Source organism: Thamnophis elegans, chromosome 3 (genome assembly GCF_009769535.1).
Source record: "Thamnophis elegans isolate rThaEle1 chromosome 3, rThaEle1.pri, whole genome shotgun sequence".
Classification (NCBI taxonomy): domain Eukaryota; kingdom Metazoa; phylum Chordata; class Lepidosauria; order Squamata; family Colubridae; genus Thamnophis; species Thamnophis elegans.
In genome coordinates, this window is record NC_045543.1 from 18,834,419 (window position 1) to 19,075,828 (window position 241,410).

At 39.6% G+C, this 241,410-nt stretch overlaps 5 protein-coding genes across 8 annotated transcripts; 3 read left to right on the forward strand and 2 right to left on the reverse strand.

The window, feature by feature from the left end:
* Positions 1-14,154: 14,154 nt before the first annotated feature.
* Positions 14,155-30,560, forward strand: LOC116506346 (GDNF-inducible zinc finger protein 1-like). 2 transcript variants are annotated; one of them, XM_032214039.1, is made up of 7 exons: positions 14,155-14,356; positions 18,765-20,012; positions 21,713-22,612; positions 24,154-24,248; positions 27,741-27,908; positions 28,589-28,736; positions 29,936-30,057. In XM_032214039.1, exons 2-7 carry the CDS (start codon positions 18,766-18,768, stop codon positions 29,970-29,972), a joined length of 2,595 nt encoding a protein of 864 aa, XP_032069930.1. In that variant the 5' UTR covers positions 14,155-14,356; position 18,765; the 3' UTR covers positions 29,973-30,057. The 2 variants fall into 2 exon arrangements, with proteins under 2 accessions (XP_032069930.1, XP_032069928.1); XM_032214037.1 differs by having other exon boundaries at positions 14,157-14,356; positions 28,589-28,746; positions 29,936-30,560.
* A 3,424-nt stretch (positions 30,561-33,984) lies between these two features.
* GZF1 (GDNF inducible zinc finger protein 1) lies at positions 33,985-49,317 on the forward strand. The gene is made up of 6 exons (XM_032213555.1): positions 33,985-34,067; positions 36,695-38,066; positions 42,350-42,444; positions 44,058-44,225; positions 45,459-45,616; positions 46,859-49,317. Exons 1-6 carry the CDS (start codon positions 34,001-34,003, stop codon positions 47,216-47,218), a joined length of 2,220 nt encoding a protein of 739 aa, XP_032069446.1. The 5' UTR covers positions 33,985-34,000; the 3' UTR covers positions 47,219-49,317.
* Positions 49,318-53,362: 4,045 nt separating this feature from the next.
* Positions 53,363-79,069, reverse strand: LOC116505294 (beta-soluble NSF attachment protein). 2 transcript variants are annotated; one of them, XM_032212457.1, is made up of 11 exons: positions 78,888-79,069; positions 70,226-70,305; positions 68,227-68,343; positions 65,242-65,288; positions 65,022-65,099; positions 64,093-64,148; positions 63,606-63,690; positions 61,316-61,420; positions 58,111-58,179; positions 57,286-57,336; positions 53,363-56,133 (listed from the first exon to the last, which is right to left on the reverse strand). In XM_032212457.1, the coding sequence occupies exons 1-11, from the start codon at positions 78,992-78,994 to the stop codon at positions 56,029-56,031; spliced, it is 900 nt and encodes a 299-aa protein (XP_032068348.1). In that variant the 5' UTR covers positions 78,995-79,069; the 3' UTR covers positions 53,363-56,028. The 2 variants fall into 2 exon arrangements, with proteins under 2 accessions (XP_032068348.1, XP_032068349.1); XM_032212458.1 differs by lacking the exons at positions 65,242-65,288; positions 78,888-79,069.
* A 5,743-nt stretch (positions 79,070-84,812) lies between these two features.
* Positions 84,813-140,836, reverse strand: GPCPD1 (glycerophosphocholine phosphodiesterase 1). Of its 2 annotated transcripts, none has more exons than XM_032213510.1 (20): positions 140,561-140,836; positions 133,647-133,724; positions 130,242-130,338; positions 128,055-128,139; positions 114,135-114,210; positions 111,973-112,011; positions 107,358-107,481; positions 105,616-105,862; positions 104,443-104,605; positions 103,950-104,082; positions 101,919-101,973; positions 99,059-99,151; positions 98,153-98,230; positions 97,573-97,612; positions 96,316-96,377; positions 94,979-95,044; positions 93,350-93,486; positions 92,362-92,497; positions 91,979-92,139; positions 84,813-86,400 (listed from the first exon to the last, which is right to left on the reverse strand). In XM_032213510.1, exons 2-20 carry the CDS (start codon positions 133,693-133,695, stop codon positions 86,211-86,213), a joined length of 2,031 nt encoding a protein of 676 aa, XP_032069401.1. In that variant the 5' UTR covers positions 133,696-133,724; positions 140,561-140,836; the 3' UTR covers positions 84,813-86,210. The 2 variants fall into 2 exon arrangements, with proteins under 2 accessions (XP_032069401.1, XP_032069402.1); XM_032213511.1 differs by lacking the exon at positions 140,561-140,836 and adding an exon at positions 140,374-140,554.
* Positions 140,837-166,392: 25,556 nt separating this feature from the next.
* SHLD1 (shieldin complex subunit 1) lies at positions 166,393-224,844 on the forward strand. Its single transcript, XM_032213990.1, has 3 exons — positions 166,393-166,483; positions 182,519-182,677; positions 223,063-224,844. Exons 2-3 carry the CDS (start codon positions 182,521-182,523, stop codon positions 223,569-223,571), a joined length of 666 nt encoding a protein of 221 aa, XP_032069881.1. The 5' UTR covers positions 166,393-166,483; positions 182,519-182,520; the 3' UTR covers positions 223,572-224,844.
* The last annotated feature ends 16,566 nt before the right edge of the window (positions 224,845-241,410 follow it).

Genomic DNA, 241,410 nt, shown 5'->3' on the forward strand with positions numbered 1-241,410 from the left:
GCCATCACAGTTATAAGGTAAACTGTCTCTAGGTCTAGAGGTTATGGATAGGCCTATATTAGAAAACAGATGTTGACTGATCTTCCCCTTTCTGTCCAAGGTAAGCATAAGACTCATCTAGTGTCCCTGGATGACATGTTCACAATGTTTGTATGTTTGCTGTATCTGGAAATGGGCCAAACCACCACATGCAGAGGACATAGTGCCTGAGGGAAACCTAGGCAAGACCTCAAGGAGATCACGTAGTAAACACCATAGAAACCGCAAAACTCTGAGACAACAATCTTGAAGACGGATGTCCAAAATAAATCTTCATAAGCCCCCAAACATCAATAGAGTGTTTTGTTATGTGACATTTTGGTAACTAAGATTGAAAAGTAAAACGCATCTCTCACATTATGTTGAGTGTGGGAAAGCTGGAAACAAGTTCCCCTACTATTTTCACTCAACACAGAGCTTTTGCTTTCTTTCAAAATATCCATTTCAAGGAAGTAGATGCTTTGTCTTCCAAAACAGACCAGATTCCTAGGGTGACATTTACTATAATTGTTTATAAGATGGTGAGTCTTTCTTTTCCACAGCACTGAAAGATCAATTCTGTGTATCATTTCACAGAAGGAACACTTCCTGGATGCAAGTGGAAAGAGAAGTAAGGTGATATTTCAAATCATAGTTGAGGGGAGAAGGGAGAATTAAAAGACAAAATAGTTATGTTAAGCCTCTAGAAAAGGCACCAAAACATTCAGATTTAGTAATCCTGATGACCCATCATCCCCAACCAGGCATTTCCAAAGCATATCCATGATGTGGTGTCTATCCTTTTCTTTCTGGGATGGATACCCTACACTAGGCTAAAATATAATTGCTTAGTTTATAGGTAAATATATATAAACTGAGACAACTGAGTTAAATTAGTAAACCATAGTTTGGTGAGCAATGGGCAAACATGTCCTGTGATCATTTTTGGGGGGTGATTTCTAACTTAATTATGATTTCAGCATACATAAATTTCAGCATACACCCTTACAGACCCCACCTTTCCTGCCTTGGCCATCCTGACTCATACCCCAATATACTCCACCTTTCCTTCTCATACTCACCCATACACAGAAACTTACTCACATGGAATGCTGCTTTCCATTTCTCCAATTGTGGCTGCTGCAGTTTCTCTTCCTACTGCATGCCTCAAATGACAAGAAAGGCCTACAAAAGTATAGAGGATTTTCAGAAAAAAAAGACATATCTGAGAAGGACTTGAAGGGCTTCATTCACGGTCATCAGCTAGAACGTAGAACCAGTTTTTAATCTAGCAGTAATCACACAAGCAGTGGCAACCCAGCTTATTCCCTTCCACCTGCAGTGGGAGGTGGAGCAATACTTCCTGGGACTGCTCTTCTACATTTTCCTGCCACTGAATGGTTAGGATCTGCTCGGGTAGAAGGCGAGACAGGAGACAAGAGGCCCATCTCATCTATGGTGAGAGCAGCCTGGTGTTAAAGCCCAGCTGTCCAGATGCCAATGGGAGGATGTCTGGGAGTAGAGAGCTTCCAGTTTTGAATTAATGGCACCAGGCTACCTAGGGAGCCATCTTTTTTTGTCCCATTATGAGCTGCGGTGGCGCAGTGGTTAGAATGCAGTACTGCAGGCTACTTCTGCTGCCTGCTGGCTGCCTGCAGTTCGGCAGTTCGATTCTCACTGCTCAAGGTTGACTCAGCCTTCCATTCTTCCAAGATCGGTAAAATGAGAACCCAGATTGTTGTGGGCAATAGGATAGCAGCAATAGCAATAGCAGATTTTTTTATATACCGCTTCATAGGGCTTTCAGCCCTCTCTAAGCGGTTTACAGAGTCAGCATATTGCCCCCAACAACAATCCGGGTCCTCATTTTACCCACCTCGGAAGGATGGAAGGCTGAGTCAACCCTGAGCCGGTGAGATTTGAACCGCTGAACTGCTGATCTAGCAGTCAGCTGAAGTGGCCTGCAGTACTGCACTCTACCCACTGCGCCATCTCGGATGACTCAGTAAACTGCTTAGAGAGAGCTGTAAAAGCACTGTGAAGCAGTATATAAGTCTATTGCTATTACATCAAGCAGTATATAAGTGCTATTGCTATTACATCAGCTGATCCCACTGTGTCAGGCAGAGAGAGTACGTTGCAGACCCCATCGGTTAGAACCTCAAATGGCAGATTCTAGCAAAACAAACTTCTCCGTCCGACATCTCTGTGGTTATGTGGCCAGCGTGACTAAATGCTGAAGGCACACAGAGCACTGTTTCCTTCCCACCAAGGGTGGTCCCTATTTTTCTACTTGCATTTTTACATGCTTTTGCGCTGCTAGGTTGGCAGAAGCTGGGACAAGTAATGGGAGCTCACTACATTATGCAACACTAGGGATTTGAACCACCAACCTTTCTGAGCATCTTAGCCACTGAGCCACCACGTCCCTTAATCTTGTATTAGACATTCACAAATATCCGGACCAAACGTAATTTCTTTTTTTTTTTTTGTAAATGTGTTTTTATTTTCCATTTTCATTTCGTACAGTCACATATATACTGTGCATAACCGGGGCCATATAACATTAAACAATAAACACAGCCATTCCTCTTGTCAACAATACCCCCAAAAATAGAAACCCAATGTACCTCTTCGACCCTCCATACACCCTTTCTTTCGCCCCCCTCCAACTTTCCATCTTCCCTCCAACATTCCCCTCTACCCTACTTCCCCTCCAACATTCCCCTCTACCACTCCTCGGACCAAACGTAATTTCTAATGTTGGATTTTTCCCCTTACCAAAGGAGGCCCCTTGTGGAGTATTGTGAAGCCATTACTATGGCAACTGTACTGTGCTGTACAGTAGAATCCGTTTTAAGGCAGTACAGTAGAATCAATTTTAAGGCACAACAGGCTGTATCTTAACAGAACATATACCCTGAGGGTTGTTAGGGGTGTCTTATCCCCTACAGTATTTGTTTCCAGAAAGTAAGTCATCTATGTACCAAGTTTGGTGGAAATTGCTCAAGGCGTTCCAGTGTTACACACACACACACACACACACATTTTTATATGTACAGTAAATAAGACCACTTTTGCTCCCAACTGGTGATAGATGAGGCATGTATTATTGAAATCTGCCTGAGAGAAGGCAATGAACGCTATCTTGTGGGAAATCTGTCCAGTTCATTTTTGGATTCTTTAGCCAAAGTTGAAATGATGGTGTCGTCAATTGTGACTGGAATTTTGCCTGTAATTAGCAATTCTGTTCCTGAGATATCAGGATGGGAGTGCCTGTGTGTTGGGCTGGGCCATAGAAACAAGTTTGGGATCATGTTGTAAAGGTCGTGACCTTGGGAGGCAGAGGGAAGAGCTCCAGCCAGGGGAAGAGTCAGATAAGAGACAGCTTAACCTGCAAAAGATTTGTGAGCATGGCAAATTCCTCTAAGGGGGATAAACATACTTTCAGACTTGCAAGATTGTGTTAATGTAACCTTATAATAAAGTAGAATTAGTCCATCTGGGTGTGCTTTCTGCCTGGATTATCTCTCAAGACTGACACCTGTTACCTTGATACACCTTACCTGCCGGAGCATTCTCCAGTTGCCAGAATTAGTATCTGGGCTAGCAATGAAGAACCACTTGTTTTTGATGCTGGAAGACTTTAATCTCCATGTCCTGAGAGCCAGCTCAAGTAACGTCTGGGAGTTAATGGATCACCATACATAGATAGTCATACTTTAGATCTTGTTTTCATCTCAGAACAAATTATATGTGTTATATACTTGTATTTTTATACAAATTATGAAATCCTGGTTGTTGCAATGGGCAGGTGGAGACACTGCCATCTGGGTTCAGAAGACAGACAGCACCTGTTAATGAGAGGGGGAACTACCAGCAGAAATAAACTGTGTTGTGAAATTGTAAAACCACTTCGATGACCTTGCAGAAAAGAATGTGATGGTCCAGCAAAATGGGATTTAAGATTGAAAAAAGATGGAACATTAGAAAGAAACTGAAAACAAGATTCATCTGACTTTTCTTTAGTAGAAGAGGCAGGGAAGGAACACTTGATCAGATTTTCACGATTCTCTTACTAAGATAAAGGTTCCCCTCGCACATATGTGCTAGTCGTTCCTGACTCTAGGGGGCAGTGCTCATCTCCATTTCAAAGCCGAAAACCCAGCGCTGTCTGAAGACATCTCCATGGTCATGTGGCCAGCATGACTAAATGCTGAAGACATACAGAACGCTGTTACCTTCCCACCAAAGATGGTTCCTATTTTTCTACTTGCATTTTTACACGCTTTCGAAGTGCTAGTTTGGCAGAAGCTGGGGCAAGTAACGGGAGCTCTCCATTACGCGGCACTAAGGATTCAAACCGCTGAACTGCCGACCTTTCTGATTGACAAGCTCAGGGTCTTAGCCACTGAGCCACCATGTCCTTACTATATCAATAAATTAGTTTATTCCACAATCAAAACTGTGGAATCTGTTTCCTAACCTTGTCTATTTTAAGATCCTCGTAGATGTCCTTTCAGGCTCTTCCCTAGATACAATAAACTCCAATATTCTTCTTTTAGAGAAAGTTGTTGGGTTGGAGTGTATCAACAATTCTTCAACTCCCTCAGCATCCTAGAAGAATCACATTACTTATTCAGGTCCAGTTAGGGGATTGAGGTGTAACTGGATGAACTGCATTGGGGCTTGGATAGGGTAGCATTTTCCCCCCATGTCTTCTTGGACCTCTCGCTAGCTTTCAACCATTGTATCTTGCTGGACCACTTGTGGGATTGGAGACGATTCAGCCGTGGTTCCGTTCTTTTCTCAATGGGCAGTTTTGGTTCGCTCTGGGGAGGATTGAGAGGTGACCTAGTTGACCTTGACTTGTGGGAAGTTACAGAATTGTACTCTTCCTTGTACTTTTCAATGCCTACATGAAACCATTGGGATGGGCCATCCAGCAATTTGAGTCTTGTATCATCGGTATGTACCTGGATATATATTGTATTTTCTGCCAACCTAGCAGTTCTAAAGCATGTAGAAATGCAAGTAGAAAAATAGGGACCACCTTTGGTGGGAAGGTAACAGCATTCCGTGTGCCTTTGGCATTTAGTCATGTTGGCCACATGACCACAGAGACGTCTTCTGACAACGTTGGCTCTTCGGCTTTGAAACAGAGATGAGCACCACCCCCTAAAGGCAGGAACGACTAGCACATATGTGCGAGTGGAACCTTTACCTTACCTTACTATCATCGGTGTTCTGACCCCCCTCTTCGCTTGTTCACAAATGACAGTCAGATAGAACTTCAAAGGAAATATTTATATCAGTCCTGGCTCAAGCTGGCTGCGAGCCCAAAAATAAACGTAGATAAAGTCTCTGGCAAAAAGTTACACAGCAAAAGCAAAAACAAAAAGCTCTTACAGCAAACCAGGTTTACAGAAAGCAAATCACTTATCCAAGTGCCTCTTTGAATCTCGCAATGATGAACCACACACCACGAACGACGAACGTTGACTTCTGCCACGAAGGCGTGGCACCATCCGTCTTTTATCTGCAGAAGTCGACCCTAACGAGCAACAGCTGCTCATTATTCCTGCATCCCGACGCAACTCACAGCAAGCTTCTGCTGAGTCACAACACATTGGTATACCAATTATCCATTGTTGAAGAAGGGGTGCCATCAATATTTAGCCTGTTGCTTTGAGGCTGCAAGTGTCTGGATGGAAGTCTCAAAAGTGCTTTTTCAAGAGGCAACTGGACTTTCTGGTTTTTCTTTGAAGATGTTTCGCTTCTCATCCGAGAAGCTTCTTCAGCTCTGACTGGATGGTGGGGAATGGAAGGATGTATACTCCTTGCAGACAACTGGTGAGAATATCCATAGACGTGTCTGGATGGGAGGGAACAGGCTGACTCTGACCCAGGTAAGGAGTTGTAATTTGTTCATTGGGGATTTCCATTGGTATCAGCATTATCTCTGGACAGCAAGCACTACCTGTACAAGAGTGAGTCTTAAGCAGAAGCTGTGGCTAGAGGGACCTTCGTTTAGCTTCATCTACTATGCCAGTTGTAGCCTTATGTAGTGCAAGGGGATCTGGCACCTTATTCCCTCATTACCATCTGGATAGACTATTGCAATGAGTTCCACACAGGACTGACTTTATCTTTAAATAGATTACAGACACAAATTCAGCAAGTTCAACTGCCTCAGGCTTGGAATGGCAATGAATGAGTAACAGGACAGGATGAATTGCTTGCTCCGGAAGACTTACGATGCTGGTGATGCTGGAGCCGATCAAATTGCTATGTGTTGCAAGGGCACTCTATTTCCTAGAGAGCAGCCAAGCTCAAGAAATTGGCAGGTGACCGTTTTAATGTTGCTCTTTTACCAGGATTGTGTACTTCACATCCATGCCCACAAAGAATGGTTTTGGTGACATCTGGTGCTTCAACTGGGAAATGCAGTGATCCCATTTTTGCAACTGTTCTAATTTTCTTCTGCAGATAGAATAACAGAGTTGAAAGGGAACTTGTAGGTCATCTAGTCCAGCCCAAGCAGGAGACAATGTGGAATAGCAATAGCAATAGCAGTTAGACTTATATACCGCTTCATAGGGCTTTCAGCCCTCTCTAAGCGGTTTACAGAGTCAGCATATTGCCCCCAACAACAATCCGGATCCTCATTTTACCCACCTCGGAAGGATGGAAGGCTGAGTCAACCCTGAGCTGGTGAGATTGGAACAGCCGAACTGCAGAACTGCAGTCAGCTGAAGTAGCCTGCAGTGCTGCATTTAACCACTGTGCCACCTCGGCTCTGTGATGAATGATTTTAAGAGGAGAGACGACAAATTAAGCACATCCACAAGTAGCGTACAGGTAGTCCTCGACTTACAACAGTTCATTTAGTGACTGTTCAAAGTTACAACGGCACTGGAAAAAGCAACTTATGACCATTTTTCACACTTACAGCCTTAGTAGCATCCTTGTGATCATGTAATCAAAATTCAGATGCTTGGCAATTGGTTCATACTTATGACCATTGCTGTGTCCCAAGGTCCTGTGGTCACCTTTTGCAACCTTTTGACAAGCAAAATCAATGGGGAAGCCTGATTCACTTAACAAACATGTTACTAAATTATCAACTGCAATGGTTCACTTAACAACTGTGGCATGAAAGATCGTAAAATGGGGCAAAAGTCACTTAACAAATGCCTCTCTTAACAACAGAAATGTTGGGGTCACCTGAGGTCATAAGTCAAGGACTACCTGTAATGCAGCTTTATCCTACTCTGCTCAATAATTAGCTAGGGAATCTTAAGTTTGAAAGGATCTTAAAGTTCAAATCCATGTTCATTTCACTATGTACAAGAGAACAATTTTCTTTGGAAAGACGTGGTGGTGGATCTACCTCTGTCAATCAGAGTTGATGCTCCCCACCATCTTACACCCTTCTTCAGGAGAGCTTCTTCTGACTTTAGAATTGTTCTCCTGCATTCTCTGACAAATAAGAGGCATCAGACCTCACCCTGAGGAGATACTCAGGGCCGAGCATCAAATGATTAGAGTGACCCATGCAATTCCTCCAGAGCAGGGATTCCAAAGGAGCCAATGAGCCAATTCTCTGGAGGGCTGTTGTACTCAGAGCAATGAAGACTTGCTTCAGAAGGCATCTCAGATAATCAGTTCCTCAAAAAGGCTGCTTTACTTTGCCTAAAGACAGGGGAAAACGGCCCAAGGTAAGTCATCCTTTCGACCTGCAGGCACACAGTTGCAATTTGAACAATGTATCTTGGGTATGTCTACAAGATAGATGTCCTAGGACTTGCAATGGGGCGAAGTCTCTTGCCATCTTTTCTAGCTCTCAACAAGCTTTCGGCTGCCCTTTAAGCTTTTTTCCTGGTGGGTCTCGATTTCTCCAAATTTCCAAAAGCCATATGGATTTTGTTACTACTAACAGAATAATAGAATTGGAAGGGACCTTGGGGGTCTTATAGTCCAAGCAGGGGCCACTACTATTTCAGACAATTAGCTATCCAATCTCTTCTTTAAAACTTCCAGTGATGGAGCACCCACAATTTCTGAAGGCAAGCTGTTCTATTGGTTAATTGCTCTTACTGTCAGGAAATGTCTCCTTAGTTGTAAGTTGGTTCTCTCCTTGGTTAGTTTCCATCAATTGCTTCTTGCCCGCCTTCAGGGGCTTTGGAGAATAGGGGCTTTGGAGAATAGGGGCCTCAAATATTGGAACACTGCTATCATGTCACCCCTAGTCCTTTCACTAGATTAGACATACCTAACTCTTGCAACTGTTTTTCATATATTTTAGCCTCCAGCCTGCTAATCATCTTTGTTTGTGTGGTGAGCAAAATACTAGTATAAAATAAAAATATAAAATACTAAATAATTTTTTAATAAATGTTACACGAGTATAAAATACTGGTGTCTAATACTGCTTTCAATGAAATAATAAACACACATAAACCAAATAGAAAATATTGTTATCTCTAGGAGTAAACCTGCTGAAAACAGGCACAGATTTTCAATGAACCATTCAGAAGGAAATAAACATACTATCTTCAGAAGAAGAAGAAATCCTCTCTTTGATGGGTTTTCAAAGTACAAGCCAAATTTAAGAATAGAATCTGGTTTAGAGATATATAATTAAAAATGAGTAACACATGAGAACTAAGTCTTCAAACAAGATCTGAATGACAAACCAGAAGAGCTTCTAGCTGTATTTCTCATTGATAATCATCATTTCCAAAAATATCCTAGGAAATATTGAAAAGGCAGAATATTTCTCTGGATGTGAAAAGAAAGAAACATGTTTTAAAAGATAGAATAGCTGCCTGTAGCTTCCTGCCCATCCCCACTTTGTCAATTAAGTCATTAAGAAGGCCAAGCTAGTCCCTTTACAGAATAAAGACTTCTCCACTTCAGCTCCAGGGGGATGGGATTAAAGCATGATAATATTGGCCCTTTACTCAACTGACTACATGGCATCTGAGAACTCAACCAAACCTGGATTCAAAACGCAGCCTAGAGAGTTGCCCCTGCATGGCCCTATGGGAGTCTAACAACCAATCAGAATGCATTTCTTACACAGGAACAGAAAACAGAGAGGTGGGACTGAACAGGTTATAAAAAGCCTAGCAAGTCCCTCCCTCAGCCCTTCTCTTCTTCTCCACCAACATTGAAGCATGTGATCACCTTTTCTGTTCAGGACTCAAGCCATGTGGTCCTGTCCAACAATAAACCATCTTTCCAAGCAGCCTCCATGTCTCCAGTGTCTTTTTCCCCACTTGGAGGCGAACCCAGAAGGACATTTCTTCCATCACTATATAAACTTCCATTTTGCAATATTCCTCTACTGAGCGTCTGATATGAAGAGGTTGAGAGACGCCATATAATCAGTAATGGCTATATAATTTCAGATGAGGGTTAAGCTGGACCGTGGGTTTCCTAGTGTCCTTCAGCAAGAGTGATGATCAGACTCCTTAAACCTGGTTGTGTCTAGTAAGGATCCATGACAATGGAGGTTCACTGTTTTGGTTAAAAAATTTGTGCATGCCCATGTGTACATAGATGAAATCTGCATCACTAAAGTGTGGCTTTCACAATTTTATAAATCAAACTAAATAAATAGCAACTTCACTTTGAAAAGAATAAGAACTCTAATACTGTTACATAAGCATGAATGTTTTATGGGCTATTGCCAGTGAGAAATTACGGCATTCCGTTGCTTGGGCTGCTCGCCTGGGAACGGTCCCTGAATTTTCATTAAAACAGATGAAGCCTTATATTTTAACTAAACATATTCATGGCAAATTATTTAACAGCAGTTGGATTTCTCCCACCCACCCCCAGATGTAATTTATAGCACACTTTGCATCTCCTCTGTCTGCATCTTGGTGCTCTTTAATTTTTGAGCACTTCTTTTGTCCTCGCTGTGCTTGAAAATGAGCAGATGTCAGGACTGGTTTCCACCTTGTAAATGAACTGAAATGGATTTTACATTTCTGTAAGCCTCCTGTGGCAAAGTAAAAAATTCTTTGTGTAAATCTCAGCATAACCTCATGTTGTCAGACAAGTACATATATTCTGACAGCATCCATGGATTTCACTGGCTTTATCATGATGATAAAATAGACACACAAACAACAGATATTACTAGGGCTGAGGCAACTGCGAGGCAAGATTGTTTGTCTTTTAAAAGAAAAGAAGGATAAAAATACAAAAACTTCAGAAAGTAATCTTGTTTTGTGCAACATCCAATCCATTTGGCCTGGCCTGCACTGTTAGCTTGACGTAAATTACTCTTTGAGGATTAGTACCTCTGATAAGGCCGAAATCCCCATCATCACTTTCAAGGGTTAATAACAATTATATTAATTAAATAGGGCAACACACTGTGCCTTCTCTTTAAAATTTCAAAAGAAAAAAAATGCACCCAGTCTGATTAGATTTCCTATTTTTGTTGGGGATTTGTTTCATGTAATATCAGGCAGAATTCTATTTCATGAAGATTTTCAGTGGTGATAGTCTCTTAATTAGACAAAGAGACAAATTAAAAGAAGCAGGATTGGTGTTCGCTGGTAAGTCTTATAAATGCTTCTCTGAGATAATGCTTGAGGTGCATTGGTGCCTGCTCAGCATTTGGAAACATCATGATAAATGTTGTAATTCATTTATTAAACTAGAAGCTGTCTTAGAAAGGAGTTATCACATGGTTGCCCAGCTTTCTGGACCTCTCACAGCCAGTTATCTTCTTTTTACTTTTCAATGGAATTAATTGTCTTTTCCTAATGTTCACTATAGTACTTATGCAATAGATCAGTGTTTCTCAACCTTGACAACTTGAAGATGTCCGGACTTCAACTCCCAGAATTCCCCAGCCAGCGAATGCTGGCTAGGGAATTCTGGGAGTTGAAGTCCAGATATCTTCAAGTTTGCCAAGGTTGAGAAACACTGCAATAGATTATCATTTTGTTTCTTTGTTCTCTTCATCCTTTTAAATTGTAATCTTTAGGCCAATGTTTTCAACTATGCTGGGTGGGGAATTCTGGGAGATGAAGTCCTCACATCTTAAACTTGCCAAGGTTGAGAAACACGGCTTTAGGCAGTCAAAACGGTAATGGTAACTTCAAATGAATGTTTTTTAGCACATTTCCAACAATCCTTTTCCTTTGTACAATCAAAGGAAATATTCTTATGAATTCTAAATTGATTGTGTTTGCTCAACATGTTATATCAGAGCCGAGTGAAAGCCAAATTATAAGTTTACTGTAGGAACTCCAATCTTTTTGGAGCAGTGAGCACGTTTGCCATTTTGATAGCATCTTACAGGCAGTTTTATGAAATGGTTGCCATAGTAAGCATGGTCAAAAAAGTTGCCAATTACCAGAGGGCAAGTTGGTGAGTTTCTCAGCAATGCAGGCTCCTCCTCCTCCTCCTCCTCCTCCTCCTCCTCCTTCTTCTTCTTCTTCTTCTGGATACAGATAAATGCAAAGCTGAACTTAAAACTCACCATAATATTTATTTATAAAAAATATTTCAGGGAATACATAGCAAAAACATGTCCAAAAATGTCCAAAAAACATTTTGGACATTAGGATAATTGGACACTGTGCTTTATTTTGCAACACACTAGCTTCACATGCATCTTTTAACTTTTTTTAAAAAAATAGAATAATTTTAAAACAAATTCAGACAGGTCATGGACACCAAGAGAAGTTACTGGGGCTGGTGCAGTAGTGCCCACAGGTATCTAAATCTTATTATATTGTATAAGCCCTGATGCTATGAGTAAACATGTGTGTGTGTGTGTGTGTGCGCGCGCATGTTTGTGTAGCCAACTGTGGTTTATGCACAATGTTTATTCAACAAACTTCACAATTCATTCAAAGTAAAATGCACGATTTGATTGATTCAGTAAACTATGATCAAGTAATGATGGGTATGAATTTCACCAATCAATGTTTAAAACTGCTTAGCTTCACCAGCTGGCTAAAATAATAAAACACAACATAGGCTGTGTTCATAAAACATACTGAATCCTAATTTATAAGCGATCACAGCTAAGTTATCATAGCTTGCTAGCCATATGGCTTTTTCATAATCCATGATTTAATGTATCTTCCCAGCATCATCCAGGCAGCACTGCAGTGATATAAAGCCTGTTCTTGTTATTATTTTGGAACAACCAGGGTTGGGCGATTCTGGATGAATTATAAATCAGTAATTGGGTAAACATAATATACTGAGGAAATCAGGCCTTTTTGTTACAAAGTCTTTTCACAGTTTCTGTATTATTAATTAAATAGCCATGGTGCAGCAGTGGTTACAATACAGTTGACTCAGCCTTCCATCCTTTTCTGGTCGTAAAATGAGGACCCAGGTTGTTTGGGGGCAATATGTTGACTCTGTAAACTGTTTAGGGAGGACTGTAAAGCACTGTGAAGCGGTATATACGGTAGGTCTAAGTGCTAGTGTTATTGCTAAATGTTTGGGCCCTTCCCATGTCATTATTCTCTGCTTCAATTTCAGTCCTTCTTTTGAAGAACAAATACAGAAGACATGTGAATTACAACACTGAAATATCACAATTTAATGTTTGCATCAGATGTTGAAACAGAAATACATTATTGAAGGGGTCATCAAACTGCGGCTCTAGAGCCGCATGTGGCTCTTTCCTCCCTCTGCTGCGGCTCCATCACCGGTCGGTGCCCCAATTTTGAGAGGAGTTTCTGGTGGGTGGGTGGGGAGAGAAGCACAGTGCGCCAGAAGAAGACTCTATGGCAAGGGGAAGGTTTTCCAGTTGTCTCCACAATTGATAGGGCTTTTGGTTATGACAGGTAGAGGGAAAAGTACGCCACACTAGGAGGAGACTCTATGGTGGGGGAACTGAACTTCCGGTCAGTTCCAGAATTGAATAGGGGCTTCTGGTTAGACCTTTGATGCTCCCGGTGTTTTCTTTTCTGTGGGAAACAGGTCCAATTGGCTCTGAGTGTTTAAATTTGCCGACCCCTGCACTATTGGATGTTTTGTATGATGATATCATCCTATGATAATAGGATGTTTTGTATGATGATATCATCCTTGAGAGACCGCCTGCCGCCAATTACCTCCCACAGACCCATTAGATCTCACAGGGTTGGCCTCCTCCGGGTGCCATCTACCAGCCAATGCCACCTGGCTATTACCCGGGGGAGGGCCTTCTCTGTGGCAGCTCCGGCCCTCTGGAATGAACTCCCCGCAGGGATTCGGACCCTCACCTCTCTCCAGGCCTTCCGAAAAGCCGTCAAAACTTGGCTTTGCCGACAGGCCTGGGGGTGATGAGTTCCCTCCCCTCTCGACACGTATGGTTGTGCGACTGTTGTTTACTTTTATTATTTGTATTTTGTTTTTTATGTTCCCCCTTTTTCCCCCTTGAATTGTTCGCCGCCCTGAGTCCTCCCGGAGAAGGGCGGCATACAAATAATAAAATTCTATTCTATTCTGATCTAATTTGTTATGGGCACCAGTAGGATGGAACTATCCAACTTTCTTTTCAAATTGCTAGGTTTTTTTCCCTCCCCCCTTTTTTTGGTAGGAAGTCCTGTAGAATCTTACTTTTAATTTGCCATCCCATTAATGGCAAAAACATTTTGACAGCAATACGGTAGAAATCTTAAGCACAGAAATGCAGAAGTATGGGCCATCAAATCCAGCAGGATTTACACCAGTGTAGATATGGGCAAAATCTATATTATGTGGCTTACAGCTATTTCTCTATGCACAAGGATGGAACAAAGCAGCTTTCCAAAGGAAGCAGAAATTTACTTTAGGTGGGGATAAATCTCAGTGCATCCTAGTGTGAGCCAAACGCCGCTTGCTCATTCGCTGTTTCTCTCCCTGACTTTCTCTCTCACCGAGTTTTGTAGGGTCCACGTTGCGCTTCTATAAGCTACGGGAAAACGGGGGTAGCAACGCTACAAAGCGAAACACGACACAGCGCGGACGCGAGGTTCCCCCCCAAAAGTGCACCGCTCTTCCTAAACTCTTCCTTTCTCCAGCAGGTGGCGCGAGCACACCAAGTCTAGCGTGTTTCACTTAAAGATGGCTTCTGAGGCTTCCTTGCCCACCAGAAAGATGGCGGACCCCGCTCCGGCTCAATGGCATACCATCGATGACGGCAAAGTGGGGGGACGTGCGCCAAACTCCCAAGCACGCCTTCCCTTATTCCGTGGTCCCGGGGCTGCGCCTCTATGGTGGCCGCCGAAGTCTCTTTGAAAGCTGAGGCTTAAGTGACGCCTGCGCCAGAATCCGGCTTGTCTCCCCGTTTCGACGCCCTCCTCCCCTCCCCCTCTTTGAGCAGGTCAGTCGAACCTCCCGGATGGGAGCCCCGGAAAGGCGTTTCGGAGCATTGTCCCGATTGATGCTTGGGCCAAACAGGCTGGGTGGGAAGATGGGCTGCAGCCTCTTTGTTTGCCCGCGACCGGGCAAGGGGCTAGATGCGCTGCCTAGGAATAGTCGTGTCACTCAAGGCTGCTGGCCGGTCCTCATGCAACCAGCCTTTGTGGTTGACTGTGGCGACCTCCTCGTATGACAAGTAAAAGCCAGGCAGCTTTCCCCAACTTGCTGCTTTCCAATCAGTTTCCGGAACTATACAATACAGGTAATCCTCGACTTACAACGAACAGTTCATTTAGTGACCGTTCAGCGTTGCCATTGCACTGAAAAAAGTGAGCTATGATCATTTTTTCACAATTATGCCCGTTGCAGCATTTCCCCCATGGTCACGTGATTTACACTCGGGTGCTTGCCAACTGGTTCATATGTATGACGGTTGCAGTGTCCCGAGGTTATGTGATCCTCTTTTTGTGACCTTCGGACAAGCAAAGTCAATGAGAAGCCAGATTCACTTGACAAATGTGTCACTGATTTAACAACTGCCTAGATTCACTTAACAAATGGGGCAAGAAAAGACGTAAAATGGAGCAAAGCTCACTGAACAAATTTCTCACTTAGCAACATAAATTCTGACCTCAATTGTGGTTGTAAGTTGAGGACTTGCCTGTATTGTAATGCCATTATCCTCAGTCAGCGGGAAGAAGGGGACATATCTGGAGAGTATGGTTAGGACAGTGTTGGCGAAGCTTTTTGGCACCAAGTGCCGAAATGTGGGGTGGGGGGCAGCGGCACATGCACGTGCTGGAAACTGGAAGAGCAGCCACCAGGTGCGCCTGCACACGCCAGGAAGATTATCTTCCAGTTTCCAGAATGCTGACCGGCCACCTGGTCTTCTGGTTTCTGGCGTGCATGCACACATGAAGACAAGCTGGCTAGAGCGCATGCACACGCCAGAAATCAGAAGATCATCTTCCCGGCATGCGCATCGGGTGGCTTCTCTTCCCATTTCTGGCACTTCCATGAGCATGAAGACCAGCCGGCCAGCACACTGGAACCCAGGAGAGCAGCGGGCGACGGCTCGCATGCCTGGAGAGATGACTCTTCGTGCCACTTCCAGCATGTATGCCATAGGTTCACCATCACAAGGTTAGGAGATCGCTTCCTTGGATTCCTTAACACAGGGCTGCCAAACTCCCGGCCCGCAGATGGATGCGTCAGGTGCTAGCCACGCCCACTCCTGGTTTAGCGAAAGGGGGGAAAGTCCCGATACGTCACGTGGCACTGCCATGATGACACAAGTTTGACACCCCTGCCTTAACATAAGTACCACACTGCTTTTGTTTCATTAATTCTGGATCCCTTTCAGTTTTGGTAAAGATTTACCCACTTGCGAAATTAAGAAATAAAACTTCTCTCTACGTCTTGGGCAATCTTTAGAAATCATAGCATTTATGCCCTTCAGTTTTTTCTGAGAAGTCAACCCTCATGGCTAACATGGAGTTCTCCACTATAGTTATCCTCACCATCCCCTTGTGAGGTAGTCTGGACTAAGGGAGGGTAAAGATCCAAGGGAAGCCCTGTTGAATGAGGCCTTGAAGCTCAACCTCTCCAGTTGCCATTACTGCTGTATTATACCTTTCCTCAGCATAATGCCCTCGGAGATTATAGTTCAACATATTAGTGCATTCCCCTGCTGCTACAATTGACAGGATGTGTGGTCTAGGCTTATGTGAGATGATTGTAGGATAGTAATGCCTCTTTTTGATCATTCTCTGTCAGTCCAAAAAATGAAATACATATTCTAGATACATCAAGCTTTCTCTTCTGGGAAGCAAGGGCAAATGTGTAATTTCCTTAGAAATAGATCCAGGGAACTTGCCCTGTTAATTATCTATCAACTAGTCCTGCAAATTGTCTGATCCATTTAATGCAATCGTTCAGATTAAGGTTTTGCTGAGTTGCATTACAACAGGCAGTTTGTATTTTTGAATATTCTTTTATTTAAATAAAAACAATTCTCTTTCAAGTAGAAAGATAAAGAGTTGGGGCAAAAGTTTGATTTAGTATTTTTTTTGTGTCTTTTTCTACATACTGTACCTGAAAGTTTCTGAGGGAGCAGTATTCATTCCATTTGGAGTGGTACAGGCTCCGGAACGAATTGCCTTTACTGTAAAATCTACTGAATTTAGCATGAAGAATGTATGAATTAGGCCTCTGACAGAGTTAGATCTATTCTTGTTTCATTAGGTTAATCAAAAAAGCTTCCTCCTTTCCAAGTTTGGCTGCTTTCATACATAAAAGTAATATTTCACAAAATTTTACACGAGTGTTGAAGAATTTGAATCACGTATGCTTTGCGTTTCTGTTTTTTATATGCTGGTTGTCAAAAAGTCATCCTTTCAGCTTTACACAAGTCGCAATTGTAGAGGGCAGGGGCTAGAATATAATGCAACTTAAGTAAGCATAGATGGTATTGTAGCTTTTGAATTAAATTTTGATTTGATTTTGATTTTATTAAGAATTTATATGCCGCCCTTTTCCCTGGAGGGACTCAGGGCGGCTTACAATAATGAGGGGAAGGGGGTGCAAGACAAGACTTAAAGGAAAAAAAAAAAATCGTGAATAAAAGAAAATTATCCATAAAAACACAACATTCATTCAACATTCGGGCGGGGTGAGAGTAATCCTATCCCCAGGCCTGACGGGATAGCCAGGTCTTCAGGGCTGTGCGGAAGGCCTGGACTGTGGTGAGGGTACGGATCTCCACGGGGAGGGTGTTCCATAATGTCGGAGCTGCAACTGAGAAGGCTCTCCTCCGCGTAGTCGCCAGTCGGCACTGACTGGCGGATGGAATTCGGAGGAGGCCTACTCTGTGCGATCTGATGGGACGCAGGGAGCTAATTGGCAGGAGGCGGTCTCTCAAATAGTCAGATCCACTACCATGGAGCGCTTTATAGGTGGTAAGTAGGACCTTGAAGTGCACCCGACGATCAACAGGTAGCCAGCGCAGCTCACGGAGGATTGGTGTTATATGGGCGAACCGTGGTGCGCCCATAATCACTCGCGCGGCCGCGTTCTGAACTAGCTGAAGTCGTCGGATGCTCTTCAAGGGCAGCCCCATGTAGAGCACATTGCAGTATTCCAGCCTAGAGGTCACAAGGGCTCGAGTGACTGTTGTGAGAGCCTCCCGGTTCAGGTAGGGCCGCAACTGGCGTACCAGGCGAACCTGGGCAAATGCCCCCCTGGTCACAGCCGACAAGTGATGCTCAAAACTCAGCTGTGAATCCAGGAGGACTCCCAAGTTGCGGACCCTGTCTGAGGGGTGTAAATTTTGCCCCCCCAGCCTGATTGTTGGAACATTAGCCAAATTTTTGGGAGGAAAACACAACAGCCACTCGGTCTTTTCCGGGTTGAGTACCAGTTTGTTAGCTCTCATCCAGTCTTTAACAGCCTCAAGGCCCCGGTTCATCACGTCCACCGCTTCATTGAGTTGGCACGGGGCGGACAGATACAACTGCGTATCGTCCGCATATTGATGGTACTTAATCCCGTGCCTCCGAATAATCTCGCCCAGCGGTTTCATGTATATGTTAAATAGTAGGGGGGACAGAACCGAGCCCTGCGGCACCCCATAGGTTAGGGGCCTCGGGGACGATCTCTCCCTCCCCACCAACACCGACTGCGACCTGTCCGAGAGGTAGGAGGAGAACCACTGTAGAACAGTGCCGCCCACCCCCACCTCCCGCAGTCGTCGCAGAAGGATACCATGGTCGATGGTATCGAAAGCCGCTGAGAGGTCGAGGAGGACCAGGATGGACGCGTGGCCTCCATCTCTGGCTCTCCAGAGATCATCGGTCAATGCGACCAAAGCGGTTTCAGTGCTGTAACCGGGCCTGAAGCCAGACTGGAAGGGGTCAAGATAGTTAGCTTCCTCCAAGGTACGCTGAAGCTGTAAGGCCACCACCTTCTCAACAACCTTCCCCAGAAAGGGGAGGTTGGAGACTGGACGATAGTTGTTAAGAACTGCTGGATCCAAAGACGGTTTCTTCAGGAGGGGCCTCACCACCGCCGCCTTAAGCGCGGTGGGGAGGTATCCCTCCCGAAGAGAGGCGGTAACAACCGCCTGGATCCAGCCTCGTGTCACCTCTCTGCTGTTGGTAGTCAGCCAAGAGGGACACGGGTCCAGAGAATTGAGAATTTTTCTCAGTTAATCTACCATCATCTATCTGGCCAGTGATTGCAAGAATTTTAAATACTGAAAACTTGTATGTCCTTAGTGAGAATATGGAAGATCTGACATCAAAACTGATTTGGATGAGAAGGGTAATTTATGAAGCTGATGAAATGTTGTCAACTGTATTTCCATTTAACAGGATGGAAAAAAAGAAAATTTCCATGAAATCCAGTGTTGCTGCCTCCAACCTCCTGAAGACATTACATTCGTTCTATGAATTTGGACATTTTTGTGATGTTACAATATACACAGACCAGCTGGGTAGCCAACAAGAATTTTATGTCCACAAAGCTGTTTTAGCAGCTTCTAGCAATTACTTTAAAAGCATTTTTCTCAATAATGAAATGAATAATGTCAAAAGCTGCACAGTGATCCTCCAGGATATTCATGCTGAAGAATTTGTCTCATTCCTGAAGTTTGTCTACACTGCAGAGTTAGAAATTGAAGTGGACAGACTGCACCTGTTCAAGGAGATCGCTAAGAGATTTGAATGCGAAGATCTGCTTGAAATTTTGGAAGAAATGAAGGTAGTAGGTGGAAAATTGGAACCAAATGTTATTTTGAAAAAAAGCAAAGGTGTTAGGTTGCCTGGGAATCTAACAGAACTTGGAGGAGAAAAAGCACAGCGTGATTCGTCTCGTGTTTTGGCTGCTGCAGTGATGAAGAAGAATCATTTGGGGAAAAGAACGACCCATTCAAAACCAACCACCAGTTCTGATGATATTAAAAACATATGTGTAAACCCTAATGAAGATAGGATTGCAAGTTGTAATTCCAAAGATGAGTCAGCAACGACGTCTGAGCATATCAGTGAGGTTGACTGTCCTTCAGTAAATGAGGAGGACTTGAAGGAAACCCACATTGCTTTAAGCAGGACATTGCTTGACCAAAACGATGAAAGTAGTTTGACGCTTTCTAAGGCCAAACTCAGAAAATCAACCTGCAGTATACCAAAAGCCTTGCCAAGATCATATGCCTGTGACAAGTGTAATTATTTATTCCATTTCGCTGAGCAATACCAATCACACATTGAACTGGAGCACAGCCCAAGCTTGGGAGTTAAGTATAGCTGCAATATATGTAGCCAACTCTTCCCCAGTTGTCACACTCTAAGGCAACACAGGCTCACTGTCCACAGCCGACAGGGGACCGTCCCTTGTTTGCTGTGTGAGAAAAAGTTTCAGTGCCAAAAGGATGTCAATGCTCATATGCGCACGGTGCATGAAAAGAAGCAGCATCCTCAACAGTGCCCCTACTGTGACAAAGTCATCAGCTCCAAGGGTGGCCTGACAGTTCACATACGAACCCACACAGGAGAGAAGCCTTATAAGTGTCAGTGCTGCCCAGCCAGTTTTGCTCAGAGGTCAGCCTTTACCACTCACGTAAGGTAAATCCTTTTTTCAAAAAAAATACATAAAAAGCAAGACAACAGTACCAAAGAGAAGTTAGCTTGTGAGCTTTTTAGCTTTCGATTTTGTAGCAGAGTTCCTACATTATGCTCAGCCATAATGGAGCTGGTTTGGTGTTGGTTTACTGTGGGGTTTTTTTGATATAAATTTTATTAAAAATTGACAACATAAAAACTAACCCAGAGTAATAAAGTTATTCATAGGATGACTAAGGAAGTAAGGAAGAGTATCAGGAAGCAAACAAAGAGAAAAGAAAAAAATGCAAAAAGAAATACCCTGTTTCCCTGAAATAAGACCTCCCCGAATAATAAGCCCAATCGGGCTTTTGAGTGCATGTGCTAAAATAAGCCCTCCCTCGAAAATAAGCCCCCCTTGAAAATAATGCAATGTAGTAGCAGTCATGAGGTGACCACACTCGCCGCCGCTTGCACCTCAAAAATAATAAGACCTTCCCGAAAGTAAGGCCAAATGCTTATTTCTGGGGGTCAAAAGAAAATAAGACACTCTTATTTTTGGGGAAACAAGGTAGAAAAGCCTTCCATTTTTTCTGCAGCAAATATAAGTAGAATTAAACTATTAGCTCTTACCCTTACAAAACTCTCTGTTTTCTATTATCCAACCACAAACCATGAGTACATTTTTTCAATTTCATGCAAAAAGTTTGTAAGCAGTTTCCCATCAGCCATAAACACAGATATTGATTTTTCTGTAACCAAAGAAATTGATTTAGCCATTTCTACAAGTTCCATCATCTTCACCAACCACTCCTCCATTGTGGGTAATTTTTCCATTATTATAGCCATTTGTTTTAGCTTTTTGCATGTCCACCAAATATGGTAAAATATCCCTTCAATGTGTTTACATTTCCAGTGGAGATTCAAAGTACTTTTATATATTCTAGAAGTTTCTGTTTATAATGATATATCATCGGTGGTAGGTTGCAAATATTTTTATTACCAGTTCGCGCGCGCTCCTGCGCATGCTCACTTGTGCAACGCTCCTGCACATCCGGGCAGGTGGGTGGGGCCTCCCGCCGCCTCTACTGGTTCGACCAAACCGGAAGCAACCCACCACTGTATATCATTTTATAAAAATTCTATTTGAAGCTAAAATACAGCTAATCCCCAACCTACAACCAGTCACTTTGCAATTGTTCAAAGTTACAGTGGACTTACGAACCAGTCTCAAAATTTTGGCTGCTGTAATAACTTCCCCCTCATTCCTCCCACTGGGCCCTACACCCTCCTTCTCCCAGGGGTGGTATTCACTTACCTTCCCTACTGGTTCGCAAATGTGAGTATGCATTTCCACCCACTTTTGGGGGATAATAAAGTTTGTCTTATGGAGCAAAAAATACGGTAATTCCCAGCAGAAGTCCGTTTTTTGTTTCCTCTGTTGACTGAATCCAGTGAATGTGATTTCTGATATATGACAGAGAGGGGCAACCTATGTGACAGCTGTGGTTCCTGGAAACTCCATTTGTAATTTTCAGAGCCGCCTGAGTGGATAGGGCTAAAGATTTTGAAACTCCTCATTTTGAGAACTTGGGACAAAGTTATTGGGCAAAATCAGGCTGATGGCTCTCATTTGGGAAGATACTATGTGCAAATGGCTTTTAAAAGTTTCTGTAAGGCTCAAAGAACCATTTTCCTATCTATAAATTCTTTTTTTCCAATAGAAAGATACACGAATCCAAGAAAGATGGGAAATGCATGCCAGCTTATTGGAAAATAGTTCCGCCAGCAGAGAAAGTAGATGCGATAGATAATAGAATCAACGCGAGTAATAAAACACAACTCAAGGTGCCAAATAATGATCTGCCAAAGGAAATACTTGGCAAAGCTACTCAGGAGCCTGAGAGAAAATCTAGTAGATCTCTTCCAGAGGAAGCACAATCTGACAATCAATCAAACAGGAAGCTGGAACTAGGTACTGAAAATAATACTAAAAAGGAGGAAACTTGTAGACAAGGAACTGTGGATGAGAAAGGAAATGGAGAAAGAGTTTGTGAAGCCGGTTTATGCAGCAATAAAGACAATGAAGCCTTCTCTTCAGATGATAATTACAGTGAGGACTTAAATGTTCACGATACAGAAGACCCTGAATGGGATATAAATTGCAAAGTTAACAAAAACAAGGCCATCCCGACATCTGCTTACATCATAACTTGTACCAAATGCACAGAGAAGTTTCCGTCACGAAGGAAATACGTCATCCACTGCAAAGAAATTCATCATTCCTTGCCCGGGAAAGTATATCAGTGTGATGTTTGCAGCAAATCCTTTGCGAGTCACAACAGCTGGAAAGAGCACCAAGCCTGCGTACACACAGAAGACAGGAAGTTTGCCTGCACCCTGTGCAATGCCACTTTCAAAAGGAAGAGGGATGTGAGGACACACTCTGTGAGGAAGCATGAAGGTCGAGTGAAGCGGCCCCTCTGCTCCGTCTGTGGGAAAGTCCTGAGCTCCAGAACAGCGCTTGTCTTTCACATGAGGACCCACACAGGAGAGAAGCCATATCAGTGTGGCATTTGTAGCTCAAGGTTTGCTCAGCCAACACAGCTCAAGATTCATACCAGGTCAGCTTCTACTACCTCTTCCTTTTCTCCCTTTATGTTTTGTTTTAAAATGTCTACATCTATCCATCCATCCATCCATCCATCCATCCATCCATCCATCCATCCATCCATCCATCCATCTATCTATCTATCTATCTATCTATCTATCTATCTATCTATCTATCTATCTAAATGGCTGTGTGTGTGTGTGTGTGTGTGTGTGTGTGTGTGTGTGTGTTCGTTCCAGCATAACTCTGGAATGCCTTGAGCAGTTTCAACCAAACTTGGTACACAGATGACTTACTCTCTGGAAAAAAATACTGTGGGGGTAAGACACCTCTAATACCCCCCCGGGGGGGGGGAGGGTTGTTAAGATACAGCCTGTTGTGTCTGAAAATAGCTTCTATTGTACTGCTGTAAAATGGCTTCAATTGTACTGCTGTAAAATGGCTTCTACTGTACAGTGCAGTGGAGTTGCCATGGTAATGGCTTCACAAGGGGCCTCCCTCTGGTAAAGGGGAAAATCCAACATTAGAAACTATGTTTGGTCCAGACATTTCCTCCCTATAAATAAATACCCGGGCAACACCGGGTTATCAGCTAGTTTATTATATAAATGGAATATTTCCATTTATTTTTTTAAAGGCAGAGCCTTAAGATATGTTACTTGCACATGGCCCTATGCCCACCCCTTATTAAACTGAATCTGAACCACTTGGTTCTATTGTCTAAAATCATCTGGTTTTCATTAAGAATAAGTAAATCTAGAGGAATTAGAGATTTAGTAGCAATTTGCTTATAAGCTATGTTATCAGATGATCAGTGTTTTGGTATCTTCCATCTTACAGTTCCAGCAGAATGTACAAGCCTTTTAATTTTCTTAATGCATCTAGACCCTTATAAATTGTTCCTTCTCTCCCCACCTCCCACCCCATTTTAATAGAATGCTATTTCCTTGAATTGGTGATTTATTTTCTCTGTTACTTCTCATGAGCTCTTAAACAGGTATAAAAATAAGGACTCTTTATTTCATCAATCAAGGTTTTCAACTCCAGCGTTGCACCTACCTTCATTTTGCCCTAGTCAAGAGAGTTACGTGATACTTCCTATTGCTCCGTCTCCCCTCAAAGCCCTGGAATTGGCTGCTGCAAAGTTACTGCCTAATTTCTAATATGATAGAAGGCTACGTTATTAAATACATAGAGGACAGTGAAATAAACTGTGGATTTAATTAGAATTTTATTTCACTACAATCAAATACTGTTGTTTTAATCTAGTATAAGTTAAAATGGAATGAAATCAGCTTTTTTTTTTTTTGGTGCTTGCTCCACCCAGTTTCCTAATCATCAGTTTAAAAGTCCTTAAATGTTATATGCCTCTGAAAAAACCCCGGGAAATTATTTTGTCCAAATCGTTAAGTGGAGGCAGCTTCTTAGTATCGAGTTGCTTTCTTGCATATTTTGGGTTTGCAGTCTAAGCTTTTGATGAACCCCTTGCAAAATTTGCAGTGAAATTTGGTTTTAAATCGTTTGGACAGCATTTCCATATTCCTCTGAATGCAGGTCACACACAGGTGAAAAGCCATATATCTGTGAGGAGTGTGGGGCATCTTTTGCTGATAAAGGCAAACTTAACGGCCATAAGAGGACACATACAGGTAAGCTTTAAATTAATTTCCTGAACATGAAACGGGCAAAATTTACATACAAAGAAGGGATATAATATTCTCTCTTAATGAGAAGAAAATCAGTACAGCAGTAAGATATCTTGATTCAAGCAATTCAACATGTTCTCTGATGGCCACATAGAGAATTATCTGGGGCAGACTGGGGCATGTGTGTACACGTTCCTGGTTTCCTGCTGCTTGTAACAGTGGGAAAACAGGGATCAGTTCCTTGTTGTCGCCCGCCAGCGGCCAGTGGATCTGGTGGCAGACTCAAACAGTGAGGAGGTTGGGAAGGAACATGGGCCAGTCCTGGAGTCTGGGGAAGGCTCTGATGAGTGCTCTGTATTGGAGGCAGAGATGGGGCCAGGGCCATCTGACAGTTATCAGATGCCTTCGGAGTTGGATATCAATGGGGCAGAAGAACAGCTGGAGCCTGTTCACCTAAGGAACAAGGGTCCACTCGGGATTAAGGCCACAGGTAGACAGTGAATGGCCCTTCCCATAGGGAATAAAGAGGAGTGAAAGGAGAATGGAGTTTGCAGGAGACAATTACCATATTTTTCGGAGTATAAGACGCACCTTTTTCCCTCAAAAAAGGGACTGAAAATCTGGGTGCGTCTTATACACTGAATACAGCATTTTTGGCCTCCCAAAACCCCTCCCCCTTCACCAAAATGGCTGTGCAGAGTCTGTAGAAGGCTTTCAGAGAGCTCCTGGGGGCTAGGGAAGGCAGAAATGAATGAAAAAGGGCTGTTTTTTTGCTCAGTTTTGCCCCCCTCAGCCCCCAGGAATACTCTAAGCCTCCTAAAGGCTATGCATGCAATATTTTTGACAAAAACGGGCCTGTTTTCATGAAAAATGGGCCATTTTTTGTTCATTTGGGGGGGCCACCCCCAGGAGCACTCTGCAAGCTCCCTAAAAGCTATTCATGCCTTTTTTTGGGGGGGGGGGGAAACGGGGCCATTTTCATGAAGAATTGGCCGTTTTTGGGAGGTTTGCAGAGTGCAAAAAAAATTTTTTTTTAAATTTGCCTCTTCAAAACCTTGGTGCGTCTTATACTCTGAAAAATACGGTAGTTCAGTTCATTAGAGCCGAGGTGGCGCAGTGGTTAAATGCAGCACTGCAGGCTACTTCAGCAGACTGCAGTTTGGCTGTTCAAATCTCACTGGCTCAGGGTTGACTCAGCCTTCCATCCTTCCGAGGTGGGTAAAACGAGGACCCGGATTGTTGTTGGGGGCAATATGCTGACTCTGTAAACCGCTTAGAGAGGGCTGAAAGCCCTATGAAGCGGTATATAAGTCTAACTGCTATTGCTATTGCTATTAGGGTGAACATCTGTTCCTGACTCCTTGCCAAGTATTGTCTGCTACAGAGTGGCGTTTGGAAGATATCGGCCTGGCAGCTCTCCAAGCCTGATAAAGCTCTGTAGTTGTGAAATCTCTCGAAAGACTGCTTGCCAGGACTTTACTGGAGAGGAATTCTCTTTAAACGAAATAAAAGGAGTTTTATCGGGACGGGGAGTCGGCTTCATGTTTTTGGGAAGCCTAGGTCAGAACATTCCTCATTGGAAAGTTTTTTGGGGTTTTTTTGCCAACTAGGTGGTCATGACGAGGTTCCCTACAGTTCCAAAAACCTGCATATAATGTAGCCGAGGGAGGTTGGCGGTTGGCCACTCAATTTCAAGCTGTTACATTGCAACTTTGCATAACCATTAGTCCAACAGCCTGCTGCATTGCAGGGTTCCTTCAGGAGAAAAGGATTGCTTAACTCTTCCCTGGAAACGTCACCTTTTCTTTTTGCAGAATGTTAGGAGAAATGAAGGAGTAAGCTTAAGCTCCCTCCGTCCATCGCATGCTTTTGTTTTACCGACGGAATCATTTGCAGAAAAGAAAAGGTTTTCAGATGTCATTTATCCAGTGTAATAGAAGAAAAAGAAACAGGAGGAGTACCAATAGTCCTTGCTTACTGACAGTCCTTCTTTAATGACCATATTTAGTTACACAGTGTAAAAAAAAAAGCTTTGCATGCAACCAATCCTTACATTTGTGAGCATTGCAGTGATCTCACCTTGCAACTGGCTTTTTCAAAGCTGGCTTTTATAAAAATGTGAAGCCGTGTCTTGTGATGTTTTGCTTAACAACCATAATGATCCGCTTCACAATTGAAGGGGAAGTGAGACGATCAACCTATCGTGGTTCTGTGATGCTTCATTAAGTGACCATAGATCATAGCAACAGTTGCCAGTCCCAATTGTAGTTGCTGAGTGAGAACCATAGGTAGTTGTTGACTTACAACCATAATTGAGCCCAGAATTATGGTAGTAAGTCATGCCAGTCATTAAGCAGCTCGTCATGTGACTGCATGGTTTGTGGGGTTTGTTTTGTTTTTTTGCATGGTTGTTAAGTCCTTAGTCCATAATGGGCATTGCTGGAAACCAGCCAAAAATTCACAATTACAGTCCTGTGACAGGGGGCAGGGGGATGGTGCTGCTTAAAGCTGTAAATGCAAGCTGGTTGTCAAGAGCCCAAAATGCAATCATGTAACCGGGGCGGGAGGGGCCGTGGCACGACAAAACCGCGCTCGACTAAAGCGCGCCCGATTAAACCACGTCGCTGACGTCATCAACAGGGCGACAACAGCGAGCGCGGAGAAAGAAGGGCGCTTTAAATAGCAAGCTGATTCAAGTTAAGGTAAGGGTTAGGTTTAGGGTTAGGTTAAGGGTTAGGGTTAGGTTAAGGGTTAGGGTTAGGTTTAGGGTTAGGTTAAGGGTTAGGATTAGATTTAGGGTTAGGTTAAGGGTTAGGTTTAGGGTTAGGTTAAGGGTTAGGTTTAGGGTTAGGTTTAGGATTAGGTTTAGGGGGGTTAGGTTTAGGTTTAGGGGTTAATTTTAGGTTTAGCGTTTACAGTGTGCTTCTGTCTCCACGCTGTTGTCGCCCTGTGATGACGTCAGCTACGTGGTTTCGTCGAGCGTGCTTTAGTCGAACGCGGTTTTGTGGTGGAACCGGGAGGGGCAGGCCGTCAGAACTTCAAATCTGTATCATAAGTGGCTTTTTCAGGGTCTGTCCTAGATTTGAATAGTTGCTAAGTAATCAGTTGTATGTTAAGGACAACATGTATAATACGCAAGTATATAATGTTACAAATAAGCCTTTGGGCATGCGGGATACAGCAAACTGACAGAATTTTCAGATTCTTCATGACTTCACAAGGTTTCTCAGTATTATGAACAGTAAAATGCATTGTTTCTGAAAGGTTTTTAATAATCACTGGGAAGGAAAAGAGAAATATATTGAGAAAGTTTGAGAAAACATTATTTTGAAAATCTCTGATGGGTGATCCTCAATTTGGATGATCCTGCGTTGGATTTGAAATATTCATTCAGTTATCCCTTGTCTGTCTTCTGTATAATGTTGCTTACAATAAAAGAATATAGCAATGGCTATAGTAGATACACGTATATGTATGCATGTATTTCCTTTACAGGAGAACGCCTCTTCAGATGTGATGTGTGTGGAAAACATTTTGCTACCAATGAATATTTAAAATGTCACAAGCGTTGTCACATGGGAGCTAAACCATACAAGTGCGATGTATGTGGGAAAACCTTTGGATTGAGAGCTTCATTAGCCCAACATAGTAATGTTCATGCAGGTACGGAAGAAATGGTGTATTGGAGAGATGGATATGCAAAACAGGTTTTTGGGGTTTACTGTTCACAGTTACCATAAATCCTATAAGTGTATCACGTGGAGAAAACTAGGATCCCCATAGTTTTTCTGTTGGTTTAAAAAATAATGACTTTCTGTTCATTAATTGCACTTAAAATAATTTAATTCACAAGCCAAACATCTATTCATCTATGCAGAGGCAGCACGGTGGTTAGAATGCAGTATTGCAAGCTACTTCTGCCAACTCCCGGCAGTTCAGTTCTCACTAGCTCAAGGCTGACTCATCCTTCCATCCTTCCGAGGTCTGTAAAATGAGAACCCAGATTGTTGGGGACAATATTCTGCCTTTGAAGCGGTGTATAAATTTAAGTGCTATTGCTAAGTGCTATGCTAGTCAAATACATATGCAAGCATGAACTAGCCTAGGGTTGTCAAACTCCTGGCCCTGGGCCAGATGCGTCACATGCTGCCCACACCCAGTTTAGCAAATGGGGGAGGGGGGAAATCCCATTGATGTGAGTTTGACATCCCTGATCTAGCCTGTCCTCACCTCTGCAGGTCACAAAAGTCAAAAAGCAAGCTAGACATATGTGTTTAAAAGTGACATTAGGATTGGAAATAAACTAGCATTGGCTAGTTTCTTCATATTCATTTTCTTTCCAGAGACTCCTCCTTATTTCTGTGAGCAGTGTGGAAAGACGTTTACTCAGCAAGGAGCCCTAAGGCGTCACCAGCGTATTCACACTGGAGAAAAGCCGTACAAATGCAGGGCTTGTGAGAAAACCTTCACAGATATGTCTACCCTGAGGAGGCACGTATTGGTATGTACAGTGGTTTGTGCTATAAATTTTGTCTGCGGAAATAGGCCGGTGTCAACGTTCCAAGTATCATGTAGAATTAAATCAGAGTCCAAGGCAAAATGATCCTTAAAGTTCCAATTGAATAAATCAGACTTCTTAGCACATCTGTGGAATCCCAATTCTGGATGTTACATCCGATTCCTACCCAGTTGAAAGTACATGATCTTGTCCCCACACCCACAAATCCATCACATGGTCCATTCTTCTTCTTCCACACTGGCATCTCCACCCAGCTGCTTCCGGTCAGGTGCAGAGGTGCGGAGACAAAAGATGACCTTGGGCTTCTAGAAAAGAATGACAACAACACATTCCACAATTCTACTCCTTTCTATTCCCCCCTCCCAACTACTACACTAATGAAACAGCATAATGAAATAAGAGAGTGTGTGGCAGGCCAAAGATCCTAAAAGGGATATAACTGCAGGCCTGACAGTCGGTTTATGTCCTGAGGTCATTAAATAGTTCTCTTGCTGAGGGTTTTTTTAAGCCATGCATGGCATTGCAGTCACCTTTGATTCTTCTGTCACTTTGTGCATTGTGGCACAGCTGCTGGGGTAGGGAGGCGAAAGCAAAGGCACCTCTGCATGGGCAGAGAAAGCTTCAGTGATTTCTGCCCTGTTTCCTTATAATACCTACAACTCTGTAATGTACAAGAACTGCACAACTTTGGAAAGACAAAGGGCTAACAACACCCACACGGTTTGTGGTTTCAAAGCAGTTTTGAAGTTAACCTTGGGTTAGATCAGCATTTTTCAAACTTAGCAACTTTAAGATATTTGGGCTTTAATTCCCAGAATTTCCCAGATAACATGCTGGCTGGGGAATTCTAGGATTTGGTCCACATATCCCAAAGTGCCACGTATCTTAAAAGGTGATTGTTAGACTATTCAGTGTAGGAGAGAAAACTGTAGGAAGGATAATACACTTGTCTTACTGTAGCTAAATAAAGAATGTAAAATCTTAAGTCACTGAACTGCAAATGCTTTATTTTAAAAATCAACAAGCTAATAAATAAAAAAAACTGATTCAGATTTCATTTTTTTAAAGTTAATGACCCTATTTATGGAGGGTTTTTAAAAATACGTTTTTATGTTTGACAAGCCAAATGAGACCTTGAATAATGAAGTATTTCTTTTTTCTCCCGTCATAGGTCCATGATCGGAATGCTCATTGGAGAAGTTTCTTAATAGATCTTACTATCAAAAAGGATCATAACTGGTCCAAAATAGAGGCTATGTCTACTACTTGTATGGAAGAGAATTCTACGACAGTTTTGTCTGACTGCCAAGAGAAATGCTACACTTCAGAAAACACAAATGTAAAACAACTAGAACAGATACCAGGCAGTAGTAATGTGAAAGAATCTGAACCTACCCTTATGCTTTTATAGCTATCAACAATTAAAGTTTAATATGGATATAATCATCTTATATTGTTTCAATTCTTTGCCTGTATAGGAAGATTCTCCAAATGGCTGTAGGATCCACAAATAGATATGGCATCAGATATGGAATGTTTTCTAAGTGAGCTCTTTCTCTTAGCTTAAATGCTGATGTTTTAAACAGCTTTTGAGGACCAGACAGACATGCAATAAATAACAATAAGTAGAATTCTCTTTAAAAGAAGCATCTTATAAAATAGGGACGGTCTTGTATTGTGCTTAGATGTAAATGCATATTAAATAAAAATGGTAAATGTTAAAGTTTTACTACCCATTTGAAGACATGTTTGTTTCAGAATACAATAATAAAGGCAAATCCACCAACTTTGCTACATTTATTTGCTCACTTTTACTTGTACATAATAAAAATGCAAACCTGTATCCAATAGTAGAAAACATACATAGGTCCAGGTTAAATTGTTGAATCCATCTTCTCTAAGCTTGTTTCGCCTCCTACAGATGTTTTATAAACAGTCTAAGCAACATCAGGGCCTAGAGAAGTGAAGTTCGTTGGGGGTTTATTTATGGTAGTTTGCTCTATCAGCCTGGGTGAAATGTTATCTAAAATTCATGGTAATAGACACAATATAGGAAGAGAAGCAGAAAAAAAGTAATTTGACCTATTCTATTACAGAAGTGTAAGGTTTTATAAGAAGTTAATTCTTAAATTATATGTGTAAGTGATACTTTTCGGTACATTGTAGAATTACATAGTCAGCTATTGCCTAGCGTGAATGTTGCCTGAGAAAGGAATTAGGGAAAAGGGTGCATGGAAGAATCTGAAGGACTTAGAAATTGCAGTTATAAGTAAGAGACTTTAGTGTATTGGAATGAAAAGAGTACAAGGTCACGAAAGCCTTTTAAGATAAGAATAAGGCATGTTTTGCTGGATTTGGGGAACAAGAAACCCATGCAAAGATTTAAGAAGCAGCAGCATCTGATTAAAGCAAGATAAGTTAGTATTTATGAAGTGTTGCATAAATAAAAGCAAAACAAATAGAAAAATAATAGATTGCAATAGTTCAGAGCAAGCATTCTGTGGAACTGTAAGAACTCTTAAAGACCACCAAATCTGAAAGAATGAATAAATATTTTTTTGGGGGGGTGGGGGGATTTTCTTATAGTGATACTTATGCAATTGGAGCACCTTTAAATAATAATTGTAACATACAGAACAAAAATGGGATAATCTATACAGTAATAATTCAAGGGTGCTTCACACCCGACATTTAAAATGTTTTATATAACTAAGCACTTAAACTATTTAGCAGTAGTTATATTAGTAGTTATATAAACTGAGAATTGGGATCCAGTCACTTCTGTTCCTTTCTGATCTCTATTTTTTGAGATATTTGTAGGGCTGCTGTGCTCTGCAAATGCAGGCAATTGTGAAAAGAGGCACTAAATTTAGTGCTTCCCGTGCAACTATTTCACATATTTTGCATTGTAAATAAATTGTGGGAGTTCATATTCATGATGTTAGACTCTTTTTTAAGTTTGCTGGTACAGTAGAACCTCGGGTCACGAATGCTTTATCACGACCAAATCTGTTCCTTACCAAAAATTCTGCTAAATGGTCCACTCTGATCATGAACACATCCTCGGGTGGCAATCAAACACAGCTGCAGTAATTTCCCCTTCTGCACCATTTTTTTTCGTACATGCATGTGAAGTCAGTCTTGCTTTTGGTCACAACCAAATTGGTTTGCAACCGAAGTCCTGGAATGGTTCCACTCAAAGGTGGTATTCAGCAGGTTCGCACCAGTTCTGGAGAACTACGTAGTAGCAGAAAATTTTAATTCGGAAAACCAGTAAATACCATCTCTGACAGGCCCCGCCACCATCTATTCTGTGCCTCCTGAGTCCCAGCTGATCGGGAGGAAATTGGGATTTTGTAGTAACCCCCTGCCATACCCACCAAGCCACGCCCACAGAACTAATAGTAAAAAAAATTGAATCCCACCACTGGTTCCACTGTATTTTACTTTTGAGCTGGGTGATTTGCATGCTAGTGATTTGCATTCCCAGGAGGGTAGGTGGAGCCATGTTTGTTTGAAAAGTTACTCATCTTTTACAAGCTTTATTACTTTTAGACTGCTTATAAACGTTTACTACTTTGTGACTTAGCAGAGATACACATGTTAAACTCAGGTTAACAAAACATGACATGCAATGAATGCCATATGTTGTCCAGTTTATCCCCTGATGTTGCAAAGTCAAACCGTCCATTCCCATTGTAGTCTAGCAAAGTTATTGAATGAATCCAACTATATTTTAAACCCAGGTTTACAATTACTATGCTTGGAAGGGTGAGTGTTAAAAGAAAAAAAGTCGCCAAAAAAATAGGTGACTAGATACCATCAAAGCCAACACCAACTGGAACATAAAACTGAAAGAAGCCATACAAGATGGGAAAATGTGGAGCTAGCCCATAGAATCGCTAAAAATCAGACACGGTGAAAGGCTATCATCATCACCATCATCATGCTATGTAAAGATAGTCTCAATTTGACATGGGCAAGCCAGATGCCGCTGCCCTACTTTAGAAGATTGTGTGACCACTTTGAAACTGGTTAGCATAAGACTATACACAAACAGCAAAATCAAATAATAATCTTTTCCATTGGTATGTTTGAAGGCATCCAAGGCAGTACTGGTAATCTTTGACTTACAATTCATTTACTAAATATTCAAAGTTACAATGGCAATGAAAATGTGTTGTATGATCCTTTTTCATACTTATGACTCAGTGGTGGGTTGCCAATTTTGTTACTACTGGTTCGGGCGCGTGACACTTCTGTGCATGCACAGAAGTGTCTGGGTGGGTGGGCGGAGCCTCCCGCTGCTACTACCGGCTTGGCAACAACCCACCTCTGTTATGACTGTTGTAGCATCCCCATGGTCACATAATCGAAATGAAGACATCGACACCTGACACATATTTATGATGGTTGCAGTGTCCTGGGGTCACGTGGTCCTCTTTTGCCACTTTCTGGCCAGCAAAGTCAACAGGGAAGCCAGATTCACTTAACAACCATGTTACTAACTTAACGACTGCAGTGATTAACAACTGGCAAGAAAGGTTGCAAAATGGGGCAACACTCACTTAGCAACAGAAATTTGGGGCTTAATTGTGGTCGCTAGTCGAGGACTACCCGTAGTTATGCAATGCCTGCCAAACAGTCAGCTGGGAATGGGTCAGTCAGCTGTTGTAAGATAAGCAGAACCAAACTGCTCCTGTATGTGTGCTTTCAAGTCAGCGCTGACACTATCTGGATTGATCCCTGCAGTTTTCTTGGCAAGGTAGGTGGGTTTTTTTTTTTTTTTTTAAGGAAGCGGTTGCCATTGCCTGCTTCTCTTAAGGCTGATCGAGAAATCACCGCATTGGTGCGGTTCGCTGTATAATGGATATTCAAAAGCTGGGCTAAACCAAGCGAACGAGACAATAGAACAACCTCAAACACCGCGAGAAAAGGAACGCTCGAAAAAAGAGATTCGGTTCAACCCGGACCTTTCCTAGGCACGGAGAGGCTCGCCTTTCTAGCCTTCGACGTCTCTATGGTGAAAGGCCTTTCTCCGTTTGGGTAGGGTAGGACAATAGAGCGGCCATCCCGCTTCATAGGAAGCCCGGCGGAAGGCCTGATGAAATCAAGGGGTAGGGAAAATCTGACTCCTCCCTTTCCCCCCCCCCGCCCGCCTTCTCCTGGCAACGAACGCCGTAGGTATGCTGTGACGTCATCGTGAGGAAGGAGCGGCGGGGCAGCCGTTTACCGGATGTGGGAGCGTGACGGGGGGGAGGGGCCATCCTGCCTTGAGGCTGCCCAGCTGCGGGGGCTGCCTGGTGAGTGGGTGGGATGGCGGGGCGGCGGCGGAGAGAGTCGAATCGGGAGGGGCGCGGCAGGTCTGCGGCGCTTCGATAGCGGGTCGGCCGGAGGGGAGGCGGGGGCGCTGAAGAAGTGAGCCTGCTCTTAGGAAGAAGCGGGGGGAGACGAAGCGAGACAAAGTGGTACCCCTATTGTGTTCATTCTCCTCCTCCCTGGTGTGTGTTTGTGTGTGTGCGCGTGTGTGCGTGCGCGGTGGGTCTCCTGCAGAAAAGATCGCGATGCGGAACTGAGGACGGAAAGGAAGGCGCCGTCATCTCCCCCCCCCCCTCCCAATACTCTCTGGCTGTGAGCTTGGCAAGGTATTCGTAGCTAAGATGGGGAGTAATTTATGCGTAACATAAATTGCGCTTGGACCAAAAACACCGGATGGCCAAAAGATCCTCCCGCTTCCCCGGGGTTTTTAAAGCAACCTGGGTGCCTTCCCAATCAATTTCCAGTTGTCCTTAGCCGTTGATCGTGTGCTACCTAGGAAGAAATGGGACTTGTAGTCCCTTACATCTGTGGGGGCATCAAGTTAGTGAAGGCTAATGGTCCTGGGCAGCAGACAGAATGGGAGGAAAATGGGCTGAAGTCCAGCTGAGAGAAGGGTACATATTAAATGTAAATGGAGGTGGGTTATTGTTTTTTTTAAAAAAAACAATAGTAAAGATGTGCATACTTAAAATATAGGATTTCGAAGTGTTTGAACTAGAAGTTGGAGATCATAGGGAAAAATTGCTCATTTGATTTTTTTTTTTTAATAGGCTGGGGCAGATTTGTTAGCAGAAGAATGCCAAACTTTTTAGCTGTGCCTGGAGTTAGGAGAGTGAAATTGCTTGATTCTACTGATAAAAACTTGACTTCTTCCTGTCTCTCAGTGAATAGATGTCTATGTGGCTCTCTGACTTTTTCTGTGAGATCTCCTGAGCCCCTTGTACCTGCCTTGTTCATAGTGAAGTGAAATGTACTCCATTTCACTTGTATTTTTGCCTAAGCAGGGTGAACAACTCTGGAAAGAACATTCAAAATTGCTCTTTCATATCTTCCTAATAGGAACTTTACATCAGGGTCATAAGGAAATCCCAAGTTTGAGACCCACAAAGCCTGAAAAAAAATACAAAGAGATGCAAAGCCTGGGTGTCGGAATAAAAAATGTGAATTATTTTACTTAGCAGTAAATAAACATATTAAAAATAAAAACGTGTTAGAGAATAATAGAAATAGGGAGATTGAATTGAATGCTCAACAATAGTACTATTTTCACTGATTCATTTAAGAATTCTGAGGTGCTTTTTACCTTCCTCCATCATAAAATTATTTCAGAACAGCTTGCATAAGATTATCTGCCAGTTTGTAATCTAAATGAGATTGTGTGAAAGGAAAAAAGCTGAGGAAAACAAGCAAGTGTGGACTCTAGTTCTTGAACTGAGGTTCATTATATGATAAACCCCTGGCTATCAGATGGGCAGATTCTCCAAAGTCACCATGAATCAAACCCTGGTTAAAGCGATAGGTTTACTTTCCTTAACCACAGGTCTGTGTGTCATCTCAATCCAGGTGGTTTGGTTAACTATTTAACTCTTCTTCCAAATGAAGAGATCTAAGGTGTGAATGTTAAGCAGTTCAGGGTGACTGTCAAGATGGAGACAACTGGATGGATGGGGTGTACTTCAGTGAATTGAAAATTGTAAGAAAGCTGTATATGGAAAATTGCAACATGCTGTATTATTCTAAATGAAATAAGCATTTAACAGGACTTTCAAAGGGGCTGAGAAGAAGGGAAGGAATGGTAAAGAACTTCACTTGGTTAAGCTTCAAAGAGGCCACATACCCACCACTCCCCAACCCCAGATTCTTGTATGATTAGAGATCTGAATTAAGCAGTTTGCCTCTCATTGCAAGTATTTAATTTAATCAATTTGTTCGCTACATATTTTTCTCACCCTTCGTTTTGTAACTATATGTGAATGAAAAAAACACAGATTCCTTGGTATGCCATCCTATTCAGGAATGGTTTTTAAAAAAAAATCTCTCTGGTTTAAGCTTATAATGTCAGAAAAGTTGTGACAGCACTGTAAAACCAAGTCCAATAGTTATAACAAAAAAGAACAACTCCTCCTTTCTTGCTGTTTAGTCCTGTTTTGGCTGCTTCATTTAGCGACCATTCATAGTTACAACCGTGATATAAAAGAAACTTTAGGCCCAGTTCCTGCAATGACGACCTTTGCATATCTGTAAAGCAAAGGAAAAGTGAAGTAAGATCATAAAAGAATTGCGGTTTCACTTAGCAATCTATTTGCTTAATGACTAAGTTGCTGGTCCTAATTATGATTGCTAAACAAGGACTACCTATACATGCCAGGCAACGTAGGGAGATACAGTTGCAAATCACTGGCAGCCTATCAAAATCTGTGAGGGACGACCAGCAAGGAAATGGTTATATACATATTGAACAGTCAGAGACCGACCCAATCAATGGTCATAACTGGATTTTGAAGATTTTATAGATCTATTTCTTTTTTCAAACTTGATGGGAGAACATTACTTTGGGGTGTTAAATCTCATTTCTGTGGCAGACTATTAACATGTAATAATGTATTTTTAGAGAGGAAGAAGATGGAAAGTAATGCTGTTCTTCTGGAATCCAAATCCTCACCCATCAACCTTCTGAATGAAATGCACCAGCTGCGTCTCCTAGGTCACCTTTGTGATGTCACCGTGAGTGTAGAATATCAAGGAGTCAGAGCTGAGTTTGTTGCTCACAAAGCTGTGCTGGCAGCCACAAGCAAGTTCTTTAAAGAGGTCTTTCTTAATGAAAATGGCATGGATGGACTAAGGACCATTGTGTTACTGAATGAAGTCCAGGTAGCTGACTTTGCGTCTTTTCTGGAGTTTGTTTATACTGCCCGGGTAGAGGTAGAAGAAGATCGGGTACAGCGCATGCTGGAAGTGGCTGAGAAACTGAAATGTTTAGATTTGTCAGAGACTTGTTTTCAGTTAAAAAAACAAATGCTTGAATCGGTGTTGCTGGAATTGCAAAATTTTTCTGAGTCACAGGATCCTGGTGAGGATGGCAGGGCTCATCCTGGCACTTTAATTGAGCCCAAAACTGTGACTGAACCACAAGGGGACAATGTGGATTATTTTGCAAGTTCTGCCCTCAGAAGACCCAGGACTGGACCGGACCTCGAGTCCACCACCCTGAAATTAAAGGAAAAGTTGGACAAAAAAAAAGAAGCCCTGAAGCCCCCCTGTGCCAAAATCAGGCGGGCGAGTGGCAGGTTGGCTGGCAGAAAAGTCTTTGTGGAGATACCCAAGAAGAAGTACACAAGGCGCCTGCGAGAGCAACAGAAGTTTGCTGAAGCTGTTGTGGAGGAGAGCTGGCTTTCCAAAGACCAGGGCCCCCGTGAAAAGGGTGGGGGCGAGGAGGAGGAGGAGGAGGAGAAAGATCAAGTGTTGAGCAGTGTGAAGCTAGAGGAGAAAGGGCCTGATGGTGCTGAGGACCACCGGGAAGAAAACCTGACTAAACTGGAGGAGGATAAAAAGAACCGCAGTGGCAACTTTACTTGCAGTACTTGTGAGCGGGAATTCCTCTACGAGAAGAGCTTTCTGAAACACATCAAGCAGAGCCATGGCATCGCAGCCGAAATCATTTACCGTTGCGAAACCTGCGGCCAGACTTTTGCCAACCGGTGCAACCTCAAAAGCCACCAGCGCCACGTCCACAGCAGCGAGCGCCACTTCCCATGCGAGCTCTGTGGTAAGAAGTTCAAGCGCAAGAAGGACGTCAAGCGGCACATTCTGCAGGTTCATGAGGGTGGTGGGGAGCGTCATCACTGCCTCCAGTGTGGAAAGGGTTTGAGCTCCAAAACGGCCCTGAGGCTTCATGAAAGGACACACACAGGCGACAAGCCTTATGGGTGCACAGAGTGTGAGGCTAAGTTTTCTCAGCCTTCGGCACTTAAAACACACATGAGGTATGAACAGACGGGACGGGCCTTGTAAGCTAAATCTCCGGGCAAAAAGCTAATGCCCTCCCTGAGGCAGCTTCTTCCTGGGCAAAAAAAGTAATGAATAGGTTGGAGCTCCTCTCTGGCGGATTCAGTAATAGGGGTTTTCTTTTGAAATGGCAGATTGTGGTCATAATCTAAAATGCTCCTGAGCCACCGTAACATACATTGGAATAAATGTAAGCCTTAGCTAAAGAACACAGAACATTTAGAATCCTGATTATTGAATCCTGATTATTATTGATTATTATCCTGATTATTAGTGTTGTGGGAATGATGATAACATCCCAGTGACAGGCTGTCTTGGGTAAAATACAATAGTGTGTAAAAATTAAGGAGAATTGTAGCAGGTTGTCCCATGTTGGAAAACCAGTTCATACGATTAAACCTTGTCCAGGTAATATTTGAAATACTGTCAGGAGGGTTACAGGGGTATTTATTCTCAAACAGCCTTCTCATTCTAAGGCTCTCCAGATGGGCTGGCTGGAACTCCCAGAACTACAGCTCCTTCACCCTCTCATTTTGACATGAGTTTGGAGATAATCAGTGCTGTTTGCAGTCAGTTTACCATATTAAACATTCAGAGAGCACTTTCTTTAGTTCTGATTGAATGTTTCTAATTATTTTTGGCCAGATTTCTTTTCTTCTGAAAAGAAATCAGAGTATGTTTCTAATATTACTTAGAGTAGAAATGATACTTCCTTGATCAAGACAAGGAATTGGATTGGTCTTTTAAGAAAAAAGATATTTCTGCCTGTGCTTTTCAGTCATAGCTGGGCAAATAAAATAATAACACGTAAGAGATATGCAAAACTTTCGTCATGTTTGGAGGCTAGACCAGTGTTTTTCAACCACTGTGCCGCGGCACACTAGTGTGCCGTGACATAGTGTAAGGTGTGCTGTGGGAGAATTACTTTATATATAGTCAATATAGGCACAGAGTTAAATTTTTTTAACATTTTCTAATGGTGGTGTGCCTCGTGATTTTTTCATGAAAAAAGTGTGCCTTTGCACAAAAAAGGTTGAAAAACACTGGGCTAGACTAAGCTTTTATATAATGTGACATAAATGAATGTAGCCTTTTTGGCTAATCGGAGTCTCTTGTTATCCCTTATGTTATTGAGGAGAATTTCAGAATCTCTTTAGTTTTGATGGGTCCTGATTTATTGTTTTGCCTAAGCTGGGAATTATGGGTGAAGTCTGATACCAAAACAATTCAGCTTCAACCCAATGCTTACGAACTAGATGAAGATAATCATCATGCAAAACACTAGGTTTGAATGAAATAGGCAGCTGTGCTTACCTAACGGAACAGTTAAAGACTGTGCAAGTAGAAAAGAGTCAGGTAGGGGCGTTGGCAAGCTTAGGAGAAAGCTGTGTGTAGTTAGCTAAGGAACGATTGAGGACCATGGCTCAATGGCTTTTTCCATGGCTGAATGGCTGGGAAACTGTGACTAAGCGCCTTAGCAAATATCTATCCCACTAACTTTCAAATCTAGGAATACAGGTAATTCTCGACTTAACCATTCATTTAGTGGATGTTCAAAGCTACAGTAGCACTGAAAAAAATGACTTACAATAATTTTTCCACACATATGACCATTGTAGCATCCCCATGGCCGTATGATCAAAATGTGTGTAGTTAGTAACTGGCATTTATTTATAATGTTTGCAGTGTCTTGGGATCATGCAATCACCTTTTGAGACCTGGCAAGCAAAATCAATAGGGAAGCCAGATTCACTTCAGAACTGTATTATTAACTTAACAACTGCAGTGATTCACTTAATGACTCTGGCAAGAAAGGTTGCAAAAGGGGACAAAACTCGCTTAACAACTCTCTTACTTAGCAACAAAAAAATTGGGCTCAATTGTGGTCATAAGTTGAGGACTACCTGTACATAGAAGGTGAGAACAAGGCAGATCTACTTTGTAACCTAACGGGCAATTATGAGTTCAGCCCCTATAATGTTGAGCTCAACTTCCATGATTCCCCCAGGCGATATAACTGACATCCATGCTGATTAAGAATTGCAGGAACCGAGGTCCAATTTCATCTGGAAGGCATAGAATTGGAGAAAGCTACTTCAGGGTTATTTTGTTTTTATGCTTCCTGTTACATTGCTGCTGATCCTAGCTTGTGAATCATCGGAGATAAGATTCTGCTTATTCTTGGAAATAGAGAAGAAGTTTGGATATACAAGGGTTGAATGAAAAATAAGCAGCTCCATAAATTTTAGTTTAAATGGGAATATTTTAATCAATGAAACAGGGAAATCATCCTTGAAATGCTCTGTACTTCTCCACATAATCACTAGCATTTACTACACACTGTTGCCAATGATGGACAAGCTTCTTAAAACAGTCACACAAAATGTGTCTTTGGCCTAGTCCCAATAGTCTTTCCCCCTTCTTCATTTGAGTTAGAGAGATGCCTAAGAAGATATTCTTTCGATTGTGGGGAAAGGTGGAAGTTGCATGATTCCAAATCTGGACTATATTGCAGATCGGCTAATGTAGTGAGGTCAAGCTTTGCCATTGTCTCTTGGGTGGCCCATGGACAAGGCCTAGGGGTTGACGCCTACAGAGTTGCATTCATATCTCCTTGTGCTTCCAAACGCCATTTAATTGGGTGGGCTTTCGGCATTTTGAGTTGATAGTGGTGCTAGGTTCTACGAACACACAAATAATGCCACATAAGTAGACAGAAAAGCGGTAACTATGTTTTCCTGACAAAGCCTGTGTTTTGATTTTTTTTTTCCCAAGGTAAAATTTTGTAATGACATTCCATGGACCAATGTTTCATTTCTGAACCTCAGTGACATGCCCATGTTTCACTGAAGTTCATAACACAGTGAAGAAACTTTTCCATTATCTTCATTCTTACAATATGACAATGATTGCTGGCAAATTTCAACCCTTGAAAGCTTTTGTCTTTGCTATCAGCGTGAGAGGAATGCATCTTGCACGTTATGTGGGTCACGTTACTGATATATTAAAGTATATCAGTGATGTGACTGACCCACACATTCCTGTTACAATGCTATGGTTGTGTCCCTTTGACTGATTCACCAATTCTCTTTGATGTGTTTATCAACCTTTCTCATGTGAAGCTCCCGCTGTCATAGCTTATCTATAGTACTTTGTTCTTGATTATACAAATCAACCTTTCCCATCTGTACCTTTTTTGGCTCAGCTATGTGGAGTAGGCATATCAAGGCAATAATCACCCCCAACAATCGACATTTGTTGTGCATTTCAGTTGGAGGGATTCCTTTGGCAATCAAAACTTAAAAAGTGCAATCTCAGCAGACTTCCATTTTACGAAATGGGGGGTGGGGTAGGAAATGCTGAAGGAAATATCTAACATCTACTACACTAGTATTATCACCATTGTTAACTTATGTAACATCGGAAGCCTTGCTTTTCATTCAACCCTTGTAAGGTAGGAGAGAAAAATGGAGAATTTAATGGGGTTTAGATACGTCACCTCTATTCCTAAAGCAGATATCTGTGGTGGAATTTGATTACAAAGTTATAGGAACATTTTGGTCCTTCATGCTTCTTGATTCAGGAATAATCGTTATTTTAAGGGCAGAGTATGAAATACTACCTGAATTCGGAGAGGAAGTGACCTATAATCCACATGCACTAGTATTTTTTTTATTTAAGAGAATCAAAATGCTTTTGATATATAGCTTCTGTAAGTAATTTTTCCCAGCTTTTGAAAAGTGAAATATTTGCAGTATTTGCAATATTTGTGGTACTAAACACAAAAAGACATTAATCTGAAAGTTTAATTTTCAGTTGTGATTCATTTCCCAAGTTAAATTTTAATCACGTTTGTTCCCTTTTTATTGCAGGTTAATTTAGGCCACTGTTGCTTTTGATTTTAAGAAAATAATTTTCGTTTGACCATTCTCTTGTCCATTTTGAAATTTATTTCTGGTGTCTTCTCTTTTGAGGGGAAGTATGCCTAGACTTAAGCCTAGACTGTTATTCTCTGAATTTTGCTTTTAAAAAAGTCTTTTTAACGTGAAATAATCTCACCCTGCCATTCAACATCATGCACAAATGATAAGCTAGGTATAACATTTCCCAGTCAGTATTAGAGATCATTATTCTAGACTGGAAATCTTAAGAGTCATCCTAGTAAATGCCATTGATTGCTAACCACTGATTTATGTCTCAGTGATGCTGAGGAGCAAATATAATACGTGTCCTGATTTGTGTTATTCTTCTCTTATTTCAGAATCCACACAGGCGAAAAACCATTTGTTTGTGATGATTGTGGAGCAAAATTTACACAAAATCACATGCTTATATACCATAAAAGGTGCCATACAGGTAGTAGGATAATACTGCATTTTTACACTCCATTTTTTTTTTATTTAGTGACTGATATGTGCAATGTATAATCTGTTTTGATGTATGTTATTACTATATGTATGGGGTGATGGGGTTAAGGTTAATGTTCTTGAAGATCAATGGCTATCAAATTTTATTCTTGTGTCAATTTAAAATTATTACCTGGTTCTCATTAGTTTAGAAAAAATGTTGTATACCTTTACTCTGGATAGTCCAGTATGTTTTCCAGAACTATTTGGCTCAGAGCTATTATTGGGATCAATAGAAATTCAGTTTTCCACTTTCAAGAAACCGATCAAATGATAAGAGTAGGTTGTTATTATATCTTGTTAAATGTTATGATTTGTTATTTAGAGATTTTCCTGTTAGCAGTATCACCAAACCATGAAATAATTATACTAGCGAATAAGGATATCTTTTGTTCACATAAAATTTTGTCCCACGGATAACTGAATCCTAATTCATTCAGGTAACCCAGTTGGATAGATTTTTTTTTTTAACCTGAAACCATTAAAATGTTATGAAGAGATTCCTAAGTTGTGCTAGCCTAAACCATAGTTGGCTAGTTCGCAGTTCAGTATACGATGTGAAAACAGCCTTATTTTCTACTTTAGTCGCATTAATGAGATTCTGCTAAACCAACAAGAGAAGATAAGCTCCTTTTTTTGTTTACATTAAAACAATGCACAGAAAGATATGTGCTGTTGGAAATGCCACAATGTATTATTGTGTTAAGAAGGGATATGTATTGGCAATCTTGCTATTCTTCATAACTCCATAATCAAGCATACGTACAAACTGCATCTCCATTAGCTAACTGCCAAGTTGGATCCAATATCCAATATTGCTGTGGTTTTATCTCAATCTCATGTTAATCTTAAATCCTACAATAATTTTGAGTATGAGATAATAGTAGGCTTTTTGTAGCCACTATAAAAATCTAATGAATCTAATTACGTGTCACTCTGAAGTAAGAACTGTTTTGCGAAGTATTTTTATTTCATACTTTTAAAAATGTTGACTATAAAAAGTTCTCCATCCATCCATCATTAATTATGGGATACATTTCAGAGAAATCCTTTTGGCCACGTTAACTTTGTAGAGATGTCAGTATAAAATATTCAAGGAGAACTTGTTTTTTTATAACTAACACTACCACTTAGACTTATATATAGACTTATATACTGCTTCACACTGCTTTTACAGCCCTCTCTAGGCCGTTTTACAGAGTCAGCCTATTGCCCCCAACAATCTGGGTCCTCATTTTACTCACCTCGAAAGGATGGAAGGCTGAGAACCTTGAGCCTGGTGAGATTCGAACTGCCAAACTGCTGGCAGCTGGTGATCAGCAGAAGTATCCTGCAGTATTGCACTCTAACCACTGCGCCACTCTAACCACTGCGCCACTCTAACCACTGCACCACTCTTAACTATAACTATTACTTAACTATAACTATTCCAGAACTATGACAGACAAAGCAGAAGTGGATGGCCTTGTGTGCAAACTCATATTCATGTGTGTGGGTTGAACTTGGCATCAGTAAAAAACAGTCTCTCTGCTTTTTTCCCCTTCCAATTCCTTTATGCTCTAGGAGAGCGGCCTTTCATGTGTGAGACATGTGGGAAGAGCTTTGCCTCCAAGGAGTATTTGAAACACCATAATCGAATCCACACTGGATCCAAGCCCTTTAAATGTGAAATTTGCTTCAGGACATTTGCGCAGAGGAATTCACTCTATCAGCACATCAAAGTTCATACAGGTAGGAAGCTACAAAAACAATTTAGGAAAATGTTTGGCTTTAAAACTTTTTTTAAAAAAATTTAAGAGTGTTCTCTGAAGCTTTCTTGCTAGCTGATGCCAATCCTCTTGTAGCCCTTAGTTTTATCAGTGATGGTAGCATCTTTTACAATTTCCAGGCTTCCATAGTGCTATCTGCCAGATCACCAGATTGCCTGTGTTTCAGCCTGAATTCACTACTATACTGAATTATACCATATTGTGTTGGGTTTTTGCCCAGCCAATCCCAGTGATTTGTAAATCATCATTTGTGGCTTTATGAATCAGACTGTTGTAATCCCTTACGTCGAACAAACTGTAGCTGAGTTCAAATTGATTGTGAGAAATAATTGTTTCAAATGTAATATTTGAGATTGTTTGAATCTGGCATACACAACCTAGAAGCATCCTCTTATCTTCAGCAGCTTGAAATTCCAGATCTCATATTTTTGACTGTTTTCTTGAGGTATTGTTATTTAGTTTTAGAACTTATGTAAAGAAGAGATATTTTAGGTTATATTAGGTTATTTCTGCAGAAATATTAAAAATTCAAATGGTCTCGCCAACTTTTAAGCAGCACTATAAATATTCCCAATGTCTTTGAATCTAATTTTTATACTTTGAACTCTTGAGAAAATAATAGGTGTACTTTTGTCTCGTTTTCCTCTACTTGATTGCTTTTATTTCTTGTCCCTAAAAGTAAACTTTGTCTGCTTTTGTTTACTTCTTCATTTTTTAAAAAAACATGCATCTATAAATCTGTTCCTCTGCTTATGATCTTCACTGATTCCTGCTCCTTTTTATAGCTTTAACAATTTGGGGTTGTTAGCGTTGTGTTTGCATACCTGCAAATTCTCCAACTCCTGTTTAGCTTTCATATATTATTCCCTGAAATTCCGTTCTTTGTACCTTTAGGCGTTTTCCTCTTTAAAGTATATAAAGATCTATTTCATTGCATTCTTAACTACATCACCAGCTAATATTCTTTGCATCTTTTGAAAAGATTCTCCAGATTCTCTCTTCAAGAGATTAGGACTATTCTTTTTCTATAATCCCCAATTGGTAACATTTTGTTTTTGCTTTTATTTGGAGGTGTAAATATGCTGAGAAGCACAACCTCAGCAAGGTGGCAGTGTAGCCAAAGCTTTCAGTCAGGTTATTTGTGCATCTCATTGGCAAAACTTCCCCTGATTTCTGTAGGTGCTTTATCTTACAGGTGAGCGTCCATACTGCTGTGATCAGTGTGGCAAACAGTTTACTCAACTGAATGCTCTGCAACGTCATCATCGGATCCACACGGGAGAGAAGCCATTCATGTGCAATGCCTGTGGGCGGACATTTACCGACAAGTCTACTCTTCGGCGGCACACTTCAGTAAGGGGGAAATGGGCACTTCTGTGAAAATTGCTTTTTGTGTACTTCCACTTATTGTTATTGTTGCATTAAAGGATAGGAAAGGTTACCTTGTATGGATCCCACAATATTATATATATCAGCGGTTCTCAACCTTCTTAATGCCGTGACCCTTTAATACAGTTCCTTAAGTTGTAGTGACCCCCAACCAACGCTCTGTCGTGCCAAAACCCCGCCCCTCAGCTCTGATTGGCTTGGAACCCAATAACCGGAAGCCAATTTCTCCCCCCCTCCCCCCCCACATATAGACTCCCTTTTTTTTACGTTCGCGTTTCTCCTCCTACTTCCCTGTGTGCGCCTGCATGTATTTGTGGGTGTGTGCGCGTATGCATGTGTGTGCGCGAGAGAGAGCGACACAGCACGCTTTAGTCTAAAAAGTTAAAAGAGTTCCAATGGTCTTAGGCGACCCCTGTGAAAAGGTCGTTCGACCCCCAAAGGGGTCGCAACCCACAGGTTGTGAACCGTTGATATATATGGTGGTCTTGGATAATGAGATTAGAGTAAGAACTTTTCATGGATGAGCATTTTATGCAGATTAAAAAAATGGGAACCTTTCAGATATTAGCAGAGGATATTTCGATTTCTATTGATAAAATACCTTCCTTATTGATGGTTGGGTTTCTGATTGGTGACATCTGCCAAATCAGGCTGTTCGGAATTACAGTGACAATTTTGATTTTGGTTTTGAACATCCACAAAAACTCATCCCAACACACAATTAAGAAATGTGACACCGAGTTTCAAATATAGAGCCTGATCTTTGCCATCAAAAAGCCCACAAGCTTTTCCTTGAAGGAGAAAACAATTTACACATGAACGAATGCACAGGCAAGTTTTACTATTTGAGATTATTTTTAGTTTGCTTGTAATGTTTCGCGCCTTCCCTTCACTTGGGAAAAATGTGTCCCGCTTCTTGCTATCTCAACATTTTAATTGCCACTGTTCTTCCCCGAATTCTACAGTTTCTTCACTGTAAACTTTGTCACTTGAATATAAACCAATTCTCCAAAATATTCTGCTATATTTGAATGAATAGCTATAGGTTAGCTATTACTTAACCAAGAATCTCCTCCGTACTGTATCAGAGTTTAAAGCTCTGTGAATGGGTTGGTTTGTTACAGCCTTTCAGACTATAGAAAGTGCTGTAGAATCCAGTGGGTACTAATGAGTGATTTCATATGGGCAATCTTTTTTCTTTAATAGATTCATGATAAGAACACACCCTGGAAGTCTTTCCTTGTAGTTATTGAAGGTGCTTCAAAGAATGATGAGGATCATAAGACTGAGGTTCCTGATGAGGAATACGATGAACCTCGTCCCAAGTTATCCGAAAAGCTGCTGTCATTCTCTGAGAATGGGCACTATCAAAGTTTGATGGCTGTTCAAGACAGCATGACTGTCGGGCATGAAAATGGATCTTCCTCTGTAACAGACTGTAAATTGAGGCCTGTAGGGGGGTCCCAAGAAGCCCCCATAGCTACAGCTTTGCATGATCTGACAGTGTTGCACGCCCAGACAGACTCACTTCAGCCGCCTCTTCACAACTTGGTGAACACGGAATAGGTTGCATCAGTTGAGTGGAGAAGTTCCACAAGGGAAAAGTTACTTTATATTGTGTAAAACTCTTGTAGTACAGTAACCTGTAAAAAAAAGGGTGCTGTTAGAATCCTGTGCTCTACCCAAATTAGTTGAATTTAAATGGATGAAGTCAGTACTTAGCCCATTTGTCAAAGAGAAAAGTGCTCTCTTTATGTTTTATCTGCATAATGTAAAGTAGGGTCCAGATCACAGTCACTATAAAAGGAAATGCAGGTTCTGTTTGAGTCCAGATTTTTCTTTTTTTTTCTTTTCTTCTCGGCATTATATCCTGTTAGTTTCCTTTTTAAAGAAATATCTTATTTAACATTGTTTTCATATTGTATGCAGAAGAATGTGAAATAGTGCACCACAATCTCTCTCTCTGTGGGTCTAATACATTATGCAGTGTAATTTTTTTTCAAAGAAATCTCAGATGGTAGGAAATACCTAGCACTGTTTTTGTAAACTGCAGAACTGCTTTTCTGATGGAATTCAGAAAAAAATCACCCTTTGAATCCAACTATGCCCCCTTGGCTGTTGCAATGAAGTCCTGGGTTTCTCCTCCCTCAATTAACCCTTTTGCACCTGTCAAAAATCTGCAGCCAATCAATGCTTTGGCTGTTCTCCAGAACTGATGTGTACAATCACCACAAAGGGCGAGAAAGGGAAAACCACCTTGTTTGTCCCTACAATTTGGATTTTGACATAGCTTTGTAAAAGAAATGGAGCACCCTTAAAATAATGTAATCAATATAACAGATTACTTCTTTTTTTGTGGGGGGGGGGTGTACTTGGAAACAGGTTTTAAAAAAATTGCAGCTTTGTTCTAGAGCTAAATTCTTCAGTCCCTACTGATCTGTCCATTTGATAGTGATGTCTACGACAGAGGTAAGGAACTGAAAGCTTTCCATAGATAATGCTTAATTACAGATCCCAGTGCCAACCAGCATTCGTATTAATGAGACTGAGAATTGTTATCTGGCAACATCTAGAGATTTATAGGTTCCCAACCTGTTTTATAAATTCATCATCTTAATGGCATCCACCTAGGTGCTGTACATTCTTTTCCCAGAATCTCTCTTTAGAAGGCACTGCACATGGTTCTTGGTTCCCCCACCCCCCGCCTGCTAGAAGTTATTTCCCAGTTGCTGCTGTGTTCTACTTACTGGTATTTGCGTATGGAGAAGAGTGTTCTATATCTTGAAAAATTGCATAGGCAGGACTCTCGTAGAACAGATTGCTCCAAGATATTAAAAATGGTGTCTTTTTAAAGATGGGACACATCTTGTTGTAGATAATTTATTGTATATTTTCTTGCTTTGCCCCATTATATTAATATTTTGAATTAAGAAAGTTAAAATCATCAGATTTCTGGCAGTGGTACCTGAAATATTCTGGATGTAATTTTCCTGCTTTGGATTTATGCTTGCACGAAACACTTCCATCTCTTGTGGCAAATTAAGTTATAATTTCGGCTGACATTCGAAGCAATGCAAAAGAGAAATTTAGATAGGAAGACCTATTTGCAAACCTGTAGATGTTTACAAATATATTCACCCAATTATGTTTCAGTGCTCATAGCTCAGGAGACCCTGCAGTGTAACCAAGATAAAATAGTTGCTCCAAACGTGAAAGTAAGTTTCCTATATCACACAGAATGCAGGATGAAAACTTTTAACTCAAAAAGCATCAGTAATGTGCCTTTTTTACTTTTAAAATCAGGAAATAAGAAGTGCCAAAGCCTATGTGAATCTGAAATTCCACCTATATCCTGAATTTGCTAGTATTCTGGGTTTTAATTGTTATATTCAGAAACTATGCTTAGTATTATTTAAGACTTCAAAAAATACCAACTTGTTGTATGTTTCTTTCCAAATCTCATGTATTGCGAATTTTGTGGTGTCTTTCTACATTGGGGAACTAAGGTATAAGTTAAAGTGTTGTAGTTTCTGTCATTCCATGTGCACTCCCAAATTTTCTTTGGAAGATTGTGGGAACCTTAAAGATGCAGCAGCTTTCAGAGAGCTACAAGATGCAGAAGACAACAAAGTAGGGAGAAATCCCCTTTCGAAAGTAGAAATCTGCTCACAAAAGATTTAGTATCAATCTTTTTAGGCATTTTCTGCCCCTTTGAGAAATTGGTGCAACTAGTAATGTGTGTGTTGGGCCCTGGACTCTTCATGACAAAAGAATGTGGTAAATTTGAGAGAGGCACAATTGTTTTGTCTTAAGGGACAGGATTTTCACAGAAGTTATCTTGGCATGCAAGATATCATTTTCCTCAAGGCATTTGTGGATTCAGAGAATATGCCAGCTGCTTTTACTCCGTTACTTTTCAAAGTTGATTTATTCTTTGAATATTGGTTGTACCCTTTGGTAAAGTTTTGGATTCGTTTAGTTGTGCATCCTCAAAATTTCCTCTTTCCTTACATCAACTTCAAAATCACTTTGTAGAGGGGAGGAATAATTTAGGCCAACTTTTCTATATTTGCTTTTCAAATTCTTGCCCCAATATTTTATTTGTTCAGAAGGAAAAGCAATAAAAAGTTCCTATATATAATTTTTTAAAGGTAAACTCTGTAGTAAGAGCTTTATGTCATTTCTTCTGTTTGGTAAAATGTTTTTAGAAATACTATCCAGGGGTTATATTTACATATTTATTTTGTATACCATGTGCTCCTTTTGACTTGCATTTTAATGACCAGTTGCAATACATTTGTAGGGTATATTTCAACCTTAAGTACCGATAGGGATCTTTATTTTATACTGTATAAATATGTGAAAGTAGATGGACTTAAATAAATTGATTGGCCTTATTAAAAAATTAAAGAATGCCATCTTTTTTGCAAGATACTTATTTAGAGAAAGAGGTTACATTTCTTGGAAAATATCGCGATCCAGAAGGCTGAGTAATGTGTAAATGTAATTTACGTGCACTGTAAGCATTCATGTTTGTCTTCAAAAGTAATGGAACTGCTCTCTACTAAAGGATGCGTTTTCACAGCACACTAAGCCAGTATTTCTCAACCTTGGCAACTTGAAGATGTCCGGACTTCAACTCCCAGAATTCCCCAGCCAGCGAATGCTGGCTAGGAAATTCTGGGAGTTGAAGTCCGGACATCTTCAAGTTGCCAAGGTTGAGAAACACTGCACTAAGCCATAATGTGTTTTTTTGGTGTGAATTCAGCCATTACAGAAGGATCTGTAAGCCACTTAGGTCTTAAAGCAAAACCAGCCACTGTGTTGCAATATACAGCTACACTGGAGAATTTTTAGTCTGTTATAATTAGAAAAGAACATAAGGGACCTAGTCCTACCTGCCAATTACTAATTTCTGTGCTGAAAGTGTTGAAATGGCATCTGTTCAGATTGGTGTGCTGTTTCATGCTAAATTAAGATCACTTTCAGCAAAGATAATTGAATAAACCACACTTGATTGGATTTAGAATACTTTTGAGACTCTTCATGCTTACTTTGCTTACTCATGGTTACTGATTAAACTGATTCATAAAGTCCCCTAAGCCAAAAGGTGCTACAACTATTAAAACCATTACATAACTGCATTAGTAAAGGCTTTTTCATTAACTCGAAATCTACAAATCTTGTGAAGAGAGAAAATGCAATTAGAACAAGTCTGGGGTGTTTTATGTTGAAATCATTCCCAATAACTCCTTTTGGGGGGTCATAAATCGTTCCAACTATTGAGTATTTTTTCCCCCTATTTACTAAAACAACATGCTAGGCTTGAAATTAAAGGGCAAAATGTGATATGGGGGGTCACTTGGCATCTGGAGGAAATACTTTAAACCAAACACATTCCACCCCCCCCCCCCGAAGTTCATATATCCTCTGCAAAAGGTAGTCACATGACTGGAGAAAATCCTGGCTGTATTAAATTTTTGGGATATAGATTATGCGCATGATCCCAATTCTGTATCTGAATCTCTGCACAACTCTGAGAATTATTTGCTAGTTGTACTACTAATGATATTGCGTGACCCGTCAAAACCGCGGTCCACAAAAGCGCAATCGCCGAAAGCGCGCATTTGACATCATCACAGCGCGATGAAAAAAATTAAAAATTGAAATAAAAATAAAATTAAAGCAAGCCGATTCACATAAAGGTAAGGGTTAGGGTTAGGGTTAGGTTAAGGTTTAGAGCGTTAGGGTTACGTTTAGCGTTAGGTTAAGGGTTAGCGTTAGGTTTAGCGTTAGGTTAACGGTTAGGTTAAGGGTTAGGTTTAGGGTTAGGTTTGGGGGGGGTTAGGGTAAGGTTTTCGCTTTATTTTTACATTTTTCGATCACAGCGCGATGTTTTCGTCGCGCTGTGATGACGTCAAATGCGCGCTTTCGTCGACCGCGATTTTGTCGTCCGCGGTTTTGTGGTGGAACCTGATATTGTACCAGCCTGACAAATCTATGAAGAGGAAAAATACAGGACTAGTAAAAATACACTTTGTCTTCACGGTGGGTAATAAACAAGTTTAATGACACTTTTAACAATAAGCAATGCAAACAGATGGAATCTTCAGTACATTGAATTACAGCTTCTTCAATTAAAGACAATGCCAAGAACTTGGGTGGTTGCAACCTTACAGCTGCTTCAAAGAGTGTAGTATTTTCCATCTTTTAAGAGAAAAATCCAAGAGAACTGACCAAGTGATGCCACTTTTATACCCCATGTTACAAACGATCAATAATGAATTTGCTGTGTGTGCATCCAGGAAAATTTCACAGATTTCTAAACTATATTACCAATGCATTACTATATTGTGACTAGTTTGTCAGTGACAATATAAGCATGTCTACAGTATCTCTTCAACACTGAATATTTCACAACATAGTGGATTTGTATTTGAAATATTTCCAAAACTTACCAGGTGATGCTTTTTGTTGAAACCTAAAGCGATGGTTCTAAATACTGCTAACATTGGCTCGTGTCTTCATCCTGGCACACCAAACATACGCATGCATCAAACAACTGTCTTTAGCTTAAAGAAATGGCATTTGTTGATTGGGAGGAGTAAGCCCAAGCAACTCAGCCACATATACACAAACACTCAGAACAAGTGAGTGGCACCGCAAAGTGAGTTGCATTGGCATAACATTCTGGGAGAGGGAGGGAGTTCACACTGCACAGTGGAGGAAATTCTGTTCGGTACACTGGAGAGTAATCCAAACTTGATTTAGTGCCCAGATTGAGCTTAGGAAATGATCTATTTATTTTTTTAAAAAAATTCCCTGAAGAGCTCAAAGAGGCTGTTTTCCTCTCGAGTAAATGTTTTCATTTTATGAAATGACATAAAATGTAATTTTGTGTTAAGACTGGGAGAGTCCAAAATTGCCCAATGATGTAGTTCCACCAAGATAGAAATAAATGGGAGATGCATTTCTCTCTTAAACTCATTCCTGGATGGTTCTTCCCCTGCCTCCCCCCCCCCCCAGCCCAACTCTGATTGCACAATGCTTTTAGATCAGGGGTGTCAAACTTATTTCATTGAGGGCCGCAGTGTTTGACCTGGGGGGGGGCTCAACATCACTCCTGTTGGCCCCTGTGGTGGCCCGAGCACTCTGCCAGTGAAAACGGGCTCCCGAGCTCTGTTTTTGGCTTCCACGACCTGCAACCCTCTGCCAGTGAAAATGGAGCTCAGAATGCCTCCCAAGCTCCATTTTTATTGGCAAAGGGTTGCAGAAGATCGGGGCAGCTGAAAACAGGAGCTCGGGAGCCCATTTTCGCTGGCAGAAGCACTAGCGACCAGTCCTTTGCTGTTTCCAGGGTGACCCTATGGGCCAGATAGAAGTACCCCACAAGCCCCCAAGCCTTGAGTTGGACACTCCTGTTTTAGACCTTTCCAACATAAGGGATTTCCAACACTGGAAACCACCAATAGTGATAGTGATAAGGAGAGAAGGGAGAAGAGCCTAATACTGCATTTGGTTTCCAAGACCAGCGTTGTTCTTCTGACCTTGGGAAGCAAACTTCAGCCCCTTCTATAGCTCTGGGATCCTTCATGCCTGAGAAGACTGCTGTGTTATGGATGTTCCAACACGAGGTTTCTAAGAAGAGATTGGAGAACAATTTGTCTGAAATAGTATAGGATTTCCTGCTTAAGGAGGGGGCTGAACTAGAAGACCTCCAAAGTCCCTTCAAATTCTGTTATTCTGTTATAGCTTAATTAAATAATACATATAAAACTAAAAAAATATCTATAGGTCAATCTTCCCTCTACTACTACAATGCTAGGGAGCACATTTTGTCTAATGATCTTCCACTGGAACCCTCTTTAGATCCAGACTCAAATCATTTGAGTGGGGTTGCAGAGGACTAAGCCCTAAGATAAACTTGTGCATCACTCATATAAATCTATGTCATATCTTCCACATCTATTATTCACTGGCTGCCTTCATTACTTCTATCACCTATGCTTCGCTGCCAATGCCATCCGAGAAATAGTAGTGAAATACTCTCCTAGCCAAAAGTATAAGGCGAATGGAAGTTACGGGTACAAATATTGTTGAAGCTGAGTGTAGAGCAGCTTTAACAATGTTGAGGAGCAGCAACAACATGAGAAAGCCAATGATAAGAGCAAGGATATGCTTATTCTGTCCTTATATGACCACAGTGTAGACTTCTTCAGATGACTGTCACCTGCAGAGCTGAGAATCAATCAATCTCAATCTCTCTCTCTCTCCCCCCCCCCTCTCTCTCTCACACACACACACTCACTTTTTGTAAAATAAACGACAAGCTAAGTCTGATAAAGCAGAAAAGCAGAAGGTAGACAGAATAACCTATATGCTTTTAAACTTTTAGAGTGAGATGACACTATAGAAGCAGAAAACAAACCCCAAGATCAGCAGAGAGAAAAATTATCTCTAGTCTGTTGTGCTATGCTGGTTTTCCCTTTGAGGGAATCTGTATGGAAAGGAGTGTCAACATGTATGGTCTTCTCATCTGCTATAGTAGTCAGCATTATCATACCAAGCATCCATCACTTCATTCTGTGTGGCCCAGACATGTGAAAAACAATTTGGACAAATAAATTGTTGCCCATATTTCCTCACTGTTACTTATTTCAGACCCAGACTATTATGTAGTTTCACATACCTACTGAATACATACATATCTAACCATGCACACTCTGTAGATAAAAATGGCGGTTTTTTTTTTTACCAGCAGCTATTGAAACAATCACATATAGATTCATACTGACAGAAAATGAACAGTATAAATAGTATCTGATCCAACAATTCCTTGTGTCATTTATCACAAATAAAATATACACTCTCATAGATTAAAGGTTTATCCCATCTTACAGAGGGGAGAGGAATGAGCATTTCGGGGTGTGTGTGTGCTCTTTTCATTGTTCTTTTCAATTCAACTGGAATTATATAATTTCAGTTTCCAGATCATATATTCACATGCACCCTGATCAAAATTTTTGCAGCTCCAAAAGAGAGTGGGCTACAATTGATTAATTCACATAAATTCCAATCTACTCTCTTGTTTATTATAGATGGTGGATCATATTGATCATATCATATCTTCTGATCTGGTTTCAAGAACTCTGCCATCCTCACTTGTCTCAAGTAATGATAACTGCAACATGCAATAATCTTTTCTGATACATTCTTGTCATCAAATAAACACAAGGTTATAATTTGAACGTTGTTTGAAGATACCCTCTAGAAATCAAACTGGTCTTTATAGTGCAACCCAAAGCATCTTTGCTCAAAATGGGACTTACAGGGCTAACACCAGTCCCATTGTGAAAGTCTACTTCAGACAGTGTAACAAATTGGGCAGCAAGTTGGAGCCCAGTCATTTTGTGAGTCCCTGTTGGTGCAGTCACCTCACCACACTTAAAACACAGAGGTCTTCTGCTCCAGTTGATCACTGTTCAAACATTGCCTCTGAAACATCCTCCAGACCAGGGCACTGAATGGGCTACAATCCCTGCTGCTGTGGACAGATGACATAGCCACACTATAATATGTCATTCTGAGGATTCCCTCAATGACACATTCTGTCACATAATTCTGATGGCCAGGAAATGTCCTGGGGGACAGGAGTTAGGTGACCACCAGTGAAGGCATCTGCAGAAGTGGGAGAAAGGGGCTAGAAATGGATCCCTTGAGGCCACCCTTTGGGTCTTATTCTTAATTATGAAACATCACTGAAGCTTCACACAATCTTGTTCCACTGAATCATGCTTGGGATTGCACTGCAAGGATGACTTGTATTTTGGTTACCATCTCAGTGCTATTCAGTGTTGTGACTCATTGCGTTATACCTGTGGTAGTGCAAATCACATGTGAACAACGTAATATTGGTTCATATTTTAAAATATACAATAAGCGGTGTCCTTTTGTGATGATCCTGTAATAAATAATGTTGAAAAACACTATTTCTAGGGCAGGAGGCATGGAGTCCCGTTTCATGAGAATATAGTAATTTAGTATCAGCAGACTGGTTTGAATATGGCTTCATGAGAACTTACTTCAGAGTTAACTTACACAATCCTATGCTCATTTATGAGGAAAATCCATGAATTTAGTGGGACTTGCCTTTCTGAGTAAACATGCATAGGATGAATCCATAAGCTCTCCCTTCAGAAATGAAAAACAATATAAATTCATGTTCACAGTTACAATGAATGAGCCACAACAGGATATTAAACAAGACACCAGTCAATTAAGCAGAAAGCATTGATCATATATTCCATAATGATCCTTGGCCATGACACAGGGTATTTCAGCAGACAAGTCACAAGGCCACACGCTTCACAGAGAGTTCACTTTAAATCCCCCTCGGTTTCTCCTTGAATTGACTTTTTAATGCGGAGTAACATGGTTGTGAGCCATTGATCCAAGCGGGATATTGAATCAAATTCTTTAACCTAGTTAGAGGTAAAGGATCAGGTGAGTCACCAAATTCAGCACAGAATTCACATTTCCTTTTCTTTCTTTCTTTTTTGCGATTTTAAGAACTTTGCCCAAGGGGAAAACTATAAATATATGACCATCATTCAGTTACCCAAAATTAGAAGTAGAAAAGAATAACTGTGCATATTGCAAAACCATTTTCAACACCACCAACCCACTCATTTGAGCAGCTTTAAGAATCTGGGGTAAAAAAACCTGGAAGTGAGTCAGGTTTTCAGCTTCCTTTTTGCCTCCCCCATGGAAGAATAATTTCCTACTGGAGGAGGAGTGAGACTGTGTTGCACCTGTTCTTATGGCCACCTAGAATACAAAGCATCCAAGAAAAATAATGGGATAACTGAGGAAGAACAGAGTTATTTTTCCAGCTTTCTCCTCTCAGCCACCAAGAGGCTGACAAATACCACTGCAGATTAACTGCATGCCTCCTTACAAGGCTGTTTCCCTCTGAGGCTGTAAATGAATGTTGCTTGATTCCTGGCAATCATTCACACACAATCCCACGTTCTTCACCCCATGCAACCCTAAATAGCCCAGAAATTAATCAGATGACCCTTAATAACCAGAGAGTATACATGTTCCACTGAGAAAAGACAGCAGAGTATTCCGACACAATGAATTTTCCATGAAATAAGGCAGCAATTGGAAATGGATCTCCCAAAATGCCCGGTCCTACTTTAGCACTGATACCATTTATTTTACTTTATTTAAATGTACTTTATTGTGAACATTTAAAAACCAAGGCAAAGTATGATGATATCATCATCAAAATATTGTACATAATTCTCTCACTCAAGTTCTACAAGTCAAATGAGTTAGATTCAAATCAAATTAGCTCCCTTGAAATCAGTGAAGCGGGTTAGTTATAATTTCAAAGCCAATTGCTTTCAGTGGAAACTAAATTTTACTGAGGGTGCATCTGATACCCATTTAAATAAGACCCACTGAATTCCATCTAGATGTGCATCAAGTTGGATTGTAATCTGATGCCTCTGTTGCTTGATTGCACCAGTTGCTTCGTTGTGGTTCAGAAATGCACATAAAAAGTTAACATTTTTCTTATCTAAAACTCAGTTCAAATGTTTAATTAAAATACTAGATCTACTTACTGCTTCAGTGTATGCATCACAATTTTGTTCTTCATGAGCTTCCAGTAATTTCTAGCAAGACAATATAACAAGGTTATTAATCAAAATGATCTTTTTACTACATTTTTTATGAAGGATGGGTATGTGAAAGAACTCTTTCTTTATATAGCCCTATGTTATGCTGTCTGTCTGCCTATTTATCTATCTACAGCTATCTGTTTATCTATTTATATTTACCTACCTAGCTACCTACCTATCATTTATCTACCCTCTATCGTATCTATATCCATAAATTTGAGGATTTCCATATTTTTGATGCCTCTCTTAAGTATTTGTTATCTAGTCCAAGAGGACATTTAGCACATCTTCTGCATGGATTGACTATTAGTAATACCTCCCAACCTTCCTAGTATCTTTGATGCTTCTCCTTCCTTGTTTTTTTACAAAAATGTTCTTGACTGAATCCTCAAACTCAAATACATGAATCTCCCAAGAGAGTATATAAGAAGAGACTTTGGGAGGAGTCCTTTTGCAGGACACAACCATTCGTAATAATCTGGAGAGCTCCTTGTCTGGTCTGCCTTGTGTTCCCGTGTCTGTTGGAGTCTGGGTTGCTGCCAACGTCTTGCCTGTGAGTCGTGTTTGGGCTTTCAGCCAACAGGATTATAATTTCTGTGAATAAAGAGTGGCAAACAGCTAAGCCTGTGTCTGTGTTCATTACCGGACGGAGGGGGCCCAGAACAACCCTTCATCAATGTTTAATAAATATAATACTTCTAATTAAGACTAGCAATCATACATCAATTCTGTTTTCAGCACAATAAAAAAGCATGCTGTTTCACTTACTTTCAATAATTTACATTCTCTTGAATCTGTGAATGCTGGGAACATTTCTTCATATTTCTCAAGAGCCAGCTGAAAAATAGCAATTGCATTTACTTCGTATCGAACAGGTGTTATAATAGATCCTATTAGATCCTAACAGGTGTTATAATAGATCCTATCGAACAGGTGTTATAATAGATCTTATCTAATTCTGCCATGTTGAATAGCCATTCAACAGCATGACATACACAGGTTATGCTCAAAACAATGTCAGATGTTTTGATGAATCTGAGTGGCCACACATGCGCCTTTCTGTAAAGTGACAAATTGGGATATTTTTAAGATTACACTAAACCACATTTAAGAGAAGAAAGCCCCCCCCCCCTCCAATATGTTTGTCAGAAATGGAATTGCATGACATGTTCTTCACCTGAGGAATAACAGGGAAGATAGTGTCAGCTATCCTAGGTGGAGTAGTTATAATAACAGGATCTTGCAGATCTGATTGTGCTGAATCTCCTCTTTCTTCTTATACAGGTGAAACTCGAAAAATTAGAATATCATGCAAAAGTTCGTTTATTTCAGTAATGCGACTTAAAAGGTGAAACTAATATACGAGATGACTCATTACATGCAAAGCAAGATAGTTCAAGCCATGATTAGTCATAATTGTGATGATTATGGCTTACAGCTCATGAAAACCCCAAATCCACAATCTCAGAAAATTAGAATATTACATGCAATCAATAAAACAAGGATTGTACATAAAACAATATCGGACCTCTGAAAACTATAAGCATGCATATGTACTCAGTACCTGGTTTGGGCCTCTTTTGCAGCAATTACTGCCTCAATGTGGCATGGCATGGAAGCCTGTGGCACTGCTGAGGTGTTATGGAAGACCAGGATGCTTCAATAGTGGCCTTCAGCTCTTCTGCATTGTTCGGTCTCATGTCTCCTATCTTTCTCTTGGCAATGCCCCATAGATTCTCTATGGTGTTCAGGCGAGTTTGCTGGCCAATCAAGCACAGTAATCCCACGGTCATTGAACCAGGTTTTGGTGCTTTTGGCTGTGTGGGCAGGTGCCAAGTCCTGCTGGAAAATGAAGTCAGCATCCCCATAAAGCTCATCTGCGGAAGGAAGCATGAAGTGCTCCAAAATCTCCTGGTAGACAGCTGCATTGACCCTGGACTTAATGAAGCACAGTGGCCCAACACCAGCAGATTACATGGCTCCCCAAATCAACACAGACTGTGGAAACTTCACACTGGACTTCAAGCATCTTGCAGTGTGTGCCTCTCCATTCTTCCTCCATACTCTGGGTCCTTGGTTTCCAAATGAGATGCAAAAGTTGCTCTCATCAGAAGAGAGGACTTTGGACCACTGAGCAAGAGACCAGGTCTGTTTTTCTTTAGCCCAGGTAAGATGCTTCTGCCTGTTTGTTGTTCAGGAGCGGCTTGACAAGAGGAATACGACATTTGAAGCCCATGTCCAAGATCTGTCTATGTGTGGTGGCTCTTGATGCACTGACTCCAGCCTCAGTCCACTCCTTGTGAAAGTCCCCAACACTTTTGAATGGCCTTTTCCTGACAATCCTCTCCAGGCTGCGGTCATCCCTGCTGCTTATGCACCTTTTTCTTCCACACTTTCCCCTTCCACATAACTTTCTATTAATGTGCTTTGATACAGCACTTTGGGAACATCCAACTTCTTTTGCAATTACCTTTTGAGGCTTTCCCTCCTTATGGAGGGTGTCAATGATGGTTTTCTGCACAACTGTCAGGTCAGCAGTCTTTCCCATGATTGTGATTCATACTGAACCAGACTGAGAGACCATTTAAAGGCTCAGGAACCATTTACAGGTGTTATGGCTTAATTAGCTGATTAGAATGGGACACTTTGAGACTAGAATATTGCATCTTTTCACAATATTTTAATTTTCTGAGATTGTGGATTTGGGGTTTTCATGAGTTGTAAGCCATACTCATCACAATTATGAAATCACAGCTTGAACTATCTTGCTTTGCATGTAATGAGTCTATCTCATATATTAGTTTCACCTTTTAAGTTGCATTACTGAAATAAATAAACTTTTGCACGATATTCTAATTTTTTGAGTTTCACCTATATTTCAGTGGATTAGGGAGGTGTCCATCGGAGCTGCCTCTGAATACTATACAGTATATCTATTGGGGACTTAAAATATGTTTCACCCTCGTCACTTTGGTAAAAAAAACTTTGCATATCTCTGTCAAGGCCATCTTCCTTACTCCCTACAGAGAGATTGCTTAAGCCTGTCACATCCTACAATTAGTCCACTAAAAGTCATTCAAGTTGCTTTTTTCTGCTCAGAAAAAATACTACGAAGTCCATATCTACAGTTTATGTTTAGTTCTGTCTATGCATCTCCTGCAGCAGGTAAATTAATTCTCAATTTGCCATGAACTGCAATTCTTGCAAAACGCAGCACTATGTGAATATTATTGGCATTGCACGTTAGTGTTAGATTGGAAGATTCCATAAAGTAATAGTGATACAAACATCTGCAATGGCCAAACATGAGGCTTCCAGCATTTTCAATTGTTTTCAGGAAATATGGCCTTGCGGTCAATTCCAACATCTATTGTCTGAAATAATGAAAACATTGTTTTTGAATCGATTTGTTTGGTATTAAATTCGAAACTATGGGTCCATATTTGCAAATGACAACTCTGGTTCTAACAGGCACATAAAATGGTCAGCTAATCATATGGCAAGTCTAGAAAGCAACCTTATCATTCTTGTAGCACTCCTATGTTTACACAGCCATGTTTACATAGGAATGCACAGAAAAGGTACTCGGATTAGAAATAGCAGTTAGCAGTTAGACTTATACCGCTTCATAGGTCTTTCAGCCCTCTCTAAGCGGTTTACAGAGTCAGCATATTGCCCCCATAGTCTGGGTCCTCATTTCACCCACCTCAGAAGGATGGAAGGCTGAGTCAACCTTGAGCCGGTGAGATTAGAACCGCTGAACTGCAGATAACAATCAGCTGAAGTGGCCTGCAGTACTGCACCCTAACCACTGCGCCACCTCGGCTCTTCTGCAGAACTTCTGTGATGTTTCATGTAGTAACAACAGGCATTATTGATAGTATGTAGCTAATAAAATATTTTGTTTATTCTTGGGATACTATGGCATTATGATCTCTATAACTATAGTACATTAAAAAAAACCTGCACTAACCTTCGCGTTCAACTCATCGACAATAAAGTGACATAAAGCTGCTTTAAAGAAGTAGTCCTTTGCGCTGTGCTTGAGCAATGGATTATCCATTGTACTTGTAGCAATCTAGGGGGATAAAAATTACATTTATAATTGATAAAGTATGAAAAAGCAGAACATGGTTGAAAATATTTTAGTTCCTTGAGAATGCCTGTTCTCATATTTGATATTTTCCCACTAGATATTTTCCTACTACAAAAGGACCCGATTTCCAAAGTTCCCAGGTGTCATATTGTTCCTTAAATTTCTCTGTAAGACCTGGCATTTTAAATACTTTTTAAATTTTATAACACATTTCCCCACAACGGGGATTTACATATATTGAATCTCATGCACTTTATTGCTTGGGAAAAGCTCAAACAAGCAATAGAAATCTTCAAGCATTTCATCCTAGCCAGGCATTCTTATCACTTCATCACTTACATTCATACTAGTAGGTTAGAAATTAGATATTAAAGCAGTTTGTAAGGATAACTTACAATTTTCAGATTTTAAACATTGAAAATACTGCATAATAATAACTCCCATGATTTATTTCCTGCAAGAACCCTTTATTTTCTTTGGCTCCAATTACCCAAAGCAATAATCGTCCTTCAACTCTTAACACTAGAAATCTTTTTGCCTGAATTATTATGCATATACATGTAATCCAGATCTTCTTTCCACATATACCTTGAAATGATGCACTGTATGTTGTAAACTGAAATTTCTCTGACGGTTTAAATTAGAAGAAAATCAGTCCACTTGCTTCACTTGGCAAACTGCAGAAGGTTAGTGCTTTGGGTTCCCAGTGAATGTAGCCAACTGACCAGTTGAAAAAATGATCTGCCCCCTGGAAGCTCCATTTCAGCCTGCAAAGGGCTGGGGGAGGCCCGTAGAGGCCCAAACAGAGGGGAGGATTCACCCTTCGGAAGCTCCATTTCAGCCAGCAACGGGCCAGGTGAGGCCTGCGGAGGCCCGAATGCAGCATCAGAGGGGCGCACGTGGCTGAGAGGCTGCAGGGGAGACGGCTTGCTAGAACTTCATAAGATAAGTGATCCAGTGCAGCAGGTTGGGTGGTGGTGGGGAAGCAATTGGGGGGAGCATGAAGTATTTCTGTGGGTCAGGGAGGCCTTGGGTGGTCTTAGGCAGGTGGTCTGTTCCATCACTAGCCCCCCCCCCATGGTCTTCCCCACCCTGAAATACTTCATGTGCACTTAACGAGCCTCACATTCTATTAGCGAATGTGTGGGCAAAAGGAGATTCACTCCCACAAATCCTCGGATTACAAATGGAATGGGCAGGCTCCATTACATTTGTAACTCGAGGATTACCTGTAATTAATTTTAGTTATGAAGACGAAATTTCTTAAGAAATGTTTAGTGTCTTAAAATGAATGTTAAAGAGTTTTCCTTTTAAGGTTAAAGAATTTAAAAGATTATATAGATTTTTGTTGAGATAAATGTTGGCAGTTTAGAAAGATTAGAAAGTGTAAGTAGAAATATCTATCATTTCCTACAAGAGGAGAAAAAACTGGATTTGGTTAAGAAGGCAATGTAAACTGCTTTAAACAAAGAGATTTTATTTGGTCTTATTTCTTTTTGGTATATCGCTTCTGGTTGTTATCCTTGAAATAGGAAAAAATGAAATATAGAATTTAGTTTGAAGATTTAATAATTTTATAGTTATAGAACTGGCTTGTAATAATTATAGGTATTGTAAAAAGTTGAGGTCGTAAATGTATTAGTATTATACTGTTTGGAAAGTCGGAAGTCAACATCTTTTGCAATAGTGGAGTAGCTCGGGTGTAGGATGAGGGTGAAGGTTTGTTCTCCGAGCTTGTGGGTTAGTTTCCAAATGTTTTGTCACCAGGCTAGGTAACATCTTCAGCAGAGTTTAGGGGATGTCTGTCTCACAAGACCCTCACTAGACATACCCATACATGAAGCCCTTATAAACAGAAGAACACTGACATTAACATCCCCTAAACTCTGCTGAAGATTTACCTAGCCTGGAAACAAAACATTCGGAAACCAACCCACAAACTCAGAGAACAAACTTTTACCCTCATCAACATCTTTTTCTCTCCTTTTTAAAATTGTTTAACCTACACTCCCACGCCCCTTTTTAATCTTTATTTTATTGTATTTTATGCTGTAATATTAAACTTTAATAAAACCTCTTTTAAAAAAGGTTAGTGCTTTGATTAATTTGTACTCCGTGCCTCTGATTTACAGTTCTCCCTTAACAAACCAAATGGTAGTGTACCTACCTGTTCAAAAATTTCAACTGCTTTCGGATATTGCTCCAACTGGGCAGCATAAATAGCTACCTTCAGCAGACACTTATTGGCAGAGCTAAAAGCAAAAGGCATAATGAACTGAAGAGCACAGAAATACAGGTAAGAAAATCAAATCGTACCCCTGTCAGGTGGCACTCTGGCTAAAAGGATCTGACCTATTTGAGTAAAGATTCATTCTGTTGATATTCATACAGAGCCATCTTCTGATATTTCTCTTCTCGCTAGCTAATCATGAGAAGAACATTTCTGAACTCTGTATTTTCATATCACAATTTCCATGCAAATAGAATGCCAAACCAAAATTGTTTTGGGATCTGAATGTTCTTTTAAAGCATTAATTGAGGGAATCATAAAATTTCATGTCATAGTCACACAAGAAAAAATAAAACCCAAAACAAAATAGAATGAATATAGATGTAGACAATCAGCACTAAGATTGTCTTTTATGGAAACTTGCCTGTTAGATTCTTCCCCTTTGTAATAGTCTGCAGATTGTTCATAGTGGGCGATGGCCTAAAAAGAATTCAACATATCCACTTACAATATTATACTTGGACATTGTGGTGACAGATTAGACAGATTCAGACCATTTCATTACTGTAGGGATTTACAACATTTTCACGGTATTGCCCAGCCATCACTGGAGTGAGATAAAACCTCTCCACACCACTTTTAAGATGTTAAGATGCTAACACCATCCAGGTTTACAGGTGGTAAATTCATGATCAAGATGTTCTTTTTCAAAACAGATAGGAAACTTTTCACATACCATATTTTTTGCTCCATAAGACACACTTTTTTCCTTCCAAAAGTGGATGGAAATGTCTGTGCCTCTTATGGAGCGAATATGAGCGACAGGCAGCAGCAGCAAACAGTGGCAGCAATCCCCGCTGCCTGGAACAGCTGATCAGCAGTATTCTGGGAAGCTGATCCAACCGCCGATCAGCTGTTTGGAGGCGAAGACTCCAGCAGAGGCAGCAGATACGGAGGAGGCAGGCTGTTTGCTGTTTGCTGCAAGGATGCTAGCCAAATGAATACCAGATGGATGCTGGGAGGCAGAGGCAGATGTTTTTTTTCTTGTTTTCCTCCTCTAAACCTTGGTGCAGTTTATGGTCAGGAGCGTCTTATGGAGCGAAAAATACTGTATATTCATATGAAACTATTTCTTTCCTATTTCATTTACTATACATCCATACAGTAGAGAGTTGATGAGTTAAATCCATGAATTCAAGTTAAATAAGCGTTAAATGACATTCTGTGATCACCAGGGCCTTTCATTTAGCTATGAAATATGAAGTGATGGGCTCCCTCAATTCTTCCAAATGTAATGGCACCTCAGCAAAGTATGATTAGGAATTAAACCCAAATCCTTTCACATTGGCTTACCTTTTCAATGTCTACCAGCTCAGATTCATAAATCTCTGCAATAGTAATGTGATGCTTGGCAGCAATAGTAAATCGGCCCTGAGAAGAGAAAAAATTGGCCCGATGTGAAAGGGGGAAAGCAACGAATACAAACTGAATACAATTTGAATTCATGACAACACCAATAGGAAAGGTATAAATTGGAATCCCAACCTAGCACTTCGGGGGGGGGGGGTCTTACCATATCTGTGTAAATATCGATGGCAGCATTTAAGCAGTTGATAGCCTCTGCATTGGATGCATTTGGAGGGAAACAATGAATACAATCAACTCAGGCATCCAAATGTAATCATTTTGTCAGTGCAAGAAAGCGGACGGTTTGTAACAGCACATTCAACAACTAGATTCTCAGCTATTTTTCTATGCAATATCCGCTGAAGACAAACTTTCTTCATCATTTCCTGCCAGCATTGCAGACTGCAGATTTATAGGATATTCATTCATTCATTCATTCATTCATTCATTCATTTCTTTTATGATGAAATCTCAAAGTCCACCAAGTGAAAACGGATGCAAAAACATACACCAGAGTGAAAGAATTGTGTATTCAAAGCTCTGTTTTGAGTGCTAAGGAATATATCTCACAGTCTTCCTACACACAAAATCCCCACTCCTAGTTATTCCTACATCTCTTTATTTCAGTAGCTTAGTTTGGGCAAAAAATGTGGAGTGAGAAACTATATTTATTGCCCCATTCACTGCAAATCATAGAGAAGTCAGCAGTCAGATCTAGACCTACCTTTTACCCATCCCTGCTCTGCTCTTGCTCCTATTCAGTAATGCCTTTAAAAGAATTGATGCTTTGGTGTGATACAGATTTCTAGTTTCTAGAGTTTTTCTAGAAAGCAAGGTAGTCTTTGCTTAATGACCAATTGCTTAGCAACTGTTCGAAATTATGATGGACGTCCCAAAAGGTACTTACAAGCCAATTTCAAAGTTCGGGTGGCTGCACTACTACCACTCCCCCCCCCCAAGTCACATGAACACGTTTTGGGTACTTGGTTTTCCCGTTTATACAGCCAATTGCAGCATCATGTGGTCAAAGGCTGCAATTTTCAACATTTTTTTTGCCAGTTTCCAGTGTTTACTTCTCCAATATCTCAGGGGCTGCCACAAAGAAGAGGGAGTCAAACTATTCTCCAAGTCACCTGAGGGTAGAACAAGAAGCAATGGGTGGAAACTAATCAAGGAGAGAAGCAACTTAGAACTGAGGAGAAATTTCCTGACAGTTAGAACAATTAATCAGTGGAACAGCTTGCCTCCAAAAATTGTGAATGCCCCAACACTGGAAGTTTTTAAGAAGATGTTGGATAGCCATTTGTCTGAAATGGTATAGGGTTTCCTGCCTAGGCAGGGGGTTGGACTAGAAGACCGCCAACTCTGCTATTGTATTGTATTGTAAAGAAGGAATAGCAAAATCTGGGGCAGAGTGAAAAGAGGGATCAGCCTAGACTCCCTGTATAAGCACAAAGTCTAAGTCCCTTTGAGTGCCATTGTCCCTTTTCTAACTCTAACCAGATGCTGACAGTTAGTTGAGAAGATTCATGTGCATAGGCTTTTAGTAATAAATCAGCTTAACTGAACTTTCATGTGTAGACGTGGTCTTTTGCATCTGAGAGTTACCCGTTTAATGACCGCCATCACTTATAATCATAATTCAGTCTCAGTTATGGTTGTAAGTTGAGGACTACCTATAGGTCATTGGAAAGAACTAATTGGTAAACTCAAAGGGACCTAAGATCTCCATTCCCATTACTGGAGACACTTGCAGGAATTTGACACTTGTCTTTCAGGTGTCCCACCTTGGGTTTTTCCATCAGAATTTCTATGTAAAAGAAAGTCTTATCTTTAAATTGAAGATATGTGTGCATTAGCTCTTCTTGAATTACAGGCAGAAGGTTTAGCATGTGATGATTCATTAATTGTGATTTTGTCTGTTTCTATTGTGTCCAAGTTCTTTTCCAGATCTTTTTGAATGGCATCAGGTTTTATTGTTGTTGTTATTCTATAACTGCGAGCATGCACCATTCCATATTCAAAACAAGGAGAAGACAGATACTGCACAGGGAAAGGTAACCATCATGGATAAATCCAGTTTAGATTAGAGCTTTAATGTAAGTAGAAGACTGTACATTAAACAGCTTTGTCCAACATGTTGTCCTCCGTTCTATCATTACAGCTCTTGAAATTCCAATGCAATGAAAGCCCAGTATACCACAAGTGAGTTATGACTGTAATGGAGTTTGCCCATAACAATTGTCTCATGACAGTGGTAAAACTGATTTTATGACCTTTTTTTTATAGTGATCATTAAATGAACATCGGAGTCAAATGAACATTGCGGGTATTAAGCAGATCAATGATTTGCTGCTGAAATGCCGATTTTCAGCAGACATCGTAAAACACAGTCATGTGACTGTATGATACTGCAAATGGCTGTAAATGTGCCTGGTTGCCAAGTGACTGAAATGTGGTCACATGACTGGGGGAGGGGGGAAATGATTATCGGAACTTTGAATTCATAACTCCCTGGTAGGTCCGTTGGAACTTCGAACAGTCACTAAGCGACCAATCGTATGTCAAGGACTACCTGTGTTCTATGGATAATAATGTTATGTCCAAATTAATGTTTATATATATAAAATATACACCCAACATTATATTTCTCATTAATCTCCAAATTCCTTCTAATTTTCCCATAAACATCTTTTTAATCCAATAATTAAAACTTCAACATCTCAGGAAGTGGCAGGACAAAGTTAATGATCAGCAACATATTTAGGTGTACATTAGCCAAGCAGATTTAGTTTGGGGAAGGGAGGGAAACCACACAAGCATTTTTCTTAATCATATTCAAGAGAAAAGAAAATTGGGAAGACATATACTACATTATAGATATATATCTACACTCACACCGTTATCCCATCATGGCTAATGAACAACTGCATATAATGTAAATCAGTATTGGTACAGCACTCCATTGATCTCAAAGCTCTTTAGATGCTTTCAGCATTATTTATGTTGATCTGAACGTAAGTGAGTTTTTTGTTTTTGTCTGGAGCTTTATTTCTTTTAGCACATCCTTATAATCGGAGATATTCCTATCTATCTTGCTTACCAAGAAGAAACATCACAAGGAAGCCACTCTGCCCCCAATACACCTTACCTTGAGGATCTGCCTTTTTGTAAGCGTTCCCCGCGTCAACGAAACAGGTGGCTGAATCGTGTTTACTCTGCAACTGCATGTGGAGCTTTGCTGCCTGACAAAATGCATTCCCTGCAGCTGAAAGAGAAACAGGGCAGCATTTTGACATCAAAAGTAGACATTTGAACCAGAAACAAGCACTTCTCCCAATTCTCTCTCAAAAAAGAATTTAAGGATCTGCTACTGAAAATCTACCAAGATTTTAATTGGGGGTGCTGCTTCTTTTGACAAAGATAAGGAGCCTGACGTTATTTCCACATTTCCCTACCTGCCCTACATTTCCCTACCTGCTTCAACCACATAGCTGCTCAATTCAGCCACGGTGCTTTTAAATCCCATCTTTTGAGATTATCAGTTTCTCTAACTAAATGGAAGGGAAATCGGAGGCTTTGGGTTTGTTCAGCCTTTTCCTTTCGGCAAGAATTTTAAGTGGATGAAAGTAAGTTGTGGTTTGGCTACATGGAGATTCCATTATTTAGATCAGTGGTTCTAAACTTTTATGAATCCACGGCTTAATATTGAATAGAACAGTAGTTTCTGTAGCACATTAGAAACAGAATGGAATAGGAATAGGAAACCTATTCAGAAATATACTAGTAGTTCATAAAGACAACCCAAGATAACTGTTCAATGAAATTAACAGTTTGTTGTGGCCTGCCAGCAGCCAGCGGAGCTGGTGGCAGACTCAGACAGTGAGGAGGTTGGGGAGGAACATGGGCCAGTCCTGGAGTCTGGGGAAGGCTCTGATGAATGCTCTGCGTCAGAGGCAGAGATAGGGCCAGGACTGTCTGACAGTTATCAGCTGCCTTTGGAGTCAGAGATCAGTGGGACAGAAGAACAGCTGGAGCCTGTTCCCGATGTGCGCATGCGCAGAGCTGCCAAGAGAAGGGAATAGTTAAGAACAAGGGCCGACTCAGGAGTAAAGGCACAGGTGGACAGTGAATGGCCCCTCCCATAGGGAATAAAGAGTATCGAAAGGGGAGTGGAGTTTGCAGGGGACAATTTGTTCTCTTAATTGGTTTGTGACTCTCCAAGACTGCTTGCCAAGTATTTTCTTGTACAGCTTTGCGTTTGGAAGATATTGGGCTGGCAGCTCTCCATGCCGGATAAGGTCTGTGATTGTAAATTCACCCTTGAAAGACTGTTTGCTGGGACTTTGCTGGATGTGAATGAAAGGAATTCACATTAGCTTAATAAAAAGGAGTCTTAATAACAAGGAGTCTGCTTCGTCATTTTGTGAAGCCTAGGTCAGAACACAGTTGTGCAACCAATTTTCCTATACATTGACTTAAAACAAACTAATGGCGAAAATACTGCTCCTCAATTTGTATATCATGGAGTTAAAAATACAGTATGCATAATAATTTCTGAGGAAGCATGAATTGCTCCTTTTTATTTTGATTGATTGATTGATTGATTGATTGATTACATTTATATGCCGCCCTTTTCCCCGAAGGGGACTCAGGGCGGCTCACAGTTCAATCAGGGAAGGGGGTACAGACAGGGGGATAAAAAAAGACAAGACATAACAATACAAAATTTAAAAACACACAACAATTTTGGGAGGAAAGGGACTCAGATATCAATGAAGAACTGAGAAAGGCAATTTACTGTATGCAGAGATGGATGGTTTTTAAAGTTCAACGCTAGTGAGTCACAACTTGAAATATCAGATAAAGCAGCTAAATCCCCAGCTTGTGAACACTTCTATGTGCAATTAAGGCATCTTATTTCAGGACAATGACAATATTAATCCCCTCGACTATTGCAACGGTATCTGAATTTTCTAGTAAGACTGAGGGGCCTATAAGCCAATTCTCAGTAGCTCCAATCAACATGGCCATTCTTGAAGGGAATTGGGAAAACTGAAGTCAAACAATATCTGAAGGATTGCAGTACCCTCTCCACCCGTTGTAGTGTCCTTTATATTTATAAAGAAGATAAAAATGTCTATATATACCAGTCCAGTTTTTGGCTATCTTGAACATATTTGCAGCTCTTATGTACATTTCACACGCTTCTTCTAGCTTTGAATTTCCTCTAGGAGAAATAAAAGAAGACACAGAATTTAGTAGATACCGTTGCATTATGAAACAGCCAAATATGAAACATATTCAAAGAATACAACGAAAGGTTGACAGAATAAACAACACAGAAACCAGTTCCCTATAAATAGTGCCTGCTGCAAGCAAGGAATCCTTGGTTTTGTTACTGCATTGGAAGCATAATGAGTACCCGAAAAAGTCATAGGGACCTTTGACTCTTTACTAATATTCCCTCCTGACACAATCAAGCTTTTTTTGGTCTCACATATATATACATGTTATATACATGTTACTTGAATGGATCTAATCACAGCAGCATGCAAAAAACTGGATTGTGGAGCCCCTGTAGAAGAGAACATGGGAGGCTGTATTGTTTCCATTTCAGTACTAACAAAATAGAGCCAGACCAATATTAGGTCTAAGACATGGGTGTCAAACCCACAGTGTCACGTTGTCGTCATGGGACATTTTGCGACATTCTTCTCTTCACGGAGCTGGGGTGGGCATGGCTTGCATGTGACGCATCCAGCCCACGGGCTGCCAGTTTGACACCCCTGGTCTAAGACGTTGAACTAGAAGGGGGAGAACTAAATTGAAATCTCCATTCAATAGAGCTTCTGGATAATATTGGGCCAGTCATTCTCTTTGCCCAACCTACTTCATATAAGTGCTGCTATTAAGTATAAAACAAGGGGTGACCCCCCCCCCCCCCCCATGAAAATCTTCTTAAACTCCTAGAGCAAGAAAATGGGATGTAAATAAATACATAAGTACGGGGCAAGATGCAGTGTTCCCAGAAAGAGAAAAAAATGAGCCACACCATTTCCTAGTTGCTATTAAATAGTGCTTTAATATTATAGTAGCCTTTTTTCAAGTGAACATAAAGATAGTAAGAAAGTCCATAAAGCTAAATTGGTCATTTATACTAAGTGGGAAGCCGATCTATTTATAGATGAGATTGTTTGTAATGTGATTATACAATTTTTAAAAAATCACTGGAATTACTTAACAAAAACAAAGAATTAGGTTTATCCTTAATTCGGTCAGGGGGCAATATTTCTGTTAGCTTGCCAATCTGGAAATTAAAAAAATAAACATCTATTGTAGGGGTGTCAAACTTGTGTCATCATGGCGGCATCAAGTGACGTATCAGGACTTTCCCCCCGTTCCCTAAACCGGGCCGGGGGGGGGCAGGGCCAGCACATGACGCATCCAGCCCGCTGGATGACACCCCTGATCTACTGCATTATAAAGGTAGCCCTCAACTTACATCCACAATTCAGCCTAAAATTTCAGCAAGACATTAAGTGAGTTTTGCTTCATTTTACAACATCTCTTGCCAGAGTGGTTAAGTGAATCACTGCAGTGGTTAATTTAATAACATGGTTATAAAATGAACCGGGCTTCTCCATTGACTTCGCTTGTCAGGAGGTTGCAAAAGGTGATCATATGACCCTGGGACACTGCAACTATCATAAATACATGGCAGTTGCCAAACATCTGGATTTTGATTATGTGACCACAGGGATGCTGCAATGGATGTAAGTATGAAAAGGGTTATTAAGTCATTTTTTTCAGCGCCTTTGGAACTTCGACCGGCCACTAAACCAATGGTTGTAAGTCAAGGACTATCTGTACTAATAAGTATACCTGCACACAGTCCTAATTTTATTCCATAAGCATACAATGAGGGGAAATGATTTATAGCAGATATACAAGTATTTTCTCAGTAACAAATTTAGGTGAGAGAATAATCACAGTGTTTTTCAGAAGATGAGAAGGAATGGATGGGATATGATTACACAGAGTTAATGGGCCACCTTATAGTATGTGCATGCGATATGATATGGTGGGTAGGGAAGCTACAGCTTGCTTTATTGAGCGTTGTCCATAGGACCCCTAAGGTCCAGTTCTTATTCCAGCTGTTGGGCTATGGTGGTTGAAATCCCTTATGCATGTCTAATATGTTTGTGGTATTAACTGAATTGGCCACCTTTTTTATTGTTACATGCACCCTTTTTATTGTATTTTTGCGTAATGGTATTCAGGAATGACCTTGGGAGGAAAAGCTTCAGTCTAGACAACCATCAAACAAAAGGTATTTCAGCCCATATAAGTTTTCTGAAAAATACAAGCAAAGAAGGGAAGAGGGGCTTTCAGATTCTCTTACTGTAATCTTGTGACGTACCCGTGGTTCGCCCATGAGGCCAATGTTGAGAAAAGACACGGACACGAGCTTTCTCGGGATGGGACGACCCAGATTGGGGTCTGGGAGCCCCTTTTATTGAGATAGGACAAAGGCAGGAGGAGCAATCAGCATGTGATTTAAGACAGCCTGTCAAACTACAATTGCTAATCTACTGCTCAGGGAAGTTCTGTCTATATATGGTCAAATCCTGGGCGTCGTTGGGTAAGGCACATCTAGAGTGAACTATCAGGATGTTATGTTATGTTATGAACTATCAGGATGTTATGGAGTTTGTTTTTTCCTGTGTGGTTCAGCGTGGCTGTGCATGCCCTGTTATGCACTGGGCCATGGGTGACCGCCACACCTACACAAGGAGTTATATGACAACATAATCTTACAACAAATTTAGTGTTAATACAGGTAATCAGGGGTGGTATTCACTTACTTTCCCTACCGGTTCGCAAATGTGCGCCCGCGCATCGACACATGCGCACCCGTCAATGCATGAGCACAGCCATTGACGTGTGCACTTTGCCTAAATTTTGATCATATGAATATGGGGGCGCTGAATCAGCCATACCTCCGGCCACAGGTTGCAAATTCATTTCTTTCAGTAATGCCATAAATTTGAAAGGTCGCTGAAGAAATGGTCATAATTCGAGTACTACCTAATACATTTTGTATGGTTCTCACTTTGTTAAAATAATAAACATAAAACTAATTACTCTTCCTGATCATTTTTATACAACTAGTTTTATTGCTTTTTAAAGTGCAAGTGAACCTTATTTCATTGTCAACCCTTTTTAGTTTCACACTTATATTTTTAGTTTGTGGGTTATTCACAGTTGGATGTTATCGCTGGGAAAACAAACTAGAAAATCTGAATTTAAATAAATGCATACCTAATTAAAAGTAAACGTTTCAAAAGAGAAGTCTGACAGAACTAAATCCGTGTTATGGTTATTGTAAGAGAAAACTCAGCTCCGCTTGCTAGTTTACATGCAGAAGTAACTTCTGTTAGAAATTTGTAATGATTGATTGATCGTTTACTGTTTTCGCAGAATCATAAGAAGATTCCTAAAAACTGCATGTTCTCTTAAACCATGAATTAATAGTATTATTAGTAAAATATGCCTTAAAACTACCAGAGTCCCTACCAAAGCGTGTTTTTTTAAAAAAAGAGAATACTCTATTTTTTGGTTACATTTCCTAACCAAAAGGCCACAAGAATTTGCCTATGGCTTGTTTTAAGGATCCAAAATTCCTCCTGCCTGTCATTCACACTCAGCCAGCAGAGTATGACTTGCTGATATTCAACCCAGAGGGTTGAGAAGAAAGCCACCCATCTCCAGATATGCTAAGCCAAAAAAGCATTGCAAATCAAAGACAGCACAGTAATTTTCATTTTCCTGATTTAAAACTAGTGCCACATTCAGTGCTAAACCAGGGCCAAAATAAGCTATTTTTTGCTGCTTGTCAAAGGTGAAAAGTACTTCCATGCCAGTTCATTTCATGCATTCAACTGACCAGATGAATCTATTCAGAAGTAGACTTAAGGCAGGTGGGCACGTGATACCTTGAATTTAAACTTTACTACAGCCATTTACAGCACAGAATAATAATATAGAATATATGGAAATAATATATTGTAATAAAAAGAGGCAGACATAAAAAGCAGTTATAGGATAGCAAAGTGCCCCAATCTATATTACAGGGAAGAAGGAAGAGAAGTCAAGATATCTTATCAGTAAACCGGGCCAAAATAGAAATATTTAGGTAAATAGCTATAGTTTTATTCATACCTAAATGAATAAAGTATGGATACATCTAACATTATAAAGCTACCCTATATAAAATATATTAGGCAGTGCATAAAACCTCTAAGTATTAGTAGGCACTAACAGCTCCAGCACGAATTGCCTTCCTACGTATTGGAGCAACTCCTACCAACTTATCTTGACACCAACAATGACAAAAAATCACAAAGGAAATTGGTAGACTCAACCCACAAACCCATTTGCACTGGGCTGAAAAGGTTGGAGAACAAATGGGGATGGGCTGCTTCCTACTTCCTGATGTGAGCAGCAGCTTCGTAAACTTTACACAAAACAGATATAAGAGTCCGTATCGAAACATCTGGGTTCAGCAGTTTTAAGTAGAGGGAAGAACAGCAAGTTCCAGACTTGGAGAAAGAAGGTTAAATTCCTGAAGAGCCTTACCCGCCCTCTCTCTCTCTCCCTAATGTGCCTCTCCACAAATACTACAGCATAGCAGTAACTGTAGTTAAAAAAAATATTCATGTGTTGGAGCGAAATAAAAACAAATGTCAAGACATATCGTTGAAGAACTTGCAATTTGGAAATGCAAGGAGGATGAACTACATCAAAATTTACAGATAGCAGCATCTGGTGCCAATTGTCATTGACAATTCATTTCCAAGGTAAAAGATAGAGGATAACTGAGACCAACCTCTGATGAGTATTTTCTTCAGAGTTACAGCAATTCCTGTCAACCACAGCAACAGTACTTACTGGCACCCCTCCCAGAATCACAAAAACACCAACATTTGTTTTCTCTGCATTTATAAGAGAATCAACTGGTGCCATAATTTTTCCCTATTTTTTTTCCTTCGGTACAACAAGCAGAAGCAGCTCCACTGAAAATGGGAACATTATGTATGAGAAACACAGAGATGCTTTTCCCAGTGTAGCTGTCTCTCCATCTGTATATTTTTTTAAGAAAGAAAACACTGAGATACAGGTACATAATTGGATCCTATACTATAATTTACGCTATTTATCTAGCACTAATCCCTTTAAGAAAGACAGAATTAAAGGTTATCTGACACCAGATAATCAATCAACTGAAAACAAATCCTGAAATTTTCTATGTATAAAATAGAAAGCAGATGTGGAAAGCGTTCAGTTTGAATTAAAAATTCTCATCCTAATTCTCATTGCAGCAACTAAAATCATATATAAGCAAAATTATTATGCCAATTTAGACTCTAAGTGGGATTTGACTAAAAGCTTTCCCTACAACCAAGAAAAGAAAAAGCCCGAATTATTAATGCACATAATTTGGACTACAATTTGGAATAGCAATCAAGACATGGACTGTACTGTCTGAATACAGTGGTTAGTTACCTCAGTTGCTATTTAAGAGAACTGTCCGAATAGACAAGCTGGGGCAGTTGGGTAAAAAAAGTGAAAACATACATGATTTCTCCTTTTCTTTTTTTCCCCCTATTTAGAGGCTGTTTTACCCCTGGCCTCATAGGCTAAACAGAATACCTCTTACATGTAATCTTCAACATACAACAGTTCATACAACCATTCAAAGTTACAACAGCACTACAAAAAGTGACGTGTAATTATTTTTCCCACTTATGACCTTTGCAGCATCCCCCTGATCATGTGATCAATATTCAGATGCTTGGCAACAGCTTCATATTTATGACCGCTGCAGTGTCCCAAAGTCATGTGATCACCTTCAGACAAGTAAAGTCAATGGGGAGGGCAGATTCACTTAACAACCGGTTAGTAACTGCAGTAATTCACTTAACAATTGTGGCAAGAGAGGTCATAAAATGGGTCTTAAAAAACTCACTTAACAAATGTCTCACTTAACAACAGAAATTTTGGGCTCAAATGTGATCGTAAATCGAGGACTACCTGTATTTAGTAGCTTTTTAATTTTCTTTTTGGCATTTATCTCCCTTGGTGGCATGCAAAACACTAAGGGAACTGAAGAACAGCAGCAGTATAGCAATGCTAAGAGTAAACAGCAAAACAATATCATTAGCAGAAAAGAGATTGAAGTGGTAATTATTGAAACAGTGCCATAAAATCATCCTAAAGGGTTCTTTTAGAACCCAACAAATTGTATAAACATTAATTATTAAATATTATTAATATTGTTGCATTAACTTAGGCAATTTCAGGGACTAAATGACAGTGCAGTTGTGTGGGGAGGGGGATGTTGAATGTTTCCCCTCATTTTATCTTACCTCAGATCTTTGAGGCAGATTCCTAAACTTCATGACTAAGCAGAGTCATGAAATATGGCTTCCCCAATCCCAGACTAGTAGCTTGATTAGTAAACCACTTTGCAGACATGCAGATTCTCTTTCAAAATGAACTCCTGGTGGCTTTCTGGGCATGTCCATGTAGTTTTTCAGCAACATACAATAGTAATAATATTAATAATATAGAAATGCTATGCGCTTATCTTCTTCCAGGGTGGAATTTTGATTTCCCTCCTCATATTTTCTGGCTTCTCATCCTTGTGCAAAGTAGACGTAACCCCGCTTAACTTTATAGTCCACATGAAGTTTGGCTAAATGTTGCTACTTTAAGGAACCACACAAAACACCATCCTCCTGATACTCACCAATCTATTAGTTTTCTCAATTGTGGATCAATGAAGAACCATAAACAGACATTCTTTTATCCTCAAGGTGCCATGAAAGGGAATTACTGACAAATTACAGAAGATAGCCTTTATGTCTGCTGTAGTTAAGCTGCATAGCATTGTAACAGTACATTGAAGATTTAATAATCGTCCATAAGCTTTCATGATTCACAGATTACTTTGCCGCCTTCATGAAACATTAGTCTCAATTGACTGGGGTGGAGGGAGGGTGGGGATGGTAGACAGAAGAACCCAAGACTATGTTATACAAGAAATCCAACCAGACTAATGGAACTTCTATGCCAAACTTAAATCGGTAGAAAATAAAAAATTAGCTTATTTGCAACACAAGTTTCTATGGAGATTCTCAGTCATCCAGGTCATGGTTGTCCCAAAGGAGTTTTTTTTTTCCCAAGAAGCAACTGGTTTTTCTGTTTTTTCTTTGAAGACGTTTCACTTCTCATCCAAGAAGCTTCTTCCGAAGTGAGAAGCAAAATGTCTTCAAAGAAAACCTGGCATAAAACCAGCTGGGTGACCTTGGGCCGGTCACTTTCTCTCAGCTCTAGGAATAAGGCAATGGCAAACCAGTCCTGAAAATCCCTACCAAGGAAACAACAGGGACTTATTCAGGCAGTCTCTCAGAATCAGACATGAATGAATGGAAGGGGGAAAACTTTTTAAAGACTCCAGGCAACATAATTAAGGCCTTAACTCCAAACAGTACCTTTATAGAGTTAGTCATTAATATCCTTTATATACCGTATATGTTAATAATAGTTAATTCTTATCTGGCTATTTATGAGAGTTTTAATTCAACGTGCCTGAAGGTACTGAATTAAGAAACCTAGTATATGTTTAAGACTGTATGTTAAAAACACACTCTAGAGGGGGTTAATTATTATGAATTTAAAATATACATTTGAGCCATCTTAAGCACTGCTTCTGATGGCAGCTTTATCATATCTACACCTCTCACTGACCTTACCTATATAGGTAGTCCTCGACTTACAACCACAATTGAGCCCAAAATTTCTGTGGTTAAGGGAGACACGTGTTAAGTGAGTTTTGTCCCATTTTATGACTTTTCTTGCCACAGTTGTTGTGCGAATCACTGCAGTTGATCAGTTCGTAACCTGGTTGTTATGTGAAATCGGGCTTTCCTATTGACTCTGCTTTTGCCAGGAGGCGGCAAAAGGGGATCACTTCGCACTAGGATACAATAAAGGTCATCAATACAAACCAATTGATTGCCAAGCATCTGAATTTTGGTCGCATGACCCTGAGGCTGCTGCAAAGGCTGTTAATGATGAAAAAACGGTCATAGGTCACCACTGTAACTTTGAACAGTCACTAAATGAACCATTGTAATTTTAGGATTACCTCCGCTGACTCCCGCTAAATCTCCATCCCTACGGCCGCAAGTCCATAGCTGCATTAAATCCCAATTACAATTTCACCAGAGTCCTTGTTCTCATTTCGTAGACCTCTCAAATGTGCCCTGTCACTTCGCAGGCTTCCTGCAACCCGCCTTCAGACGTTCTGCAGCCACGGCTTGACAGGTGGCAACGTCAGATTAAGGGTGGGAGAGGGAGATCCTTTTACTTACAACCCTTGAGGGTATGTAGAATTAAGTCCACATTTCTTTCCCCACTCGCAACAGCTTCGGCCCTCATTGACTCGGGTTCGCCTCTTCCACGGTGCAGCTCCGAGCCAGAGGCTGAGCCCCTATTCCAGCAGAGCCGCCCTTTCCCCCTATAAGCCACCCCAGCAAATTCTCCCTTCGCCCCGGGGTGCGTGTACGTGTGTTGATGGTGGGGAGCACAGCATAAGGATGCTGGCGCGGAGGGGGCCCGGATGAGAAGCCCCGGAGCTGTCTGGAGGTAGCGCCGAGGAAAGTCTCCTCTAGGGCCGAGGATAGCGGTGCCTTTTGCTCCCTCCCTCTCTCCCTTCCTGCCTTTTCCCGCCGGCTGGCTCACCCGAAGAACCCCCGGAGGAAAGAATGGGAGGATTTGACCCGCTTCTCGGCCTCGGCCAGGAGCTGCATGGCCTCCCGCTCCTTGTTGCCCGCAGTTGAGGCGTCCATCTCGGCGGCGCGCAGAGGAAGGAGGGAGGAAAGACGGGGCAGCCGCCTGCGATGCTCTGATTTCTGGCGAGGGCGGCGTTGGGGTGGGAGGGAGAGGGAGGCAAGGAGATGAGAGCGGAGATCCGCCTCTTTCCTCGCCGCCCGCCTCTTTCCTCTGGCGGCGGCGCTCGTTTGCCGCCCCCTCCCTTCCCGCTTTAACACCCGCCCCCTTCAAGGAATTATCTGAGCAACCTGCAAATGGATTCACCTTTATGACGTCATGAAGCTCTCTTCCCCACAGGCAACACGGCTGGAGCCCTCTCCCACCCACCCGCCGCAGAACTATGTAACCCAGAGTTTCTCAACCTTGGTGACTTTTTAAGTCCTGTGGACTTCAACTCCCAGAATTCCCCAGCCAGCCCCCCCCAACTATGTAACCCAGTGTTTCTCAACCTTGGTGAAAAGTCCTGTGGACTTCAACTCCCAGAATTCCCCAGCCCCCCCCCCCAACTATGTAACCCAGTGTTTCTCAACCTTGGTGACTTTAAGTCCTGTGGACTTCAACTCCCAGAATTCCCCAGCCAGCATAGCTGGGATATTGGGAGTTGAAGTCCACAGGACTTAAAGTCGCCAAAGTTGAGAAACACTGATGTAACCTCACTATCTCCTGGGGTGTGTGTAGGTAGGTAGGTAGGTAGGTAGGTAGGTAGGTAGGTAGGTAGGTAGGTAGGTAGTAGGTAGGTAGGTAGGTAGGTAGGTAGGTAGGTAGGTAGGTAGGTAGGTAGGTAGGTAGAGGGGAACGGACACAAAGATCTCTGCCTTTTCTGCACTTCCCCAATGCCATATGGAAAAACTTTCCTCCCGAAATACTGACGAACCCCCTTGCCTTTCATAAAGGACAGGAAACAAATACAGGTAGTCCTCTACTTAAAAGCAGTTCATTTAGTGACCGTTCAAAGTTACGACGAGGCTGAAGTGACTTACGATCATTTTTCACACTTACAACCTTTGTAGCATCCCCGTGATCGTGTGATCTGTTAGGTAAGCTCCCCGTTGGGAGAGCGAGTACGTTCAGAGAAACGTTGTGAGAGTTCAGATCAGCCCAGCATCTAAGGAACTTCAGGATTGCAATGCCTTGGAGAAACAAAAAGGGTTTAGGACCACAGGTGCTCCACCTTTTAAGGAGTTTTGATTTCCAAATAGTTTGATTCAATTCTAAATCAGATAATCTTTCTCCAAACTAGATGTGAATATACTTGTCATGGGTAATAATTTATTTAGTGGGAGGATGGCACACAGCATATGCAAGTTTAAGGGGACTCAGCTCTCTAGCTTTTTGTCAGTTCCAAATATTCAACAGAATTTAGAAAAAATGTGTAAAAAATATTTTAGTGCTCTAAGTCACGTCCCCCTTTTTTCCTTTCTTCAGAATAAGTAACTAAAAAGTAACTAAATATTATGCTAGTACATATGTGTGCCTTTGCTGTGCAAGTGACTAAAAGGATAGGAAACATGGTGATTCAAACTGCAGTCTGCATTTCTGCTTAAAATCTCAAATGGCACTAGGGTAACCAAAAGTACTGTAGTAATAGTATATGATTTTAAAACATCCAATTGATGGAAGAAGTGTCCTTCTGGGTTCAGCTCCAAGTGGGGAAAAAGACACTGGAGACATGGAGGCTGCTTGGAAAGATGGTTTAATGGACAGGACCACATGGCTTGAGCCCTGAACAGAAAAGGTGATCACATGCTTCAATGTTGGTGGAGAAGAAGAGAAGGGCTAAGGGAGGGACTTGCTAGGCTTTTTATAACCTGTTCAGTCCCCACCTCTCTGTTTCCTATTCCTGTGTAAGAAATGTATTCTAGTTGGTTGTCAGACTCCCATAGGGCCATGCAGAGGCAACTCTCTAGGCTGCGTTTTGAATCCAGGTTTAGTTGAGTTCTCAGATGCCATGTGGTCAGTTGAGTAAAGGGCCAATATTATCATGCTTTAATCCCATCCCCCTGGAGCTGAAGTGGAGAAGTCTTTATTATGTAAAGTGGACTAGCGTGGCCTTCTTAATGGCCCATTAACAAAGTGGGGATGGGCAGGAAGCTACAGGCAGCTATTCTGTCTTTTAAAATATGTTTCTTTCTTTTCACATCCAGAGAAATATTCTGCCTTTTCAATATTTCCTAGGATATTTCATTTTTCTGGGAGAGGGCTGGGTGATAACTTCCTACACAGTAAAAGTAATTCTGCTGTTTGAAGAGAGTGATAATCTCAAATAACCACTATACACCAGTATTGCTTTGTTTGGCCCAGAAGTTTAAGGACTGTACAGAAAGCTTCTGATTATTTGGTTTTTCTTATCCAGGATTTAGTATCAAAAATCTCAAAAGAAAACTGTATTCACCAGCTTTGAGGAAGCATTATCAGTTTCAAGAATATTGAGATCTTCTGGGTTGTTTTTATTAGCTGCTGATTGATTACATACACATAATGTCAATACATTATGTTGCCTGTTCTGCATCCAATTATTTACTTTTATTTTATGGATTATTTTTAAATATATTTTTGGTTGTAGCATTATTTTTGGCCTCTGTCCAGAAGCATGTATTTTAATTCATTTGAAATGTTCAACAACAGAACTTTTATTTAAAATGTATATATATATATATCCCAAAATCCAGCCTGAAGATGGATGGCGAATGAGACCTCGTTGAAACGTTGCCAAGACAATCTCAATCTTATAAGAGAAAAGATCCGAATACAACAAGACAACAAGTAATCATTCTTTTTTTTCCTGTATTATGTTGCTCTTTTTGCTGTTATTAATCTCATTTTCACACAGTTCTTTCCATTTTATCTTCACAATAACGCTGAGATAGTACAGCTGAGCAATTATGACTAATACTTCCTAATCTCACAATTTTTCCATCTAATTCAAAATGTATGCATGAACGTGCTTTGCTGTTCTGTTTCAGCCACTTTAAAAACCTCATATTAACATTTTAGAGTTTTCTAACGCAAGAAGTCATAATCAGGCCATTCACACCAGCTTGGAATTGTTGGAATTTCTTAAATCAAAGCTGTGGAGAGTAAAATATTGTACTTTTGGAATCTGGTTTTGGAAAAATCATCTTACTGCTTAGAATGCTGGAAGGGAAATCCATAGCTAGAATGCTTTTGATGCCATTGTTTAAAAATAGTTTGCTTAGGGACACGTTCTGCAGCCTGTTATTCTTGACAACCAGGGTTTTTTTCCCCACAACTAACCAAAACAAAGTAGAATTTAAAACAAACAAACTCCAACCTACCAAAAACCACTACCCCTGAAAATCCTTCAGTTGGGTGAAACCAGGAGGCCCAAATTTAAAACTGCTGTTTGGTTGTCAAATGCATATCATGTGCTCAAACCTTTCATTTCTTTCTCCCTTTCAATCCCCTCATTGCTACAGGAACTTTGTTCAACAACATACAGTACTTATCATTGCTTACCCAAATTATGGAGTGATGAATCCTATTTTTAGGGTTAACACTTAAATTGTGGCTGGTTAGTTCAATGTTTCATAAGATGTTGGCATAAATATTAGATGAAAAATGTAGTTGGATGGGATTGGTGTGAAGAACTTGGCAGAGGAATATCATGTTCTTAACAATCTTCCCTAGAAAAGGAAGGTTGGAGACTGGGTGAAAATTGTCCAGGGCTGTTAAATTCAAGCAATGGCTTCCCAAGGAGGAAATATACCATCACATCCTTCAAGACTAGTAGAATCATGCCCTTTTCAATAGTACCACAGGATGATCTTAACCATATAACATCTCTCAGATAGCTTTAACAAGCCAGGAGGATCCAGTTATGCCCATTCTTGAATCAAGAGCCTTCCTCACAATTTCTCACTTAGGCTTTTCAGGACACCATTAAGCTGGATTCCAAAGCCAATGGCAAGCAGGGAAACTTGAACTGTAGCTCCCAAAGGTTTATGCTTTTTAATGAAATGTCAGAAGGGTACCTCTAAGATTTCTAATTTTACACAAAATAGGGAGAAAACAGTTGAATGGGTAAGACACACATGGTTGTTTTTATTGTAAAATTTGGTACCCCAGGAGCAATCTACCACAAAATGAACAGAATTGGCCTTCATTTGCAATTCAAAAAAGGTGACTGAAATTTTGCTTCAAGAGCAACTTTATGGAAGTAAAAAAGACAAAATAATTTTCCTATGTTGTCATCTGGAAGGACTTATAACAGCCTTCCAAACCAGTCCATGTAATTTTTTACTAAAGGTATCGCTTGGGGAACAAACTGTTTTTGCTGACATTCTAATGTTTTAAGAGGACTAAACATGGAGATGTGTGTAATGGGAATAACAAACCTCTTCATTTCCGAAATGAGTATGTGTTTGGATTGTTTCCATCAATAGTTAAGGTAAAACAATTTAGAGGTCTTATCTTTTTAAATACGGGCAGGTGCTCTGCAGATTTTTGAAGTTATCACAGGAACCTTATTCATTTACAACAGTGGAAAATGTTAAAAAGTCCAAACTTTTTTTTGTACAGTTGAACAAGGAGATACTATTCCAAGAGCTTTCAAACCTAAAATAGAAAAGAAATGGGGAAAAAAACAATCCTTGCATTAAAATTCTGGATAAGATTACTGCCTGCTCTCCACCACTGCAGCAGCCCATTAAAATGAAAAAGAAGCTGTGAACATATCCAAGAACTAGAAAGGTTTGGAAGGGAGATCTGCTAAGGACCTATACAGATGTGAGCAAATTATCCTGTACTTCACTTTCCACCTTCAGAAGGCCAAGACATAAGATGGAATATTATTTCATTAAAAAGCATAAAATGAAAGCAGATTGCTATAAGACAATAGCATGTGATATCCTAATAGTCTTTTATCATGTTAATGAAGGCAAAAATGTCTAGAGCATGCTCCTGTTTCTGTTTAAGCATTACTTGAACATTACTAAGAAAATACATACACAACAATCAGAATAGTTAGAGAAGTTATATTCTCATAGGCCAATAAAAACAAATCATTTTAAAAAATAAAGTAGAGATTTCAAGTTACAGGCTTTGGTTTCATTTCATGCAGCACGACAAATCTTTCTTGAAACACAGATTGTTTTAACATGTATTTAGATGTTGTGTCTCCCTATTTCATTTTTTTCTCCTTCCTGTAGCACTCTGTAGCTACTCTGTACAATGTTTTTCAAAAACAATGACCAACGTATCTGCATTTCACAAATTGTACTTGACAGTATGCTTGAGGGCTAGGGAATCATTTGAACTTTCATTTTAGAGGCAAGTTTTTAAACTTTTTATAAGACAAGAAAAGCTATATACTATTATCTAAACCATTCTCACAGAACACATGCTATTTCATAAAATAACTAACAAAATGTTGAACTGTTATGGAAAGCAAATGTAAATTAAAACTGATCAAGATGGATTATAGGGAGAATCTCTGTATTAGGAATACCCGCATGTCCAAATAGGTAATGCAGCATTAATGAAAAGACTGAAACAAGATGAAGCCCTTTATATATATTCACATTTCTCATTAACATCAAGCATTATTATGGATTGTATAGTACAAGGCAAATTGCTTTAGCACGTTTTTAAATTACCAGAGCCAAATAGCTAGAATCTCTTAGAGAAGCTATCATCTAGAATAATAGCAATATAGGGTGTAAAAAGCAGGTGGCATAAGCAGATAAAATTCAAATATATGTTCCTACAAAAGAATGTATGATATAATTAAATTAATTCTGACTGAGTAATAAGATTTAATGCAAATACTAGATAAATTCACAATATTTCCAAACTATTAATAAAAGACAGGCAGAATGTAGTTATAAAACATGCTTTTATTTTTAAAGTAGGATAGTGCCCAGACCTTAAGACCCTGTTGTCTGTTGAGGATAAACACCAATACAAAACTTTAGAAAAACAAACTATTTTATCCAAACAACTGGGGTGTACAGACTTCCATTTATGCAATAATTCATACTTAGTAATACATACTTGCATTTATTTGAACTATAATATCAATTAGCTTTGTACAGCAGTGACAAGGTTCATATCATACAAGTTGATTGGCCATTGCAAGATAAAATATATATATATATTTATATTTCAATGTTTATTATGTATTCAACACTTCAATACAAAGGTAAAGAAACTTCAGTTTCAACTATCTAAAGTTTGTAGAGGTCTGCGCTTAAAGTCATGCAAAAATATGTGACAAATACTCATCATAATTTTGAACAAGTTATACACAGTGTACATTAGCTAGAGGTTAAAGACTATGACCCTATTACAGTCTGAAAATCAATTAAACTGTGTTTTAAAACAACAACAACACTATCACATTTATTGGGCTAGGAATACAGAAATAATAAAATCTTCATTTTACTATATCCACATAGAGGTGTGTGGTTTTTCAGCAAAGATGCAAGCATTTTACTCAGCCCTTTCTACCCTTGCACCATGTAGCACCACAAGGGCGCAAAGACTGCTGCATACATCTGCAGTATCACACTTAGACCCCACTGGTTTTTGGATTGTGCATTTAATATTTAAGTACAATGATATTTTTTTCAACCCAGAATTAAAACACTAGCAATTTGGTTTATATTGATTTACAACATTCAGATCACCAGTAAACTTTAGATACAAAAACAGTGAAGGGATGCTATTCACCCTTAGGTTGCTAAAGAGATCATACTATTTACCATTGTGTCTGGCGGTATAAATAGAAAAAGAATAATAGCCCAAAGGAAATTGGTGGATGAGGGGATAGAATCTAATGATTGCAATGTCATGGCACACATTTGTATAGTTGCATGCATCAGTGTAAATGCATACACTTGAGGTATTTTTTCCACTTGAAAAAAATACAATACAGTACATTATCTTTGACTGAGTTTGAATCACTTAAAATAATGATATTTGGCTGCTTGGATCCTAGCTACATAGATAACTATTGCATTTATGATTCTTCAGAAATTAGGTGCATGTTACAATACCATAGTTTCTATCTTAAACTGCTTAAAATGTATGAGATCCATAGAACTAGAATTATTCAGGCATTTTAGCAAGATTCAATAATCTACAGTAACATTTAATGTCTACAGTGGACCATGAGTTATTGCTTCATTTAGATGCAAAATGAGCAGTGTCTGTTACCATATTCAGCGAAATTAATGTGTTTCATGTGAAACAGCATTTTTTTTCTCTGTGAGTCTATTGGATATCGGTTGCACTTTCTGCCATTCTTGCTCTCATCAGACTGCTATTGCAGTTACACAGACCAAAATTAAAGTGGCTAACAGTGGGACATACACAGCTTTTAAGCTCTGGTAACTCCTTCCTCAGTCGTTCAAGCTGCTCTGTCTGGAATACATTTGGCTGCTCAGGCATCCAGTCATAAATCCTAAGAGACATACAAAGAAAAGAATTAAAATCTACTATCAATGTGTAACAAAGCTGTATTGGAAGCCACATAAAAGTTTAATGTCAACACTTAAAAATTATTGAAAATTGAATAATCATCACTTAAAATGGGTTATATGTACAGTTTGTATCCTAGCATGTTCATCTATATCAATCAATGATCGTTTCCAATAGGTCTAATATGTTACTAAGTAGAAATCTGGAGGTAACAATGCTAATATGGATGCCAGAAATGTTATTGGTTGTTAGGCATTACTGGGTTATAAATTGAGCCAAATTTCAGACTACATGCATCAATTTAGCATAATTCCACTACTTATTATTCACATGCCATGTTATTTAATTTGTAAATATATATTTAGGGGTAGGCACTCCATAGTTGCCCAGAACTGAGATTAGGTTGCCAAAACAAAGCAAAAAATGCCCAAAATTTGGCAAGATCTCTTGTTTGGTTACCAAATATGGGTTGAAATAGATAAGGAAATCTGATTTTGCTCATTTCCATAATAATCTCCACCCTCACCCCCAGAAATATCAATGCTGTGTGGCAGAAATTAGGGAGATTAGAGTAATTTCAAAAGTGGAAACAGATGTAGTTTATGTTCCTGTCTCATTCATATCCTTAAAAAACCATCAGAACACACACAAAAAATAATAAGCCAGCCAAACTCTTTTCTGATGTGACTTCTCTTCCAGAATTGTCACCCCAAATCCTTCAGGAAAGAAGTTCCCCTCACTCTATAGTTTGCTTGCTAAAGAAAGCATAGTATAAACCTTGTTTTCAAATCAAAAGCATGCCATACAAAAGGAATTAAATGAAACAGGGATCCCAGAATTATTTTAGAAAAGCATTCTGGGAAGCAAATACAAACCTGGCATATCATGTGGAAGTTGAGGATCTTGTAAAACTCTAGAGGAAGAGGAATCCATGTGTCAAGGGCTAATTAGTTGCTTGCCTTTTTTACAGATCTTGAAGCTAGCATGCTCAACAGTTTTAATGTTCTAAAGTAGAGTAGAAAATCTGTTCTACAAATGACTCTGGATTATCTCTGATGATTGGCAGTTAGAGTGGAAGAGAGCCCAACAGTATCTACGGCCGCATGTTCCCCATCCTGCTCAGATTCTTTTCAATGGTTTATAAGTATACATATTTTGCCTGTTCTCAAAAAACTAAGAATCGTCCTCAGGGCTCTAATTTCACAAATATTACAACTATAAGATAGTTTCAAAAGGATTGTTCTATTTAAGATTTTCACTTTGCCCTTAGTTAAGACACAATGGATTTTTTTAAAATATGAAAAAAGCTGAAGCTAAATTGCCTGCTTTACAGCTTGAGAAAAATCACTTTATTATCAAATAGTTACATAAGTGTATTCTAGTCTAACATAAATTTGTGAGAGCCATGATTCTTCAAAGAATGTAATAACAATCATAACAGCAGCAACATTCTATCCTCAGAAAGCATTTAAGAAAGGAGATGCACTCTCTAGGTATATACCTGATTCAACTGGGCATTTTATATGTGGTATAGCATTGCCAATAAAGGAGAATAGCATTAATCTGAAGAAGATAGGCAATAATTGATTCTTCTATGTGCTCCTTCATTCATAACTTTGAAGTCTAGCCTTCCAGCAATAACTTAAATTTTGTTGGCACTGGGCTTATTAAAGTAGCAGAAAGATCACTATATATTCTTGTTTCCAATAAGATAGGAAAGGATTCCATATGTTAGGCACAAGTTGCCCTATGCTAGTGCTCTATCAATGTGTCAATAAGTCTACCCAAGGTATCATAAAAAGGAAAGCCAAAATATTTGTTTTCTTTGACTCTAGTTGAATTTTTGATTGAAAAGGAAGATAAGATTAAAATTCAGTCTTGTGTATACAAAACAAGACAAGCTGGATTAGTGCTTGGAAAGATCAAGTTGTAGTTTTGTCACCAAAATAATAGTCATGTATAAATAAATAAATAAAATTATTGATTTGTGTGTTCCGAATTAGTTTTTTTTTAAAAAAAAAAACTAGTTTAATAGCTCAACATGTGCTATTTGTATGTCTCTAAATTTCTTTTCTTGCTGTCTTCTAAAATGTGCCACATTTCTATTTCTGAATTCTTATGAGGCAATCCTAAACCCAAATTAGTTTGCTAATTATTGACTGGATTGTATTCTCAACAGAATTACCCACATTTGGAATACTAAAGTAATACTGAATAACACGGTGGTTTACAAATTTATCTTACACCAATAGATAGGAACATCATTGCTGGATAGTGATGCTCAACAAGGTGGTTTAATTTTGTCTTCCAAATCTGAACACTATTTTACTCTATCTTTTTGTGTGAGTCAGTGTTAACAACTCTTGGCAACTGTTCCAGACTATCCCCTACAGTTTTCCTGGCAAGATTTTTTGAAGTGGTTTGGCATTATTTCCTTCCTAGGGCTGAGAAAGAATGACTGGCCCAAGGTCACCAAGATGGTTTTGTGCCTAAGATAGGATTAGAATCACAGTCCCCAATTCTAGGCTACTGCCTTAGGCACTATACCAACTGACTCTCTTATTTAAGGCTATTTGAGTTTTATCTAATGCAGTATGAAATTCAATTGAGGATTTTTAAAAATTGTAGTACTAAAGTCAACAATCAAAACCTGGTTTCATTCAATCAAGTCCTTTACAATATTCTCTACTTTGAGATGCCAACTTCCCTACAAAATGCCTAGAGTTGACCCAGTTGATGGATGTTATGGCATAATAGGTTTCCCAAATAGCTTTCCAGTTGTGAACTGTCTTTAAGGAGATAATTAACCAATGCATTTGGACAAGCACTTAATGGTTGGTCAACCATGAGACTAATGGTTAGTTTTCTATCCTCACAGGTAAAGTATGCTAAAATTTAAAGTCTTGAGTATTTAATAGCTGAACAGAAATATGGAGGAGAAAGGACAGGGATGCAGATATTGTGGAATCCAGATTGGCTGATAGATGAATTATTCCCTAGAATGATTGATTCATTCTAGACCAGTTAAGGATGATAACTAAGACCCATTGTCTCCACTATCCTCAAATGTTTGCAAGGCATTGCAGTCTTCTTGTCTATGCCTATGCCTATTCTACAATGCACCACTGTTTATTTCGTAGAACTAAGTATGTTCCTTCCAAATGAGGATCAAATAATTAGCTCAAAGAACAACACACCAACAGCTGCACCTGAAGTCTGATAAATACAATTGTTTTATCTCTATACTCTGCTTGAGGGAATAGAAACACCCTTAAATAAAACCAGCACAGTAAAAGAATTGTAATGAATATCTTAAGTATTATCCTGATCTCAAATAGAGAAAATTGAATTCTATATTGAATTTAATATATTAAATTATACTGTATAGTGCAATACTAATGCAATATTGAGTTTTCAATTCAATTGTATAGAATGTGAAGGATGCATGTTTGTGTTTTATTTTTACAGTTATAATGTACACTGAAGATGGCATTTAATTGTTTTATGAAGTGCAATGACAATAAAGTAAACAACATAAAATCCTGCTCAAAAAATAGAAACTAGAAAACTGAAGGCCAACTAGATTTTTTGGACATAACCAGATTTCCCAGAATCTGTGAGGCCAAGTGGGATATTTTCTCTGAAACTGACTACATCCATAACATTGTTAAGTTTAGTACACCTCCATCTTTTGCCAAATGCCAGTATTGTTCCTCGCAAGGAGTGTAGACATGCCCACAGAGTAGCTATTTACAACATTACATTAGCATGATAAAAGTTTAAATTTTGGATTAGGTCAGCAAATGAAAAACTTTATTTGAAATTTGTTGCAATCAGAGACAGCTGTTCTACTTCTTCAAATACTTCAACATAATAAAGCCAAGTAACTGTTAATTTATTATCAATGAATTTCAGTGCAGCCTCCTCCAAGAATTTAAGGATGTGCATGAAATGGAAACTTACCAAACAGTTCTGAGTGGGTTGACGTTTTGCAGAATCAACACCTAAGCCATTCTGGTTGTTCTGAAGTGCAAGCAGGGTAAAGCTGGTACACTTTGTTCCCCCCTTCTTTTTCACAGGCTGCATATTGGTCCACCCACCAATTGTCTTAGTGCCTTATCTTTCTTTTTGCCAAATTAAGGAAAAACTCATGGACAGTGGTGGTTATTCAAGTAGCCCATACCCATCTTCTCAACTTCCCTTCCCTTAGACACCGATATCCTTACCCTTTTCTCACTTTCTTTAATCCACTCAAAACTCTTTGGCTCAGAACACAGGTTTTTGTATCTGGATCAAACATACATTTCAGTACAGAAATGGATCACCTGAAATGAACTGTTCAATGCATGGAATGATTCATGCATGCAGTGCTTTGCATGTTACAGGATGTACTGGAAAGGAAATCAGGACATAATACTTACCCAAAGGTATAGATTTACATTCTAGTAAATTCTATGACCTGATCTGGATTTAGATTCCTATGTAGATATGCAAATATAAAGAATCCCTTGTGCAGAGCTTGACTCATGACTACATGAACACATCCATATAATTTACTGACCAAAATGCAGAAATAATTCATTCAGCAATATTTGCTTGACTTCCCAGTATAATCTATTGCTTTGGGACTTCATGGTAATCCCCCGTCCAAGTACAAATCAGCTTTAATACTGCTTAGCTTTTTTTTCTAGATTAGTCATGGTTGCTAGGGGTTAGTCCTATGTAAATGGACATTTGGAAATAAATGTTTTAGATCTGCTGCTTTCTAAATCATTTGATGCAACATTGAAAAGAACTATAAATTTGGCCTAGGCAAATGTTTCATTTAATTACCGGCCTGATGCAGATAAAATGCAGACTATCTGCCGCACAACGTTTGGTGATGAGAAGTGCATGTATATTTATCCGTTCTTCCTTCCTCCTTTTACACAGGCATCCCTGAAGCAAGTATAATTGTTACAATATGCCACTCACACCATGGCAAAGCTGGTTGCTCATTTGCATACAGTTAAAATTGCATACAGTATTTTGCATTAAGTATGTTCATCATTCCTATTAGTGACTTTATATTAAGAGCATTTGGTTTCAAAACTGAAAGTGCAGAGGACATCGCTGCAACACATGATGATAATAATGTCTCATTAAATGTGCGTGCTGCCCAACACTCAACAATAATAACGATAATTTAATAAACTTGCATGCTGCCAGACTCTCAATAACTCTGGGCAGTTCACCATGATAAAAGAAAGAAATTATAATAAAATCATTAAAAAATAAAAGGTATAAGATGGCAAGTACAATGAAGTGAGGTGACTCCCACACTGAAGGCCTGGATAAACAGCCATAGTAGATATAAGCATGGAGGGTAATTTTGATCACCTAAGTTTCAATAGCAATCACCTGGCCTTAGAAATGCAGTTGGTCAACTTAATTCTTAAATAAGAACAGAAATACTGAAATAATTTTTTTTCTGTTTATAGTCTGTTCAGTCATAATAGGGCCCAACTCAAAAATGCGAAGTTCACTATAAGTTACATGTGATAGTTAGGATATTGTAATACCTATCATACACCAGACCATGAACTCCATATTCCCTCAGCTTCTTCCTGTTCTCTGGCTCATTTGCTTCGTCTCCCCAGCAAAAGACAACTAAGCCTTTAGATAGGGCTTGGTCAATATATGATGGAGCTTTAAGCAACTCTTCAGTATGTGCGTTAATACCCTAGAAAAGAAACATGTAGCATTAAATACATGTACCTGGGGTATTACAATGCCTAGATCAATTTGAATGCATCAGAAATGTTACACGTGATGTTTATAAAGACACTGTGCAGTCATTACAGTCTCCTTCTAATATTTAGTTTGCAGCGCGCGTGCACGCACGCACACACACACACACACACACACACACAAAAACACACAATCTTATTGTTTTATGACTTACCAGCAAATTTTCAAAGAGTGCAAAACTTGTAGCAATTGCTGTTGTACGGCATCTGAGATCCATGAGTTCTGGGTAAGTATCACATTTCCCTTGAGTTAGAAACAATATGGGATACTTATTTTGCTTATGTCTGACCCTAGAAAATTAAAATAAGATAAAAAATTTATTATCTTCTGCATGGTTCTAATAACACAACTATAGTCTTTCTTAATTTAGAAAATTTAAAACAATCAATATCACTTATGCGCATAGAAATGGCTATGGAGTATCCTAAAAGGTGTAAGAAAATTAGAGTGAAGTTATACCTTAGTAAAGCCAGCCTGCACAAAGATAATGGGGAATGTACCTTAGCAATTGTTGAAGGGCCATAAAATCTTCAGTTGCTATTCCTAGAGAATATGAAATATTCTGAATCCCTCTTCTAAAATAAAATGTATTGCCAAAATCCAGCAAAGTTATATATATAGGAAATGTTACCTTTGCCAGGAGTTTCCTTTGAATTGAAATATTCCATGTAAAATACCACTAGTCTATTGTAACCTTTTTATTTGGGCTCTTACAAATATAGATTTCTTTCTTTACAAATATTTAGGTAATATTTCCTACATGTATAACTTTGCCGGATTTTAGTAATACTTTTTACTTCAGAAGAGGGATTCAAAATATTTCATATTTTTTAATAATAGGAACTGGGGATTTTGTGGCCCATGAACAATTGCTGGAGTACATTCCCCATTATCTTTGGGCAGGCTGGCTACTAATTTGGGATACTCAATGCTGCCATAGATACCGTTATTCCCTGGCTTAGAGATTTCAAGCATAGTAACATGAGGATTGTTGGCACATGTCTGTTTTTATTAGCATTTGGGAGGAAGGGAGAATGTGAACTTTCTAGTTATATGGTATTTTAAATTCTATTGATATAAAGCATTTCTAAGATAAAACTACTTCATTGAAATGGCCCTTAAAATATTTTCATTAAACTCACATTGTGCATATATCTGCATCAAATGAAGAGAATATAACCCTCCTTCTTCCAGCTTTGAGCAGAACAGTCTTCAAAATTATATCTAGATAGACATTCATGTCAAAATAAGTTGAAAGGTTGCCATCCCACACACCATCCTACAAAAAATAAAAGCCACAGCGGTAGGGTTATTGAAGTTTAATGGAAAGATACTGATTTAGATCATGATTAGACAATATGTCTTGACATATAACTTGGCTCCAAATCACTGAAGTTATCAGTAGAGCAAATTTCCCTCAATTTAATGGAACTACAATTAATGGACTTCAGCAACAAGAGACTAAATTTGCATTCAGACATCACTCCTAAAATATCAGAGGTCAGTTTTTTTCAGTTTGTTCAGACAATTGATGTTATTTATGAGATTTTTGGCAATGACAAAACATTAATATCACTTGCAATTTACAGCATTTGTTGATGAAAATGTCATGTATACTAATGCAAATGATATAAAAACATAAATAAGGGCAATATGAAGTGAATTTCAATCAGTTTAACAAATATTTGGCCTTAAAAGACACATCTTGCCACCAAATGGTCTTATACATGGAGGATTCACTGTACAGAATAGGACGCCCAATTTAGGGTAGTCCAATGACTTGTGGACTGATTAAAATATCTACGAGCCAGAGCCAACAAAACTTGCTCCCCCCCCCCCCGACTCTCAACCAACTTAATAATTATGGATTGAGGATGGCTTCCTATTTTTATACTTTAACCATTCCCAAGTATAGAAGAGCTTTTTCCCTAGCTCACTTTAATGTCTTGCCATCAGCACTTTTGGATGGTCGTTTTAAGAGGCTCCCGATTAACGAGCGGCTATGCCTTTGTGACAGAGCCAAGGTTAAAACTGTGGAGCACGTCCTTCTATTTTGCCCCATGTATGACGCAGACAGATCTAAGTTACTGTCTCTTCTTGAAATCGTCCCTTCTAGACCTAATGGCTGTAATTTGTTTGTACATTGCCTTGGAAATGGCTCCTCATACATCACCTCCCAGGTTTCCAAATTTTTCTTAAGAGCTGTAACCATTAGAGGAGAATGCTGTAACTTCTCTTAGTTAAGCTTTTGGTGACTGATTTCTATGATGCTATGATCAACTCTCTTATGTCTCTTTTGTAGCACTCGTGTTTTGGTCTGTGACCGTAAATAAAGTGTATATATATATATATATATATATATAACTTCACTGTACAGAATAGAATTGTTATTTTACCATTTCATGTCAAATAAGCAGATGAGTCATTTGGGAAATTTTGCTCTCTCTCTCTATAACATTGTATAGTATGGAATTAAATAACAATTCTAAATTTTTACCTCAATCACATACAGATTACATATCTCCATGTTTTACTCGTCATAGTCTTTCATCATAAAAAAAACCTTCCTCACACCAAGAGCTCCAGTATAATATATGTATGCATCAATATTGTGGTAGTTCATGGTCCTATATATTGTAGTAACAGACTACTACTGCAAATGTCTTAATCCCTTCCAACACCATTGTTTTATAATATACCTATTGGCTTAAAGGAAGTAGATAAAACTTAAGGTTTATATAAACATTGTATATTAAAACATTGATTCTTACCCTTTGCTGGCAGATCCATTTGATTTCTATATTAAATCCAACTTCTTCAGGAATCAATTCTAGTACCTAGTTTTAAAAAAAGGAATTCCAGCAATATAAGCACCACTGATCAGGCCAAGTATAAAACATTGATTTACAGACCTGCATTCCATGGATTTTGGCTGTTATGGACAAAAACTGTAAATGCTATGTAATTTACATATATTCATGTAAATTATCATTTTGCATACACAATTTGTAAATTTGGCATTACATAATTGATCAGTAAAACTGTATTAACTTGCCTGTATTTCAAAGTGATTTTTTAAATTTAAAATACTGTATCTTGGAGTTCCTTTTAGAACTTATAAGAGTTGTTTTTGATGACTTCCAAATAACTACAAATGGCAGCTAGAGAATCAATTAGATTCGCAAATATTCTATTACATTGTAATGAATACCACACAGAAAATCTACCATCACATAAAATAGGTGCAACCAACGCAAGGAAATTTTAACCCTTATCTAAACTGAATCCTCTAAAGTCTGTGCTTTTAAGTTTAATGCTACATTGCAAAATTTGATTCTTAAAAATATATAAACTTTATTATGTTCACTTCATCAATGAATGCACTGTTTGCTATATTAACTTCCTAGCTTTTCATTAACTTAATCAGCTTTCTTAAAAACATAAAGATTTTCTACTTATAGACATTTTTAAAAAATGTGCATGCAGTTAACTGATCTAATTTAAACAATCAATTTCTTGAATCTGCTTTTTATCAGTTTAGTACACTGGAGGTTTTTACACCTATGTTCCATTTATTGAATTCTTGATCTAGGACACCTATTTGACATTATCTGAAAGAATGTCCATTGGTTTCGAAGATTAGTATTTTGCAATAGCCACCTTAATGTTTATCTGATATTTATCTGCTACCTAGCCTTGATTTATTTTCATTGATTATATGTAATTTTTAAAATTAAATTTGATATATGTATTTTGGCTATTCTTGCCTTGAGTATACTCATATTACATGTATAATATCAAATTAAGAAAATAAATGCTAACAAAGCTCCATGAGACAGACACACTGGAATCATTGTCTATAATCTGTCTTTAGCCACAAGCATTAGAAGCATAAAAGTTCAGCTCTGATTATGCAACAGATTTAAAAATACTTACAAAGCAACAACAACAATTAAAATTATTTACATCATCTTGCTCGCTATCTGTAATAGAGCCAAATATTATTTTATAATTTTTTTAATCATGGGATTATTCTCTTAGGTTTTAATACCTCCAGTATTCTATTTCAGAGCTTATACTAAAATGTACAGACTAAATGGTAGCTTACTGATTGTAAAGAAGGGAATGGTTGCATCTCAGCAGGTGTATTTTCTTCATCTTTAAATGACTCTGTAGAGAAGAAATATAAAATGAAAGAAATTTTTTAAATAAAGGGCACCCAATTAAACAGTTAATGCAATTACCAATGATGCATAGTCTGAAGTAGAGATGTCCAATCTTTTTCACCTTGGAGGTAACAATTCACATGCCTAACCTGATAATGATCAGAAGCTTTTCAATAAGACCATGATGTCCCTGGAAGGGACACAACTGAAAAACTAAGGGCCATTTTTTGGATTTAAGGATTAAGGGTGAAACTAGGAGATTGTGTACTCTCATCCTTAATTTTATATCACTCTTTTTAAACATGTAAATCACACCATTAACATTCTGACAGGCATTTTCAGAGCCAAGGTCTCAGGGAGCTTCGGTTGGGACAGACTACCCATCCATTTATAAAGGCCAGCAATTTATTGCCTGATCTCTAGAAATGTCAATGATCTTGCTCCAAGGCAGAGCTGTAGTAAGATAAATGCAATATGTAGTGGCTAATTTAATGATAACAGCACATCTAAATTGTTTCCCATTAATCTTCTTCCTTGACTTTTCTGAATGATAAAAACATTTCATAAATCAATAAGCATCTGTCATAAAATCCATCTTAGATGCCTCGTAAAATAGGAGGGAGTTTGACTAAAACAGAGGTCCCCAATTCCCGGTCCGTGGATCGGCACCAGTCCGTAGCATGTCAGAAATTGGGCTATGCAAACAAGTGAAACCCCATCCACGGGATGCAGGCAGAACATGAAGCCACACCCTCTCTGGTCCATGGAAAAGGCTCTCTCCACAGAACCAGTCTCTGATGCCCGAAAGATTGAGAACCACTGGACCAAAAAACATCTATGCAGTAATTGGCCTTCTTTAATACCTCACTACAAAATTATCAAAATGTATCTGGTATATTGCTCAGCTTAATCAGGAAACCAATTCCAAAGAGATATTACTAATTTGATTAAAGATCTATTGTTTGTTTTTCTAATTTTTGTGGCTTATTGCTTTATTTAAAAATAGGATAGTAAATCACTAAAAACTGGGGAGAGTTCTCATAAATAGCAAATATATATTGCATATTAACAGTGCTATATTATGAAATCTATTCCCACCTAAACACACTGCAAATGATTTAAGTTAACCAGCAAGGTCATTAATAAATTCATAAATATGCTTTGTGCAAGCATGACCAAGAGTTTAGATTTCTACATACCTTGACTGTTTTGAGATTTCAATGCAGTCACATGTGTCAACTACAAATTGAAAGAATAAATATTTTAGAAACCTTTGTTTATCAAAAGTCACAAAACCTTTCAAACATATTTATTTTTAAGCAGTATCTGTAAAGTTTTGTCCTAAAAATAAAGACATAAACTGCCTACCCAATAATAAAAACCTTGTTGCTATTTGAATTTTTGCAGAGCACAGATTCATGAATGTGTTGACATTTATAGTCTTACAAATGTCAATGTTAGGAATGTATTTATAAAATTTCTATTTCTAAGGCCTAAGATGACAATATTAAAATGAATACAAGCAGTATATTAATAATTTTACACCCCAATAATCAGATAACTTCTACCAGCAGCTTCATGAAGATATGAAATACAAAGTGTAAGAGAACATTTGGAGTACCTCACAAGGGAGAGACCACTGAGCCAATTTCGTATCTCCCACTGAATGGAACTGCCCACAAATGGTTGCCCTAATCATAGGCAGCCCAGATAAATAACACTGTTACTTGGTGTATTTTTTGAGAAATGCTTAATGAATCAGCCAATACAATACCGTACCTTTAACAACTTCAGCTGGGGAAATGTAAGCTCTTTAACTGCAATCTCAAATAATTCCAATGGATCAGCTTCCATTTTCTTTACAGAAAGAATGAAAAAATACAGGTAGGTTATAAAATCACTGAATGTTAGAAATTCTTCTAAGGCTAGCTGCTAAGAAGTAGATCTGATAGTTAAGGTTAGAAACCAGGAAAATGTGAATTCTAGCACACACACACTCACAACTTTGGGCAAGACACTCTCTCAGCCCAGCCCACTTTACAGGGATTGCTATGGGAAAAATAAGAGGAGGAATGAGGTACATTCATTGCTTTGAGTTACGTACAAAGTAATATAGGCAAGATTAAAAAAAAACCTAATACATAAATTTAATAGGATTTACTCCCAGATGATCATACGCAGGATGTGTGTTGTAGAGTCAATGTAAGTATTTTTGTAATAATTATTTATACAAATTTGTATTAAATAATCTATAATAGATATATTAATTAAAAAGCAAAGAAAAAACTGAACCTAATAAGTAACATAACATTGAGGATATTAAATATTCCCTTATTAGGGATTTCTAGGTGTTTAGTATAGAAGATAGCATAAAAAAACCAAAGCAAAAACCAAATACTCCACTGAAAGACAGTACTTTCTAGAAAACCACAATTTTTTCCAAATTTCCCATTTGAGACATGTTACTCTAATAAATATCCCTGTGATTCATTCAGATAAATAGCTGTTTTAAACCCCACTATTTAATCTTGAGTATCAAGAGAAAGAAATAAATAGGTAAAATACAATATTCTAAAACAGAAACCATTAATCGAATTGTATTGCTATCAACAATGTTAGTTTCTTAAATTAAAACCATGCAATGGACGCTCAAAACATTAACTAAATCGTGTACAATGAACATACCTTTTTCATTGCAATGCAGCAAGTAAGATCATGATATATAATTGGGATTTGATCTCGAGAAAGGTGAACATCAAATTCCACAAAGGCTGCTCCCTAAGTGAAAAGTAAGGGGGGGGGAAGGATGGGGAGATAAACAATGTAGTATTTAGAATCTGAGAAGCAAAAAACATGCACATAAAATATTTCTCCCCCATTCATTCCAAGCCTGTTACATTATTTTCATGTCATCTTTCTCCAATGGAATCTGATGGCTCAATGTATGCTTTGAGAGAAATGCCAGGAGTCACACTCCTAGAAGCTGGAAGGCCCAGCACACAAAAATAAATTTTATTTTATTTTCATTTATAAGCATTTAATTAACTAAATCACATAACAGTCATTTAATACGTCATGAAATTAAAAATTTCCTCCATGTTTACTATTGAGATTTACAATACAAAAATAGCTTAATGAGGTTCTGTGGGGGGAACATTTTAGGTACCTTCAGGCTGCAAGGACAAAAAATTCAAGCAATGTTCAGTATTATCCCCCTTCATAGAATTCATAAATTATCCCTTATCCCATTACTATGCATTAACATTCCTTTAGGCATTAGGTACATAATTTGGGCAAGAATTCTAAAATAATTCCTTGACTTTGAATTGGATCCACAGAGCTTTCTTCCCAAATTCAGAGCGGTCTTCAATTTAGAATGAGTGGGGAGATCTCTTAGAATACATGAGCATGAATCAGTGGTGAAATCTAAAAAAAAATCCTACCAGTTCTGTGGGCGTGGTTTGGTGGGTGTCTCATGTGACTGAATGAGCATGACTATGTAGTCATCTGACGGGTATGTGTCAAAAGACAGAAACTTACTTTAACAATGTCCTGCTGGAGCAGGGGGTTGGACTAGATGACCTCTTTCAAGGTATCCTCTGAAGCTGCGTCTACTGCCAGGTTTGTGATTCTTCCTCCCTTTCCTTTTTCCATCCCTCCCTCCCTCCCTTTCTTTCTTTCCTTCTTTCTTTCTCAGCAACAAACCCCCCTCCCCCCCATTTTTGACCTAGCAGGCCTCAGGGAAGCCTCCTGGGAGCAAAGAGGACCCCAAATGCTAAAAAAAAGTTTTAAAAAAGTTTCTACCATTGTGTAGCACAGCTAATTGTCAGAACCTTTTTTTAGTTTGTTAAACATTTTTTTTTACTACCGGTTTCAGATGAATGGTAGCATTTTTTACTACCAGTTCGGGCAAATCGGCCCAAACCGGTAGAATTTCACCCCTGGCATGAAAGCATGAAGAAGAAATGTATGAAAATTTAAGATCTAGAATAATTTTTACATTCACTCTTTCCCCACAATTTCATCTGGACATATTATAAAAGTAACAAGCTTTTAAAAAGTTTTCCAATCACAAAACAAATAAAGAAACTGGTGCAAATGGAGTCAATTTCTTTTAGTGGGAACAGCAGTTAAGCTGACCATGTAAATATGGTTTTCCAGAGGAAATGAATATATTATCAGGGACATAACAGATATTAATTTTGTTGACAAATACTTTTTTCTCATGATACTATTGCTGCTTCCCCAAACGTGCTATGAAATAATTTCTGATATTTAATATTTTTCTCGATTTTGTTCCATCATGCTTACCTAGAGTTATTATATTATATATAATATAAAATATATAAAATATAATATAGTTATTATATTTTAAAGATAAAGATTTCCCCTAACCAGTCATGTCCAATTGTAGAGGATGATGATCACCTATATTTCTTAGCCAAGAGAGCCCGCATTGTCCAAAGACACTTCTATGGTTGTGTGGCCAGCATGACTATACATTGCACATAACATTGTTACCTTCCCACCGTAGTACCAATTTATCTACTCGCACTTGCATGCTTTCAAACTGCTACATTGGCAGAAGCTGGGCAAGTAACAAGAGCTCACCTTGTGCAATGCTTGGGTCTCAAACCCAGATTTCCAGCTGACAAGCCCACAATGCTTTTAACCACTGAGCCATTGCTTCCCGTTACATTTTATATACTGCATCAACTGGCAATTTGCTAGTATAAGACACTTTTAAAGTAAACAATCAATATTGACATTTTAAAAAGAATGATATAACTTCATAGTCTTTTCAAAGGTTTTGTTCTTTACGCTTTTGCAGTCCTTCTTCTGCCTTTTGAGTGGAGGACTTGCATTATACAGCTAGAATTTTGAGGTAGCTATTAGGTTGTAAAGTAATTAAGAATCTCCCACTGTGAAAATTCACAAGACAGTAATTATGATTTTACAAGGATAATATTTGGGATATCACTAAAACCTATTAAAGAGGTTAATACATTAAAATCCCAAGTATAGCAACATAAAATTTTCATAGAAAATGTGTCAATTCAAATATGCAAGGCTAAACAAGATACTGCTTCCCTCTTCCCCCAAATCTTTTTATCTTTTATATAGGTGTTGTATAATTAAACTGCAGAAATATCCCACTTTTGCTTTTTGGAGAGAGGGGAGACAATAGTTGTAAATAATGAAAAAGAAGTCCAAACACTGATGTTTATAAAAAAAACTAATCTATTAATTCATGTGTGTCATTCAAAAACTAGTTTAAAAGATACATCCTACTCGGTTTTCATTAAAAAGTTACAGGCTATAATTGGAACCCAAAATAATTTGTGACTTTCAACAGCACATATGGGAACAGGAGGAGGAATGGCTCTCTCACTCTTATACTGAGGGCTTATCAGTGGCAGAAAAACATTAGTTGGATTTCAGCCAGTTTCTTTCAAGTATGGATCATTTATTTACTTGCAAACAGACATTTCTAAATGTTAGTATGGAAAAAGAAATCTATTTTTTTAAAAAGTAGTATACATACATGTTTAGCAGCATTCTTTAAAGAAGCAATGGTATTTTCTCGAATTTTAGCAAGTCTGAAAAGACCCACATATAAAGAAAATCAGTGCAAATACAAATAAAACAGATACGACCTACAATATGTAAAGATTCATCTTAAGTCAAGTTTTCATATGTATGTATGTATGTATATATACACACACACACACACATACACACACACACATAAAATCTTACACTACAGAATTTTACAAAATAACAAAGTCAAAAATATTACTGTATTCAGTAATTCAAAAGTCATACACATAGTTGATGATATTGCACTATAAATATTTTATTACTATAAAATAAACATTACTTACACCAAAGGTTTTAATTTTATGAAGTTAGTTGAAAACTAAGAGTAGTTTGGGGAGAGCACTTTAGAATGTGTTGAATTGAAGTTCTAGCTTTTGCCTTTATAATTTGACTTTTCCCCTTCAGACAAATGAGGGGAACAAGGGATTTTATTTCATGCAGACTGTACTCAGCAGTAGCACATTAGAAACTTCTATTTTTCCTCACAAAATAAATTATTTTCTTTGAAAATTTTGAACTTCACCAATGCAAACCCAAGAAGGTTAAAATATCTTATTTTAAGCAGTAGCAACCATAATACAGTGGCAGATTTCATTTTTATATGCTAGAGTATCCTTGCTAGAATATCCATATGTTTTATTGCTTTATATATGCTGGAGATTGTCTCCATTGCAAGACCACAGAAGAATTACCATATTTTTGGAGTATAAGACGCACCTTTCCCCCCCGAAAAGAGCATGGAAATGTTGGTGCGTCTTATACACCGAATACAGCCATTTTTGGCCTCCCAAAGCCCCACCCTCACATCCCATTTTTGGGAAAAATGGGTGAAAAACGGGCTGTTTTTTGCAAAAATGGGGGAGTTTTTGCCTTCCCCCAAGCCCCAGAAGCACTCTACAGGCTTCAGCAGGGCTGGAGGGAAGGGAAAAATACCCCCGTTTTGGTGACAAACAGGGGCACTTTTGCTTTACCCCAGCCCTGCTGAAGTCTGCAGAGTGCTCCTGGAGGTCGGGGAGAACAACTTTTTTTCTTACTTACCTCTTCAAAATCTTGGTGCATACACTAGTGCATCTTATAGTCCGAAAAATACAGTAGTTAATTACAGATTTGGCTATTTTAATTCCTTGAGTGATCATCTTTGAATTCTCACACAATGTTATGACTGCACAGAACTCTGTTCAAGACTTTCCAGAACTTACAGAATTATTCACAAATACCCCTGGCCTCAAACTACTAAGTCAGTTCCTAAGACCAGCACAGCGATGTAAAGCCTACTAATGTCAGGGAAATGCAGGTTGCTTGAATTTATAGATGACTACTCAAAATAATTCCACCACAGATAATCAATTCTTGTGGTCTCTATGGCACCTAGCTCTTTGTAGTTTCTAAAATTCACCTACAAAAGTATTATCTGGAGGATCTGGTCATCATAAGGTGATTAAACGTCTGTGGCCTTGTGATAGAATATTACGATGAAAGGCTGGCAATATTGTCATCACTGTTGTTGAATGTGTATGCTCAGAAGAGCGTATAATTATTTGGAAGTTCATTGTAAAGCATGAATTGCCAGAAATCATTTGAAGAAATGCTAGTGAAAAGACTACTTTTTAGATTGGCCTTGGTAGGTTAGACATAAATGCTGCTCTTGGTGAAATAATGCTACACCACACAGGTAAAATGATGGACATCAGAAGCATGAAGCTATGTTAGAATAACCATGGGCTGGATCTTTCAACACTGATTGGGATGAGCCTTGAAGAAAGGAGCCAAAAAAGCAAAAAGACTGCCTTGTCCAACCAGCAAAAAATCCCAGCCAGCTGAAAAGGATACCTTAGTTGATGGCATTAAAGGTAATCGTCATTTGTTGGTCTGAATTATAATATAACCCAAGTCTAGCATCTAAGAATCCAACGTCCCAACCTTTCATACAGAATGCCTCAATGTATGAATTTATAATTCAATCAGATGATCTTACTTAGTTGTAGTTGTAGAGTTTCCAGCACCCCTATGGCCAACATCCAGTCCTGTTCTTGGTTTCCAGTATTTGGCATATGAAGCTTCCATATCACAGGAAAAACCATTAATGGGCTTAATAATTAAATAGTCCACTATGGAAAAAGAGTAAATAGAATTGTTTTTTTGATTCTTCATTTTTAACAATTAAGCTACATTTCATTTAAGTCCACTGGAAAAAAACCAAGCTTTCCAAACCTAAACAAGATAGTTTCACTTATATCAATAATCACTAAATGGATCCTTGTTACTTTCATTGCAAAAAATGCTTTTCTTCCTTAAAATTGCCTTGGTGTTTTGGTGGAGACATTAGATTATTACCCTCCTTCCAGCATGCATATAATTCTATCAGGGTGCTAATTGTATCAGTATTTAAAAATCAAGTAGTGGGAAATGTATTTAGCCTAAGTTCATGTTTGCATTGCTACCAATTTTTAAAAAGAAAATAAACATACCTCTAACTTTTCCTATTGTTTTTCGGGAACCTCTGTTCATAATGGGAAGCGTGAGAATACCAGCACTCTTTCCTGATTCTCCAAGGGTGGAAGATAACAGACAAGCGGAGCCCACATGGCCTGGAATCTCATCTCCTTGGATAACTTTTTCACTAAGATCTTCCTACAATTACAAAGTTATTATGTATTTAAAATTATTGCTTTGCTTATGCAGAAGGTGAAAGCATTTCCCTTAATATCAACTTTGCCTAAAATTGGAAAGGTATTCCACAAGACGGAACAATGAATGGAAACTAAGGAGAGAAGCAACCTAGAACTAAGGAGAAGTTGTCTAACAGTGTGAGCAATCAACTAGTGGAATGGCTTGCCTTCAGAGGTTTTGGATGCTCCATCACTGGAGGCTTTCAAGATGAGACTGGACAGTCATTTGTCTGAAATACTATGAGGTCTCCTGCTCAAGCAGAGACTAGATAACCTCCAAGATTCCTTCCAACTCTGTTATTCTATGTTTAATTAAAGCCTTTGTTATGTTTGATTTATAAATTACTCATCTTATCACTATTTTTAAACCCCCATGCTAGATTTAGATTTTAAATAATAATTTCTTGATAAAACTAGATGATCTGTCTAAGCTCTCTATATCTGGTAGTATATTCAATGCTTTTGAGAAGGGCTAATGAACTGTGGTGCTGATATTTAAGGCTAGAGAAATTTCTCATTAAAGTAACACCCTGATGTCTCCATTTGGATGCTAAGTCAAGGTATAGATAACATATTACTGTCTGGATGTTTTGATCCATTTAGATCCATAGCTCTATGCAGGCATAACCAACAGATAACTGTGAAAACTATAATTCAAAATATCTGGAGGATACTAAGCTGCCTATTCCTACATCAATTTGAGATTTGTGCTAGATGTCATCATGCTGTGCTAGCAGACAAGTGTTATTGAAACACAGAGGGAGAGACAGATCCTTCCAGTCCATAACATCTAAAAAGTATCAGGCTTCCTATACATACAAGAACTTTAAATAAAAATTGTAGTCCAATTGAGGATGACATGAGCAAATACCTCATTCTCTGTTAGGGCATATTTTAAAAAATGTCTGAACATCAACATTCATTAGTCATCAAAACAAAAGAGCCAAGTTTTATACATAGCCAAGCCTTTACCTCAAAAAAGTCAAAGATTAATTCAAGGTTGTCTGGTTCCATGGTCTGTATGGTATACTCTGTCCAGCGATCTGGCTGCAGACCATATCCACATTCAGGCTGAGAATGTCGAGATTTGTATTCAGTATCACTTATAAGCGAAAAATCTAACGTATTTGCCATTTTATGATGAAGCATAGGTGAAAGTCTGTCATCATCTTCATCATCTTCATCCTCTTCCTCCAAACCTTCAAGGGTGAGTTTCACTCTAAACAGTAAAAAAAACAAACCTAAGTTTGATGTAGTATACTTGATTGACCAGCTGCTCTGCTGCCCTTCAAAGGCGGGCACCTTTACTTTTCTGTACCTTTCTGTTGTAGTTTCTTTGTGTTTACCTCCCCTCTCCCTTTGGGTTTGTGAGCCGCCCTGAGTCCCTCCGGGAATAGGGCGGCATATAAATAAAATGAACTTCGAACCTCTTGTACTCTTCATTATATATCTTTTTTAGTTGAACGCAATCTCTATCAAACCATTTTTTATTTTTTGGGGTGAGCTAGCATTTTGGGGTGAGCGAGTGATCTGTTACTGAGAACCGAATTCACGTTTACAATTAAGGATTCAAACCCCTCTAGATAAGATCCCCCAGAGTTATTTCTTAGTAGAGATGTATGTAACTCTATGGTTTCAGGGGCTAACATCCATTTGGTAACTTCCTTAGCGTTTTTCTCATTCCATTTAATTTTTACCTGGGTATTTTGAGTTTCTAATCTGGGTAGGTAGGCTGTGCCTGCCCTTAAGAGAATTCTGGTGCAATGTGAGAGTAAGGAGTATTGTATTATGACCACTTTCCAGTCGCGAGTCTACCTCTATCTTCTGTAAGAACTTCAGGAGGTCATATAATATTATCCAGTAGTCAACTGTGGATTTTCTTCCTGCTCCCCGATAAGTACTATTACACTGCGAGCAATACAGAGCTTGTAGGGTCTGCATATATTTTCCCCTTATTAGAGAGATTGCCAGGGAGGGTAGACAATTTTTATCTAGGCTTTCTCCTCCAGGACACTAACCCGGTTACTACGTATGCAGTGGCAAAGTTCTGTGCTGCTGCAATGTCCATAAGAAAAAAAAATTGGCTACAGTATAGTACCATCTTGTACCAATTATCTGGACATACCTTTAACAATCTTTGGACCATAATGTTATTATCCACTTTTAATGTAAATACTTTTAATTATATTTTAATGTTAGTATTTTTAATATAGTGTAAAGACAAATGTATATTGCTGGTCTTTGACCGTAATAAAGATCTTACTTACTTACTGCCCTTCAAAGGCCAGTATGAAAAAGGTTATTACTCTCATACCTTACTTGATGTTTTCCTAGAAGCATTTCATTGGCCATTATGGAAAATAAGCTGAAAGAGATAAGCTCCTGACTGATCCAAATGTGTTTTACACAAGACATCCAAGGTTACTCTAATAGTACATTTACTAAAAATGTACTTTTTTCTTACACTTATTAAAAAGTTATGCATGACTATGCTTAGTATAGACATTGTTCCAGAGGTTCAAAAGAACCAGTTTTAGAACTGTAACAAACTTCAATTCTCCCACTGAGAATCAATGTTGGCATTGATTTTACTATTGCTTTTCTGAAAGAGTCCACACAAAGCCCATACAAAAGATACGCATATAACAATCACTGCATTATAAAAGCAAAGACAAGCACTTTAATAAACTGTAAATGGACTAAAATAACCATACCTAAACCTAGATTTCTTGAATTTTTTCTTTGTTATTGATACAGGTGGTTTTTCAGAAAAATGTAGCCGTAACCTTATTTCTGTCTGACATGTCAGCCATCCGGAATCAACACTCTCCACATCATCTGACAAAACAAAAAAAAGTATTATAAAAGCATCTTGCTACATTCTGAAATACCATTAAAACTTGTTTAAATAAAACATCTGGCTAGTTTATACTATGGATAAGCTGAAAGTTTTAGGGTAAAAAAATATAACCAAAAAGTTGTGTGGCTCATCCACAGATAGGCTTAACCACAAATATAGACAGTATGTAATAAGGTACCTCTTTATATTTGTAAACTAGCCCATCAGAGAATAAGGCAACCCTTCAATTATAACTGAAATACCACGAGAAGTCCATCATCCATGGATAAGCCAACTGCACAAATTAAAACATAACTGAAATTTTGAAGGTTGGCTTATGTGCAGGTGGTATATATGGTATCTAAGCTATTTGGATTAAAAATGGCCACTTTATCCATGGATGGGTTTATTTTTCAGTATATATGGTACTATTGCATTAGTATCCATTTCCACAGGGAAAATCCATCCTAAGCTTATAGCTGCTGAACTAATCAATATGGATCCACATCAAAATAGATTTGGGTTGGCCAAATTTTAGCAACTATTACATGGAATACTAGTACCATTCAAGTTTGGATTTCCAAAATCAATCTTACATACCATGTTTCCCCGAAAATACGACCTGTCCTGAAACTAACACCTTGCCACATTTTTCCTGTGGGCAAAAATATAAGCCCACCCACAAAAACAAGCCCCCTGGACAACCCTCACTCCGGCCAGGCAGAGCACCGCTCACCGATCTAGCAGTATCCCAAAGGCGCCAAGCCGTGGGAGCCGGGGGGGGGGGAAGGCACTCACGTTGCTTGGCGTCTTCGGGATACCGCTAGGTTGGGGAGTGGCGTTCTGCCTGGCCGGAGGGGGGAGTTGCCGGGTGGCTTCTCCCTTGCGAGCGGGCTCCCGAACAGCCTCAGGGGTGAAGCAGCCATGTGGTGACCATGCTCACGAGCAGCCGCCTGGCAAACCCCCTCTCCAGCTGGGCAGAGCGCCCTTCGCTGATCTAGGGGGTAGTCCTAAGGCACCAAGCCATGTGGTGCTCTGCCCGCCCCCCAGCTTCCACGGCTTGGCACATTAGGGATACCCCCTAGGTCAGTGCATGGAGCTCTGACCGGCTAGAGAGGGGGGGGTTGCATGAGCGCCTGTTCCACCCCCAGCAAGCATGCCTCCCAGCCTCACCATGTCCTGGCCCAGCTCTCCCTGTAGGGCGCTGCCACCGCACTCCGAACATAATTTCTTCTCCGGCTTCCAAACTCCAAACTCGGCTGCCGAGTCTTCCAGCAGCAGCCACTCTAAGAATGCGCTCTCGCTGCTGGAGGACTTCGGAGTTTGGAAGCTGGAGAAGTTATGCTCAGAGCGTGGAGGCGGCACCCTTCAGGGAGAGCAGGGCCAGGGCACAGTGAGGCTGGGAGTCATGCTTGCTGGGGGCGGAACAGGCGCTCGCGCAACCCCTCTCCAGTTGGGCACAGCTCCATGCACTGACCTAGAGGGTATCCTTAATATGCCAAGCTGTGGGAGCTGGGGGGCAGGCAGAGCGCCACGTGGCTTGGCGCCTTAGGGATACCCCCTAGGTCAGGGAGTGGCGCTCTGCCAGGCTGGATAGGGGGTTTGCTGGGCAGCTACTCGTGAGCATGGTCACCTCATGGCTGCTTCGCCTCTGAGCCTGTGCCCGGCTCTTCAGGAGCCCGCTCACAAGGGAGCAGCTGCCCGGCAACCCCAAAACAATAAGCCCTCCCCCTATAATAATCAAGGCCATATTTCGGGGGGGCAAAAGAAAATAAGACCCTGTCTTATTTTTGGGGAAACACGGTAGTAGAAACGGGATTAATTCATGTTTTTTTCTTGTAAGCTGCTCCCTAGTCAAGTTAAAGAAACACTGGAAAGAAGGAAGATACACTAATACATACTCAACCCAGCATTACCAGCAGCAAATACATTGTGTGGTAGTACTGGCTCTAAATTAAATTGGTTGAATTTTGCAGGTGGAAGGAACTACTGCAGAGATAGATCTTACAAGAGCTTTCTTTCCTATTACAGGGCTTCCTAATGTTAATTTACCAGTAGGAAGGATTCATTTGAGTTATATTTTAAAATAATTAGAATTAAATTTTAAAAGTAGGAACCCAAGTTACTCCTATAAACAATGTGACAGTGTGCATTGAAAGGATCAATGGTTTTGTTGATTGTCTCCAAGTTTTCTGGGTATATTGGCTAACTGAAGACATTTCCACTGTGGATGACTACCATGCAGGACAAAGAACTGGCAAGTAGATCAGTTCTTTAGAATCTCTCCAGATAGGAAAAAAACAGATCACCCATGAGTGCTCTGTCTGACAACTTCTTGTGAAGAGACCATACAACAGTGGTCTCCCATGGATTTGAGTGCCAGAAGCCAAGGGAGACAACATCTTTGCTCCCAGCAGTGGCAGATAAGCCAGATAAACTCACTTTTTAATCACATTTGGAAATGTTCAATTCAACTATTTTATGGATATTAAAGAACTTCAAAATCTGACGCCTGGTGAGTCTTACCTTCTTTGAATTAAAGGAGTTTAAACAGTGATTTAAAAGTTTAAAATAATATACAACTTGCAAAAAAACAAAAAAAAAGATTTTGATTTTCAGTTTTAAATGGATTGGGAGAACTCAGAGATTTGGAATATTTCTTATTTTGCTGTAAGATTTGAAAACAATTATATAATTAAATAATATACTCATGGGAAATGACTGAAACAGAAGTAAACTTGTATTAGGAACTGAGGCTTGATGAAGGTTGCAAATGAGCACTAGAGGAAACTGAAGGACCAGGCAAAAAAGAGTTATAAGGCCAAGCCAGCTATAACTTTTACTTGTCTTAAAATAATCCTTCAAAAATGGGCTGAGATAATAACTAGTATCTAAGAAATGATACAATTTCAATGTTAAACATTTAGAATATGGGTTTTTAAAAAAAATAAAAACCTTTTATCTGATACACACATTATACAATTTTGAAGGCATGGAAAAAAACAAAATTGAGATTACCAAAATGCAAGAAACAAATCAGGAAAAGAATCTGGGCATGGAACGGGTGTGACAAGAAATCCCAAAGTAGGCTGGTGAAAGCTTTGAATGTTCCTTTTGAATTCCAAAGACTCCTTTGATGAAAGATCAGATACTGTGATGCCATTGGAATGATTTAAAGGCCAAGATTATGAAGAGCAAAAATAAGAAACATAAACTTGGACTATTTGATCAGGGGAAACTACTACTTTGATATTTTTGGTAATTCCTAATGAACCTTTTGCTGAATCATTTCACTGCCTGAAAAGATGATTATTTGTGACCTATTCTTCTATATATATAAAAGTGTGTGTGTGTGTGTGTGTGTGTTTGTGTGTGTGTGCACGCGCGCGTGCGTGCGTGCATAATTCTGGAACGCCTCGAGCAATTTTAACCAAACTTGGTACACAGATGACTTACTCTCTGGAAACAAATACTGTGAGGGTAAGACACCCCTAATACCCCTCGGGGTGTGTGTTCTGTTAAGATACAGCCTGTTGTGCCTTAAAATGGCTTCAGTGGAGTTGCCATGGTAATGACTTCACAGTACTCCACAAGGAGGCTCCCTCTGGTAAGGGGAAAAATCCAACATTAGAAATTACGTTTGGTCCGGACATTTTCAACAAGGCTGTGCTCATTCTAAATGCCTGTAAATAAAATTACTTTGTTTTGACACTGCATATAATTCATTCCTTTTCCTGTCTAATTGGGATAAATATCTGGGCAATGCTGGGTTATCAGCTAATATCTAATAAAAATTAGGCTACAGTAATAAGTTATTTTATTCATAATTTTAAGAGAGTAAAGTTACTATATTAGCTGAAACTCGATGTGGTGAAAAAGATGGAAGCCATTTCTTTATTTGTTTTTATTTTTATTTTCTCCTTTTATCTTTCCTCTGTATTTCTGAACTTCTTTTATTTATCTTTATTCTAGTTTAGTCTTATTACATTTTATTATGTTTAGTAAAACTTCCCAGTAATTTTTCCGTTTAAAAAATGGAATCTTTCCAAGTCATGTAGCTTAGGAGTAGTGCACTTGAACAGAGCAGTGCAACTGCTGTGAATAGTTTTGTTCATTCTCTGCAAGTATGTACATACATAACTACTTCAACTTTTGCAGTCAAAATGAAAAGGTCTCTGCATACCCATTTAAGCAATTAGGAATTCTTACAAGCAGCCAGATTAAGTCTTTCATAAACTTAAGTGGTGATGCTTTGCGTGAGTCACTAGGCTTTAAAATGCTTTCCACAGCCCCAAAAATCAATAAGGTTACACCTTTCTTTGTGGCACATTAAAAATGAAAATTTAAAAAAAGATTTTTGGAGTTTTAAGAATTTGAAAGAGTCTACTTCTCTACCATTCTAATTACTTAAAAGCATTTTTTCATTTAAAGTGCATCTTGTTATTACTAGTGTGTTTACATCTTAACATTTTAAAGTTAGGACCACTTACCAAAGACTCCAAAGACTCCATCATCAATGGAAATATTATCTAGAATTAAAAGGACAAAGTGTGAGAATAGTTCACTTTTGCACATTATAATTTAATTGTTAGTTTAGGCAGCAATACTACACACTTGCCAAAGAATAAATTCTCTGGACTTAAGCAACTTATTTCTGATCAGACAACTAGTGGTTTACACAATTAACAATACCTCTAACTCAGCACTGTTTTCAACAGAGCATTTAAATAGAAAGATACTAAGTAACTTTACTGCAACCTAAAAAAATACTGCTTAGTTTTGTTTACATCCTTAGAAAGATGTTATTTCTTTCCATCCAAGTTATCTAAAATATTAAAATAATAGGTCATCAACTTGACAATGTATCATATATTACTAATGGAATGAATCAGAAGATGGTATCAGCTAAGAAGATAAAATATCTGATTTGCTACTTGTTTATGGTTTGAAGATTTTATTAAATGTTTTTTTTCTTTTCAAGCATTAGTCTTCACATGCTACAGAAATGTAAATAATGAATTCTTTAAATATACAATAAACTCAACACAATTATATAAGTTTTTGAAAATAAAACTTTTGACATATTGATAGCTATATTTAACCCTCTCTTAAATTTTAAATTATAAATATTTATTATTCATCTCTCAATGTGAGAACAAGACACATTTCTTCCACTATTACAAAGAAAATTCTGTTTAGAATAATAATAATCCCCTTCATGGATAATAATGCATTTTTCTATTTGATTATTTTCTCCAAGATTGAAAGGGTAAATAAAAAAAACTTTAATACTAGCTGGAAAATATCACAAATATCTTTTCTAAAATGTGCGCAAGTTGAGTCACTGGTACCTAGAGACTTAGTCTAGAAAATATTTTGATTATAATAAGTTACTAATTTACCTTTAAAGGCAGTTGAAAGTTATTTATGCTGTGTCACAAAGAGTCTACCTGAATTTAAGATGTTATCTATGCTTGAACAGGATGGAATCTAGACTATCAGAGAATGAAAAAAACTTTTATTACTGAAGGACATAAATCTCTATTTATTTAACTAAAAAATGAATCAATAAGTCAAAGTAACTTATGACAGGCTTGTTTTTAATCAGGAAGCCAGAAAATGAAAGTAAGCAGCAGATAACATGTATATCTACTCAGACACTGAGTAGATATAAAGGGTCTCACCGAGTTCCCTTTGACTTGTCCTGTGTAAACATGAACACAGCTGTAGCCTAAGACTATCAACCTAGGTTTAATAATTTGAAGCCTTTTTTTAATAAATGGAAATTACTTTTGAGCAATACATTTGGATTGAACAAGAAATGATGTCTTTAAATTATAATAAAGGTGTAGAATGAAAAGGCCGGTGACAATATTTTCAGGTTCATTGAAAACAAGCTACTTCATAAAATCACCTTTTTAATGGAGGCAACATACCAAATTATACCAGGTTTCCAGTTGCATTGTTTCTCCTAATTTAACAAAAGGTATATGATTTATGCTTACAGTAACCCATGCTTATTTTAAAACCTGTTTTATTCATGAGTATGTTTAGCATAAATCTTCTGGTCATTGTTCTCTTTAAGAAAATTTAATTCGTATTTAAATGTCAACTTACCATTAACAATTTGTACTTTCTATCACTCAGGCATGATTTTTGAAAATATCAGCATGGACTTTCAATCTCAAAGTATAATGATTATCAATAGTATTTCAATGTCTTTAAAAATGAACAACTTCCTTTTCCTTTCTGAAAGCCAAGTAAGATTCAGTGTACTGAATCTACAGACCATAATATACTTGTGCTAGGATGATCCCCACACCTTTTCCTAGCTTCTAGGTTGAAGGTAAGAGAGCTGGGATCAAACCATGCCATACATTAAAACCCAGATGTGCAATCATAAATTTTGGCAATGAAAACCTGTGGATACCTGATAAAAATGGACTCATGATAATACTATTCATAAGTCTTCTGTCATATAAATTCATTTTGCAAAATTTGTGAAAGCAGTGCTCATGTTGGCTAATGGAGGATCCCTTTGTAATGGAAGATTAATGTTAATCCTACAAAATAACATCAACCCAATTAAACCATTTTGTAACATTAGTAATCTTATGCATATGTTTCAAACAGATGCAGTTGATGCCCATACCTAAAGGGGTTATTGATCGTGCTGGTAGATGAGTCTCCCACTTGTGAATTATGACTTGGCATGGACCATCGATAGTCTGTAATTTAAAAGTTAAATGTCTGCAATAATTTTTGTTAAATTGATGCTTATCGGCGATTCCATTTACATTCTTTCATGAGCCAAATTTGCTTGTACATCCTTTGAAGTACAAAGACTGTCCTCAATTTAAACCATGTTTATTATAATAATCAATGCTACTATGATAACCTTAAGCCCATTGTAAAATCAAAATCCAATCTATTATATTTCCAGGCAAAGAATGGTATCGGTGGAATCTAATGGCAGCTTTTTGCTATATTTCCCATATTTATGCACTCATCCTTATCTCTTAAAAAATTTGCATATTTCAGCCATTCAGAGGCTAGATTGAACATGTGAAAATCTAAAGACGACTAGTGGGTATAATCCCATCCAAACATACCCTTCAACCATAGTCATATAAATAGGCTTCTTATAAAATGGAAGCTCGGACTGGGAGTAATATCATTCTCTTAACATAGAGTAGTTTAGGAAAACATTCTTTCTAAAATCTGATTATAAAGTATGAATACTTCATACTTATGAATAGGATTATATTTTCATAATTGTTTTGCAGGAAATCACAAATTATGCAGGTATTGCAGCCTCTGTAATTATTAATTAGGCTACAAGTCACTGTGGAATATACAGAATATATCACTGAGTGGACTTTTGGCTGAAAATCAGTGGCAATTACCTAGATTCAAAAGAGAACTTTTTCGTGTGAAATATCCAAAAATTAACAAAAGATTCCATCAGAAGTAGCCACAGGCCTACTTCTTATATATACAGGTACAACTTACAACAGTTCATTTAGTGCTGTTTGAAGTTACTACGGAACTGAAAAAAGTGACTTCTGATCATTTTTCACACTTATGACCATTGTAGCATCCCCATGGTCATATGATCAAAATTCAGACCTTAGCAATAGATTCATATTTAGGACGGTTGCAGTGATACTGGGTCACATGATCCCCTTTTGCCACCTTCTGACAAGCAAAGTCAATGGGGAAGCCAGATTCACTTAACAACCATATAACTAACTTAACAGGTTCACTTAACAAGCCAGGTTCACTTAACAACTGTGGCAAGAAAGGTAGTAAAATGGAGCAAAACTCATTTAACAAATGTCTCACAACATAAATTTTGGGCTCAATTATGGTCGTAAGTCAAAGACTGCCTGTATTTGTTTGAAAAGTATCAACTCAGCTCAGCTGCTCTTTATAGCTTTTTCTAAAATTATACTTTAAAGCATAATTTGTCCAAAGTCCAGTTAAACTTTAAATAACATGCAAAAAAATTTAGGTTATGAATAGTTTCTTCTATTATTTACATAGATGTCTAAGATCTATTTGAACTAGCAAAGTATTATTTAGTAAATACAGGTCCAATCTCAGGATTAGACCTTAGGAAGACAAACACTATATATTTTAATTTAAACATATTTTTTGAAAAGGAATTAAGTTTGCCACCGATCCAGGTTTGCCATTATGTTTAGGGCAGGAGGCAATGAAGTTGCTTTGATTGCAGACTCCCAAGAAATAGTAGTATTTGAGAAGACAATAAATCTGGATCATGAAATGAGTTTAGACTGACCATTTATGTTTAGTATTTAAAAGCAAGGCCACCTGGAGAATATAAAACCATTAAGTAAACAACAGTTCAACTGGTAAGCCGATTTTGTTGCTGAAGAAAACAGTCTGAACCTATGAAGTTCTAGCCAGAGTGACCTTAAATTTCAGGACAGATCAGATGGCAGACATCTTGCTATGAAAGGGTGAATATATAAGCACACAGCTGAATCAAGCACTAAATAGTTTTATTAAGAGATCTGACCATCATTAAAATGACCTTGTAACTAAATCATCCTGTAAATTAGAAGCAACAGGAAGCAGAAAAAGATAAATATACTGCATCTGACTGTTAGGAAAATCTGGTGTGAGTTTAGCATCCTTTGGGAGATGGAATGTTAGCCAGAATATACTGTCTAGTTATACAATAGTGACTTCGTAACATATATCAATTAATTTAGAAATCCTGTCCCTGGGTGGAACATTAACTCAATACATATGGCATAACATCCCATGTTCAGTATTTTATATATCTCATGTTGCTTATTTTGGTAGAAGCAACTAAATATGTATTTTCTTTTCTAGGACAAAGTTTGTATAGGAGTTTTATTAAAAACTACCATAAAATTTATAGGACTAGCACTTAAAGCTTTAATAGAAAGAGAACAGAGTCACAGATGAGGTAATTCATGGACACTGTCATACATATTAATGAATTACTTCACCAAGGTCCTCCACATGTCCAAAGGTCACCATATAATTATCAGATAACAGACAAAGCACTGATCTGCTGGGATAATAATTTTACAAAACAGAAGGACTGGTCCGGCCAAAGAAACCTGGCATTGTAAATTATTTCCTTCCAATTATGTGGAAGGTGACACAAAAACTATGGAAAACTATCCTTATGTCTGTGGTTGAGTATCTACAATATGCCAGCAGGGCTTTTCCATCACTTAGTTCTTTACATATAGGGCTGCTGATTTTCATCATTCTTCCCATTGAAAGCAGAATACAGTAGAACCTCTGGTCACTACCATAATTTGTTCCATAACTTTGGTCACAACCCGATTTGGTTGTGACATGAACCTAATTTTGCTCACCAAAAAAAAAAAAAAGGCACAGGAGAAATCAGCCATGAAAAAAAATAAATTGGGATTTTTGTAGTCAGAACCCGATTTGGTCGTGGTCAGCATTTGTGACCAGAGGTTCTACTGTATGTTTTAGAATAAAAGCTACTTAAATAAACAAACACTTAAAATTCTGGGGTATTTGAATTACTGACACAATCATCTGCTGAGATTTTACAAATTAAATATTTATGATCACTTGTATCTCTGAATTATTAGGTACAATACTCATACAATTTATTAAATGTTTGTATTAAGCATGCCCATGGTCAAACAATGTATTTCAAATTAAAATAATTAAAAGTAGAAGATACATTTTAACATATATGAAAGTATTTTGTGCACATTATATTCCTCATCAATAAAAAGATTGCAATGGGATAAACATACCAAATGAAAAACAGTAAAAAGGACATGAAAATAACTTTGTCTACCGAGGTCTCAGTTTTCAAATGAACCCTCAGAGATGCTAGGAAGGAGATATTAACTTCCATTGTTCAAGTCAAAACTTACTAAAGAAACAAATAACAATAAACACCTAAGTTCAAATTGACAAAATAATTGTAGATGGGGTTTTTGATTGGTTAAGAAACAGAAAGACCTCATCTCAAAACAAGGAAAAAAAGCACCATTTATAGATTTCTCAAGATGCTTGAGCTAGAGAGGGAGTCTATGACATATATAGTTTCATTTTTCTTAAAAATAAAAAAACAAATTCCTGCTTGTCACAATAAAAGTAAAATCTAACATTCTGCCAGCCATGTGTATTTATGCTAGTTTTTTAATAGCTGTTTTTTAAATATATGCTAATGAATCAGTGTTTTTTGAGTATCCCAAGTAGGTCCTTTTCTGTCAAGCAAGGTTCTTGAAACATTAATCAAATGTGAACCAGTTTTTTAAATATGGTAGCAAGAAAGTGAGAGAAAAGTTGAACTATATGTTTGAATAATTCAATTTAATTCAAGGCACTGTAATCTAGTACATATGCAAATAACTATCTCTTGGCAAATCAACCTGCTTATACTACTATTCCAAGAGTGTTATGTCCAAAATATTTGAGACTAAGGGTCATTTAATAAGTTGCTGTAACAAAAAAAAATATGGCACTTTCACAATCTCTAATGATTAAGTCCAAAAGCAAATTGCTGTTTTCTTTTCTTACTGCCATTTTAATCACAAATTAGGAAATCAAACTTAACGAACATGTAAATGTGTTATTATAAATTTTAGAAAATTGGTAGTTTCCAAATACAATTCATGAAAAATTTAGAGATTTGCATCTTTTCTGTTAAAGGTCTCAAAAAATTAATTCACCTTAGATGGGAGGGGCTTGCTGTCACAGTGAAACAACGGACTTTCCTGGAGCTCTGGGATTGCCGCTGAATTCTGGTCGCCTGGACGGTCCAACTGGACCTAAACTGTCCCATAGAGACGGTGACAGGTAGGGGTATACCCTGTCGATCCCAGAGACACCCGCAAAGTCTCTGGTGATCCAGGGAAAAACCACTCTTGCTGGTGACTACGAGTCAGCCATTAGGCTGCTGGTATCAGGCCTGCAGTCATATTCCATTTTAGGATCTTTGGCCTGCCACACTCTCTATTATTTCATTATGCTGTTTCATTAGTGTAATTGGGAGGGGGAATAGTAAGGAGTAGAATTGTGGAATGTGTTGTTGTCATTCCTTTCTAGAAATCAAGGTCATCTTTTGTCTCCGCACCTCTGCATCTGACCGGAATTAGATGGGTAGAAATGCCAGCATGGCCGAAGAAGATTGGACCATGTGATGGATTTATGGGTGTGGGGATAAGATCATGAACTTTCAACTGGGTGGAATCCCAGGAAGCTTTTAGATTTGGGATTCCATAGATGTGCCAACATGTCTGTCTTATTAAATTGGAACTTTAAGGATAGCTCTGCCTTGGACTCTGATTTAATTCTGCATGATATTTGGAACGCTGACATCTGAAACTGCTGACAGCTCCATAACGCAAGGGCAGGAGAAAAGCATGTCATTTTGGTGACAGTTTTTTTAAAAAAATTATTGGAGAGAGAACACCCTAAATCTGGAGATTTAATTCAAAATAAAGACTGATGAGAGAGTAAGCAGCGGATTTAAGGAATGGTCAATTGAAGGTTCCCCCCCCCTTTTACTGACGGAAGCTTAAATGGACTTACATTGTAATTCACTTTTTAAATTGGACTGGCTCTTTGCGCTTTTTTTTTTTACTCTCTTTATTGGACTCTTTGGAATCATTGGTATAATTAAGCTTTAACTATCTAAGAATTTCCTTTTTTTTACCTTTGCTTAATGAACTATCGTATTTTCCCTTTCCTGGCTTCCTTTTTCTATTTTTTTTAAAGAAAGTAAAAGGCAGAGTGTAATAAAGCTGAGAGTGGGAAACAAGTATCACTGCCACCTAGTGGATTTGAAACGTTTTTATTCTTGTATGAATGTTTGGAGAGAAACTGTTCCCTTCAAGGTTACTTAATCAAGGCTTGATAGTGGGAGGAACACGGTTGTTTATACAGGTGTCCTTTGGGAAACTTTCAGTGTCTGGAAATTTACCTTGAAAGAATAAATAAATAAAAATTAAGGGAAAGCTCAGTGTGACCTTGGAAAGGCTTTCATTTTATAAAAGCTTTGAATTCTTTTTCTTCTTTTTTGATGGCAGTGTTTACCTCACTCTGTTTTGGAAATTGTGACTTTCTGTTTATTTTTCTTTTTTGAATTTTTTTTTCTTTGTTAGATTGTTTTAAGTGAATTGGACTGAGGGAAAATTTAAACACATTTTTCTTTTTCTTTTTCCTTTTCATATTTTTTGCATCTTCATATTTCTATATTTTTATTTGTGGACTGTTCCTTTTTTCCCTTTTTTCTCCCTCTTTTTTTTTTCTTCCTTCCCCTTTTTTAATTAGAATCAACTGGACAAGAGCATACAAGAGATTAAAGATTTTTACCTTTTTGGTTTTTTATATTATTATATATTTTTCCTTTTTCTTCTTCTGGCCTTTTCTGTTGCCCCTTAACTCCTGTTTATTTTTTTATTTTTTGACCTCCCCATGGTCACTTGAGATTATAATCCCACCCCACACTAGGTGGATTAAAACACAAAAAAGAGGATGAGTAAAAAAATAACAACTGTTGGCTCCGCAACAACAACCCCCTCCTCTTCACCTGCAGGAGGACAAAGACCAATACAGACGATGCTTCAACAGGAAAAAGACAAGGGAGTAACATTAAAGGCGATTATGCAAAGAATACAAAAATTACAAGTAAGAGCAGAGAACATTGAAAAGAGAACAGAAACCATTGAAAAAAGAACAGAGAAAATGGAAAAGAGAATTGAGACAATAGAACAGCAAACAGAAAATATAGAACAAAAGACAGGTAAAACAGAAAAAAAATTGAAAATATTCAACAATGGATGATGAAATATGAGGACAGACTACTAGAATATTTGTTTAAAATGAAGGAATAACAATTGTAAGCTGAACACATGATCTACAATGAGAATAATGTACCTATGTATACTTGATGGACAATCTGTGATTTTATATATAATTGAAAGTGGTGATGCACCGATGTTTGTAACCAAACAACATGCTATATGTATATGTATTGATGGTTTTATGTTTCATGTATTGTTCGTCTAAAAATAAAAAACTTTTTTTAAAAAAATAATTCACCTTGATACTTAAAATGTCAAATAGTACATGGAAGTAAACATGCATCAGTTGCCGCATTTCCAATTTTTATTTCATTTAGTTTAAAATCATGTTCAATTCCTCTGTTTCTAATACATTAAAAAACTGATTTGAACTTTATCTTAATTCAGTTCTAAATGTAAGCAGTTTCTCAGCTCAAGATTAAGGAATATGAAACATCCGAGGAATAGATAAAATTGCTAAATTGGGCGTTGGTTCTTACCTGATATGCTCATTTTCTGTTGAAGTGGAGACAGCAGCCAGACTGGGTATGCTCCGTTCAGTAACCAATTGGACTGAGTCTACACTTATGATGTCATCGGGCCCTCCTCCCCAGTTCAGATGAAGGAAAACTAGACTCAAGTGAGAATTGTGAGCAAAAGGTACATGTGCAAGTCCATAGTCTATGTTTCTCTCTCCTCCGCACAAAAAAAGGTTCCATTGTGTGACGCATACCAGGGCGGGGCTGGCTGCTGTCTCCACTTCAACATAAAATGAGCATATCAGGTAAGAACCAACACCCATTTTCCTGTGATCATGGAGACAGCAGCCAAACTGGGACGTACCAAAGACTGGGCTGTCCACTAGGGTGGGGATACTAAGGAAAGTCCGTTAAGGCACAAGCACTTGTTGCAGCACCCTGTATCCAAAGGCTGCGCCAACCAACGCATACTTGTCTAACTTGTAATAATGTATGAAGACTGTGGGAGACACCCATGTGGCTGCCCGGCAGACTTCTTCCAACATTGCATGCGTGGAACAAGCAGCAGTTGTTGCAGCATTACGTGTAGAATGAGCTGTAATATTTAGAGGAACCTGCAAGGACTAGAGTTCATAAGACAGTTTAATACAGGCCCTGATCCACTGCCCCAGACTCGACGATGAAGCCTTGGTACCCAAGGAAGCCTGACGGAAGGAAACGAAGAGAGCTTCCGAGTGGCGGAGCGAAGCAGTGCGGTCAATGTAGATCTTGCAAGGTTAACTCTTGACCCCTGTGGAAGCAGCTATTCACCTTCAGTATGAATGTTGGGTCCAGTCTTAAAACAACTCAGTCTGGATGGAACACACGTTATAGCCACAAAAAACAACGTCTTAAACGACAACCGTTTCAAAGAGGTGGATCTCATAGGTTTAAAGAGCGAGGCAGTCAGAGCCTCTAGTACACGAGACCCAAGTCGGATACCTATGGACGGCAGGGGGACACAGGTTGGACGCTCCATGGCGAAATCTCCGGATCAAAGGATGCGAAGGTAGATGGTCGGAGGCAAGACCATCTAGGACAGAAGCCACAGCACTCACCTGTCGGCATAATGTATTAGGGGTAAGGCCCTGATGAAGCCCCCTTTGTAAGAAGTCCAATATCTGTGGAATGGATGCTTTAAGTGGGTCAATCGTCTTGTTGGTACACCACAGTGCGAATGCCCGCCAAGTGGCATCGTAAATGCGGTTAGTAGAACTTCTGCGTGATGCCTGAATGGTAGCAATGACATTGAAGGAGATGTTATCGGCTGCTAAGGCTTGCCGCCATGCGGTTAATTGTAGCCACTGGGGGTCGGGATGACAAACTGACCCTTGGTGTAGAGACAGGAGAGACCATAGAATCTGCCATGGAGTGGAGATTGACAGTCACTAGGTCGGCCTACCAAGGCCAGCATGGCCAATTCGGCACTAGCAGAAATAGTTCTGCCTCCTGCTCCAACATTTTCCGAATTACTCTCTGAATGAGGGGAAGGGGTGAAAATGCGTACAGGAGACCTTTGGGCCAATGGGACCTGAGGGTGTCTACTCCTTCTGCCATGGGATCCATGAACCGCGAGTAATACCTGGGTACCTGGTTGTTGACTGACGTCGCAAACAGGTCTAGGACTGGGAGACTGAATCGTAGTGTCAGTCAATGGAAGAGGTTTGGATGGACGCTCCACTCCGCCTGACCTATCCTTGTCTGGCTCAGCCAGTCCGCCTGGACGTTGGAGGCCCGAGATGTGCTCTGCCCTGAGAAATGACAGGTGAGATTCCACCCACCGACACAACAAATTGGACTCCTGCATTACGGGCCAGGAACATGTTTCCCCCTGCCTGTTTATGTGCGCCTTGGTCGTGGCATTGTCTGTTAGGACTAATATGTGGCGGTCCTGAACTTTGTGTTGAAATTGTCTGAAGGTGAGGAGAACAGCCCGCAACTCTAGCCAATTTATGCTGTTTTGGCTCTCTTCGAAGGACCACTGACCCTGAGGCACTAGGTCCTACATGTGTGCCCCCCACCCCATTAGACTTGTGTCCATCGTAAGTGTGAAACGGTACAGATCTCTGAAAAATGTCCCCTGCAGAATCGCTGAAGACTGCCACCATTTGAGGGTTTGTAAAGCCTGGCTGGGAAGGGGAACCCGAAGAGAACAGCTCCTGTTGGCCTTTTGATGTGGAAGCATGAACCATTGAAGGGTCCTGCTGTGGAACCTGGCCCACAGGACAACCCCGAAACAAGGCACCATCTTGCCCAAGACTTGGGAGAGGAGAAGAAGTGACGCCTTGGGGAGGCGTAGCACCTTCCTGACAAGCTCCTTCAGACTGAGTATGCGGTTGTTGGACAGAAACACCCTCTCCGCCACGGTGTCTATCAAGACCCTGAGGTGGAGAATGTGAGTGCCGGGAACGAGGTGACTTTTTGAGATTAACCCCGAACCTGTGATTCTGCAGGGTATGAATGGTGAGAGCGAGATCTCTTTCTGCTTGAACCAAGAGAATGTCATTCAGGTAACAGAGAATCCGAACTGGAGATGACCTGATGTAGGCGGCTAGGGCTGCCAGTACCTTTGTGAAGACCCTGGGGGCCGAGGACAGACCGAACGGAAGAGCTCGGTACTGGAAGTGCCTCCCCCTATAAGAGAAACGGAGATATTTTTGGTGGTCTATGAAGATGGGAATATGAAGGTAAGCTTCGGTCAAGTCCACCGATGTGAGGAAGTCACCTTTTCTGACTCCCTGCAGGATGGTGTGCAAGGAATGCATTTTGAACCGCCAGTAGACAATATGGCGGTTCAACTATTTTAGATCCAAAATTGGTCTCCATCCCCCCAGAACTCTTTGGTACCACAAACAGGCGGAAATAAAAACCCAGCCCTTCCTGATAGGGAGGAACTGGTTGGATGGCCCGGATCTCCAACAGGTGCTGAGTTGATTCTTACCTGATACGCCTCTTCTCTAGGCAGGTGGAGACAGCGGTCATGCATGGGTTAACTCAGTCAGTAACCAATAGAACTGAGTTTACCAAAGTGATGTCATCACCTCGGGGGAGTGTCCTCCCGCCTTTGTGACGAAGGAGATAAGTAGACTGCTGTGCGTTAGTTGACTGCTTTCAATCCTCCGGAAAAAAAAAATTCTCCCCTTAGCACCATAATGCCCACTTTCACTAGGCCAGGAACCAAGGGTGGGGATGACCGCTGTCTCCACCTGCCTAGAGTAGGGGTGTAATCAGGTAAGAACCAATGCCCCATTCTCCAATGTTGGAGGAGACAGCAGTCATGCATGGGACGTACCAGAGCTGGGCTTGTCCATGGGTGGGACTGAGACTGGGCTAAGAGCTTGAAGAAGGGAGAACTTGCTGGAGAACTCGCCGTCCGAAAGCTGCATCCGCCAATGCGTATCTGTCCATCTTATAATGGCGGATAAAAGAACTAAGGGTCACCCAGGTGGCCACCTTGCAGATCTCTTCCACTGAGGCCTGCCTTGTCCATGCTGCAGATGTAGCCGTGCTTCGTGTGGAACGCGCCATGATGTTAGATGGAGGGAAGAGGTGGTTTGCTATGTAAGCCCTGGTTATAGCCTATCAAATCCAGCACCCCACCATAGATGGCGAAGCCTTTAGCCTCTTATTTGTGGGATGGAAAGAGACGAAGAGCGCCTCAGTGCGTCTGAAGACAGCCGTCTTCGCAATACTGATTTTAAGAACCCTTCTGACGTCTAACCTGTGCCATTTGTGCTCGAGCCTATGGGAGGGATTAGGGCAAACGTTCGGTAGGGTGAGGTCCAGGGACTGATGAAAGGCCAAATTTGGGGCAAAGGTGGGATCAATCCGAAGGACCACACAGTCTGGTTGAAAGATACGCAGGTTGGAACGGATGGAAAGAGCTGTCAATTCTGAGACGCATCATGCCGACGTGATAGCCACCAGGAAGGTTATCTTCAATGTGAGGTGATGCAGGGAGGCCGACCTGAGAGCCTCGAAGGGTGGTCCAGTGAGGGAGTCAATGACCTTGGTGAGATCCCATGAGGGGAAGCGGTGGATGACAGAAGGGCAGAGGTTAGACGCACCCTTAATGAAGCGTCGTACATGAGAGTGCAAGGAGAGAGGCTCATTTCAGTGAAGAGAGAGAACCGAGGACAGAGCCGAAACCTGCCTCCGCAAGGTGTTAGGCATAAGCCCTTTGTTTAGTACCTGTTGCAGGAACTCCAAAACCTGGGAAACCGAAGCCCCCAGGGGAGACAACTTTAGAGATGCACCACGTGCTGAAAGTCTGCCACGTTGATTCATAGATTCTATTAGTGGCTGGGCGTCGGAAAGCCTGAATGGTTTGGATTACAGTCTCAGAAAGGTTAGCCATCCTCAAGACCTCCCGCTCAGCCTCCATGCGGTTAGGCGGAGCCAAGATAGGTTGGGGTGTTGGATGGAATCCTGATGAAAAAGAGACGGTATCAGGAGAAGACAACACTCTGGCCCCACTGAGAGGTTGATGAGGTCTGTGAACCACGGCCGGCGCAGCCAATGGGGTGCGAGCAGAATGAGCTCAGCCTCCTCTATCATTTTCCAAATGACCCTCTGTATCAGGGGGAAGGGGGGGAGGCGTAAAGTAGACAGCGGGTCCACCTGCACCTCAAGGCGTTCGTCCCTTCCACGCCTGGTGTTGTGTAGCAAGACAGATACCTGGGCAACTGTTTGTTGGATGCCGTTGCAAAGAGATCTAGGATCGGGTCCCCGTACCTGGTTGACAGCTATCGGAAGATGTGACAGTTGAGGGTTTACTCAGCAGGGTCGATTCTTGTATAGCTCAACCAGTCCGCCCTGGAGTTGTTGGAGCCCGAGATGTGTTTGGCGTGGAGAGAGAGAAGGTTGAATTCCACCCAGATCCCTAGGTGAAAGGTGGACTCCATGAGAGAAACAACTCTCATCCCCCCCTGGCGATTGACATGAGCCTTGGCTGTCGTGTTGCCTGTCCAAATGAGCACATGTGTGTGGCGAACTGAATATTGGAACTGAAGGAGAGCTAGATGGATGGCCCTCAATTCTAGCCAATTCATACTGTGGGAGAGGTCGGAGTTGGACCAGAGACCCTGAGCTATCTCATCCTCCAAATGAGCGCCTTAACCCATCAGGCTCGCGTCCGTCATGACTACGAGGCGCGGAGGTTTCCTGAAAAGAGACCCCTGATAGATGGCTGGGGAGATCCACCAATACAGAGAGAGAAGGACCTCTGGAGTCAACCTGACTGTTGCTGGGGAACAACTGCTGTTGGTCTTTTGGAATGGCAGAAAAAACCATTGGAGGCAACGGCTGTGAAGCCGCGCCCAAGGAACGATGGAGAAACAAGAGACAGCTGGAGAACGGGGGCCTGCCACTTCCTTCAAAATGGCCACCACTATCTTCGCGGGCTTTTCCAACCCGCAAAATGGCCACCAACTGTCTTAGTGGCCGGGTGATCCACTGAATGGCCACAAACCTCACCTGGAACCATTGCACGCGAAAGGGCCAGTCGTGCGTCCCTCCAAGTGCCCAGAGTCCAGGAGTGCCGTGGGGAAACAGCTCCGGAGCCGTAGCTCGTGAGCTGGCCGATCTGACTGCAAGGCAGGCTTCCTGAGCGAACTCGTTGCCACAGGCAGTCAGACGACTGAAGAGAGGTAGCCAGAAAGCAGTTTTGAATTTTCCTCCAATTTGGTCAAAGAAAAAATCAATTCAAGGAAAAATAACCAATTAAGGTTATAAAGTTAAATTTTGGATGAGAGATCAATTCTCACAGCCAGTCCTGGTTGGACTGAGTCTGAACTGGGGAGGAGACACAAGGGCCCGATAACATCATAAGTGTAGACTCAGTCCAATTGGTTACTGGACAGAGCATACCCAGTCTGGCTGCTGTCTCCACGATCACAGGAAAAATAGATATACAGCAAAAATAGTTTATAAAAGCACTATCCTATCATTAATCCAATTCACAGGATACATTCATTTTTCATTGAATTGCAGTCACACTAAACTCTATTTTTTCATCCCCTCTCTTTTATTTTCATCTCGCTTGTACTGTATCCCCCACACTGAAACGTATACTGCACTGCAATATATCATCTCCCACCAACTCCATCTATTGTTAAACTTTTGTTGGCAACCAGGTTCATGATGGCCCTTTACCGATTCTTTATGTATGTTTCTACTCTGCTATTCCATAAAATGTATACTTACCACAGAAGCCTCTGCATCACACGGTACTTATAGCGTGCACGATACAGAGTACCTACTCAAAGGAAACACACTTACCAATACATACTGTGAAGTTTGCATGTATTATAAGGGGGTATATCTTATTACATTAGATCTACCAATGTTTAAATGATTTTAATGGTTATCTTATCATTTATATTGTAAGTGATTAACAAAATTATGACAATACTGAATTGATTTGGCAAGAGTTCTAACTTACGGATTTCCTGCCTTCTCTATGTCATTATCTACTTCTAGCATGTCCTTCAAACAGAATTTCTATTTTCTATTTTGAAAAAAATTGTGAGTGCCATATTTAATACTTTATATTCAAATTTAAGTTATCAGCAACAAGGTGTTTTGAAGTTACCATTAAGTTTGATATTTTTTCTTAGGCTACTTATGCTCTACACAGAAAACAACTGAATAAGAAAAGCATAGAATATACTAATTCTTTGCATTCATCACAAGTATTTATTTGGAGCAAAGTACATGGATTGAGAAGAATGGATCAATTATCATTTCTATCTATACAGAAAAATACAGGCATTTCTTTTGCCATACAGATTTTATGCTTATCTAAAATACTTTTTGTGTAAAAAATGTGGATTTAAAGAGTCTGCTGTCAGGATATTTGAATTTCATTAGCTGACTATGAAATACAGACATTCCCAGAGTTATGCAAGACTTGACATATAAATTTGACTTGGAACAAATGTCTTCATAAGCCATATGTAAAGTTTTCAAGGTGTGAAAATTAATTAGCAATTAAGTCCCTCATTATCCACCACCAAACTTCCAACCTCAGATTCCTATGAATATACTTCAGTTTTTGGACAGATGGTGCGATTCTGACTTGTTCAAAAATTGAATTAGACAATATTTTTGGAATAGCTACATAAGTCTGGAAATGCCTGTACATTACTTTATTTTTAAACACGTTACCATCAAATAGCCAAGATGTTTAATTGAAGTTCATTGATGTATATGTACCTTGGGTTCTAAGAAGCTTCCTTGAAAATATCGATATGTAATATTCTTTCCACTGGGAAGATCAACTGTAGCTTTCCACAGCAGACTGCAGAAAAATATTTTTTTTAAAAAAATACAGGAAAGTTAAATAACAACACATAAAAATCACTGACTGTGTAAGTGTATACACACATGCATGCACAATGAGATTTAAAAACCTTTCTATTCCCTTTTCCTTTAATAGTAGAGATCATAGCTTTTAATTACCTCTATAAGTTAAACAGAACATAAAAATTATCCCAGTACCCTAGCACATTGTTCAGGATTTTTTAAAAGAGGCATTTAAGTTGCTTGCATGTTCTAGTAAAGCTCCTAAACAGTGAAAACAAACAAATAAACAGCTGTTTACATTTTAAAAAGAAACATGAAATCTAATGCATGCGAAAAAATTACCCAGGTAACAATCTTGACTTTCACAATATTTTTATTCAAATATAAACTAACAAAGGTCAATATATAATATAACTCTTGGATCCATTTCAAAAGTCCTCTGAAAACGACTCATTCTTAGAAAAAACAAGGTATTTTCCCAAGCAGGCTATTATACTGCATTGAAAGGTGTAGAGAAAATTAAAAAAAAAGAGAACGTGCAATTGTGCATCAATTGCCAACTAGAATGTATTTCTCAATTAGAGATTAACCTTATCGGAATGCAACTTATTCAAAGGTTTCATTTATGATAATAATACTGCTTTAACAGTATTTAACAACTACCCCAATGTTGTATTAACTGGGCTGATGAATGCCTACGACCAACCAGGCTATAATACAATTTATTATAATATAATCACATCTAAGTAAATGAGCAGAATATCTCCACTCAGTTGGACTGAGAGAAAAAACATTCCATGCTGAAATTAATCAGAAAGTTCAAATTTTTGCAAAACAGCATTTCTTACTTCCCCAATTATGCAAGCTAGTTAGGTAAAATGAGGACAATAGAAAAAGAAAGAAAATATGAAATTAACAGTAAAAGAAAAGAAAAAGAAAATATGAAATTAACAGTAAGACCACATTGAAAAGGTGTGCTTTTTAGTAATATAATGATTACTTGGGATGTCCTACTAATCCATAGTAGACTGAACAACTGTTCTCCCATCAGCATGGTCCTTTAGTATAGGGCTAAGAAAATGTGTGGGCCATGGGAAACATTTCATCTTATTCCATCAAAGGTATCCCTTTTTACACCTTCCAGCCGCTGGCATAGTTAATGTAAGCATATTGGAATTCTTTCCTTCCTTTGTACCTACTTCTGTTATTTCTTAGTAATTGCAAACAAGTGGGAATGGGGAAGAAGTCTCATGTTATTTTCCATTCTGGGTTCCACTTTCCAAAATTAGTTGCAGACATGTGAAATTTCAATTTATAATAAAGATAACAGAGAGGTGTACTTAGAAATTTAACATGTGTTATAAAAATGGATCCGGGGAAATCTGTTTTTAAACCTTAGGCATTCTGTGGTTGTGCCCCTAATGAATACTGAGGACATCAAACAAGCCAATTAAATACTTTGGCCACACAACTATGTTTTGCTGTCAGATTAGTGATTGTAGTCAAAGAACTGGACTGAAATCTGGAGAGTTCAGGTCTTCACTTGACTATAGATAGTGACTTTGGGCCACTTACATTTTTTTCAGTCCAATGTATCTACCAGGTTGTTTCAATCCAATGTATCTACCAGGTTATTTCAGTCCAATGAATCTACTGGGGAATAAAATGAGAGAGAGAGACCCCCATGTGTAACACCTGAGCACTCATACAGAAAAGGTGGATACAAATGCAATAAATACATATGAGGCCCAATTTGTTGTAGTAAGTAAGGTGCTGAACTAGAAACCAGGAGACAATGAATTCTCAGTCTTGTCCTTCTTTAAGCATGAAAACAAACTATGTGTCTCTGGGCAAACCCTTCTCACAAGGTGTTAACTGTGGGAAAAACAGGAGATGGTGGCATCATATATGCTGCCTTGAAGTATAAAAAAGATGGGAAATAAATGTAATAATCAATCAAATAATCCTTAACTTTTAGGCATGTCAAATCAGCTAAGAACAATGGAATTTGATACAAGTGAAATAAATGACACAATCAAATACAGACTACTGTTACAGTTATTATTGAGTTTTAATGTACTACTGAAAAGAACTTACGTATCACCAGCCTCATCTTCTGGGTGAAGGATTACTGCACACTGCGGATTCCAGTTTCCTAGAGAATAACAGCTTCCACATATACCTAAAACCTCTCCTAGAAAAGAAGTATCAGAAAATAAATGATAAATGTTTAAATATTGAGTATTCAAACTAACGCAAATAACAAATAATATACACTGAAGCAAAATGATACAACCTGTACTGATATCTGATCTAAATAAGCTTAAGGATTGAATTTCAGAGTTATTACATTTTTAACTAAATTCTTATTTTTGTCATATTTGTTTTATTTTAAACACTATAATATAGTTTTTTTTTTCCTTCACCATATAATCATTACGTCCAAAGTACAACTACTTTAAAACATTATTTTGAAATGCCTTGTTTACACACAAAATAGCTGTTTCCTATCATTTTAAATTATTATTATTTTGGAAGTGCACTTAAGTGTTTTGCACACAAACCAGTTCTGTTTTCAGTTTAAAACATTATTTCAAATTCAAAGCACTTTCCAGATTATTGAAGAAGCTTTTCGAAGTGTGTTCTGCACCATTTGCACATACCTAATTCACATCCCATCTTAAATAAATAATAGCACTAAAAGCGCACACAGCAAAACAGAAAATTTATAATTTTGTCTGAATTTTGCTGTAAAGATTATACTGAGATACATTAGGATTACTGGTGCATGTATTGGCATTATATGGCTATTGCACTTGAGAGCACAAGAGTGGGGTTTTTTTAATACTATGAACATCAGTATGTTCTGTAAAAACATTTAAAGCTCATATGTTCTAGGCTAAAAAAAAATCAGTTGCCTCTAATCTAAGGCATCCACAACTTGCTAGATGCTAGGGCAGTGGTTCTCAACCTTCCCAATGCCACGACCCTTTAATACAGTTCCTCATGTTGTGGTGACCCCCAACCATAAAATTATTTTCGTTGCTACTTCATAATTGTAATTTTGCTACTGTTATGAATTGTAATGTAAATATCTGATATGTAGGATGTATTTTCATTATTATAAATTGAACATAATTAAAGACCCATTTTGAGTCCAACCACTAGTAAGAGTTCACATTTGCATCTACACAGTGAAAAATCCAACAATCAAATTGAGATATTTTGCCACGTCATTGCAACTGATTAAAGACAGAAAAGACGATTTCCATAAAAAGTCTGAAAGGCCCACTGTGAAGAATTTTATGACTTCTGGATAATGAAACCACTCAGATTCAAGAGGAGTTGAACTTCAGCTGCATAGCATCAACAGATGTAACTGGCCCTTTTCACAGGTCACTCACATACTGTATAAACTAAACGTATGTAACTAGAAGAAAGTCAGAAGGCTTTCTGGAAATTTCTTTATAAGCTTAGAAGGCTATCCTTTTTAAACTCATCACAAACAATTGCAAAATCTCTTCCATGTAATAATAATTCTATTGTCACCAACATTTTGAATGAGTTCAGCCAGTATCAAAATCATTATGGCTCACAGTGTACTTAGCCACCATAGTACATGACTACATAACAAATTATATAGTTTATAATTCAGTTTGCCACGAACCTAACAGTAGCTTGATTCATCGCTAGTGCAATGTATGAATACAGGGCTAAGGCAAGAATTAATACTGATTATGGCTTGGGCTGAAGAGACCAAAAGTGGCTGACTTGGAGCTGTTAACACTCATGTTATCTTCCTCAGAGGTTGTTATTTGAATGGCCATCCCCAGGCCTGGCATTCTAAACTTCCAGAGGAAGAGGGGATAGAAAAGCAATAATTAACTGAATACGAATTAGGGCACTGACCCAACTGGATTCAAAGCCCATACTCGAACATCATGCAAAGTTACAGGTTAAATTCATGCAGCAAACTAAGCAAAGTGCGAGGATGCCTCCTTTGAGACTCAGCGGGCTGCAGCCCCAGAGCCTCACTTCCCTAGTTTGAAGTTAAAACCCGCTGCCTGGCCCAAGAACCTCAAAGGGGGAAGCTGGCACGACCCCCTTGCCACCACGACAGTTGCTCTTCCCTCTCGGTTGCCCGGGCAGCCTGAAGGGAAAGCAGTGAAAATGCTTCCCTCGGCTGCTCGGCAAGGGATATTCCGTAATATGGCAGAGGCGTAAAAAAAAAAAAAAAAAGGCCGTGCCAAACAGCTGTCGCTAATCCAGCTTGCCCCTCACCGAGCAGGGCGAAGTAGCTAACACGCCTCCCAAGAGAGGTAGCCGCTTCTCCTTCCTGCCTTGGCCAAAGAAAGCCCAGCAGATCAATGGAATCGGTCCCAGCTCCACTGCTCCCCTTCACTGCTCGCTCTTCTCACCTGAGATCTTCGCCAGGCCATCAGGGGCTACCGTGACCAAGCGAGGCTCCCTTTCTAGGAAAGGAGGGGCGACCGCTCATTGCTTGTGGCTTAGAGCAGCTCTCCCAAAGCATATCAGAAGCTTTGCTGAGCAGGAGCAGCCAGCTGAAATCCAGTCTTTCTTTTCCTGGCTCAGAAGGGGCTGTCGGGAGCTGTAGTTTTAAGCTCAGTCTACGTCGTTCCTAAGACCATCGAAAATATGTGTTTTCCAATGGTCTTAGGCAACCTCTGTGAAAGGGTCATTCAACCCCCAAAGGGGTTGCGACCCACAGGTTGAGAACCGCTGCGCTAGGGGATTTGTTATAAAATATTTCTGGATATGCTATCTTAGGAAGTTTTGAAAGGGATCAGTTACACAATTAGACAACATATATACATAATGTACTGCGCATGCGACACCCTCCGTGCATGTGTGACACTCCCACCCCACCCCGGTGCCCCGCTTTAGGCCTAGTAGGCCTCCCTGCTGCCTCCTGGGAGCAGACACGGGCCACGGGGGGACCACTGCAACCCCCCTGTGCTCCCCCCGTCCCTCCTGCATGCACCCCACTCCCTGCTTATGCATGGCAGAGACCTGAAAATCAGCTAGCCAGCGGGAGGCGTGCACACATGCTCGATAGAGTGAGTTGGTACGACGGCTCCCATGCCCACAGAGAAGGCTCTGCATGCCACTTGTGGCACACTTGTCATAGGTTTGCCATCATGGACACAGAATGATAGTACAAGCAAGAAATGTAGCTGGTAAACTGGTCTGAAGAGTAAATATAGAAATTCAAGTTTTCATATACTTACAAGACATAATCGTAGAAATATTTGAGAGGGCATAATATTTGGAAACAATATGCTTGAACTAAGGAAACTTATCTTGGGTCATTAAAAATAGGTTTTTACATACAGTACATACTCATTAAATGCCAAGCATACCTACAAAATGTAACAAATGAAAATTTCCAAAAATCCCATCTACAACTGCCTGAATATAATTTGTTACTTAGAAACTTAACTTTCAATTCTATTGCAAGTCTGCACTAAAACTACTTTGTACCTGGTGGAGATATTCCTCTTATTTCAAAGGTAACCTGACAAAGTGCCATCTTCAATTATTTTCAAAGAGTGTAGTAATCTGTTGAGAAAGAGAAGAAACCATCATGTTATTATTTTATTTATCTGCACACATTCTTTCAAGAAAAAACCCGGATTAAAATTACAATACAAGCCAAAATAATAAAAACAGGGTAAAAATGGTGTAGTGGGTAAGTCATGTACTTTGAATTTTAAAGGGAAAAATGTTATTTAGTGTACATCAAAGCAAAGCCAAATGTTAAATTTCTCTGAAGGGGAGGGAAGCAGTTCTGCAATCTGCCAAATTGATAATAACTATTAGCAAACTAGAGATGAGGTTCTATGAAACCAAATTGAAATATCATACAGAATTGATTAATTCTTCAAATGAAACATATACTATTTAAAAGCCAACTATTTTTTCAAGACTGTGGAGTAGTGCACAAATTGAAGCTATGTCCACCTTTTCCCAATGAAGCGTTTTTCACAGTTACCATTGCAGCATCCCTATGATCAAAATTCAGATACTTCACAACTGGTTCATATTTATGACCATTGCAGTGCCCCAGGGTTATGTGAACCCTTTTTGCAACCTTCTGACAAGCAAAGTCAATGGGGAAGCCAGATTCACTTACGAACCAGGTTACTTACTCGTTGACTTTGCTTGTTAGAAAGTTGCAAAAGGTGAGCCATTGACCCAGGGACACTGCAATCATCATAATTATGGATCATATGAAGATGGTGCAACAGTCGTGTGAAAAATAGTCATGTCAAGTACTATTGTAACTTTGAACAATCACTAAACAAATGGTTGTATGTTGAGGACTACCTATACTGACTTGATAGCATATATTAATCAAGCCTCTTCTGACTGGTACAGATGTTTACTTCACATAATATACTATGTTCTCGTTTGTTTTAATCAAGATTTATTGAACAAGTCATAGTGATCTGGTTCATTCATGATGTTAAACCATACGTTATTTACAAACCATAATGGCTGAAATTACAACTGAACTATATGTTTCATACTGTTGGTTTATATTTCATGTAAATCATAGTTTCACCATAATTTACATGAAATATAAACCAACAGTATGAAATCAGTTTCACCACAATTTACTGACTAAATCACATCTAACATACCTAAATTCAATCACTCATACAGTAGGTTAAACTAAAACCAAAACAACTACATTATGACTTAAGACACCATGAATCTAATTTATTTAGAATTAAATTGTTTGATTCTTTAATTTCATTATTAATAAGCCCAAGATGAACAGTCAATATTCCTGGCTAGATCCATTAATTTACTGACATCAAGAGTCAAACGAAGCTCTTTCTCTTCTATATGAATAGCTAACACAGTCTTGGACGGAGACTTTACAGACTTCTTTATGCTCAGGATATACTGCATATTCAAAGGACCAGGAAGTTGGGTATCCAGTATATGGGATAAGCTCTGACAAACCATTACTTTAAATCACAATCTCCTTTACATTATTGCACAGCAGTCTTCAAATATTTCATTCTTTTGGGAAATAGATATATTAACAAACTTGCAACTTATATAGATCTCAGTGTGAAAGCCCTACATAGAAGAAACTATATACCAACATTCAAGTATATTATTTACAGTCAAATCCTAACCCAATATAAAATATTTAATGTAATAGTAACTAAAGCATCTATTACTGCAAAAATTCTTTTTCCTGTGGACATTCTCTTGTCTGTATATGCTTCTTCTTCTCATAGTTTGCTTTAATCTGCAATGCAGAATTTACAGACCTTCAGCTTTGAGCATTGCAGAAAGCCAGTAGAACATGTCATAATATGCATTTCATCTTTGTGGAATACACAGTAAGCAATGACTTTGCATGAAAGGCAATGAAAGCATGTGAATAACCTGTTAGAAAAAAACGTTTTTCTGATATGGATTAGAAATTAATAAACTACTTACCAAATTAATAACTACTGTGAATTAATAAAGGATCAATAATGTTACAATTGTATGAGATACAATCACCTTACATAGCTTAGCTAAGGAAAATCCATTTGTGAGTTATTTGAATTCTATTGACTTAAGTCTCTGTCATGTTTACAACAGAGATAGTCATACTTTGATAACAATAAACAACCATGTACTCAGGATACATTGTCTTTAACAAGAAAAGAAATGCAGCACACCATCAGATGCCCCATGAAATCTACAGCAGCAACTACAGGAAATCGTTGACATGACCACCATTGAGCCAAAATTTCCATTGCTATGCAAGACTGTTAGGTGATTTATGCCCCATTTTAATGACTTTTCTTACCACAGTTGTTAAATAGAATTACTGCAGTTATTAAGTTAGTAACACAGTTGTTAAATAAATCTGACTTCCCCACTGACTTGGCTTGTCAGAAGGTCACAAAAGGTAATCACATGACCCTGGGATACTGCAACTGTCATAAATAATGCCAGTTGCAAGCACCTGAATTTTGATCTCCCCAACCATAGGAATAATGCAACAGTAATAAATGTGAAACATTGTCATAAGTCACTTTATTCAGAGCTGCTGTAACTTTGAATGGTCACTAAACAAATTGTTGTATGTCAAGGATTACCGTATTTTTTCAGAGTATAAAACGCACCTTTCCCCCCCAAAAAAGAGGGCGAAAATCTGGGTGTATCTTATACACTGAATACAGCATTTTTGGCCTCCAGAAACCCCGCCCCTTCAAAAAAATGGACGTGCAGAGGGTTTGGGAGGCCTGCAAAGTGCTCCTGGGGGCTGTGAAGAGCAAAAATGAGCAAAAAACAGGCGGTTTTTTACTTGTCCCCCCCTCCCAGCTCACAGGAGCACACTGCAAGCGTCCTAAAGGCTATGCACGCCCTTTTTTTGGCAAAAAATGGGGACGTTTCCATGAAAAATGGGCTGCTTTTGCTCGTTTTTGCCCCCCCAGCCCCCAGGAGCCCTTTGCAGACCTCTCAAACTCTCTGCATGCCCCGTTTTTTTTACAAAAAAAGGAGGCATGCAGAGGGTTTGGGAGGTCTGCAGAGTGCAAAAACTTTTTAAAAAATTACCTCTTCAAAAACTTGGTGCGTCTTATACTCTGAAAAATATGGTACCTGTATGGCTGCTTGGCTTAAGGCTAGAAAAGAGCAGGTTGAATTGAAATTTAAGCAAAAGTAATTAGGTAAAGAAAGTAAAGTATGGTTTATCATAGTTAATCAGGATGACAACTGAAGGCTTTAATAACAAAGACACTGTCCATTATCTACATATTACTAAATCCCTTATGTCTGTAATCTTTAAGTGGGCAAAATGTTAAAGCAGAAAGCCAAATTTCTTCAACCAAGGTACCTCAAATGGGCTTACAGAATACTGGGACTCAGAGAATGAAATTTGGAAAAGTTGTGATTGCTTCACTTCTAATGGGTTACTGCTTCTTCAGCGCTGCTGCCACTGCACTGTTGCAGTCCAGTGATCCTCATTTTCCATGTTCTTTGACAGCTTCCTCCTAGTCACTCACACAATTACCTGGTGCTCCACCCAGCACCAATAACTTAATTGTCTCTGGGGCGGAAGGAAAGAAGGGAGGGAGGAGGACAAAAAAAGGGAGAGGAAGGAAAAGAAAGAACGGGAAGAAAAGAAGGGAAAAGAAGGGAAGTGGGAGGGAAGGAGGGAGGGAGATTTCGGATGCTCACTGCCAATTTCCCACAAGGAAATTCAATAGGAAAGCTGACAGTAGGTCAAAAATTGCTCCTGCTCTGAATTTTTGCTCTCTGGTGGTCATTCTGTTTCTCTGCTTAGGTAAGGAAATCTGTCTCAAATGAGATTTCAGAGGTCACAGGATGTTTCCTGGCAAGTTAAAGATGATTTCCAACAACCATTTCAAATTGTTATGGAAAAAAGTGATCAGACTCAGCTATAATATGAAAGCAGCAATAAACAGAAAGAACAAGTTCTTCTTTCATTAGTGTTTCTAAAGCAGCTCAAATCACAAATGATAGACAGATATTATGGACAGGCTAGTAAAGGAAGGTCCACATACCCCCCCCCCACACACACACACCTTACATATTTTTGGCATGAAGAATTTATGTCTGTGTGTATGTGTAAAGTTTACATTTATGCTTTTATATTATTGTAAGCCACTCAGAGTCACTTGGGAGAATGAGAAAGCATATGAATTTAATAATTTGTCATGAGGATTTGGTATCATTTTCCATTTGCTTTGCAAAGTACAAACAATCCAACCAACTTTCATTTTTTGTTTTTTCTTCTAAGAGAGCAGACAACTGCTCAACTCTTAATAGCTGTCCTGAAATCTCTATAGCCTAGAATTAAACCAAGGATTTTGTCTGTAGCACTAGCCATCATAAAAGGGCTTTGTCTTTCCTGATTGTAAATGGCTATATACACTTACCACATATTAAAAACAATTAACTGTATCCTGTATGTATGAAATGACTAGAACTTAATAAAGATGGTTGGTGGCTAAATAGGTTAAATTAAAATATCTGAATAACCTTGACTGAATAAGCCATCACTCAATCCAATTGAAAAACTAGTTTTCTTTTAGATTTTCAGGTGCCAAAAATATGTAGAAATTTACATGTAGGCTATTACTTTTTATTGAGAAGTTGTATGTCATGGACAATTAATCCATCTTTGCCTTCCTTCTGACATATCAAGGCTACTGTCACACAATTAATCCATCTTTGCCTTCCCTCTGACATATCAAGGCTACTGTCACATGACACTGAGTTACGTACCAAACCACTACATTGTAGCTCAGCATGTTATGCCAACTATACATATGTTCATATACTACAGCATATTGCGGAAACCTAGAAAATTGATTTAGATAAACCACAGTTAAGTTAACCATGAGTAAAGCATATTGTGGAAATGCAGGCTGTTTTTTATTTATTTGCAACAATTATTTTGATATCGAAGTTGACTCAATCATGGCAAATTTTCACATTGAAGCTTGTGGTTCAAATCAGATATTACTCAACTCTACACTTGACTGCTACAAGGAATCTGGCATTGGACACTAATTGTGAAAAAGGCCAATTGGAGAAAAGTAGGATGCTTTTAATATCCCCCTCTCATCTTGTACTATACAAGAATTTCAACAGCAAACTCAAAATAACAATGTTCAAAAGAAGCCAAAGATATCATTTCCCAACTAAGATTATCCACACATTTCCTCGACTTTTCCATTTTTCAAAATAATGACTATTGTATGTATGGGTTTGGCATACAATTGCCAATGGCTACAGCAAATAAATATCTGAATAAAGTTGTCAGAGCCATAAACTCTTCATAAGCAGTTTCTTTTGTTATCAGAGCAATAGGCACTTTAAAAAATCCTGGCTTTTCCTCCCTGGAATCTGTTATTAACAACAACAAAGGGGGGGGGGGCTAGGCCCAGAGGAATGCCATTTATCCATCTGGACTTTTTCATCTTTTTCTATCAACAGCTGAAGTCACAAAGGAGGACTGCAAAGAAACAGTTAGCCTTGAGCTTTCCTTCCTATCTGACAGCTTTTTCCTTTCCCAGAAGAAATATTTTTAAATTTCTGCAACTAAACTTCTCTCTGTTACTGGACTTATAAGTCCACAGCTTCTTCAAAAAATATGAATCCAGAATCAAAGGTACAATAGCCTCATTTTTAACAAATCCTCATCTTTTAACTAGTCTAAGTCTCCAGTTTTAGGAGCACTGTGTTTTCACAAAACCAAGAAGTACACTTGAGTAAAACCAAAACACACTCACATGGGGACACACTATCTTAAATTGCTCCAAAGGTTAAGACTAATTTAACACTGACCTTGAAGGAGTAGCACTGTGCACACAACCTGCAAAACTAAGTAAAACCCACCCACCCCCAGTCAATACAGTGGCAGAAGTCTCCAAAGTAGAGTTTTATTAAGCATTAAAATATCATAAAGTAAATCATGTGTGGAAATACCATTTTTTCTGCCCTTCTCTGAACTCATCTTTGTCCCATTAAACTATTACTCTTAGAATTTGCCTTTCTCTCAAGTGAATAGTGTGCTGTAATCTATTAATCTACCCACAAGCTGCTTATTTAATTGCTTTGTGTGCCAGTGTCAAATTCTACTTGTGCTACTTCCTCCTAAATGTGTTATTTCATTTTTTTTTCTTTCCAGAACACATAAGTCTGCTTAGAGCTGTTTCCCCAGTTCATACAAAGACTGTGATAACTAACACGTGCATCACTGTCTTACCCTTCATTGTGCATAGCTCTTTAGCCAAGTTGGGCAGTTCACTTTCGTGTAGTTGTCATATAAATTGGTATTGTTTTAGGTTTCCTGAAATCGATTTGAATCCGGGATTTGTCATAAGTCTGAATTCTCCAGAACTGTTTGGGGTCTGAATGAAATATAGCTAACTAATCATCCCTACAATGTCAGATTGTCAAGAACACGAAGAGTCATCACATCTTGTCTGGCCATCTTGTCTTAAGCTTGCAAGTAGTAAATTGTGCTTTATTCAGTAAAAGTGTCTCCTTACAAACAAGCGCCCAGTAACCCCGACAATTCTTGCCAGTGGCTCTTTTGGGTAACCGGTAGATCACGAGTGAAAAAACAATGGGGATAAACCCATCCGTCCCCGACCCGGTGATCTCTTCCGCCCAAGAATAGCACCCCATTGCTGAGGGAGGAAAGAGCTCCATTATGTACCGTTAACAGCCAGCTGAGGGGGATGCAAAAGGGTCCCGAGATGTCGACAAAGGAAGAGGCGGCAGAGCCCTTTACGGTACACGAGGAGCTTCTTTTGCTTCCCCCCTCTCTCGGCCCTTCACGCGGGCTCCTGTTCGTCTTTCCCCCCTCGTTTCGCTGCCGCCACCGCCCGAAGACCGGGACTAACCTGTGCCGGCAGGGGAGGGCGAGAACTGCGGATGGAAGCCGGGCGGATGCGGCAAAGCACCAGTTGGCTCTCGCTTCCTCCCTCGGGCACAACCACCCCGCAGCAGCAGGGAGGAGGGCGGCTTTAAACGTCAGCGGCAGTCGCGAGGAGGGGAAAAAAAGAGGGGGGGCGCGGCGCAGTTGTTCAGTTGACGCCTCAGCCTCTCCCCGGCCTAAACCGGTTACAGCCGCCCGGCTGAAACTGTCGTCGCCGGGCGGCGAGAAAGGAAAACAAGCGGCACCAAGAGCACGTGAGGCGGCCGGCCAATGGGAGACCGCGCGCTGGGGGGGTGTTTGTGTGTGTTTCTGTGTGTCTAAAGGCGGTGGGAGGGGCGGAGCGAGTTAGGGGAGGGGAACGACGGGAAGGTGACACCCTTCTTAGGAAAAAGTGCGCGCGGGCGCTCTCGGGAAAACGGGAATGGGGGTGGGGCCTATCAAGGCCGCGTGGCCGAATAAGCAGAGATGGGAATGCGAGAGCGGCAGTCCTGTTCTTATTGTGGCAGATACTATTGCTGGTCTAGTTGACATTTATTATTAATCCATTTATAAACAACACAAGCATGCAATACGACCTATAGTAAACTCTTTGGTTGCTTGCAGTTTTATTTTCTAAGGAACTGTCACCACCCCTTACCCCAGGGCAGGTCATTTTAAAATATACTTCTTGTTGACTTGTGGTCGGTACTAGATGTGCTTTCGAAGAGCACTTAAGTCATTGATAATGTCGGAAGCCTCCTCCATCCGAGAGAATGAAATATCAAAGGGCAGACTATTTCCCCAAAGGAGAAAAATATTAAAGGTGAAAAGCAGCCCCAACAGTCTCAAACAGAACCCCAAAGTTTTTAGAGATGGATTTTTTTTGCCCATTAAGAAATCCAGGCCTGCTCCCCCAGAGTGGATGGGATTAAGAATTTATTTTCCACCACCCACCCAAATTCTAAGGACAGGACATCACCTTTAGGGCGTATTGTATAGAATTAACCCACCACCATTGGAATAGTAAAAGACCAAAGGCTCGCTACATTGCACAACCTCCTGGAGCTTCTCAATCACTAAATCCCAGAACCCCATAAAGATCCATCCATTCACTCAGCCATTTTGTCTGCCACCCCAAAAACATGGTTCTGTCATGTTTCTGGCATCCAAATGAATAAGAGACCTTCTTTCCATGCGGCCTACATTTTATTTCCAGCATCTTTCTCCTGGCTTGGAACAGGACCTGATTTTTCTTCCCATAATAACAAGCAGACATAGGTCCATGATGTGTCGGTACCTGAGGTGCATTGAGGTGAAACCCACAGCCTGACGAATCTTTTGAAGACGGATGCTGCAAATAACAACAGCTGGAAGGGCCCTTGGAGGTCTTCTAATTCAGGGTCCAGGCTGCAGCATGCCAGCAACCGGACTACGCAAACAAGTGAAGCCCTATCCATGGGATGCAGGCAGCATGCAATACCACATTCCCTCCGGTCCATGGAAAAATCTGGTTGGGAGCCACTGTTCTAGTCCAACCCCCTGCTCAAGCAGGAAGACCTATATCTTTTTAAACAAATGTTGTCCAATCACAAAAGCAATTAAGGGTGCTAGAAGAAATGTCCTTCTGGGTTCAGTTCCAAATGGGGAAAAAGACACTAGAAATATGGAGGCTGCTTGGAAAAATGGTTTAATGGTGAACAGGATCACATGGCTTGAGCTCCTGAACAGAAAAGATGATCACATGCTTCCAGATGTTGGGTGAAGAAGAAAAGAAACCGAGATGCTGAAAGTCCCTGATTTTACGCCCTCTCTGGGCTTTGAACCTGATCTTGTATTCTGATTGGTTGTCATCCCATAGGGACATGCAGGGGTAACTCTTTAGGTTGTGCTGTGAGTCCAAGTTTGTTGAGCATTGCTTTTTCCCAGGTGCCCTGTGGTGAGATGGGTAAAGGGCTAATACTATCATGCCTTAATCCCATCAAAGTGGAGCTGAAGGGGGGTGATCTTTGTTATGTTTTTAATGGCCCATTGACAAAGGTGGGGGCTATAAAGAGTGAGTCCATTTCCTCCCTAAAAACATGTTTCTCCATTTCTGATCCAGGGAAATATAATATTCTCCCTTTTCAATATTTCCCAGGATATTTCATTTTTCAAGGAGAGGGCTGGGTACAATGGTATCAGTACACATGGAAAGACTCATTTTTAGGCATTCCCTTCATGCCAAAATCGATTTACATATCTTTCTACTGCATCTTCTTTAGATCAGACTTTTTAAGGGAAGAAGTGAAGCACATTCTGTTTCAGTTCCTTAGAACAACCGTGAAATTTGTACGTGTCAAGATTATGCTTGGATAAGCATTGTACAGAAGCAAAGAAAATGACTAGAATCAAGTTCATTGCTATTAGAAAGATCATCCATGCTTCCCACATTATCCACTCTGCTACAGCACTTTGTTCCAGGGGGAAAGGACACTCTTTGTTTACTAGAAACCAGAGAAAACCTGCTGTAGGAGGGCTAACCCAACAAGAGGGTAGCTTGGATCTTAATTGAGGTGTGATACAGAGCATTTGAGCCAAAGTATGTGTATCCTAACACTGCGCCCTATCTAATGATTGTCAATGAATATTGAAGCCATATTACAATATGTGAAGATAGTTAAATATCCTTAGTAACTGCCAGTCTGGACTCTTACAGTGTATACATTAAATATTAGTGATTTTAAGAAATAAGTGTAAACATCCATGCAATTGCATGATTTGCTTTTATATTCACACAATATTTGTTTTCTCTCCCCTATCTCTAAACTGGCATATTATTTTTATACTAGGAATTTTACTTTCAGTTCTTCAAAAAGCATCCTGGAACTCAGCAGTTTTTGATACCATCAACCACAGTATCCTTCTCAGGGATGGGCTGCACTTATGTTAACAACCAGTTCGCATAGATTCCTATTGAAGGCATCTGTTCCTAACCCAGGAGTCTTGTTCATAGTCTTGTATTTCTTGGTGACTTCTTGCATGGATTATTGCAATGTACTCTACATGAGACTACCCTTGAAGAATACCCATAAATTGCGAATTGGTCTGGAGTAGTTTTGAAAATCAAATGACCTTTACCCATGGGCCAAGAAGTTATCGAGTATTTTTTTCTGCATTCTGTATATTGTAGATTATGATTGGGTTCACATATTCCACTGCCATGGTTTATCTGTGCCATGGCTTATTTGAACATTATTTTCTGAATTATAATTAGCTGAGATTACACAACATATTAAGTGATAAATCATGGTTTACAAGCCACAGTGATGGAGTCAAAGTTAAATCAAACAATATATGACCCCTGACTGTATATTACAGAGTTCACATCCAAACCACACTTCCATGTACTTCAATTTTATTAATCTAGCAGAACCTGACCTGCCAGGTCAGAGCCAGATATGAACCATTTATATTGCTGAAATAAAACTCCTCAGTTTATTATCCATAATAGATGGTTATACATTCCTTAAATGTGTATTCTTAGTGTGTCTTTGCAACAAACTTTTGTCTAATCTGCCTAATTTGCAACTTTGATGATCTCAGAAGTGATTTTAATTAAATTTTAAATGAGAGACAGGATAACATTATGAATACTGTGGAAAATTAATTAAAACTGCATGACTGTAAAGGAGATATTTAATCCGAAATGATGGGGGTTGATATAGTCCAATTACCATTCCGGGTAAAGTAACAAGAAAAAGCAGCTTAGATTTGTCTGATTTGTAATATCACCCTTCTGTGTTCCAGGTTTTTGAAGCAGCAGCTGTAAATTAAGAGAAATGGGTATTCACATGGAGGTAGAATATCTCAGTCAGGGAAGATACTCAGAATAAAAGGGATAACCTGTGCATAAAAACAAGTACATCTCGAGAGTATAGTCTTTTATGAACAACCTTCCAAGATAAAAAGTAAACACTGATCCATTTAGTGTAGTGATGGCAAACCTTTTTTCCCTTGGGTGCCAAAAGTGCTTGTGTGTGTGCCCACACCCATAATTAAATGTCCCCCATGTGCCCACCTGCTCATGTGTGCCCCCCCACTCCCCCCCCACGCATGCGCACATGGTTTTCTTTGAGCCTGGGGAGGGTGAAAACGCCCCCCCTTCCTCCAGGCCCTCTGGAGACCGGAAACAGCATGTTCCCCGACTTCCAGTGCACCTGTTTTTTGCCCTCCCCAGGCTCCAGAGGCTTTCCTGAAACCTGGAAAGGGCAAAACCAGCCACCACACGCCCTCCGCAAGGCCAAAAATTAGCTGGCCAGTGTGCACATGCATGCCCTCAGATATGCCTCCATGTGCCACCTATGGCATGCGTGTTGCAGGTTCGCCATCATGGATTTAGTGGATCAGAAACACACAAATATTTGAAGCTGGCAATATTAATGAAGGATAAAAGGAGTGGGATCTTAGAATAGCTCTGAAATCCCAGTGTAAAAGTTAGAGCACCAGTATAATAGACATCACCTTTGACATGAGCTGGGCTATCTGACTTTATCAGATTTCTGTATTGTTTTACAAAGCCATCATAAAACGGAAATCTAGTGTACTGCAAAACAGAGTACCACTCTTCAGGGTAATATTTATTTCTATGAAAACCTTTTGGCCCCCAAAACAACTCTAGGTTTTTGTAGGAAATAAAAGTGATGGGTGGCCAAAGCTTAGTGGTTTCTTGTGTTCTCTGTGTAACTTTGCCCAGAGAAAGGAATAAATATGGAGTATCTCATAAGCTAGAAAAGATGAAGTAAACTGGTGCTTTATTCCCCTATCCCTGAATAGCATTAATTTTGTGAATGGGTATATTTCCCTCCCCAGCTAAAAGTACTCATAACATAAGTTCTACATATGAAATTCCTTCACTAAATCTAAAAAAGAATATGGAACTCTAACATTATTGAAAGCCATAAATCTCTTGGGCACCAAAAATAAAATAAAATCAACGGTCTTAAATCATCTTTGGAATCTTTGCTGTTATTTTTATCCTAAACCATCGTTCTTTAGCATTTTATTAGAATTAATTAGCATTTGATGAAACTGATTTTAATTCAGGAAGATTTGTCCTATAGTCAGTTTATAAGATTCCACAAGCTGCTTCTTTTAACAAGGTTTTTTACTTGCTTTTTTCTCACCCACTTGTGCTCACATAAGCGGGTGGCTACTGTCACACATTAAGCCAAAACCTAAGAACTATGTCTGAATAAACCTATAATTGAACCTCTGCGTCACAGAATCTTTAGATTTTTTTTTTCCTTTGGGTGGGTATAAGTAGGAATATGAATCATGAAATCAAGAGTTTTTACTGAAAGTACTAACAACCAGACCCTAATTATCACATTTTGGATACACTATGTACAGATTAGCTCTCTTGTGAAGTTTATGATAGACATAGTCCCTGGTTTACAGCCATTTGTTTAGAGACCATTTGAAATTACAATTACAATGAAAAAAGTGACTTACAGGCCCTTGCATCTTCAACTGTTGCAGCATCCCCATGGCCACATGATCAAAATTTGGCTACTTGGCAACCAGCATGTATTTCTGATGGTTATGCCATCCCAGGCAATGGTGGGGTTCAATTTTTTTTACTACTGGTGTGCATGGCTTGGTGGGTGTGGCAGGGGAAGGGTACGGTAAAATCTCTATTCTCTCCCCACTCCAGGGGAAGGTTACTGCAAAATCCCCATTCCCTCCCGATCAGCTGGGACTCGGGAGGCAGAGAATAGATGGAGGCAGGGCAAGTCAGAGGGGGTATTTACCGTTTCTCTGAACTACTCAACGTTTCCGCTACCGATTCTCCAGAACTGGTCAGAACCTGCTGAATACCACCTCTGATCCCAGGGTCACATGATTGCCATTTGTCATCTTTCTGGCTTCCAATAAGAAGTCAATGGAGAAAATTGGATTTGCTTAATGATTGTGTGATTCACTTAACAATTATGGCAAAGAAAAGTCATAACATCAGGAACGTTGATTAGCAATGTCTGGTCCAAATTCTGGTCCTACGTTATGAATTATCTGTACTAGGAGAGAGAAAACAACAGCCAGCAGTAAGATGAATGAAGTCAATTATAGAAAGGATGGCTTCATTGTTGGAAGATCTAAAGGGGCAGATTGAGGACAGATCTTAGAGAAGGTCTATTTATATTATAACTAAGTCAACAGTGACTTGGTGGGACATAATCGTAAAATAGGAGTAGTTGTGGTTTGCATGAGTGCAAAAAGATGCAGTCAAATCCAGGGCAAATAAAGGAACACGAATACATGAGGCATTTCCAAGATCAGAAGTGTTGTCTGCTGGCAGTTCTTGAAATATTGTTGGCAGAGGAACTTCTCTGCTCTGACGCAAATGTTATGCTTTAGGCAGTTTTTGGCTTGGCTTGCATAAACTGCCAATGACCTTGCTCCAACTTGGACTTGGCAAGTGTCTTTGCTAAATTGCAGCTAGCAATTTGAAAGAGTCTGTTTGCTTCTACAAGATGTACACCTCTTGTTTGTTGAACCTGGCACTGCCTATCTTTTTCAATTTGGTCAGGGTGAGGGAGAGATTAATCAACTCAGAATATATTTTGCCTAGTTCTGGGCAGAGAAACGTTACTGCATACACACATCTTAAGCTAGTTTTAATCAAAATGTGTAAACTAAATTTGTAGTTTTGAAAAAAATCTCAACCCTTCCAGGTCAGCAAACACTCGTGCCGCTGTAAATCCACATTTACAGTGGCACATCAGGCCATCCAAAAGCTCTTGTCAAGACACTATTTAAGATGGAACAGTATGGGATATTCTGCTGTGATGGGGGAAAACTAGGTAGAAAAAATGCATTGCTTGGAAAGGGATAAAGAATGGGATTCAGTAGGGAAATAGCTCACTTTTAGGAGAGCATATCTCATATGATTAACAGGAAATGCAATGCCATATTACAACTCTGTAATAAATACAGGTGATTTATTTGGAGTTTATGTAAACCTGGAGCGGTTTTCATTTCTGATTAGTGTTAAATGCTTTCTAGTAGAACAAGAGAGGCAATAAACAGTAAGCAGATGTTTAATAAACATCATAGTAAACTCTGTGTCCCCCAAATCTATTAAAAAAGAGAGTAAAGGTAATCTTTATTGTTCATTCTTTGATTGGAAAAAAAAAGCTCCCTTGGGAAAAACAATTGGGCAATTTGGCATGTGTAAAACATTTTCTTCTGCTAATAAGCGTCAGTGTAAATTTAAGTCATTCTGGATTTTAAATCTGGCAATTTCTCAAGTTAGAAGAACTGGACACAAATAATACTACTGTTAAGATTTTTTTGTTAGCCATGTATAATAACATTAAGAAATGGGATTACACAAATCTTCCATGGAATAAAGATGAAGAAAATGTAACCCTTTGACCCTTTATAGAAGACAATGACCTTATTGTCATGCTGGATAGTTTTAACTAGTCAAAATTCCAGTTGACTTAAATGCTAGTACGTTTTTACGATGTGATGTTGGCACCATTCATATATGTTGCGATAAAATTCCCAGAATTACCAGGCAGTAAGGCTATCATATTTTTGGAGCCCAACACACTGGGCAGGTGCCAAGTTGAAGTGACTTTTGAATTTAATTTTCTGTTTCACCTAGGAACAGTTTGCAAAATTGTGTCTAAAGCCAGTAGCACAGATTGACCAATGGAAATTATATGCTACTTGAAAGATGGAAGATGGAAGCACACATTCAGTTTTGGATTCATGTTGAAAAACCTTTAGTTGTAGGCAAGGTTGTGGCTATTGAGATGTTGCTAAATCCTAACTTTGAAATAGACTAGGGGCAGTGGTGAAGGTTAAAGGGAGTTATATCTCCATAAACATATGCATTGCTCCCATTCTCAAGTTGTTCAGGGTCTAAAAACCTGGTTTTGCTCCCAGGTCTGGGAGTAGGATGGTTGCTTAGCCTCTATCTGTTTTGTGTTTGTATGTGTGTGTACAGATAATCCTTGACTTACAACCATTTGTTTAGCAACTGTTTGAAGTTCCAATGGCATTGAAAAAGTGACTTATGACCAGTTCTTGCATTTAAGCCCTTTACAGTAGTCCTGTGGTCTCTGATCAAAATTTGGGATGACTTGCAGCATCTTGGGATCATGTGTCCATCCTTTGAGACCTTCCCTTCTAACCAGCAAAGTCAATTTGGGGAGCCAGATTCACTTAACCACAGTATGAATCACTTAACTGCGGCAGAAAAGGTAGCCCAACCCACTTCCTTTGTTTGGCAAAGGAAATTCTGGGCCCAGTTGTTGTCGTAAGTCAAGGACTTACCTGTATGAATTGAGTTTTTGACTTTCAGAATTTACGGCATGCACGCCAGAGGGAGGCACACAGAGCCCTCTCTGCTGGCATGTGCGCAGTTGTCCCAGGTCAGATCTGCGTGGTGTTTGTGAGCTTCTGTTTCCCTGCAAACGATGACGAAACAGAAACTCATGAAAGGAAAAGATCTTACCTCTTGCCACACTGCTGGTGTTGGGATGCCCCGACTCCCACTGGCCAGCTGGTCTTCAGGTCTCTGCTGCGCATGTGTGTGCATGTCCACAGATGTCCGTACATGTGCATATCCATACATGTGCGCATGCACCTTTCGTTTTGGGCATGTCTGGATGTGCAGTTTGGGAATTCGGTATCTAAAAGGTTCACCATCACTGTTCTATACCATCTTTATAAAAGGTATTTTCAATAGATTCATGAGATCTGTTTTTCTCAATCTTTTGCAAAGAATTCCAATTGCCCATTCTTGGTATGATGCTACACGTTACACCCACAGTGTCACAGTTGTGCCTTGCTTGTGTGTAAGTCTTCATGCTGCTGTACTTGATTTTGTCTTAATTTAGTTCTATCTGGTACAACTGGTTTTACCTGAAAGCTTAAAGTGTTTTCAGAAGCTATCTTCCTGATCAATTACTTCAGTGGGCTGATGAAAAATTACAAAAATTCCATAGTCTTGTTGACTGTAGAATCACAAATCCGAGATTAGAACTATCATTTAGGTAGAAAAAGACTATAGGATTGAAGATCATTCATAAAACAACAGCAACTTAATGGTTAGTTCTTAACATTCATTCTGTGCCACGTCAGCTGAAAATTAAAATGGAAATCCATTCAGGACATAATCACATGTTTTCCCTTTACTAATAACACAGTTCTTGACTAATCTCCCAGACCTGTGTGTGTGGGAGAAGAAAGGGAGAAACTAAATTCAGCTTGCTTTTTAAGAAAAGAAGGAAAAAAGTAAACCTAGCTTCCATAGGAAAGTAACAGAAGTTAATATCTCAGTCATTTTTCCATTTGGCAATTCTTGCTTTTGCTCTATATATTACTGCATAGTTTTTTTTATATTGGTCAGCTGTGAAAATAAATGTTTATTCGAACCAATACAAAATGAAGAGACAAAGCATTCAAAATTGTATTAAGACTCAAGAACTTATCAGCTTTCCAGTACAGTAGAATCTCTAGTCACGACCATAGTTCGTTCCATAACTTTGATCGCAAACCGATTTGGTTGTGACCTGAACCTAATTTTGGAAATTTGGCACTTATAAAAAAAAATGGCATAGAAGAAGCAGCCAAGGAAATAATGTGAATTTTTTGGTTGGAACCCAATTTGGTTGTGGTCAGAAGTGTTCCTGACCAGAGGTTCTACTGTATGTTATAATTTAAAAGCTGCACAAGTTTTAGCTTTGTTTGCTTTAGTTTATAGTTCCTTGAGTTCTGTGGTATTGTAAGATGATATTAGTAATATCAAAACAGCAAAATTTGAAGCATCAGACCTTCCCTCTGTATTGTGGGTCTTTGCATATCCTTCATAGGATAGTTTGCAGCAGCTCCTAAAGAGCCTCAATCAGCAGATAAGAGAGGCAGATGAGTGGGAAGAGAAGCTGTTGCACTGGCCTTTAGTCAACATTAAATCAAAAAGAGCCTCTTGATGTGGATGAAGAAGGAGAGTGTAAAAGTTGGCTTTAAACTCAACATTAAGAAAACCAAGACCATGGCATCTGGCACTCTCAATTCTTGGCAAACAGATGGGGAAGAAATGAAGGTAGTGACAGATTTTACTTTCCTAGGCTCCAAGATCATCACAGATGGGGATTGCAGCCAAGAATTAAAAGATGCTTGCCTCTGGGGAAGAAAGCTATGGCAAATCTAGACAGTATACTAAAAAGCAGAGACATCACCCTGCTAGCAAAAGTGCTCATAGTCAAGGCTATGGTTTTCCCAGTTGTAATGTATGGCTGTGAAATTTGGACCATAAGATAGGCTTAGCACCAAAGAATTGAGGCCTTTGAACTATGGTGCTGGAGAAGACTCCTGTGCGTCCCTTGGACTGTAAGGCAATCAAACCAGCCAGTCCTAGAGATCAACCCTGACTGCTCTTTAGAAGGCCATATCCTGAAGATGAAACTCAAATACTTTGGCCACCTAATGAGAAGGAAGGACTCACTGGAGAAGAGCCTAATGGTAGGAAAGATTGAGGGCAAAAGAAGAAAGAGCGACAGAGAATGAGGTGGCTGGATGAAGTCACTGAAGCAATAGGCGTGAGCTTAAATGGACTCTAGAGGATGGTAGAGGACAGGAAGGCCTGGAGGAACGTTGTCCATGGGGTTGCGATGGGTCGGGAACGATTTTGCAACTAACAACAACAAAAAATCAAAATCATTGCTATCACTATAAATTAGTACACAGTATATAGCCTATGGAGGCTAGGCTTATATTTTGTTGCCTTAAAAAAAAAAGCAAGCTAGATTAAAAATCCCTACAGTTCCTCCCTTCTTTATCTCTACTGCCAGAGAACAGCATTCCTAGGCTGTTTATAGAGCTCAACATCAGGCATACTTGTGATCTGCAGGTGAAATTTCGGTAAGGGGTTCTTTAAAAAGAAATAATCATGCTAGAGGCAACTGATACAATTAATGGCAAAGAGTACACCTTGGAATTACCTTGCTGTGTGGCACACATTAAACCCTTCTATTACAGACTGTTTCGTTAGAACAGCAAGTATTGTTCTGTTTCAAATTGCCCTAAAGAGCTATGAGAAAAACTAACAATCCAGTCCATACATAATACAATAATCTTCTACATCATTAAAGGAAACAAACTGTTTGTTTTTCTTATTACAGAGAGTCAGTTGCATAACTAATCCTGGGAGTGGCAGCTGCCCTCAAGAACTTATTATGTGACAATGTATGTGTAGCAAGGGCAAACAACGAATTCCATCATCATTGCTGATTATCTCCTTTTTTCATGGTACCCATAACAGTTGTGTAAATATATCTTCTCCTTGGCACTCCGGTCTTATTGAATATTAGGATTAGGATTTATTTCATTTATATGCCACCCTTTTCCCCGAAGGGGACTCAGGGCGGCTCACAATTCGGTCAGGGAAGGCGGTACAGACAGGTGATAAAAAGACGAACATAAATTCAATACACAACAACCATACCATTCGAGGGGGGGGGCAAAAGCTCTTTAGCCCCAGGCCTGTCGGAACAGCCAGGTTTTAAGGGCTTTGCGGAAGGCCTGGATGGTGGTGAGGGTTCGAATCTCCACGGGGAGCTCGTTCCAGAGGGTCGGAGCAGCCACAGAGAAGGCCCTCCTTCATCTTTGGTTCATCTTTAGATCTGGCAGAAACGGAGAGATAGATAATAATTGTGTGGGTTTGCATTTAGCAGTCAATGAAAACACAAAATGTGCAAAACAGCTCAAAATATAGTTTTAAGCTTGAAACACTTGTGATTAGTTAGTCTTCTGAATAGAGATATTCCAAATTTCCAATATCTGGGTTTCAAGTTCAGAATAGTTACTGAATGGTTGAAAGAAACCACCTATTTTGACTCAAAAAAAGTATTTTGATCACAAAGGGTTCTTTCAAATTGAATATGTTTTACACACTAGTGTATGGAATTCTGTGTTCCAGATCAGAACCACCTGGAAAACAGCAGAAGTCTGTTTTTCTTGTCTGTGACAATAAAGTTACCTCTTGTTTTTCCCTACTCCCAGCTCTAGAAATCTTCACAAGGGAGCAAAAAGGATCCCTTCCTTTTATTTTGATGCAGGTGAGAAATTTTAGGGTGACTTTTAAATATAAACTATTCTGCTTGTCCTGGGGATTGTGTTGATATAATTGATACCGAGGTGGCGCAGTGGTTAAATGCAGCACTGCAGGCTACTTCAGCTGACTGCAGTTCTGCAGTTCAGCTGTTCAAATCTCACCGGCTCAGGGTTGACTCAGCCTTCCATCCTTCCGAGGTGGGTAAAATGAGGACCCGGATTGTTGTTGGGGGCAATATGCTGACTCTGTAAACCGCTTAGAGAGGGCTGAAAGCCCTATGAAGCGGTATATAAGTCTAACTGCTATTGCTACTGGATTATTAACTTGTTCATTGGCTACTTACCATTCATGCACTAGTAATACTGTGAAGTGTTACAACAATTGTGTCTGAGTTTCATTGTGAATGAACATGTGATTTGTTGAAACATTAATATGCAAATAAATGGATTACATTTATGAAGGGAAGGAAGGTAGTCTGAGTCATAAAAATATAATAGGATGGATTCAAAGATCCCAGGCTTTGCTTGGTGCAAAGGAAAGCCCTCAACCATGAAAACAGTTTTTTAGCCACGCCCCTGCTCAGCGGGGCCATTTTCCAATTTTGGCCATATTTGGAGTAAATTTCAACTCTCAATAATACCCAGCTACATGGTATTAGCTTTTGCAGACATTTCTGAGAGGACTGCCATAATTTGGGATGTTCCAATTCCGCCCAATTTTATAAAACTATAGAACAAGGAAAAAAACTCCTGTTTGAATGTTGTACTTTAATAATTTTTCTCCATGGCTGTATAAAGGGATCCTTTTCAATGAGAAGGGTTAGTTTTCCCATGGCTGCCCTAGACAGATATTGCATATACTTCAAATCCAGCAGTTTCTGGACTTGACTCATTGTGAAATATCTAGGGAGTTTTCTTAGCAACAATATGAAAGTAGATGTCACAGTCTTTAAAGCAGATTGTCTTCCCCCCCCACACACTTTATTTTCAGTGTACCCTGTTACAACAATACCAATAGCGCTTAGACTTATATGCTGCTTCACGGGTTTATAGAGTCAGCATATTCCCCCCAACAATCTGGGTCACCTCATTTTACCAACCTTGAAAGGATGGAAGGCTGAGTCAACCTTGAGCCGGTCAGGATGGAATTTCCTGCTGTGGGCAGAGTTAGACTGCAATACTGCATTCTAACCACGGCTCTTAATGTAAGAGCCATTTACTAAGCATAATATTTTGACTGTATTCTCATGGTTATTTAATTTATGTCTGGGTACAGTGCCACTGTTATTAATTTAATCTTTGCTTGCAAAGTTCTTACAGTACAAACTTTGCATAGGATACTATAAATGGTTTTAGCAAACAAATTACTGGGATAATTTTGAAGGGTTTCCAAATGAAGACGAGCCTATTTTAATCTGAAATGATTTGTGCACAAAGTACACCCTTTGTCCAACAGTTTTAGCTGAGTATGGAGGGATGCCTTGCAAATGGGAGCATTGCCTGCCCTGATTCAGCAGTCTTAGAACCTTTCAATTCACAATTATATATCCAGAACAACTCGGATTAGTGGCTTTATTATGATGCATAAAACTGGAGGTTTCGTGATCCATCCTTTTTGCTTTATCCATTAAAATATGTTGGTGATCTACATATCCAAGAGCACACATATTAACAGTCTTCATAAAACTGTATGTTTGTGACACTGTGACAGGATGAGGTATCTCCTCATTCTTCAAGACTTGCATGATCAGCCATTCCAGTCCATGTACCTCTAGTGGTTTCACTGGATATCCTTTAGCTAGCAGCTAAGGATATAAATCATAGACCTCATCAAATGCTGCAATTATTTAAATTACTTTTCTGTTATTTAGAAAAAAATAACTTTTTAAAAATAACTTTATGAAATTTTTCATAACCAAAAGAACTAACGGGATTTCAAATGTTAGGCAGGTCATTTTCAGTCGGGTTTTACATACTACATCTTTACACAAAACACGCTATGGCTCAGGATATCGGAATGTTTTCTGCAATAACTCCAAGACATTTAACAGAATGAACCTTGGTAAATGAGTCATTGAAGTGCATTATGATTCAAATCAAGTATAAAGGATTCATAGTTGAGAAAGTAACTTCATTTACATACTGTATCAGTGCCCGCAAGATCAGTTTTCAAGTCGGAGAAAATATTATTTTCCACTGCATGGCTACAGATCTTCAGAGAATCCTAGTGCTCATTTTAACCTAAAAGTGATAATAGATAACTCTTGTGGAGGTCTATGACACCCCATCCTATTTAATAACTAAATATAAGTGACAAACATTATTCAGGAAAAAAGGCCTCGGACACTGTTGAAATAGTTGGGCAGTAGCTTGATACTATCTAAGGAAAATATACCTTCATGGTATTGGATCTGGGTACTTGAGAGATCGCCTGCTGCCAATTACCTCCCACAGACCCATTAGATCTCACAGGGTTGGCCTCCTCCGGGTGCCATCTACCAGCCAATGCCACCTGGCTATTACCCGGGGGAGGGCCTTCTCTGTGGCAGCTCTGGCCCTCTGGAATGAACTCCCCGCAGGGATTCGGACCCTCACCTCTCTCCAGGCCTTCCGAAAAGCCGTCAAAACCTGGCTTTGCCGGCAGGCCTGGGGGTGATGAGTTCCCTCCCCTCTCGACATGTATGGTTGTGCGACTGTTGTTTACTTTTATTATTTGTATTTTGTTTTTTTATGTTCCCCTTTTCCCCCCTTGAATTGTTCGCCGCCCTGAGTCCTCCCGGAGAAGGGCGGCATACAAATAATAAAATTCTATTCTATTCTATTCTAAAATAGGTTTTTCTGGCGAGTGAACTGTATAGCTGCCAGGAGACCTCTGTTTCTTTGGAATCAGCTTATTCATTGACAAGCCTCAGTCAGCTGACTTTAGGACAGAAGAATGAGTTGTGTTTCTATATTTGATAATAAATATACTTGGCTAATAAACACCTAGTGTCCCAAATGATACCCCATCCAGATACCCAGTTACATAATTTGATTTCCACAATTCTTTATTATCTTAAAAGGGTCAGTCTTGTTTCAATTACCTTTGCTGGAATATAAACAACCATCCAAGTTCATTGAACCATTTGGGCAAAGCATGTTTTGAACACACACATCTGTAAAAATATAACAGCTGTTTCAAAGATTGCAACCAACCAGTGAGATTGTATTGTGACTGCCACCTAGCCTTTAAGCTAGCATGCAGACTATTTATTTTACACAACATAGAGGCTGCTTTCAATAAAGATCTACATTTCTAAAAGGAAACAATATATAACAAACCAAAAAAGTCACCCATTGTATTCCAAGGCCTGGGAAAATAACCAGGTTTTCAGTGATTTTATTAACATCATCGGGGTGGGAAACCTACAGATCTCTGTGAGGGTGTTATTCCAGATGGCAGGCCCTGCACTACAGAAGATGCCATTCCTACCTAAGTTGTGATAAACACCACTGTTTGAGAAGAGCAACTAAGATGATCAAAGGCCTGGAGACTAAACCATATGAAGAATAAGTGCAGGTTTGGTTTCTGGCTTGTCTAAAAAAAAAAAAAGAATTAGAGTTGACAAGATAGTATTTCAGTTATTTGAGGGGCTGCCACAAAAAAGAGAGGGTCAAAATATTCTCCAAAGGACCGGAGGGCAGCACAAGAAATAATAGTTGGAAACTGATCAAAAAGAGAAACAACTGGGAATTAAGGAGAAACTTCCTAAGGATAATTAACCAGTGGAACAAGTTTGCATTCAGAAATCATGGGTGCTTCATCACTGGAGGTTTTTAAAAAGAGACTGTGAAGTCCCTTGTCTGAGATTGTATAGGTTCTCCTGCTTGAGCAGGGGGCTGGATTGGAAGACTTCCAAGGTCACTTTCAGCTCTATTATATTCATTCATTTGTTTGATCAAAAGAACTTTGAATGCACCCAGTCTCTCTGGTTTTACAGGCCAGGTAGAAGTTATCAGGAGATACCGGTAGGTGTTCCTTCTAATAGCCAGGTCTTATGACACAAGGACTTTAACCTGTACTTTGAATTGTATCTGGAAGCCTACTGGTATCATCTGGACATACTTCTGCATGACCATTACTTCTGCTGCTGCCACATTCTAGGCTCATTCAGGGTGGTCTTCAAGATCAGCCCAATGTAGGACACATTGCAAGAGTTCAATTGTGACATCTTTAAGGCATGAGTGACCACCAAGAGATGCAATTGGCAGATCAGATGAATCTGTTCAAAGGTCCTCTTTGCCACAGTTGCCACTTGTTCTTCAAATAGGGGCTATGAATCCAAGGAGACTATTAGGTTTCACAGCATTCTCAAATGAGATAGTACTGTCTTATTAGATATTAGACATGGAAAGACCACAGGAAGGGAAGAACCAAATATCCACAACTTCTTGGTCTTATCAGGATTGTCCACGTCTGTCCCTATTCATCCAGACATACAGAACTTCCAGATACTGGGACAAGATTTTCAAGCCCAGGTCAATTACAATGATCCCAAACTGATTTCAGGTAATTATTGGTTTTTTTTTATTTACAATTTGATTACATTGTTGTATGCCATCCAGAATCACTTTCTGTGAGATGGGCAACCATGCACATTTGATTAATAAATAAACCAGCAGGTGATCTTTTACAGTGGTTTCATGTAGCTATTAAACAAAAAGGGCAAGGGTATTGAGCCCTACATCACCCCATAAGGAGCCACAGATCTCTTCCCCATCAACACTGACTGGAATCAACCACCAAGAAAAAACTACTAACACAACATTTCTGCCAACTCCCAGTGCTTGTAGTTGATCCAGAAAGCTATTGTGATTAATATTATCAAAAGCCCACTTGAGAGATCAAGGCAGTTCTTCTCCTGTTACACTGATCTAGCTTATTTTATTTATTTTTATTATATTTTTTGTTTCAAGACTGTTTCTATTTATTTGGCCTTACTCATGTTTCACTTTGATCTACTTCCTGCTTGTTCACCCTAAAATTACTGCCCCAGTTTTCAATACAAATAATGGTTGATGTTGTTTAGATTTTGTAATCAGGGTAGAAGCTCTGTTTACAGCAAAGGGCATTTAGAATTCAGATTTCACACATTTTCACAATATGTGCCTGAAACAGGAAGCACTTGAGCAGATTACTGTAAATGTTTAAAGTGTTGTAGTCTCACAGTGCCAGCTCAAACAGACAGGAAGATAATTATGGCTGATTGCTGGAGATCTGTTTATTTAGCCATGATTGTTACTCTGTGATTAACTGCTTCATTCAAAGTTAAACTTTGATTAGAAATATTCTTTAATATATAAGTGAAAGCAAAGTGGGAAGAACCAAGGACAACTGAAATATTTATTTTTGGCACAACAAGGTTAAATTTCACACTGGCAGGAATTTATAGCATTAAGAGCTTTGTGCCAAGCTGTCATTCAATCTAAATTCTTTTCTAGGATAGTTGGAAAAGGAAAACAGGACAGCAAAAGATGACAAACATGACTTGTAGTACAATGGCAAATGCCTTATTTGTATGGATTGATTTTCAACTTGCCTCAAATAGCCTTGAATAAGCAATTCATTCAACACAAAATAAACAATATGGGCCTTTATATTTTACTACAATGAAGTCCTACATAATGCCATTGTCTCAGAGGTCTACTTAATTTACTCTTGTTAGATATTTTGGAATACTACTACTCCTGTAGAAGGTGGCATAGTGGCTCAGCAGTTAAGAAGCTGGGCTTGTTGGCTGGAAAGCTGGTAGTTCAGGTTTGAGACCCAAGCATCACGCAACAGGGTGAGCATCCGTTACTTGCCCCAGTTCCTACCAACCTAGCAGTTCAAAAGCATATAAATGCAAGTAGATTAATAGGTACTACTTGTGGGAAAGTAACAGCATTCCATGATATCATGCAACAACTAACTGAGTAAAATCTGCAGGGACACCTTTACTTTTACTGCTTCTGTAGAGGTTCGCCACTAAAACAAGCTAATTTCAAAACAGGAAGAAGTACTGAAGGTACTTCAGCATATGTTTTATATTGCTGCAGTGAACAAAACGTATCATTTTAATAATCCCAGAACAACTTGCATAGCAATATTTTAAAAACTTTGCAGGAGAGGGAGACCAAATTATGCTATACAAGTTATTTACTTTGTTCAACTATTTTAATTAAGAGATATAATGATTCATTTGTAAGGTTTGGGCCTGCTAGCTATCATATGCAACTAAAATACCTGAAGCCACTTATATCAATTCTCTACAGCATTTCCCACTGACTCATCACTGATACATTATAGCACATGCTAGCCCAATAATAACAATTAGTTTCTGGTTACTTTCAGACCAGCACCACCCTGTGGCTTTATCTGAGGTTCAAGGTCCACTATCATCAAGTGACTTCAAACTTCAAAAAAGTCCTTTTACCCACAGGAAGATAGCCAATCATACACAGCGAGCCGGTACACATTAAAATAACTGCGAAAAGGGATACAGTCAATGTGTAGAACATAAATCATTCTTATTTAGCTAAGAGGCATCTGCTAGTGCTAAGTTCTCGACTTATGACCAACCACAAGTCCTCGACTTATGACTGACAGCCGGCAACAGCCTAGCCACACCTGATTGGTTAAGACGTGGCTGGCTGAGCGGGGGCTGCCAGAGGCTCTCCCATTGGCCGCCCTGCTTGACAGCTCCCGTATAAATAGCTATCAAGCAGGGCAAGGTCCTGATTCCTATCTGTACTTAGTTATCTGTTGGTGTTTTACAATAAATAGCTGTTCACTCACCTCAGCCGCCTCACGTCTCACTGAGCCTCTACACTGGCGACGAGGATAGGATGCTGAAGGTGCCTGCCTGAATAGCGCTAGAAAAGAGAACAAACAAGGGAGCAAAGTTTTTTTTTCTGTCTCTGAAGAGAATGGCGATTACCTTACGCTTGGTCATGGCTTTGCTTCCACCTTTGCTCTGTTTGGTACCGCCGGCGAGTCTTGGGCCGGGTTCCTGGAGCATTTTGAATGTTGTTTAATTGCCAACAACAACCACAACCTGCCTGTGGACCGCAAGTGCAGTTTCTTTTTGAGCTCCTGTGGTCCAGAAATGTTCAATACGGCCAGGGCTCTCGCTTCACCTCAGGCCGTATATGAACTCAGCTGGGACACCCTCATATCGAAGCTTAGAAATCATTACGCTCCCACACCATCGAGGATCGCCTGCTGCTACACGTTCTGTCAGTGTGTCCAGAAAGAGTCCGAGAATGTAAGCCAGTTCTTACAGTCTCTCCGGACGGCGGCGATCCAGTGCGACTCGCTTGTGGAGCAGTTTGTGTGCATGGTGCGAGACCTCCGTTTGAAGCGGAGACTGTTGGTAAGGGCAGAGATAACATTGCAGCAGGCGGTGGAGGAGGCGAGAGCCGCTGAACTATCAGAGCAGTCCACGGCTGAGATGCATCACATCCAGCTGCTGCCTCCACCGCTCCACAGAACCTGCCTTATTGATAAGCTCATGCCCCTCGACGAGCTCGAAGAGGACCAAGTGGACCATTCAAGAACAGTGCCCAGATGCCTACTGCCACAGCAACCTAGTCGCTGAGCCATCACCGCTTGCCTGGGTTGCGGGGGTAACCACGCTCGCTCCCCATGCCTCTTCAAGGCAGCCGTTTGCCGTAGGTGCAACAAGAAGGGTCACCTGGCTCAGGTCTGCTGGGCTACGTTGCCGCTTCCCCCACAACCGGATGCCCAGCCAGTTTTATGGCCAGCAGGCGCAGCCGCGCTTACAGCAGCCCCAATGCCAGCAGCAGAGGAAAAACGACTGTTTTGCTGTCGACCGGGCCCTTCCGAACACCCTTGCAGAGTCGGTCAGCAAGGCGACGGCTGACTCTAAGAAAATTGTTGTGTCCCTGCTGCTGGAGGGATCGCCCTGCACCATGGAGGTTGACTCTGGCTCCTCCCGCTCCCTCCTGTCTTGGGCCACCTTCTCACAGCTGTGTCCCAACGTCACCTGTGACCAGTTGTCACCACCAGACACTACCCTGAAGGACTACCAGGAGACTCAAATTCCCACCCTGGGCTGTCATGCTGTGAAGGTAGATTATGGGGGGGGGGGGGTGTTCCACGGCAGCCTTCCTGTTCTAGTCATGAAGAAGCCGCTACCTGCCCTATTGTAAGCCGCTACCTGCCCTATTGTAAGCCGCTACCTGCCCTATTGTAAGAGTCGAGGTGGCGCAGTGGTTAAATGCAGCACTGCAGGCTACTTCAGCTGACTGCAGTTCTGCAGTTCAGCTGTTCAAATCTCACCGGCTCAGGGTTGACTCAGCCTTCCATCCTTCTGAGGTGGGTAAAATGAGGACCCGGATTGTTGTTGGGGGCAATATGCTGACTCTGTAAACCGCTTAGAGAGGGATGAAAGCCCTATGAAGCGGTATATAAGTCTAACTGCTATTGGGGCTTGATTGGTTTCCCTTGCTGGGCCTGTCACTTGTGGGGGTGCATCAGACCGTGGCGGTCTCCCCTAGCATTGAAGTCGTCATTGCGGAGTTCGCTGACGTCTTCGATGGTAATCTGGGGGAATACAAGGGGACCCCTATCTCCATGAATTTAGACCCCCAGGTTGCCCCAATTAGGCTGAAGGCTCGCAGGGTGCCCTTTGCCTTGAGGCCGAAGGTTGATGTGGAACTGGACAAATTGTTGGCGCAGGGCGTCCTGGAGACAACTCCAAATGGGGGACCCCCATAGCGACGTCGCTCTACAGCTAACAATGAGACTTAAAGGCACAATATCCTTCTGCCACAGACATTTGTAATGGCCAAGGGGAAATAGGGAAAGTCCTGAGAAGATGGGAAGTTATAGGCTGGTTGAACCTATAGGCTCTTGCCATACTACAGTCATATTACATTATCCGCAGCATATCCAATTTGCTCACCTATCTTCCTCTGATTTTCAAACATCTTCCTTTCCTCTCTGATGTCCTTCTGAGGTAGAAAAAAAGGGGTTGGGAAGATTGGGAGGAGCAGGTTGGTGGGTATATCACGGATGAAGTTAAGTAAGGGAAGAAAGGCATTCAGGACACATACAGATGGGCGATAGAGCACCTAGGGACACCATATTTACCCTCCTTGTTTTATAAGACCTCTCTGGATTTGTTTTACCTGAAAACCGGAATATCTAAATCTATTTTGGAATAAATTAATATCAATTTGGATCACCTCTGATAAAGACATTTTAAAAAACTAATCTGATTTACCTCAAAATGCTACTTGGCAGATTATTCCAGCCATTTATTATTTGAACCACATTCTCCAACTGTTGGAGATTTTAGTGCAATTAACTAATTAATTCTAAACCATTAATCCCTTTTAACAGAAAGTTGAAGAAACTCATTATTTACTTGGCCTTTTCATAATGAACTAGGGCACCTTGTCCTGGTCAGCCAGTGGAGCTGTAGTTAAATAATGTGAAATTAGAAATCAGATTCCCATACTATTAAAATGAGTTTAACCCAGTAGGCCCCAAAAATGTACACCACAGAGAAGTCAGTTGAAAAAGTAATTAAAATGGCTTGGACATGTCCTATTAGAGCAAAATTTGGGGCCAAAATCAATGGGACTATAAACATGATTCTGTGTGTACTAGAGAGGCATGTGATTTTGATTTTATCACTAGTATTTGGAATCTATTAGAGGGATTTTTCAAGTATTGTGTTTCATAAAAGAATTTATCAGGAGAACTCCTCCCCTAACCCCATTTACTAATGGAGTGTTAATATGTTATCTTTATCAACATACAAACTCATCTTTTGAGAAAGAAGAAAGACTTCTCAAACAAAATAGTAAACATCAAGAATTGTCAATTTTGAAATTACATACTTAATGTAGTTTTTTTTCTTTTTTTCTACCTCTCAGTTTGACATAAATTACACAAAACATCAAACCAAAATTTTATTCCTCTACAGGGGAACCAGATGCCAAAAGGAAACCTACAAATGAAACAGACAAGCATACTGTTGTGTCTCCTATAATGAGCACAGGGAGATTTATCACTTCTTGAAATGAAGTCAATTTGGCTTTAATAATTTTAGGCAATAAATAAATGCCCAATCATCTCCTGCCTTCTTAAGATAATTTAAAGCAAAGCAATGGTAATTCTACTTGCATGAAAATGTTTGTGTGACATTGAATTGAAAAAAAATAAGATGATATATTGTTATATATGCTAAATATTAATATTCCTTGCTTGGTTTTAGATCTTTATATAAAGTCAATATTTATGTTAAAATAGTTCATAACCATTTTTTTATTCTTCAGAGCAGAACAATATTCAAAATTTCATTGGTTTATTCATCATTGCTGAATTTTATTTCCTTGTAGTGCATAATCTTGGTGATACTGTATAGTTTAGTTACCGTTGCTTCCACTGAGTATCTACAAAAACGCCTTAAAGATACAAGAAAGCCAAGTTACCTTGAGATGCTACTGGTTCAGAACTGGTAGTAAAAAATGCTACAATAAGAAATTGTGCAGAACAGCTAATTGTTGCACAGCTGATCGTCGGAACTACCGGTTTGCCCGAACCAATAGTATTTTTTTACTACCGGTTTGGGTGAACGGCACACATGTGCACGCAAAGCAAACCAGTAGCAAACTTCAGAGCATTTCACGCCTGCCTTGATCTTTTAACTACTTTGTATGTGATAGGATGTGGGAAGAGAGATGCATTAGTCTACAACACCTTTTGGGCACCAGGGACCGGTTCTGTGGAGAGATTTTTCCATGGACTAATGGGGCCATGGTGTGCTGCCTGCACCCTGTAGATGGGACTTTGCTTGTTTATTTGGCCCAGTTTCTGGCATGCCATGGACTAGTGCCGGTTCACAGACAGGGTTTTGGAGACTCTGGTCTGCAATAACCAAAAGACATAAGGAGTCTGATAGCACCTTTTCAGAATACCACATTTTGTTAAAAGACTTTTCAAAGAAAATTCATCAGTCTAAAAATGTGTTACCAAACTCCACCACCCTAATGTTATACATGTAAAGTAACTTTTTGACAAACAGCACAGGAAATCTTTCTCTTTCCCTCTCTCTCTGTAATGGTTTGGCTATATGTTTCCTCTAATTATACTTAATATTTCTTCTAATTATACTTAATAATAGACTGAAGACACTGGATCAAAGAGGCTATTCCTCTTTAATTTTACAGTATTTGTGTAAACTTCCTAGAGCAGGGGTGTCAAACTTGATGTCATTGAGGGCCACATTAGGGTTGTGTTTGACCTGGGGGTGTGTGAATGGGCCAGGGGGCGGGGCCAGCTCTACATCACTTCTGTTGGGGGCACCTGTGGTGGCCTGAGCACTCTGCCAGAGAAAACAAGCTCTGTTTTCACTGGCAGAGGGTTGGAGGAGGCTGTGGCAGCCAAAAACGGAGTTTGGGAGCCTATTTTTGATGGCAGAAGCACCGTGGGCCAGTCCTTTGCTGTTTCCAGGGCGGCCCCATGGCCAGATCTAAGTACCCCGCGGGCCAGATCCAGCCCCTTGAGTTTGACACCCCTGTCCTAGAGATACCAGATTTCCCTTTGTAGGATCATAGTACTAAAATAGTAGATTGCGGTTTGAATACATGACTTTTGGGGGGGGTCCTTTTTGGGGGGTCCTATGGGAAAAAATGGCAGGTTCATACTCTTCATGAAGTACTAAATGAACACCAAATCAAAACCTCATCTTTTAAAATGGGCATTCTACATATATTTGCTTCAAAGTGCCATCTGTCTTACTGTATCTTTGATTCCATATGGGATTTTAAAACCTTAGCAAAGTATTAAACAAATAGAAGCCAATATTGTGGGTTTCCTCACCTGAATTGTTTTATAAAAGACTCAGGGTTCCTCCATATTTACCAACACTTCTATGCACATTTTAGCTTCAGTCAGTGCATTCATCTATGTAAAATAAAATAGATGAAATTATAAAAAATAATGACAGTGATTCCAAACACAGAAGACATAAATTACAGAAAAGAGGGGAACAAAGGGATATGGTAAGAGAAACGTGTTTTTTATATTGGTGTTGGAAGAAATGTCCTTCTAGGTTCGGCTCCAAGTGGGGAAAAAGACACTGGAGACATGGAGGCTCCTTGGAAAGATAGTTTAATGGTGGACAGGACCATATAGCTTGAGTCCTGAACAGAAAAGATGATCACATGCTTCAATGTTGGGGAGAAGAAGAGAAGGAAGGGCTGAGATGCTGAAAGTCCCTGGTTTTATGCCTTCTCTGGCCTTTGATCTTGAATTCTGATTGGTTGTCAGACTCCCATGGGGCCATGCAGGGGGCAACTCTCTAGGCTGTGTTTTGAATCCAGGTTCCGTTGAGTTCTCAGATGCCATGTGGTAAGTGGGTGAAGGCTAGTCATGCCTTAATCCCAACCCCCTGGAGCTGAAGGGGAGAATCTTTATTATGTAAAGGGACTGGCTTGGGCAATGGCCCATTGACAAAGGGGGATGAGCAGGAAGCTGCAGGGATTTATTCTGTCTTTAAAACATGTTTCTTCCTTTTCACATCCAGGGAAATATTCTGCCTTTTCAATATTTCCTAGGATATTTCATTTTTCTGGGAGAGGGCTGGGTGATTACTTCCTACATTGGTATGTATTGAGAATATTTCAGTGTACTGCTGTAGTGTTACAAAGAGATTGTATCACATGGGACAAATCACTTGGCAGAATATAAACAGAAATATGTATTCAAGCAAAAAAGAATAAGCATGCCAGAAGAACCCAAAGTCCTTTTTGGTGCAGTTTACTAGACTACCCTGCTTATTTCTTCAAGCTGGCGTGCTTTATCAGCACGGTGATCATATTTTCTGGGGGGGGGGAATAAAAGCCATGCCTGAAAAAGACAAAATCTGAAAGAGGTTCATAAGGATTTTTTAAAAAAATTGTTTATGTTTGTAACTGCAGTACAAAGAGAAATTCAAGAACCAAAACCAATACACAAATACGTATTTTATTTATTTATTTATTTAGTTTGTTACTCATGTACAAGATAATAGAATAAGAATAAACATGAACATGAATAATAATAACATGAATAATAAACATGAATAAGAACACAGAAAATTCTAATAAAAATGTCTAAAATCAAACAGCGTGTAACATTTAAAGGACTGTCCTTTATAATAAAGGACACATGCTCACTGTAACTACCAGGGAATAAAGCTTTCCTGAAAAAAGAGTAAAGAAATAGGATAACGCCACTTTAATAATTCTAGCACCTTAGAATATATATCATTCTCGCTTCCTCCCTTCCTTTTTGCCCACAACCAAGATGGCCAGAATAGGGTCTTTTCCCACCCCCCATTTCCTCTTTATTTCCATCTTCAGAAATAAAGACCATTTCCCCCCGTTTCCTAAATAGCTTAAGGAGGCATTATTACACACGTTTTAGTTGTTCTACGTTTTAAAGCAGCATCTCGATCTTTTACACACCCCTCCTGCGACTGTTACATTTTTTTGGCTCGGCATGGGGACTTACATGAGGAATTGGGGGGAGGGGGATTCCATACAATGCTTATCAATACCAGAAGTAGCCCCCCAAAAAAACCCTCCTCGGTCCCCACAGACCCGAGTTTCTGTCTTGTTCTCACGTGCTTGTGGACTTGTGGCACTTCCGGTAAGCCAGACTTGCTTACAAGCGGAAGCGGCGCCTGGCTTTGAAATTGCTTGACGTGTCCCCCGTTTGTACGTGGTGCTGCGAATTCGCTTCGAGGCGGGGGCTGGAGGAGAAAGCGTGGTAGGGCTCCTCTAGCAGATGCTGGGAAAATGCCGTGAGCCGTTTTTTTTGGGGGGGGGGGGATATTTGCAAAAACCTCTCCGTATTAATCCACTTTTGCATCCTTAAACGGCCGCCGTCCTTTTTGTCCTGTAATTCTTACCCATCCCAAGTGCCCCTTTAAAAAAAAAAAGCAATTCAGATTAGGAATGATGGAAATTGCAGGGATCGGGAAAACCTGGCGAAGATTAGCCCTAATTGAGTCTTAACGGGCTGGCCTGAAATAACTGCAGTTTCTTGCTCAGCTGTAGGGGAAGAAAGGCTGCACTGATCTTAGATTGCTCCCTGAGAGACATTTAGATAATTCATATTGATTTTAGATTGCCGGGTGTGGGAAAGTGAAGTTGCTCTGCCTGGTTTTCTCAAAATGCTAGGGCAATGTTTTTGCCCCCCTTTTTTCACTCTAAAACCCTTCCCACTTAAAAAAAATATGGAGGATCCAAATACTGTGGGTTATGTTTATCAATACAGATAGTCCTTATAACAGTTTGCTTAGTGACCATTTGGAGTTACAATGGCACTGAAAGAAGTGATTTATGACCATTTTTCACACTTATGATCGTTGCAGCATCTCCATGGTCAAGTGATCAAAATTCAGACCTGATTTATATATGGATGGTTGCAGTAATCCCGGGTGACGTGATCCTCTTTTGCGACCTTCTGACAAGCAAAATCAGTGGGGAAACCAGATTCACTTAACAACCGTATTACTAATTTAACAACTGCAGTGATTCACTTAAGAAATGTGGCAAGAAAAGTCACAAAATGGGGCAAAACTCACTTAACAACATAAATTTTGGGCTCAATTGTCATAAGTTGAAAACTACCTGTTCTTGCTGCTACTGCTTCTCATAATTGTTTGATGGGATTTTAATATAGGTAGTTATTTAACAGGCTATCAGAATTGAGCCCAAAAATTTTGTTGCTATGGAAGACAGTTATTAAGTGAGTCATGTCTCATTTTACTACCTTTTTTGTCACACCTATTAAGTGAATCACTGCAGTTGTTAAATGAATCATGTGATCATTAAGGGGATCTGGCTTCCCTCCATTGACTTGGCTTGTCAGAAGCCAGCTGGGAAGGTTACAAATGGTGATTACATGACCATGGGACAGTGCAACTGTCATAAATACAGCCAGTTGCCAAGTGCCTGAATTTTGATCACATGATCATGAGGATGTGGCAATGGTTGTGTGTAAACCAGTCATACGTCACTTTTTCAATTATGTAACTGAACAGTCAATAAAATAGTTGTAAGTCAAGAACTACTTCTGTCATTAGTTTTCAGCGTAGGCTGAAATAATTCTGATTTTGGAGATATTAAAGATCCTAGGACCATATTAAGCCAAATGGTTTGGTTTTGACATAACAATTTGCAGGAGCTTTCTAAAGCATGAATTGAGGTGGATGGGTGAATCTTGCTGATTGCGGCTTATAGTATTTCATAGGCCATAATTTAATCATTCATGGTTAAATGTAATACATGAATATAGGTTTCTCTTCCTCCTGCAGCTTTGTAAAGTGTCTTAATTCTATAGTGTTCTAATTTATTTGTTAGGTGTTTATGCTCACTTTTGTTTGCGTTGTTTTTCTGGAGTCTGATTCCTTGAGTAATGTGTAAGCTGTCTCTAGTCACCGTGAGTTGGGCAGCTATATACGTTTTCTTGATAACGAAAACCTTAGTGGTGGCCCACAGTACACATTATTCTAATGGGAACAATTTGTTCTGTTTTGATTAGCCTTTCCTGAGGCTTTCTTGATGTGCCATATTTTAGTGAACATAATCAGGAAGTGTACTACAGTACATGGAAAATTTTAAGGGACTGGATATGCTTAGCCTGAGAAAGAAATCATGAAAGGCAATATGATAGCCAAACACATGATGGATTGATTGCAGATGAACTATGGAACAAATCTATTCCCTATTCCTGCTTTAGAATTATGACAGCCTTTCAGGTTTGAACTGCAACTAATATCATGCTTCATCATCAGCCACGAAGGCTAATGCTGAAGGGAATTCATGTTACTCAACTGTTCTAGAGCTTCAGGTCTAATTATCCAACTCAAATTACAAGATTAGGATTTCTATTAATTTAGAGAACCACTTTGGTGTAGTGGTTAAGGCAAAAAAATGAGAGGCCATGGGTTCTAGTCAAAGCCAGCTGAGTGATCTTGGGACACGCTTTCTATCTTGGTCCTAGGAAAGAGATTGTGGAAAATCACTTCTGGAAAACCCTGCCAAGGAATTGCAGGTATTCATTCAGGAATTGCAGGAGCCGAGGTAGCGCAGTGGTTAGAGTGCAGTCCTGCAGGCTACTTCTGCTGACTGCAATTTGGCAGATTGAATATCACCAGGCTCAAGGTTGACTCAGCCTTCCATCCTTCTGAGGTGGGTAAAATGAGGACCCAGATTATTGGGGAAAATATGCTGACTCTGTAAACTGCTTTGAGAGGTCTGTAAAGCACTGTGAAGTGGTACCTAAGTCTTAAGTGCGATTGTGATTCATGCAGGCTGTCACCCAGGAATCAACATTGACTCGAAAGCACAAAAAAGTTTTTTTTTTAACTTCTGAAATTTTACAGAGAGATGCTGTAATGATTATCACATTTGGGAAACTGTGATGATCCTTTACATCAGTGTTTTTCAACCACTAGTGTGCCGCGGCACAGTGTGAGGTGTGCCGTGGGAAAAACACTCGCCCCCCCTCCCCCCAAAAATCGTTTTTAAAATGCCTCTGTTGTCTTGGGAGCCTTCGGGGCGAATTCGCTTAATCTCCCGCCGCCGTCGTCCCTTTCACCCGAACCAGAGCTACGGCAAGCCCCGTGGCCGTTGCACACGTGCGCGATCCTATTTTCTCCAGGGGACGACGAGCCCGAGGGAGGGAGCCGCGCAAGGGTGGGGCTTGTCATTGCAGGCTCTGGGCTGACCCTGCCTGAGAGCAGCTGCAGCTGCAAGCCAAGAGAAATTGAGAGAGAGGGAATGTGCATGTTGCATGAAGGCGGCAGCGGCGGCGGAGGAAGCATCCCGGTGTCGCTGCTCGCCTTTCCCGCTCTGTGCGTGGGAGAATGTGTGTGTGTGTGTGAGCAGCCACCGACCTCTTCCTCGCCCGCGGAGTCGCAGGAGGAGGCCGAGCAGAAACGCCCCCGCGTCGCGCCACCCCTGCAGGAAACAAGCAGCAGGAGACAAGCTTGCTGCGGGCCGGCAGCTCTCGGCTGGATGAGCGGCAGGATGACCCGTGCCAGCCGACCTTTTCGTCGGCAGGACTCCGTGGCGCATCGGGGGAGGCGATTCCTGTCTCCTCGCCCTGCTGGCTCTCTCCTCCACGCTGGCCAACTACCGTGTGGCTCGGGCGTGGCGTGCGGCGCGCCTGGGATGCCGCACTGCCCCGCGAGCGCCTCTGGGGCTGGAGACCCCCCCACCCACCGTCGCCGCCCGCCTGCTCGCTCCCGCTGCCGCGCCGTACGTGAGCCCGTGCTGGGTCCGACCGGCCGCCCTCCTGGACAGCCGGAGCTGTGGGGGAGACATTTCGCGCGGCGCATTCCGTTCGGGGCCGGTGGCAGGTTTCGAGCGCCGCCTCGCCGCGAGCCTCGACAGAACAGGACGCCCCGAATTGGAGCAAAAGGGGCGGCGCGCGACCTGATGTCCCGCTTGACAGGCAGCGACCCTGGAGCCGCGCCAACTGAGGCAAACTGATGTGGGGACCGGGAGCCCACAGCCCGCCCGCCCTCCGCTGGGGCACAGGGGCCCTCTCGCTGGCTTCAAGCCGAAGATGCCCAGCCCGGCCAACGGCTCCAGGGAATAAACGAAGGACCACTACCAGGGCCAAAGCGCCCCTCTCGTCCTCAAACGTCCAAGGGAGCTGCAGTCCCGCGGGGCCAGGGTCCGCCAGGAGCCCTGCGCGGCTGAGAAAGGAGTCTCGTCCGCCGCCCGGCTCAGCCCAACCCGCCCCTTCCAACGGCCCGACCCGAAGAAAGGGAGGGAAGCGGGCTGGGGGGGGTAGAGGCTGACCACTGGCGGTGTGGGTAGCGGAAGAGAGATCCCCGTTTGGACAAAGGAGGTCCTCACCTTCGCTCTCCAAGACTGCCCCGGGCAGCCGCCTGCCCATCACCAATTCCCTGGAGGAGGGGAACCCAGAGGCAGCCCAGGCTGCCAGGGGCTTTCTCAGGATGGGACAAAGGTGCCGCTCCCCTTCCCTGATTGGAGTGATCAGCTTCGTGGATGTCACTTTGGCCCTTCCTGCAGCCCCTTCAACCGTCACTGGGCAGGGAAAGATCCTTCCAAGCTGACCGGGCAGGGGACCCTCCCCTCCCCCCCCACTGCTTGGGTCCTCCTTTCTGTCTTCTAGGGCCTAGAATTACTTTATATATAGTCGATATAGGCACAGAGTTAATTTTTTTAACATTTTCTAATGGTGGTGTGCCTCGTGATTTTTTTCATGAAAAAAGTGTGCCTTTGCACAAAAAAGGTTGAAAAACACTGCTTTACATAGCAATAGAAATAACACTTAGACATATACCACTCTATAGTGCTTTACAGCCTTCTCTGAGCAGTTTACAGAGTCAGCCTATTGCCCCCAACAATCTGGGTCCTCATTTTACCAACCATGGAAGGATGGAAGACTGACTTAACCTCGAGTCCCATCAGGACTGAACTCCTGACTGTGTGTACAGTTTGCATGCAATATTGCATTCTAACCACTATGTCACCAGAGCGACATTGTGAATGCAGTTACCAATATCTGACTATTCTGGAGAAATGATGGTCCTAGCCCAAAAACAGCCTTGGATTAACCAATAAGTAAAACAAGCACCTGCTTAGGATACCAAGACAAGGGAATACCAAAGAATGTTTTCCCCTAGCTATCATGCCCCTTATTTTTTGACTGCTGTTTTGACTTTAATCTTTTTTTTTTGTAATTATCCTTATCTGCCATGTTCAACTTTAATCTGTAATGTTAAAAACATTGGCATGGTAAGTGACTAAATTTTAAAAGTTTGGTTGGAAGGTGTCATCTGATATCATATTTGTTTCATGGCATGAGAGTTTTGCTTTTATCAAGAGACACCATTTTGGCCTGTACTTAGGACATCAATTGGCCTTAATCTAGCCTTGCCTAAAATAATATTTATTAGCTTATGCATGCGTTCGTTCAAACATTTAGGTACTTTTTAAGACCACGAGGAGCTTCCAAGAATTAGATTATGTTTATCTTAACATCTTTATCTTTAGCAATGGAAAGAATAATGGCAACAAAATTGTCAACGTTTAAAACACCAAATCAAACTCCATCTCAGTTATAAAAACCAGGCCAGAATCTCACAATGAACTTATTCATCGGCTGCACTAAGCAAAATTTGAATTTTCTTAGCTTGATGGAGTTCTCTTACCCCATTTTTTAAAATTTAGAAGGAAGTTCAGCAGAGTATGCATTTTTTATGACCAGACCAAATTAGATTCTGAGAAATGAATGCATCAGTGATATTGTCTGCCCTGTTTCCTGAATGTAATTTTCTGAAATAATAATTACAGTATTTTGACTGGCAATTGATAAGAACCCTTAAGCTTAACCCTATCTTCTTGAGCTACTTTTCTATCAAAATTGCTTTGGGGAAATACTGTTTTTTTTGTGTGGAGAAACTCATGTGGCTTCTTCTCATTTTTAGATTTAATTCTAATTTAAGTCCAGTATAGTGGATCTCATTGTGGAATGGTTTTAATGGAGATGGTCAGGTTGTGTAATAATATGTGGGAATGACCTTGAGAAGAGCCACAGACTAGGCAATTGTCACATAAGAAGCAGCAGAACCCACAGAAAGAGAGCGTGTGTGTGTGTCTGTGTGTGTGTGTGTGTGTGTGTGTGTGTGTATCAAATGTCTCAGAAAGTATCCTCTCTAGTTTCTTGGGCTGTAAAGCTGAGGAAGGAGAAATGTACTTTCAACTTTGTAAGACTTAGTTAATGTCACTTTACAATAGAGAGCGAACGAGAGCTAGTAGTTCTGGGTGAAAAAGATTAATATTTCCATGCCTGTTATCAATATTTGTACTCATCTAGGGTTCAATATATGTGTGAACAAGACTGTATAGTACAAGGTCTCTTGAATGCCTAGAAGAGACTTTGGCTGAATTCAACCTTCATAGCCTATTTTAAAAAGTGCCTATTTTAAAAAGCCTCCAATTACTTTCAAGTAATTAAATAATTATCTTTTTTCCTTCCATAGGAAGTAGTTATAAATTATATGGAAGTCAGATACATAGGATTTATAATCATTAAAGCTTGACTGAAAACTGTCATAAAAAAACCCAGAACTTTTTTTTCTAATATGAGTGATTCCTGCTTATAACATGTTCATAGCTATTAGCAGTGTCGAAGGTTTTAGAACTGATGTGGAAGCATTATTGTCTTCATTTTAATATACTTTTATTACTTGTTTCTTTTATCTCACCATGGAATGCAGGATATTGATTAAGGGGGAAAAATCTAGCTCTATCTTCTCATATCTTCCTATCTAGCCAAACTGATGAGCTGCTGTTATTGAACTGTGAGTTTTGGCTAGCTAGGCATATTATCTGTTATGGGGTTGGGCTTTTAAAATTGTGTTCTGCAGAACCCCAACATTTAATGAGAACTTAATGGGGTTCCATGGGAAGGTAAAAATAACAAGAATTCACTTATGCAGCCAGTGGTTCTGGTACTTTTTATTTGTCGTCGTTTTTTGTTTTTTACTATCAGGTTTCATAGCCTAAAATGTTTTATACAGTATTATACAGGATAGTTCATTAATGTGATGAATAGACTCTCAGTTTTTGTATTGCTGCTGTGAGCCTGCTTCTTTCGCGCTGTAGCTGAAACAGTGGATCATTCTTTTCTTTGTAGGGGCTGTGGCAATGCATCTCTGTTTCTTTTAGAAAATAAGGATCATTTTAAAAAAATAACCAATGCGCTTATCTTTACTTGATAAACAGTACATTTGTTTTCATGGTTGTATTTTTGATGGATTTGTTTCTGTCGTATTTTGATGGGAGATTTGCAAATGCTTCAGAAAGGAAAGTTGTATTCATTCTCTCTATTTTGTTCTAATGAAGGTGACCACGTTTCTTAGAAGGGGTGTTTGTATGACAGCTGTTAAAGCATGCAGCTAATATGTTTCTCCTTGGCTGTTGCCCAGAGGGATTGTTGAAATGTCAGAGTGATCTTTGCAATGTCAGACAAGGGGCCCTTTTAGATCATCAACTCTCACTTAGGCTTCTGCCAGCTCATCTGCTTGCTAACCCCAGATAAATATTTGGGCTAAGTTTTTTTTTTAAATTGTTGCTTGTTTTGCTTCTTCTATTCCTGTTCCATTTACTTTAATGGCTAGAAATAATTGAAAGTGCAAATGGACAGGATGTAAACTAGTCTGTTAGCTTATTGCATTTATTTACAAATGCTTTCAGCATTCAAACCTTGTAATGCATTTAAATTAAAAATGACAAACTAGGTAAGTACTGAAGCCGAAGGCTTAAAAATTGTTAAAATCTAGGATTCCTGATATTCCTTTGAATCTCATTCTTGTAATAAGCTCACATTCTTTTTGGCCTGAATGAGCACAATTTATCAGTTGTTTTTCTCAGCACTATTGTGTCTCATTGAAAAATGAGATCTGGATCCCTTTTTGAAAGTTCATTTGCCATAACATAAAGAGTATTTTTCTTCATCCAGAAAGAACAATTTGGTTTTTCCTCTTCCAGGCTCTTGCATATGGAAGTTCAAGGATTTTAACCTTGCCTTTGCTCTGTAGATCTGGTAACCAGATATGTAATATGAAAACAGATAATATAAAGCTAATTACTGAGTATCATGCAAAGAAGGATAAGTCAGCAGCCTTCCATAAAAAGAGTAGGAAACAAATCAATGTCATAAAAGTTGTAAAAAAATGTAATTGGTGACAGAATAGATTTTGAGTACAATATTGGAATTGCTTATCACATTAACACATAATTTCAAGTTAAAAGTGCATTGAAATGTAAAGTCTCCTATATAAAGTTATATATAAAGATTTTCAAATATGTTCAGCATTTTTTTCTCACCAACACTAGGAAAGATCACGGCATCACATTTTTGGACACTACTTAAAAACTACAATGCAATGGAATGCAGTAACCTGATTTCGGGCAGGTAAAAGTAGATACAGCCACGTGTCCCCCTGTATTCCAATACATTTTAGGGTAGAAGTGAAATGTTGATTCTTCTAAGCAAAGTTGATGAGGAAACCAGATTCACTTAACTGGGTTACTAACTAATCAACTGCAGCGATTTACTTAATAACTGTGGCAAAAATGGTCGTTCAGTGGGGCAAAATTTACTTAACAAATGTCTCAACAGAAATTTTGGGCTCAGTTATCATAAATTGAGGATTACTTGCAAATAATCTTTGTATAATCTCTATCACCATTTAAGGATATAGGGTTGAATTTTTTTAACATTGTTATATTCTTAGGATTGTAAACTGCCAAGAATTATACAGCTTTGGTCGTACAGGAGTAAAATGAAATGATAAATTAAGGCCTAGTCAACAGTCAACAATTACTCAACATGATAAATTAAGGCCTAATCAGCAGTACACCAATCAACAGTCATTGGTCCCATTTGAGATGGTGATGAGTGCATATAGGCAGGAAATTGAACGACTAACCCTGTGGTGTAACCGGAACAATTTAGAGCTGAACATGCTTAAAACTATAGAGATGAGAATAGATTTTAGGAAGAGCCCTCCTATTCGACCACTTCTTACTACCGGTATATTAGACAGCACGTATCAACAGTAGAGTCCTTCAGGTTTTGGAGTTCTATAATCTCCCAGGATTTGAAATGGGTACTTAACATTAGAACCATCATTAAAAAGACACAGAGTGTTCTTCCTCCATCAACTCAGAAAGTTCAGAATGCTTCAGGTGCTCTTCTTGATAGAGGAATTATCGAGTGTATCATTTGTACTTCTATAAGTGTTTGATTTGGTTCAGCAACCAAACAGGACAGATACAGAAACCCAACAGATAATTAAGAGTACAGAAAAAAACAGTTACAACCAGCCTGCCTTCTGTTGAGGACCTGTATATTTCACAGGTCAGAAAGAGGGCTGAGAAAATATCTACAGACCCTCTCACATCCTGGACATAAATTCAATTCCTCCTCTCGGGACATCATTACAGGGCACTGCATGCTAAAACAATTAGACACAGAGACAGTTTTTCCCCTCGTGCCATCACTCTGCTGAACAACTAATTCCCACCGTATTATCTTATGTCTAAATATATTTTCCAATGTGGTATGACTGTATTATTATCCTTCTCATCTTTCTACTAGCTTTTCCTATTGGTATTATTATTATTTATACTTCATTTATTATTATGTGTGAGATTCACAGCATTTGGGGCTGGTTGGTAGCTCAATGGTTCGAGTCCTAACCAAGGACCTAGGAACTGTTAAGGTAACGTCGGACCTAGGAACTGTTAAGGTAACGTCGGAGGATATAAGTTGTTCCAAGTAGGGTGGTTTTTTGTAGAGTCAGAATGTACAAGTCAGGTAAATTTAGAATTTTCAAATAGCGAGGTAGCCCTTTAGGTATTGCTCCAACGGCTCCAATTACAATTGGGGCAACACTTGATTTCTTTTTCCACAGTCATTGAACCTCAATTTACAAGTCCTGGTATTTTGTGATTTTTTCTTGCTGTTTATCTTCAATTTGTGCATCAGCAGGTATTGCAATGTCAACGAACCATACTTTTTTCTTTTCAATTATTGTTATGTCAGTGTGTTGTAGGCCAAGTGCCTGTCAGTCTGGATTCTGAAGTCCCACAAGATCTTGACTTTCTCATTCTCTAAAACCTTCTCAACCAGTTGGTCCCAGTGGTTTTTGCTGTACTCAAATCCAAACTTTTGGCACAATTTCCAGTGAATAATCTTAGCAACGCGGTCATGGCATTGTAGGTAGTCAGTTTGTGAAATTTTGTTGCACTCACTTATCAAGTGGTCGACTGTCTCATCTTTCTCATTACAGAGGCGACATTTGCTGTTGGTGGTAACATGTTGAATTTTTGCCTTCATGCAGTTTGTGGCTAAGGCTTGTTCTTGAGCTGCCAAAATAAAGCCTTCTGTTTCTTTTTTCAGTGCTCCTGATCTTAACCAGTTCCAAGTTAGCTTTTGGTCAGCTTTGCCTTCAATACTTTTCAAGTATTGGCCATGCATAGCTTTGCTTTTCCAATTTTCAGCTCACTTCTCAATTGCTTCTTTCTTATATTCAGCTTTTAACTTAGTTGTCTTCAAAAGGCCTCCTTTTATTTACTTCCTTAATCATTGGTTCTTCACTTTTCTGGATGTAATCATTCAAGCTGTGTCTTTCTCCTTCCACAGTCTGCTTTACTTGTAGGAGTCCTCGACCACCCTCTGCTCTTGGTAGATACAATCGGTCAACATCACTTTTAGGGTGCAAAGCATGATTCATTGTCATGAGCTTGTTTTTCTGTCCAAATTGTCCAGCTCCATCTGGGTCCAGTCAATTATTCCTGCAGAGTATTGAATCACAGGTATAGCCCAGGTATTTATGGCTTTTACAATGTTTCCTCCACTCAATTTGGACTTTAATATCTTGTGAATTCGTCGAATGTACTTGGCTGAGGTTAATTTCTTGACTTTATTATGCATTAAGTCAGAGGCCTCTAAAATCCCCAAGTACTTGTAGCCTTCTTCTGGTTTTACTGCCTTTATCATTTCTTCATTCTCCAGTTGTATTCCATCATCTTCTAGGACCTTGCCTGCCTTGGTTACCATTGTTGTACATTTGTCAATTCCAAACTGCATACCAATGTCTTGGCTAAATTCTTTTGTGCTTTCAATTAATAAATTCAGTTCAGCTTTTGTTTTACCAAACAGCTTCAGATCATCTATGTACAAAATTTTCAGTCCTTTCTTTGCAAGTTTGTATCCATAGTTCATCTTCTTCAAAATGATTGTCAGTGGTAGCATTGAGAGTATAAAAAGTAGGGGTGAAAGGGAATCGCCCTGGAAAATGCCTCGTTTAATTTCAACTTCACCTAGTACTTCTTCATTAGCTATAAGCTTCATTTTCCAGAGGTTCATTGAAGTTTCCATGAATTTTTGTATGTTGCTGCTGATGCCAAAGATTTTCAGGCATTTTTTGATCCAGCTATGGGGAAATGAATCAAATGCTTCCTTATAGTCTATCCAAGCAATGAACAGGATGGTTCGTCTTTTCTTTGAATTCTTTAGTATTAGCTTGTCAATCAGCAGTTGATCCTTTGTTCCTCTTGAATTTTTGCAGCATCCTTTCTGTTCTACAGGAAGCAAGTTATTTCTTTCCAAGGATCCATAAATTTGGTTTGCAATGATACCAGTTGTTTGTATGTTGTTGGCAAACAGGTGATTGGCCTATAGTTTTCAGGATCCTTTCCTTTTTCTTTATCTTTTTGAATCAAAAATGTCCTTCCAGTTGTCATCCATTCATCATTTTCAGGTGTTTTTAAGGTCTGACTCATTTGGGCTGCCAATCTTTTGTGCACGCTTGTAAGTGCTTTTAACCAGAAGCCATGTAACCCATCTGGTCCAGGTGCACTCCAGTTTTTCACTTTTCTTGACTCTCTTTGCACCATTTCTTTTGTTATTTTCACATCTTCCATTTTATGCACTTTAATAGAATCCTCAATCTGTTTGATCCATTTTGCATTTCTGTTGTGGTTCTTGTTGTTTTCCCACAAATTCTTCCAGAATTTCAGAGCTTTCTCTTTATCAGGCTTTTCATTTGTTGTTACTCCATCTCCATTTTCTAAGTTCTTATAAAACTTGAACATTAAAAAATGCATCACAAATGCCACTGACTGGTGCTAATGGTTGAAACAGGTTGCTGCCAGCATTCTAGGTAACAACCAAGTACCTTCTTAAAATATTTATTGCAGGAAGCTGCAATTTGTTGGTGTATCTTATAAAATTATTGGACATGGTACCAAGTGCCCCGATGACAATGGGTATGGTATCACTGTTACATGTTTCATCCATAATTGGGTAGTTTCGATGGCCAGGTCACGGTATTTCATGATTTTTTCCTCCTCCTCCTCTTCCTCCTCCTCCTCTTCTGTTATTGTTGTTTTGCATGTATCTTCTCTAAGCAGTAGGCGAGGGAGTGCTATTATTTGATGAAGAATGGTAGTTTTTTAAGGGGAAAGAAAGATTGGCTGGAGTGTTTTTAAGAATAGGCCACTTTGGACCAAACATTGGTGATAGAATACTGACCATAAAAGTAAAGTAGAAAACCAGAACTATGCACAGTCCCTAGGGGAAGACTAGAATGAAAAATCTAAAATGTTGAAAAGGAAGAGTTCCACATATTGTGCTGAGGACCCATATACTGTATTCCTGCTTATCCAAACAAGTGAGTAATTCAGACGTAATACATGAGAAGAACACATCCTAAACTGTTAGCAATAGATCTGTATTCCTGGAAAAAGAACAGTGTTCATTTGATGAGACCATCTGTTGATTGCTGTAAAGGTTTGACCTGCATTTTTAGGACAGCCATTAAAATATCTCTTTGGTAAGAGTCATGGTGACTTGCTGCATGAAATCCTTTGCCCACAAATGACGATCATTGCTGCTCCGACTAGGTTTTAGTGGTAGGAAATTTAATAAAATAAAGATTAATAAAATAAAAATAAACACTTTCTTCCAAGGATTTGTTGCTTCTCCTTATACAATCTTTTCAACCTTCCGTCTTAAACACTTCCATGGGATTTTTTTTTAAAGATTAGCTTAAATTTAGCTAGGTGCAATCAAGCTTTATTTCTAATGCACTTTTAATGGGTTACGTTTAAAGATGCTCTGGGATTTTTTTTGAAATTTATTCATAGAATAGCCTCTGTTGGAAAGTTCAGTTGCAACGTCCTGATTAGCCTTAAAGAAGATTGTCTCTGGGTATTTATTTATTTAGTTTGTATGCTGCCCACTCTCTAGAGACTCAGGGCGGCTTACAAGTAAAAAAGGGAAGGGGAAGACATACAAAAACAAAACAACATTAAAAGGTCCACAACATTCACACTTAGGATGGGGCTGGAAAAAGTCAACAGCCCCAGGCCTGCCGGAACAGCCAGGTCTTGCTCGCTTTGCGGAAGGCCGGAAGGGTAGTAAGGGTCCGGATCTCAACGGGGAGATCGTTCCATAGGGCCGGAGCAGCTACAGAGAAGGCCCTCCCCTGGGGAGTCGCCAGCCAACATTGACCGGCAGATGGAATCTGGAGGAGGCCTAGTCTGTGCAATCTTATAGGCCTCTGGGAGGTAATTGGCAGGAGGCGTTCTCTCAGTAGCCCGGTCCGATACCATGCATGTCTTTGGGGGAATGCCACTCCATTAGGCTGGAGCATGAGCTAAAAAACAGAGTTTTGATTCCTTCTCCCCTAATTTCACTTTTGTGGGATCCTTACCCATGCGGCTGAGGACAAACACACTGGATTGGTTGGTTCTACCTGAGGGAGGTAATCCTGCAGTACCCAAGTACTAAGCCCTAAAACGCTTTATAGATTAATCATTGCACCTTGTAGTCATAAATTTATTGGAAGCCACCACAAGACCTTTGTTTTATGATAAAGAAGGTATTCTTCCCACCCTCCCAAACCTCACCAGAGGGTTACTATTTTTCATACTTATTTTAGAAAAAAATACATGGAACAAATTAAGATGAAGAGCCGAGGTGGTGCAGTGGTTAGAGTGCAGTACTATAGGCTATTTCAGCTGACTACTAGCTGCAGTTCGGCAGTTCAAATCTCACCGGCTTAAGGTTGACTCAGCCTTCCATCCTTCCAAGATGGGTAAAATGAAGAGCCAGATTGTTGTGGGCAATAGGCTGACTCTGTAAACCTCTTAGAGAGGGCTGTGAAAACACTATGAAGCGGTATATAAGTGCTATTGCTATTATGAATTGGAGTAGCAATTAGAGTAAGCTTTCTAGGAAGACCAACTTAGAAAATTACATTAATCACAAGAGAGCCATTGCAAAAAGTTTGTTTCATTCTTATTAGAATTAAACATCTGTATTATATTTATAACTAAGAATTAGTGTCTAAATATATTATATTCTTCTCTTGTGCTGTGTCTTTTTGTTCATAAGTCTGAGATTGGGAACTATCAATGATTTATCTTCGTAGTCCACTGGTTGGCTAGTTTCTTGTTAATAGGCTGACTTCTCTCCCTCTTGGAAACAAAAATCTAATGTTATTAAATGCATTTTCCATGAGTCCATATTTAAATTGTATATAGATCTCGTGGAATGTTTTGCCCATCTTAAGAAGCTGATACAGTAATGAAAGATATTTAAATGACAAATCATAGTCAGAATTGGTTCAAGCCATTAGGGAGCCTGGGTGAAAAATATTTTCCCCCTCCCCATTTTATGTACAAAGAGCTAAACAGGCATGTACTGAAATAAAATATGGGGATAGGATGGGGTCTCACCTGCTGCATCTCAGATGCAGAACAAATCAGAGGAATAAAGCAGGTATTGTGGAATAGGTAGATCTATTGTTCAGTTTTTTATTTTTCCTCCTCTTAGGGCTGGGCATGCCATGACTTCGTGGCAGAAAACTAGCTTTGGTTGTATTCAGTCCTAGGATACAATCTTTAGACTTTTTAATTAAAAAGAACTTGGTATATTTTTTTTTTCATTTTACTCACTAACTGTAGGGTGGAGATGGCTGAATATGTTTCCAGCCTGAGTATCTGTTTTTGATACTTAAAGGGTTGTAATTTTCCTAGTTGAACATAAAACATATGCTTGAACGGGATCAGGGAATCATTGCTTTCAGCTTTTCAAGAATGAATAGGTGAGTGATATATTCCAAACATGAAAATCATTGCCTTTGTGGTTTGTTTGCTTGCTTGTTTGTTTGTTTGTAGACTGCCTTTATTATTTTTATAAATAATTCAAGGGGGGAAACCCACACAGTATTCTTTCCTCCTTCTATTTTCCCAAAGCAACCATCTTGTGAGGTGAGTTGGGCTCAGAGAGAGTGACTGGCCCAAAGTCAGCTAGCTTTCGTGGCTAAGATGGGATTTGAACTCAGGGTCTTCCAATTCCTGACCTAGTGTCTTAACCATTAGACCAGCTACAAATGTGCTACAATTTTAGGTTTTAGGACACAATAATTCAGTGTTAAATGAACCAGTGGTGGTGATTGGGAAATTAGATTGGGATAGCGAGACCAGATTTTCAAGATATTATCCTTAAAAAAATGTTTTGTAAGTCTTTGTACCAGTGGTGGGTTTCAAAAATTGTTCGAACCTACTCTGTGGGTGTGGCCTCCTTTGTGGGAGTGGCTTGTCGCCCATGTGACCAGATGGGAGTGGCTTGCCGCCCATGTGACCGGATATGAAGATGCTGACGACACTTGTCAGAACCACCTTAAATTACCTCACACACAGCCCTGGCATGCATAAGAATATGATGTAAACTTGTTTTTTAAAAGGCATCTTTGGTTTAAAACAACTTTAACACACGCAATGTCCTGATTGCACCACAAACGCAGTAGTCATCCTTACCTTTCACAGAGGCACTGAGTTTTATAAATATGAGCATGATAGTGTAGGATAATCATATCCAAGGACAAATGGTGGGTTTCAAAAAATTTTGGAACCTCTTCTGTAGGTGTGGCCTGCTTTCCGGGTCCACTGGTGGAACCTCTTCTAACCGGTTCAGTAGATTTGACGAACCGGTTCTACCGAATAGGTGCGAACTGGTAGGAACCCACCTCTGCTTTGTACCCATGGTTTGATAATAGATATTGAACTTACAGTTACCGATTTGTTAAATATCTGCAATTTTTTGTGTGTGTTGAAGCATTTTCAGTGTGATTTGTTTTAATCTGTGATGTTAGTGCATTCAAGCACTTTGATACCAAACCCGGAAAATGAGATAGACTTTTCAAAATAAAACGAAACTCTTTGGTCTTTGCTTCAGTGATGGAACGGAATGAATGTCAAAGAGCCTCAAGTTCCGAATCTGAGGGAAGCAGCCTGCTGGACTTGCCTGATGACATAACTCCAGAAAGCTTTCTATTGAAGCCGAACCCTGGGGAAGATAAAGCATTTGATTTAACGCTACCAGCAGTTGATGCAGGTAAAAGCTGTTGCTATTCTTGCACTCACTTAAAGGTGACCCAGGCAAAAGAAGCGGCTTGTGCCTACAAGTCTAGGGGAAAAAATTCCAATTAAAAGTAGGAACTCATGGGCATATGTCGCTGTTCGCCTTATTAAGCATTGATCTCACAGTACTTTTTAGTTCAGGCTTCAGATTAGCAGCATTGTCCAGAATGATGTTGTCTTTCACAAACTCCCACGCTGGCTTGAGAGCAACCTCGTTGTCGCTGTCTTTCAGCAGGCTGTTTTTACCTGTGTAATTCTATCATTTCAGTATTTCTCAGAAGGGGCTGTTTTGTCTGTGTGCTCTGGGTAACTAATATTACTTGCAGTTTAAAAATGAGTTTTAGAACATAACAACATTTGGAAATAAGGGGAAGAATAACACAAACAAATGACCATATGCTGTCTGAACTATTGGCTTGCTAAAAACAATCGTGCTTTTTTGAAGTGGGGCGGAGGAGGTAGAATATTGATACTGGTTGGGTTCCCACATCACATAACACATTTAAAAAAAAGGAAGATTTCAACAGCTTGCTGTATAAAAAGGGGAAATGTGCTTGATTCCGCAATACTCAGGCATATTAGTCTCTGGTCCTTGTTCACATCTGTCAATTCCTTTTTTTAAAAGGAAAGTTGAACAACAGCAATCTGTTGTCAACACTTCTGAATAAACAAAATCTAGAGCCAACAATGGCTGGGGTTCACACAGCACACAAAAGCAAAGGCATATTTTTTCCGTGACTTAATATATCGTGTAAACCCAGCTGCGGTAGTTTGTAAATCAAGGGGCTATGTTTCAGAGTATTCATTATTTGTGATTTATTCACTAAACTTTGGCTAAATAAACAAGACCTTAGTCAACCTATAGTCGCCTTTCTCCAATCTGTTGGCCTTTTGGAATGGTGGAGTTAATGTCCTACACATCCTCCAAAATGAAAGAAAAGTGAGACGACAATAGTATATTGGTGGGGCAGATTTTAAAGTCGCATTGCATCGCATTGCATCATGCAGTGTTAGTTTACAATTTTAAAAAAGTGTCCTGTCAAAATTGTTTGTCGACTTCATGTTTATCTAGGCAGAGTAAATGACATAATTGCCTTCTGTCTCTTAAACTCCTAATATAGGGTTTGTGGGTTGGGTTTATTACTGTGTATTAGACCTCAATAAGTCGTAAGTTAAGATTATTATGGTAGGTTTTGTATAAAACCAACATAGCATCATAACTTTCTTCAAAATTGTTCTAGAAGTTAAACGTATGGTATCAAAAGAAAATTGTTTTCTTTCTCTGTGCTCCATTGTTGACTCTTATAAATGATTCAGGCCCCTCTTGCCCCGGGAGTACAGAATTCTACACTTTCTTTATATGCGATTTTTATGTTATGAATTGCTGTATCCGATGACATTGTATTGTTAATATAATTTCATGTATTATGTAATTCCTTCACAAAGGGTTTTCTTCATAGGAGTTAAGATGCTGCACTTTGTATCTTGCGCTATTTAACATTAATAATCCTGTTTCCCTTCTTTAATTTGTATAATGTCTTTAAATCTTCCTATTGAACAGGTTTTTCCTGAAGCTGAGTTAGTTCTGAAATGTTATACGTAAGAAGAAATTTGTGACATTACTGCTCAGATCTCCAGTTGCAGATTATGCATTCTAAATTCTGATTCCTTGCTCCACCATTAGGAACTAACAGAACATAATAACAGAGTTGGAAAGGACCTTAGAGGTCTTCTAGTCCAACCCCCTGCTCAAGCAGGAGACCCTATATAATTCCAGACAAGTGTCCGTCCAATCTCTTCTTAAAAGCCTCCAGGGATGGAGCATCCACAACAGGGGTGTCAAACTCATATTGTCACGTGATGTATCGTGACTTTCCCCCCTCCTTTGCTAAACCAGGCATGGGCATGGCCAGCGTGTGACGCATCTCAGCCACAAGTTTGATAGCCCTGATTTACAACTTCTGAAGCTGTTTGGTTGATTAATTGTTCCCACTGTTAGAAAATTTCTCCTTAATTCTTAGGTTGCTTCTATCTTTGCTTAGTTAAGAGGGAAGTTAGAGTATTGTCTCTACCAGCTCTTCTATTACAGCTTTAACTGGCGTTAAAAGAATATGTTTGTCAATATTTGTTTCCATAGTTCTCTTGGAAAAGAAATAATTGGTGGATTACAGCAAATGATTGCATTGCTTATTATTAGTGCTTTCTTTTCTGTTATAAATGTGCAAACATGTAATAATTTTGTCTAAACATGCCAGAAATGCTTTATTTTCTGGCAAAAAAATTACTGCGGCAGAGTTCCAGAGGAAGAAATAGTGGACTAAAAATCACTCTGCAAAAAGAAAAGCTGACAACCATGGAAAAGAGCTAGTGACTGGCTCTTCATGTCAGCTCTCCCAGATAAATCAGACATGAAACGTGACTAGGATTAATTTTATTATATTATAAGCTACATTAACAGAATCTTGTAAGTCTGAAAGTGCAGGTGGCCTTTTAATGTTTGAACCATTCGGACATGTAATTCCTAAGTTTCTTTCCCTGACCTTTAAGCCATTGGTTGCTTCTGCCTGTTGTCTGATTCTTTCTCGGCAGCAACTTTTCCTCTCATTCCCCAAGGTCATCCATAAATTCCATTACACTTCAGACTCTCTCTGGACAGGGAGGGGATGGAAGATTGCCTGTATGCATGCCAAAGAGTTATTGCTCCCATGGAGACAACAAGACAGCAATTTCCGATAGGTTTTGAGCATTGGAGACCATGGGAATAGGCATCTTGCTCACAACCACAGTCAACATCTTTTAAAGGACGCTATGTTCACAAACTTCATTTTTTTAATCATGTTCAGAAATTTCTCATTTTGAAAACATCAAGTGAGTTTTCCTTCAATCCTTCATGAAAAAGCAATTAATCATAAGTTTAACAGTTTAAAAAATGAAATGGTAGATAAGGTAAATAAGACTTTGATCCTAGTAAGTTATAATCAGTTTAAGCATTTGGAATAGGATTTTAGAATTAATTATGAAGAAACCTTCCTGTGGGAAATAGATTCATTTGGACTTTAGTATGGCAAAATAAAAATCAGAATTTAAAAAGTTGGACACTAGATGGAACTAAAGATTTTAGTTAAAGGAGAAACTATTCAAGCCTGATTAACAGTTTCGGTAATCTGCTGGGGTGTATGAAATGACACAAAATATTATAACACTGAAAATACTGAAGGACACTTTTGAAAAACAGAATCAAAAACGGGTATCAATAATGTCAGTAACAATGTTTTTCTTGGTTTTTTGAAAAACAGAATCAGAATGTCAGTAAATAATGTTTTCTTGGTCATCTTCCATATGGACTATTGCAATACACTCTACATGGGCGATCTTTGAGAATATCCACAAGCTGCAACTGGTGTAGCATGCGGCAACACAAGCAATTTTAAGCACCCTTAGAGTTGTGCATGTAACACCTCTGCTACATGAGCAGCATTGGAAGCCAGTTTGCTTCTGGGTCCAATTCAAGATGTTTATAATCATCTTTAAAGCCGTTGATGCATGGGACCAGGTTATTTGAGGGAACTGTCTTCTCCTAATCAGAACATCCTGTCTAACACAGGCAGGAGAGATATGTTGCATGCGTTGAAGAATTTTGACTGATGGGATCTAGGAAGAGAACCTTCTCTGTTGTTTCCCACCTGGAACATCTTACCCCTAGAAATGAGGTGGGCTCCCAGTCTTCTGGCCTTCAAAATGATGTTCTGTCAATTTTCATTGGGGTCAGGGAGTGCTATGCATACCTGAATTGGTTGGCATTGTGAAGGCGTTTTCTCTACCTTTTAAATTTTTTAACTCTTTAATTTTTAAAATTCTGCTTTTAACTTTATTGTTATTTATATTATAGTTTAGGTGAGGTAGGCAGGACATGTGATGAATGAATAAATATTATTTTCTTCTTCATCATCACATTCTTACTTTTCTTCTATTTTCTATGTTTTTTCTTCTCTGTATATTCCACTTTTTCTGTTTGACCTTCTTTTAGTTTGTTTTAGATTTTACTATTGTAATAAATTTTTTAATAAAAATTGTAAACATAAAAAATAAATTTATCGTGGCAAGGCAGTTAGTCCTCAGGTAAGGGCAGTTTGTAACACCTTGAAATAATTCAGAAAAATTACTTCAGAGCATATGGGGTGCTATGAGATCCTACTTCTGTAACATGGTCTGAAGCACCTTTAGACAGCTTCATGATGCATTGAGACCAACATTATCTTCTCTGTCCTGGGTTTGGCTGGGTTTGGGCATTCACATAACCTCCATCAGCCTTGCCAAGTAGATCACACATGACCAGATAAATTGATGCACAGCCAGATAAACTAATTTTACTTTATTGTAAAGCTGCATTAACAGAACCCTACAATTCTCCCATTGTCTCCTTTACAACCCAAGAAACTAGGGAGGGTCTCTACTGAGCCTCTTATCCAGTGGTGGGATCCTACTGGTTTAACAACTGGTTCGGTGATCGTGTGCTTTGCACGTGTGCACAGTTTGGAGAAAATTTACAATCACTGGCAGTTGTAAACAATCTGCTTTGCTGCGCGACTCAGCTGAGAAGATATAGGTAAGTAAAGCGCAGGGGCGGGCGGGCCCACTTGATCGTCGGAGCAAACCGGTTCACTCCCAGCTGATCATTGGAGCTACCAGTTCTCCTGAACCAGTCCCGTAGAATCTCACCTCTGCTTTTGTCCCATCCACTGTTTAGCTGTGGGCTATGCTCACTCTTATTTGACTGTTTCCTAGACAACATCTTTTTTCATCCCATCTTCCAATGTCTTTTCCCACATATCTTTACATCCGTACCTCCTACCCACCTTGCCAAGCCCAAATAAGAACATCCTGTGAAGAGGGCCACCGACTCTCAGGAGTTCTTAGGAGATTTCACTCAGAAACATTCTTTTTGTGGGAGCATAATTTGGGGGGCATTAAAATAATTAGATTCTTTCTGTTTTGCTTAGTGCATTTGTGGCGAGCTGATTCTGCTGTTTGGGTTGAAGGCTTGTTTAGCAGCTCACCTGCCGCTAATTGTGATGGCAAATTGAAAAAGCAGGCACATGAAGTTCTGTATGGCAAAAATGGTGGTAGATTGGTTGAAGAGGAAGAGTTTCCATGCAAGAAACTTGCAGACTGATTCTCTTTGGAAATATGGTGATCAATGGATGTGAGTACAGTATTCAACAGTAAATTCTATCACCAAGCAATTTTTGGGTCTGCAGGCAGTGAGTGTTGCTCAGAATAGCTAATGCCGACAAGAGGAATCCTTCAGGAATATGAGCAAGTCTGTGTGTGTGATTAATGTGTATAAACTGTGGCAGTTTTGGTGCTTGCCTAATTCCATTATTGGTTTCAACCTAACGTGTTCATGTACTCTACAAACATGATAAAGTGGGAAAACAACATTAGCTAAATCTCAGCTGTATTATTGCAATATTACTGGAGCAGATAAATGGTTATTATGGGTATCTTCTTGGATTTCTACTCTATCAGTTTGTTTTAATAAATTAATGAGGCCATTGTGTGATTATATTCTAATCTATAAACAAGAAGAAAAGTTCAATGCTATGGATTGTTTAAAGGTCCAGCTGTTAGAAACAATCAGACTGAAAGATAATTAGCTATCATTGTTCTCCGAGAGCATTCATAACATTGCTTTGGTTTGGAATAGATCTTCCTTTCCTGTTTTGGAAACCAGCAAATCCATAGAGATAAACTCTTGTTTCTTTTTGGTATGTGTAATAGGCCGTGTTCACAAGACAAGCTGAATTAAGAAGCTTGGTTAATGGGTTTGCATTCTCATTTACCGCTAACTCTCTGGTCATGTGTTAAATTTGTGACAACTGTTGCTTTATGTACAGAATTTATTTTTTGCTTAATGTATCAGACAGACATACGCCATTTATTCTTTTCACACCACATCTTAAGTCAAGATTTGCATAATCATAACCTATTGAATAAATAACTGAATTCACCCATCACGTTAAACCATGGTTTGCAAACCATATTGACTGAGCTTACATGGCATACTCATCCAAACTGGCAGTGTAACAAGTCAACTACCACTAAATGGTTATATTCTTACTAAATTAATTACAACCTGTATGGTTGTATAAGGATTTTATATTGCTTTCCATTTGAGTGATTTGGATTAGACAGGTTATCATAAATTTTGGTGTACCTCAATTTTTATTATCGTTAAAATATTTATTGATTTTTTAAAAATATTTCCAAATCATCCAAATCTTCAGCCTGTTTAAAGAAACATTTGTTTTCATTAATATTAATCTTATCCATGTTTATTCAGGAGAAGGTTCATGAACCTTCTCCTGAATAATGTACGTCCTATTGCCTTCAGTGGGATTAATTAACTAAGAAGGGCAGCCATACACAACTGTCATCTTTTCTAAGTAATTATGTTATTTGTTATAATTCAGTCCATCAAATTTGCTTCATATGAAATAGATGAAAACTTGCTAGCTTCTGCAGGCAGGAAGCATATGAAAGGAAGTATCATGGGAAGAAACCATTTTAATCAGCCATATTGTAAAAATGATCAAATGTAAAGAAGCTTCCACTAGGGGGACGCCAAAGAATTGTTTATACCGCACAATATTTTGATGTATAGATTCCAGTGTAAGAAGCAGGAGTATTAGTCTTTGCAAGAAGAATCTGCTATATATTTTTGCAGCATTCCGAAATCTGTCACAATTTTCAACATATTGCCTTCCAGGTATGATGTTGTTTAGATTTGATAGTTTAATATTTTTAAGATTAAATTTTTTTGTTGGAAACTCTGACTTTCCCAGATTAAACATTAAATCTGCCTATGACACTATTTTTATACATTGCATATATCTTGATTACCATATGCACAAATGGTAAGCATATAATATTTTCCCCTCTCTCTCCCCTCCCTCTCACCACCTTCTCTCTCTCTCTCTCTCTCTCTCTCTCCCTCCCTCCTGCCCGCCCTCCCCCCCTCCTCTCTCTCTCACACACACACACCTTCCCAAAATAAACAAAGAGTGACTTCATCAAGGAAGCCTGGGTTTTGCTGAAGATAAAAGGCAGTTTCTACCAGGGGGAAAAAACAATGTTTGATAACCATTAAGTACAGTGGTTGAAGTTTGAAAACCATGGTTGTACAGAGTCAGACTGAGCTCCCTGCTCAACAATGAAGTTCACTAAGAGGTTTAAAATAGTCATGACAGGTAGTCCTCAACAGCAACAACAACTTTCAATCCATCATCTCTTGCCCGCTTCAGATTTTGGTTGCTATGCTTTTTTTTTTTTTGCCTTGCCTCCCATATTCCTCTCTTGGATCTTTATCTTTATTAAATCTGCCTATGACACTATTTATACATTGCATATATCTTGTTCCATTTCCTTGACTATCCATGGTATTTTCACAAATCTTCTCCTTACCAAACATCAAGTTTCAACACTCTTTCTACTCTTTCTACTTTCTGCTTCTTTAAAATCCACATTTTGCTTCCGTAGTGTGTCATGGGGAAAACCATTGCCTTCATGATCCTAATACAACCAATTTTGATGTATTTAAGTACAATGATAATAAAGATTATAATCTTTATAGGTGTAGACATACATGAATAACTTTTCTAAGGCCATCGTGGCAATTCTACCAAATACTAATCTGTGGAACATATCTTGACTGCCGATTCCTTCACTGTTGATTGTTGATTCTAAAAAGGCAGAAGCTGTCTACCATTTCAGTATTTTCATAGTTAGCTTTAAGGCAGTAGTGAAATTCAAAAATATTTACTACTGTTTCTGTGAGTGTGGCTTGGTGGGTGTGCCAGGGGAAGTATATTGCAAAATCTCCATTCCCACCTCACTCTGGGGCCAGCGGGCTGGTGGTATTTGCCGGTTCTACGAACTACTCAAAATTTCAGAACCTGCTGAATTTCACCCCTATTTTAAGGCTGATTGATGTACCTATTGTCTTTATTGGCCACCTTTATTATTGATCCTTTTTTCCCCACTCTGCTCCTTGGTTTTCATTAACAGTCATCAGATCAGTGTCATCTATGTAGTACATGTTTTTGATGATTCTTCATCAAATATTATCAGTCTTGCATCAGCAATAACGTCATGTGTTGCTTGGCCTTTTTAAAAGCCAGCTAGAACAGGGGTCCCCAATTCGTGATCTGTGGACTAGCACCAGTCCGCAGCATGCCAAAAACCGGTCCACACAAACAAGCGAAGCCCCATCCGCAGGCTGGCAACACACCGCGGAACTATCAGAGGACTGGAAAAGAGCTGATGTGGTTCCCATCTTCAAAAAAAGGAAAAAATATAGATCCAGGAAACTACAGACCTATCGGATTTATTCTTGGACATTCTTGCAATTCTCGATGGGGATAAATGCCACCTGTAAAACATCTTATACAAGTTCTCTTTATATGCAATTGACATTGTCATTTTATAGTTTTGAGTCCACAGTTTTTGCCATTTCTCTAGTTCAATCCTGTGCCCAAAGTTTTTCCTCCAAGCTAACATAGTTTCTTCGACTTGTTCCTCATAGAGTGTCACCTCTAGTAAGTAGCCATAGAGTTTTTTTAATTACCTTTTCATCGGTACCTGTTAAGATTTTATCTAATTCAGTCATTTTATCGTAAAAACCCTCCTTTTTTAGATCTTCATTATACCTAGAATGTATTTGCACATATGAATACCAATTAATTTCAATACCTTCCTGTTTCAAGTCTTGTATAGATTTGAGTTCATCCTCTGTATTTAATAGTTCAGCATACCTAACTGTTTGTTCCTTTTTGTATGTTATTGAATATGAAAAGGCTTCAATAGTAGATATCCAGACTGGAATTTTTAAATAATGTAGCCTTTTAACCTTCTCCCAGTTTAATAACAAAGCCTCTCTTATATGGTGCCTTCTAAAATTACCATGTGCTTTAGTTCCCTTATACCATAAAAAGTCATGCCATCCCAACAGCAAGTCGTGTCCCTCTAGATTCAAGAGCCTACTATTTCTTAACATTATCCATTCCTTGATCCACGTCAGACTAGCTGCCTGATAGTATAGCTCCCAGTCAGGTAATCCAAACCCTCCTCTTGATTTAGCATCTTGCAGAACTTTGCGTTTTATTCTTGCTTTTTCCCCCTGCCATATGAATTTCAACACCAATTTATTTAAGTCTTCAAAATAATCTTCCCCCAACCTAATTGGGATTGTCTGGAACAGGTCCACACAAACAAGCGAAGCCTCATCCGCAGGATGGCAACACACCGCGGAACTGCCAGAGGACTGGAAAAGAGCTGATGTGGTTCCCATCTTCAAAAAAGGGGGAAAAAAATAGATCCAGGAAACTACAGTCCTATCAGCCTGACCTCAATACCAGGAAAGATTCTGGAAAAGATAATCAAGCAACAAATTAGCGAACACCTAGAAGCAAACAAAGTAATAGCCAAAAGCCAACATGGGTTTGTCAAAAACAGATCATGACAGATAAATCTTATTGCATTCTTTGATAATGTGACAAAATTAGTGGACCAGAGGAATGCCGTCAATATAGTTTACTTGGACTTCAGTAAGCATTTGATAAGGTAGACCATAACCTACTACTAGATAAAGTAGAAGAATGTGGGTTAGACAGCATCATCACCAGATGGATTTGTAACTGGCTGACCAACTGCACTCAACGTGTAGTCCTCAATGGAACTGCATGTTCATGGAGGGAAGTATGCAGTGGAGTACCCCAAGGCTCTGTTTTGGGCCCAGTACTCTTCAGCATCTTCATCAATGATTTGGTTGAGGGAATAAATGGGGAACTCATCAAATTTGCAGATAACACCAATCTGGCAGGAATAGCCAACACTCCAGAAGACAGGCGTAAGATACAGAAGGATCTTGACAAACTTGAACATTGGGCACTATCTAATAAAATAAAATTCAATGGTGAAAAGAGTAAGGTTCTACATTTAGGCAACAAAAACGAAATGCACATGTACAGTATAGGTGGTACCTTGCTCAACAGTAGTATCTGTGAAAGGGTTCTTGGGGTCCTAGTGGACAACCATTTAAATATGAGCCAGCAGTGTGCCACAGCTGCCAAAAAAAGCCAACACGGTTCTAGGCTGCATAAAGAGAGGGATAGAATCAAGATCACGTGAAGTGTTAATACCACTTTATAATGCCTTGGTAAGGCCACGCTTGGAATTCTGCATTCAGTTTTGGTCACCACGATGTAGAAAAGATGTGGAGACTCTAGAAAGAGTGCAGAGAAGAGCAACAAAGATGATTAGGAGACTGGAGACTAAAACATATGAAGAACGGTTGCAGGAACCCGGTATGTCTACTTTAATGAAAAGAAGGACTAGGGGAGACAGTGTTCCAATATCTCAGGGGTTGCCACAAAGAAGAAGGAGTCAAACTATTTTCCAAGGCACCTGAGGGTAGAACAAGAAGCAATGGGTGGAAACTAATCAAGGAGAGAAGGAACTTAGAACTGAGAATAAATTTCCTGACAGTTAGAACAATTAATCAGTGGAACAGTTTGCCTCCAGAAGTTGTGAATGCCCCAACACTGGAAGTCTTTAAGAAGATGTTGGATAGCCATTTGTCTGAAATGGTATAGGGTTTCCTGCCTAGGAAGGGGTTTGGACTAAAAGACCTCCAAGGTCCCTTCCAACTCTGCTATTTTATTGTATTGTGTTGTATAACACCACCACCACCTCTGATCCATAGAAAAATCTCTTTCCATGGAACTAGTCCTTAGTGTCCAAAAGATTGGAGGCCACTGAGCTAGAACATCTGGCATTTCTCTTTCCATGGAGGCTTCTAATCTGAGTTGATTACCCTAAGTATTCTGCTTGCTAGAAAGTAAGGATATTATATGATAATTTAAACAATCTGTTAAATTTCCTTTGGTGTTGGTATAGAGATTCACTTCTTATATATGTTGGCTGCTGCGTCATTCTCCAGATTTGCTGCCATAGTTTGGTTAGACTACCTTTACAGATTTTTCTATTACATGCCATATTCCATAACAAATATCCCATTAATTCCTGTAGCCTTTCAATTTGGCAATAGTCACACTACAGATATAATTTCATATTCTAGTGCTAGAGGTTCTTGTAAGTAAAGAGTATTTTCTAAGATATCTTTGATGCTGACATCTGTACTTGATGTTCTGCATATGCTCAACAATATGTTATCTTATTAAGTTTCACTGCTTTCTTATTTCATTTTCTTTGCTTAATTTCAATTCCATCATCATGATTGAGTTCTATTCTGTAGAACTGACCATGCAGAAAGGAAGAGAACAGCTGAAAAACTGTGACTAATCTGCTATATAGTGATTGCTTCTTTTTTGCCCATAGAGCACTTCTGGATAATACCATGATTAAATTATTTTGAAAAGTCCGTAACTCTTAATAAGATTGTGTGCCCCCACCTTTATCCCAGCATAAATCATTCAACAGTATAGCCTTTCTCAATTAGTGCTTTCAAATATGTTGGGATTTAACTCCTCCAGCACTGCCAACTACTAGGGAAGGCTATGTTATGATGTCCAAAACTATTCTGATTGCAACCCGTGTGTTAACTCAAGGGTGTCAAACTTGATTTCATTGAGGGGTGCATCAGGGTTATGTTTGATCTCGGGGGGCTGAAGTGGAGGGACCAGGGTGGAGGGACCAGCTCGATGTCATTCATGTCGGGGTTGTTGTTGGTGGCTTGACCAGTGAAAATGGGCTCCCAATCTCTGTTTTCGGCTGCCATGGTCTCCTGCAACCCTCTGCCAGTGAAAAACTTACAGGAGGCCATGGCATCCAATAGCGGAGCTTGGGAGCCCGTTTTCACTGGCAGAAGCACCGCAGGCTGTTTCCCGGGGTGGCCCCACAGGCCAAATCTAAGTGCCCGGCGGGCCAAATCCGGCTCCTAGGCCTTGAGTTTGATACCCCTGTGCTAACTGAACTCCCCCATTTTATATTATTATCCATGTACCTGGTACAAAAATTGGAGCTTAGGAAAATAGCCTATTCGTCCCAGATCTTTGAGAATTTTCTTTTGATAACTTTTGCAACCCAAAGACAAAACAATTTACATGTATGCTAGTTTAAGAAATATTAGGGGCCTTAGGTAACCAATCTGGGCTAGAATTTCAAAGACCTTTTTACAGTTAAGCTTAGAAAATGTTCTTGTTGGAGAAGAAATTCATTTATATTCATGTAGATTTTTTCTTTACTGATAAGTGATATCCTTCCCTCAAGACTGAACATTCTATATTGCCTTAAGCAAAAAATGGAAATACATTGAGCTGTGAAGCGAAACAGGAAATTAAATTTTAATCTGTAAAACTGAAATGCCTTTTTTTAAGATAGAAAACAACCTATATTTTATGTAACATTTTCCATAGCAAAATCAAAACGTATCAAGTAGAAGATATTGTAGGGGATATATTGCAGTTGATGTCTTTGACAAGCAATAACTGATTATTCTATAGAGAATCGAAAGAGAAGATTTAATTAAAATAAATGTTTATTTTTGTAATTGAAAAATGATAAAATTCTTTAAAAAAAGAAAGAAGATTTAATTTTTATTCAAACTGAAAACATACTATCTTTTGATGCGTATAAGATTACTGAAATCTTATTTTAATTAAAAAGCTTGCTTCTTCCCCCCGCCCCCTTTAAGATAGTCCTTGACTTACAACAGTTCGTTTAGTGGCTATTCAAAGTTACAACAGCACTGAGAAAAGTGACCAATGATCATTTTTCACACTTACGACCTTTGTAGGATCTCCATGACCGTATGATCAAAATTCAGATGCTTGGCAGCCGGTTCATACTTATGAATGTTGCTGTGTCCCCACAGTGATCTGATCACCTTTGCAACCTTTGAACAAGCAAAGTCAGTGGGGAAGCCAGATTCACTTAACAACCGTGTTACTAACTTATCAACTGCAGTGATTCACTTAACAACTGTGGCAGGAAAGGTCTTAAAATGGGGCAGAACTCACTTAACAAATCTTTAACAACAGACATTTTCATTTAACAACAGAAATTTTGGGCTCAATTGTGGTCGTAAGTTGAGGACTACCTATACTTGAAGAACTACTACTTTTTTATTTTATTTTCCCATTCCACCAAATCCAGCAAGAGAGGGCATGTTACAGGTTCCAAGAGTTAGGAACTTTTGGTGACATGCAGCTAGCAGGCCTTTTCTGCAGTGGTGCCCTTACTGTGAAATCTCTCTCCTTGAGATGAAGTTGTCTGCATCACGTCTGAATTCTGAATTCCTGAAAGTCTTTTAAGACCAGGCTATGCCAGCAAGCCTGGGGACTCCAGGGAATGGGTAAACTTCTGAGGTGGCTCCATTATTATTAATATCTTTTTGTCTGTTCTTTCCTTGTGTGTTCCAGTTTTTATAAACTTTTAATGGTTTTATAATTATGATAAAAGATGTGCATTTATTCACTGTTTTAGATTTGTTGTATAAACAAGGTTGCTTTGGTAAGACAGATGACTATGATAGATAGATAGATAGATAGATAGATAGATAGATAGATAGATAGATAGATAGATAGATAGATAGATATCCTTGTTTCCTTTTTTATTTTGAAAGTGCATTTTTGACCTCCAAATTGCTAAAATAACTTTAAAAGAGTAGTTGCAATATTAACATATACATCAGGCTTTCTGAATAGCTCACATTCCAGAACAGACTGAGAAGTCCAGATGGAGGCTATCATGAATGAAATAAAGGCTAGTGGCAAGTGGTTTGTTATAGCAATAGCAGTTAGGCTTATATACCGCTTCATAGGGCTTTCAGCCCTCTCTAAGCGGTTTACAGAGTCAGCATATCGCCCCCAACAATCTGGGTCCTCATTTTACCCACCTCGGAAGGATGGAAGGCTGAGTCAACCCTGAGCCGGTGAGATTTGAACAGCCGAACTGCAGCTAACAGTCAGCTGAAGTAGCCTACAGTCCTGCACTCTAACCACTGCGCCAACTCGGCTTTATTGTCTAGTGATCATTTTATAGGAAGCTTGGGGCAAGATATTAAGGTAGTATTATTCTGGAAGAGTATTTTCATTATTTTTTTTTCTTTTCCTCTGTCTTTTCCATTTTCTCTCTATTCAATCATGTCCAGTTCTCGTAAAGACATAAACAAAAACCTTGCCATTTTCTTGACAAGTTCCCCTCCCCTTCCCCTTTTTCTAGGGCTGAGAGAAAGTGGCTGGTCAAAGATCACCCAGCTGGCTTTGTGCCTAAAGTAGGACTAGAACTCACAGTCTCCTGGTTTCTAGGCCAGCAAGTTAACCACTACACCAAACGGGTTCTCTCATATCGAATTCTGTAGCCTTCTAAAATCATCTTTGTGGCTAAGGCAGGACCAGAGCTCCCAGTCTCCCAATTTCTATCCTGATGGTTTAACCACTACACCAAACTGGCTCTCGTTTTGCATAAAATCGTTTTTAAAAAAATAGTTACTTGGACTACAGAGCGTATCTATAACTCCCAACTTGCATCATCCACAGATTATATGTATACATACAGAATCCCTAGCCAGATGTTTTATAGGACCAGATGCATCTGCAGTGATTCCCTGACTGATGGGTTTGATACTCTCAATTGGCAGTGTTTGTCATTTTGCATAGCACAGTTCAGCTTGCAATTCTTCCAAATGATGTAGTCCTTTGGTAGTGCGGGGGGTGGTGGTGTCGTTGCTGAAGCCCATCTCATGTGAATCCTTGTTTAAGACCTTGGGGTTTTAGAGTGTCTCTCATCTACTTGCTATCTATGCATTTTTCGTCCATTTCTCTTTCTGATATTCTGTTATCTTCCTCGTGTGATCACCAGGTTAGTTAGTTAGTTTGTTTGTTTGTAGAATTTATATGGCTGCCCACTCACTTTCGGTGACTTTTGGCAGCTTACAAAAAAATAAAACTAAAATTTACAAAGAGTAAAAACAATAACCCCTTAGCTCCCCGGAGACTTGTTGATCTCTGTTTCCATCTGCTAACAGTCTTTGGCTATCCTTTTGCGGCAAACTGATTGGAGTCATTCTAGAATAGGATAGACTATACATGGAACAGGGCAATAGATAAATGAAAACCTGTGATTAATTCTGATGATGACTCAGCCTCCAGAGAGCATTTGCAACATTAAATAAGACTGGAATCTTTAGCAGTGTGCCTTTGGATGTATCCATCCAATCAATAGGTTTGAAAAACCAAGAAGTCAAGAGATTCTTCAGTGCTTGAATGCTAAAAGTGCATTGTCATTCTGTACCTCTAAATATGCAGCTGAAAGCTCAGAAGCTAGAAAAGTTGAAAACTGAATATACTGTTGATTTGTTTCCTTGCGTATTTGTGTTGCTTCAATGTCTTTTTTCCTCCAAGGAATTGAAAATGTCAAATTCTTTTCCCTATTTTGCACCCACAACAATTCAGCAGAACAGCTTAATGTGAGAGATAACAATAGCACTTAGACTTATATACCACTTCATACTGCTTTACATCCCTTTCTAAGTGGTTTACAGACTGAGCATATTGCCCCAACAATCTGGCTCCTCATTTTACTGACCTCGGAAGGATGGAATGCTGAGTCAACCTTGAGCCGGTGAGAATTGAACTGCTGGCAGTGAGCTGAATTAGCCTGCAATACTGCATTCTAGCCACTGCGTCACCACAGTTCCTTGATACCTTTGGCCCACAGTTTTAGAGACTTTCTGCATGGCTTGGTTAAATTCTTCTCTTGAGCCAACTCTTGAGCTGACAGAAAATTATACTTCTGATTCCTTTCCTGATTCTGGTGCTTCTGTTCTGAGTTCCAGTCAAATGGTGGAATCAGGATTTAGGGTCTGCAGAACATAATAAACAAAACCAGTGGTTATATCTCTGGCTTGGCTGCCCTTGCCTCTTTCTTAATGTTGTCTGCTAGCAGAAAGCCATCCACTATCACAATGTTGAGTGACAGTTTTGACAGATGGATAGACTTACAGATTTAGCTATCCCTTGGAATGAAGCAGCTAATCCACAGAGAAGGGTTCTCTACTGTGTATAGCTCTGCCACAGCTGTCCTGTGCCTCAAGTAAGTTGCCAGACAGTTGATAATCCCCTTGACTATGAAGTTCCCTTACTCTGCCATTCAGTAGTTTAGGGCCCTGGAGAGTTGCAGGTATCATGCAGTTCGTAGCGGTGTCTTACTCTGCCCTACACCCAAAAGAAGAAAACAGAGGAGAATGGCCTGGATTTTCAGCGTAGGAAACATCCCAGCATCAGCCCAAAGTGACTAGCCAGGGACAGGTTTATGCCACCATCTGTGGGCCACCTGACTGTGTTGTTAACAACCTGCACTGAAAAGCAGAGAAGATTATCCTTGCCATTAAGCTGCCACTACTTGGTGTTTACTGTTTTAAAAGTTTTAAACATAACTGAAACTTGTTTCTATCAAGGAGACAGGATGTCAATGATGTCATGAGGGCACAGTAGAATGAAGAGGCTGCCATGTTCCTGCTGTGACAGCTGTGACAGATGGGAAAAGGTCTCTCGTAACTTTTATGTCTATTGAGCTTAATATACCTGAGAGACCGCCTCCTGCCGATTACCTCTCTCAGACCAATTAGATTGCACAGGTTGGGTCTCCTCCGGATTCCATCTGCCAGCCAATGTCGGCTGGCGACTCCCCGGGGGAGAGCCTTCTCTGTTGCAGCTCCGGCCCTCTGGAACGAGCTCCCTGTTGAGATCCGGATCCTTACTACCCTCCCGGCCTTCCGCAAAGCCACCAAGTCCTGGCTGTTCCAGCAGGCTGGGGGGAGCTGAGAAGCATCTACCTCCACAAAAATTGTGAATGTTGGTTTTGTTTTTAATATGTTGTCTTTGTCTCGTTCCCCCTTTCCCTTGTCTTTTGTGAGCCGCCCGGAGTCCTCCGGGAGTGGGCGGCATACAAGACAAATAAATAAATAAATAAATAAATAAATAAATAAATAAATAAATAAATATTCCTCTAGTCATAAACACTCCAAGCTATACTGTTTTATAGTTGGTCAATATTTCAAGCTCTTGATAGATATTACTGCATTGTCTAATCATTAAAATAATCCTGTAAGGGTGATATTAATTAGTTTCGCTTTATTGCACATTAGGGAGAAAAAAAAGGGGGGGGTTGTGAAGAATTCATAGCCAAGGTGAGACTTAGACTGGGACTATGATTGAGTCTCTTAATTATACTTGTTACTGTTAATCATGAATGATCCTACTAAGCAAAGTTATTCATATTTTCTTTGTTTTTTTGTAATACTTTTATCTATTCCTTTGTGATGGCTGAGGTCTACTGAAACTTTTAATTGCTGTTTTATGTAGGGTCCTTATTTTAAAAACAACAACATTAGTCCTCCATCTCTGAGTGGGCGAAAAAAGGCTTCAGTTAAATGTCAACAACCTTGGAAAGGAAAAGAGGCAGAGAATTAATATCCCTGGAAACGTTTGCTCTTTATAAAATCGGAGGGTTTCTTCCCTTGCTTCATCTGATGGTTAAAAAGTGATGGTTATTCATTAAGTTGACCTGATGGAAGAACATCCTTTGATATTGGATTTCTGTTTTTCAATATAGAATCCTCAAAGCAGATTATTTTTTTAGTTGATCTGCTGAGATTTTGCAATTTACTTTCTGGCAATTAACATTTGAGCAAAGACTGCTTTTGTAACTCAGGCTAGACTTCTATTTAACTTTTTCCAGAAAGCTACTGTAATTTATCTTCAGGATAAGTTAGCACAAAACATATTTGTTATCAAAGAACTCACTCCCAGGAATAAGCAACAAAAGATCTCTCCAATGCTTGAGGTCAAGGTTAACAGAATTTGTGGCTGTGACTGAGTAAGATTAAATCATGTAAGTTTAAAAACCTTTCCAGTTTTTTACATCACCAACAGAGAAAGTTGTCAGCTCCTTTTAAAACATTTTGACATGTCCATTAGACCCAGGAAAGTATTTCTGATGAATTAGGTTCATTCTTGAATAAGTATATTTCATATATTTTGGTGACTGAACCCATTGATTTTCCAAAATTGGATATTCTCGTTCTTCCTTTCACAGATTTTAATATAGGTGATGCTAACTTTAACCGCACTTTTAATATCATATAACATTAAATTATTATTTTGCATTCAGCACAATCTCTCTTAAAAAGGTAAAAATTGTGAGCATCAGATACACTGCTAGACCAGCAACCTGTAACCATTTGGGCACTGTGGACCGGTTCCATGAAGAGAGATTATTCCATGGACCAGAAGGGTCATGGTTTCACATGCTGTTTGCATCCCATGGATGGGGCTTCACTTGTTTGCATGGACCAGTTTTTGGGATGCTGCGGACTGGTGCCGGTCCATGGACTGGGGATTGTGGATCCCTGTTCTAGACCATATTATTTAGTTGTATAGTTTACAGTTGTTTACTAATGTACTGTATTTTGCAGTGGTACATATATCTGTATATTGAAGGCAAGTCAAACTCAGAGGACAATAACAACAACAACAAAGGTTATTATTATTATAGAGTTTCATGATAATAATAATAATAATTATTATTATTATTATTATTATTATTATTATTATTATTTGATCACATACTCAGCTGCTGTAAAAAAAATCACACAGACTGATTATAAATTGCGGCACAATTCAGTAGCACAAATGATCCATTGGAATTTGTGCAAAAATTATAATATTAAAACAGCAACAAACTGGTGGGAACATCAGCCTGAAAAAGTCACCGAAAATCAGATGGTCAAGATCTTGTGGGATTTTCACATACAAACAGACAAAATACTGGCGCATAATACACCAGACATTACACTGGTTGAGAAAAATAAGGTCACAATCATAGACATCGCAATACCAGGTGATAGCAGGGTCGCTGAGAAGGAACATGAAAAAATCGCAAAATACCAGGACTTAAAAATTGAAATTCAACTACTATGGCACAAACCAGCAGTGGTAATTCCAGTGGTAATTGGCACACTGGGTGCTATTCCAAAAGCACTGGAATTACATTTAAAACAGTTAAAAATTGACAAAATCACCATCAGTCAAATGCAAAAAGCCGCACTACTTGGATCTGCACGCATATTATGACAATACATTACGACGTCCTAGGCCCCGGGGTGGGGCCCGACTAGTAACCAACACCAAATCCGGCGAAACAACTGGCCGCTGTGATACAATTGTATAATAATAATAATAATAATAATAATAATAATAATAATAATAATAATAATAATTGTAAGAACAGAAAAACGAACTTGAATATGGTCTGGATTGATTACAAAAAGGCATTTGACTCACTGCCACATAGTTGGATCATAAAATCCTTAGAAACAACTGGCATTAGCAAAAATATTACATCCTTTACTGAAAAGGCAATGAAACAATGGAGAACTGAGTTGGCAGTAGGGAATGAGAGCTACGGAATGGTTAACATCAAGCGAGGAATTTTCCAGGGTGATTCACTTTCACCTCTTCTCTTCATCATCGCAATGATCCCACTATCAGTAATCTTAAAAAAAATGAAATTAGGCTACCAAACAGCCAAAAAAGCTGAAAAAATTTCGCATTTACTATATATGGATGATTTGAAACTCTATGGAAAGTCAGAAATAGAAATCCAATCATTGACAAATACAGTCCGAGTATTCAGCACCGATATTTCAATGCAGTTTGGCATGGAAAAATGTGCCACTGTATCCATAAAAAGGGGCAAAATCACTGCATCTGAGGGAATTGAAATGCCCAATGGCCAACTAATTAAATGCAAAGAAAATGAAGCCTACAAATACTTAGGCATTCTGCAGTTGGATAACATCAAGCATGGAGAAGTAAAAACTATTGTCAGACGAGAGTACACCAACAGAGTTAGGAAAATTTTGAAATCTAAATTGAATGGTGGAAATACAATCAAGGCCATAAATACCTGGGCAATACCAGTTATAAGATACACAGCTGGCATAGTTAACTGGACACAAGCTGATTTGGACCTTTTGGACCGAAAAACCAGGAAACTAATGACAATGCACTACAGTTTACATCCACGTGGTGATACTGATAGACTATATCTGCCCCGAAAATCAGGTGGCAGAGGATTATTACAAGTGAAGCAAACAGTTGAAGAAGAAAAACATGCACTGGCTGATTATTTAAAAGAAAGTCAAGAACATCTATTAATCGAAGTAAAGAACAAAAATCTACTGAAGGCCCAACAGACAAAACAAGAATACAGAAAAGATGTGATAAAATCAAGAATGGAGAGTTGGCAGAACAAAGCACTGCATGGTCAATTTCTGGAAAAAATAAAAGATAAAGTGGACAGGGAACAAACTTGGTTATGGTTAAAAACAGGTACATTAAAGAAAGAAACAGAGTCACTAATCCTGGCTGCGCAAGAACAAGCTATCCGCACAAATGCCATTAAGGCCAAAATCGAAAAATCCTCTGATGATGCCAAATGCAGACTTTGCAAAGAAGCTGACGAAACTGTTGATCACATACTCAGCTGCTGTAAAAAAATCGCGCAGACTGATTATAAATTGCGGCACAATTCAGTAGCACAAATGATCCAATGGAATTTGTGCAAAAATTATAATATTAAAACAGCAACAAACTGGTGGGAACATCAGCCTGAAAAAGTCACAGAAAATCAGATGGTCAAGATCTTGTGGGATTTCCGTATACAAACCGACAAAATACTGGCGCATAATACACCAGACATCACACTGGTTGAGAAAAATAAGGTCACAATCATAGACATCGCAATACCAGGTGATAGCAGGGTCGCCGAGAAGGAACATGAAAAAATCGCAAGATACCAGGACTTAAAAATCGAAATTCAACGACTATGGCACAAACCAGCAGTGGTAATTCCAGTGGTAATTGGCACACTGGGTGCTATTCCAAAAGCACTGGAATTACATTTAAAACAGTTAAATATTGACAAAATCACCATCAGTCAAATGCAAAAAGCTGCACTGCTTGGATCTGCACGCATATTACGAAAATACGTTACGACGTCCTAGGCCCCTGGGTGGGGCCCGACTAGTAACCAATGCCAAATCCGGCGAAACAACTGGCCGCTGTGATACAATTGAATAATAATAATAGCAGCCTTTGTTATCATTGTACACCATGTATACAACTAAATTGGTTTAGCCTCTACTGGTGCAATCCATAACAGAAATTCAAGACAAAATGAAATAGTATAGACAATAATCCTTATACAAGTATTTGGAAGAGGAAAAAAATATTTAATTTTTTTTAAGGTGCCATTAAAAATCAATTTATTTAAAGTATTAATCCCTAGTTTAGCACAAGCTTTCCAATAAAGTATCTCCACTATTTTGAGGTTTGGGTAACATCACTTTTAATGTGATTTGGAATCAAATTGTAACTGCTTATCTATTTTTAGGCAAGCAGACCTTGCACCTCTCAAAATATGAAACAAAAATCCTAGTTTACTGTATTTGAGTCCTAACACATGCTAGGATTTCAAAATAGTTACCTAGTTGCTTTCCAAACATACCCAGGGGAAAAATCATAAGTCTCATTCCAGAAAAATATAGGTATTAAGATAAAAGCTCATTGACATAGCTGAAAATCTGGTAATAAAGCCAACATCCTCCTAAATTTACCACAGTTTGTTTAAAGATGTTCTGGGGACTTAATCCTACCATAAAAATAACTCATTTGTCTATCCAATAGCAATTAACATAGGAATCTCTCTTAGGATATACAGTAATACTTCAATGTAGTAAAGGAAGCTTGGGATGATAGAACTCTCAGTCAAAAGGATTGTATCTAAATTTATTGTAAGTTGATTACTACAGTATTGTGTACATGTGGACACATCTATAATGAAAACCATTTATAATGCATGGTTTCACTAGATAAAATGAGCATTTTATTTCATTTTATAATCTGAATCTCAGACTTGTCATCTCATGGTAATGAGATCAGGATCGGCAACAATGATTTGAATATTAGTGGCATTTTTAGAGCAGTGAGTGTTATGGCTTGTACCTTATGGATATCTCGAAGTCTAGTTCTTTATCAAAGAATACTAACGGCCCATTCTTTAGTACACAATCAGATTTACGGAAGTGGGGGTAGGGGATGCTACAGTCAGATACTGAATTATGCCAAGTATGAAAACCAAAACTATCTTTACTCCAATGCAACAACGTTTGTATGTCTCAGTCAAAAGAATATATTTGAATTTAGAAACATAACTTAACAACTTCCTAAACTCAAGTAGCATCTTAGCTTGCCAGCCATTCTGAAGTCTCATTCTCTAGCAAGACCTTAAGGAAAGGAGGGGGTAGGAACAAGATGCTTTACTTAGAAATTAGTGGCTCTAGAGATCAAAACAGATGATCTTGATGCAGACTCTGTTGCCTAGGTAAAGAGGATGATACCTTTGTTTTTAGTCCAAAAGAGCCAGATAAGATTCAGAAGCAACTCAGGTGGACACCTGCCTAGTTCGCTGAGGAGAAGATACAGCATAATCAGACTTGGAGGTTTCCCTTATTAAAGCTAGTCTCAATAAAAGTTGTTTTAGCCTTGTGGTGGAGTTGATTTTTTGGTCTAGTCTACCTAATGGGACTAGGCAAGGAAGAACTTTAATGGCTACCTGTTTTTCGGCTTATTGAAAACCTTAACAGAGGAGTTACCTCAGTCTGAAGGCTGCATTACTTCAAAGCTGTTGTTCAGTCTGAAATATATCTTTGAGAGTTAGAAACATGTTAATGGCCTCTAGGAGTTCTCAGAACATTATACTGTGGAGGCAAGAATATCAATCAAGCAATGCAGGAAAGAAATGAATTGGGCCTGTTCTTAGTTCTCCTGAGACTCTGCCATATATTGTCTACATACAAAGAAAAGGAATGTTGTTGTGTATCAGCAAGAAGTGTCTAAGCTTATTGCGAATCACATTTGTTACAACAAGAATGCAGAATGGACTTTTACGTTATCCTCCAGCAATTTCACTTGTGTATGTACACGTGTGTCTCAGAGCCACATCATGTGACAAACATGTTTCTAAGTCTCACTCACAGCTTCCTTTGATGATGTGTGGACCAAGCAAATTTAAGTAAGAAGCTTGTTGTTTTTGTCCCCTGCAAACAGTTTATAACTGCATCTTCCAGAGGTTTAACTCTTCCCTTCTGGATCCCTCAGTGCTGTCTATTGAAATACTTTGCAAAGGAGGTGTCTGCATACTGGTGTAACATTTACATATTAGGACTGTTGGGATTGGTCTATACATATTATAGCTTTGGGTTCAGAAGGAGCTAAGACTTATGACAAATGTCAAAAATAACAAAAAAAAACTTTTTGGAAAGGTTGGTCCTCTATTGGGAAAAGATGACAAGCAGGTGATGGGCAGCAGGGAGAAAGCAGAACTGCTTAATTCCTTCTTCTTTTGCATCTATCTTTACACAAAAAGAATAAAAATCTAACCTTCAGAAGGAGTACCTTTGGGAGTCAGAAAAGAAATGCAGGTCAAAAATAGATAAGAAATCAACAGAGGGATAGTGTCAAGATTGAGGGAAGTGATAGACCTGCATTTGGATTACTGCATCCCGTACTCACAATACAAAAAATCCTGAGGCCCTAGAAAGAGTGCAGAGAAGAGCAGAAAATTGATAGGAGGTCTAGAGCAGGGGCTGGCAACCGTGGCTCTGGAGCCGCATGTGGCTCTTTCATCCCTCTGCTGTGGCTCCCTGTTGCTGGTCGGCTCCACAATTGTTAGGGCTTTTGGTTAGGACATGTACAGGAAAAAGGACGCCGTGCTAGGAGGAGATGCTATATGGAGGAAACCGGACTTCCGGGCAGCTCCAGAATCAAACAGGGGGCTTCTGGTTAGGACCTTTGTGGTTCTTTGAGTGTTTAAGGTTGTCAAACCCTAGTCTAGAGGCTAAATCCTATGAACAGCTAAAGAAACTTTGCTTAACGAAGAGAAGTCTTGAGGAGAGATATAGCTGTCTTCCAATAGGACTCCCACAGGGGAGAGGGCATTGATTTATTCTCTGTAGCATTTGAAGGGAGTATAAGAAGCAATGGGTAGAAAATGGTCAGAGGGAGATCAGACCTGGAAATATGAAGGACTTTCCTGGCAGAATTATTAAGCTTATCTCCTGGAGCTGTGGTGCTCTGTTTGCTGGAGGTTTTCAAGAAAAGATTGGACAACCATTTACCTGAGATAGTTTGAGGACTCCTGCCTTGGGCATGGGGTTGGATTAGGAGACCTCCAAGGTCCCTTCCAACTCTGTTCAGCAGGCCTAGAGAAGACTAATTGCTGTTCGGGCAGTATGCGGCCCTCCCGAGCTCTGTTTTCACTGGCAAAAGCATTGTGGGCCAGTCCTTTGCTATTTCCAGGGCAGCCCCATGGGCCATACCTAAGCACCCCGTGGGCCAGATCTGGCCCCCGGACCTTGAGTTTGACGCCTCTGACATAGAAGATTCTATAATTCAAAATTTCAGTTCTGCAGAATTCTCCCTTAATCAGGACATGGGAACAGAACAGAAATGTTAACCTCTTCAGAAAGCTTAATTTGTTTTCCTGTTAATTTGTTATTGGCGAAAGCACCTGGGAAATGTTTAATTCTTACTCTACCACTAACATCCTACTGGTTGTCTGGAAGGCCAAGACAATGTGGTGCTAAAGATAGCAAAAAAAAAATTGAAAGACATTTTGAATAAATCTAAGTAATTTTTTATAAACGAATGCATCCATTTAGCAGAAGGCAACTAGAACGATATTTCTCCTCTTTAGCTGCCCAGATGTTAGTTGAGCCCAAGTTGTATAATTGGCTTGGATTAATTTTTTATGAACTATGGTGCTGGAGAAGACTCCTATGAGTCCCTTGGATTGCAAGGCGATCAAACCGGTCAGTCCTAGAGGAGATCAACCCTGACTGCTCTTTAGAAGGCCAGATCCTGAAGATGAAACTCAAATACTTTGGCCACCTAATGAGAAGGAAGGACTCACTGGAGAAGAGCCTAATGCTGGGAACGATGGAGAACAAAAGAAGAAAAGTATGACAGAGAATGAGGTGGCTGGATGGAGTCGCTGAAGCAGTCCACGTGAGCCTAAATGGACTCCACAGGATGGTAGAGATCAGGAAGGTCTGGAGGTCTGTCCACGGGGCAGCAATGGGTCGGATATGACTTTGCAACTTACAGCAACAAGAAACAAACAACATTTTTTTATTAGGAGCCTTAGTTGCATTATATTGTTAAAGTGTGTTTAATTATTATGGGGTTTGTGGGTTATAAATACAATAGTAAAAATATTGTTATACTAGTAATAATATCTGACACACACACACACACACCCGGCCTGTGAATAAACCAGAACACAGGCTTGGCTGTTTGCCACTATTTAATTACTGAGATAACGAATCCTTTGGCTGAGGGCCCAGACAACTCACATTCAATAGAATAGCTTGGCAGCAACCCAGATAGTTCAAATGAAGCAACGCAGATAATCCAAACGAACAGACACGGCTAGAATACAGACAGATTTTCTTCACTACTAATTCGAACGGTTGTTTCCTGCAAATGTCCCTTCCCAACACCCAGCTTATAAACTCTCTTGGGAGGGGCCAATCCACAACCACCTGTGCTTAATTATCTTCTGTGAGTCTGCCTACGGAGTTGCTTCTTCTGTTTCTCAGCCCTTCTCAATCTAGCATCAGGGACAAACTGCCTTTGATCCTCCCCACTGCTCCATGCCTCAAGCGCCTCCTGGTGGCCAACCAGCCTCTCTGGTCCCTGCTCTGAGTCTGAACCCTGCACAGGATCCTTCACATCTTCCATGGCAGACTCATATGGTTCCTTGCTATAGCAATAGCAATAGCAGTTAGATTTATACCGCTTCATAGGGCTTTCAGCCCTCTCTAAGCGGTTTACAGAGTCAGCATATTGCCCCCAACAACAATCCGGGTCCTCATTTTACCTACCTCGGAAGGATGGAAGGCTGAGTCAACCCTGAGCCAGTGAGATTTGAACAGCTGAACTGCAGATCTGCAGTCAGCTGAAGTAGCCTGCAGTGCTGCATTTAACCACTGCGCCACCTCGGCTCTATCTGAGTCCATCAGCAGCTATCCGAGTCCATCAGCAGCCCAACCGGATCCTGCTGGGCCACAACAATTAGTTAAGCATAATATTATTATATTATACTAAAGTGCTTTGCTACCGAATGCTGACTCACAAAGGATTCCCGAAAGACTCTTCTGGGTTGATCAATCGGGCTATTACCAGGTTGGATGCCATTTTGAATTTCTTCCAAGAAAGCAAGCATGGGTCTCTGAAAGTAAAATGGTTTCACCTTAATCTCAAAGGCATTGGTTACTAATGAAGCAAGTTTAATTTACATAACAGCACTCAACGCAGCATTATTACAACTCATCTTTTCACAAGGCTATAAACAAAGCCCCTGGAAATTGCTACAAAAACAGGTTAGGAGCAGATGTTTCCATTAATACAGAAAGAACTTTTCCGTAAGGAGAATATGCCTAGAACTTTGCTTTGCTAACACACCTGGCAAACTAATGAACACTATTATTGTACATTTTTTTAAAAAAATCAAGCCTCAGCTTTCATGAAAAGTGCAAAGTTCCATTGAAAGGACTGTGTATTCTTTGAAGTCTACTGTCAAAAGCCGTTAATAGAACTAAATATAGGCCTTCAAGCAGCCATCACGTATGAATGGAGCCATTTCTCGTTTTGTAGAACAGCTAAAGATACCAGCGCCCACATGCTCAACTAAAAGCAGCTTTGTATCTGAAAACCTGAGCTGTAGATGGAAATAAATTTCTAAAGTCTGCTCTGCTTTTTTCCCTTCGGCGCACCCATTGACTTCTGTCCCTGCTCCAAAGAGCAAATCAAAAGAAAGCAGTATGAATCTCCTTAAAACAAGGAGAGAGAAGTATTTTTTTTACTTTGCGTTGTGTTACTGGGATGAGCCGAGGTGGCGCAGTGGTTAAAGGCAGCACTGCAGGCTACTTCAGCTGACTGCAGTTCGGCTGTTCAAATCTCGCCGGCTCAGGGTTGACTCAACCTTCCATCCTTCTGAGGTGGGTAAAATGAGGACCCGGATTGTTGTTGGGGGCAATATGCTGACTCTGTAAACCGCTTAGAAAGGGCTGAAAGCCCTATGAAGCGGTATATAAGTCTAACTGCTATTGCTATGTTGTTATGTGTTTTTAGTAACCATATTTTAATGTGGTGACATGAGTTGCCACATTAATCATCTAAATTATTGAAGCTCTGAGCTAGTGTTTCTCCATGAGATCCTTACATTAATCACAGAAACGCGCTGGTCTTGTTTATTCACCCTTTTGTTCCTCTCTGCCCTAGACAGGTGCCTGATTCTAATCCTGCTATGTCTAGCAGGATGTAAGAGTATTACAGAGGATCTAGCATCAAGGAGGCTTCCTATGAGAAATGGCACCCTGTAATTGTACTCCAAGACAAAATAGTTCACACGGACTTTGGTTATTTTCTCGCCAAGCTGATGGCCTCTTTTATTGGATTTCTTTCATTTTGGAACCATAATCTCCACATCGGTACTACTTATTGCTCTGTGTCCAAACTGTTGAACAAACGGAAATGAAACTGTTTTGGATGGAGAGCTTTTATTAAGAAAAAAGTATATAAACATTCAGAAAAACTAGTGAGGTCCAACTGTATACAACACCCGCTGCCCTCTTTTATGAATTGAAAAGACACATATATGTGGCAAGTTAATTACATTTAGTTTTCTGCCTGAGCCCAGCTTGTCTCAGCATCTAGAATTTTTAATAACTAGACCATTGTGCAGATAGTTTTTAATAAAGTGCAGACAGATTAAATTTCAGGCTATCTTACAATGCTGTTCACCTAAAGGTCCATGTGCTGGAAACTAATTACCGCTCAAGCAGAAACTGATAGTAGCCTTGCTTTGCATCCAGGCAAAAACAATACATAGCTCCCCATATTTGTAGGTGTTCTTTTAAAAAAAAAAATACAAAAGACCTGATTTTAAAAAGATAATCTAATATGCCTTGATGTTTATCGTAGCCTAAAGTGTGTTTTGTTGGGCTTCTTGGTCTTACTAATAAGATTTACCTGCCTCTATAATGTGATTTCTTTCAATTATCTTCTTTATAGCTCTGGGCTGTTTATGCTAGAAAACATAGTAGTTTGCTCTTTTTGGTGGGTTAGAGAGAGAAGCTGGGTTTTTTTTCTTTGTTCAGTTTTCTTTCACCCTGATAGAGAGGGGCTGCCTAGTGGGCTTTTTTTTTTTTTAAGAGCAAGAATATCCTGCTTCATGTTTTCATCCCGAGAATTCATGTGGAGGTAGCAGAACACAGTTCTGGTTCTCTACCTTCATGGGCTGGAATCTTTGCGTAGGTCTCCAGCAAGACATAGACTTTGTGAACTTTTCTGTCTCTTGATACTTATTGGTTTGTCTGGCTTCATATATTAGTGTTGTGACTCAGCAGAAACCTCCTGTGAGTTGTTTCGGGATGCACGCAGGAGAAGGGCTGAACGACTCACAGGAGAGGATAACAAGCAGCTGTGGCTCATTAGGATCTCCTGCTGCAGATAAAAATGACTGATGATGCCACGCCCTGGTGGCAGAAGTCAATGTTCCATTCTGTTCCGTTTCTGTTCTAGTCAACGTTCCCTGTTTGTGTTCATGATTCAGAGAAACCAACTTGGAGAAGTGGTTTGCTATAAGAGTTTGTTTTTGCATTTGCTGCTTAACTTTTTGCCAGAGAATTTATCTGTGTTTATTTTGGGCTCGCAGCCAGCAAGAGCCGGGACTGATAAAAATATTCCTTCCATTCTGTCTGACTAGTTTTTGAACAGGCAAGGTGGGGGTCAGAACATATTACTAACCATGTTTCCCTGAAAATAAGACCAGGTCTTATATTAATTTTTGCTCCAAAAGGCGCATTAGGGCTTATTTTCCAGCTAGGTCTTATTTTGAGGAAAATATGGTACTAAATGCGTCTGGCTGACAATCCTAACTGGGGCTTATTTTTGGGATAGGGTTTATATTACAAACATCCTAAAAACCATACTAGGGCTTATTTTCCAGTTGGGTCTTATTTTCGAGGAAACATGGTAACCCACTCAGGTTTCTCAGAAGCTTCAGAAAAACAAAACTAAATCAACTCTTGATATAAAAGTCAACAGTGAATACAATTAAAATCATATTTGAAAAGGTATCTTTAGGATCTTTTTTTTAAAGCCCCTAACTCAGCAGGAGTTGTGACTACCTGGGGCGGGGGAGTCTTTGGAGAGTGTTTCTAGCTGAGTCACAACAAGGCAGGACTGTGACAACTGTTAGTGAATGTCTCCAGATCTATTTTGAATATTTCAGATTTTAAATGCTAATTTCAGATTCATCCAAGTGTGATTAACATAAGATATGAAGACAAACACTGGGTTTAAAGGGGGATTAGAGGAGGCTAGAGCTGCAAGCACTTGTTCCCTAGCCAAGTGGGGCCTCCTCCTTTCGGATGAAAGAAATCTTTTTAATCGAGAACGAACAATGAGAGAAGGCTGTTAGCTTTATATTTTGCTTTTAAGTATCGTGGAGACATCAGGCTGGCTCATAATCGCGATCTAGGTCGCTTATTCAATGGGGCTTCTCTCATTGTGCCAGATATTGTCAATGCCATCTGTAAAAGCCTTCCTTCCTTTATCCACGTTATAATCAGGGTCTTGGCAAGGGATTGCTTTATGCAAAGCATGAATCAGTGATGCTAAAGCTTTATTGTCTCATAGGCCACTGCATCACAGTTTCATTAGAAAGTTGGCCTTGTGTTACTAAAATTAGCCAGATTGTAAAAATGATCTTTCATTTCTCCTTGCTTTAAGGAGACCCATACTGCTTTCTTTTGATTTGCTCTTTGGAGCAGGGCCAGAAGTCAAAAGGTGCGCTGAAGGAAAAAAAGCAGAGCAGACTTTAGAAACTTGTTTCCATCTACAGCTCAGGTTTTCAGACACAAACCTATTTTCAGGTGAGCATGTGGGCTCTGATACCTTTAGCCAGCGGTGGGATTCAGCCAATTCGCACCTATTCGGGAGAACCGGTTCTTAACTTTCTAAGAGGTTCAAGAGAACCGGTTGTTAGAAGAAATCTTCTTTTGGTTTTTTTCCGCTTTACAGGGCTAATTCTGTAAGGAAGCAGGAAGGCAACATTCTGGTGTTGTTTCTAGCTTAATCTTTATTGCCCTGCTTACAGAAACTGCCTCTCCGGTTAACCCTTATTACATTGTAACAGCTAAGGCAAAGTGCCCATCGACCTGAGTAATGTTGAGTTGGCCACGCCCACACGGTCACATGACCACTAAGCCCCACCTACTCACCTGGTCATTAGGACAGAGAAATTGTTAAATTATTTGAATCCCACCACTGCCTTTAGCTGATCTACAAAACGAGAAATGGCTCCATTCATACGTGATGGCTGCTTGAAGGCCTATATTTAGTTCTATTAACGGCTTTTGACAGTAGACTTCAAAGAATGCACAGTCCTTTCAATGGAACTTTGCACTTTTCATGAAAGTTGAGGCTTGATTTTTTTTAAAAATGTACAATAATAGTGTTCATTAGTTTGCCAGGTGTGTTAGCAAAGCAAAGTTCTAGGCATATTCTCCTTACGGAAAAGTTCTTTCTGTGTTAATGGAAACATCTGCTCCTAACCTGTTTTTGTAGCAATTTCCAGGGACTTTGTTTATAGCCTTGTGAAAAGATGAATTGTAATAATGCTGCGTTGAATGCTGTTGTGTAAATGAAACTTGTTTCATTAGTAACCAATGCCTTTGAGATTAAGTTGAAACCACAGGCTTGCTTTCTTGGAAGAAATTCAAAATGGCATCCAACCTGGTGATTGCCCGACTGATCAACCCAGAAGAGTCTTTCAAGAACCCTTCTTGAAGTCAGCATTCGGTAGCAAAGCACTTTCGTGTGGAATCAAATGGTTTCCAAATACCGGCCAGATAGTCCTCGACTTAACGCAGTTCATTTAGTGACAATACAAAGTTGCAATGGCACTGAAAAAAGTTTCAACCTTTGAAGAATCCCCATGATCATGTGATCAAAATCCAGATGCTTGGCAACTGGTTCATACTTATGACTGTTAATTTTTCCCAAGGTCATGTGATCTCCTTTTGCAACCTCTTGACAAGCAAAGTCAGTGGGGAAGCCAGATTCACTTAACAAGCAGGTTACTAACGTATCATCTGCAATTATTCACTTAACAACTGTGGCAAAAAAGATTGTAAAATGGGGTACAATTCACTTAACAAATGCCTCACTTTACAACAGAAATTTTGGACTCTGTTGTGATCGCAAGTCAGGAACTATCTTTATAGTATTTCAATCAGTTACAATATTCAAGCCTTTAGATATGTAAAATTGAGTTTTCCTATGAATTATCATTTGCCTGAGACATTGAAGCTTTCCTTCCTTCCTTCCTTCCTTCCTTCCTTCCATCCATCCATCCATCCATCCATCCATCCACCCATCCATCCATCCATCCATCCATCCATTTTGTGATGGAATTCTCTGAGCCTGGAAAGGAAAATAGACTTTTGTAAAACATTGCAGAATGAAAATAGATGAATATTTTTTCTGGTATCAAATAAACAATTAGAGCCCTCTCCGTTAGAACTAAGATCAAATATAATAAGTAGGTCCTACCTTAATATTCTCACTGATTTAAATAAGGGACAGGGATAAGGGTATATACATTTAGTTCCCCCGATTCTGTAACTTAAGTTTTTTGCCCTTACAGTAAATCAACCTATTTTCTGTCACTGAAAATCCTGCTTTCTTGGTTACAAACTTCTGTAAAGAGCACACATATAATTTTTCTAATTGCTTTTCATTTATGCTTTATATTTCACAAGCTGCCATTGGTGACTGTTTTTATTTTATTCATTCATTCATTTATCAAATTTTGAAACTGCCCATCTCCCTCACAGATGAACTGGGCAATATAAAGACAGTGTTTTGTTTTTTTTTAAAGGCAAGGATGATTAAAATTCAAAGTTAATTAAAAGGTGGAGGGAAGGCTTTCAGGATCCTTTTTGAAGAGAGATTAAAAGATCCTACAATAAATATGGAAGAGATTTGCATGCCAAGGCCCACCTTTGTGTTGGTCATCCTCTTCTTCTCTTTCCTTCCACTTTTCCCAGCATTAGAGAAAGCTGGATCTTTGCATAATGCATCCAGAATAGGCTAAATTGAGCCTGGTCATTTGTATCTCAAGTGAGAACTGTTAGTAGGGTGAGAATAGGTTAATTTATTTATATATTCAATGTGTATCTGTTGCAATCAAAAGTTCCTTAGTGATTCATCTTAGTCTATGAATAACAATCCTTCCTTAAGGCAGGATCCACAATTGTTTTTGCTTTTATTTGTTGATTAGCCTCATTGTAGACCTACAGTCATGCTTTTTATAGCCCTGACTTCTTACTGCCTTGACTTGTCAGTCATATAGTCTGGTTTACTGCTACAGCCCTGACTTTTAAACGAGCTACTTAGACCATGGATAGAAAATGCTCTCCCTACACCACAATATTAAATGTGCGGGATCAGAATTGAAATAAGGAAATATCTGTCAGAAAATGCTCTGTGTATATTATTGAGACAAGATACGGTGATGATCACCACTTTCGATGGATATAGAGTGAGATTAGCAGGTTGGCTGACCATCCTGATCTCTATAAATCCTGATGGCTGATGTGTTCTCTTCTGAATCATAGCATAGCTGTAACTATCAGATACAGGGAAATGTTAGTGAAGGAAGGCTGTTGCCTTTCCTTTCCATTCCATTCCATTCCATTTATTTATTTATTTATTTATTTATTTATTTATTTATTTATTTATTTGTCTTGTATGCCGCCCACTCCCAGAGGACTCCGGGCGGCTCACAAAAGACAAGGGAAAGGGGGGAACGAGACAAAGACAACATATTAAAAACAAAACCAACATTCACAATTTCTGTGGAGGTAGATGCTTCTCAGCTCCCCACAGCCTGCTGGAACAGCCAGGACGTGGTAGCTTTGCGGAAGGCCGGGAGGGTAGTAAGGGTCCGGATCTCAACAGGAGCTCGTTCCAGAGGGCCGGAGCTGCAACAGAGAAGGCTCTCCCCCGGGGAGTCGCCAGCCAACATTGGCTGGCAGATGGAATCTGGAGGAGACCCAACCTGTGCGATCTAATTGGTCTGAGAGAGGTAATCGGCAGGAGGCGGTCTCTCATGCTTTTGATTACAGGTGGGTCCTCGAATTATGACCGCAGCTGGGACCGGAATTTCTGTTGCTAAGCAAGGCAGATGTTAAGTTAGTCACACTTGATTTTATAACCTGTTGACCACAGTTATTAAGGAAATCACTGCATTCGTTACATAAATCATGTGATGGTTAAGCAAATCCACCTTTCTCCTCCTTGACTTTGCTTGTCAGAAGCCAGCTGGGAAGATTGCAAATGGCAATTGCATGATCCCATGACGCTTCAAACGTTGTAAATACATTCTTTGGCCAAGCACCCAAATTTTGATCACATCGCCATGGGAATGCTGTGACGTTTATAAGTACAAGAACTTGTGGAAAGTCACTTTTTCAGTGCTGCTGTAACTTTAACAGTGGCTGAACAAATGATTGTAAGTCAAGAAGACTGTCAGAGTATGTTCATAGATTGGAATAGACGTGGCAACAGGTCAGCCAATGGGGACTGTTTGGAAACTGGAACATAGTATTTTCTTTGCATGGGGCTATAAGAGACAGTTTGGAGTCTGGGTGTGGCTTAGACTTGCTGAACTGTGTATAAAGGTTGGTTTGATCTCTGTGCCTTTTCAGCCTCTGTACAATGTTAGCCTCCGCATCTCTCTACTCTGTGATGACTTGCTTCTATGAATATTGCTTCTGTGTTCCTGATATTGTATGCTGAATTCTGCTGTATGGTATTGTATATAAAAAAGTTTCTTATATATAATTGAATCCCGCTGAAGTTCATTTACTTGTGTGCTTGCTGGATGTGCTGCTAGAACAACAAAAAAACAACTCTTGACAAAAACTATGTGTATTCCAAATGTATCTAGATGGCCACTGCAAGGTGCTGAATTACTGTAGATAGACCCTTAGTCTGTTTTTCTCCATTATCCATTGCCCTCCATATGTGTGGTTTACAAACAAACCTAACTAGGATGAGCCAAAATGCATTAAATTAGGGAAGTTATCTGTAGAACACCTTCTGGTTAAGGAAAACTAATTTAGGATAACAGTGCTCAGCTATGCAGACACAATGTTTTGCCTTGATTGACATGTTTTAACATTTTACTATGTATTTGTGATCCTTGATTGTCATATTGTCAGCTGTTTTCAAAGAGCTCTCTGAATCCCATTGTTTATATATGACATGATATTTTGGGAAGGGGCTGCCTATTCATTGAATTTAGAAATATAATTTTGGAACTCCTTACAATACCTGGATTGTTTGGCCACCTCACTACTCACTCTTGGTTCCAGATAATTTATAAAGGTTGTACTGATCCCTGGATCACCTCACTCCATGTTTTTTCCAGGGGAAAATCTTTTTTTTCCCAAAAAAATCATTATGGAACAAGCTTTTAAATAGTGTGTGATACATCTTTTTTCCTACTGCACCACATATCAGGAAAATCTGGCTGAAAATAATTGAGCATTGTGGTGGAGAGGAGAGAGAGATTCAATTTTGCCTTTTCTTTCAGCCTTTATATGTTGATTTATGACTATTAGTCATCTTGGCTATATGATATTTGCTATAATGTCAGAAGCTTTATGCTTCTGAATATCTGTTGCTGGGAAACATGAACAGTAGAAGTTATACAATTGTGTCATGCTGTAGCCTTTTCAGAGGCAGGGGTGATGGACCAATGAGATCTTTGCTATAATTAATTTAATTCTTTTATGTTTACAGAGTTGTGCCCATAAACATAGCCTCCACCTCCAAAGATATAGGCTCTATCTTATTATGGCCCAGCCTTCCTAAAGACTGGCAAAGTGCACATGCAGGAGATCAAAGCCTGCAATTAATAGGAGAAAGTTCAAAGCATGAGGAGGTTCATGCTATGATGTCCTTTTAATAGCCACATTGTGAGTTGACTCAGTTCCCAGGCTGTTTGTTATTTAATAGCCGTGGCTAGGCCACAGGGCTTCCTTTGAACAGGCTTTCAAGTTGATATGAAATGCTGGCCTACTTGTCACGTTCCAATAAATTATACAAGATTTGGCTTGAAAAAGAACTACAAGATGGCTCTGCAAAAGGCAGCCTCAATTCTCAGGAGCTTTACCCAGCTTCACCCGCCACTCACACAGAACCATCTCCTCTCTTCTCCTCCCTTGTCCACAAAGCCGGAAAGATTGGAAAACGCTGTTGTGGGACATAATTTGGATGAGGGTTTCAAAGAAAAATTTCGTTTTATCTACTTCAGATTGAGATTTGTTTTCTCTTCCCAATTATGAATGATGTCCCTCAATGAACCTTCAGTTCATTGGGGGAAAAAAACCAAGGGCTATGATGATTACTTCCTTTTGCTTTGAATTAAAAGTACAGTACTATCACTTATAACTCTCCTCTGTACACTGAAATAGAAAGCTTGGAGGATTTGGAAGACAATGTTTATTAATAGAGCCACAGGATGTGCTGAGGGCTTGTCTTGACGTGGGAGAGATGAAGGTGACAATGGAAGAGCTGGTGTTTTTGTTTTCTTAGGACAGAGAGCAGTGTTTCTTGTGTTTTAAAGCTAAATGCAGCTGGTTTCAGGCCGTACACTAGTTTTTTTAGTGTGTTTCCTGGTTCAAAAAACTCACACCATTTCCAATTTTCAGGCATCCATAATTAGAAGAGGCCCCGGAGGCTGCAAAAACTAGGTTTGGTGGACATTTATGCCATGGAAGCTTCTTCTAATATAGCTAAAAGGCTGACTTGAGGGCTGTTAAAGAGCAGATAACTATTTAGCAACATCTGATATTTGAAACTACTTATTAGGCCTGGGAGATGGATTGTAAACACCTGAAAAGCAATCTTTACAGTCTGAAAGAAATACTCAACAGTCATATCTTAGAGTCAGGGTCAATAATAATCAGTATTTTTTTTTTCTAATTGCTTCTTTAAATTGCTCTTGCTGATAAGTTTAAGGTGATTCTGGAGTCAGTTCCCTACTTCTATTTTTTATTTGTTTGCAGACCTGTATGAAAAATCAGAATAGGCAACAAAAATGTGTGCACTTGTCTGTAGTAAAAGGAATTCCTACATTTTTATTTATTTATTTTTGTTAAAAGAAAACAAAAGCTCAGACTGAAAATAAATAAGGAAAAGATCAAGCAGAGTGGACAATTGGAGAACTTTTTCAAAACCAGTCTGATCTGGTTTTGAAATCTGACAAGTGAGAAAAGGTAGAGAATTTGTGATTCTCAAAATTTGATAGACAACTTAGTGCAAACTGCCATTTCAGGACTTTTTATCCTTTTATTCATACAACCAGGCCTAAAATCAAGCACACGATTTATTTTTGCTCTTCTCAGTGATCTTCTAAGATTTGCCTAGGAACCACCATGCTTTTAGCAGTGTAAATACTGCCAGATCCAATTCAGGCTTATCAGCCCCCATTGTTCTTTATTAAAATCACAAATTTTCAAAGGCCAGAACTGCCTAGGTCCATCTTAATTGTCAGATATTTTTTCCCTCCCTTAGTTCCCCTCCTTTGATTCCTCCAATATGTAGGACTCCATCATTAATGCCAACCCAGCATTTCCAGCCGCTTCATCCATCCTCAATGGGAAAACTTCTTGTGAGAAACAATTCTCAGATTCTCCTCAGAAGTAATTCACTGTATCAGTGAGATTGGCGCCATAGAAATGTAATAAATAAATAAAAACTAGCTCACAGCATTTGTTTGGGCATCTACAGGGATGCTGAACAGCAAGAAGCAAACCATGGCTGAATGTAGAGTGTCACATACAGTACGACTCAACTTACAACAGTTCATTTAATGACTGTTCACAGTTACAACATCACTGAAAGAAGCAACTTGTGACCATTTTTCACATGACCTTTGTACCATCCCTGTGATCAAAATTTAGATTCTTGGCAACTGACTCATATTTATGACAGGTGCAATGTCCTGGGGTCACGTGATCCCCATTTGCGACCTTCTGACAAGCAAAAGTCAATTTGGGGAAGCCAGATCCACTTAACAACCGTGTCACTAATCTAAGAATTGTAGTGATTCAATTAGTAACTGTGGTAAGGAAAGTTGCAAAATGGGACAAAATTCACTTCACAAATGTTAGCAACAGAACTTTTGAGCCCAATTATGGTCAAGGACTCCTTGTATAGGCTCTGTCTTTGTTCCAAATCCTTAAACCTTGTATAAAATTCCACTTTGATTTTGTGCATCGCTTCCAGTCCTACTCCAGCCATACATACATAAGACAATTTGAGAAGAATGGATTTGCCACATCCTTGCCAGTTCTTGTTTTCCAAAATAAGTACTCTTTTCTCTTGAGTTTCCAGCATATATGTGAAACTGAATTTCGTTGCTCTTTGTTTCGTACTTACCACTTAAGAATCTGTACCACCCAAGATTATAAAGCACAACAAAAAAGTGATTGCAAGTGATCTTTGCTTGTTCACCTCTGACCAGCTTAATAGGCTCTTCTAAACTTTTAACTGTGTACACAATGGGCTCTGATACATTTTCCAGTATATATCAGACCAGGGTTTCTCAACCTTGACACAGTAAGATAGGTAGAATTCTGGTACTTGAAGTCCACCCATCTTAAAATTATTGTTTGAGAAACACCAGTATTTTTATATAGGGTTTATTTTGCCAAAGTTATTATACCCATTGTGCACACCTTTCCTTTTTTTTAAAAAAAACCCTGTAATTCATAGGTCTTTAGAGTGTTGAGTGCCTATCCCATCCCATCTCCCTTGCTCTCTGGATTATATTGGCCTACATTGTACTATCTACAGAAGAAAGATGGGGAAGGAGAGATGGGCTAATCTTTCATACCATGGAACCTTAAAGCTGTCTGTCTCACTGCTCCCTAACAAACATCTGTAAGGAGGGGGGAAATCAATAGAAGATATTTATTAGACGAACTGAAGATGAACCAATGCAAAACAAAAATGTCTTCATGGGGCAAGATGATTAAAAACCAGAAGGAGGAGGAAAAGGAAAAAAAAACATTAGAGCCATGTCTGTACCATATTCCTTTCTTGGATGGGAGAAGAGGGAGGCTCCAGACATGTAAATCACTTTAAAACTTAGGTTAATTAAGCAGCAGGAAAGTAATTGGCAGAGAAAGCAACAGAGGGTGTATTGGCAGTGAGCCACTTACTCACTGGATTGGTGCTAGGATGACTGTTCTCTATCCTGGCATCCATATTCCCTTTCTGTAAGAAAAATAGCAATGGAGAGATAAGTGCAATTTTGAAAAACACAACAAAGTCATAGAGTAATTGTTAAATAACAGTTTTCCCTTTTACTGTATTAATGAACATTGCAGTTTTCTTTAGGCAAACTTCTTTATTTGCGGCGAAAATTAGACTTAGCTAAATGTAACATATAATTTGAATGCTGTTGCTGCCTATAAACTGGCATAATTGGTTTAGTGAAGGTGCTAGTTTACTAATAGTGCAGTCAACCTGAATGTGGTCATTATATCTGCAATCAAATAGCTCACCAATGGTTCTCTTCTTTGCAAAGTGTATAATTTTATAAAACATAAAAGTGTTCTAACTACTGGCAGTGTTTCTACATTACACTGCTATTGAGTTTTATTAAGAGAATCATCTGCATTTTGAGAGGGCAAAAATGACTATTTCTAAGCCTTTTATTTCCCCAGGGAAGCTCATAACTTTTCAGCTACAGCGTTCAAGTAATAAAGGACTCCTAGCAAATCCAGAGTATAATTTCATTTTGCAGTGGATGATTTGATGACAGAAAAGAGTTTAAGACAGATGTGCAAGACCCTCACAGAGAAAGAATGTCTCTAAATGTTGTTGAGAGCCTAGAAGAACTGTTGGTCCCTGGTGGCATAATAAACATTGGTCATAGACTAGGATTGCATATGAAATTATTGTTTATATACCGCCTTTATTATTTTTTACTAATAACTCAAGGCGAACATGTCCAACACATCTTCCTCATCCTATTTTCCTCACAACCTCAACCCTGTGATATAGGTTAGGTTGAGAGAGAGAGAGCAACTGGTCCAAGGTCATCACCCAACTGGCTTTCATGGCTAAGGTGGGACTTGAACTCACAATCTCCCACCTTCTGGCCTGGTGCCTTAGCCACTACACTAAACTGATTCTCAATTAATAAATTGCATGGGCATTTGGTCTATCTTGTTTATCTTTACTTATTTTATTGTCACTGTACATATATACACAGTAAACCCATACAACGAAATTCACATAACACCCAGAGACCAGGCCCACCACACATGACAATCCCCAAACACCCCACCACCACCAAAAATTCCCCGCCCTTAAACCACCCAAGCATCCACACAACAGACCAAGTAATGCTGTTCAACAGCTCACTAATGGTGGCTCTTTAGTTCATTGTTGAGTGCAATTAGAGCTCTGTGATAAAAACTATTCAGAAGAGATGTGGTCCGAGTTTTAATTGTTCTGTATCTTCTACTGGAAGGCAACAGTTGGTCTCTCTTGTTGCCTGCAAGACAAATGTAAAATGCTATGCCCTAACCCTAACCTTTCAATGCAGTGTTTTATCTTTGTTTTATGTGACTTCATAAACACCTGTAATGGAGGGTGAATCTGGAGATAACACCATTTCACAATGACCTTCAAGAATTATGTGGCACGCATTGCTATCTCTGTGCTTCTCCTTCCTTCAAAGTAGACTGGTTGGGTACCTTCTGGGTCTGTGAAGCAGCATTTTATTTTCTACCGGTACATATGGGACATGTAGTTTCCTGTGGACTCAGGCCTTCGAATTGGCCAATTAGGAAATTTTTTCTATCCATCTTTATGACAATGGTAAGTTCAGAGGTGTCCAAACTTTACACATGAAGCGTATGAATGCTCTCTTGCCCACTGAGTAGATGGCTTGTTCCCACTTGGGCCAAAGGGAATATTAAACTGGAGTTCTGCTTCAAAAATTATCATTATCTGGGTGGTTATGGGTTAGAATATGGACCATGCACAAGCATAATATGCTGGTTATTGGATCGCATTCCCTGATCAGCTTTTTCTATTTGATTTTTCTTATTTCCAGGTTATTTCCTGACAGAACCCAACAATCAGTATCTCCCAAGGCCGGATGCCAAAGGCACCGTCACTCAGTGGCCTTACCTCTATGAAAGGGGAGAGTCTGCCAGCTGCGAGAACACAGAACACCTTCAACGGAGTGAAATTGAGGTTTCTGAGCAAAGGAGAGAAGGGGAATCCACCCTTAGAAAATCTCTGGATGAATTCTACAGGACTTTGTGCCAGAAGAAGCCCTCTGGAGGGAGTCCAAGATATGAATCAACTTCACAGTGTCTGTCCCTTAAGACTGCAGGTCTTGCAGGCAAGGAGGGAATGAAATTTATAGTGAAGAATCTCCAAATCGCTCAACTGGTTTTGAACAGAGAGGAGAATAAAATCTTTTCCCAGCCTCCCGGCAACCACTTCTGCCTTTTGACTCCTGTCAGTGCCGATGCTAATTCAGAGAAAGGAAAAGCAATCCCTGGACTCTCGGATGATGTCTTTCGATTTATCTTAAAACAGAATGCACTGAAATGATGCCGAGCTTGAGCGTATTTCTAAAATCCAAGAATTGATAAGATTTCTTTAGCTAGGGAATGAATTGTTAATAACAACTTGATAGAACCAAGAATATAAAGAAGGCGCATGATTGAATTGCGTATAAAGGCACATAGAGCAATTGCTCTTAATTATTACTTATGTCAGTGATTGGAGAGTACATTTTCTGTACGCAAAAAAAAAAGCTTGAGACTCAGGCTTGATTATGTCCAATATTAATAATTCCTTTTATTCTAAGAATAGAAATGGATTTGAAAATGTTCTGTTTGAAAACTAGTAGGCTTTCAGGTTAAAATATAAAGCTAGAAATAATTGCTTCTACTTCTAAATGAATTCATGAGAGGAGATAAGCTTTGGAAAGAATAGCCTTGTTGTAATGGAGAAACCAGCAATACATGGTATAAACTGTTGATACGGTTCCTTATGATCCTAAATGTAATCCTCTGTATTATCATATGTTGCTTTGACTAATAGGAGTCAAAATTCACATCTATAAGGTGACAGGTTGCTCTCCTTGCGCTAATAGATTAACCTGCTAACCTCCCCATCTTGGAACACTTCATGTTTTGTAATTTTATTGTAATTACTTTTGTAGTGCAATTTTATTGTTTTATATTTTTTTTTTAAAAAATTCAATCTTAACTTATTTTGTTTGTAATGCTTAACTTTATTGATTAAACTGTACACTTCTCAAAGCTCTTTGCTAAAGGTGAGGGAGATGGGCAGTTAAGAACTGTGAAATATAAATAAATAAACCTAATTCATGTTTTGGAATGTATGCATAGAAAGAGATTTCTCCCCCTGAGAAAATAATTGATCTTGCTATTTTAAAATATGCTGCTTGAATACCGAGTTCCACATTTCAAGTATGCATCAGCTAACATGATATAAATTGAAGATATTATATTCCCTTTGCCTTTACACACCTAGCAGACAGTGTAAATATGCTGATGAAACTACACGATGTAAGATCCAGGGAATGGCCCATGGAAAGATGCTTCTAGGTATTTGTATGTATAAGATCTTGTTGAATCTGATGCATTCAAGAACACCTCATTAAAAGGAACCCAGTGATGGCTAACCTTTTCCTAAAGGCGTACCAAAATTGTGTGTGCACGCGCTATTGTGCGCACAGGTATGCCCCACCTACCTGCACATGTGTGCGTGATACCCCATGTGTGGGGGTTCACCCTCCTCAGGCTCCAGAGGCTTCCCTGAATTCTTGGGAGGGCAAAAACGGCCTCCCCTGGCCCCCGTGAGGCCCTCCGGAAGGCGGAAACAGATTGTTTTTGAACTTTGGGTTGGACCAGTTTTTTGCCCTCTCCAGGCTCCGTAGGCTTTCCTGAAAGGGGAAAAACAGCCCAACCACAAATTTGGGGATGAACCTCTGATTGGCCCATTGGGCCTGTTTTTTGTCCTCCCCAGACTCTGGAAGCTTTTCAGAGGGGGAGGGCAAAAACGGATTTGCCCAGCCCTCTGGAAGGCCGAAAATCAGTTGGCTGCCGCGCGCATGCGTGCTGGAGCTGAAGGCTACTATGCCACCAAATATGACTCCACGTGCCGCCTTTGGCACAAGTACCATAGGTTCGCCATCTCAGACTTCCACTGATATAGTTCCACTGAATGGCCTACACTAGGCTTTTGGCCCTTCATTATTCCACAACTTTATTGGTAAAATTAGGTCTAAATTAGAACCTGTGACAGCCTATTATGAGGGCAAAAAGGAAAGGTTTTTTTTTTTTAGTGAAGTATCTTGAGGCTATTTACCTGAACAATTTTAACCCAATAGATTTTTATCAATATAACATCCCTTTGAAAGTTATTTTGGCTGTTAGGTTTCAGTGTAATTCTGTTTGTTTTGGGAACCTAGCTTTAAAGAGACAGTGGTATTCTGTTCACCGGCTCATACAAAGAATTTATTTGATGTTTACAATGAGAGTTCATTTTTCTTAGGGCTATCATACCTCAGCTTTGTGAATACAGGCAACTTCTAGGAGGAAGATTTTTGGGTATATATGAGGAGGGGGGTATTTCTTTGCTGGCATCTAGTGGTGTTCTGCTTCTTGCAATACAGATATGGTAACTCAAATCAATCCTTCAAGGAGTTTTGACCTAGTTGCCACATGCCTACATCATTTTTTTCAGTATCATTGTAACTTTGGTCACTAAATGAATTGTTGAGTTGAGGTGTACCTGGGGTGAAATGCTACCAGTTTGGACTGGTTCGCTCTAACCGGTAGTAAAAATGCTACTTGTTTGCCCGAACCGGTAGTAAAAAAAAAAAACCAGTTCTAATGAACTGGTTTTCCGACTATCAGCTGTGATGCACGATTTATATTAGCTAGAAAGCGGGATTTCCTACTTTCTAGCTAATCTAAATCATGTGGCACAATGAATTCCCCCCCCCTCGCTTCTCTACTTACCTTTGCAGGTATGCTTGGTAGCAGGCTCCACCCAGCTGCCCAGCCATCATCACATCCATTTTTGACGCTCTGCGCATGTGCACGCTTACATTGCTACCAAACTGTAGCAAAGGTAAGTGGATTTCACCCCTGGGTCTACTTGCAGTGTAGCTATAGCATCCTTATAATCATATGAGTGTAAGCTATGAAAGGTACACACAGCCAAGTGAACCTTTATTGCCAAATTCCAAAGAAAACAATTATTAGGTATATTATCAGTTAGACATGCTGAACTTTCTGGAGCATTTATTTCAGCACCATTTTAATGTTGTTCAATTACTTTCAATTCTCTGTGACTCAATATATTTAATTTTTTCCAGAATTGCCAGTAACTGCTTTGAATTTTTGTAAGCTTATTATAGCACTGATGTCTCTGGCCTTCTTTGTCTTCTATATGGCCTCTTTTTCCATTGCCTTTGTATTTCCAAGCATCAGAACCTTCTCTAGAGTGTGTTGTAGCATTGTTTAATAACTATGCTTAAAAAAACAGCCAAAATCTTTTCTGCTAGATGGGCAGAATGCAATTCAAAGTGCGGGTGCTTACCTTTCAAAACCCCTTACAATTTAGGGCTTGAGTCAAGGATAACACACAATGACAATTGTGTCCACCAGAAATCTCTTAACTAGGTTATCCTTGTCATGCTTAATAGGTGATGACCGAGAAGAAGTCCTCCTTAGTACTGAGAATCTGCTGGAGATTTGGATACCGTTCCAATTTCACAGTTCTGAATTCTTGGAAGTCCTCAGCAGTTCAGCCCTTCCCCTATTCTCCAACACTGTGCTGCTTTGTGTAGTAGAACTGAGGTCTTAAACTCATTGGGCTCACTTCTTCTGCATTATTAATAGAGAATGGAATACTTTTCCAAATTGGTTTCAATTGTGTTGCAAAAAAAATTAACATCAACTTTTTTAAAAAACAAACTCCATCAATCTCATGGTATAAATGGCCCTCTGACTCTTTATAAATATATAGAGAAGTTATGTCAAATCAAATTTATTCAAGATATATAAATCAATAAAACTATTTGTGAAATAAGTTTAAAATAGATATAGAAATATTATTTGTACAGTTATGTTTCAGATAATATCCAGAACAGGAAATACAAAATTGCTTCTTATGCTCAAATTTGCTTATTTTAAGAGTGCATTATATTATGCTGGAGATGATGCAATTTGTCACATATGATGATGTTGTCCTTTTGGTCTCAAACAGAGGACCAAATTCCATTTTCCATTCAGGAATGTACTGTATCAAATTATTTATTACACTAGTAATAACTGAGCCAATCATCGGAAATCATGAGACTTCTCCAAGGAGTTCATACTCGAAAGTATTGGATAGTATCTTGGCAAAATAATATATGCAACGACACAATCAAAAATAAAATCTATCCATTGGGATTCTTTTGAAGAAAACAAAAACCTGTTTTAAAAATCATATAACAAAGCAATACATTACATTTTTATTAGTTCTTCAAATATCTTTTTAGAGATCTAATAAAAAATAGGGACCTCACATATGGTTTTATGAAGGTAAAATATGTGATATGTCTTTTTTCAGGAGTTCTCGGCCCATTTTCTATCATAGACAAGTTAATTACAAAAGTTGATTTAAATTCTGCTGAAGTTTTAAATTCTGTTGAAGATTTAAAGTGAGTTGATTTAAATTCTGCTGAAGTTTTAAGGCAGTGATGGCTAACCTTTTTTGGATCGCGTGCCAAAAGCGGGGGGAGCACAGGGGGGTTGTGTGCAGGCGTGCCCACACCCGTAATGCTATGCATGCGACCCCCCACCCTTCCTCCCACTTTTGGCCCATGCTGGACCTATTTTCCGCCCTCCCCAGGCTCCCCCCGGGAATAGGGCGGCATATAAATACAATAAACCTTTCAGAGCTTTCTAGGAGCCTGGGGAGGGTGAAAACAGCCTCCCACACCTCCCCAGGAGGTTCTCCGTAGGCTTCAGGAGGCTCCCTGAAGGCTCCGGAGGACAAAAAACGTCCCTACGGATAAACCAGAAGTCACCATTCCCGAACTTCCAGGTTGCCCATACAGTTGTTTTTTGCCCTCTGGAACCTTCAGGAGGATTCCCTGAAGGCTCCGGAGTGCGAAAAATGGCCCAATGCACAAACCGGAAGTCCGTTCCCGAACTTACAATTTGTGCATTGGGTGGTTTTTTGCACTCCAGAGCCTTCAGGGAAGCCTCCGAAGGGTGAAAAAAGGCCAAAAAAGAAGGCCAGTCAGTTGGCCAACTCGCGCATGCGTGCTGGAGCTGACAGGGCAACGCCTCGCTTGCTCTAACTAATGGCTCTGCATGCCACCTAGGTTCTCCATCGCGGTTCTAAGGTATTCTGTCTCCTAAATTCTTCTATCAAATTACCCCTAATCTAGTGGCAGGGCTTCCTTCCTGCACTTAAACTGAAGTTTGAGGAGGGATTTATTTGTTCATTGTGTTTCCATCCCGTGATTAGATATTCCTGGAGTCACTTTGAAAGTTTAGAAAACAAGCACGCCTCTTAGAAATTTTATACCTATGAATCATCCCTGTAAAAATGTGGTCCTTTTGCTATCAGTGACAAAGCAAAAAGCACTGTCTTAAACTAGAAGAATACAAGAAAACGAAATTAAAATTCTTGCCGTGCAATCCTGGACTTGTTTATTTGTGGGTTAGCACACTGTATTTTAGGTGCATTGTGGATTTTACAACTCATTCACCAGGAAGGCCCAGCCAATGTGACTTGAAATATTCAACCTGTCCACTTTGAGGTATATCTCTCTGAATGAAATGGGACATAGCTTTCCCCAACTGGGGGCAAGAGTACAGCTTGTCAAATTACAGCTCACCAAATTCCCAACCAATGGTTGTGGAAGGCTGTTTTAAAGTTTCTAGAGACTGTCCTCTGTCTCTCCTCAAATATCCAACAGATAGCACCAAAAATATTGGTACTCATCCACTTTTCCCCCAAAGACCCTGATTTGCTGAGAAATCAGTTGAAACTGATACAATTAAATAGTCACTATTTGTTATAGCAATAGCAGTTAGACTTATATACCGCTTCATAGGGCTTTCAGCCCTCTCTAAGCGGTTTACAGAGTCAGCATATTGCCCCCAACAACAATCTGGGTTCTATTTGTTATAAGGTAACAGTGTTCTGTGCGCCTTCGGTGTTTAGTTGTGCCGGCCACATGACCACAGAGACATCTTCGGACAGCACTGGCTCTTCGGCTTTAAAACAGAGATGAGCACCGCCCCCTAGAGTCGGGAACCACTAGCACATATGTGCATGGGGAACCTTTACCTTTATTCTTTACAGTCCATAGATCAGACACTTTGCTTTTGGAGTATGTAACGTAATAAATGAAACTGGCATGGATATAATTATTGGTACCCTTAACCTAATATTTCATAACATACACTTTTGAGGCAATAATTGCAACCAAGTGCTTTCTGTAGCTCTGAATTACTATACTTCTCAACTGGCATTTTTTTTCCTTTTTCAACAAGTCTATTCAATTTTATTGGATTGGATGGGTTTCTTCTCCCAATGGTAAGTTTCAGTTCTTCCCATAAAAGTTGTATTGGGACCAGTGGTGGGATTCAATTTTTTTTACTACCAGTTATGTGGGCATGGCTTAGTGGGCATGGCATGGCTTGGTGGGCGTGACAAGGGAAGGTTACTGCAAAATCCCCATTCCCTCCTGATCAGCTGGGACTCGGGAGGCAGGGAATAGATGGGGACGGGGCCAGTCAGAGGTGGTATTTACTGGTTCTCCAAACTACTCAAAATTTCTGCTACTGGTTCTCCAGAACTGGTCAGAAGCTGCTGAATACCACCTCTGATTGGGACTCATAGCAGGCCACTTCAGAACAGTCCAATGTTTGCTCCTCAAGCATTCTTGATCATTTAGATGTATGTTTTGGGATATTATCCATCTGGAGGACTCATGACCTGCAACTAAGAGAGAGCATCTGCTGCCATTGTGTCCTGAATAAATTTAAAGCACCCTGTCGTTCTCTCCCACCCAGCCTTATTTGGAGCTACTTTGAAACTTTAATAGAATTTGTATGCCGCCCACTCCCTAGGGACTCTGGGCGGCTCACAACAATAAAAGCATTTAAAAACATTTAAAATTACAAAATTTAAAAACAACACAACATCCATTTCATCAAATGGGGCTGGAAAAGTCAACAGCCCCAGGCCTGCCGGAACAGCCAGGTCTTGGTCGTTTTATGGAAGGCCGGGAGAGTAGTGAGGGTCCGGATCTCAGGTAGCTCGTTCCACAAGGCCGGTGCAGCTACAGAGAAGGCCCTCCCTCGAGGAGCCCCCAACCGGCATTGTCCAGTCGACGGCACCCGGAGGAGGCCCAACCTGTGCGATCTTATTGGTCTACAGGAAACACTTGAAGCAAACTGTCTACTGTATGGACTAGGGATTAAAGAACGGTGGATACTATTTATATGTATCGATTTCAATTGATTTCATCCAAATTGGAATTCTTTGGAGAAAAAGTGGGAGGGAACCAATATTTTTGGCTGTGTCCATAAATCATCTCCAATGCTGCAGAGAGAATTTATTTCCATGTCTTTATTTGAACTATTTATATGGCTGCCCATCTCAAGGCGGGGATCCTTTGTGGGGAAAAGAGTTAAAAATAAAGCAAACGAGGGACTGCGGTTTCTATTCTTCTTGCCAGTGTGTGTTCTAATGAAAAGGACCGTCATCTCCCTTTCTATTTATGCTTTCACAGTTTTCAGCGTTTTATAACGCAGGAACACGCAGCAGCATATGGCTTCTGAAGGGTGCATAGAACCTTGCAGATTGTGTAAATGCATCCCTTTTGTTAAGTGTGACACCTTTTGTTGGCTACATTAAAAATAGACCTTTCATTAGATTGTAACAGACTTGCTATTTTCATAATTGGTTTCTGTGTTCATTGATGATGGTGGATACCAAACCTTGACAACAATGATTGGTTCTGAACATCTCTGGGGCTTCTTGGTCATCCAGGTCATGGTTGTCCCTAAGGTGCTTTAAAAAAAAAAGATAACTGGACTTTCTGCTTTTTCTTTAAGATATTTCACTTCTCATCCAAGAAGCTTCTTCAGTTCTAACTAATTGGTGGGGAATGGAGGGGATTTATACCCTCTTCAAACAGCAGTGGGTGAAACTCTGAGGATCCTTGAACAATCTAGTGGTTAATCTATGTCCTTAGGGTCCCTGAATCAGAAAACAAACAAGCGTGGAATGTATTGGGACTGCTGAAAGATCTGCATTGCAAACAGGAGGTAAGTGGTGTTGTACCCTTTCCTCCTCTGTTGAGAGAGGGCTGGTCAATTTGAACATAGATGACCTCTTTAACTCCTCTGAGTGGTCCTCTCTGTCCAGGATGTAAACCTTGCTGTCTTCAGAGGAGTGGCCTTTTTCTTTCAGGTGCACATGGAGTGCTGAATTCTGACTGCCAAATCATGGAGTACCAATCAATTAGAACCGAAAGACCTTCTTGGATGAGCAGTAAAACGTTTTCAAAGAAAAAAGTCCAGCTGGAAAAAGCACCTTTGAGACAAAAGCCCACTTTTGGGGAAAGCACTTTTGGAACAACCATGACCTGGATGATTGAGGCTCTCCATAGAACCAGTGGTAAAATTCAAAATTTTACCGGTTCTGTGGGGGTGGCTTGGGGGGTCATGTGACTGGGTGGGTGTGGCCAATTTAAAAAAAACTTTTTAAAGCATTTTTTAACTACTGGTTCGGTAAAAATGCTTTAAAAAGTAAATCATCTGTGTGACAATCAGCCATCGGAACTTTTTTAAAAACTTTTTTTTAGCATTTTTTAACTACTGGTTCGGGCGAACTAATAGCATTTTTACTACAGGCTCAAGTGAATTAGCCGAAACCGGTAGCATTTCACCCCTGCCATAGACATCTAGAGGAGTTTGCTATTAGGGCAGCAGATTTGGAATTATGTCATCTCTTTTTGCTCTCCCAAATTTGTAGGTGTCCAGTCTGGGGTAGGCAGGAAGTACACATCTGCCCTTAATTTCATTTGTATTATAAGCACTTCATTCACTTTCTTTAAGTTCAAGTAAATGCAACAGATCTAAGAAGCCTAAAATCTGTTCATCTCTGGTTTAGGAAATTGACAGAATAGGCACTATTCTCAGCAGTGACGTGCGGTGAGCTTCATGGCTGGCGAGGCAAGTGTGAAAGCCCTGCTGAAGTCCCTGCCGCAGCAGGGCTTTAAAGTCCCGGCTTTAAAGTAGCGGCAGGGCCCCGGCGCTGGGACTTTAAAGCCCTGCCACCGGGGCCCTGCCGCCACTTTAAAGCCCTGCCGCCGGGGCCTGAGCAGCCATGATTCCCCCCTCCCCAGCCAGCCAGCCCACCCAGCCCATTCCTCCCCCTGCCACCACTGTGTCCAACAGGCCAGACATAAACGCGAGATGCCTGGCCTGTTGGACACAGCAGCGAGAACGTCCCTGCCACTGCCGCACTCCGCCGCCTTGCCCCCCCTCCTCCGACCCCACCGCTGTGAAGAAATACATGCACACACACAGACACACACACACAAAAATTCCTCACAATAAAACATTACAAATTAAATTACAATAATTTGGAAATCCCCCCTCCCTCCGTCCGATCCACATACCTTTTCCAGCTGTGGATTTCAACTCTTGTCCGCCCGCCATGATGAAAATGTAAAAAAATTAAATAAAAAAGCAACTTACTTAGGCAAGGCATGATTTGCTGCTGCCAGATCAAGAGGTGAGAGAACTATGGGCCTCCTTTGTATAAGGAATTTTTCGCCTTTTAACCCTTGCTTAACTCTGAGCAAGGGTTAAAAGGCAAAAAATTCCTTATGCAAAGGAGGCCCATAGTTCTCTCACCTCTCCCTACAGTTAGCACTAAGCAGACCCAGAGTCACTGTGACTCTGGAGTCTAGCCTTTTTAATTATTTTAAAAATTCTTTTCTTTTCCTCATGACACTGGTGAGGCCCCGCCTCCCCTGCCTCCCCTGACTGCACGTCCCTGATTCTCAGTTACCTAAGATAAGGAGTGTTTATGATAATCTGCTCGGGGCTTTCTAATATCCTTTTGCAGCTAAGGATCAATGATAAACCTTAATGGGTTTTGCCACAAGAATGAAGCTTATTAAAGTTGAATTATTTAGACAAGCTGCAGTAGTTTAGCTGATTTGCAAACTGTAGCACAATGGGTTATTGAAGATTTCTAAATGTTTGTCTAAATGACATTCAGCAGACTGTCTTTTCTTTTGCTTTTATATTCCCTATAGGGAGAACAAGCCCATCAGAGATCAAAGAGTGCTTGTCATACTCTGAAATATGAAAAGCTCTGATAGCTCAACTTGCAGTTAATAGCGAGCAATTTCCTTAACTATTTCTCCACTTCTCACAACTCCCATTTCTAGGTGGTCAAGTAGGCGTAGCTTCACAGTTCCTGTGCAGAAACAATTTTATCAGGGAACCCTCACTTTCAAAGAGGAGCGGTAGACATCGTATAGTACCTGGAGGTTTGAATATAGGTGTAATTCAGCCCCTAACTCTGCATTGCACTGTCACATCTTCTCCCACATAAAAAAAATGGGACGAGCCCCCCTCCCTCACCCAGAATATGAAAATTGCTAGTAAGTTGGGGTTTTTAATATGAAAAAAGGGGAGAATAATTATTGTGGGAATCACATGTTATTAACTTAATTTATATTCAGCTACATGAAATTTTTTTTGAATCCTGCTCTGTCTTTGCTCAGCCTTCTATTTTGGGACAGCACAACTCCCAATGACCCAGTCAGAAAAGGATTGAGCACTGTGACTGGAATGACTATTGGTATGTCCCAAAGATGCTTTTCCAAAAGGCAACTGGACTTCTTTCTTTTCCTCTTAAGAAAGGCCAATTGCCTTTTGAAAAAGCACCTTTGGGACAACCATGACTTGGATGATTGAGAATCTCCATAGACCAGGGATTTCCAATCCTTGGTCCATGGACCTGCACCAGCCTGCGCCATGCCAGAAACCGAGTCTCATAAACAAGTAAAGCGTGTCTCCTAGGTATACTACCAGAGGACTATGATAAAGGGGCCACATGCTTAGTTTTACACATACTGACTGCTGCAAGGATCATATATGCTAAATATTGGGGAAATGTGAATACCCCACCAGAGGAGGCTGTAATTTGAAAAGTTTTTGACTGTGCCAAAATGGTTAGATTAACTTTTAAAATTAAGGATCAAAAAGATACAGAATATTATATGATTTAGAATAAATGAATGGATAGAAGCAAGCGGTAGGAATGAGAGAAAAGTAAGATCATAAATGTTAGCACTGAAAATAAAAAGGTAAATAATCACAATTACAATAATCAACCAAAATGTAAATAGTTTAATGTAAGAAGAAACCTGCTAAAAGCTTTTTGGTTATATTATTACTATTGTTACTATATCATTATTATTGTTATTAGCGTGTATGTCAATGTTTAACACAATTTGGTCTTTTTATTTGTAGATAGATAGATAGATAGATAGATAGATAGATAGATAGATAGATAGATAGATAGATAGATAGATAGATAGAAATAATATATAGATATATAGATATATAGATATATAGATATAGATATAGATACGTGTATATATATGTGTGTGTGTGTGTGTGTGTGTGTGTTGTGTTTGTGCTGATAAATAAATAAAGGGAGACTAGTATAGATCTATTTCAAGCTATATAGCTCTCATCAGCTAGCCATACCCTTACTGGGAACCCTAAGATAGATAGATAGATAGATAGATAGATAGATAGATAGATAGATAGATAGATAGATAGATAGATAGATAGATAGATAGATATAGATATAGATATAGATACATATATAGAGATTATATATATAGATATATAGATATATAGATATATAGATATATAGATATAGATATAGATATAGATATAGATATAGATATAGATAGATAGATAGATAGATAGATAGATAGATAGATAGATAGATAGATAGATAGATAGATATAGATACGTGTATATAGATAGATAGGTAGATAGATAGATAGATAGATAGATAGATAGATAGATATAGATATAGATATAGATATAGATATAGATATAGATATAGATATAGATATAGATATAGATATAGATATAGATATAGATATAGATACATATATAGAGATGATAGATAGATAGATAGATAGATAGATAGATAGATAGATAGATAGATAGATAGATAGATAGATAGATAGATAGATAGACAGATAGACATAGACATAGACATAGACATAGACATAGATATAGATATAGATATAGATATAAAACAAGTAAAGCCCCATCCATGTGATGCAGACAGCACACAAAACCATGCCCCCTCCGGTCTGTAGGAAGATCTCTCTCCACAAAAACCGTTCCCTGGTGCTTAAAAGGGGACCACTGCCATAGCTGATTATTGATCTGCTCAGCAGACACAATCTAATATTAAGTTTTCCTCTGTGCTGTGACCCACCATGCTTGGCTGCTATCTAGCTGGCTTCCCTGGGACTGCCTCTTTCTCGGTGTTTTTTTTTTGTTTTTTGTTTTTACAGAAGCAATGGCTGAATAATACCAAGGGGATTAAGGAGAGCCGTTCTGTGTTCCTTTTTCAAAGGCAGTTCTTTTGTAGAAAGCCTTCTAGCTTTCATCTGTGTTAACCGGAAAAATCAATGTGGTGAATAGCCTTCTGCTCAACAGAAGAGCTCTTGGAGAGAAACATTGGTAAAAGAAGCTGCCAGGTATGCAAAGAAATATTGGGTTAATCATTTTAATGTTTATTTACTCAGCTCCGAACAGCAGGAATTGCTGGACTTGTTTTAAACATAAAGGTAGTTTTATGGTTCTGAAATTAGTCTCTGGGATCCTAAGTCACCGGTGTAATAAATCGGCCACTTGACTGCTGGGGACAAAAAAATGGAACATTTTTAATACTGTACCTTAAGGATGAGGGGAGAAAAGGCTTAGCAAAAAACTAACATATCAACAAAAAGATGCCATCCTATTTAACCTACTGGATTGTAAGACTATAACATAGCCATCTGACTATGCCTAAGATCTGGTTTCTAGGAAGATTGCCAAGGCCCCTTCATTATAAACCAGCTAGCTGAAATGCTGTTGGCCTGGGTCTTATTATCCCTAGGAAACACTGCATAACTACTGGATGAGAGTTCCATGGAATCTGATACCAGTTTGGTGGGTCCGAAGACGTCTTTGTGGTCATGTGGCTGGCATGCTTAAACGCCGAAGGCACACAGAAAGCTGTTACCTTCCCATCAAAGGCTGTTCCTATTTTTCTACTACATTTTTACGTGCTTTCGAACTGCTAGGTTGGCAGAAGCTGGAACAAGTAATGGGAGCTCACTCCGTTACGTGGTGCTAGGGATTTGAACCGCCAAACTGCCAACATTTCTGATTGAGAAGCTCAGCGTCTTACCCACCGCGTCCCTATCAGTTAATGTATACAAATTACTTAATAATGTTAAAAGTTTGCAATCTTGTGGGGCTGAATTACTAGCTGTCCAGAGCCACCTACAGCTTGTGGGCCATGGGTTAGACACACCTGTTTTAGATTATCTCTGAGCCTCTATTAAACTAAAATGGTAATTTATCATCCTGTTCAAACTCACCCGCCTGTTCCCTTTGAATGGCAAATTATGATAATTTTTGATCTGCTTTGAAAAACAGATAAGCTGATCTATCATTTTGTGAATTGCAAATGAGAAGAATTTGCATTGATTGATTCCAGAAGTGACAGTTCCAGATGTGAGGCAGGCACTTTGGATCAGATCAGGCTGTTGACAAACTATAATAAAACTAAATTAGTTTTTTTTTAAGGCATGGCAAGAACAGCCACTTTTAGAACTCATTAGGTGATATTGCACAGGAACAGTGAATTATCTCACATTTCTATGTGTGAGGTTTTTGTTTTTGGTGCGGGTTTTTTTTGAGTCACACATCAGCTTAATTACAAGAGAGATGTTACAGTCATTCCCTGAAGCAAAACAAACTCAACTGAGGACTGTAATGAAAATACATGAGAAATAGCAGATTTTTTCCTCAGAGACACACGCTGAGAATGGAATACAAAAATATTACTCTTAGTTCAATGTTAGGTTGCACAAGAGATAGTTGCTATGGGTAAATTATAAAATATCTCCCAGCTTAATATTCTGACAACTTTCTTTTCTACCTGAGTGTGTTCAGAGATAAGATACAAACACAAAGAGCTAATTAAACCATTAGCTCTGTGCATTAAAGTGACTTTATCCATTTACGTATTTAATTTACATCTTATCCTTCTGCAAAATAGAGCTCCAGTTAGTACTGTCATACTCTGCTTACTGATGAAATCTCTCTCTCTCTCTCTCTCTCTCTCTCTCTCTCTCACACACACACACACACACACACACACACACACACACACACACACCTCTTCCCAAAATAAACAAAGAGTGACAGTTCATCAAGGAAGCCTGGGTTTTGCTGAAGATAAAAGGCAGTTTCTACCAGAGGGAAAAACCATTAAGTACAGTGGTTGAAGTGTAAGAACCATGGCAGTGCAGAGTCAGACTGAGCTCCCTGGTTTAAAATAGTCATGACAGGTAGTCCTCAACAACAACAACAACAACTTTCAATCCATCATCTCTTGCCCACTTCAGATTTTGGTTGCTATGCTTTTTTTTTGCCTTGCCTCCCATATTCCTCTCTTGGATCTTTATCTCTGTCTGCATCTGCTTCTTGGCTATTCAATCTGAATATTTCTTCCATCTCTACCCTCTTCCACTGCCTAGCTTCCAAAATATTTCCCCAAACCCCTATCTCCCTTTCAAAGATAACTTCCTGTATCTCCAATTCTCTTTTCAACTCTCTTGAGATATTTTCCCCCTGGTTTAATTCATCAATGACTGATATTTTTATTATTACTTTCTCCTCTTTATCTTCTTCTTTTGTTCGCTGGTTCTTCGGTTCAATCTTTTCCTCCATTTCATCTATTAGCTCCTCCCTTTTCCCTACTCATCCCTCCTGTAGTAGTTTCTATTTTTTCTGTAATCTCCTTAAATCCTTTCTCCATGATATCCTTTGCGTTTTGGAAAATCAACACCATCTGTTTGAAGTTCCACCAATTCATCTTTGTTAAGCATCTTATTTTGTTTTTAAAAATCCAACTTTTGTCCAGTAATCCAAGAACCATTTATTTAGGTCTAAGTTTTCCCTTCAAGAAGTACACTAATCATAGTTCAAAGCTTCTTGGGTGAGAAGCGAAACATCTGCAAAGAAAAAAACAAAAAGTCCAGTTGCCTCTGGGGAAAAAAGCACATTTGGGATAATCATGATCTGGATGAATTGAAAATCTCCCTAAACATTATGCTTATATCCATCCTGTTACGGAAGTCACATTTCTCCCTTCCTGACAGCCATTCTCACGATTCCACATGATTGACTTTTTTTAGGTCTTTAGGACCAAATGAGGGACCTCTGGCTTAGATGTAACGGAGGAGGAAAGTCCCTGAAATGGATATAAACCGGAAAGTCTGGAGCTTTGTGTTCCTACTGAAGGGATTCTCATCTGATTCCCTTCTCCTGACTCTTGAGCTAGCTGTTTTATAAAGTCCTGGAAGAAGGATGCTAGTTTCAAAGCTCCATCAAAGTAGAGCAAACTGTTGAGATCAATCACCAGACTGCTTCATTGTTGTTGATGTTTTTAATTACATTTCCTCCCCTTTAACCTGTGTGTGAAATGGGCTGTGTGTGGAAAAACCGTGGCTGTTGTTGTAGAAGGTCACATAGAAGTTTGGAATACAATTGTGATGGTCCATCCTTGTCAGTATTTCTGAGCTGGCAGAAGTGAATATGGTCCTGGAGAGAGATATAAAAGTGACCACAGACTGTTGAGGCTTACTGTATCACTCCCAACCAATTTTAGGGATTAAACGTCTTGGCTTTTAAGAAGAGACTGGACAGCCACTTTTCTGGAATCATATAGGGCCGTGATGGTGAACCTATGGCACGTGTGCTGGAAGTAGCATGCAGAGCCATCTCTCCGGGAATGCCAGCCATCTCCCATTGCTCTTCTGGTTTCCAGTGCACACATGTGGACCAGCCAGCTGGTCTTTGCGCATGCATGCATGCCAGAAACCAGAAGCTCAGCTTCCCGGCACACACACGCGCACCAGGGAACTGCTCTTCTGGTTTCCCGCACTTCCGCACGTGAGCGCCAGGGATATGCTCTTCTGTTTTCTGGTGCTTCTGTGCATGTGCACCAGGGAAGATGCTCTTTTGGTTTCCCGCATTCCCCCATGCGCGCATGCGCTCCCATTTTGGCACTTAGTGCCAAAAAGGTTTGCCAACACTGATATAGGGTCTCCTGCTTGAACAGGAAGTTGGACTAGAAGACTCCCATTGGTCCCTTCCAATGCTGTTATTCTTTTAAATGAGCCTTTTTATTAAAGAGAAAAGCATGAAAATATGACATAAGTAATACTGACTTGAAGAAAGGCCTGTGAAAAGATTGGGATGAATCATTAATCCCGCTGGAATCTAATTAACTGAAGGATTTCAATTAACTCCAACTATTACCCTGTTTAGAAAAATGAATATTTTAATGATAGTTACATATTACTTAGCTGTGTTTCATCTGTGCAGATAAATTCACGTACTAAAGGATACTGCCTAAAAATAATTAGTACACAACAGAGATATTCTCACAACTACTTCACTCACGCTAATGAAGAATTATAAACCAGTTTCATCGAACAATTTTTCAATTGCTAAACCCAGAAGCAAAAATGAAAATACTCACTTTCTCTTACTGTTTTCAGTCATCCACCCCTCTATCCAATAGGGAAGCTGACAGATGGCAACCATATAATGTTGTGCTTAACCACAGTGCAGGAATTGCTTAATGATGGGAAACCGGAACTGGGAAACTGCCATTGCTAAAAGACACAATTGTGTATCATCACACTTTATGACTATGCCCCCCAATGACATAAACCATGGACCCAATTGCCTTAGTTGACCAAGGGCTACCTGTATTGACATTCTGTAAACAGGTGGTTGGTCGTGGGTCTTCTCTTTTTGCCCCTTTTGTGTGTTGTGCTTCTGAATCGTGTTCATGAGCCCTGAGATGGTTGCAAATTTAGGGGCTGCAGTAGCAAAGTTATTTCTGGCAAGAGTCCCTGAGCCTCTGAAGTCCTTGAACATGGGCACTGTGCAAGTTGTATGGATACCAGTACAGGCTGTGGGCTGGTAGAGTGTCTGCATCACTGTGAGGTCAAAGGCTGTGCGGCTGTCTGAGCTGCATGAGAGATTGCTGGCACAGTCCTGGACTTGTTGTCACTGTCAGTTTTTCCAAGGTTGCTGCCTCCTCACCGGCTATCATGTGTGTTTTTTTTCCCCTTCCATGTTCAACATGTTCTGGAAGCAATGGTCCTTCTTCTACCATAGCCATGTCTTATCCTTAGTCATAGCTTTAAGGTGATTACAGAATTGCTCTGTCCATGCAGAAAAGTAAGTTTTGTTTACTTGTTAAATTCCACTGTTCTTTCGAGAGCTCAAGAAGGATTCTGTGTCATTCTCTTTCCCCATTTACTTCAAAACAAAAATCGAATGAAATAGGTTGGATGCGGGGGGGGGGGGGAGGGAGAGACTGACACAAAGTCATTAGGTATGTTTCAGTGAGTAGGTTAAAACTTGGGTCTCCTGTCTCACTCCAACACATCAATCACTTCATCACAACAGAGTAAAAACTATCATTAATAAACATGAATATTAACAATGGTTGTCGCTTTAAAAGCCTTAATTGAGACCGCTTGAAATCAGCTCCTGTAATTCAACTTTTATCTCTAAAAGAGCCCACAGCCTAGTTCATTTCACCCCATATTAAATATGATCTGTTAATAGAAGGAAACTGCAACACTGTTCTCTTAATTAGGAACCTGTATTATGTTAATATGGTTTACTTGGGTTTGGCTGAGGGGATTCTGTGAACCCAGCTAATTATGACTTATTCAACAATTCTTGGTGAAACAAACCAACTAAGACTTAACGGCAAGGAACAAATCTATAGATGAGGTGACACAGACTGTCTTACCCAAATCAGGGAAAAGCTCAGAGGGGAAAGTAGATAGCAGGAAAAAAAAATAAGGAGAGACAAGACCAGGAAGAGGAGAATTCTTTGCACAAGCGTCTCCCTTCAAGAATGTGTCGAAATGAATACTATATGGATGATGGCTGTGGAGAAAGATCAATTCGTTCTCCCGCTCTTGGAGAGAATGAGGGGGAAGAGAGAACATCCAACCGCGCAGAGCGTTTTGGAGAAAACA

Bases quoted from the DNA above. Each gene is read 5' to 3' on its own strand.
- LOC116506346 (XM_032214037.1), top strand. From the start codon at position 18,766: ATGGAAAAAAAGAAAATTTCCATGAAATCCAGTGTTGCTGCCTCCAAC. The intron at 20,013-21,712 runs GTAAATCCTTTT...TTTTTCCAATAG, and splicing joins GCCTTTACCACTCACGTAAG to AAAGATACACGAATCCAAGA. The intron at 27,909-28,588 runs GTACGGAAGAAA...TTTTCTTTCCAG, and splicing joins ACATAGTAATGTTCATGCAG to AGACTCCTCCTTATTTCTGT.
- GZF1 (XM_032213555.1), top strand. From the start codon at position 34,001: ATGTGGGAGCGTGACGGGGGGGAGGGGCCATCCTGCCTTGAGGCTGCC. The intron at 38,067-42,349 runs GTATGAACAGAC...CTCTTATTTCAG, and splicing joins GCACTTAAAACACACATGAG to AATCCACACAGGCGAAAAAC. The intron at 44,226-45,458 runs GTAGGAAGCTAC...TTTATCTTACAG, and splicing joins GCACATCAAAGTTCATACAG to GTGAGCGTCCATACTGCTGT.
- LOC116505294 (XM_032212457.1), bottom strand. From the start codon at position 78,994: ATGGACGCCTCAACTGCGGGCAACAAGGAGCGGGAGGCCATGCAGCTC. The intron at 68,344-70,225 runs GTATATATAGAC...TTTCTCTTTCAG, and splicing joins GATAGCCAAAAACTGGACTG to CTGCAGGGAATGCATTTTGT. The intron at 58,180-61,315 runs GTTAGTGCAGGT...GCTATTTTTCAG, and splicing joins TCGATGAGTTGAACGCGAAG to CTGGCTCTTGAGAAATATGA.
- GPCPD1 (XM_032213510.1), bottom strand. From the start codon at position 133,695: ATGGCACTTTGTCAGGTTACCTTTGAAATAAGAGGAATATCTCCACCA. The intron at 105,863-107,357 runs GTATGGTTATTT...TTTACTGTTTAG, and splicing joins TTCAAGAAATCTAGGTTTAG to AGTGAAACTCACCCTTGAAG. The intron at 101,974-103,949 runs GTAAGATCATCT...GGGTCTTTTCAG, and splicing joins AACTCTACAACTACAACTAA to ACTTGCTAAAATTCGAGAAA.
- SHLD1 (XM_032213990.1), top strand. From the start codon at position 182,521: ATGGAACGGAATGAATGTCAAAGAGCCTCAAGTTCCGAATCTGAGGGA. The intron at 182,678-223,062 runs GTAAAAGCTGTT...TCTTATTTCCAG, and splicing joins GCTACCAGCAGTTGATGCAG to GTTATTTCCTGACAGAACCC.